Here is a 288,358-nt window from a genome sequence, read left to right on the forward strand (position 1 = left end):
ATATGCAAATACAATATCGTCATAATAGACTCCTCGAACAGTGCATGAATAAAATACTCAGTATTAAATATCTGCTTTGAGAGAGACAAAGAAGCCCCACACAGGACCAAAATATAATAAAATGCCCGGTTTTGCTTCTGTTATACAATTGTAAGAAGACATTTGACCTTTAGGTTAGTTTAACACAAACCAGTGGGTTAGTTCAATGAAATTAAATGGTGTTAGATTTTATGAATCACTTCTGTAGAACCTTCTTTTATCTTGACTTTGAATAACCTCTCAGAGTCTGCTTGGGTTGTGGTGAGTGATCTTCCTCTCTGTACTTAAGATCAGTTGTTCTACTACTTTGAAACAAGTTGTGAATTGGACAAAGTGATCAACAAAGCTGTGGCTTTAAAGGGCAATGGAAAAATTCATATTAAATATAAAGGCAGAGTAATGTTCCTCCAAGTTTGAACTCATGTCTGAAAAAGGATCCTAGAAATTGAACAATAACGTTCCTCCGGGTGTTATTGTTTTTTCTCCATTAAGCAAACCAAGCAGCAGTAGGTAAACTGTTCCAGGGAATCGTCGGCAGAATCTGACATCAAACTGGGAGGAAAAATAAGTTTCAGAGGAAAAGCAAACTATTCACCTCCCTCCCGCTTTTGACTCCGCGTTGTGGGAGTTGGCTGGTGTTGGAGCGTGGATGGCCGTCAATGTACCGCCAGAAGGATGACGGACGGCGGGGCGCCTCAGGACTTTCTTTCTCTCCCCCCTACCCCCAGGCGCCGTCCGAGCAGTCTTCACCCCTGGTGCGGAGGGCAAGGATCGTGGCTTCCCTATATCCTCCCTCTCCTCCTCCGTTACCTCTCCCTTCTGCTGATTTGGAGCAACTTGGTTATCCTCCCCACTCCTTTTTTCCATGGAGGAGGAGGAACCCCCCCCCCTCCCGGCGCGGTCCCAGGTAATTATTAATAGCTCCGCGGGCAGGGCAAAACAAGGAATAAACTGGGTTGACGTGGGGGGGGGGCAGCGGGAGAGAAGGCAGCCGGCAGGCACCGTCTCTTCTCACCCGCATCTGTTCCTGGACGTCTCCCCGCCAGCGGAATGATTCCCGCCGCGACGTCGGGGCTGCCGTTCCTCGTCCTGGGAATGTTCCTTTGCCGCCCGCTCGCTGGAAAGCCAGGTCAGGGCGAGGCCACTTGGTCTCGCTTCGCCCGCCTGCCTTTCCCGGACGACGCGCTCTTTCTCTACGACACGTTCCCTCGGGGCTTCCTTTGGGGAGCCGGGAGCGCGGCGTATCAGGTGGAAGGCGCCTGGAACCGGGACGGCAAAGGGCCTTCGGTGCTGGACGCCTTCACGCACCGCTCAGCCGCGGCGCTTTTTAGAAACCCGGCCGAGTTGCCCTCCTGGGACTCGGCCAGCGGCAGCTACGATCACGTCGAGCGCGACCTGGACGGCCTGAGCGCCTTGGCGGTCTCCCACTACCGCTTCTCGCTCTCCTGGGCGCGCCTCCTACCGAATGGCACGGCGCCCGCCAACCTCGCCGGCTTGCGCTACTATGCGCGCCTGCTCTCCGGCCTGCGGCAGCGTGGCATCGAACCTGTAGTCACCCTCTATCATTGGGACCTGCCCCGGACCCTGCAGGACCTCTATGGTGGCTGGGAGAACCCGATTGTCGTCGAGCTTTTCTTGGATTACGCCCAGTTCTGTTTCCAGCATTTTGGCCGCCAAGTGCGCTTCTGGCTCACCATAGACAACCCTTACCTCGTGGCGTGGCACGGCTACGCCACGGGCAGGCTGGCCCCGGGGGTGCGAGGCGGGCGGAAGATGGGCTACAAAGTGGCGCACAACCTCCTGAAGGTAAGGATGGAGTACAGAAAGGATCCTCGGCTTCTATGGGCCTAGATGCTGTTCCTTGCAAAGCACTGTTTCATTGAGCTCTTGCTCCAAGTAGCTGGCCAGGCGCTGACTTTTATCCAGGATAATGAATTATCTCCTTGGGAAGTACCCGGATTCCTGTCCTAAAGGTGCTTTTTTCAAGAGGCAATTTCTGGTTTTGGGGTGAAGATGTTTCGTTTCTCATCCAAGAAGCTTCTTCTGTTTCTTGGATGAGGAGCGAAACATCTTCAATGAAAAACCAGAAAGTCCAATTGCCTCTTGAAAAAGCACCTTTGGGACAATCAATACCTGGATGAGTGAGAATCTCCAAAGACATTTACCTGCATTCTTGTATTTCCATCCAGTACGCCTTGTTACTCAGACTGGCTGAGAGTTCTGAGGAGTTGAAGTCTAATAGTTATGGAGGTCAGCAAGTTGGTTTGAGATTGATCTTTATCTTAGAGCAGGCCTGTTCCAGTTAATATTCCATCCCTGTGCCATTGTAAGTGAAAGGTAACACATATGTACTAGTCGTTCCTGACCATGGCACGACATAACCGCGGTAGACTAAAGTGCACCGACAACAGTGCGCCCACAACAGCGCGCCGACAGAAGCGCGATTTAACTTAAGGTAAGGTTTAGGGTTAGGTTTTGGGTTAGGTTTAGGGTTAGGTTTAGGGTAGGTTTAGCGTTAGGTTTAGGGTTAGGTTTAGAGTTATTTTTAGGGTTATGTTACAGCGCGCTTCTGTCAGCGCGCTGTTGTCGGCGCGCTGTTGTCGCGCGGTTTTGACGGTGCGGTTTTGTCACCGCGCTTTAGTCACACGCGCTTTAGTCTACCGTGGTTTTGTGGTGGAACCATTCCTGACTCTAGGGGATGATGCTCGTCTCCGTTTCAAAGCCAAAGAGTCAGCGCTTGTCCGAAGACGTTTCCATAGTCATGCTGCCAGCATGACTAAACGCCAAAGACGCACAGAACACTGCTACCTTCCAACCAAAGTGGTCCCTATTTTTCTACTTGCATTTTTTATGTGCTTTCGAACTAGTAGATTGGCATAAACTGGGACAAGTAACGGGAGCTCACTCAATTATACGGCACTAGGGATTTGAAATGCTGAACTGCCAACCTTTCTGATCAACAAGCTCAGTGTCTTAGCCACTGAGCCACCACATTTGTATTCAGAAGCAATTTCCAACGCTTTGGTGGGGTTTTACTCCCAGCTAATATAGAGTTAAACTGTTAGACCTTGGCAGCAAGTAAACAGTCTTGAGGCAGATTAAACATTAAATTATTACAGTTTAATGTTACTAGATTATGGCAACATGTCAAGAGTTGCCCCAGCTATAGATTTAAACACAAATGCTAAGATTTGCAGCAAATGAACATTTGAGTAAATTGCTATTTGACAGAAAATTTCAAATGGGAATGAGCAGATAAATAACATAATAGGAATAGACACAGATACGGAAAACTTTGCTTTGCATGGGTTTGTCTGGTTAGTATGAATAGAAATGAGACACTTTCCTGACATTTAACCCACTTGGTAATGAAAACAAATCACAAGACATCCTGCAGTAATTTAATAGGATTTTATTGCTACTCTTCACTCACTTATCAACACGAAGGTATGTCACAGTTACAAAAAGTGTTACTGGTCGCATTCTCTACACTAGTGTTTTCTCAATCTTGGCAGGTTTAAGATGCAAGGACTTCAACTCCCAACTTCTTAAACCTGCAGAGGTTGAGAAACAGTTCCCTATACCTTTGTGTTCCCATGAACTTATCTGACATTCCTGGATCTCTGAAACAAAGATCAGAAAGCTGAATCTTTAAAAAATATCAGGCAAGAAGAGAAGTTTTCAACACTAAACTTGGACATAACTCATTAGGGAAAAAATGCTTGAGTTTGTGACAGCCTAGTTGGCTTGCTTGAGAGATATGTTTCATTGTAAAAAAAAATAGAGGGCAAATAGATTTCACTGTGTTGAATGAAAGTTACCCCATTAGCAATAATGTTCTCAATCTCCGACCATTCAGTAATTATCTGATTTTTCTTTGATGCTTTTTATCTTAGTGTAACATCTTAATTTAACATTTTAATATTATTAATCACTTCTGTTTTCCACCTACCAATCTATGTGTATATATAAAGATCCAGTAGATACAGTTTTTTCCCCCAAATCTATATTTTTCTAAGAAAGAACATGATTGAACAACAATCATTTTTTTGGTCATTATTAGAAAGGTTTGAGGGATTGCTTTACATAAACCATGGCTTGAACATACCCACTTTTTTGTAATGGCAGTACTCAGAGGATAAATAGTTGTTGGAAACTATTATATAAACCTACTTAACCTAATAACTGTATTGCCCTTTTGACATGGATTTTTTAAAAAGATCTTTTAAAGACCTTTAAATATTTTAAAGATGTCTGAAATTACAATGACCTGTCAAATGTAAAAAGTTAACAGAACTTTTAATAAGATACATTCTACTTGTGGCTAACAGTATATTACAATGTAAGGATATTAGATAAACACATTAAAATAGCAGAGATTAGCACTGTGTGGACTATGAAACGAAGTGCCAGAACAAATAGATTACATGTGAAATGGCTGATTAAACTATTTCAACAAAAGAAGTCATAATAGTGATAACATATTACAGCTACTGAAACTAGTGCAATAAATTATTCCTACCGGTATTAAATTAAAAAAAAAATCAAAATATAGAGGATTCACTGTTTTTTTCAGTCCAATAGAAATGTGAAATGCAGAGACTATTAAAAGGAACTAATTTAGGTTTGTTATCTAGTCCCTGAATTTAATAGGGTTAAAATGGTGATTGTGTGATTCTGGGACACTAATAAATACATGTCAGTTGCCAAGCAACCAAATTTTGGTCATGTTACCATGGGAATACTGTAGTACTTATAAATGTGAAGACCCATCATAAGTCACTTTTTCAGTGCCATTGTAACTTCAAATAGCCTTCCATTGGCGAGACATCTGAGTCAGCTCGGGAGTTCATGGCTTCCATGACTGCTATGGATCTAACTCAGTTAATTCAAGACCCCACTCATAATGGGGGACACACACTCGACCTGATTTTTGTCTCTGGGCAGTGGATGAATGATCTAGATTTAGGGGATATTTCTATCCAACCCTTGTCATGGTCGGATCATTTCCTCATCAGGCTTGACTTCCATACTGCTACCCCTCACCGCAGGGAGGCGGAAGCGACTAGATGGTTCCGCCCCAGGCGCCTGATGGACCCTGAAAGGTTCCTGATGGAGCTTGGGACTTTTCCTGAATCCCTTGCTCACAACTCGACCGAAGCCCTAGTGGAAGCCTGGGATAGGGCGGCCACTGGGGCTTTGGATCGTGTTGTGCCTTTGCGGCCTCTGACCCGGTGTCAATCCCGGGTATCTCCCTAGTTTACCGAGGAGCTCTGGGAGATGAAACGCCGGAAAAGACGCCTAGAGAGTAGTTGGAGGGCCAGCCGGTCCGAATCTGATCGAACACTAGTAAGAATTCATATTAAATCCTACTTAGTGGCGATAAAAGCAGCAAAACGGCAACATTTTTCCGCTCTTATCGTGTCCGCAGATAACTGTCCAGCCGCCCTGTTTAGGGTGATCCACTCCTTACTTAACCAAGGAGCTGGGGAAGACCCCTTGCAGGGTAGGGCTGAAGAATTTGTTCAGTATCTGCAGGATAAAATTGCTCAGATCCAGACAGGCTTGGACTCTGACTGGGTAGATTCGGGTGAGTCGACGAGGATGAATCTTGTGGAGACCATCTGGGATGAGTTTGATCCTGTGACCCACGAGGGCATGGACAGGATTATGGGGAGACTCAGTGCTGCCACTTGTGTGCTGGACCCGTGTCCCTCTTGGTTAGTCTTGGCTTCCCGGGAGGTAACACAAGGCTGGCTCCAGGCGATTACCAATGCTTGGTTGAGAGAGGGGTTCTTTCCCACTGCCTTGAAGGAGGCGGTGGTGAGGCCCCTCCTTAAGAAGCCTTCCCTGGACCCAGCTTCTTTAGCCAACTATCGTCCAGTCTCCAACCTTCGCTTTGTAGCGAAGGTTGTTGAGAATGTGGTAGCATGTCAGCTTCCCCAGTCCCTGGATGAAGCTGTCTACCTGGATCCGTTTCAGTCGGGTTTCAGGACCAGATACAGCATGGAGATGGCATTGGTCGCGTTGGTCGATGATCTCTGGTGGGCCCGGGACAGGGGCTGTTCCTCTGTCCTGGTCCTATTAGACTGCTCAGCGGCTTTTGATACCATCGACCATGGTATCCTATTGTGACGACTCGAAGGGTTGGGAGTGGGGGCATCGTTTTACAGTGGTTCTCCTCTTACCTGTTGGATCTGTCGCAGTTTGTGTTGACTGGAGGGCAGGGATTGCCCCCAAGGCGCATCACTTGTGGGGTGCGCCAGGGGTCGGTTCTCTCACCCCTCCTGTTCAACATATATATGAAACCACTGGGTGAGATCATCCGTGGTTTTGGGATATGCTGATGATACCCAACTTTTCATCTCTACCCCAAACCACCCAAACGATGCCCTCGACGTGATGTCCCGATGCCTGGAGGCTGTGCGGATCTGGATGGGGAGGAACAGGCTCAAGATCAATCCCTCCAAGACGGAGTGGCTGTGGTTTCTATCATCCCGATTTGTGCATCTTGTTCCATCTCTGATGATAGGGAGAGAAATTTTAGCCCCCTCAGAGGGGGCCCGCAATCTGGGCATCCTCCTGGATACACGGCTTAGTTTAGAAGAACACCTGACGGCTGTGATCAGGGGGGCCTTTTACCAGGTTCGCCTGGTACATCAGTTGTGCCCCTTTCTGGATCGGGATGCTCTGTGCACAGTCACTCATGCCCTCATCCTTTCTCGCCTGGACTACTGTAACGCTCTCTACATGGGGCTGCCCTTGAAGATTACCCGGAAGCTTCAACTGGTCCAGAATGCGGCTGCGCGGGTTGTCATGGGGGCACCCAGGTACTCCCATGTTACACCCCTTTTAGGCGGCTTGCACTGGTTGCCGGTTGTCTTCCGGGTGCGATTCAAGGTACTAATTATGACCTTTAAAGAGCTCCATGGCTTAGGCCCAGGGTATCTGCGAGACCACCTACTGCCACCGGTAGCCTCCCATCGTCCAGTGCGATTCCACAGAGTTGGCCTCCTCAAGGTGCCGTTGACCAGACAGTGTCGGCTAGTGACCTGCAGGGGGAGAGCCTTCTCTATGGGAGTGCCTTCCCTCTGGAATGAGCTCCCCCCGGAGCTTCGTATAATCCCCGACCTCCGGTCCTTCCGACGCGCCCTAAAAAGTTGGCTTTTCCAGCAAGCCAGCCTGGCTTGAACAAAACAAAACAAATTATTGATTACTGTTAATTTTAATTTTAATTCTTTTTAAAAAATGTCATTGTCAATTTTAATTGGATTTGGGATATCCTATTTAATCTCTTTTTAACTTTTGTATTATGTGTTTCTTTTAATGTTGTACGCCGCCCTGAGTCCTTGGGAGAAGGGCGGCATATAAATTGAATAAACCTAAACCTAGTCGCTAAACTAATGGTTGCAAGTTGAGGACTACTGTACACAACTATATAATCCTTCTATATGCTTAATTACTTGGAAGTAAATCCTTCCTGGGAAAAATTAATCTGTATAACCATACACTGACACTGACTTGATGGCAGTCAGTCAAATCTTTTCCAGCCAGGAGGACATATCACTCTACAAGGTGTATAACAGGTGTGTCAAACTCAAGTTCATTGAGGGCCGCATCAGGATTGTGTTTGACCTCGGTGTGTGTGTGTGTGTGTGTGTGTGTGTGTGGTCAGGCTGGGTGTGGCCAGTTCGACATCACTCATGGAGGCATAAGTGGTGGAGGCCTGGATGGGGTTGGGGGGGATCCTCCTCCAGCCCTCTGCCAGTGAAAATGGAGCTTGGGAGGGCCATGTGCAGCCTCCTGAGATCCATTTTTTCTAGCAGAGGCATCGCGGGCCAGTCCTTCACTGTTTTCAGGGAGGCCCTGTGGGCCTAAGCATCCCGCGTCAGCATCAGCCTTGAGTTTGACAAACCTGGTGTATAATGTGGCAGTCTTAATTTATTTCATGATTTGAGGGCTTTGATAAGATTAAGGTTTTTATGCATGTACAGTTTTATAGTTCTTTACAAGTCATCAACAGTAAGAATCAAGAGTACTTCCCAGCCAAACATGTTATTGGCATCAATTGTTAAAATAATTGTGCAATTGTGACAGTGGAATATTAATGACACTTACAGTGTAGAATCTCTATTAACTCCAGCATCTCAAGTAGATATGAGTAATTTGTATTAGTGTCTCTATCAAAACCAGCACAGTATCACAATTTTCAGCAGACGTTTATATTAAGAAGAATATAAAATCAGAAACAATTGTGAAGGCTATTTCATCATTTAAAACTGTAAACAATGATTTCTCCAAAATGTTGCCTGTGGCAGTTAAAAGTGAAGGAAAATATTTTTTTTCTGAAAAAGAATGTGGAACTAATATATTTAACATTATTAAAAGTCACTGCAGTAATTAAGGCAATAAAATAATTAATTAAAAATACCTAAAATGGTTTGGAGAGTTTACAAATGAAGATGTAACAAAGATGATTGCATGCAATGTTCACAATAATATTAAAAATGATCAGGCACAAAGATAATAACTTATTTAGAGGCCACTTTCTAAAAAAAAAAGAATTATGTCAATAAATCTAACATCTTCTTTTTGTTATCACTTCATCAATTTTATTTGCAAGGCCTTGGCATTGTATATAATTTGGGGCCATATAATTCTTGTGAACTATCCTATATGTACACTGGAGTTACAATTTGTTTATTGCATTAGAGATTAGACTAATTACTCATCTTCTGTTTCCTGAAGCTTTTCAGCCATGAGGCTTGATTAATGTGCCTTAATCAGTGAAATGAAACTGAGTTAAACAACTGCCGCATCTTGTCTTGTGTACTGAACAGTGACAAGTTCTTCACATACATATATTATAACAATATTTGTCAAATATGTGAGAAAGTTTTGAGATTAGAATCTTTAATTAACAAAGATCAATGTCAAGAAAAGATGAACCCCCTGGAAAAAATGATTTGTGGCACAATCTTGTGCAAAGTTGTTCAGGTTTAAAGAATGAACATAAGGAAGAGTTCCAAGTATAGATTTCGCACAAAAGTTTTTCCAATCAACATAACATCTTTAGTCAAAAAAAATGAATAGCAGGTGAAAAACCTTTGCTTAAAATTCTGATAAAAATGCCTACCAATAAGGACTGATTACACTCATGAATGTAGGTACAAAGGAAGATTAATGTATGCAAATTCCTGGGCAGTTGCTCAAAATCATCAAGCAAAAAATAAAAATAGCAAAAATGAGGCAGGCATCAATAAAATGTGCTCAGTTCAAGAAGAGAAATAAAAAGATGCAGTTTTCATACGGGGAACAATTCCTAACATACTAGTTATGTTTTGCCTGCTTGATTTATGACTATAATGGAACTGGGAACTTCCGTCATAAGTCATGATGATTGTAAGTCAAAGCCCCCACATGACTGGACCCAATATTATGATGTTTTTGTGGCAGTTGTTAAGTGAATGTCATGCCTCAGTCATTAAACAAATCCATGTATTCCTATGGGTGTATTTTTCCGGAAACCCAACAAAAAAAAGTAGGACATTGAGGTAATGTGACTGTGGAACACTGCAATAAACCATAAAGGTAGGTCAATTGCCAAGTGCCCAAAATGCAATTAGGTGACTACAAGTTGTTTGTATAGCTGTTGAAACTCTGGAACTGGTTGTACATAACTTTTGATAGGTCTGTCCTAATTTGAAATGCTAAGGGTCCGGTCATTAAGTGAAGACTACTTGTATATTTAGTTGGGTTCTCATGCCAGTAGAACAGAATTCAGTGCAACAAATTCTACTTTCCTTTTGCATATTCCTTAAATCTGGAAGGATTATGAGGATTCTCTTAAGAGGCATTCAGTAAAGTGCTTCAGGAAGAGAAAGGGAAGTTCCACAATAAAGTCTCTTTGAGTAGACTTCACCTCCCAAATAGTAGACTAGCCCTCCCAAATAGCAGGGCTATTTTAACATTGCCTTCATCCAGGGTTCATTTTTGACTTCCCAATCTAGCTTTGATTATTCTGGCATCATTTTTCTGTTTATGTCCCTTCCCTTTTAAGTTCAATGGGACTGTATCTTTGATCCCCACTGCCATTAAGCCAAGAGTTGTTAAGAATAAGGGAATTGTCTTTTTTGATTTCTCAAATATGACGTTCTTGCCACAACAGTTTCTCCTCATGCTTCTTATTTGTTGTTTGTCACATCCTGTCAGATATAAATAACCAAGAGCATTTGCTGAGTTCAAAGCACAGAAGAGTTTGTTACCTGTACACAAGAATCTAGTCAACTAAGGGTCAAAGCTAAATTTGCTCTAGATAAAGGTTAGCCGAATTCACAGAAGACTGGACTGGGTCTCTTGTGGTAACATAACAACTCCAACTGAGTCCCCTTCGGGGGAAAAGGGCGGCATATAAATAAAATCAACATTCAAAATCAACATTCAACATGTTTAACCCACCTTTCAGCTCAGCCTGGTCTTCTCCTGTACATCCTGAATGTCACTTTGACATTTTCAGCTTTTCAACTTGCCTCTCTGGTAACTTTTTTCCTACCCCTCCTCTCACAGTTATTTTGCATGTTCATAATATTTTCTACTTTGTTTTCAGTAAATTGTGCCATTTTTTCTTAACCTTCTATATTAGCTGTTATAAATTTCCCACATGATAAAAATTGCTGATACTTTTTATTCAGTAATTATATTTATTGATGACTGGAAACTTTATTTTCTCTTTGCTGAAAAAAGAGAACAATGAACTTGTGATTTATGGGTTTGAGGATTGAAAAAAGTGGCTTATGAAAAGAGTAAAATTATGACGTAACTCTTAGAGAATGCATTTACATCTGCTGTCAAAAAAATTAGAACTGCTTCTCTATAATTCTTGCCTGCCAGCCAGCCTGCCTCCCTGCCTCTTTTTCCTTTCTATTTCTTACTCACTTTCTTTCTTTTCTAATATTTCTATTGTTTTTACCTTTAAAATGTATCTTTTAAATTTCTTAAATAAAAATTATACCAAAATAATAGCAAAAAAGGAAATTTACTGATACTGATCCCAGGGCATAGTAGGAATATTGAAATGGCTATTTACTGCCATCTATATGCCCCTTGGAATAGGAGAAGAACTTTTATCCAAGGCCCTATTTAAATATGGGAGCCAGTTTTGTTAAAAGGCTAAGAAGTTTTACTCTTATTTGCTGACTAGCAAAAAGTTCATTTACTTCCTCTGCTTGGTTGGGTGGCCTGTAGTATAGACCTATGGCAATGTCATTCCCTCCCCCAACCTTTAATATTGACCCAAAGGCATTCGGGATAGTGCTCATCATTGTTGTGCTCTATTTCTATAGAGAGGTAATTATTTCTTATATCTAGTGCAACTCCACCTCCTCTTTTATTTGGTCTATTTCTCTTAAATAATTTAAATCCTTCTAGCTGTGTGTTCCATTTGTCGGTTTCATCCCACCAAGTTTCGGTAATGGCAACAATATCGTATCTGCCCTCTTTTACTTGAATTTCTAATTCACCCTGTTTATTCCTCATACTCTGTGCATTGGTGTATAGACATTTGAGTCCATTTTGACTGACCCTGTGTTTACTGTCTACATAACCTGTGTTATGCCTGACTGCCCCTATTTTCTTGCCACTTGTATGATTCATGCACTTAGTATGGCACTCACTGTTAAATGCTTGGTTTTGCTTGACAGCGGGAGTGATAATCTTACCCGCACAAACATCTATGTTATATGCACTGATAACCCTATGAATTTTAGATTACAGAAATATTCTGTATCAATTAATTCTCTGTCCCCGCTGTTCAGTTTAAGTGTTTATCCAGAAAATCTGTGAATTTAATGCCAAGTAACTCAGTCCCTTTCTTGGATGGGTGCAAACCATCTCTTTTGTACAGTTTTTCATTGGACCAACTGCAGACATCATGACTAATAAAACCAAAGCCTTCCCTTTTACACCACTCCTTTAGCCACACATTAAACTCTACTACCCTTCCCTTTTTGATCCTTATATACTGGTAAAACCTCTGAAAAGATAAGCCTAAAACCTATACTACTAAGTTCATACCCCAAGCTCTGGAAATCATTCTTCACAGAAAGTACATCATTTTGGGACAGATCATTTGTGCCAAGATGTATAGTAGCATCAACATCACAGTCCTTACTTGCATTCTTGACTATCTTAAGAATACGCCTCTTGTCTCTACTGGCAGTAGTACCTGGCAGACACCTGACCTCTTTTAAAACTTCCATATCCTTTCCTAAATTTACATCCCTTATGATTGAATCACCAACCAGAAGGTGACTTCTCTTTTTGCATACCTTGCTCTTCTTGTGCGACTGATATGTCATACCTGGTTCCCCATTTCGCCTTTCCGAAGTAAGTTCTTCTTCAATAAGTTGAACTGTATATTATTTTTGTCTTTTCACTTGGACTAATGTCTGAAAAACCTGGAAATGTATCTAGGACATTAATTTTGGTCAGCCTTTTTACTAGAAGTTTTTGTGTATAGTAGGGCTTCAGCATCTTTATTGCAAGAATCTGGATGGGCAGGAGATGGTAGGGAAACTACTGGCAGAAGGGGCATGCTGAGGATCCTGTCAGTCTGATTATTCTAACTGGTGGAGTCCAGGAGATGAGCCGCCTCTGCTGTTGTTTCTGCCCTTTGGAACATGTTGTCCTCTGATGTAAGGGTGACCCCAACCCTCCTATCTTTTTGTAAGGGCCTAAAGACCTGGCTTTGCTAGTTGACTTGGCCCATCAACGCGGGAACAGCACAATGGAAATGGCTGATTGAATAACAACAGATCCCACTTCCCCCCACTCTGCCCCCAACCTCCCCATGTGTAATTTTAGTTATTGGTTTTAACATATTTATATTTTAAATGTATATCGATAGATAGATTTCTATGATTGTAAGCTACCCAGAGTTACTTTGTGTAAGATGTATAGATAGACAGACAGAAAGACAGGGATGGATGGATGGATGGATGGATGGATGGATGGATGGATGGATGGATGGATAGTCATTTCTTTCAGTAGTTGACCAGATGTTTGTAGTTCAGTTATGGTAACCTTCAGTTTACCCCGCTACCCCGAGGTGGTGCAGTGGTTAGAGTGCAGTACTGTAGGCCACTTCAGCTGACTGCTATCTGCAGTCCAGCGGTTCAAATCTCACCGGCTCAAGGTTGACTCAGCCTTCCATCCTTCCGAGGTGGGTGAAATGAGGAGTCAGACTGTGGGGGCAATATGCTGACTCTGTAAACCGCTTAGAGAGGGCTGAAAGCCCTATGAAGCGGTATATAAGTCTAACTGCTATTGCTATTGCTATTTGAGTAAATAACATGAAAATGTTAGAAGAAAAAGAGTATGAGCATGAATATAAATAAGAATATGAATTGGAGTAAGAGCTATTTGGCATAGTAATTGATTCTGATATTGAGATTTAATTGCAGGGGCATTGTTTGGTTATGATGTGTTTGTTTTTAGTTGTCATTTACAGCTTTTGTCTACATAGCTCTTTTTTTTTGTTTAATCCTGTGTGTAGACAGTTTGCTGCCAAGTGATTTGTTATTTTTAATTTTGTTGATTGCCATTACATCATTTCAAATATGTGCTGAGGGGTGAGGGCATGCTTTGACCCTGTTACAATTTAGCCGAGATGAATGAAATATTTCAGGCCAACATTCAAAGTCATGGTGAACTTTTCTTTTCATGTTAGCAGAATAGGACTGGTATCTCCCCCCAATTCATACCCAGCTTTTAAAGCCATAGAAGCCATTCATTTTGCTGTGGTTACTTAAACATTGCCATAGACTCAATTGCTGATTAGTGACTAACATAATTATGTTTGACCATATAAATAAAATATAAGAATATTAACAGCTATAGAAACATTGGTTCACTATTGCATTTCTTTCTTTTCTATAGGCCCATGCCAAAGTGTGGCATCTTTATAATGACAATTTTCGTCCTACTCAAAAAGGTCAAGTATCAATTGCTTTAAGTTCTCACTGGATAAAACCTCAAAACATGACCAAAAAGAATATAAAGAATTGTCAGAAATCTCTTGACTTTGTGCTGGGCTGGTTTGCTAAGCCTATATTTACTGATGGAGACTACCCTCAGAGCATGAAACGTTACCTTTCCTTGACATTACCAGAATTCACTGATGCAGAAAAGAACTTAATCAGAGGAACAGCGGATTTCTTTGCTCTTTCTTTTGGAGCCACATTAAGTTTTAGTCGTGTGGATCCAGACATGCTGTTCCGGCAGCAGCAAACACTGAACTTGAGGCAGTTACTTTACTGGATAAGCAGGGAATATAATCCATCACAGATATTCATTGTGGAAAACGGTTGGTATGTTTCTGGAACTACAACGACAGATGACGCCAATTATATGTATTACCTTAAAAATTTCATACTGGACACATTAAAAGGTAAGTTGCCTTTAGCATTCTGGTCAGGATATATTAATTTATAATGTTTAAGTGAAGCATTTTTATCATGTCAATTAAGTAAGTTCTACCATGTTTCCCTGAAAATAAGACCTCCCCAGATAATAAGCCCAATCGGACTTTTGAGCTCATGCGCTAAAATAAGCCCTCCTCAAAAATATTGCAACATAGCAGTAGCCATGAGGTGACCACGCTAGCCAACTCCTGCACCTCAGAAATAAATCCCCCAAAATAAGGCCAAGCACTTATTTAGGGGGGTCAAAAGAAAATAAGACCCTGTCTTATTTTCAAGGAAACATGGTATTTGAACATTAATGAACAGGTATTTCCATACAGAGGGTTTAAGCAGTATGTAGTTTTTTCCTTTTTTCTTAGGAAAGAAAATACAGTATGAAAGAAGATATTGGAAAAATATGGGAAGATTACAACTGAAAGGCCATATAAGCTGAATTTCTTGGAAAGTTCCATACATGAGGGGAAATGTTTGAATGTGAGAAATCTTGATTGAACAAGACTACAGTCTTGTTCCAAAAAGGAAAGATTTACCATTTATCATTGCAAAAACATTTTCTGAACAAGAACTGATATTATGGCAACTGGACCAATTTTTGTTAATCTCAGGTGCTTTGTTGCACATCCAACCAATTTCATCAGTTGAAAAAAATAAATAGGCAGAAAGACAACTCTTGTCACACCAACTTCTGGAGTTTCTTTCAAAATTGTATTGCAATATGTCAATGGAGACTCAGTAACACTCAATATGCAGCTGTAAATCATATATATGTATGTATGTATGTATGTATGTATGTATGTATGTATGTTGTATTTGGGTTGTATAAATAAATACAACAAATGTAACAAAAAAAGGCAACAGTAAAAATATTGGGTTTCTGCCTGGATGGTCTCTTGTGACGAGCCGAAGGACAGAGAATGGAAGTAGTGATTTTCCTCCCATGTTTGGGCACACCGGGGGGTTGTAAAAATCTTATATATATATATAAGTATCTTAGTATCACCCAGCCATTGTTGAAGTGATGTTATTGTAATAAAGCCTACCCGTATTTTGAATTCAGTATTTCTTTTATTGGTTTCTGCTAGCCCATCAAATTTGCTTCTGTTTTCTTTCTTTCTTTTTTATTCTAGCCTGTTTAACCCTCCAGCTCTTTTTGAACTGCAACTCTAAAATCTTTTGGAAGGTTCTATTAAGCCAAAGTCTTTTCTGCAAAACAGATGTAACTGTTCAGAAGTGTTTAAGGAACAGAGAAATTAGTTCTGTATTTATTGTTTATTCTTCAGCTATCAGATACGATGGAGTTGCTGTGATGGGGTATACAGTTTGGTCCCTCATGGATGGCTTTGAATGGTTCAGAGGCTACGTTCGACGGGGCTTATTTTATGTTGACTTTCAAAGCCAGGATAAAAAAATGATAATGAAATCTTCAGGTTTGTTTTACCAAAAGCTGATTCAAGACAATGGTTTCCTCCCAACACCACAAACCCAACCTTTTAAAGGAACATTCCCCTGTAATTTTGCTTGGGGGGTCACAGAAAACTTTCTTCAGGTAAGACAATTGAGAAACCAAATGAGATTTTTTAGTCTTTCTTTAGTGGTAATAGAGGATGATTTTGTCTGATTCAATACAAGTATTTTATAATGGTACCAATTTGATGGAATTCTCTGATAAAGCTCTTCATAAATAACACATCTCTCTCTCTGTTTCATATGGGAACTATCTATACATATCTAGAGATCAACTACAAAATTTATTATCTTTCAGCTTTTGTTATTTCTCTACTGTATAGGGACATTTTGTTTCTCCTAAGGAACCTACATGTTTGTATTTATAAACCGCCCAATTCACATTAAGTGTGAAGAGTGGTATAGAAATTTGATAAATGACAAATAAATAAACCAATGGACAGTATAACATTTCCTTATAATAGATATGTTGGCAGAAATACGGAATAAACTTAGAGATGACTCTATGTTTGCAAAAAAAGGGATACCGTTTTCAGTTGGCTTTGTGATACTAGTTTGTTGTTTGCTTTTTTCTATTTGTGACAGATTTAATTCCTTTCTCCCTCTTTGTTTCCAGATAGATGCAAAACGATCTCAGTTTACTAACCCTAATATTTATATATGGGGACTTCACCAAACTAAGAATCTCCTCAAAATTGATGGAAGTGGTGTTCTGAAACTCAAGCCTCACTGTGTTGATTTTTCTCATGTCAGACCCCAGATTTCTTTACTTCAAAAAATGCACATCACACACTTTCATTTTTCACTAGCGTGGTCTTTGATCCTTCCTCTTGGCAATGAGACAAATGTAAACCAAACACTTCTATTTTATTATCAGTGTATTTTCAATGAACTGATAAAAGTTAATATTACTCCCGTAGTCGCTTTGTGGCAATCTGAAGCCACGAATCAAGGGCTTCCTTTTTCACTGGCCAACAATGGAGGATGGGAGAGTCAACATACTGTGGAAGCTTTTGTTGAGTATGCTCAGTTCTGTTTTAAAAACTTTGGACATCAGGTCAAATTTTGGATCACCATGAATGAACCCAATGTGGAGAACCTGACATACAAAGCTGCACATAATCTCTTGAAAGCTCATGCCAAAGCATGGCACTTGTATGATAAAAAATTCAGAAAGATTCAAAACGGTAAAATATCAATTTCCTTACATGCTGACTGGGTTGAGCCTGCCAGTCCCTTTTTTAAAAAGGGCAAGGAAGCAGCGAGGCGAGCTTTGGAATTTGACATTGGCTGGCTGGCAGAGCCAATTTTTGGGTCTGGTAATTATCCAGAAGTGATGCGACAGTTGCTTCGCCAAAAAAATGACCTAGGTTTTCACAGTTCTCAATTACCTTATTTCTCAGCAGAGGAAAGAAACCTAATACATGGCTCCTTTGATTTTTTTGCTCTGAGTCACTATACCACAACTCTTGTCAGTTCCGAAAAGGACATTCCCAAAAAGTATGACCCCCTTCTTGATATCCAAACGGTAAAAGATTTAACTTGGCTGGAATCACCCAGCCAAACTCCAGTGGTGCCTTGGGGACTACGGAAGCTTCTCAATTGGGTTAAACATAAATATGGCAATATCCCTATTTATATCTTAGCCAGTGGAATCGATGATGACCGGGATCAGGATTATGACAAGTTAAGGATACATTACCTGGAGAATTATATTAACGAAGCCTTAAAAGGTAAGGATCTTGTGAAAAAACATTAATGCTTTAATAATCATGTGTTTTGCTGCATTGGGACAATGTGTGTGGGAAAGACAGAGGAAAATATACTAGCACTGTGGTTTCAGATTATAAAGTAAATAAAAACTAAGTGTGTGTAATGGCTTGAAGAAGGCAAGGCAAGGAATTCCAGGGCACACTGGCGCAAATAGCATCTGTCTGCATTGCAAGTCTTTAAACCAAACATGTTTTCTAGGATCACATTCTTAGAATAACATTTGGGTCTTCAGAACCAAGGAGTAGCAAGGTCTACTAAAAATTTGGTTTCACAAATGCAAAGCAGGGTGAAATTTTGTGCCTGAGGAAAAAAAAAAACTTTTTTTTAGTATGAAACCATTGATCCTAAAGTATATATTTTATCCATGCAGTTAGCTTTTAGGGGTCTTGTTTTGGTTGTCATCCTATCATCTTTTCTTCTTCCAAAGTTATACCACAGTGACACTTAAAAAATTGTAATGTGATTACATTTTGATATTTTTATTTTTAATGTAAAAGTAGGCATAGGAAACTTCACATCTGAAAAGTGTAATGAATTTAAACAAAGATTACCGTATTTTTTGGAGTATAAGAGGCATCTCAACCCCCCCCAAAAAAGAGTGTGGAAATGTTAATGCATCTTAAATACCAAATACAGCCATTTTTGGCCTCTTGAAGCCCTGCCCCACATCCCATTTTTGTGAAAAACGGGCAAAAAACAGAGGCATTTTTGCCTCTGGGTCAGAGGGAATGACCTACTTTTTGCAAAAACTGAGACTTTTTTTGCCTTCCCCCAGCCCCTAAAAGCACTCTGCAGGCTTCAGCAGGGCTGGGGGGAAGGCAAAAATGTCCCTGTTTTTGCAAAAAATGACCCATTTTAGGCTCGTTTTTTGCAAAAATGGGGGGATTTTTGCCTCTTCCCAGCCCTGCTGAAACTTGCAGAGTGCTCCTGGGGGCTGGGGACGACAAAAACTTTTTTTCTTACTTACCTCTTCGAAATCTTGGTGTGTTATACTGGTGCATCTTATAGTCTGAAAAATACGGTATATTGTTTTTATCACTTCTGTATTGGTCATGACATTTGTTGGGTTACAAACTCAGTAGTCAAGGAATGTATACTAATCTACAAATAAGATTGCTGCTAAAATAAATACACCACTAACTTTTTGTTCTTCTGTTCTTTTCTGTGTGTCTGTGTGTGTGTATGTTTTTTTTTTTAGCCTACACCTTGGATGATGTTAATCTCCGTGGCTATTTTGTCTATTCTTTCAGTGACAGAGGGAATTCCAGATCATATGGCCTCTATCGTTACAGGATGAACAAGTATGAGGCAAAACCTTCACTGATGTACTATAGGCAGATAATTGACAATAACATCTCTCCTGGCTCAGAAAGCCAAAACCAGCTCTGCCCCAAAGAGCTTCTTCGTTGCCTAGAATGTGAATCTTTGCAACGCAGAAGATTTTTATTGGTGTTTATATCATTCATACTCTTTGCTTTCATTGTTATTATATTTCTGATGGCTTACTACTCTAAGAAGACTGAGAGACGATCCAAATACCCATATCCAGTTCTTTGCCGCCTGTCACCTGTGTTACTTGGAAAAATTTGGAAATAATTATGCAGTAGGCTATGATTACTGTTGCAGTGTGTAAGGCCATCTAATGTTGTGGTTTTCTAAACCCACAGGTGAATCATGTCCATGGAATTTGTATGGGATTGGTGTTGGCATTTTGACTGTTAGTTCCTTAATATTAATTCCATCTCTCTTCTCCAATAGTTGCTTTGATTCATCAAGGGAGGAGGAGAACATTTCCTTCCCTTGCATAATTAGAAAGATCCTCATGTCATTCTTCACCTGCACCATGCCGATGCAGGTGAACAATTTGAGCAGATTGTCTCTTGGTGAAGATGGGATTTGAAATGAATAACTTGTAGAAATGCTGAGAGGAGGACTGCTTGTTCAGTATGCTGTCCGTGATGCCTTCTTTCAGTACACTCCCTTCTTCTCCTCTCTTTTCTATTTCCGGTTTTATACTCCAAAACTTGATTCACCTTCTTTGTGCATGAACATGCCTAGTTTTTTAATGAGCTAATTTTAGTTCCTGTTCTAGGAACTAGGATTTTATTTCCATAATTGTTGTAGCTCTCCTATTGTTTCCTGATTATGTACCTATTTAGTCACTATGAGAGCCTTTTTTTTGCTGGAGGTTTAAAATTAGACTGATGAAGCTATTAATAATAAACCCCTGGCTATTGAGTTCTCAGGATAAAATTAACACCTTATAAAGTCTTAGACTGTAAGAGCTCAGGGATAGTGCCTCTGATTTTTAGGCAGAAGGCAGCATATTCAGTCCATGTATATAGTGTTTGGTCTAAAAGGCTCAATTATCAGTAGGTACAAATAATACTGTACTAGATGGATAAATGTTTAGTCAATAACTGTGTTCTTGTTGATTCTTAAAATGAAAACTCAACCTAAAAAAATCTAGCACATAAATAAGAATTCTCAAAACAAGAAAACCATCGTCTTAAAACTACATTTTCATCCTCTATGAAAATGTGAAGGTGCTGAACTAAATTTTCCTATAAAAAGAAAATTATATAGTCAAATACAAATGTCTGAAGTATCGGATTTCTGTAGTGTTTTCAGTTAATTTATTTGTGTAAAAAGGGGCAGCCAGGGTAATTCTGCAGTTTGTCTTCTTTTTATTTGTTGATGTTGCAGACACTAGTGAAAGAATCTGTTTTATTGGATCTTACGTAGGAAATCTGTATATAGGGCCCGAGTAAATAAGACAACTGTTAAGCTGTGAAAGCAATATTAGTTAGACAGTAACTGCAAGATTGGATATTTTCAGGTAAGTGGAAGTCCTGCTCTGATCATGCCCTTGAATTGAGCCTTGAAAGGAAGAAAGTGGAACTAACAACTAACAGGTTTAAATCACTTCTAGCTTTTATGTTTATTTTTTCCTATTAGCATTTGGTGCAATCTTTACTCTCATTTGCACTCAGTCTGTGGAGCTAGGCAGTAGACAGACAGACAGATATAGGTAAATACGTGATAGATAAAGATGATAGACAGCATGTGCTCATCCAACCTTTGCCCAATTAACACCTGCTAATTTACTGTTGACTTTCAAAATTCTCAACTTGGTTGGTGAAATCGCTGTACTCTAATTATAGACTGCAATAATAAACAATTTTACAATAATTTAAATCCCAGAGAACATTGGCCAAATAAACATGCATATGATTGTTAAAGGTAAAGGTTTCCCTCGCACATATGTGCTAGTCATTCCCGACTCTACAGGTGGTGCTCATCTCTGTTTCAAAGCCGAAGAGCCAGCGCTGTCTGTCTCTGTGGTCATGTGGCCAGCATGACTAAATGCCGAAGGCACATGGAATGTCGTTATCTTCCCACCAAAGATGGTTTCTATTTTTCTGCTTGTATTTTATACGTGCTTTCGAATTGCTAGTTTGTCAGAAGCTCAGACAAGTAATGAGAGCTCACTCCGTTACGTGGCACTAGGGATTCGAACCTCCGAACTGCCAAACTTTCTGATCTACGAGTTCAGCGTCTTAGCCACTGAGCCACTGTGTCCCTGATATATGATTGTTACAAGTGCCCATAACATTTTTGTCAAAGCGCATTTTAGGTTTTTTCTGCTCCCCTCCTCTCCACCCTCCTGCCCAATTTTTGCTGCTGTTGACTTCTTTCTCCCTTCTGTTCAATCTGTTCAGTTTTCAGAAAGTATCAGGCAGTTTTCTTGGCAAGGTTTTTCAGAAGTGGTTTGCCATTGCCTCTTTTCTAGGGTGGGGAAAATGACTGGCTGAGCTGATTTTGTGCCTAAGGCAGGACTAGAATTCACAGTTTCTCAGTTTCTAACCTGATGCCTTAACAACTATATTAAAAAATAGGTTTTTCCAGTTTTGAACATTATCAGTACCAGATACTTCAAATAATCCTGTTAAATGCATTTTATCTTTATATGTAACAAAAATTCTATGTGATGAAGGATTTAACAGAAGCAGTGATAAGACCATTTTTGTCTCTTGCATGGCATAATACATTTCCCATATTGCATTGCATTTGGGGAATTTAAAATGTGGCTATTATAGTCTGTGAGCAGATTGCATAAAGTATGTTTTCTTAATACAATATATTTTGCTATTTATAAAGAAGGTAAATAATACTTGGGCCCCATCATCCAGTATTTAATCCATATTGTGTAACAGGGATAACTATGGAGAAACTATTTTACTTATATAACATGCAGTATTTCTGTTCTTTTCATTCTTGACCAAAACAGCATGCAATAGCTCACAATACAAATACAAAACAATAATAAAACAGAAGCATTACACATATAATGTAAAACCTCATTATAACTTCCAAAAGTAATAATTGTATACAATAATTTTAACAAAGCACAAATTCAATGCTAAAATAGAATAAAACAGAATCTTAAAATAACACCTTTCAGTATTCGGTGTACAATACAGAAGAGTTTGGGTATAACAATATGTTTGTTGCACAGGTGGGTTGCTGCTGGCGTTACTTCCAGTTTGCAACCCGCACACCAGAAGTGCGCTGCACGCGCATGCGCAGAACAATTTACAGTGAACTGCACATGCACAGTCACTAAAATCCAAAATGGCAGTGGTCAAGCAGCAGCGAGAAAACTGGTTCGGGGGCATAGCAGGCCTGAGTTGCTGCCAGTTCTGCAACCCAGGCCTGAATTCCACTACCGGTTTGGCTGAGCCGGGCTGAACCGGCAGCAACCCACCTCTGGATTGTTCTCTTAAATCAGGGAGTAGTGATCCAGTCTATTGAAGAGCTGCATCCAATAATAGCAAGTGGAGAACTGCATTCTATAATAAAATATATTATGATTACACTGTAAATGATCATTAGCGTACATGTATATTTCTGCAGCATTGGAGGGAGGGGGGATGGGAGGGCCCATTGGTTTTGTTTTGCTAGATGAAAATTCTTGTTACAATGCTAAAATTATCACTAGATGGGATTTAATCTATGTAAACAGTGTTCCTCAGTCTTTGCTATTAAAAAAAGTTTGAAAGCTTCTATTTTAAATTACACTTTGGTGGGTGGGAAAAATGATTATTTAATGGAAAAACAAGGACAACTGAGATGTGAAGCTTACTGCCTGCATTCATAAACCTATTTTTTCCCAATTGTAAATTGCACACTATTTCCCCCCTATTGTTTATTTAGCAACTGAATTTTGCATGTCACTGTGAATGTATCTTGTACAAATAGAGTCTATTATAAAATATGTATAAAAAGTGTGAAGTCATCATCTGAATAGTTTTGCAATCACCATCCATTGTTGCTGACTCTGCTTGGAAAATTCTACTTCATTCATGTGCTTTTTAATTTTTCTAATAATGTCAAGCGTCGAGGAAATTAAGAAATTCAAGACAGTTCAAGTGAATATAAAGATTTATTGCAAGTCTAAGCTCTCTACAAGAATCTGAACTACTAACATTTGCGAGAATTAAGTATAGAAAGAATTCAAGGTGGACTGGACTTAGATCTCTTGTGGGTGCACAGGGACTCATGACTGATGACGAGTTTGACCCCTCCCTTGGGCTTAGCCTGGTCATCTCCTACAAATAACCTGAACATTATTTCCACCCTCCTGCAACCTATAAATGTGATATGATGTGCAGTCATATTAGAAAATTCCAATTATGTTTGTCTTACTGTATTTTACAGAATGAATGGTAGCAGAAAATATATTTGCAAAGTGAACCAAGTATTTGTCTTATTTATTATCTAATAAATTGAATTACAGTACTTTTTTGCAGTAGTTCCGTATTTTTTAGAAACTGTTTGTTTATTTACTATTTTTTATTCAGCTAGTTTTTATTTATTTTTTCATTTGTTTAATTTAAAATATTTAGGAATTGATTGTCTTACATGAAGAACTTCAAAGGCTAGGTGAAGTGTGTCCTGATCTGAAATTTTAATGCTTCAAAATCCTAATCAGTTTGATCCTGCATCCTCATCAATTTAATTCAGACACTTGGCAGCAGATTCATATTTATGATGGTTGCAGTGTCCTGGAGCCATGTGATCACTAAGCCATGGTGGCATAATAATGCAGTACTGAAGGCTGTTTCTGTTGATTGCCAACTGCTAACAGTTCGGCAGTTTGATCCTCACCAGCTCAAGGTTGACTCCATCCTTCCGAGGTCAGTAATATGAGGACTATTGGGGGCAATATGCTGACTCCGTAAATCACTTAGAGAGGGCTGTAAAGCACTGTTAAGTGATAAAAGTGTTATTGCTATTGCTATTCTGCGATCTTCTGAGAAGCAAAGTCAATGTGGAAGCCAGATTCACTTAAGAACTTTGTTACTAACATAACTGTGGTAGTTCATTTAACAACTATGGCACAAAAGGTCGGAAAATGGGGCAAGGTTCACTTAACAACTGTCTCAATTAGCAACAAACATTTTGGTCTCAATTGTGATCATAAGTTACCTGTACATTCAGAAGATATTTGGTTATTCATTATCCCAAAGGTGCTTTTTTCAAGAGGCAACTGGACTTTCTGGTTTCTCTTTGAAGATGTTTCACTTCACATCCAAGAAGCTTCTTCAGCAATGACTGGTTCTCCTTCAAAGAAAAGTCCAGTTGCCTCTTGAAAAAAGCACCTTTGGGACAATCCTGAACTGGATGACTCAGAATCTCCATAGACATTTGCTCAAACATTAGTTTGTTACTTAGGACATTCTGTCATAAGCTTCCTATGATTACCTTGCGTTGTTTCCCAGAAAAAAAGCTGCATAATGTTGCTGTGGTATCCACAAGGAAGGAGTCAAAAAAGTCAAAACGGCTGCAAGTGTATGATCAAAGCCCTGTGTGTTTGGTGTGTAGAGTATTGCAATGCATGTGCTGTTTATGGCATGTACAGTTTTTGGCTGCATCCTAGACTTCAGAAGTTTATCATTTGCTTGATCAGTTGCTATGAACAGAGCAGAACAATTTACAAGTGGGCCTCTTATTGTTGGGAAATTGTGATATGAATAGAAAATACAAATACCTTTCCTTTTGAGAATACAGTATAAGCTAATGATTAAAAAGGATGGAGGGAAAGGTGAGGGATTCTTGGTTTTTTTCCCCCAGAAGCTTCTGCAGAGTTTCAAATGTTCACATTCTTTTTTTAAAAAACAACAACAACACTATGCCTATCCATTATCTGCATGTCTTGTTTGGTTAGACTTGTAGGGAAATTCTCTCTTTGGTTTTCAGTGACTGGTGCAGCTGAATCTCGAGTTACGTATATTCTCTGCTGTTGGAAAAGGTCTTGGCATAATTTGAGTGACCGTTTCTGCTAGGTCGGGGGGAAAGTAAAAGAAGGAAAAAATGCAGAAACTTCTCATGTGTTACACAAAGCACATAGAATAATGCTATTATTTGTACAGTGTAGGCAGCTACAGTTAAGAAAGTTCAGTTCCACTTGAATTATTAACACAAGTCATAGTGGTAAGTTTGGTTTGATCTCTTTAAAAAAACAAAAACAACAACCCACCAATCTGTTGAACATTTGATTCTGGGCTGTTTTATGCATTCCCTCACCTGTTTTGCCATAAGGGGATTCTTACCAGGGAAGCTTGATAAGCTTATAGCATGTAAGCATGTATAACTACAAAAGATTCCATGTTGATTTGATTTTGATGTTATACCAAATTCAGGGTCCTTGCTTTTCATGTTTGATTTTTTTTCTCCCTACATCTGTTTTTCTTTTGCTCGCTTGGTAGAGCTTACAGTGCACCTCACACTATACCATTGTAGAGGTTTGCCTCCCATTGTTATTTTATCGTATCTTAAGAAGCAAAAGAATTTTGCAGTAAATCTTGGAATATATTTGGCACCTCCATTGGAAAACATAATGGGGAAAGCAAAATCTAGATCAAACTTATAGAGTATATGGCTGCAGGCTGCTTTGTGTAGCCTGGAGGCATTTTCTAAACATTTGGTAAATTCACTGTTTAATGTTGCTGCTGCAAGTAAGAATCCGTTACCCCTGTCCTGAAAAACCTGCTGTGCATCTTCAACGCCTTCAGGCCTCACTGACGCCACCAGCTGCAACTGTCAAATAGCTGACTGGTGCTCCAGTTATTCCCTTGTGACCCACAATAATTTTTAATTTATCAATGTGACTTCTACAAATTGGCTGGACGTGATCTACATAGTTTTTAAACCTTCCTGTGGATAGACTAGGAGGCAGCACTTACTTTTTAAAATGTCTGCAGAGTTTTTCATTTTCATTTAACTTTAAAAACATGGCTTTTGCATTAGGGCTGGATTTACTGGAAAGAATCTGATGCACGTTAGTGGTGCTTTCTGCAACGATGGTATAAACAGGGAATCCTTCTGGATTAAACAAGTCAATCCAGGTAGTAGATGGCAAAGAAATAATCATTCATACCAATATTTTGGTACTTCTCTTGGGCATGCAGGGAGCACATGCAGTTCACAGAGCTGGTACCATATGGACCTTCTGGATACTCTTTAGGGATAGCCCCATATAAAGTGCATTGCAGTAGTCCAATATGACGGCAACTAGAACAGGTCTGCTGCCTGAGAAACAGGCACAGCTGGTACACAAGAAGAAAGGCCCTCCTAATCACAGCTATTACCTTCTCATTAAGCAGGAGTCATGAAGCTACAAGGACCCCTATTGTGGACTGGATTTGTTTGGGAAAATGCAAACCCTCTATTACCAAAGATGGTATTGTGCTGGAACCAATAGGTTCCCACATCCAAAGCCACTTAGACTTGCTAGGATTCAGCTGAAGCCTGTTGTTCCCCATCCAAATATTCACATTCTGCAGACACCCGGGGGGGGGGGAGTTCATCGTTTAATGTGGAGACATATAATTGGGTACATTAGTATAGTGATGCTATCTTACCCCATGGTGAGGACAAAGCAGAGAACCGTGTGGAATCTCAAATAGAACGGGCTGAAGACAGGTGTTTTTTTTAATTTCTTGACTTTGAGCAAAATCTTTTCAAAGTAATTTGGTAAGTATTTTGTTTTGCTGTGGTATCTGTATACATTTTGAAAAAAGTCACCATGCTCATTTGTCTTCTGGTAGATCTACAGCTCCGATCTCTGTGTGTTTAAATAATGGCTGTAGAAAGAACCTAAACATTTAGATCAGGGGTGTCAAAGTCAAGGCCCATTGGCCGGATCCAGCCCATGGGGTGCTTAGATCTGAGTCCCTAGGGAATAGGGTGGCATACAAGTATAATAAACATCCAGATCTGGCCCGCAGGGCTGCCATGGAAACAGTGAAGGACTGGCCTGCAGTGCTTGTCAGAGAAAATGGAGCTCAGGCAGAGCTCAGGAGCCTGTTTTTGCTGGCAGAGCACTCAGGCCACCATAGGTGCTTCCCAACCCAAGTGATGTCATGCTGACCATGCCCAGCTTGACCACGCCCACCCAGCCCTCCAAGGTCAAACACAACCCTGATGCGGCCCTCAGTGAAATAGAGTTTGACACCCCTGATTTAGATGATGCAACTTGGAGAATAACATGGAGAATAAAATTAAATGTAAAAAGAAGAATAAAATTGGCAAAATCTCTGAAAATGTGCCTGTTATGCAACTGGCATTGTGAGCATGGATTCACTTAATCCAGTTTGCTAAGACATGTATATATGAAGAATCGAGCAAATGCTTACTTCCTTATGCATGCATGTAACACAGAGAGCCACAAATAATCTACCAAGAGTTATGGCTCTACTATGAGGTCAGGATACGACTTGAGAATATATAAAATAAATTAAGGGAAAAGTAATTTTGAGCATGTGATAACAAAGCAACACATTCAGGTTTCTAATCACTGACTTGAGTGTCTTGGTTGTGGAATGCACAGGCATTAAATACTGTATAAAAAACTGCTGAGGAATCTCTGTAACCTGTTATGCTTTATCAACTTATCGTTTTTTTGTGTAATTGTTTTTGTTTGACCAATGTGCAGCTGATAGAGAAATGATCCGTGTATTTGCAGACACAGCATGTAGCTTCCAGAGTCTTTAGCAAACACATGAGAAGCATTTCTCTAGCAGCACACTGGGACCAGCTTTATCTGCCAAGTTTCTCTTTGCCACTCTGGCAATAAAGATATGAGATCTGTCAAGAAAAAGAAATTATAGACCATCCTGTTTTATAGTCCTGTGTTCTGTTGAATAAAACATTGCATATCTAGTTTGACTTAAATGATTGCTTAAAATGATAATTGGATATCTCCTGCCAATGGAACCCCTTCCAAACCCATAAAATCAGATTTGTGAAGTATATTGGCGTCTATGCAGGAGGAAAGATAGGAGTCATATTGATACTCTCAAATCAACAAAAGGACTAAATAAATAAATAAATTCAAACAACCAACAAAGCCAGGTGGAACTGGGATTTAAACAATTTGCAAATGATTATACATGTTAGGAATACCACAGGTTGTTTTGTTTTGTGCTAGCTTTACTTTCAAAAAGCCCTGGTCCCCACATATTATTTCAAACATCATGCTTTTAGAGCCATGATGGCGAGCATATAGCGTGTGTGACCAAAGTGGCACTTGGAACCATGTTGCCTGACATGTGCGGCGTTGCCCATTCCTCTTCTGGGTTCCACGCTGGGTTTCCAGCGTGCATGCGCATGTGATGATCAGCTAACCTTTGTGCATGTGGCAGTGCCGGAAACTGGAAGAGCTGGTCCTCTGGTTTCCAGCGTGAGCATGCACGCCAGCCAGCTGATCAGCTCATGGGCATGCACAGCAGTTACTGGAAGACTTGCTGGCCGGTGCACATGCCTGTGCCGGAAACTGAAGTTCATTTTCCAGCCCATGCCTGTCCCCTGGCCAGCTCCTCTTCCTTGTTGCTACCCATACAAGTGTGCGTGCATGCGCAAAGCACGTGCACACACCGAATGCTCCCTTTTTGGCACTCAATGCTGAAAAGGTTCGTAATTACTGTTTTAAAGCATGCACCTCTTCAGAAAACAATCAATTATTCCTGAATATATATTAACCAGTGGAGTTTCATATGGCTGCCAAAAATCCTACCAGTTTTCTTTTCTTTTTTATTATGTTCTGAGAAATGCAGTGATGTCCTGATCAAGGATTCTGCCCATTCTTGGAAATTCAGCCCTTGGATAAAAAAGGGACTTGCTTCCAAGTCTGGCATTCAGGATCAAGAGGGAAGGCCTCAATTAAGGCAATAGGAAAACTCTACATATTGTGGCTAAAAGCCAAGGTGGCGCAGTGGTTAAATGCAGCACTGCAGGCTACTGCTAGTTCAGCGGTTCAAATCTCACCGGCTCAGGGTTGACTCAGCCTTCCATCCTTCCGAGGTGGGTAAAATGAGGACCCAGATTGTTGGGGGCAATATGCTGACTCTCTGTAAACCGCTTAGAGAGGCCTGAAAGGCCTATGAAGCGGTATATAAGTCTACTGCTATTGCTATTGCTATTGCTATTGGCTGTCTTGTTCCAAAGACCTTTATTAACTTCTTTTCAACTGAGGTTGTTTCAGATATAGCCCTTAGCAAAAATCAAAATTGGATTATGTGGTTGGAACACAATGTAGCATATAGTTTTTGTTACAGAATGGGCTGTTAATGTTTCGTTGTATAGGGTGGAATTCTAAATGAAATATTCCAGATTTGCTAGTATTACCTAGAATTATATAGCTGCTGAAATATACATAATATTGCTGGGAGAAATGTTTGCCAATAGCTTTATAAAGTTTTTATTAGACTAGCTGCCCAATCCATATCCTCCAGTTCATCTAATTCAGGCAGTTATATTCTTAAGGTGAAGCCACAAATTGTGGTTAAGTTTCTGGTTAAATAAATAGAAAACAATAGCACAAAGTAGATATGACAATCAACATTCTAACCAACTAGTGTTATTCTGAGCTTGGCCAACCCTATAAAGTTGTAAAATCTGGTTATTTCAACATTTCTTTTAAGTGCCATCACATTTCATCCTGTAACACTTGAGATGTTAGGAAAATAACTACTCTTCAGGGTTTATAGAATCAGTCCTAGCCATTTTCCAAATACTTTTGAGAAAAAAATTGGCAAGCTTCTTTTTGCTCTTTGCTATTGTTGTTTTGAAGGAGAAGACAAAAGGTAGGAATTCTCATTTATATGAGTTAAAATGTATGTGATAGAGTTGTAAATTAAGGAGGTGTTGCACTTTTCTTGGATAAAAAGTAAACATTGCAAGTTCTGAGTTTTGTATTTTAAGCCAGTAAATTTCAGCCTCAATTTTTTATTTACTCATTCCAAATCCGCTTATCATAGCCTATCCAAAACTGAAATGGAATATAATGGAACCGAAGTAACTTTTTGGATGAGAGGTGAAACATTTTCCAAGGAAAAGGAAAAATAGTCCAATTGCTTTTTGGAAAAAAAGCACCTTTGGGACAACCATGATCTGGATGATTGAGAATCTTCATAGACATTCAACTCTCCAAAAATTATCTGAATAAATGATCAGTCTCTTCTGAACTTGGTTGAAAGTTTGCATGTACCAGAGATTTTAGTACTGGATCTCAAATATTGTCCTATGGATTTGGAGGGGATTATTCTAAAGTGAAAAGTTTGAAAGTCTTCTAAACCGACAGCTATAGGTACTGATTTCAGTACATTTCATCAAAATAATAAATTGTAAATTTTTGTTCCATTAATAAAGGAGCTACAATCTTTACTGGAAACTATTGTTTTGGCTGACTCTGCAGGCCACTGTAAATGATTGCCAGATTGTAATTACTTGAGTTAATATTCTTGTTGCCTCACTGCTATTCTCTTGTGACTATGTACCCTTTAATAGTCCTATAAATACTATAAACTAGATTTCTCCAGCTTGTCGCCTTTTGGTCATGATGAATTTAAACTGGACGTTTCTCTCCAATGGAAAATTCAACACATCTGGAAGTACCAAGTTAAATTAAGGGAAGTATCCTCTATTCTTTTACACGTGTCTGTTTTAGAAATAGTGTGAACACTGAAACTGGCAGAGTTTTTAACGTGAGGCACATAAGAAATTAGAAATTACGATCTTATAAAGATAGTAAATGCAGTTAATTGAAGCTAGGGTATATTGGGGTCTAACGGAGTGAAAATGAATCCCAAACAGGTGAATTTTTTTCCAGAACACTTTAGTTTCTATACCAAACTTCTTTTTGTATAGCAGTATCTATCTATAAAGAGATAGATGTAAATATATACACATATTATACATAATAAAAGATATACAATATTTATATTGAATAATAATAATTACATATAAACATTTTAAAATAAGCTTCCCAGAAGCTTTTAAATATCAAAACTATACAGGACATAAGTTTACTTTTAAAGTCAGAAAGAAGTAGCAGTGGAAATGGTTCTTCAGTGAAGGCAATTATAAATGTGTGCCACTTTGTTACGTAACAAATCCAAATAATGGCAGAATTTTCCAAGCAGCTCTTCTTTAACTGGCATGCAAAGAAAGATGTAAATCCAGTGATTGTCAGGTATGCATGGCATTATGTACTTGTGCAGGTTCTCCATTTTTCAGATTTTTGTTTCTGGTCCCTCAGCGATCAGAGGCTGAAATGAATTTCGGATATTGGCCACTTCAGCTAAACACCGATGTCCAAAGCCTTTATTGTACCAGTCTAATGAATGACCTCTGAAGGAAAACAAAGAGAAAGATTTCTGACAATAGATACACTCATAGATCCTGTGCAGAACTTCCCAAATTTCCAGACATTGGAAATGGGCCAAAGATTCACCATCAGAGTTCGTTTTGTGCCTGCAGATTTGCAGTAAGACATGTATCGATTACCCAAATCAGTGCAGGTGTGCATATATTGGAGAGGGGGGAACACTTGTAATTTCTAACTTGCTTGAGGTTACACATTTTTCAAATACACTTTTTCAATTATAAATCTGACATAGCAATTGCTTAAATCTAAGTACTGAGCTCTTCAATCATAATTCTGTTTAAAACTGAATTCATAAAATAATTTGGGAGGAACACCCAAGTACTAGAATCAATCATGAAATGACATAATAACTCTGGAACGCTTGCATGACCCAAGGCTAGTCAGATACATACAACAGTTCTTGTAATGTGCATAGTATTACTGTAGAGTAAATTCTATCGCATTTAATAAATGTATTTTTGAGTAAATAACCATGAGATCAATGTGTATATTTTTATTTCCAGCTAAAGACTGAAAGTTCTTTTAGTCATTGTACTGTCCTATATATATTGCCAAACAATGCTCAGGAATGCAAGTTGTGCAAAAAGATTGCTGACAAAAGATGTTGGCAATGATCTTTGTGAAACTTACTTGAGGTCAACCCTGCAGATGTGTGTCAGTCGAGATTTTCCAGAGCCACAAGGTTCTATCAAATATTGGGAATCCAGGACAACTGCTCGCACATCCCCCATCAAAGGCGTTTCATCGTGTTCTACAGAGATAGCCACTAGCACACACATCCCCTTAGGTAAATCTGTTCTCCAGGCCCTGTTCAGATAGGTTTTTAAGAAGAAAACGATAATTGGAGGGGTAGCACTGCAATAAAAATAATAGCGAGTATGTTTTCCAGCCTTTCCCAAACTAGGGCTGTTCAAATGTGCCCACTGCTGCCTAGCCCTGCTCGCCCCTCCTCTCCCAGGAGTCGCCATGCGACCCATTTTGGATGCAGGTAAGTGCAGAGCATGCATGGAGGCTCGGGGAGGGTGAAAAACGGGCTTATCAGAAGTTTGGGTAGGTCGGAAATGGGTGTGTTTCTGGCCTTCAGAGGGCCTTGAGGAAAGCCTCCGGAGCCCGAGGAGGGAAAAAATGCCCCCCGTGGTGCAGGAGGCCAGCTAGGCCACACCCACCATGGCCACGCTCGCCCAGCAACCAGGCAGAGAACCCCTTGCTAAAATTTTTGAAGCCCATCCCTGGACTCATTTCTCAAGATTTGTAATCAGTCAAGCTCAAAGCTGATGGGGTCCTCTGCCTCTTAAGAGTCTCATCAGGTCTGGAAAGTGGAGGGCACAAAGTTATGGAAAGTTGCTGAATTCTTTCAAGTGTCCTTAAAATATACTGTGACCATATATTATAAAGGACAGTCTTTTATCTTATTTCAATAAGCTGTCCTTTGGATTTATCTATTTTTCAAAAACTCACATTTGTCCTTTATTTTGGCTTTTATTGCACAAATGGTACCGATTCATGTGAAAAGTATGGTAACCAAACTCTCTTTTTAAAATTAATTTACATATACAGTTTGATATTAGATATTTTTATGGGAATATGTATTTTTGTAAAGTTTTTCTTGGTTTTTCTCTTCAAATGTTCCTTTGTAAAGCAAAGTTATAAACATAATTTAAAATTGCTACCTTATGAATTGCTTTCAGATTTGTCCCTTTTTCATGCATGTCCTTGATTTTTTCCCCAAGAAAATATTGTTACCATATTTTAATATGATATAAATTCATTTAATATTTATTATGAAAAAAAATGTATTGTATTGCATAATGTCCTTTTCAGGTTGTTTCCTCTATTTGTCTCACACTTCTATCACTACACTAAGAATTATAATAGATACCCTTCTTATTTCTTTAGTGATCCATTATGTGAATTTATTTTTACACAGCCATTTGCTTTCTATCAAAATAAATTATTTTCCAGGAAAGCAACAGCTATTCCCATGGGAGCAGAGCAAATCCAAAAACTTGAGACAGCTACATTGGTGTTATTTATGACAATATAGATTAAACAATATGTCTTGTCAGACGCCTGGTTTGAGTAGCTAATAGTTAGGATTTTATGGGAACCCTCCACAATAGATTATACAATGTCTTAATTTTAAAATAAATTGGAAGAAAAAATAATCAATGAAGACCCAATAGAGATGACCATACATAACAGAGGAAGCTCATATACAGACATCTGCTGATATCAGCCTTCTCTAACTGGATGCATTCCCGAGATTGCTATTTTTTATACTGAGAATTGTTGGAGTTTGGGTCCATCTGGAGGATAACAGCTTCAGACAGGCTATGTTGGAGTGTAAGTTAGGTATCATATTATAACTAGTTGCTTCCTTCTCTAAATTACCTGAGAACTAAAAAATCTCTAGTCGGATGGGGAGCCATACTATTCAAAACATGCTGATAGATCTCCGTCTGCTTATCCAAGGTTTCTACTATTTTCCATTGTAAGAAATCCTCATCCCAAAGGTGCCTTTCTCTTAGCACACGGTTCAAGACAACTGATGGAGGAGCTTCGACTTCTACAGATGCCTTCCATAGTCTTAATGGATTTCCATCGCCAACCTCAATGAAATGGAAGAGATTGCATGTTAAGAATACAGCTGAGATACAGGTTAGATGGCACGAAAACACTATTGTGACGCAGAAGATCCACTGATTTCTCTCTCCATCTAAAGCTATGACATATTTCTAGTACCAATTAAGTTCGGAATCCCTGAATTAAGGAGTTAATTGAAATGTGAGAATTTAATTCCATTTAATTCCAGGGAGCAAATCAATTCCATGACAGCATATGTCAGGCCAAGATATGAAATGGATCTGTAACTGAAAACACAAGATAAGCAGAACAAACCTGGCCATTTAATCAAAGTTATGATGAGCTTAGGAAGGATGCTTTATGCCTGTAAAGCACTTCTGGCTGTCACAAAACATCATATTAGTGGGTCACTTGACTGCATTTTGGCTGCTGGCAACCAGATCACATTTGCAACCAATGGCAGTGTCCTGCAGTCACATGACTGTGATTTGTGACTTTTTTGCCACTTGCCAACAACAAAAACTCTTTGGAAGAATGAATTCAGTCTTATGACTGATTCACTAATGACTGCTACATAAACAGACACATGGTACCTTAACTTACAACTGCAATGACTTATGACTGAACTTCTAGTCCCAATTGTGCTTGTAATTGAGACTATCTATAGTGAATATAGACACATTCCAAATACACTATATTTGTATATCAGCTAAGTCAGGATCACTTTGCTTATTGTGCCTCAACTCTACATTTTCCAATCCACAATGGCAACTTCAAGGGGCATTTCCAAACAAGGTGCCATTTTCCAGCCTTGTTTATGTAATTGTACATAGGAGCTGAAAGACATCATACCTCACTAACAAAGTACATGTGTCTTCCATTAAAAAAAACATGAAAAGGCTGCATGAAAAGTTTGGATTAATAATACAGAATTCCTATGTCTGAAAGCACCTAAAAGCTTATTTTTGGGGGGGGGGGAATAAAATGTGTTTTTTTTTTAATGGCATATTTTTAAAAGCCCATTTCAGTGTACAGTATGTTGGCATGTTAGATAATGTTTTTCAGTAAAGATGGAAACTTGTTTATCAAAGTTACTGTGCAGAAGTAAACAGATTACTTTGGTTTCAGAATTACTTTTTTGTAGCAGAGGTCAGTATTTTCCATGCTGGAACAAGTGACCCATCCTTTGAATTTGTCCTTAGCATCTTTACAAAGATTCTGTATTAGATTTTCTATGTAGGTCTGGTAATTTCCATTTTCTTCATCCATTTGCTTGCCCAGATCCTCCAAAGTTGGAGAACGTACTTCAGCCTCAATGTAAGAGTTCCGAGACTGGCAAAACATCTCATGTGGAATCTACTCCAAAGAAAAAGAGGACGCAGGAAAATATAATGTTACTATTGATTTACTTATTTTGACTTCTATGTTGCACCATTTCCAAAACCTCTCAGCATCTTACAAGTAATAACATGAAAAAAAAATCAAATACATCCACAAGGTAACTCCAATATGTAACAATCCTTCAGACATGGGCCATGGATATTTACTAAATTCACATTACTAAAAATGCTTAAACAGATGCTTAAACAGAGGGACCATGTAAATGGTATCAAATCTGGGAACCTTAAGTTTTCTCAGCAAGTTTTCAGGAATTATCTGTATATATTTAATTTACATTTTAAAACTTTCCATTCTTCCTATCCAGATTACATGAACTCCAGCCAATTATATTTTTCACAGTTTTTCCCTTCATCCTGAACTCACTTTTTTCATAAGTTTGTTTTGTGATTTTATTCAGTCTCTTTATATGTTCAAACTACCTCGATACATTTCTTCCGTAATGACTATGGGTACTGGAGGAGGGTGTGCAAGAGTCATAGTGTGATGCAGGAAGAGTGCACAAGGGTACAAGGGGGATGTGATAAGACACATTGCAAATTATGAAGAGTGCACAAGGTTGTAGAGATGCATAGTCTGGCTCAAGGAAAGTGCAGCGTGGGTCAGGAGGGTGCATGGGGATGCGAGGGAAGTGTGTGGAAGTGCTCAACATGAAGAAGGTGCACAGTTGGGGAAGACTTACTTCAATAACTTTCTCTGCATGCTTCCCCACTGACTTTTTGGGGAAGCCAGTAGAGAAGGTTGCAAATGGAGATCAAGTGATCTGGAGGCTTTTGGCAACTGGTCATAAGTATGAACTGATTGCCAAGCAACCAGATTGAAATCACGTGGATGTGAGGATGCTGGCATAAGAACTGGACATAACCACCATTTGTTCAGCACTGTCATACTTGGGACAATCCCTGACTGAATGGCTGTAGGTCAAGAACGACTGTATGTGCTTTTGACTACATTCATTTAGCATCCATTACTTCTTTTGTTCTACCATAAGTAAGTAAGTACCCCCCCATCAATCACCTTGATTTCATATTTCTCCTGACAGATCCTACTCTTACTTCCATATAGCAATGGTTCTTATTCGTAGACATTTTTTGTTCTTTCAATGAATAATACTTGATTATAATTGACTGCACGCTACCATTTTCTTTGTATTAACAATGTACATATTGAAAGATCCATCTATTCCTCCATGATTAGTTAACATTTTACAAAGTACACAAATTCATCTACTTGCTCTAATTTTCAAGTATTCGCTTGATTTCCCTGTTAAATCTTGCTCTGTAATACATTAATTTTGCATCATATAATCTATTTCACATTTGCAGCAATACATAATCTTTGTCCATAGACTGGACATCCATGTCTAATTCTCTGCTCAGTGTTGATCAATTTACAAACAAACAAAAAATCATATATTTTCATGCTTGCCGTGTCTTTAACGATTTACGCATAATTACTGCATTCAGCAAGCAAACTTCAACTCCACATTTTCACAAAACCTTCCTTAATTCAAGCCAATTCGCTTTATTGTATGTTTTTTTCTAAATCAAGTCATGTGCAATATACTTTCCATACCTATAGAAATTGAGTATACAAATATATAGTGGGAATACCTGACATGATACAAATACTTGTCAAAAATGAACTTGGAATAGTAACTGATCACAAGCTGAATATCAACCGGTGCTATAATGCATCTGAAATCAATTTATGCAGATGTGCCACAAAAATATCCAAAGAAATGCACCAAAATATTATTCTAGCATGTAAGTGCTTCATGACATTTTTCCTTAGGAATAATGCTACCTAAGACCTTCACTTACCTCAAAAAGTCTATCACATTCAGTGATCATGTGTGCCAGTCCTTGAGTAGCTGCCAGATTTTCACTGAGATCTTTCTGATCTGGCTTCCCCGTTGTGCACTTCTTTTGCATTACTCTGCAAGTAAATCCAATGTTTTAAATAAGATAAAAGCAAAGGCTGTTCTTGAGTTGACAGTAAAAGCTGAAATGCATATACCGTTTTTTTTAATCAAGCTACACACAGTTCAAGACAATATTCTTCTTTTATCACATTATACAAGAGAAGAAACACCCGGTTTATTGTTGGGGAAAAAGATATGCCTTAACTATTTTCAAAGTACAAAGTAATAAAAAAGCACTTAAAATAGACTCTTTTGTGTATTACACAAGGAAGGTCAGCATTATGGCACCCATGGGGAAAACAAAGGGAATTAAGGCGTAGTATGAAGTGTGAATCTGACCTCCATGTTCATTCTACTGGAAAAAAAAATGTTTGGGATCATTTAATGGGGCAAATCAAAGAACGGTTTTGCTTTATCTGTGAATGATTGCTATTACTATATTAATTAAGCAACAATACTAGAAAAGCACAGCCTGTTTTGAAAAAGACTGGGTTTTCTCCTGAAGATGAGTACATTTAGCCTTGAACAGGTAAAGAGAGGGGGGGAGGGAGGGAGGGAGATGAAATGCAGTAAGTAATCCAACAGTATCTTAAGCCTATGATTATTACTATTATTGTGGCAGATAAAGTGCTCTATATTTGTCAGAATTGTCGCTAGGGATTTGCTCCATAGCAACTCAGGATAAGGTCGTGTATTGAAACCACACTCCTTTATTCCTAATTCACAATATATATGCTTATATTCTTGAGCGGTAATAACAGTCAATTTGCCAAGGGGATACTCTAGTGAATATAAACACCACTTCAAACATGATTGAATATTGGACAATAATGGAATTACTTTTAAGCCCAGAATGGAAGAATTAGAGATAACAATCCCCACCGTGGCGAGCTTTCTTTCTTGATGATGTTGAGATGAAAAAGAGAAGGGGCCAGACACACTGCTATATTCATGGAAGTCATTTGATTCTCTTCCACAGAGGTGACATCATTCAAGAAGCACAGCAAAGTCTGCAAAACCTCACGATTTTCATCTGACATCAGCATTATGGCAGCCTGAACTGCCCGAAGCTGTTGTTCTTTTGGAACATCTGTAAAAAAAAAAGGTGTCATTTAATGAAACTTCATTCTCAGTACAAACAGGATCACTAGAAAATCACGTGGAATTTAATCTCCCAGGTCAAGATTATTTCTGAAAGGAGAACTACATTCTCAGATACAGACAGGGAAACTTTTCTTATTCACACAGAAAAGAAAACTCTGCATGTTACTTATTATTTGGCTTCTTGCTTCAGACATTATTTTACATCATTATTTGAGCAAGACCCAGTAGCCTGGTTAATCTATAATGCTAAACCATTGTTTCTGATTTACAAGCAAAATCAAAACTAAGACAAAATTAAAACATGTTACGGAATAGTGCAATGTTTAAACCGGTCCATATAGCTTAGAAAATATATGCCTGGTTACTTTTGTATGAACTAGAAGATTTCTTTTCAGTTTCCATGTATGTATCAGAGGTGGGTTGCTGCCAGTTCGGCCTGGATCGGGGAAACTGGTAGTAGCGGTGGTGGGAGGCTCTACCCACCCACCTGGATGCTTCTGCACATACGCAGAAGCATTGTGCATGCATGAACTGGTAGTAAAAATAATAGAAATCCACCATTGGTATGTATATATGTATATATGTATGTATGTGTATGTATACATATATGTATATATGTTTTTGTAGATTTTCATGGGTGTAGGTATGCTGGTCTTGTTGTATTCGGGTCTTTTCCCATATAAGTTTGAGATTGTCTTGGCAATGTTTTGACGAGGTCTCACTTGGTGAGTGAGACCTCGCCGAAACGTTGCCAAGACAATCTCAATCTTACACGGGAAAAGACCCGAATACAACAAGACCAGCATATGTGTGGGAAAATGTCCATTATGTGTTATTTCAGAATCATATTGAATTTAATTCTATGTTAAGGCTCTTATATATAGAAACTGTTTATTGCTTTGTATGTAGATACTCTACATGCAATAGTGCAATTAAACCGCATTATCCAGAGAACACAAACATGCATTTCATTAGAAACCTGGGGAGCTCTAGGAACTGCAAAAGATGATACTCCTCTTTAAAAGATTGAAAGGCTTTAATATTTCATAACTATTCCCGAGCCAGATGAAACAAATTCAATACATACACTGATAGATGTGGAGAAATGTTTCTCCCAGCTTGCTTGTGAGAAGAGGTTCAGGCAGATCTCTGAAAAACTGCTTCACCATATCTGCTACATCGTATGCAGACTGGTCTTCATAGCTGACATTTTCAGGAGAGCTTTCATTCATCTGACGTAGTGCTTGTATTCGTGATTTCACGCCTGACTTACGGAAAAGCCCCACCTACAATATATGTCAGAATAGGTTATATAATGTCATCATCATGCTAGATCAAAATACGTATTTAATTCAAGCTTTTTTTAAAAAAAATCTTATCTTTTGATAAGATATTTTTTGATGCGATGGTTCAGTGGCTAAGACGCTGAGCTTGTCTATCAGAAAGGTTGGCAGTTTGGTGGTTCGAATCCCTAGCACCGTGTAATGGAGTGATTCCCGTTATTGTCCCAGCTTCTGCCAAGCTAGCAGTTCGAAAGCATGTAAAAATGCAAGTAGAAAAATAGGGACCACTTTGGTGAGAAGGTAATAGGGTTCCATGGGCCTTCTGTCTTTAATCATGCCAACTACATGACCACAGAGACATCTTTGGGCAGTGCTGGCTCTGCAGCTTTGAAATGGAGATGAACACCGTCCCCTATATGCGAGGGGAACCTTTACCTTTTGATAGTTAAATATGCTTTTTTCAGTTATACACCTAGCAACAGGCTTGGTATGGCTGAGAAGTTTCAATTCAGAAGATAATTACTTGAACAAGGCTGGTCCAGCATTCTGCCACAATTCCTTTCACAAAGGATGTCTTGGTAGCCAGCAGAAGCCAGCAAGAAGCCAGGCCTTCGCCTTCACAGTAAGTCCATCTTGTTCTTTTAAGTAGGAAATATCTTTTTGGGTCTCTTGGATGTTGACATGTCTATTTCACTATTCTCTTTCCATTTCTATTCAATGTTCTTTAAACTGCCCACTGGCATCCTTTAATATAACAATTTGTGGTTGGAACCTTTTCAGTTCAAATATTTTTTCGGAAAACTTGTTTTGTTGTGATTGAGTCTCTATTCAGTGTCCTTATAAATGTCATAATACTGCTTCACGTCTCTCCTGCCATGGTTCTTTTTTAGGTTCCTTTCAGAGATCTTTATTTTTTTCTGGTTTTGACTTCTCGCCCCCTGTTGGCAATTTCCACTATCCAATTCGTTTGTCTGTTTCTTCACAGCTTTGATAGCCTGTTATCACATCCATCCTCAACAATTCCTCTGATCTCATTTCACAGTTTTTCTGGTTCCGTATCAATGACATTCACAACTTTCTCATGATCCCTCTGAAAATGTATATTGTGTTGAAGATCATTGAAACTTGTTCCCCCATTTTAAATTGGCCTGGAATTAACACGATCAGTTAATGAATGTTGCACGATCAGGTCACATTCACGTCTTTGCTATCATGTCTTTGCTATCATAATCATCTTTTTGAACCATAATATAACCAATGGACATTGTACCCAAGTATTATAGTATTATAACCCTATGGGGTTAGGCAGAAAGTTCCAGATCCAAAGGTACCCCGTGAGCTTCGTGGTTGTGGAGGTATAATAACTATACCAACCGTCTCTTTTAGGTTACAGGACTCTGCTTAGTCTGATTTGTCTGCGACAACTTCTTCACTTTACACTACAGAGAAAATGAGCATGAAGCCCGAGTTTGCCAGTTTTTTCTAAGCTTAAACCAGAATGGATAACATGCAAACTCTGATATTGTCTGATAGAAGCCCCCTTGAGTATTGTTGGAAACCAGAGATTTGCTTTCATTCTTTTATACTTGAAAACAGAAAAAGAAATGGAAGAAAATGCTACCATTAAGCCCTAAAACTGGCTGAACAGTACCAAAACCTATACAGTCCCAATCTTACAGGTGGAAATAATTACAGCCTTGCTCACTTTCTTTTGGCCTTGCTCACTGTAGTCTGTTACCCCATTAAATGCTACACGTGGTTCCCAGCAGAGGTGGGTTTCTGCCGGTTTGCCCCAGATCGGGCGAACTGGTAGTGGCAGTAGCGGGAGATGGGAGGCTCCACCCACTCATCCACCACTTCTGCACATGCGCAGAAGTGTTGTGCGCACAAGCAAACTGGTAGTAAAATAAATTGAAACCCACCACTGGTTCCCAGCCATCAAAAGGCTGCCTATTTGTTTAAATTATACTATTTGCCCCAACTCCATGAAAGAGGATTCAAGGTGTTGTTTGAGTGTGCATTATTTTATCTCCTCCTATGTGTCCTTTAATAACAGAGTATCAGCTGCAAAAAATATAATTGTAGGATATGGGAACAGGCCTATCTGGACATAAAAAGTTTCTCCTCTCTAATGATGGCTTCCTGGTCTTTTATGGTGAAGGGATTAGGATTACGGAATATATATTTAATATGTGTTTTCTTCTACAACAAATATTTCTTCAAATGTGTGGGCTCACAGCTTTATACCACTTTTGTTCTTTTATAACACTTCTCTTAAAGGAATTTCCCCCCAAGCTAATTCCTTTGCACAAATCACAATTTTATTCTAAAGTGAAGCAGAGTTATAACATATGAGATGTATTAAGGTTGTTTCTCTTAATTTCATAGTGGAAGAGATGGCACAGTGAGGGGGGGGGGAGTATGAAAAAAGCAGGCACATTTCCTTTTCCAAATTACAATACTTAGTCTTTCTTTGCTTCCTCTGTTTGCTATCTCATTAAATATATCACACATCTGCCGTGTGTGAGTTTGCAGAAGTACAAACTGCCTTTAGGGGAGAGAAAACCCCCAAAACATTCCTACAGCCTAATGATGACTGAGCATCTTCTGTGGATACAGAATCTTGACTGAGTAATGAGAGGAAGAAACAGAAGGAAATTGGCTGTTGGAATGAAATTACAACTATTCTAATATATTGTTAGAATTTCTATGAAGTCTCAGTTCACTGATCAGTTTGTGGTTTCAGGCAGGAATAAAGATGGTTGGGGAGCAAACAAATCCAAGATTTCAGGCTGATAATCTAAAATCAGGTTTGTCAAAATCGGCCTTGCCTGGATAATTTTCTCTTCAGTTATACCATGTTCCCCCCCAAATAAGACAGGGTCTTATTTTCTTTTCATCTTATTTTTGGGGATGTCTTATTATTTTTGAGGTACACGGAGGTGGTGAGCATGGTCACCTCATGACTGATGCTGTGTTTTCGGGGAGGGATTATTTTGGGGGGGAGGGATTATTTTAGCGCATGTGCTCAAAAGCCCAATTGGGCTTATTATCTGGGGAGGGCTTATTTTCAGGGAAACGGCATTGGCTAATAATAAAATTATCAACATTATTTTTATTTATTTTTATCTCACCTTCTAAAAATAAATAAAAATATTTTTATAAATAACTCAAGGTGACAAACATATCTACTACTTCCTCCTCCTATAAATTTTAAAGTGGATTTTTTTTTTCTAGAATGGGTTCATTCCCTGGAATAATGTCTCCCCTGATAATTCAGGGTGCAGCTATATCTGCATCCAGATTGTGTCTTTGTGAGAGTACGTGCCCAGACATATATTATACTGAATATTTTTGAATTATAGTCATTTTATTTGGTTATGTTCTTGTAAATCATTTAAGATACTTTCATACAGAAAATTAGTGTAGAAATTAAATAAAGACATACATACTTATGTAGCGTTTAACAATCATAGGACCAATAGTCAAATGTTAATCATGATAAGTACATTAAAAACTTTACAACTTCAAATTACAAACATTACTAATATCTATGCGTGTTACTGCAATTACTTCAACTAAATAGCAAAATGCATACTAATCTTCATTATTGCAAATTTTAATGAATATTGACAATTCTGGATTTTTAATCATTGCAGCAACACTATGGAGAAGTGTCACTTAAAGAACCAGGTAATCAAACCTTTCCAAAGAAATACTATTATTATATTGGTTGCAGAGTCAGATAGTTAGACTGGATTTGGCATTGTCATCTAGCTGAAGAATCCTTCCCAATGACCTGTGTTAAGCAGTTGTTGTTTGATGGTGTTAAAGGTATTGTTGCAGGATGGAAGTTGTTCCAAGAACAGCTGCCTTTTGCAATTGATGGAAGGTGATTTTGTCAATGCCGATGATGTTAAAGAGATGTTCCAGATATTTTGGGATTGCACCCAAGGCATTTATTACTATTGGTATTCTCTTTGCCTTCTTTTGCCACAGTTGTTTAACTTCTATTTACAGATCTTTGTATTTTGTGATTTTCTCCAGTTTTTTCTCTTGCACTTGCTCCACTTCTCTTCCATGTCCACAATCCAGATTTTTAAAAAATCTTTCTTATTGACAATTGTTAAGTTTGGGGTGTTATGTGGCAGGTACTTGTCTGTTTGAATTTTAAAGTCCCAGAGCACTTTAGTTTCTTCTTTTTCTATATTACTTTTTCTATTTTGTGGTCCCATCAGTTCTTGCATATAGACAAACAGTATTTCTTGCAATTTCAATGTACCATTGTTGTACTTTGTCAAATCATTGTTTGCATTATTGGCAATCTTCTTGCAGCATTATAGTAGCTAGGTGGTCCATTGTTTTTTCAGGTTCTTTGCAGAGGCAACATTTGCTGTCTGTTGTTATCTTCTCAATTCTGGCTTTGTATGCATTTACTGTTGTGTCTTGTGCAGTCAGAATTAGCAATCTTTTGTCTCTTCAATGTTCCTGCTTTTAACTATTGCCAGGTCTTGTTGTTATCTGCTTTATTATTATTAGTATTGTTTAGATTTGATAAAGCCATAAGATTCCCAAAAAACTCTAAATGGCTTCTGAAATATCCAGTATGTAATTAAAATGTCATAGCAAAACATAACTGACTCAGCAAAACAACAATAAATTTTTAAAAAAGGAGATGCAAAAGCAGATGTCACAAGAGCAGGTGCTAATATGACTGGCTAAGATATAGTTTCCAAAGGCTGATAACAATTGTGAACTACTGTATTCCTTCATGATATGGAAGCATGATGGTTTATTAAACATGAAAAGAGAAAACTTCATAGAACAAGAGCACTGAATATTTTGCAGCTGTTACGGATGAAAAGGCCATATTTTGGATGAGTAAACTGCAATAGAGAACAAAACCAATCATAGTGCTAATAGTAGCAATTAGGTGATTGAGTATACCAAGACTCTGAAAATTCATAGTGTGTATAATGTGGCACTTGAGAAAAAAGAAATGATGAAAGAATTGTTGAAAGGCTGATGTAGGCTTAATAGATATTACATATAGGACTAAAACCTCAACTAAAACTCAAGAAGATACGGTACCTCAAGCCCCCCTCTCAAAAAGGGAATCAATGACACAATTGTTCAAAATAAGTTATTGGGCAGGCACAGAATTTATATGAGGGTGTCACAAAGTTTATGGAGAATAATTAATATATTGCACCAGGGTGAAGAACCAGTAGGTGGCATAAGATCAATCACAATTGTATTTCTCTTCTTTAGTGCATCACTGAAGCCACTTTTAGCAAATACATGCCTAAGCTACCAAAAAGCTAACAGAATACACACACACACACACACACACACACACACACACACATATGAGGTAAAGGTTCCCCTCGCACATATGTGCTAGTCGTTCCTGACTCTAGGGGGAGGTGCTCATATCCGTTTCAAAGTTGAAGAGCCAGCACTGTCAGAAGAGGTCTCCATGGTCATGTGGCCGGAATGACTAAACGCCGAAGGAGCACGTAATGCTGTTACCTTCCCACCAAAGGGGGTCCCTATTTTTCTACTTGCATTTTTACATGCTTTCGAACTCCTAGGTTGGCAGAAGCTAGGACAAATAACAGGAGCTCACTCTGTTACGCAGCGCTAGGGATTCGAACTGCCGAACTGCCGATCTTTCTGATCGACAAGTTCAGCGTCTTAGCCACTAGCCACTGTGTTCCTCATATATATCAGTGGTGGGTTTCCAAATTTTTTACTACCAGTTTGCTCGCGCCCACCTCTGAGATCTGTATCTGTATCTGTATCTGTATCTGTATGTATATCTATCTATCTATCTATCTATCTATCTATCTATCTATCTATCTATCTATCTATCTATCTATCTATCTATCTATCTATCTTGCACAACAGGGAATTTAATTAATTGAACTGCTAATAATGTGGCATGAGAGCGGTGATGCTGCAGTTTGACATTCATAGGAAGCAGTGCTTTTCTGGACTACCACCAGTACTGAAATATAAACCGGCTCTTTCCTTATCATTAGAAGGGGAACATTAGCTCCATGCTCTGTTAATGGTCTAGGATGCTGGATAAAAAGCTGAGAACTTTTGTAAAAGTAATTTTATTTTAAATACATGCATGTTCATAGGCAATACAGCAGCGTGAAAAAAATCTATTTCTAATATGTGAACAAGCACACTATTTCTAATAAATTTAGAAATATGAAAGATGGAAATTTGGAAATAATAATTTTTATTTTGAGTCTAAAATGCATAAAATGATGGTCAAGAATATAAGAAGACTTGAATAAAATAGCTTCTGGATGTTACATTTAAAAGAGGATCTAGCAATGCAGGTTTTCATGACAAAAAATAAATTGAAGGGTCAATTATTATTAAATCACTGCAGAACCACATCCAATTCAAGGAGTTAAAAAAACCCTCTACTGATAAAACTGTCACAGCAGCCTTTGGTCACAAAATCCATCTTGGCAGACATTATATTTAGGATTAAATTTGGTGTGAAATTCTGACAATGAGAGAAAGAAGCCTACCATGCATAGGACCAGCATTTTTATTCAACATTTTTTAAGATCTTAAAAAAATGGTTCAAAATATAATATGGCAGTTGATGCTTTTAAAAATATGTTTCTCATACTACTGTATTTTTCGGACTATAAGATGCACCTTCCCCCCCCAAAAAAGAGGGCGAAAATCTGGATGCATCTTATAGACTGAATACAGCATTTTGGGCCTCCCGAAACCCCGCCCCTTAACAAACATGGACGTGCAGAGGATTGGGAGGCCTGCAAAGTGCTCCTGGGGGCGGAGGAGGGGAAAACAGTAACTTTTTACTTATTTTTTGCCCCCTCCAGGAGCACTCTACAAGCCTCCTAAAGGCTATGCAATGCCTCTTTGGGGGCAAAAAACAGGCCCATTTTTGTGAAAAATGGCCCGTTTTTTGCTCGTTTTTGCCCCCCCCAGCCCCCAGGAGCACTTTGCAGGCCTCTCAAACTCTCTGCATGGCCTGTTTTTCACAAATAATGAGGCATGCAGAGGGTTTGGGAGGTCTTCAGAGTGCAAACACTTAAAAAAAAAATTATCTCTTCAAAATCTTGGTGCATCTTATACTCCAGTGAGTCTTATACTCCAAAAATACGGTATATACAGCCTTTAATAGTCAGAAGCAATGAGTCAAATTTTAGGAAAATATAACCATTTTTCTTGGTGTATTACATTTTTAATTAGTACCATTCCTTTTTAAAAATCTTCTTTGAGAACTACAATCCAGAAATGCCACCAACATCAAGCAGTTATTAAATGTAGTTGGTTCTATTTAATAACACAATTCTCTAGTTGCAATGATTACATTAAGTGTTTTGGACAGGTCACATCTAGAAATATCCGGTAATACCTTATTCGTGTTAACTCTTTTTCTATTTAAGGTTATACAAGTCTCCAATTATGAGCAATTGAGATGGACTTCACTCCTTTTCAGGATTTTCAAAAAACATAGAGAATGTCTGCTCTTTCCTGGACATACTGAAACTCACAGGGAATTTCAATGCACAGATGTAATAAAAAAATATGGGTTGACAGAGCAGTCTGTTTCTACATGCTGCATATGGGGAAATGGATATAGAGTACTAATTTGCCATTACATTTTAGAGCAGAGAACTTGTAACTGTATCAAAGAAAGGCATACAAGAATTAATTAGAAAGAAAAATCTACTGTAGCATTTGTTTCTGATCTTGAGCTCCATTAATTATAAGTGAAGAAAAAGCATGGGCCCCACTCTACATATTCAAGACAACTGTTACATTTTCTTTGGAAAAGAAGTTAGATAACCACAATTAGTAGATGTAAAAGGAAAAGAAGAAAAGGATTAGATAGGTGAAATGAGAGCAAAAAATTTTTTACTGGCTACTCTTCAGCCATCTGAACGTAATTAAATCCTGTCAGAGCGTTTAGTATTTTTGAGTTTTTAAAATTAATGCTCCAGGTGTTCTAGCTCTCCAAAGGTTTAAAACTCATTTCTGCTCTAAGCATATTTTCTGTATAATAGACCGAAACAAAATAATCAGACAGAAATGGTTGGATACGTTAGCTATGTATTCCTTCCCGTATGACGTAAACAGGGAGGGATGGGAAAATAATAGAAGTGGAGGTTGGGAACTGTTATTTTGCTGGGGAGTGGGGGAGATAGTGATTTTCTCCACAAGACTGATCCTGATTCTGCTTGCATGTCCTACTGAACTGCTCTTTTTAGTCTATAAAATCCTTTCCCCCCTCTAGATATAAAGAAGCTCCATTTTGAGTATGGTAGCAACAGAATCAGTAAATAATACATTTAATCATCTTTAAATTGGTCATTCTGATAGTGATCACATTCCTGACTTTGTACAGTATCATTTCATTATAATATTTATCTATAGCACAGTGGGTTGGCAAAATAGGATACTTTCTATCGCATATATTATATTTTGTGTATATTTAGTACTGCAGGTATGCGAAATATCCCCAACAGAAATAAGATCAAAATAATAAAAGTCCAAATTATTTTAAAAACCTACAACACAAGATTAGTTGCAGATAAAACTTTTGTGTACTCACATATGCATTTATCAAAATGAAGAACTTACCTGATCCAGGCAATTATTACGCAAATATCGCAATGCCTGTTGTATACTCTGTGGAAGGGGTTGCCCTGTTCTTTGCACATGGACTATTAAAGGAACACCAAATATGTTCTTATCCTTGTAATCTGGAACCTTCATCCACTTCATGAACTTCGGTACAGACCTTAAAAACAATGATTATTTATGCAAATTATTTATATGATTATTGTCTGAATCCCGATATCTCTGACAAATTTGAGCCAGTTAAGCTTGAGGAAACTCAGCCACCTGTCTTCTGGATTCATGTCCCTCCTGGTTAGCTTCTTGGGAAGGGGCATGTGTCTGGGTCCAAAGGGTGATTAATGCCTCTTTGAGGGAAGGGTGAGTACTGCCTCCCTTGAAGGAGGCAGTGGTGTGCTCTCTTCTCAAGAGCCATCTTTGGACCTAATTCTGTTAGACAACTTTTGTCCAGTCTCAACCTTCTCTTTTGGGGGAAGTTGATGGGAGGGTAGTTGGCTCACTGCTTCAAAGGGGCAAAGATGAAGTCGAGTATCTGGAGTCTGGGGTATGGAATGAGTGCAATTGGTACACAAAATGTACCTTTGGAAAGGCTCCCTACTCATGACTATCACCTGCTCTTTGAGCACAAGCTATGAGTCCAAAAGAAAGCCTCACCCCAAATTCTCTCTGGAGAAATGCACCCCAAAGCAGAATTAGAGATGGAAAACCCCAACCGGTTGAAATTATTCTTTATCAATTCTCTTGTAGACTTGCTTATAAATTTAGGGTCATTTTCTTGCATGACCCATTTGCAACCCCTAGACAATTTTATCCTGCAGTTTTAGGATGATTTTTTTGACAGGGTAGCCATTCTTGGAAGATTCTCAGTTGCCATTCCAAGAGTATGGATTAAAAGAGACTCAAACCTTTAGAAAAAATATAATTTCTTCTTGGCTAATAACTTTCAATGACTTTTTTTGCACACAAACAAATCCTTCTCAATCATACTGAATGGGGCATGACTTGCCTCTGAGTCCATATGGTTAGAACGCTTGTGTGACGAGGACGTCCAAAGTTCATGATATTTATATATTGCAAGGCTTGCACAAAATAAATTATGATTGATTAATGTTGTACTCAGACACACCTGGCCCTAGTTATTCCTTTAATTGATCTGACTGAAAGTACATGGGTGATTACTCTTTCACGCTGGCATTCTGCCTACTGGATGTTTATGAAATAAATGAAACAAGCGCTAAACTTTGAGACTGTCTGTTCACTTGCAATCCTTCCCTAGATCAGTAGGTCTTACATGAGGGAGAAATATGCTAAAATTCAGACAATACAAAATGAAGTAAATATCCCAAAAGTGCTTTTTTAAAAGGCAACTGGACCTTGTTTTTCCTTGATGATGATTCGCTTCTCATCAAAGAAGCGTCTTTGGTTCAGAACGGAAGAAGCTTCTTGGATTAGAAACTAAATGTCTTCAAGGAAAAACAAGATCTGGTTGCCTTTTGAAAAAGCGTCTTTGGGACAACCATAACCTGGCTGACTGGGAATCTCCATAGATAAGGGAGTAAATGCCTTTTCACAGAATTGTAGTTAGGGCCGAGAGATAAGGATAAAGAGTCCCTGAACCATTGGAGTGCCAGTTGAAGAACTTTTTAAAATTCTCTTCAGTTTGAAACCACAATTACGTTCATGGAAGGCACAGTGGACTTGGAAGAAATGGCTAAATTCCCTCTTTTCATCTACTTTGTAGCAGACTTTTTTCCATAAAAGAAGTATGTGAAAGGTATCGACCTATTTATCATCTAATTTAGCTTTTATTAAGCATGATTATAATGCTTTACATGTATGAAATATCAGATAGCTCTGGCTCATAAATTTAATTCTTCTCTATGCCTTTTATGCGGGTTGGATATTATGGAACATTTAGAACGCATTTGAAGTAGATGGATATATTGGGAACATTGATATATGTGATGCTTGTATTTGTTATAAACTGCTAGTTATGAATCTTTGGATATTTATTATTCTGTCTTATTTTACGCAATTCCAGGAAAGTAATATTTTATCCCTAAAATATATGCAGGTTTTACATTTTACACATTTCCTTTTTTCATTAATAATTGCTTGTAGCAATGAAACATATTCACCATTTAGTTCAATTCACTTCTTCAGCACACGTACGTCAACTTAAAATTCAGGAAGCAATGGCAGAAGATTAAACTTGAAAGGATGTATAATTAATTATCTGAAAGTGTCTCACTATGTCCATAATCTCAAATTGCATGATTTATCATGAGTTAGCTATCATTGTAAAAATGTAGCAAATCCTGGATGAAGCTTAAAAGTATGGGTTTTGAGTCACGTTTCTGAGTTATTTTGTGCTCTGGTTCACTTATTCTAGTAACAAAGGTGGACAAACACTCATGCCCTCATGAGAAATATAATCTAAACTTTGTGAGAAAAAGGACAGTTGTGTGAGCTATCAAAACCCAATGTAGTTGCCATAGGAGTTGTGGAGATGGTTAACAGGCTAAGAATACCTACAGACAACAAGAGAGGTGTGTGGAAGGGCTCAAATGGAGATGATGAGTTATCAATATCTATTCCTGCCACGCCAGAAAAAGAATTTAAGAAAGCGATTTCTCATTTGTCTTCAAGCTTTGCCTATACATGAATTTTAAACTGGTGATACGCGGAGAAATTCACCTTTATTTTAGTGAAACAAGTATATTTGATAAGAGATACCACATTTTGCATCTAGAATATCTCAAATTTAGTACTAGCATCTCCAGTTTAAAAAGAAACAGGTGATGACAAAGATCTTGTTTTGGGATGTTACTGGTCAAAATTACCATCTACATACAACTAGTAAATATGTCTAAGCAAATAATAATAAAAAAATCATTTGCTCTAATGCAATTCCTACTAATGCCAGAGAATGTGTCCACTTAAATGATGTAATTTTAATTTTATTTTTAAAATCTTTTATTTTTTTAACATTTAATTTTAAAACTGGAAATTGGTTATAAAATAAAATACCAACCTCCAGGTAGTCCTTGACTTACAACCATTCATTTAGCGACTCTTCAAAGTTACAACAGCAGTGAAAAAAAAGTGACTTATGATTGTTTTTCACAATTACAACCCTTGCAGCGTCCTCATGGTCACGTGATCAAAATTCGGGCACTTGGCACCTGGCATGTATTTTCAATGGTTCAGTTGTCATGGGGTCATATGAACCCCTTTTCCAAAGGGGTTATGACAAGCAGAATCAATGGGGAAGCCAGATTTGCTTAACAACTGTGTTACTACCTTAGCAACTGTAGTGATTCACTTAACAACTGTGGCAAGAAAGATCATAAAATGGGAGAAAATTCATTTAAGAACTGTCTTGCTTAGCAATGGAAATTAGTGATCGTATGTTGGGGACTGCCCATAATACATCAATAATGCATCCCATATAGTCCTATATTTCCATTATAAATAAAAACAGTGGGAGACAAAGCCAAAAATAAAGGAAAAGGCTAAATGTACATCATGTAGGATGATGCAGACTAAAGCAGACAAGTTTGGAGACCTTTGGACTACAGCATCCTGGAAAGTTAGACGTAGTAGCAGCATATTTTAATTTACCTTTACAGAAATAAATGTAGCCGCACCAATCATGGTTGTCAAGATTTGTCCTTACCATTCTAAATGCCCCTACCATTCCAGACAATTCTCTGCCTCTAGTTTAACAGATTTAAACCACTCATTTCTGCAAAAAAATCTACAAAATGGCACACCATCAGTTCTAGTCATATATGCCATATTGAAAACAGTAATGAATTCAGTGTTTTCCATTTCCTTCCTCTAGATTTAAATGGATGAATGCTTCTCTTTATGGACCTTACTCTGAATAGCTCTATATCGTACAGCAATCGCCTAGCATAATATCTTGTGATATTCATTTTCAATGGAATTATGGAGATAGAAGTCACTAATTAAAATCCCATAATATTAGTTCAGGTAGTGTTGATTAAACATTACATACATTTATGGATGGCTTTTTTTTTGTTGATAGAGCTTTACACAAAGGAATCCAGCTAGATTTTTAGAATTACTTTTCACACTGTGAGATAAATATCTTTTATTGCTTTTGCCTGCATTTTGGCTGTAAAATGAGGGCAATAATCCTTAGCATTTCACATGGCCTACTTAAATGCCAGTTAATGCGGTGAAGTTATTTAGCGGAAATATGCTACAGTAGGGCAAATACTGAATTTTGTACGTCAAATCTGAAGATGTGTTACCAAGGGAGTCTACGCTGTATAATCCCCATTGCCAAATTGTATAATGTGGTCTATGCCCAATTAATTTTCTGGGACCAAATGCCTTTGCCTCTTGAAGACATGAGATAAGGAGATTGGTGTGAGACATGAGATTTCATTTAAGGCATGAGCTGGATTTGGTTGCTTTGAACTGATTCTCTCACTTCCCAGAGCAGAAAGGAGTCCATATTAAGGAACTCAAACTGAATTAGGACACCGAATCAGGTCAAAGATCTTCATGTGCGATTGGAAGTCTATTAGTGCTGTAGAAAGACAGACACCATAGCTGAAAAGAATGCTGCTTTTACCTTTTGTTTATCTATAGAGCAACTACAATGAGGAGAGGAAGGAAAGATGGAAATGGAACTGATTGACTGATAGGTCCGCCTTATACTTGCTAATTATTCTTGCAGTGCACTGAATTAAATGCATAATTAAAATGTTATGATATTAGAAACATGCAGCAGACTTTTTAAAATTAAACCAAATGAGAATTGACACTAAAATAATTCAGCAGAATTTCCCCTGATAGCACCAGTTTAAAATTCACATGTAGGCAATGCTTGGAGACAAAAATCATTCCCCTTTTTTATAGGAGAAAGAATCAATTCATGGAAACGTTTTTATTTATATAAGTGATTATTTTATTGAAGACTGATAGAGGGAAAAAAATCTTTAGATACTGGCCATTTCTGAATGCTGTAGCAGTTTGCTGTAAAGAGCTTATTTCTTAGAGGAGTTAAGATGCTGGTCTTGAAATCGGGGGAATTGTGAGTTCTAGTTCTTAGGCATGAATAGTAGCTGGGTGACTTTGGGCTGATCATTTAATACAATCCAGTTCACAGGGTTGTTATGGGAAAAACAGAAAGCAGGAGTATTAAGTAGGTTTGCCGCCTTCAGTTTACCAAAACAAAGTATCTGGATTGACGATCACAACTGGGATTGGCATTTTGGTCACTAAATGATGCAGTTATTAAGCAGGTCATCATGTGACCAGATCCAATTTTACAACAATTTTTATTGCAATCATTAAGTGACTTATCAGTTATTAAATGATTCACATGGTCACTAAGTGAATCTCTTGGTCATTAGCAAATCCAGTTTCCCAAACTGAGTTTGGATGTCAGAAGCTGGCTAGAAAGACTCATGTGATCAAAAATTACTACAATTGTTGTAAGTGTGAACCAGTTGCCAAATTGCAATCACATAACCATGGTGGTTGTAACTTCAAGAATGATTGTAAGTCATTTTTTTCAAGGCTGTCATAACTTCAGACCTTCATTAAATGAACAATTGTAATTCAAGGACACTTGAATATATGTTTATCCTAAAGATAAATCGATTTGCTATGATAAAAATCTAATAGTCAATCAACTCATAGCATCTCTGTCTGGCATTGGAGATAAACCAAGTATAATCCAATGGAAAGAAAAGAGGTGACAGAGCAGCCAGTAATGAGTTAAATTATTATCTGCTAGTATTAATACATTTTTGGTCCTGATGTATCAGTTGGGTGATGCAGGAAAAGACTAGCTGATTTAAGGAGGTGTTGACAGCTGTGATATAAGCAACCACGCATGCTTGAAAGTTACTTTTTCTTTTGGAATCTAGAACGCTCCTAAATAATTAGTGTGTGTGTGTGTGTGTGTGTGTGTGTGTGTGTGTGCAAAGCATGCTTTCCAACATGACCTTCAATTCAAAAGAAGTAAGTTGCAAAATAACCATTCTTTAACATTTTCTTCCTGAACTTTGACCCAATCATTACAAACCTCCTTTGGTTAAGCTGATTTTACATGCCAAAAGTTATACAAATGATTTTTTTTTAAAAAAATGAGTATTTTCAGGCTTTATAACTAAAGAACATTTAAATTATAAAGCATACTTACCATGTCCAACCATGCTTGTTTGACATGGAGTATTTTTCCATAATTGCTGTAAGACGGAGCAAGGAAAATTTTTGTAGCAGATTTAGCTGAGCAGCTGACTGATTGCTGAGCTGGAGTGATCCTAGGGTATGGCTCAGTTGGTGAGAGATCTGGAAACTGTGCCAACGTAATCGCCTTTATATACATAAAAAAAATATGGAATAAAATGTCTGATTGTTATGATAGATTTATTTTTTATGAAATATGTGAAGGATTAGAAGACTTTTCCTACAGTCAGAAGAATATAATTTCAGCATGAATCTAAAAATTGCTTTCCACTTGCAAGATTCTGTTTAAGAAATCTATTTGTTTTAGACGTGTTATAGCAATGATAAAAGTTTAAAAATGCCATCTCTAGTAAATTCCATTTGCTTCACTAGATGCCATTCTGTTTCTGGGACATTTATAGATGAATAAACTGATATGAAACCTTCAATAACTTAATGTTCTTGGGCATCAAGTTTTTATGCAGGTACAAAGGATTCAATGAGTACAAAAATATTATTCTGATAAAGCATAATCTAAGATAAAGTGAAATTTTTTCACATTGTTAAAAGACAATTTTATACTGCTTAGACAAAAAAGGGGATCTCCAATTCCTTATTCCATTCAGCCTGCATATCACATTGATTTATCAATAACACATATTTATAAATAAAAAGAGGATTCTTATCTCAGAGAGTTTTAGTGATTAGCTCTCATAAATTAAGTATCTCCCAAGCTACAAATCCACTGATCCAAATTGAGTTATCAATAAATGTTGTAGTTATTAATATTACCAGTGGGTGGCAACAGCCAAATTGTATTCATCTTTTAACATAAAAAATGATCATCATTATCATCAATTATCATCCAATAATTGTTCTAAAATAAAATCCGACCATCTATCAAGATCTTCCATATAATTTTTTAAAAAAATCAATTTTAGCATCTAGATTACCACAAAGTATTAATTTGGCGTGGGAAAAAGAATAAAAATACAAATTTTTAGTAATAACATGTTTATACTATTTCAGAAATAGTTTTGTACTGTTGTGTAAATGATAGAAAATATTGCTAATTCATTATATTTTGAGCTCCAAACAATCCATCTAATTGTGGTTATGTAAAGTCCAATGCCTGTTAAAAAGTTATGCATATGCATGTCAGATTCAAGATATCAAAGCCTCTATTTTTAACTGCACCTTTTTCTAGGTAATCTTGGGAATTGAAAACCCCCATAGAAATGCACAGAACAAGTTTTTGGAAATATCTGGATAAGTATATAAGAATTCTATGGAAAATGTAAGGTATCCTAGAAATTATATTAATTTTTAAAGATTATTTTTCCCACCCCAACCTCCCAATAAGGCTATCAATATCCAAAGAATTATAATGATTTAAGAAGGTGGAATAATAATAGTAATTAATACATTCAGTGCATATATGAAATGGTAATTAAGTTTGCTATTAGCATCAATTCTAAAATAAATGAGCTAAAGAATATCCCACAATTTGTCCAAACATATTAATCAAGCGCATCAGAGTATGAAATTCCAAAATAGACAATAAAATGCCATCAGTAAATAACACCAAATTTATTCTGGTGAATAGTGCAAAATACCATGGATATTGTGATCTAGTACATTGGTTCTCAAATATTTTAGTCCCAGGACCATTTTAGATTCTTAAAACTGATTGAAAACCCAAAGATGTTTGGTTTATGTGGGTTATATCTATCAATATTTATTGCATTAGAATTAAAAACAGAAATTGTAATATATTTATTTGACTTTGAAGGCCTGCTGAAAGGAGGACCACTGATCTAGTATAGTAACAGAAACCAGTGCTAAACCAGTGGTTCCCAACGTGGGGCCCACATACCACAGGGGGGCAATTTGATTTTTAATGGGGGCAATTTGAACTTTGTTTAAATCAAGTTAATGGCCTTTTAGGCTTCCTCCACATGAGTAGAATTCACTTTTTGAGTAAAATAAGAATTATATGTCACGGGGAGGGGGGGAGTATCAGGATTTTAGAGATGCTTAGGGGGCGGCATGGCCAAAAAAAAGATTGGGAACCACTGATCTAAACAAATATCAAAGTGAAAATTAGATATATTTGTCCAGTATTTTTTACAGATAGTAGAGCCAGCTTGGTGTAGCAATTAAAGAATCAAACTAGAAACTGGAAAACCATGAGTTCTAGTCCTGCCTTAGGCAAAAGTCAGCTGGGTCACATTGGTCTAATCACTTTCTCTCAGTCTTAGAAAGGAGGCGATGAGAAACCATTTCTGAAAACTGTAGGTACCGTCCAGGCAGTTTCTGAGAATTGGACATGGAGAAATGGAAGGGAAAAAAATGACCATCTAGAATCTGGACTTATTTGGTATTTCATATTTGGCTATGTAATTTACTAATACAATCTATGCTTTTTATCAAAGGCTTTTTCCGTAACAAAACAATATAATTTCAGCATTGCCTTTTCCGTCTTTGCTCAGATCAATCAAATCCTCCCTATCACTTTTGCTTTGGGGATTATCCGGTATTTGCTCCACCACAGCTCATCGTATAGTTAAACCTTACTCTCCATCTTTGAAGTAAACAAGATTCTCCATCCTTTATCTAAACCTCTTAAAACAATGTTTCAAGTAGCTGGAAAATTTCAAACAACTGTTCTTTTGAGACTCTATTTTTATAGGCTGCTGTAATTGTCGTTATTTTTGACCATTTAAGTTGGCAAGAGAATTGAATGGAAGATTTTATGGGCTTACTCTGATTTAAAATTTAAACTGTTAATGATATATTGCATCGTGGATTGCAATTTATTGCTATGATTTCGATATAGGAACAACTACACAATTGAAAAATTTTAATTTCCTACATCAGTGATGGGGAGCCTATGTCACGCGTGCCACAGGTGGCATGCAGAGCCCTCCCTGTGGGCACGTGCACCACCGCCAGCTGCTCTTCTGGTTTCCAGTACACCAGTTGGTCTTCGCATGTGCCAGTGTGTTGGAAATTCAAAGACCAGCTGAGCGGCTTTCCAACACTCCCCCCCCCTCCAGTTCTGGTTTGGGCACTTAGGTTCTAAAAAGGTTCACCATCACTGTCCTCTATAATTGAAGTATTTCAATTTCCCGATTTCCCATTCTTAGAGGGAAGTGTGATTTGCTACAAACCTGTTTGGTCTGGTAAGGGATGCTCCAACACCAGAGTCTCTTCTTTCTCTGACACCAGGAGTTTCTGATTCATTGAGAGATGCCCCATCTCGATCAATATCACTTGGTGTTGTGTGGCCATCAGACATTGAGTTTTGTTCAAACTCTAAAGAAATTTTACTTGGTGACTGACATGACAATGACTCAAGTTCACCAATGGATAAGGCATTCTTTTTTTGTTCTGGTAGTACATTTTTTGACCAGTCATCAATATATTCCTGAAGTCCATTGACATGTTGCAAGATATCATCCAAATGAGGAAAAAGATTTTCCCTTTCCAGGTCTAAAAGATCTCCTGTGCTGGCACATAAATGAGAACTTGGAACATTGTCATAAATGCTAACTCTACTTTCCTTTGAACAGGAAACAAGGGGTTTGTGTTCTTTAGATATCTTGTTGGTTAATGAAACGCTGTCTCTCTTCCAGTTCAGGGCATTGTCTGTAGGTGAGAGACTTTCAATAGAAAGTGCCTTAGGAAATGTTCCTGGTTTGTGGTCTTTGGGAATATGAAATATTAGGTTTTCTTGGGAGTGAAATTCATTTTTGCAGTTTTGATCTATCATTTGTCTCAGTGTTGCTCCTGCAAGAACATCTACATCTTCTAGATACATGCCACCCCGTTTATTTGCTTCATGGTGTTTGCGTTCTTTTAAGGAAGGAGTGCTTATGGCGCTGTTGCTAATCTCCAGTTGGCTGTTTTCACTGCTGCAATTGGCAGAAAATGGAAACCCTTGTCTGACTGGATCTTGGAGTGCAACTGTTTTATTTTGGAAATCTCCATTCTCTACTTCCATACATTGCATTTCCTTCAAGATTCTGGGCTCATACTGCAGAACAGGTGTACCAATGACTGAGAGACTAGTCGATCCAGACCCTTTTAATTTTCCGTGCTGTCCTTTGGGTTTTAATGTCTCCATACACTTCAGAAAGGTTTTTGCTCTGGTTCGGGATGCTTTCTCATTCCTGAAGTTGGGAGAGACTTCTGAAATCTGGAAAGAAGGACCTCCAATTGAAGAGGGGTCCTGCACAGAAGTGTTTTTGACACAGTATTGTCGTGAACAATTAGTTTCCCTGAGGAGGCTTGTGATTCCAGACTGACTCCTGTGGTCACTTCCTTCACTGCTCTCACTATGAATAGATGACACCTCAGGCTCACTCAAATCAGTAAGCACACTTTCATTGCTGGTTGTGATTTTCATTTTAATGTCCCCTTGAAAGTCATGTTTGCCTGACTGATTAATCAAGGCATCAGAGTCTTCTACTCGAGACCATCGCTGGCTTGCTCTTTGGAAAGTCCATTTATTACTGATGGCACAAAGGTCTTCTTCATCTGAGTCTTCACTCTGAAAAACAATACATAACATTTGAATGTCTGTCCATCTGTCCCTCCATCCACTGATAACAATCCTAACAGATCATTTTTCATCTTTCATTTCATCCTTTTTGATTCGCAGACTAATTGCTAATAATGATATGCAAGTTTTGATATGCATTTGTATACCCTTTTATCTATACTCATGTCATACATACATACATACATTATATACATAATCTTGCTCTTCCTCCCATTATTTAACCCCCTCTCCATCAGTAATCTGCAGATCAAGGATGTTTTGTTGCTGTTAGAAATGGCAACTAATGTTATGTTTGCGGTGGTGAAGCCATCAGCAAATACTGAGGAGTGTCATCTGACTAAACACAGAGGGGGATGGAGAAAAGTTTGTAACTACCAGTTCCCAATGGTCATCAGGACATTGGATGGTCAAAATACTTTCTCATCCTATACCGACAAAATCTATTTGTCCTGTCATTTATGGAGAGGCAGATAAGAAATAAATATCAAACAAAGGACATTTCAAAGGCTCTGCTTGTTGTAGAAATAGAGGGTGCAGATTCAGCCATGGATCACAATAAAATTTCATCAAATCCTAAGGAATCTGTAAGTTTTACTTATTCAAACTCAAAAATGTATCAGTGTCTAAAGAAAGATCTAAGGATTTTTTGATTAGCGACTAGTTTGATTGGAATTATAAGTTTCTGGAAAATGACAATGGAAGCCCAGATAATACCCTAGAACTTTGGTTTCCTAAGACCTCATACTATGTAGTACTGAATACTGTCTGAGCTCTGTTCCTAACTTTCTATTTTTGCTGAACTTTTGGCACTTGACATTCAGACTCTAGTTTAGTTCTCCTGACTTTGTGCCAAGCCTTATTTTCCAAGGTGGCGCAGTGGTTAAATGCAGCACTGCAGGCTACTGCTAGATCAGCAGTTTAGCGGTTCAAATCTCACCGGCTCAGGGTTGACTCAGCCTTCCATCCTTCCGAGGTGGGTAAAATGAGGACCCAGATTGTTGGGGGCAATATGCTGACTCTCTGTAAACCGCTTAGAGAGGCCTGAAAGGCCTATGAAGCGGTATATAAGTCTACTGCTATTGCTATTGCTATTGCTATTTCCACTTTTTACACAATGGACTCCGATTCTTCTGTGAATTATTGGCTTTCTGTATTACTAATTTGATAGGGGTCTGACTTTTTCAGCTGTTAACTTGCCTCCCTAAATACAAGAGTATAGGAGCTAACAAAGGTGCTTTTTCCAAAAGGGAACTGGGCTTTCTTGTTTTTTTTTCTTTGAAAATGTTTTGCTTCTCATTTAAGAAGCTTCTTCAGTTCAGAACTGAAGACAAGAATATAGGATCTTGAAGTGCCAAAGCTTGGATGGCAAAGTATTGTACTAGCTAAGTAGAGTTTGACATTTTTAGAAGCATTACATTAGGAAAGGATGTGTTACAGTGGTATGTTTTCAATATTTCTGGTACAATGACAAAATAGATAAGATTTGGCTCATATTGAATTGCTAAACAGTATGTTAAAATAGTAGCATGGGTCCTGGCTGCATAAGGGAAGGGGTAAAGGCAAATGCAGTAAAATAATGATTTACTGAATGACAGAATATTACAAAGTTTTAATGTGCTTTGAACATCTGTCTCCTTCCCCAGAGGCATCTGAAAATAGAGTACAATTACATTATTCACAAGAAGAAAAGTTACTGAAGGTCTTTCTGTTATGATGTACACAAAAATTAGAGATCATATGAAGTAGAGAAATAAAATTATTATCTGAATAATTTTATATACACAGGAAGTAAAAATATAACTTTTACTTAAAATAAAATTGTAAGTGCTTAGATTTTCTGAAAAAATCCTTTTGTATTGAAAAAAATATGATTTAATTTCTTAATTATTTTTAGTTCTCGGTTTGAGTTGTCCGTATTTGCCTTCATATGTTGTCAAAGCTGAAATATTATGTATATTTTTCTATGAGCAATTATTTCTGAACAGAATGGAACTTCAGATTAATGGTCTGTTGGATTGAAAAGCATATCATGACATCATCCTAATTATACCTGATCCCTGTTTAGCAAGATCACCCAAGTAATTACGCCCAAAGCAGAAAATTGCTTCTTTGTCCTAAGGAATTTTCACTCTAAATGTTGATGAGACAACAAAGGAAAAGTGAAAACACTGAGGTGTGTTTTCTGAGATGTGAGTCATTGGGCGATTGTAAATTCACAGACAAATATATAACAACAAAAATATTTGCTCTTGGTTATTTGAACCCTTGTCATCATATGATCAGACTATTGTAATTAGCTTTTACATGGGACCTTCAAATGTTATGTCAAATGGCCTTCAAAAACCATTCAGCCAGTTCACCATGCACTGGCTGAAGGATTACCTAGATTCACCCATGTAACATCATTATTACTGCAATTGCATGCTGTCAGTCTGCTTGTCAGTGAGATTCAAGCCACTAAGTACTCATTTTTGAAGCCCAATATGGCCTAGGGCAGTGATGGCAAACGTTTTTCTGCTCAGGTGCCAAAAAGTCACTCGCATGAGATAGCGCACACATTATTGCCCACACCCATAATGCAATGCCGTCTCCCCATGCATACATGCAGAACCCCCCCTCCCGCACTCACCCCTGCGCATGTGCCCAGGCCTCATTGAAGCCTCCAGACTTCCGGTTGGGCCGTTTTTTCCCCCTTCCTGAAGCCTGGGGAGGACAAAAAATGGCCCAATGTGGTTACCGAAAGTTTGGAAACGAACTTCCAGTAGGCCTGTTGGGGCCATTTTTCGCCATCTACAGGCTCCAGAGGCTTTCCTGAAGCCTGGGAAGGGCGAAAAGAGCCTCCCCACACTCTCTGGAAAGCCGAGAATCAGCTGGCCGGCCCGCACATATGCGCTGGAGCTGACATAGGGCAATCCTCACATGCCCTCAGATATGGCTTCACGTGCCACCTATGGCACACGTGCCATAGGTTCGCCATCACGGGCCTAGGGTCTAGATTTTTCTGTCTTCTCCAAATAGAATCTGCTTTTCTGATAAGATTTAGTAGAGAAACCTTCCTGAGGTTCCAAGATTTGAGGGAATGCTATCTTTAGGCATTTTGCGCTTGAGCACTTCCAGAATACAGATCACACTTTTTTGAGTGCAGCCCTCAGCCTGACAAATGGCATGAATGCCTGCTTTAAGTTTACTTGAAAAGGAATGAAATGAAACAGCATTGGCATCCTATCCCTTCTTATTTTGCTTCAAGCACTGCTGGCAATGACTTCTCCAGCACCAATGAAAAGAATTTGTCAAGCATTTTGAGAGAGAATCCAATCTGTACAATGTTTCTTGGAGCAACGATCTGTACTATGCAAGCTCCTGATTAAAAAGTGCCCCAGGGAGAGGAGTGCCTTGTAAATAAAATGTTATTGGCTCCTTTACAAAAGTTTTCATATCAAACAACATTTTCTACATTCCTTCTTAAAACCCCTTAAGCCTTAGATAACGCCTGTGTTATACAATGAGCTGTAAACATGGCAAACTTTATTTTAATAAGTCAGCACAAATGAAAGAAAATAAAGAAAAAAGAAAAGAAAAGTATGTTGCTTTTTATCTGGCAAGGAATCATAGTGTAGGGTCATACTCAGACTACCTAGTTAACCAAACAGGCTTTCCTTGTATTTTGAAAAGACCCTTGGGAATTGTTTTCTCTTACAATACAGTCTCTTTCATTTGCTACTATGCAGATATGTTCAAATCCCCACATTCTTCGTGAGCAGTTAAAAAAGAGTTGGAGAAAACCATTTTTCAAGAGAGGGGGGGGGCACTGTCACAATCTGCGTGTTGACTTTCCATGCGAGATTTCTCTAAGGAAGGTATAAACAGAACAGAAACTAATTTTCTAGGATGCATTAGGAAAAGCATATTGATAAGTCATGAACCTTGCTTCATTATAGTCAATCTTCAAAAACACAGTGATGATTGATGATAATGACATTTCTTCTACACACTGCATCTGGAAACATTCTTTCTTCTTCATTTTCAATCGAGGCTATTGTTGGACTTTATAAATGATACAAAAATTACAGGGAAATCATTATTGTATTTGAGGTTCAACAATTAGATACAACATCATCTGGGGCTTTGATTTCGGGAGATTTTAAGTATTTTCACCTAAATAAAAATATATGAATGCGCATGTACTTGCCTTTTTTCTTTGGAAGTTCAAATCAAGTTTCATTGAGGCACATTTATTCAGTGTGTTCAATCGTCTAAAAATAAAACAAGAATCATACTGAACTTATTGATTGGCTCTTTATAATATCAAATTAATTCCTTATTTGATTTGCATGCAAGATGAACGGTTAATTCCTATGAATGAGACGGGAATAGGAAATTAGCCCATATAATCTAGCAATTAGTCTGATGGTTTGAAAAAATATTTATTATCATAACTAGAAATTGACTTTTATTTAAGCAAAGTTTAAGCACACATGCATCCTCTCTACCAAGCCCTCCACCTAAAGACCTCCATTGGAAATAAAATCATTTATTTGCCTAAATGTATATTCCATTTCACCCGTGAATTTAGGCAGCTTATATATTGTTTAAGCAAAAAAGAAAAAAAGACCACCACCATCTAAACCAGGGCTCTCCAACCCTGCAAGCATCTGTCTCTGGTTAACTAACACCTCTTGCTTCAGAATTTTTGTAAAAGCACTGTGTTAACAGTCTTCCTGGATGCCCAAAGGAAAGTGGCTGTCTTTGAAGGCAGTCTGTTCCAGATGAGGGGGCTACTGCTGAGGCGGCTTGCTGCTGGACTCCCAATCCTTGGACACTAGGCCCCCATATGACTACTTGAATGATGTATCAAAATATATCACAAAAATGTCTAAACTGTTCTGAAAAAATAATAAGACTGAATATTTATGCTTTACTGTTCTGATTGCAGTAAAATCTAAATTTTGTAAGTGATTAAAAGAATAAAAGAATACCAAGCGAACAGGTTACTGTATTTTTTGGAGTATAAGTACAACTTTTTCCCTCAAAAAAAAAAGAGTCTGAAAATCTGGGTGCGTCTTATACACTGAATATAGCATTTTTTGCCTCCCGAAACCCCACCCCCTTCATCAAAATGGCCCTGCATAGCCTTTAGGAGGCGTATGGAGTACTCCTGGGGGCTGGGGAAGCCAGAAATGAGGAAAAAATGGACTGTTTTTTGCTCATTTCTGCCCTCTCCAGCCCCGCAGCAGTCTATAAGCCTCCTAAAGGCTACGCCTGTCCTTTTTTGGGCAAAAAATAGGCCCATTTTTGCAAAAGACGGGCTGTTTTTTGCTCGTTTTGGGGGGCATCCCCCAGGAGCACTCTAAAAGCCTCCTAAAGGCTATTTATGCCATTAAAAAAACAAAAACGTTTTTGGGAGGTCTGCAGAGTGCAAAATCTTTTTTTAATTTGCCTCTTCAAAATCTTGGTGTGTATGTATGTACAGGGGAAGCAAGGTAGTACAGTAGTACTCATGTCAGAATAGTTTGCCATTTAGAATATTTTAAAAGACATGTAGGAGGCAAAGTACATTTGTATGTGCATGAAATAAAGGCCACATAAAGCAAAAACATACATTAAACCACTGAGAAAAAGAGACATGCCTTTTATGAGTAGTATAACCATTCTAATGTTGGTATCTGTTCCTGAAGGCAGAATCAAAATTCATTGCTGAATAAACTTTTCTCTTTACTTGTTACATAAACAAGTAAAGTCTGTTTGATTGGCCTGGAATTATTATTCCATAATGCCTGCTTTCTATAAACTCTATCTTGGTGTCATTTTTTATCCAACAGTTGATCTGCTCAAGATTAAATATTTAAGCAATGACAGAATCCTTAAAAAAAAAGAAAAAAAAAAGAACGGTATTTCCTCTCCAAAGTGAATGCCTATATTTTAATTAAGGCAATGCCAATTTAAGTTGATTGGTTTTAAGCAAAAATGATGTCCTATCTTCTGAGGCCTTTCCAAAACTTTGAAACAGATTGCCAAAGATATGAAAAAGTTTAAGTCTTTAGTTCTCCGATTAAATCCAGTCCACTTGGATTTCTTACACCCACTTGAAGTGGCAGAAGACATGATTCTCTATCTGTGATATCTGTCAGATCCTAAGCAAGACCACTTCAAGAAACACTAGTCAATAATATTTTGGTCCATCTCATCTCAGGACAAGCTGCTTTTATCTTGTTACACCTTGAGTGTGAGAAGCTAAATAAAATTAAAATGGTAGAACATCAACAATCCTCTACAGAAAAGGTGTTGTGAAATTGTTTCCTTGCAGTTTGCCCACAGAAGCAACAATTCATATATGTGTCTAGTGAACTCATTCATAACTCACACTCTTTGAAAACCTAGCAGGTTTTTTTAAGGCCATTTTTAAGGTTCCATTTTTCAATTCTGATCTATTCAGGAAGGTCAAGTTTACTTGAGGCCCAGCTTTGGAACCAGCTGAGGTGCTCAAACTGAGGATGAATAAAACTTATGATTTCCAGCAGAGAAGGGAGGCTGGTAACAATCAATATCTGCCTAAAATTTGCAGACTTCTCTGCACTGTGTAAAATGCTATAACTTTTACAAAGTATACTAAAAGAATAGTGTGAAACAAAAAGCACATTACCTACAAAGAGTTTCTACAAGGTCTTTGTCAAGAAAATCATGATCTTTCTTCACAGCAGCAATATCAATAGGAAACTGGTAATCTACAAGAGAAGAACTACTTATTTCCACAGCAACAAACACTTGACTTTGAGATATATTGGATACATTCTCAAACAACATATACAAAATAAATAAAAATTATTCATTAAAATGATGTTAATATATCCTGTTCAGAATGCAATACAAAATTAGAAGGGTCATTTTTCAATCTTCTTTTATAAATCAGTAACATTCAGTAAATAGTAATGTTCTGATCATTAATACAGAAAAACAGTTATTGTTCCTTCCCTGCCTGATTTTTCTACTCTCCATCCTTTTGGCTAATAAATATAGAAAATAAAGTTCAACATATTTGAAAGACAAGGAGTTAGGGTAGGCTACATTATTCCAGTAGAAAGCTCATTTACTCTTCTGCATTCACCACATCACCTTTTTTAGCATTGTCTTTAATGAAAAGCACATGTAAATTGCATAGTGACATCATACAAACTACCTGCCAATAAAATAACGTGTGCATATAACACTAAGCATTCCATTTGGCCTCTGGTGGTCACTCTCAAAAAATTGTGGGTGGACCCCAGGCACAACCTACAATTTTTGACAGTGCCACCAAACTGTTACACTGGTTTCAGATTTTCCTATTTTCAAGTTTAGAATACACTGCAAAAAAATATTGTACCTTAGCTTACGTACATCTACACAATACTGAGCCCAAGAATATCTCAACATGCAGATTCAATTCTTTAATTCAATGTGATTTGCTAGAATAGAATAGAATATAATTCTTTATTGGTCAAGTGTGACTGGACACACAAGGAATTTGTCTTTGGTGTATATGCTCAGTGTACATAAAAAGACAAGATACATTCGTCAAGAATCTATTCTATGTGATTTTCTAGTTAACTCAAGATTAGTGTTCCTGTTGATGAAATCTACCAGATTTAGTTCTAGAGTTTTGGAAGGTGCAGGTGTTTCCCCTTCAACATTATAGCATCAAAACAAACACAATAGTCTTTGCTGTAACTAAGGTTATAGATTAAACAAGGATTTCTAAAACATACCTTCATAAAGTTGAGCATACTGGGGAAATCCAGCAGCCCGTAACCAAGCACAGGACTCTTTTGCTTCACGCTCTAAGGAATAAAGAAAAAATACACACCAAACAATGTATTAATACACAATTGTATAACTTTAGTTTTTTAGCCAATTGTTCAGAAAACTATTCCAACAAAGTAAGCAACTTCTGTGGGATATATTCAATTTTTTTTGTACTTAGGATCTGCACATTTGAGTATTTTCATTTCAAATTCATACCTCATTTATATCAGACCAGGTGTTGTGCACAATTTCAGCAACCCAAAGGAGCAGTGAAAAAGCTACATGAAATCATACAACTTCCCTGGAGTGCACCCCAAATCAGTGTGACAGTATTTTGATTGTAATCAGCATTTCCATGGACGGTAACATGCCTATATTATTTAATACCATGTGATTAAGAATAGCAATGTCTAATGCTTCCAGTTCTTGCAGGTGGCTGATTTTGAAATTGTAGAATCTCAAAGGGATGACAAATAACAATGGGAGACTATCCTAAACGATTCTTGTGAGGAGTTTGAGCAGAAGCAAAGGAAATGGGGAGAAAAATTAAAAAGTTAGGTGAGAATTTTCAAGACCTTGCGTAGCTGACAAAGAAAGAAGGTAGCCATCTGGATCAGAGAGAGTTAGAACAGAGGGAGAAATGTGGTTTGTCATCCTGGTCAACCAAAAGACGTATCTTGTTCTAAAAGAACCCAATCAAATGATGACATATAAACGATGCTCAAACAGAAACAGATTGTCTATTAAGAGGCCAATTTTTAAACACACATGCAATAAGGGAGATGGGGGAGGTGCAAATATACCTATTACCAAAGGTTTGCTAAGGTATTTAATAATCTTGGGGGTGGGGATTGGAAGATCAAATACAAAGCATGCTGCTAGTTATACATTAGGAAAAGTGTATATATTACTGGAAATATGCACGTAGTATTGCTAAAGAGCATATTCTAAAGAATTTTATTTTAGCAAAATATGCATGCACTACAAACATTATGGGAAATAAAAACTGTGCATGGTAATTATTGTATTGTCTTTTAAAAGAGGCAAAAAAAACAATAGCTAAGGACAAGAAAAATGGGAAATTGGTAAAATTAAAATGGAAAGATATATTCATCTCTATTAGTTACCAGTCATAAATTCAATTAGCTGTGGGTAGTAACATGCCATTCATTATTCATTTGCCAAAAGCATTTCGCCTGTCAATATCTGTGATCAGGTATTGTCACCTGCCATCAAATATGTCGCTATTTGTCAAAAAGTTAAATAGTGCTTTATGCATGTTATGTGAATATTTAGGAAATGAATTGTTAATACTTTAAAAAGCTCCCAGCAAGTATATTCATAAAAGACTTCCTTTTATGATCCTTGTTTGACATGAAAATATACTTCAGATATGGAAATTTGTTTTATTTGCTCTGCTTTTGATGAAACAAGCTCAGGTATATGCATGTTCTTCAACTTACTCATGCATGCCTCACAAGTAGACTTAGTTATATAAATTTTTCCCACATGAGCAACTGTGTGATCATAAGATTTCTAGAGCAGGGGAAAATGTGTATAAATTTCTCTGCATTAATGTTTTATTGCAAAAATATGCTGTCCTAATTCCAAACTGAGCAATAAAAGAGTGATAGTATGGCATACACACGAATGTGAGGCTATATCCATGTGCGCAAATAAAAATCAATAATTGTGACTACATCCCATTTCTGCACTGCTGAAGAATAGACAGTGTGATAAAGAATGCCCACAGTGCCATCAATCTAATGTTTAAATAGCTTTTCTAACAAAGAAAGAAGAAAGGATAGTTTTATCACAGTTCTGTGCACTGAATCTTAAAGGCTGTATAGTCAATACCATCTTTTTAGAGCCGATGCAATGTTACTCTTTCAAAAGAGGTCAAAAGCTTTTCAGCACACTAAATGTGACTGAAAAGGGAGGTTCTGCCCATTGAGCAGCTCTAAAGTTATGTGAAGAAACCTTTGTTTTTTTTTCTAAGACAGATTCAACATGGAAGAATACAATAGTTTAGATTCCATAGACGACTCCGGCTCACTTCATTAGACTTTCTCCATGAACATTTCAGCAATGCTATAAGATGATAATCAGTACGTAATGGAGGATAGTTGACTAGTTAGAGACTGTATAAATTATCTGAGTGAATGTAAATGTCAAAGTCTGTAATGCTCTAGCTCAGCCATGGTGAACTTATTTTGCTTCGCATTCCATAAGGGGGGGGATCGCAGGGGGGTCGTGCGTGGGCATGCTACATCCATAATGTAACGTGACCCCACCAGTGTGCATGCACACATGAAAGGCGCTCCCCCCATTTCTGCATGCTTCTTTCGCCCTCCCCAGGCTCCAGAGGCTTTATAGGAGCCCGGAGAGGGCGAAAAGAGCCTCCCCGCCGCCCTGGAGGCCCTCCAGAGGCTTCAGGGACCTTCAGGAGGCTTCCCTGAAGCCTCCAGAGAGCAAAAAAACAATCCTACAAGCAAACTGGAAGTCCGATTTGCTCGTAGGGTCATTTTTTAGTCCTCTGGAGGCTTCAGGGAAGCCTCCTGGAGGTCCCTGAAGCCTCCGGAGGCCTTAAACCAACCCTACAAGCAAACCGGACTTCCGTTCCTGAACTTCCGGTTGTTCGGGCTGTTTTTTTGCATTCCGGAGGCTTCAGGGAAGTTCCTGAAGCCTCTGGAGGGCCTCCGGGGGGCACTCTTTTCGTCTTCCCCAGGCTCCTATAAAGCCGCTGGAACCTGGGAAGGGTGAAAAATGTCAAACTTTTTTTGGCTTGCATTCCATAAGGGGAAGGGGGGGAAGCGCAGGGGGGGTTGTGCGTGGGCATGCTGCATCCATAATACAACACGTGACCCCCCCCCAGTGTGCATGCACGCATGAGGCGAAAACAGCCTTCCCGCCCCCGTCCGGAGCTTCCGGAGGGCCTCCGGGGGGCAGGGGAGGCTCTTTTTGCCCTTCCCAGGCCTCTGGAGCCTGGGAAGGGCAAAAATGGCTTTAAAAAAGGCTGAACTCAGCTGGCCAGCGTGCGCATGCACGCTGGCCAGCTGACAGGGCAATGCCTCGTGTGCCCTGACAAATGGGTACTCATGCCACCTGTGGCACAGGTGCCATAGGTTCGCCATCCCGGCTCTACCTGATCCAGTTGTCTCAGCTACAAATTTTCACAGTTTCAATCACAAATTGACTTCTGTGGATCTTACTTCATACTTAAATGGTCAGTAGAGGAGGCGTGCATAAGTGCACTAGTGTGCCTATTGTCCCTGTTATTGTATTTTTTTTCTTTTATTCTTGTTCTCGTTTTTGTTTGACAAATTCTAGTAAATAAATGCACAAAATAAAATGTTACACAAGTTTAGTATGCTCTATTATATTGAAGTATTGAACCATGTTAGTTGTTCACATTAGTAAGTTTTTTATACAAAATGTAAAATACATTTCACATAATGTATTAAAACAATTCATGTCTTTCATATAATGATAGCTAAGTATTGAATATAATGTGAGAATCAGGTGGTATGAAACTTCCAAAACCATATTCCTATATGTTTTTAGAAGCAAATAAGAGTACAACAAGGGTATAACAAAAAAAGGAAACCTTTCTTCATGAGGCAATCCCCTCTGACATCAAAGTATCATCAAATATTGATATAGAATTCTGGTAAGTACTTGTATAAGATTGCTCTTTCTTTAGTTATGTTTTCTGAAATTCAAAAAAAATCCGTAGTTATTTATGGGTAATCCTAGAGCTCCCAGAGGAATTTAGCAGCCAGATTTAAAGCTATGATGGTCAGGACCACTTAGGACACTCAGCCAGGCCACATTGATGACCATTGCAGTGTCCCATGGTCACATGACCACGTTTTATGACGGTTTTGCTGAAAGACAGTATTTACTTCTGGGGTTTGGCAAAACCAGCCTATAGCAAACCACAGCTTCATTTAACAACCATAATATTTGCTTAACAACTGCTTCAAAAAGGATTTTAAAATCAGGTCAGTCATGTGGATGATCAGATTTACAGCTGTCACCAACTTACAAGTGCAATGGGCAGGCTCCATTATGGTTGTAACTCAAGGACTGCCTGAATTTAGATTTTAGTACCTCCCAACTTGTCTCTGGGTGGCTCACAGCAACAAAAAAACCCAATTGATTGATTAATTGATTACATGCCATTAAGTTGTTGTTGGCTCCTAGTGGTCACATAGTTATAATAAATAGGAAATATAATAAGGAAATAATAGAATGGCAATCTAGACAGTAACATCAATATATAGGCAACAAATATCAGATAGCTCTGATTAAGTATAGAGGAATTTTATCCACCCTACCCCAAGGGACAAAGCCAGATATAAGGCCTTCTGGAACATGATTAGAGTGGGAGATATCTGTAGCTCAGAGGAGGGCTTATTCCAGAGGACAGTCATAGCACATATATCAGGTGGGGAGAAATATAGCATAATAATTCCCCTGTATTCCCTTTAGAAAGAATGGACTGTAGCATTTCCGGTAACAGTGAATCAAAAGATGGCCTCTCAACCAGGAATGAAATTAAGCAGGTTCTGACAAGTTCTGGAGAACCGGCAGTGGACTTTTTGAGTAGTTTGGAGAACCGGCAAATACCACCTCTGGCTGGCCTCAGAGTAGGATGGGAATGGAGATTTTGCAGTATCCTTCCCCTGGAGTGGGGAGGGAATAGAGATTTTACAGTATCCTTCCCCTACCATGCCCACCATACCATGCCCTCAGAACCGGTAGTAAAAAATTTTGAATTTCACCACTGCTCTCTCATCTGAAATGAACTTCAGTTTAATTATTCCTTTTAAAAATTTCCTTAAGCTTAAATAATTTTAATTGTGTATTTGAAATATACTGTTGTATGATTTTGATCTATATTTGTAATGCCTCTGAACGAGAATAGTATTATTATATCTTAAAGAGGTTGACTAAGAAGATTCTTGAATGATTTTACAGTTTGAGCTATGTCTTAATTCTTAAAACCTGACAGCCACTAGCATTGCGTGAGAAGGCCTGAAGAGGCTCAACCTGGTACCCTTTCTTCTTCTTTGGATAAACTCTAAAAATTCCAACCAAGCTTTGGCTGGGAACTACAGTCTTAATACATTTGTGAAGGGACCAATCTGGAAAAAAATAGAAGATATACAAGGATGGTCCAATTTTTATGAATTTATTTTTCAATAAAGAGAAGACCTTAGAACATAATGGGAAATTAGTCTGGGCAGCAACTAGATCTGAAAAGGAGGCAGAGATTGTTATAATCATCCCAAGCTGCGCTCCCTAGAAATCACATGGGAAATAGTCATCCTCTGTAGTAATTCCTATTACTACAGATTCCTATTTCCCATGTGATTTCTAGGGAGTTCAGTTCTATGAAGTTTACTTTGTAGATAAGCTTTTTATTGCTGAAATACCGTTTAATTTCCAGGAACTGTTTTCTGAGAAACCAAACTGTAGATAAGTATTGCAAATTCTAAAACATCCACATTTCCGCAATGAAGTGTATGTTTGTGCGTGCAAACATGTGTGAGAGAGATCTATATATCTTATAACATATATATCAGAATCTCCTAATTCATTTCTAGAAAATCATGGAAAGCAGAAGTAAATATGGATAGTTTAATATGGATAGTTTATTGAAATAAAGACTTAATAAGATTAAACTGTAATTTGCTTAGTTTGCAAATTAAGAAATCAGAACTTTAAATTGAATTAAAGGTCTCAAAAGAAACAGAGATAATTTATTACATCCCATAAAAGTGGGAATATTTAAAAGTTCTAATTCATTCAAAGTATAACAAATTACTGAAAGTAAACTCCAAACTTTAATTTTTTTTAAAAAAAAATCATGAATAAATGTAACCATTGTTGGCTGAGAAGGATTTTACAAATAAAAATAAATTATTACCAAAATAATATTAGTATTCAGATACTTAGAAATACCTCTACAAGATGGACAAAATATGATAAATACTTTTAATAGAAGTAGGAAATGTTTTAGATTAAAGAAGGCAGTTATGTACTGAAAGGACAGCTTGGGCATCCCAAATGTCATATACTATTAAAAAGGATTTCAACTAGACAAGTAATTGCATTAATACATGATGATACAGAGAAAGATTGGGTAACATGAACTACAAATAACGTTAACATAAAATATGTATTACTTTCTCACCATGGTACCTAAGCGTATACCACTCATGTAAAATCTCTTTTTAGACCTAACAGTTACATATGTGGAGAAAATGGTTGAGCAATTTAAGGTTAAGTTAAATTTCATTTTCTTCTGCAACTAATGTTTTGATCCTCTTTAAAGTCAGAAGAACAAAGAATCTGTTCAGACAGCAAGATTCCTGATGTCTAAATGAACCAAAAAGTTCACTAGGCACCAACCTTACTTGGATGCAATAAGGTTATAATAAAACCACATATGCTTCTTTGCCTCTACAGAAATTTAATTTTGAAATATTATGTAAAAAATCTATGAAAGTCACACAATTATTTGCCTTAATAGCCATCTTTAATATGCTACATGTAACAAACTCACATAAACACAAACACATACAAAATTCTAGTCATAACAAAGTACAGATTTGCAACCTGGCCGTAAACTAGAATTAAATGCATAGTATCATGAAGTACCATATAATATTGAGAATAAACAAATGGGTATTAAACTGGTTCAGCTTTAAAAAAAAATTGAGATTAGCGTAAATCAGATTCCCAAAGTCTTGATTTGTATTTCACCTACCGGAATATGATGTCCTGGCTGCCAGCTAGTAGTTCGCATTAAGTCTGATGAGTCATGCAAGTTATGCTGTATATCCTTGGTTTAAACAAGCACTTAATAACTTTTCTGTTCAAAATTTATTCCCGGTAGGAAAGAAGAAAAATGAAAAATCCCAAACATGTGGGTTTTTTAAACAGCTCTAGTGGGAAAGGAGCAAGATGACCCCAGTAACTTTGTCCAGATGCTATGAAATGGAAAAGATATTGGAACAAGCTGATTAACTAAGAAATTCTGTTTGCAGCCCTTTGTGTATCTAAGGATTAATGAGCAACCTGGAGGAGATGACAACCTGAGGTACAGCCTCAGACCAATAACCTTCAAATGGCTGTTAATTCCGGGAAAGTAATATGTGGCAAGGTTATTAAAGTAGTTGTAATGGAAGTTGAGGAAAAGGCCATGGAAAACTGTACAGACTATAGACAGGACATCTTCATTTATGAGACGCCAAAATTTCCTTTCTAGAAAAATGCTCTCCAGTTGGATTTTCAGTTGGATTCCTGAAATGATTACTTAAGCAAGATGCTTAAATTTCTTATAAACAGTAGCTAAATTAGGGATTTGGGATGAAGACCAAGTACAGTAAATTATTCTTTTTGAATGTGTCATTATAGCACTCAGCTTCATAAAATAAATTAAAGTGAATTAAAATTGTCGAGATGACACTGGCTGTTCAAGTCCACGTTATCTTCCAAATATGTTAAGACTGCAACTCTGAAATTCCTAACACGAATTTAGGCCCCCAAAGCCTTTATTAAGCACCAAATTAGGAACAGTCTCTCAAAAATTCTAGCCATGCTTACCAGGGATTTGAAATTTAGGTATCTTAACACCATACGATTAGAGAAAATGTTGTTCAGTTTGATTAGAGAAAAAGCTAATCAGTATTGGAACAGTATTATATTGAATAATTTATATTTTTACAAATAAATAAACAAATAAACAAATAAATGAATGGTGCTGGTGAGGGAGGGATGATCACCCTTGTAGAATGGAATGGATGTTCTTTTGTGGAGAACCATGAGGTTTAGTTTTTCCATCACTATATTTATATATTTACATACAAGTACAGGAAGTCCTCAACTTATGACCACAATTGAACTAAATTTTTCTGTTGCTAAGCAAGACAGTTGTTAGGTGAGTTGTGCCCCATTCTTGCCTTTCTTGCCACAATGTTAAGTGAATCACTGTGTTTGTTAAAATTAGCAACATGATTTTTAAATTAATCTGGCTTTCCTATTGACTTTGCTTGCCAGGGGGGTCGTGCACAGGCATGCCACACCCATAATGCTATGTGCACGATACACCCACTGCACATGCATGACCAGCAGCCCTTCCCTATTTTGCACGGTTTTTTCGCCCTCCTCAGGCTCCAGAGGCTTTCTAGGAGCCTGGGGAGGGGGAAAACAGCTCCCCCGCAACCTGGAGGTTTCAGGAGCTTCCCTCAGGAGGGCGAAAAACGGACCTATGGGGAACCCAGAATTTCAGGAATAGTGACTTCCGGTTTGTCTGTAGGGCTGATTTTTGACCTCCAGAGTCTTCAGGAGGCTTCCCTGAAGGCTCCGGAGTGCGAAAAATGGACCTATGGACAAACTGGAATTCACTTCCGGCTTACTCGTAGGGCTAGTTTTTGCCTTCCGGAGCCTTCAGGGAAGCCTCCTGAAGGCTCAGGAGGACGAAAAACGGTCTTACGAGCAAACCGGAAGTCACCATTCCCGAACTTTTGGTTTGCGGATAGGGCCGGTTTTTCATGCCTCAAAAACAGCCTCAAAAGAAGGCCAAAGTCAGCTGGCCAGCACACGCATGCATGCTCAAGCTTACAGGGCACGCCTCGCCCTGTAACAAATGGCTCCGTTTGCCACCTGTGGCACGCGTGCCATAGATTCGCCGTCACGGGAATAGGGAATCCAGTTCTGGTCACTATGATACAAAAAAGATTCTGGAACCCTAGAAAAAAATAAAGTACAACTTTCTTGTACAAAAATTGAGATTTTGTTTCCTTCTCTTATGTGTAAGTTTTTATTCCTAAATTATATCAATAAATATTATAGAAACGTTCAGTTGATGAAGGGTAGGATTTTAAGAGATATTCAACCAAAAAACACCACTTATGGATTTCATTAACTATGCATGAGTTGGAAAAGAAGCAGAAGCAAAATAGGTCAGATTAAATAGCACATATTAAGAATTATAGTTGTTTGCTATCTGGGGATCTGAAAAGGAGAAGGGTTGTGCAGACCCAAAAGTTGAAACATAATGGGGAAAAAAATTACACAGCGGATGGTTATCAAGACTGTAACTGCCTATCTTAAGGACAGACGATACAAAAGAAGATCCTTTTAAAGACTAAGAAGGTGCCATTTCATCACACTTGCTCAATAATGTCCATAAAGACTTGTCTAAATGTGAAGGGATAGTTTTTATATAGTTTTCTCACTAGGGGAACCAGTTGTTAATCTCTTTTTATCCAAGCAATTTCAAATTATAGTGCTTGTTGGGCATGAGAAACAGCTTGATAGAACCACAGCCTCTATAATGACATATTTGTCCTGTCAGTTGCTGCATGCAATTTTTTTTCTTAATGGCATCCATAAAAGCAAACTCCAGATGCTTCTCACAGGCAGTCCATAATTCCACACCAAAGGCATAAAATGAAATGAATGTGCATGTTGTACTACTGTTTTTGCAGTTCAGCAAAACATTGAAAATACAACGCTGTTACATTTAATTCCAGGTATGTGTTCTGACACATACATACAAATGGACATGCACACACAGTTATGCTATCTATAAAACTGTTGCTTCACTCACATATTTTTATTGGGTTGATAATCCTCTTCATCTCACACCTATTTTTTATACTAAGGAACACTTTCTTCTTCTTAAAGTAGCTTACAAAATTACATACATACATACATACATACATACATACATACATACATACATACATACATGCTGGTCTTGTTGTATTCGGGTCTTTTCTTGCTACCATTTAATGTTACCCATTTAATGCCTTGAACAAATTTAATTATTAATCAAAAATAGCTTTATATTGGATCTATCCATTTATTAGTTCTGGCCATACTCACATCCGCACTGAAGTCCCCTGAGCATCACTCAAAAAGCAAAGTGCAGCATTTTGCTAGAGAAAGTTTGTATATTCCTTAAAGGGAAGGCATATAACATATGAAGAGATGCTCCCTTAAGAATCATAGTTTCAAGCTTCAAAGGTAATAATCAACTACACGACCCTCGCCTAGAAACAAACTGTCAGTCCAAAAACTACAATAGAGGCATCATTGGTTTCAATCAAAATTTGAATAGCAACACTCTGCAATAATTGAAGTTTCTAGTTGGGTTTTAAGGGCAGTTGTTGCCATAGCAACTGAAATACTACACTAAAAATACAGTTTGCAGACAAAGCAGAAACAATTCTTTTTTTAAAAAATCAGAAGAAAATGATTTTTTTTTAAAAGGTAGCCTTCCATCTCAAACTGTCTGATACTCTATCCCTGAATCTTAAAATAAAAGTACTTCTACTTTGTCTAGATTTTATCTGTCTGAATGCTGTATGATGATATCAAAGGACAGTTGAACAAAGTCCTTATCTCCACTCCTGCCTCCAAGCACATAAAATCTGTTGAGATAATTTAGCACAGTGGTTCCCAAAGTGGGGTTCATGCCCCACAGGGGGGAAATTTGATTTTTAATGGGGGCAATTTGAATCTTTAAACCAGGTTAATAGGCTTTTAGCCTTCTTCCACGTGAGTAGAGTTCACTTTTTGAGTGAAGTAAGAATTATGTCAGGGGATGGGGGACATCAGGATTGTAAAGATGCTTAGGTGGGGCATAGCCAAAAAAAGGTTGGGAACCACTGGTTTAGCGGGAAGGAAAAAAAGAAGACCTATTCTTAATGGAACTTTGCTCAGACATCATTATGTCTTAGAATTTCTTCACCACAATCCAATTAACACAGATTCTAAACACTGATCAACACCACCTGACTTGCCTAAAACCTGATGGAAAGAATATATCATATGGTTCGCCACGCACTGAAACTGTGAGCATTCATGCCTTTTGCACACAGCCTGCCATGCATGGGTTTTGCTCAAGTGCGTGGCTTGCATGCATGCACACAGCTTAGAAAATGTGGCTAAATAGGACAGCATAGAGCTGGGGTGGGTGGGCTGGCCCACCCTCAGATTGTCACTACTGGTTCACCCAAACCAGTCCGAACTGGCTGAATGCCACCACTGTTTAGAACCTACCGTCAATCTATGGCTGATTTTTCTCAGTGGTTTTGTGTAGCTGTTAAAAAAACATATCTTTCCATTACCAGGCTTGGAATATAATTCAGATAATTAAAAATGGTATCTGTTCCTTCTTCCTTATTTAACAGTGCCGTTCCAGAAAAATGAGAAGAGACAGGAAGAATTGCAAACAGTCATGGTTAGTGTTGAAAACTTGCCTTCAAGATAAACTGATGAAAAACATGTAAGTCATTGCAATTAGGTAATTTTTAAATACAGTATTAGAAAGATTTTCATATATGGAAAATTATTTTGAAAGTCCCTGAAACATGTGAAATGGACTCTACATATTCCATGCTTGGGATTTCTTTTTAAAAGAGAAGTGAAACAGAATTTGAGGCTCATATATTAACTAAGGTGCTATTTATATATTAAAATACCCTGAATTTTAATATGCTTAAGTAAATTATGAAGTCCTTCTTGGCTGTACCGGCCTTGGAGAGTGTAGCAAAATAGTTTGCTTTGATCTTATGAATACAGCGTTTCTCTTTGTAGTTCAAGCAAATAATTTTGCTACACTACAGTAATCAGTTTGGGATCATCTTAATTGCTAACAGCATTGTTCACAAAACTAGTTGAAGGTGGAACTGAAAAGAACAAAGGCTACTGGATGTCAGGATTAAAAGCAAGTTAGAGGATTATCAATCCAAAAGACGGCATGTTTCTCACTTAAAACAAAAAGGGGATAATCTATAATCTATTTATAGAAAGATTAGACACTAAGGAAGAGAAAGAAAGAAAGAAAGAAAGAAAGAAAGAAAGAAAGAAAGAAAGAAAGAGGGTATTAGAGTCGAAAAAGCGGAAATTTAGATGTTGTCCAAAATCTAGCAGTGATTCACACTGCCAAATAGTTTACATCTCTTCCTTCAGTGCATCCTTAAATGGAAAAGGGATAGGAAGGAGGTTCCTATGTGTATTGAGATTCACAGGTTTCACAGAATGACATTCATCATACCGTAGCAAGCTGAGAAAATAACAGAAAAATCAAAACAGCAACAAAGTACACTTATGGTAGAATATATGGACACCCACTGACCAAAAGAGCAAATTTTGATGGCAGAAAAGATACAATTGTTGATAATTAAAGACAGAGAGCTACGGCTAAGCTTACCCACAAATGTATTTGAGTTCAGCCATTATATTTATTTTTAAAAACCCTAAATACGCATTCAAGAAATTAAGATTAAGCTGCTGTTTGTCCAGAAACGGCAAGGTTTGGCTAGGGCCACTAGATCCTATCTGGATTGGATCACCCTCCATCCTGGAATTCTCCTGGATTCATGGCTTCTGCTTGATCGTAGGTTTGAGGCTGTGGATAGGTACTGGGTTTCCCTCAAAATAAGACCAGGTCTTATATTAATTTTTCTTCCCAAAGATACATTATGGCTTATTTTCTAGTTTGGTCTTATTTTGGGGGAAATACAGTACTAAATGCCTCTGTCTGCTGACAATCTTAACTGGGGCTTATTTTGGGGGTTGGGCTTATATTACAAGCACCCTGAAAAATCATGCTAGGGCTTATTTTCCAGTTGGGTCTTATTTTCAGGAAAACAGGATAGTGGTTTCACAGCTTTGGCTGCTTTATGCCAGTTTCAACCCTTCTAGCAACAGCCCCTTACGTGCTTGACACTTGGGTTACTTCGGTGCATTCTAATATAGCTAGGAGGATTAAACATTCATTATAATTAAAAGTATTTTTGAAAGAATAACCAGGGTTGGGGTGGGGGAAGAAGGGGGTTCTTATCTTTGCAATTGTTCCATTATTTCCTTATTCCCTTTCAAACGCATGCAAAGTGTCTCAGAGTCTCCTTCAGATTTATATAGTTGCTATGAAACCGAGCGTTAATTTAAAAATTAAAATGAAAAACCTAATCTCTCTGCCTTTGAATACACAGGCATCTTATTCAATTAGCAAGTGTACATATATACACATATCACACAGTGCCTGCTGATTTATCGCTGAAAAATGCTTCAAATTGATTCCGGTAACATCAAAGTCAGGCAGGGTGGAAATAGCCAGTGCACAGCAAACATCAGCCTCAGCGGATGACAAATAAGCAAACAAAGAGGCCATGAGAAGGGAACAAAAGACCTCAAAGCAACTATGATCACAAGGGCAGACTGACAGTACAACAGAGGAAAAGTCATTACAATGGTCCTTCCAATGAAGTATAACCAGTGTGCCTTAATGATTGCCAAGATCTTGCTATTATACCAATATATGGTTTTTGCTAAATATACCATGCAGATCCTACTAGCAATAAATCCATAGCCTCCCCAATAGAGTTATTAGTGGGGTGGCCATTATTATGATACAACTTATCCATCACATTCTGTCATAAGGAACATAAAAATTCTAAAAGGTTCTAAATGATGGACTCCCAGCACTACTACTAGAACCATTATATCTTTTCCTCTTGAATAAATTCCCTGGGGAGGAAAGGGCATGGAATAAGAGCGAGAAGAACACAAGAGGATCACAATTTAAAGAAAATATCACCAGAGATCTCTTTGCTGGAAGTGAATGTCTTCCTCAGCAGATGTTCCCTTACACTATTGCAGTTATTGATGTCCTGTGAAGAGTCCTACATAAACTGCCTTGAGCTAATGGAGGAGATGTAGGATACAAATAAATAAATACTCTGAAAACGAGAGACTTTATTTACATGGCAAGGACACATGTTACATAAACACTCCATCAATTTAGTAATCCCCCTTTCCCACTATTCTTGGCAGCAAGATCTTCCCTAATTGTAAGGAAACCTACTAAATAAAAATGATGGTAACAAAAATAGGTCCTCTGAATCAACAATTACCTCAGCTGAAAAACTAGTATTTTATAGTTAGGAAGCCACTGGGCAGAACTATAACTGTCAAGAATAATACATACATCTGCCAAAACTTTAAAAGGAGAGGGCATCAAGAATCTTGGGCAGAATCCAACTTACTCTGCCTCTACTATTGATAACTGAATAGTACCGGGCATGATGTTGCCTCTTTCCTAATTTACATCCTCCCCCATTGGTAAGAACAGACTCCCATCCCCCTGAATTAATGACATCAATCAGCAGGGAGTTTTGTAAAATGCATAAACCAGTCATTTTCCAAACTCTACCAGAAGATAAATGATTCCAGATGTTGGACTAAAGCCATTTTCCCACACATGCTACAATGTTTTGTTATCCATATTGGGTTATAATGTCGTGTGTGTGTGTGTGTGTGAGAGAGAGAGAGAGAGAGGGGGGGGGGAGGGAGGGAGGGAGGGAGGGAGGGAGAGAGAGAGAGAGAGAGAGGGAGAGAGAGAGAGATTGATTGAGTATAATTCAAAGAGTTAACAGCTAAAGCTTCCGCTTCTGGCTAAGAGCAAACAGTGTTTTAAAAGTATAATGGTAAAAGTTCAATTGCTGTACAAAGAGTGATAGAACTGATTGATGCCAAGCTAGGATTTCTAGGATCTTGTACAGAGTAACAACAACAAAACTGCTCATCTCCTGCTTCCTATTAATATCTGTACAAATGAGAAAACGGATCACTTCCAAAGTTCCTGAATAAATTAGAACTCAGTTCATGCCATTTCCATCTCACACCTTCTATTAAAATAAAAACATCCATCAACTTCAAACTTCATTGAAGATACGGATCCTTTCCCTCACCCTCCCCAAACTTCCAAGTCAAAAGGTAGTGACTCTTCCTAAAGTTGAACGCAGATGACAAGAATTATTCTAGGACTGAAGAAAAAAACATATTTAACTTTTCTTATATGTACCAAAGTTCTAATTTTCAATGAATATACAGAAAATAAAAAAGAACAATCAAATGCATTTTGGAATCAGTAATTTCTTTCCATTATTCTGATATAAATAAAGGAGTCAGGGGAATAATTCCTGCTTTTAACTTATTCTGGCTAGGTAGAATACATTTTCTCTTAGCAATACAAACATATAGTTCCTTCCATTTGTTTACATCCATAGCAGTTGTCAGTAAACCATTTACATATATAGTGGACTAATCTTTAATGGTAGTTTGACAACTTCTAAAATCTAGAAGAGAAAATAGCACTTAAATAAAACAGCAAAACTACGGGAAAAAAGGAGCAGTTTGAAAGCTCATTTGCGATTTTTTTCAAATAAGCAACTGCATGAAAAGCTTGATTGCATATCTCACATTCAACTAAAACTGTTAAAACTCTCTAATCGGAAGAGCAAATGGAGATAGTTAGCATAGTAATAACCACATACATATTGGAGGAAGCAGACTTACTTTGCGTAAAAATATCTTAAGGCTCGACTAGAAATATTATTTCTTCTACTGCTTACTGAGAAGTGTTCATAATCTGACAGATGGTTTCACTTTGCCACTGAGCATTTTCTCTTGCTTATCTCTGCCAGCTATTATTTCCACAAGGCTGTTTGCAGGACTGTGTGCTTTACATCTTTTCTGAACTAAATCAATGCCTCTCTTCACTTTGGCTGGTTTCTAATCCCGCCTCCTGTTCTTCTATAAATGAAAACTCACAGCTGGATCGTCTGTAAACCATTTCTCTTACCATCAGCTCCGCTGGGTAAATCGTGCAATCAGGCCATGAAGCAACCCGCTGGAAAAACAATCACTCATCTTAATGAGATACATATAAAAGCCAACCAATCATGAATACTGATATCTAATGACTGGTGTGTCCCTGGCTATGACCTTCAGGCCTGTCAGGCACAACCAACCAGAGCAACACAGTGATGGGTCCAAGTTGACGACTTTATTATATTCTACCTATAATACAAGAACCTCCCCAAACTGCTTGCCTTCTCTTGAGAACAAACAGATAAAGTTCCATAGAATGAGTGTGTCGGTCCTGGGTCTCTTGTGGCTATGCAACAATTCAAGGTTCAACTCCAGCCTTCCCCGGCTGGTAGTTTTCCACGAAGCCTGAAGCACCTATCAAGATTATCCAAGACCTACTTAACCTTATAAAATTACCTGGCAAACCAAATAATGTATTTTTATATTAAGTTGATTTAAAATAAATGTACATGTGCAGATATAATAAAAGCAACCTCTTGTTTTCATGTTCCACTCCTATAGAAGTCATGAATCTGTTTCTGGAACCATTGCTGTATTAGATAAGGAGGAACAAACTGAAGTTTGATTCAGTCAATATGGAAATTGGATTACTTTATGAGCGCAGAATAGGCATAGAACCATGATGGCGAACCTATGGCACGCATGCCACAGGTGGCATGCAGAGCATTCTCTGCGGGCATGCCAGCCGTCGCCCCAGCCCAGCTCCACCGCACATGCGTGCATGCCTCCCACCAGCCAGCTGGTTTTCAGGTCTCCGCTGTGCATGTGCGGAGGGAAGCACTCACATTGCATTTTGGGACCTAGTGCAGGGCCTCTGTGCGCCACTTTGGCTTTGCAAGAAACCCCCCCCCCGCACCCCATTTTGGGCCTGGAAAGCCTCCTGCACCAACCTGGCAGTGAAAAACGGGTGGGGTGGGGGCTGTGCGTATGCACGGGGGCAGGGGTCATGGTGCATGCGCAGGGGTTGGTACACAGGGAGGGGTCACATGCGCATTGCATTGGCATGCAATGACAAAAAGGTTAGCCATCGCTGGTATAGAACTTTTACAGCGCAAGATGTATTCCTATTGGATGAATTTAGTATCAATCTTATATTTGAATGCTCAAATGGCAATAGTTGGTAGAAATGATTTTTAATTAAAACTTCAGTTTTTATATGTTAGTGGATCTCACCTGGGAAGAAATCAGACATCTCAGGCATCCATGGATTAATTAGTCATAATTATATTAGTTGCTCTATGTATGACAGACCTGACTTTGAAAAATTATATTGGCTGAAATGTGTTTATCAATATTATAATTAAACCCAGCTGAACAGTTAAGTATTTTCACATATCAGCCTTTTTGGTAGCCAATTTATTTTTGGATTCAATTCAATGTACTGACTTTAACCATGAATGTTTAAAACTATCATGGACCAGAATATCTCGAGAGACACTTCTTCCACATGATTCTGCACAAAAAAGTTGGTGTCTGCTTCGGTTTTTCACTCTGAATTTTCCCACTATCAGAAATATAGAGAATAGGTACTTGAGATACAGTCGGTCATAATGAAAACATTGGAAATTGCTCTTAAATATGCCTACTTATCTCCATTGCTTTTTTAAAAGATAGGCATAAAAGACTGTGTTATTCCAGTCGGCTTTTATGGAAGGAATAGGAACATGTGTTTCTCATTTTTTTCTGAACTACAATTCCCAGGATTCCTTACTATTGGCAGTCCTGACTGGAGACTGTGAGCTTGGGTTCAGCAAGAGATACATGTAAAGCATTTGAAGGGGGCAACTTAGAGGCACATTACCATAGCGAAGCATATCCTCAGAAACCATCAAGTAGAGATATTTGCACAGTTGTTTCTAAGGCTGCCTCATATTATCTGATCTGATTATCTATACGGACCCGGGGTGGGTTCCGGCAGAGACTACTTCCGGTTTGCTCAGGGATGTTGCTCTGCGTATGTGCAGGAGCAAAAAAACAAGATGGGAGAACCGGTTCAGGGGCATGGCAGGCCTGGGTCACTGCCGGTTCCAGCGACCCAGGCTGCCAAGCTACTACCGGATTGGCCGAACTGGTCCGAACCATTAGGAACCCACCATTGGTACAGACCCTTCTTCCATCAGAACTGCCAGTGAAACAAGGTATCTGTGTGTGCACCTATAGCAGAGATGGTATTCAGCCGATTCTCTCCGGTTTGGGCGAACCAGTAGCGGCAGCTGCAGGAGGCTCTGCCCACCTGCCACGATGTAATGCACGAGCACTGCACATGCGCAGGTGGTGTGCATGCACAGACATGGCCCGTGCAAGCAAGTGCTTACATTTGCAAACCAGTAGGGAAGGTAAGTGAATCCCACCGCTGACCTACAGGTTCTTCTCAGTCTACAACTATTCATTTAGTGGTTGTTCAAAGTTACAATGGCAAAAACCTGACTTATGACCGTTTTCACACTTACAGCTGTTGTAGCATTCCCTATGATCACATGAACAACATTTGGCTACTTGGCAACTGGCATGTACATTATGATAGTTGCACTGTTTCAGGGTCTAATGATCACCATTTGTGACATTCTCAGCTTCCAAAAAGCAAAATCAACGGAAGCCAGATATGCTTAATCATACAATTCATTTGACAACTGCAGTAATTTGCTTAATGACCATCTTGCTTAGCCATGGAAATGTTGAGCTCAATTGTGGTGGTATGTTGAGGGCTGTCTGTATAAGTTTAGAGAACCTTTAAAGCAGACATAGGAGTCTTCCAGAGAATGCAGTCCTTTAACAGGTTTTTTTTCCGGGGGAGGGGGCATTATTCCACTCAGTGCAAAAATCCTTTTTAAGTGCTGTTTTGAAATGCTTTGTACAGCCCTACTCCCTACCTTTATTTTTTGACCAACTAATTTAAAACTTTGGATGCTGTAAAACTATTTAATATTTTTCGATTGCTCTCTGGCATTGTTGTTCTTTTTATTCTGATTGTCTTTTTTAAAAAAGTTTGTAAACCAATGTGATATTTGGTAGGCAGAAAAGGTAGGCTACGGATTAGAATACTGAATAGTGAAGTACATATTCTTTGTACCTTTTAATTCAATTCAAAATCCATGCCTGGAATATTTAGGTTTGGGATTTGAGTAATATGGCTAGGAAAACCAAGGAGGCCTCCTTACAAAAAGAATGTGTATAAACATATTATAGTAATCAAACAATTACTATATTTTAATTTGTGTGCAAATTAGGCCATTCTAAAAATGCAAATTAGTTTGTACCCTATAAGGGGTGAATTTGATTATTCTCTCCGCCTCTAACCATTTTCTGGATGCTTTATAAACCTTGTAAGAATGTGTATATAGTATGGGGTACAGAAATATAACATGGAAAACAGCCCAAAGCATAATTGGAGCAAGCAGATAGTAGCCATTTGGAAATGATCTTGAACCTATGAAGCAATAAAACAAGGACTAAAAGAAGTCCAAAAAAGATTAGCATTTATCTATATTGACAGATGCAACTGTTTTTAGAGCTATGTGTGCCTGTATGATAAAAGTGATGAACCAAACCTCAATCAGGCAAGATCAAAGTGAAAAAACAAAGCTTACAGACAATCCTAGATATTTCACTAAGTATCCCTAGATCACTGATATCTCAATTGCTTTTAGCATATAAAGTGCTATTGCCTTCCTCAAATTGCCCACATTTCTTATCAAAAACGGATTTGTAACTCTTGTAAGTAAAGCCTTATATCTTATGCTTAAGGATATTTACCCATGTAGTAGGGCTGCATTAATATTGTCCTTCTCATCTTTCCTATTACCTTCTTCTATTGGTATCTTATGATTATATCACTTTGTTGTTTATATGTACACCAAGAGCTTATGCACTGGAGACAAATTCCTTGTGTGTTGAATCATACTTGGCCAATAAAGAATAAAGAATTAGAACACGGCAAATGGGAGCTACACCATTCTGCTTGCCATGAAAATTTAAATATACTTATGCATGTTTTAATTATATATTATATTTTGTTTCTTTTAATTGCTTTGTTTATGTTATTTGTTAAAGTAATAAGCAATTTTTTTGGTTTTTGTTTTCCAGGGGTAAAAGTCATTTTTCAATTAATATTCTCTGAAATAAATATGTTGGCAACCTAGTCTTGCTGGAGAAGAAAAGATGAATGAAGGCAAATATATGTGTCCCAGGATAAGGTTGTAGGATCCAATTTGAGTCAGTCACTCGGACCAGAGGTTTATTCTTCCAAGCTTTTGGACTCATGCTGGAGCTCCTCCTCAGGGAACTTCTCTCTCTTTCTTCAGAATGGGTACCCATTAGGAGAGAGAGGGATTTCCTGAGGAGGGGCTACAGCATCAGAGGTGGGTTCCTACCAGTTCGCACCAGTTCGGTAGAACCGGTTCATCAAATCTACCGAACTGGTTAGAAGAGGTTCCACCATTGGACCCGGAAAGCAGGCCACACCTACAGAAGAGGTTCCAAAAATTTTTGAAACCCACCACTGTCCAGCATGCATCTGAAAACCCAGAAGACTAAATCTCTGGTCCTGGTGGCTGATCCAGATTGGATCCTGCAAGAAAAGATTATGTTAAATAATGAGATATTTTGTGAACCTTGTATAACTGTACTGAAATTTTAAGAAGAAAAATAAAAATAATCAAGAACTAATATTTAGAGTAAAAAGAGAAGAAAAAAATAAAGAAATAAGAAAGAACAAAGCCAAAAGTTGAAAGGGACAGAGGGAGAGAGGGAGAGAAAGAGACACACACAGAGAGAAAGAGAGAAATACAACTTTTCATTATAAATGTAAAGTAACCTCTGGTTACAACCTCATTGATCTTTTTTCTTTAGTCTATTTTTAATCAACCAAATCATATTCTAATTCCTTTTTTTTTGTCTCTCATACATATACATACATGGATAGACACACACATACAAAATCAGCTTGGTGTAATGGTTAAGATGCTAGCCTAGAAACCAGGAGACGGTGAACTCTAGTCCTGCTTAAGCCGTCTGGGCGACTTTGAGCCAGTCACTCTCTCTCAGTCCAACACATTTCACAGGGTTGCTGTTGGGAAAATAGGAGGAGGAAACAGTATTAAATATGTTAGCTGCCTTGAGTTACTTACGAAGCCACCCAGAAGCACTTTCAATGGTGAGAGGGGTTGCATATATATTTAATAAATAAAATAAAAGTAATAAATGTGGGATAAGAAAAAAGTTAGGTTTCCAGTTAGCATTAAACTTGTCTCTATTTACTTAGAACTACACACATTCCTGATTAAAGCTGACCTGACCATCTCAACAAGTTATATCATCTTCATCATCCATTCCTCTATGACGGGTAAGGTTGAATCTTTCTACCTTGGTGCATATAATAATCTTGCTGCCATTGTCATATACAAAAACAAAGTTCCATAAGTTTTTCCCCCACAGTGGTTTATCTATCAGCTCCCCCCCAAAAGTCTCTGGTTTCAAGAATATATTAATCTTTAAAATATTTTGCATTATTATACGTAACGGAGTACAAAATCCTCTGAGCCTGTAAATGGTGCTTTATAGGCTAATGCAATTATGTCTATGGTCGATGATTACACCATCATTTCTGGGCTTATCTAAGTTACAGAATCATGTAGCCACTCTGCATTTTAAAACCATTTAAATCATGACTGTAGGAAAAGTGCAATTTTGCTTATCACTTGGGGAAAACATTTGTAGAAAAGGAAAATATAATTTCAGTGTAAAAATGTTAACAAACCAAGCACTTGTAACTGTACCCAATTTATATAAAGAAACAGACAGAAGTGAGCAAGATCACTACCACTTTCAAGTCCAAGGTGACCTATATGATGATGGATGGGTTTGTTGTCCCCATGACCTCATGTCCTTTTGTGTTTAGAGGTACTCATTCTGCCCTGATAATATTGCAGACGATTAGATTTTTTATCCTGCAGACATCCTATACAGACATACCCCAAACAGTCCTAGGTGCTGCACCATGAGGTACAAATTAACTGATGCTGTTTTATTCAACCATTAGAAAATGAGAACAATTTTAAAAGTTCCAGTTTTAGACAGAAAAACATTTTTTCCAGATGCCCTCTTAATTTGAAAATGTATTTTTTTTAAATGGGCCTAAATAAGATTATTATCAGTTCTTTTTCTCTGCAGAGCAAGACTAAGATTAAAAATGCATAATTTTATTTAATCAGCAGAACTGAAAAGCAATGGAAGAGTTTTAAGAAAAATAGAATGGTTAAAGTCAAGATTAATTATGGGTAAAACCATGTTTGAATACAGGCAGTCTGAAAAACGACAGGTCAAAGATCCGTGCAGTTCTACATCTTGCCCACTAGAGGCCATCTAGAGTTCAACCATGATTTTCAGAAGTATTATGTAATAGGTTCAGTTGAAAAACTAAAGCATTATTTTATTATTTCACAATCTTTTTTATTTCCTAATTTCCTATAAGAAATTGCCACTGCTTTAATGTGCTATAGGGCAACACATTATTTAAAAACACACTAATTTCTGTGGAACATCATTCATATACAGTCATCCTGATATCAATTACAAAATTATGCAACTCCATAAACTTCCAAGTTGCTAACTGGGATTTATTAACCTTTATAACTTAAACAATGAGGGTCCTGAATAGCAGCGGGATTCACTTACCTTCCCTACTGGTTCACAAATGTGAGCACGCATATATGCGCGCACTCTAGATTTGCTCGAACAAACCGCATCTATGCATGCACTGCCTTCTGTGCATGTGCAGTGCTCACGCATTACATCGGGGTGGGTGGAGCCTCCTGCAGCCGCCGCTATCAGTTCCCCAAACCGGAGAGAACTGGCTGAATACCACCTCTGTCCAGAAGCATCTCCTACCCAGAAGTATGCTTATTTGTGTTGTTCTTGGAATTATTCCTCAAGGAAATTTCCCTGGCATCCATACAATTGCTTATATATTGGTGTGGGTAGAAACACTTCTGCTTTTCAAGGAATTTTAGATCTCAAATGAATGTGTTTTATTTATTTTTAAAGTATTTTTGATTATTTTGGGTGACCTTCTCATTAGTTTCAATAATTTAGCCTCAAACCACAAACTTCCTGATTTAGCTCTTGAATCCACAGTATACTGGTAAAGCATTTTCTTTATAGAAAGATGAACTGTAATCTCATCGGTTATAAAAAGAAAATGACTACTTGTGAAGAAGAAATATGGACATGCAAGAACTCCAAAAAGAATTGTCTACTTAAAAATCTTGGTAAATAACTTACTTACATAAGTTGAGTTGTATTGACATGAAGAGAACACCAATTATCATTTGGGCTAGGTCTTTGACAGATAGTGATGTAATTATCCACAGGTGTTTTATTTACTATACTGAAAACGTATTCCATATTAAATAGGTTTACACTGCCAACAAATGCCCATAACAAATAAAGCTGGAAGAACTTAAAATTTTTGGAAGATAGGCATAAGTAGGATAGTTGCAGGGGTGGAATTCAACCAGTTCAGACCAGTTTGGGCAAACCGGATGCTAATTTTGCATGTGATTCACCGAACCAGTAGTTGGAAGGATTAGCTGGCCTCACCCACCCCTGCCCTCCCTGGAATCTCCACGTGCCCCGTTCATCATGCCAGGTAAGTGGAGGGCTCGTCCGGAGGCCCTAGGAGGGCAAAAAATGGGTCTTCCTGAAATTCCAGAAGTGGGCTTATTTCTGGTTCTTTTTCACCCTCTTGGAGGCTCGAGGAGAGCCTCTGGAGCTGGGGGAGGGTAAAAAAGGGGTCTCCTGGAAGTTTTGGAACTCCGGAAATGGCCCTATTTCCGGCCTCCAAAGAGCCTCCGGAGCCTGGGGAGGGCAAAACCGCCCCCTCCCACTGCTGTGGTGCAGGGGGTCGAGTAGGCCATGCCCACATGGCCACGCTCACCTAGCAACTGGGCAGAGAACTGGTTGCTAACATTTTTCAATCTCACCCTTGGATAGTTGTTATCTAACTGCTATCTATATACTGCAGCATAATATACTGCAGAGAAGGGCTGAATGCTGGTTCTATTTTTCCCCCTCCTTGGAGGAGGAGGAACAGCATTCCCTCAATAGTGTATCTTGCCCTCTCAAACAAAATGCCTGTATGGCAGGGGAGGAGGAGAAGAAGCCAAGTAGCAAGAGCAGGCAAATAAGGTGAACCTACTCATTCAAAAAGCCAATTGAGAACATTTTCCCCAAGCCTCCCTCCTCAAAACCTGGAAGTGGCACTCCTTCATCTCTAGGAGAGTGATAACAAGTTCAAATATGATCTTTGCCAAGTTGGAGCCCTCCGGCCTTATTCAGACTACAATTTAAAGAAATTTGAACAACTGTAATCCCAACACACCTAGGATTTACCTTTCATCTGTGCCAGTTTTGCATGTGATGATTCATAAAACTATCCTGTCTATCTCCAGCGTGTTACAAAAAACCCTGCATATTTGAATTATTAAAAGAGAAACTCATTTTCTCAGTAAGCATTCCAGCATGTTTTTGTCCCCAGATATTCATCTTAGAAGCAAGGATGGAATATAAATGTGCAAACATTTAAAATAAACATTTTCATGATTGCAGAAAAAAATGTCACAAACAAAACATATCTGAAATTAGATATTTATGCTTAAGTAAACTTGCAATATTCATAATTTTGTAAATGTGCCTTGTGTTGCTAAAAAGTCTTAGTGTATGAGACTTTTGGGAGACTTTTGATCATCCCAGATGCGAGTACATCAGTGCTGTGAAGACAGTTATCTCACTTCCTATTGTGCCAAGAAAATAGAATAACGCAAAGGTTTGATACTTGGAAGACATCACAAAAGGTTGGCAACATATGAAGGATCAGATTGTGGAAGTATGCACAGATGAGGCCCTGGGGATCAGAGGAGATAGGACCAGGTGTGGATGGAATGGACATGAGAGCGAGGAATATGAATTCTGATAAAACATTTTCTCTTGTCTTCATTTCTTTGCCTTGACAATTAAGAGCTTTGCTCCTTTCCTGTCTCTCTCACTGAAGAGGGAGGGGGGTCGCAGAGAAGTGGCCTCAGAAAAAACTGCTTTTTTATTCTGCTCTGCAATAGGTAGGAAGAGGGGGGCTGCACATTAACAGCGAGACAGAAGTTACACCTTGAAACCTATAGCCAGGATGTTAGGAACAAGAATAGGTTGCTTATGAGAAAAACCCCAAAACCCACATAGAGGTGGCACACTTTGCAAGATACCCGTGACCTGGGGTGAAAAACAGGTGACGTGACATTTAGCCATTTAACATACAGGTATAAGGGTTTAGGGGGGCTGAAATCCAAATAACCAATCAAAATTATCTGTTACATTATTAGAGGAAGGGCAAAAGGTTGAACGCGACCATCCCTTGACTATAAAAACTACTGTAAGATTCTAGTCTTGGCCCTTGATTACTTTTCAAACCGGGGTCCTTATATCTTGGTACCAAAATAAAAGTATGATTCTATATTACACCTTGTGTCCGGATTTATCGGCTTCGACACCAAGCAAGAGCCTAGTTTTGGGGACAACACATACTTGTCACTAATGCTATGTAAGGCAAAATTAAAAATGCATTCAGAGTTCTTGAAAAAAGCCCTCTTTTTGAAAGAATACAATGAATATAAGTAGTAAAGACAGTAGCAGTAGTAGTAAAGACAGTTTCACATTTACTGGAAATAATCTAAACATTCCCAATTAAAAATAATGAATGCATTATTCTATGCAAAGTTGCATTTTAAATATTGGAATCCTTTCTCGGGTGACTGGTCTAAAGCTACAATCCTACAAATCCTTACATGGGAGACAGTCAGTGTGAATGAATGCTTCTGGGTTACTCTGGGGGCTGTTGGTTAGAAGGAATGTCACCTCATTGTTCAAAATTTCCCCCTTAATTTTAGAACACATCTAACTGTATTGAGTTAGGAGGACTGAGAACGAGCACAGGTGTTCAGAAACTATGCAATCCAATTAAAACATCTTTATAGGGAAGCGTATTTTTTCAGCCAGCAAAGAAGTTACACTTAACAGGCTTATAGCAATTAAGCAGCTTGGAAAGTTGCTTTGCCCTTAGAAATTTGCTGCCAGAAATCTAACCAGAGGGAAGCACTGTGGTCCTTGTGTGTCATGCAGCTGCTACGACTTTTCCATTTGAGAGGAAAAACTTGCCTCCAGTGTTTTGGAGGCATGTGAGTATACAAAAGTGTTCATTAGTATTGGATATACATTTTGGGTTATTAGAAACAGATGGTTAATTTTCACATGCTGTATGAGTCTTAAATTAAAATAATTGAAGACTATGGAAAATATAAAATGAGGAAAGGCCCATTGACACTCTATAGGACTGATCATCATCTATACACACTCAATCTTGATTAGTTAGCCAGAATCCTACCAATTAGCAGATAGGGAAAGAGAGGGGGTGGGGGACCTAATTCATGTTCTGAGTCCTGATTTTAATAGATTACAGGCTTTGATAATATCATACTGGGCTATAAATGTGCAACCACCAGCTGCTGAAACCAAAGTGGGAGAAAAAAAAGCTCACAATGAAATAGACTCTGGGCTCTGTAATTTCCTTATTCAACTCAAGTGTAGAGACATCAGCAGGCTCCATTGCTTTTAGAAAAATAACAAAAATGGTATCATGCTGTAAACTCCATCCCTTTCATTTAAGCATGGGATGTTACAACATACGATGGCACTTTCATTGCAACTGTGCTTTTATCACTAGTCTTCCATTTGACCTCTTACGGATGCTTCCACTCAGGCACAATTGTTCACTTATTTACATGAGGTCATGGTGTTTAAGTAATGAATTTGTATTAACGGAACTGTAGGAAGAGCTACAAAAAAAGATTATAATTTCTTTCAATGTATCTTGTTATTTCTACACGGTTCCATTATTTTACTTGGTTAAGAGCCACCAAATATTTGGAGGGATAGGAGCAGAGGTGGTATTCAGCCAATTCTCCCCGGTTCGTGTGAACCGGTAGCGGTGGCTGCGGGAGGCTTTGCCCATCTTCCCCAACATAATGCACGACCTTCTGTGCATGCGTGCTCATGCTCACATTTGCAAACCTGTAGGTAAGGTAAGTGAATCCCACTACTGGAAAGGAGGAACATTACGGTAATCAGAACTTATTATAGGATAGGAGTGGATAGTAGACAAGGAACAATGGCTAAGCCAGATGAATTGGAACATTCTTCACAGTATGGTTAGCCCCAAGTATCATTTCACCGATGCTTATAATTAAGTTTAATAAACCAATAATTGATGAGAGTGTAAGTTATTTGAAATATGAAATCTATCAAGAAACAATTATTTTAGCCCTATTGCCTAACATATATTGATGGAGGAGATGACCAGGCTGAGCCCAAGGGAGGGGTCAAACATATCATCAATCACGAGTCCCTGTGTGATCACAAGAGATTTAAGTCCACCCCTCCTTGAATCCCTTCTTAACTCCACTAATTTCCCTTAACCATTAGTAGTTCAGATTCTTGTAGAAAGCTTAAGCTTGCAATCCATCTTTATATTCATTTGAACTGCTTGAATCTCCTGACTTCCCTGGCTTGACATTTGAGATGCAAACTAAACTATGGAGCTTAACATTGAAGAATGCCATGAAGATTTATTTTCTCCAATAAATTTATTTCTCTAAAATTAAGCAATCTACATATCATAACCCTTCCTTTTGAGACTTATACTATCTGTAATTGCAATTGCCAAAATTGATGCTAGGGCTTTCCCATGATAACAACAACTAGGAAGGAAATTGAAATGCAAAGGTTATTTGAGGCTACAGTCTTTTCCCACACTGTAACTGTGTGGGAATTGCCTAATAACAACTAGAAGGGTTGCAATTGCCATCCTAAATTGACAGAGCCCCACAATGTTGTGGCTTATGACCTTGACACTAAGTGACACAGTTCCCAGTTCCAATACTATTGATGAAAAAGGATTTATATACCCCACACTTTCATGTTCATACCAATACATGTATTGAACCAGAAAATGCTGATGAGACTAACTTAGGTCAAGTTTAAAGACTATGGCACATTGTACTTGAACCTGAATATCTGTTCATTTTTTCTGCCGTAGTTATTTATTTTTAACTACTGTTATTGAGAGGCAGTCTTGTCAAGTGGTCAAGACATCAGACTAGGAACTGGAAGTCCATGAGTTCTAGTCTCACTTTAGGTACAAAGCCAGCTGGGTGATTGGGAAGGGAAAATCACTTTCTCTCAGCCCTTGGAAGAAGACAATGGCAAACTCTTAAGGTTCATCTTCCTTTCTGAATCAGGTGATTTTATAGTCTCTGAAGTGAGGAAGTAGCCAGTCAGGCAGATGATGTAGATGTCATAAGAAAAGGCCATGTAAAAGAGGAGAAATAGCCGCTACCAAGGCAACAATCAATTCCCCCCCCCCAAAAAAAACCTAATTTGAAAAAATGTCTCACACAAGTATCCTCCCTAATACACACAAAGATAAAGTGAAGCACACTCAGACATGCAAGGCTCTGTTACTATAGCTATTTCAATAAAAGTATTATTAGACCTATATGACATTGGTTTCTTTATCTGGTCTACCTCACAGGATTAGGCATATCGCTGTAGAAATAAAATGGAGATAAAATGGAAAAAGGTGAACCAAAATAAAGAATCAACAACAATCTGTCTTAAATCTTGATATGGACTTCTGCCAAAGCTTTGGTGCTAATTATCTATACATGTTTGATTTATAAGAGCCAAGGTGGCGCAGTGGTTAAAATGCAGCACTGCAGGCTACTGCTAGATCAGCAGGTCAGCGGTTCAAATCTCACTGGCTCAGGGTTGACTCAGCCTTCCATCCTTCCGAGGTGGGTAAAATGAGGACCCAGATTGTTGGGGGCAATATGCTGACTCTCTGTAAACCGCTTAGAGAGGCCTGAAAGGCCTATGAAGCGGTATATAAGTCTACTGCTATTGCTATTGCTATTGCTATTGTTTGTTTATTTGGCTGAATTAATACGGCCACCCATCTGACATGAAATGAATCTGAGCAGCATACAATAAAACAACAAATTAAAACATTTTACGCATCTGTTAAGACAATAACAATAGATACAGCAAGACTGTGAGAGGGAAGATATGACATATACTACAACCAGCACATAGGCTCCCAATTACCAAGGCATCTCCAAGCTTGTTGAAAAAAGCACATTTTGAGGGCTTTCCAGAGGACCATTAAAAGTGGGGTTGTTGTTTCAAGACAGATACCATGGCAGAAAAGCCATGATGGAGCTCCAGATGGGTCCTAGAAGATCTTGTGATCTTAGGTGAGAAATTATCTTTCCATCAGTGGTGAGTTTTAATTTTTTTTAGAACCTCTTCTGTAGGTGTGGCCTACTTTGTGGGAGTAGTTTGCTGGCCATGTGACCAGGTGAGAGTGGCTTGCCAGCCATGTGACTGAGTAGGAGTGGCTTGCAAGCCATGTGACTGGGTGAGCGTGGCCAACTTGTAAAATGTGGTGAAACTCACTTAACAGCGCTCTTGCTTTGTAACCAAAATGTTGGCTCAGAAACTCTGGCATTTGAAGCACGCAAGTCTTAAAGCTGTCAAGTTACAAGACCCTTGCACCCCTAACCCTTTAGAAAAAAACGCCCAAGGGTGTTCAAACTTGACAGCTTTAAGACTTGTGGACTTCAACTCCCAGAATTCCTCCTCTCGCTCTTCATCTTGATGATGTGCGGACGGGCGGGGGGAGGGAGCTGGAACCGGTTCTAAACGGCACTGTAGATTTGTGGAACCTCTTCTATAGGTTAGAATTGGCAGGAAGCCACCCCTGCTTTCCATATATAAGAGTGTTTTGAAGCCATCTCTTTGCCAGTAAAAGCAGCTGACAAAAGATGGTGCTATTGCAGTACTAAAAACTACCAATGCCTTTTGAAGGCTGGTGGCAAAACAAACAAAGCCATTAACAAAGGCAGCATGGAGGAACTCATGGGTTAGGTTTGAAAGCAAAAATAGAAATCCAGGCATGATTTAAGCTCAATTCTCCCCCCCCTTGTGTGTGATGTGTGATACACATAAAAAAGAGCTGGGGCTTGAATCTTAACATTAACCACCTCCACTCCCCCTCAAATAAACTTGAAACGATCTTTCAAATCTCATACTTTTTTTTAAATGTAGATTTTGAGGTTTTTTAATTGATGCATCTAAGTACACTAAAAAACCACAATAAAAATGGGTGAAACAGTTTTAGATGCAGACATGGGAAAGAAAGGCTTCTAGGACCAAAGACAATAGGCAGAGCATTTCATCTACAGAACTGAATTTTTATTGTTTAAACCTTTCCGGGAAAAAAACCTGATGTGTGAAAAGCAACAACCACTGGGAACGATTAAACTTGCTAATGTTTTCAGCCATGTGTTCTGGGAAGGGAGTGACATTCTACAATAATTGAATCATGCAGCATATGCCCTTAGGTGATTATGTTCAAAACAGAAGCTCTCCAAATGTCATTTGGTAAATGAAAATAGAGCTGGAAATCAGTAATAAACCAATATCCTCAAGCTACAGATTTTTTAAAAAGCCAATTTGATTAGAAATATGCAGTGTGCTTTCTGCTTATGAGAGAGGGCAGTATTGCGGTACAAATGATTAATTCAAAAATCCAACCAAGAAAGCAAAATTTAGATTTTACCAGAAAATTATGCAATGATTTTTAACTGCATGGGGTTTTGCTGCATTATTTCATCTAGAATTTATTCACGAAAACAACAGATTCCATGATTAACTGTCAATAAGTCCTAATTACAGATATTAGTATACATGCCTAGAGCACTTTATCTCAGTTTGGTGACCCTCAAAATTCTTGGAAATTCTGGCTTAAGGTTAACAAGTAGAACATGATCATAGCAGCACTACATGTGTTCTCTAAACAAGGCTACTGAAAAGCAAACTGCTTCCACTCCCATCATTACTAGCAGCCATGGGTGAGTTGATTCTAATGAAGTCTAAATTGCCAGACATTACATAATTGTGGAAGAAAATACTATAGTTTAATAACATGTGAACAAGCATTTCCTTTCACTTGTCCTAATATACAACCAGGCAGTTTCATTGGTGTACCTAGTATTAAGAGAGGAGTGAGAAGGGTAGATAGCAATAGCACTTGGACTTATATACCGCTTTATAGTGCTTTTACAGCCCTCTCTTAACGGTTTAAAAAGTCAGCGCATTGCACCCAACAATCTGAGTCCTTTTTACCCACCTCATAAGGATAGAAGGCTGAGTCAACCTTGAGCCTGGTGAGATTTGAACTGCCAAATTGCAGTCAGCCAGCAGTCAGCAGAAGTAGCCTGCAGTACTGCACTCTAACTACAGCGCCACTGTGGCTCAAATAAGGTAATGCAAAGCAGCTTCTGGAAATTTATTCATTTATTACCTTGGCTTGTATGTTACTTGTTACATCTTACAAGTAATAACACAGGAAGCTAAACATAACAAAACTCAGATATCATTGGGCCACCATTAGAGATGGTATGACTTGCATAAGTTCCCAAATGTATTTGTGCTTCCATGGTCCTTTGGTAATATAATAGGGAGGGTAGCTTGCGATAGCCTTCCATTTCCTCTTCGCTCTCCCACTGGACAATCGCTGCAACATACTGAAATACTATCCCATAATTTATACCACAGATAAAATTAAAACCAAACAAAACATATAGCGGCTAAGTATTGTTTAAACCCATCAAGGAGTATGGCATTCAGACATCAAGATTTGGTTTGTGCATGGCCATGTGTATGTGTATGGCACAGAGGTGATTTGCTCCCGGTTCGGCCTGGATTGGGTGAACCCTTAGTAATGGCAGCGGGAGGCTTCTGCGCATGCGCAAAGTGTTGCAAGCACATGCGAGTGCACATGCACAAGTAAACCAGTAGTAAAAAAAATTAGAAACCCACCACTGGTGTGGCATCTTAAGCAGCTTCTTCTTCATGAGGGACACAGCTGTAATCCACAAGGGGTAGGGAAAAGATTTTGTTTAAGGTGCTGACAGATGCATGCACACCTGTGCATGTTCCAATTTACATTTTGCCTTCAGACCTGAATCGCTATACAACCCTACAGTGCAGGAGATTTTAACTGTTCCTCCCATATTCACTAAAACTCTTAGTTTGACCTGCTTGGAAACTTTGATGGACTATTTCTGGTGTATCATGGCAAACCAAAATGGCTACACTCCTTGCCTCATGCATTATAGCCTCCATCTGGATCAGGATGATAATCCTGCTTTTTTCAGGAGAAAGAGAATCATTAGTTTCAGTCTATACATACAGATCTAACATAATATGTAGCTTAGTACAATAAGCTCACAATCTCTTAGGGCTGCTTTTGATTTTTGAAGAAATTTATTGAGAAAATTGTCCAATGCTACATTTAGTCCTTATTTAAATCCCACATTAAAGAGATCAGATATATCTGATTTGATAGAGAGAATGTAGAAATGGGCTTTACATATTATAATGTTCATGGAGTGCATGAACATTATAAGTTCATACTTATCTGTATGGTGGCTAGAAGTCATCACCAACCAGATGACAGCATCAATCAAAATTATAGAATTAGTCTGCAAGTTTGCTCTGATCTGAAGGACAGTTTGAAATAGATGTGAGGGAAGAACAACTTCAGTTTTAAGTACAGTAGCATGTCAGTAGTGAAAAGTGATACAGATTAAGCATAAAGAGATTATTGCTTTTATTATTATTATTAAGCATAAAATTGTCTCCATTTGCTTGAAAAGTATTGAACCCTATAACTATTTTATTATTTAAAATTTGCCCTTTCTGCTATACTGACTACATGCATGCTGTGTCCCCAGCTTTCTTGCAATAGATTTTAATGAGTTCTACTGTAGCCTCAAGCTATGGTTCAGATTGAGTTAGGTAAGGCACTAATATGCTAGTGTGTTTTTCCAGTTATTTTTTCATAATTGGTTTGGATGCAAAGTTACCCTAATCTCTCCAGCTGCTTAGAAAATCAGAAAGAAAAGTATTACAACTGAAGAAGATAGTGAAAGTTATGATTTGCATTTCATTTGTCTTTTAACATGAATAATGAACTATTCGACATCTGATGGCTTTCTATCTGCCTGTGGAAGTGTAAAAAGCTAGACTCCTCTATTTTATTTAAGATAAAACCACTAGAAAATGCCAAGCCCACAAATAGAAACATCAGTTAGGCCAGTGGATCCCAAAGTGGGCTGTACCACCCCCTGGGGAGTGGTGGGATGACTTAGGGGAGCGCTAAGAGACAAGGGGGCTGGCAGGGGGGCGCTAAGAGGCAAGGGGGCGGCAGGGAGCGCTAAGAGGGCGAGGAAAAGAAATAGTGTATTGTGTTGGCTGCAGAGGGCATCGCCCCTAGGTTGGTAGCTTCCCCTTAGCTAATTCTCAGATGGAAAGGAGAAACTTGCTGAGCAGAAGATGGATTGATTAAAGCTCATTGGCACGGGCAGAAGGCTGAAATTACTCAAATAAACCTGGAAATAACTGCGGGTTTCCCTTTAAGCAATGTCACCACCCTCTCCTCCAATCACCGCCTTCCTCCCAGGAGAGGGGCACGCATCGCTTCAATCGCCCGCTCCCCAACACCACCGGTGTCTTAACCGACCGGCTTGGCTTGTGAAAAGGTTTTTTTAAAAACGGTCGGTGGACGGGGAGATCGTGCACAGTGTTGTTAGGGGGGGGGGAACCCCACCAATCGAATTCTAGTTGAGCTTGCGAGAGAGCTTTTTGCCACTGGTTTAAAAAACGGTCACATATTTCGTGCCATCCTTTTCCTTTGCATGGAGACACTGCTGGGTAAAAGTAACTGGGGGGAGGGTGTGATGAGCGGAAGTGCGGTCGCTCCCTTTTGGTGGTGTGGATTTTGGTTAGGCAGGTTTGGATTACCAGCAGGAGGGAGCTCGCATTGCAATCTTCCGTTTCTAGCCTTGGAAATACGGGTGTTGTTAAACTCACAGGAGCTTGCTTTGATATAGGTATAGTATACTATATGTATATACTACTATAGTATAGGTCAGGAGTCCCCAAACTTGGCAACTTTAAGACTTGTGGACTTCAACTCCCACAATTCTCCAGCCAGCGTAGCTGGGAGTTGAAGTCCATAGCTGTCTGGAGAATTCTGGGAGTTGAAGTCCACAAGTCTTAAAGTTGCCAAGTTTGAAGACCTCTGGCATAGGTTCTCCTGCTTGAACAGGGGGCTGGACCAGAAGACCTCCAAGGTTCCTTCCAGCTCATTTATTCTAAAGCTTATAAAAGTTCCACTCAATGCTGGTCGTGGGTGGATTTTCTTTTAGGATATGTGTTTAGTTTTTGAAATATCCCCATCCCCATCCTCTCTCCTTGCGGAATTACTGGTTTTCAATAGTTGGTTCGGTGAGCAGAAGTTTAGCCATTTAAACCACATAAGCATTTAAAGGCAGAATGTCTGTGTCGTGTAAAATAATTGGCAATCTGAAGGAGATAAGATTATATTGTATGCCTAGTTACTAAGGTTCTTGATAAATGACTATCAGACTTTGAAAACCTGATATCACTGGATCATGTTCAACAATTTTGTTGAATTAACATTAACTAAAAAGGTTTTTAAATTGGATTTTGAATAAATGTGCAATTAATTGTTACAGTTTTGAATTTTACTGTTACTATCTTCCTTTCGTTGTGCAAACTGCCCAGTCACATGACCCTCCCAGCCACGCCCACCAAGCCACGCCCATAGAACCGGTAGTAAAAAAAAATGAATTCCACCACTGGGTGGGGGCACTGAGGATCAGTTTGTAGCACCAAGGGGATGGTGGACTGAAAAAGTTTGGGAACCACTGAGTTAGACTGTAGGTACATATATAAAGGCAGTAGTGAGATTGATCACACACTTCACTTTTGAGAAAAAGTACCTTCCGCATTACTGCTCTGCCGTGCAACTCAGCTGAGAATATATAGGTGAGTTAAGCGCAGGGGCGGGTGGGCAGACCCATTTCATCATCAAAACAAACTGGTTCGCTCCCAGCTGATGGTCAGAGCTACTGGTTTGCCCAAACCAGTAGAATCCTACCCCTGTATAAAGGGCTCTAATTTGTCAGAATTGGCTAAATGACTGATTAGATCATTTGATAAAGCATTATTCAATCTGTCTCCTTTGAAACTAGATTAGAATCTGTGACCAATTCTTCTACAGGGTAGCTCATTAGATCTAGTATTCCTATTCATAACCAAATCTCTGATCCATTTACATTGTATAGCTTCCTGTTTTCATATGGCTCATCTGCAAATATTTGCAAAAACATGGATAATCGAGGTTTGGGGGCACAGGAAATATAGAGACAAAATTATAGCATGGCAGATGATTTTAAACCAGCAAATATATTCTAATAAAGAGTCTTTAATTAATATGAATTATAACATCAACAATTTTAATATATTTTGCTATGAGATCAATGATTTCAAATGTGACTACTTTAAACATTGTCAGGGAGATTTCAGCAGAACCTAATGACTTGTAACAATATGGTTTGTCTCACTGTGGAGTTTATATGTTTTGCCTTCATCTTCCTGTTCCATCTTTTACCACTTTCATCTCATATAGTCATTTCAGTCCATGTCTTAAGACATTCAAGAACTTTTTGAATAATCTTTCTCACCTGAAAATATTAGAGAGCTGTGGTGGTGCAGTGTTAGAATGCAGTATTGCAGGCAAAGGCTGCCCATAACCTGGAGTTCAATTCTGATGATGCTCAGGGATGACTCATCCTTTCATGCTTCCAAGATTGATAAAATGGGGAGCCAGATTGTTGGAGGCAATATGCTGATATCTGTAACCCGCTCAGAGAATGCTGTAAGATACTATGGTATGGTATATAATTCTATTGTTATTGCTATTCCTATTAATCAACCCTCTCACCTTTCTGTCATTGCAACTTGATCAACTCTCTCATTGATGCCATCGATTAAATGTTAATATTAAAGAATTCATTCTTCTATTTGAGTACTAGAATTTTAAAAAGAGAATTTGCTTTGTTATGATTAGAGAAGAAGTATAATCTCACCCAAAAATACTGCAGGCTATTCTTTTCATTTTATAACCACTCTAACTTTATATGTCAGTGTCAAGAATAGTTTTGCTCTCACCCGGCACTGATGACCTGAACGTGAAATTTTTAGCAATCTGAATTTAAAAAAAAACAAAACCAAAGACTTTCAGGAAATAACTTTGCCATTACTCGCCTGTGAGCCGAGTTCATAATACCCAATTCAGCTAAAACTCCCAACCTGCATGGCAGGCAAGATGACTGAAAGCAGAAATGTCTAAAAACGGTTACAAACAAAGTGCCTTAAAATGTCACAGGAAATTTCTTTAAAGAAATCTTATGAATACGTCTTTCTTTCTTAAACAGATGCAACACTGTATATTCCATGAACTGAATGTACAAGAGCAAAGGGGGCTTAGTTCTTTCTCCATCTGATTGATGCTCTGGAATTTGCTACTATTGAAGCCAGGCCAGGGAGATCCAAGATTGTTTCAAGGAAAATCTGTGGCTCAGTGGCAGATCTTTTTTAATGGAAAAAAGTTCTATGTTTATTTCCTGGTATATCAATATAGAGCTTTTAAAGACTTTTTCCTCTGTAGACTAGGATAAGCACTGCAGGCAGTACAAAAAAGTGTTAGGTTTTATGTTGCCCAATAGGGGATGGATAAAAAAGCAAAGAAAAAATTCAGATTATTCAGTCATAATCCATATTATATCTAACATTCCAGGACAAAGAAAAAAATTGCTCCTTAACTCTAAAAACCTAACATTTCTGTAATATTCTGTATCATGAACAGTTCTACAGAACTTATCACTTTGAACTTATATTTATGCTCTTTGGTCTTGCTACATATATCCAATATCTTCAAATATTTTTTTCGACGATCAATAGAAGTATATTTTCTTAATATAGTTGAATCAGTTAAGAGAAAGGAGTAAGTAGCCAGTCTTAGGTTTAAACTACCACTACATTATAGGTGCCATTCAATTTTTTGGTTCAAACTTCTGAACTTAATAATTTCTGTAACTAGCCAAAAAAAACTAGAACACCCATTTCTTTTGAGTCATGCACATTCCTTCCACGTTATAATCATGCTTATTCCTAGAGTCCTTTTTGTTAGTAGTAGGAAGCTACAATAGAGTATTATAAAATCTCTGTGAAAACATTTACCGTGTTCTTGACTCACTGCAGGTTAATCCAAAATGTCTAAATCTGATCAAGTTATCTTATGCATACATTTTTACATACTAGAATTTATTTCACAAGAGAGATGGTGTCATGTCCTAAGTGCTAAATGAAAAGGAGGGATGCACGTCTTCTGGGGTCACACTGAAGGACCTGCTGTGATAGATTTGCCCCTGGAACAAAGAATCTTGGAACTATTTTGCGCTAATTCTATAAAGTCTGAAAAAGTAAAAAAAAAAGAATGCTAATTCTGGTTCATAATAAGTAGAATTGTTCAGCAACGTGGGTGCACAGTGTCAATGGAACTATTCATGGCTCAGAGGCAAAGTACAGAATGACACAGTCAAGTCTATTTCTATAAACTCCAAGAAGCATAATAATTTTCTGACTCATCTAAAATGAATTCTTGAAAGCCTCCACCTTATTTACTTTCAAGAACATATGAGTAATCATCACTGAGTCCCCATCGTTCTTCCACAAGCAATGTCAATAAATACTCCTCATCACGCATATTTACATCTTGTTCAGGATGTGAAAACCACAAACAAGAATGAAGGCAGGAGAACCACATGGAGAAATGGCAGCACTCCAGTCAGGGAAAATTTTAAAAATAAAAGTGGCATTTCATACTAGATAAATATTTTCCAACTTCTACAAAAAAGAGGGTTGATTCCAGATACAGAAAGTTAATGGCACTTTTTAATAAGGGCTAATGTACTTTCACTGATTTCAGTAGGTTCAACTTCACTTGAAGTAAGGAAAGGTTTATCCAACCTGTTACTTGCTTAAATAATATTAGTATAAATCTTTCAGTATAAATATTATAATGTATAAAAATATACATTTTCATTTAAGATTTTATTTTGTTAAACATCAAGATGTGTTATCTGTGATAAAAATTAAATTAACCACTTAAATAATATTACATTTAACAAATTCACACTACTAAAAGCATTAGTATTAGTAGATCTACTAATAGAATATTATAAATATATAATAAAACAAAACAAGCAGGCTTGTAACTATAATTTTATATATAACCTTGTTGCAGCTTTTTAAATGAAAGTTATCCTTTCCTTGATCACATGTGTGGTCTTTGGAATATATACCATATTTTTCGGAGTATAAGACGCATCTTCCCCCCCTAAAAGAGCATGGATATGTTGGTGTGTCTTATACACTGAATACAGCCATTTTTGGCCTCCTGAAGCTTGTCCCCCACATCCTGTTTTTGCCTTCCCTCAGCCCCTAGCAGCACTCTGGAAGCTTCAGTAGGGCTGGGGTAAGGCAAAAACGGCACATTTTTTGCAAAAATACAGGCTTTTTTGCCTTACCACAGCCCTACTGAAGCCTGCAATGCTGCTGGGGGATGAGGGAAGGCAAAAACTTTTTTTTCTTATTTACTTCTTCGAAATCTTGGTGTGTCTTATACACCAGTGCCTCTTATAGTCCGAAAAATACGGTATGTATGGTTAAAGGAATTTCAACTAAATGCTATATGAATGTTCCACATGCTCAAAGGTGCCTTTAAATTGAAAATGCTAAAGTGGCAATACTGCAATAATGGAAATCATTCTGTATTTTAACAACTGTATAGGTAGTTTTTGGTTTTGCTGACTGAAAATTCTAGAAGGTGTGGTTCCATCATAACTTATGAAAGTCAGGCTGAAGAAGACTATCACATCTTTGCATACATGAGTTGCTATGACCATAGCCATGGAGGAATATTCTTGCCGTTGTCTGGATGGGTTGATACTTTGACATTTTCTTATACCCACAGATCAGATAATAAGACTCTAATTGCCCCTCATGTTGAAATGCAGCAAGGTATTTTGAAAAAAATGTATTGTTTCCAACTAGCTATCCATAGGATTCCTTCAACAGTTCTAGTTTAGTACACTGTTGATATCTTTTTAGAATTAGTCAGAAACTTATTGTTGGTTACATTTAGTTGTGCCCTAAATGTGCAGGACAGAAAAACCTATTTTTCTTCCTCTTTTCTTTTAAATCAGGATAGGGATTGTTGAGTTTTGATGTTTTTGTCACTGTTTTATTTTTTTTAAATGTATTATGAATGATCAGTTTCTAACTTCTTCTGGACTTCTTTTATCACATTTTTTTTTTTGCTTTTTTAGGTCATAATGATGGTTATTAAGTAAATAAGAAATAAGATTCTAAGGAAGCATCAAGAAAGAAGTCAATTTCTGCAACAGAGACAAATTCCTTATGTGACTAATCATACTTAGCCAAATATTGTATTGTATTGTATTGTATTGTATTGTATTGTATTGTATTGTATTCTATTCTATTCTATTCTATGCAATTACTCATAGCATGGTTCTATCCGACTTAGAAAAAGACAAGAAGTATGCACCAGTCTCATATATAATTATACCCATGTGTACATTTTACAATTAATAAATTTACCACAATGACATAGTACAGTCCTCTTGCAATAAATTCTCTACCATGTTTTCCCGAAAATAAGACAGGGTCTTATTTTCTTTTGACCCCCGAAATAAGCACTTGGCCTTATTTTAAGGGAGGTCTTATTATTTTTGAGATGCAGGAGGCGGTGAGCATGATCACCTCATGGCTGCTGCTGTGTTGCAATATTTTTGGGGAGGGCTTATTTTCGGGGAAGGGCTTATTTTAGCACATGCGTTCAAAAGCCTGATTGGGCTTATTATCCAGGAATGACTTATTTTCAGGGAACTGGGTATCTCTTCTCACCCAAGTTAACTCTAATAACACAATATCATCATCACATTATTCTCTGTGTTCTCTGCTTCACAAAACCTATCATTGTTATACAAAGAGGAAATCTGAAGTTTAAATATTAAGATCCTAAAGAACTTAACATGGACAAGAAGGCATGAATTTGAGACAGGAATGCTATTTTTTGTTTACTGTGATTTCAACAATGGCACATATCATGCTAAACAATAAGGCAATTTGATTTTGGTCCAAACAGTGTTATTAATTTATCAATGGGATAACATTCTGTAAATTAATTCATGTTTTTAGTAATGACATCAGAGGTGTCTGAGGTTCTGACCAGTTCTGGAGAACTGGTAGCAGAAATTTTGTGTAGTTCAGAGAACCAGTAAATAATCACTTCTGACTGGCTCTGTCCCCATCTATTCTCTCCCTCCCGAGTCCCAGCTGATCAGGAGGGAATGGAATCTTGCATAACTTTCCCCTGGAGTGGGGAGGGAATGGGGATTTTGCAGTAACCTTCCCCTGCCACGTCTACCGTCACATCCACCAAGCCATGCCCACCAAGCCACACCATGCCCACCAAGCCACGCCCACACAACCAGTAGTAAACGTTTTTGAATCCTACCACTGAATGACATGTAAAACATTTAATGAAGTAGAACTCTGATGTTTGCTAAAGCTAGTTTCCTAGTCTGCACCTACCTGAAAATCTCAGAGTCACATTAATAGGAGAGACAGGTTTTGTGGAAAGACAAGAGATGTCCTTCTGTGCTTGTTCAGGAAGTCAAGATTTATCAGTTTTGGAGAGCCAAATAAAGACCTGATTTAAACCTCTCATAATCAGAACTGACACCCACAATGTGACCTTGAATGTTTTGTTGTCAGTGTCACTTTTTATTTTTGTGTGTTTTAAATTGTTACTATATAAGTGAAGCTTAACCTTTTCAGCACTGAATGCCGAAACTGGAGTGCGCATACATGTGCATGTGCACCTGCATGCACCAGAGCACCAGAACCGGAAAGAGAGCAGCTGGGCAGTGAGCATGCACATGGAGCTGCTCTTCCATGTTCTGATGCACTGGTCTTTGCACAAAGACCAGCTGTCCGGCAAGCATGTGCATGATAGAACCCAGAAGAGCAGTTGGCAACGCTGCGCATGCCCAGAGAGAGGGCTCTGTGTGCCACTTCTGGCATGCGTGCCATGAGCTTGCTATCACGTAACATTTGTATAGTGGCAAGCTACAATAAATAACATGAATGAATAAATGAATCAGAAGTTTGTATAGCTTGCAATATGTTTCTCTTTGATCAATTAAATGCAAAACCAAAATTAACCTAGCTGCTGTCCATCTTTTTTATACCTTTGCAATGTCAGGAAGTCTTGCAAAACTACTGGCTTCATTTGGGAGACGAATAACTGCATAATGTGAGAACCCTTGAACTGAAAAACATGCATCAGTGATTTGTTGAGCTAATGCCACATCAAACTTTTCATGTCCTTCTTATAGTAAGAAGTTCATGACAAAATATGCATGTTTACAAATCTTCTATGAAATACAACTGAACTGAGGCTGCAAATGCTGTCCTCCAAATGTGGGTTTCTTTCTAGTGACATTCTGGAAGAGCTTCAAAGCTGAACTTTCTCCATAATCTTTGACATTTGAGATTAGCACTTAGTTATATAAGGCTTGTAACTTTCTTGGTAAGCTATGAAAAGGGTTTTGAGTTTTGTAAATGGACAGTTGCTTTCTTGCAATTTAAAAGTCTTTTTTTTTAAATGAAAACTCCTGTGGTCTTTATAAAGCCAGTGCTATAAAAGCATGCTAATATTAAAATAGAAAATTGAAAGAGCCCATATTATTTATGTAATGTATATGCCATCCATCTTGCACTTGGAACCAAGAATAATGGCTTTTAGTGTTTACGTGTTGATATTATTTATTACTGAAACTCAGTGGTGGGATTCAAATATTTTTACTACCAGTTCTGTGGGCGTGGCTTGGTGGGCATGGCATGGCTTGATGGGCATTTCTTGGTGGGCCTGGCAGGGGAAGGATACTGTAAAATCTCCATTCCCTCCCCACTCCAAGAGAAAGTTATTGCAAAATCCCCATTGTCTCCCAACCAGCTGGGACTCAGGAGGCAGAGAATAGATGAGGATGGGGCCAGTCAGAGGTAGTATTTACCAGTTCTCCGAACTAGTCAAAATTTCCACTATCGGTTCTCCAGAATTGGTCAGAACCTGCTGAATACCACCTCTGCTGAAACTGTTAACTCAGAGCACTCTTAATGCTAGCCTGAGTCCTAAGAGGAATTTTAGGAAGTTCACAGAGAGAACTTTTACAGCCATTCTTTTTTACTGAAGCATGCTGTGCCCTTTTCAGATTTCTTTCTAAGGAGTCAAAACATTCCTAAACACTGTGGAATGGGATTTGATGGATTGGCAGAAGACAAGAGAATTGCACAGAATCAGGGCTGTAACTTAAAATAAAGTTCATACAAGGAAAGTTCCTTGCTTCTCCAATGGACTCTGAATATTACATCCAAGGTGGCGCAGTGGTTAAATGCAGCACTGCAGGCTACTTCAGCTGACTGCAGTTTTGCAGTTCGGCTGTTCAAATCTCACCGGCTCAAGGTTGACTCAGCCTTCCATCCTTCCGAGGTGGGTAAAATGAGGACCCAGATTGTTGTTGGGGGCAATATGCTGACTCTGTAAACCGCTTAGAGAGGGCTGAAAGCCCTATGAAGCGGTATATAAGTCTAACTGCTATTGCTATTGCTATTGCTATTCAACTATGCCATTTTTTAAAAATCTTGGACTGAACCTCTTGGTGATATGTGGCTATGTATATTATTTCAGAGAAATCACATAACTAGCACCTTGTCTTTTTCTTCTTCTTCAATTTCTCACTTACATATACACATACTCCATTACTTACAACCAGCTTCTATATCCCCACCATCATAAATTAACAAATGGCAATTCATATGAGCTGAAATAATTTCAGCTTTAAAATTCATTTAAATAAAGAGCATCACAACAAGAGGTTTTTTTTACTGATTGGGAGAGTTCTTGGAAAAGTATTTGAGAAAGGGCACAATTTTGTTGTAGAAATGGTTATTATCTTTTGAAATTTAATAAACAAAGCAAGCCTTTGCAGCCAACTCATGACAAGTTCATATGCTGACATGCATAAGTTACCCAATATGCATATTATTTCAGAGTTATATATAACTAGCTTGTTTCTTTTTCTTCTTCAATTTTTCAGCTATATATGCACAGACTCAATTTACAACAGCTTCTATGAATCCTGACATCAGAAATTTTAAAAAGGCAACTGATATGAGCAGTTACAGTTTCATCCCTCAAACTTGTTTAAATAATAGCCTGAAGATGGACCTATGGACAGAAGTATCAACTTGGATATGTGACTTTGTAGTCAGATGGCTCTTCTGGTATACTGATGGCTAACTACTTGATTCACTTGCTAAATCTTCAGCCTTGAAACTTTAGAATGAAACATTCTATAATTATTAATTACAAAGGTGTAAGACTACAAAAAGTGATATAATTTTTGCATGTTTTTAAGAGAAAGTTTAGCAAAGACCAACACAAAGAATTGTTGAATATCCTCTGTTGATTTCTGGAGCCCTGTGGGCTTTCTCTTCATTTTACTTTCTGATTCTGCCATTGATCTGTTCTGAACGATCTTATTAAGGAAGAAGCACAACATAGCAGCTTCCATTCACTTTTCCATTCCTACTTAGATGGATTTCCGTTCCTACTTAGGTGGATTTCCACAAAAAGCATATTTTCTAGGGACCTAAAAAATATGAAGCCTCTATTTGGAAATAACTCCTTGGTACATAAATTTTAATAAAACGTTTCATAATGTCCACTCTCCTATTTCTAATTCTTTCAATCATAAAACAAAAACTTTCAGCACCATCACATGTGGTTGGCTTGACTTGCACTCCCTAATAGAAGATGGGCAAGCAGAATTTCTGATAGATGAAATTAGGCAAAATAGTTGAATTTCTTTCATGAATATAACATTAAAAATGTCTTCCACACGAACACACATACATAGCACTTCCACACATACAACCAAAACTATAGCTCCAGTAAGAAGATGACACATTTATCATAATAAAAGGGGAACAACTAGAGAAAACACATGAAACAATTAACAACATCTTCAAAGGAATTACATTCACAAGGAAAGAAGAAAACAACAGCACACTCCATTTCCTGGATATTTTTGTCAACAGATGAAACAACAGCAAATTAGAAAGACAAGTCTGAAGAAAAGCAACTCCACTAAGCAAGTACTTCATTATCAAGGTAACAACCCAACCTCTCACAAGAAGTTGGGTTAAAACATAATTTAAATGAATTAAATGAACACCAGAAAAAGGAAGTATTCCAATATCTTCCAACAAAATCGATAATTACATGACTTTATCAAAAAGCTCCTGATAATTCAATCTACTACTGTACAACCAACACAAGCTATGAAAACTAACACTATCATGTATTAAAGCATTTCAGGAGCAACCAACAGACCATTAGAACCCACAGCATCACTGTTTTACATAAACTTACTAAATCTCCCCAAAATCTCGTAATTATCCCAAAAGAATGAGTAGTCCAAGAAGAAAAATCAGGAATCATCAATAACATACAATGACTGTAAGAGCCACTGTTAGGACAAATAGTCAGAAGATTAGTACAGCACATCCCAACAGCAAGTAGCAATCAGAAGACATGATGAAAATTTCTTAATCTCACTGCACCCAGGGACAGATTCAACAATAGTTTCAATAGGGAAACTGTGAGAATCTTAGACCAAGCTAAATGATAGCGGATTCTTGGAAGCTTGGCATTCAGATAAACCAGTCATCAATAGACACATAGAAATAAACCACATTTACATGCCATTCAAAAGAGAGAATAAAAAGGTAAGAAAAATAAAAAGACCAGAATACGTCCTTTCCAGCAGCCAACACTCATCTCAGCATGGACTAACACCAGACAAACATTCAAGCAGAAAACAATACTCTAATCAAGGATCACAATGAATTTTTCTAAAATGATAGGACTTATATCCTTATTTTAAAAGTTTACATATTCTTGATGAATTAAGCCTTTTTTTTAAAGTTTTAATGGGAAAAATACAATCGGAGGCATAGAATAATACTAAAAATACCTATCATCATATGGCTGCACTACATTACAGATATGATCTTGAAGGTTTTGAAGTCTTTCTTCTTTTTTTCCTGGAAACGTCACTTGTAAACGCAAACTAAATTTGCACAGCTTGGAATATTCACATAAGCCCAAAAGGAAAAATTGTTTTCAGTCACAATTATGCATGACATAATATCCTTCCTGAAAGCAGAGCCACAGCAAGGAGCAGCATCCTCCAAAAATCTCCAGTTCCTGACACTGTACTGAAAACAACGGTTTGTTCCATTGCCAAGGGAATAATCTCCTTCATCAGCAGCTTATTGCTGAAATATGCATGGTTCCTTAATAAATGTAATAGGATTTTCCTTCACCTCAACTGATCAGTAATAACAATTTAGATCTGCATTCCAAAGGTCACAGCTCTCACTTCAACTCCCTATTAAATTCAATGAGATTTACAACTGAGTAAACATACATCATACACCCAACTAGGTAAATAAGAAATCACACAGAACTTTTTTACTCTTGCTGCTTTTCATGATTTAATATGTGCTACTGGTATTTAGTTGATTTATTCTAGGCAGTATTACAGGTCCCTTGGCTTCCCGTTTCTTACATATAAATGGGAATTCGGGGTACTTGAGATCCTCTCTTTAGACATTTCATTTAACTTCTGAAACATTTGTTCAGATTGTGTGTGTGTGTGTGTGTGTGTGTACTTCATCAGCTTTTTGCGCCAAGGTTCCAAAGTTCACTTTGATTATATGCAGTTTGGCAAATGGCCCATTCCGTTAGCATCACAATTATATAGATTGGAAGAAGAAAGTTGATATGCCTAATGAGGGTGCTTGAGTGGTCTTAAGATTTCCACAAAATGTTATGTGCTTTAGAACATGCCTTGCAAGTCCTCTGAAGATACGAGAAGACTATTCTTCTTACCTTTTCTAAATGATTGAAATAAGTACACAGAGCAATAGTAATCAATAAATGGATTTTTTTTAAAAAAAGATCTCAGCAGTTCTTTCACATCTGTATGGGAGACAATCTGTCATGTATGGTTCTGCCACTCCACATATTTATTGCACAAGGGTCACTAAGAGCAATTAAAAACAGACAATTGATTGGGGGGGGGGCAGACTGTGCAGATTTAGGCAGAAGGACAATACTGCAGAAATACAATCCACTTATTCATACATAGCACATGCACATGTATATTTTAGGTTGAAATTGAAATATCTCATTCTGACTGCTTCTAAGAACCAAAATAACTAAACTAGATAAATAGCACAATATGACCAGATGAGTTTAAAAAAAGAATAACCCAAACATTTGTTTCAGTTAAAAACTCAAGGCAAGTGACTCACCCTGTTGAATTTTAGTCAGAAGCTGTTGGCGTGCTAGAATCCTACTTTTCCTGTATGGAGAACGTCTTGCAGTTTGATCAAATAGCAAGTACATCTCTTGGCCTTCTGTTGACATAGCATTCACACAGAGGCAGCCTGAGCCTGACGTACTGGCCATCTGCCTAAACATCTGTGTCCCCGTTTAAAACACAAAAAACAAAATGCTGCTGCAATTTCCCTGGGTGAGAATTCCTCAATCTAACTGAAGTACTGAGAGGAAAGAAGAAGGAAGCCCAAGGAGCTGAAAAGAGCAAGCAATTTAAAAGAGAGAAAAAGAGGAGTGCCAAAAAGCTACAATTCAGGATTCCAACTCCATCACATGATCGGAAAGGGCCAATCAGTCAAAGTCAAGAATGTGAAAGTACACAGCGTGCCTTGCAGAGGAAAGTGAAGGCTGTGCAGGCACTTGTAGCCACATATCACACTGAAAAGCAAACACAAACGGCATGCTTTGGCACTGAGGAGTTTCAATAGGAGAATTTGAGGGAACAAAGGAGAGGTATTCATTCTGGCACAATCTTAAGAGAACTTTGTCCAGAAGTTTACGTGTAGCATTATTTTGTCAGATGGCAGTAAAAATTCCCCTTATTCAGGAGTTCCTTTTAAAGCTTCTTTATACATATCTTCAGAAATAATCATTAACATACAAGCACCCCAAACATTTACACAAGGCTTTTCCCAGTTTGCATTTTACAGTAGTTATGACTGTTGCAACCTGCTGAGTTCTCACTAAGTTGTTTTTAATAGATACATCACATATTTAGGACTGGGAGACAAGCCTGCTAGTTGACACATTGGTTGGTTTGAAGTGACACTGGTACGATGTGGATTTACTCAGAACCAAAGCTGAGCGAAAGTTATGTTTACTGTTTACTTCCTTTTATGTCCTTGAATTTAAGTGTATCACCAGATCTTTGTTATTCTCTGTCCTTGTTCTCTGGACGATGACATGGTTGCATATGGTGAGTTGTCTCATCAGAAGTATGGCAGAATGAATTATCCTAATAATACATATTAGCCCAGCAGTGATTCCCGGTGGGCGCCATTTAGACATTTGAGAATATTTCATGAGTGAGTCTCCTTAAAGACTACTCTTGCCACAGAGGACATAGCCAGTGACAAAACAACAGTTAAACAGAAGGAATTGTTTTATGCCACCTTCTGCTCTTTAACCTTTTCTTTGATACATAAGATATACTGTACTTAGACTACAGTAAGCAATCATTAATCCTGACAAGCAGTACAAAATGATGCTGGGCATATTATTACTTATGGTTTCATGTTGGGTATATAAGCACCAGAGGTGGGTTCCTACCGGTTCAGACCGCTTTGGCCGAAGCGGTAGTAATTTGGCGGTCTGGGTCACGGGAACTGGCAGGGATGCAGGCCTGCCACACACCCGAACCGGTTCCCCAACGGTGGTGCCATCTTGATTTTCAATTCTGCACATGCGCAGAATAATTTTCATTGCAGAAATGTATTTTCCCCCTTTTTAAATGTTTTGCGCATGGACAGACCTTTTTAGATGCAAAAGCGCACATGCGGGGAGCAAATTTTTCTGCGCGCAGAACCGGCTTAATGCCGGCAGCAACCCATCCCTGATAAGCACTGTAGAAACATGCATCAGTGAATTAACCTTCCCTTTTACTGCCATTTTTGAGAACAGTGACAGTTATAGTGATATAGTGATAGATATCAGTGGCCAAGCTCCTGCATGACAGATTACCCTTATGCATGTGGTGAGGGGATAGTTATAATCAGAAGGCCCAGAAAAAGAAAAGCTTCTCTCCCCCCACACTCCTCCTATCCCACAGAATCTCCAGACCTTCACATCTCTAGAGGCATATGCTGTTCATCCATTATGCAAGATTGCAATGGCACAGAAAGATGTTTAAAGATTCAGTTCCATACAAATCTGCTTGAAGATAAATTCAACCTCTGTTCTATATACTTATGCCCACATAAAGTGCACAGATAAATCTAAATGTAAAAATCAGTTAAATCTGGTGACTTTTTCCTTGCATTCATTCTTCTAATATCCTGCTCTTTCCTAATTTATATTAAATGGAGTGAAGTAATTATGCAGAGAGAAATAACAGAACTAATAGTCTGTTCTTAGTTAACAATACCCCTAAAGGGAATGACATTAAATTACAAAGCAATTAATACTGAAGAGGTCAAGAACACTAACAATAAACTGGATGACATAAATCAGAAGGTTTACTGAGATCCATATTTTTTTATTCTTGTATCTTTTTACTATACAGTTATATATTTGACTATGTGCACAAATAAATGTTATATGAGAGCAACGTAGCTTACAGAAATCCTAATTTAACACATTAAATTAAAAGCATTTGTAACTGAAGCTTCATTAACAATCACTTTACCTTTATTTCTTATGAGAATAATTATTCTATGCCAAAGTCAATAGAGTTTAACCTTTTATAAAATGAAAAACAAAGCCAAAAAAAAGTTGGTTTAGCCAGGAGGACCATCCACATTTCCTGGTTTTATCATAAATTAGTGGGTAAATGCACTGCAAATCAAGTCTGGAAGTTGAGTCATGCCAACTAGACTTCTTTTCCAGTTGGTTCTTTTCCCTGCTCATCCAAATAGCTTCTTTACTCTGAAGAACAGCCCTTGAAGAGCATTCAGAGACTCCAGCTCATCCAGAATGCAGCCGCGCGAGCGATTGTGGGTGCACCTTGGTACACCCACGTTACACCTATCCTCCGCGAGCTGCACTGGTTACCGATTGGTCTCCGGATACGCTTCAAGGTGCTAGTCGTCACTTATAAAGCCCTTCATGTTGCCTGCTGCCAATTACCTCCCAAAGACCCATTAGATCACACAGATTAGGCCTCCTCTGGGTTCCGTCTAGTAGCCAATGTCATCTGGCTACTACCCGGGGGAGGGCCTTCTCTGTGGCAGCTCCGGCCCTTTGGAACGAGCTCCCTGCAGAGATTCGGACCCTCACCTCTCTCCAGGCCTTCCGAAAAGCCGTTAAAACCTGGCTGTGTCGGCAGGCCTGGGGTCGATGAGTTCCCTTCCCCTCTCGAATCGTGTGGCTGTTGGTTGTTTTAAATTCCCTGTACTTTTTGTTGTAGTTCTGTGTTTCCCTTCCCCTCCTTTGGGTTTGTGCGCCGTCCTGAGTCCCGCCGGGAATAGGTCGGCATATAAATAAAATGAACCTTGAACCTTGGAAAAGCAGCTATTCTAACCAATTACACTTAGAGATCTAGATCAATGGTAAAGGTTCCCCTAGCACATATGTGCTAGGTGTTGCCGACTCCAGGGGACGATGCTCACCTCCATTTCAAAGCTGAAGAGCCAGCGCTGTTCGAAGGTGTCTCTGTGGTCATGTGACTGGCATGACTAAACGCTGAAGGCACATGGAACGCTGTTACCTTCCCACCAAAGGTAGTTCCTATTTTTCTACTTGCATTTTTACATGCTTTTGAACTGCTCTGTTGGCAGAAGCTGGGACAAGTAACGGGAGCTCACTCTGTTATGCGACACTAGGGATTTGAACTGCTGAACTGCCAACCTTTCTGATCAACAAGCTCAGCATCTTAGCCACTGAGCCATTGCATCTAGATCTAATATAATATAATTTTAGCATATTTACTTTATTTTATTTGTATCCTGATTTTATTATCTTTACAAATAATTCAAGGCAGCAATCATATTCAACTCATTTTCCTCTTCCTATTTTCCCCCCTACAAGAACTCTGCAAGGCGAGTTGGGCTGGGACAGAATGATTAGACGAAAATCACCCAATTTGCTTTCATGGCTAAGGTGGGACGTAAAATCACAGTATCCTCCTTTTTAGATTAGTATCTTAACCACTAGATACTGGTTCCAGTAAAAACTAAATACTAAATACTGTAGCTTATTATTGTTGGTATTCAACTCTACATGGATGACAGGTACTGTACTACGATAGTATGCATTTTCTGGCTTACAGTAAAACAGTAGCAGGATGACTTATAGAAAAAAGCAACTTAAATCTGAATGTGTTTTTTTTTAAACTTACCCTTCTTTCTTTCTTTGCTATTTTTAGACTCTGTTTTTATAATGAATAAGAAGCATTGCAATGGACTTCAAAACAATGGTGACATGGAAATAAATGGCAGAATAAAGTTCTTAAAATACAACAGAACTTTGAAAGCCAGGGAGCTGCAGATGAAATGCAGCTGCTCTATGTAAACTGTCTTGACAAAGATGTTATAAAAATAATGTATCTATTCAAGGAAACTTTTACTCATAAATTCTGAAATCGCCAATCCCAGATCCTTAGTATAATTTAATACAGCAGCCTTCAAATGAAATGCCCGGATTTCTTTCTTCTTTAAACATCCTTACATTATCTGAGTAGGCAACATATTTCTATTTATATTGAAAACATGATGATCTGATCAAAATTTAATAAATAATGACACAGGTAGTCCTCAACTTATAACAGTTCATTTAGTGACCCAAGTTAGAATGGCACTGAAAAAATGTGACTTATGACCATTTTTAATACTTATGACCTTTGAAGTATTCCCATGATCATGTGACCAAAATACAGATGCTTGGCCACTGGTTCATATTTATGACCATTGCTGTGTCCCAGGGTCATATGATAACCTTTTGCAAACTTCTAACAAATAAAGTCAATGGGAAAGCCAGATTCACTTAACAACCAGGTTACTAATTTATCAACTGCAGTGATTCATTTAACAACTGTAGCAAAAAAGATTGTAAAATGGGCAAGACTCACTTAACAAATGTCTCACTTAACAACAGAAATCTTGGGTTCAATTGTGGTCATAAGTTGATGATTACCTGTATAATAAAATGTAGTGCAGTTGTCTCTTTAGGATTTATTTTAACATTTGAGGTTGCCAATTGGGTTCCGGAAGAATAGCAATGGCTTCCTATAACACAGCCAAAGATTCAATAACACATCAGAACAAAGATTCCTGTAATACACCTCTATATTGCCATGGGTAATTTTCAAAGTTTTTAGAAGAAAGTTACCTTAAAATGAGAGCAAGATTAATTTACAAGATAATACGGTAAGCATTTTTATTCAGAATTATGTTCTACTTTTCTGGGAGATTGTTACTATTAGAAAAGTAAGCTCAATATGGAAATGGATTTTGATTTCAATATGTAGGATTATTTTCAGAATTAATATAGAACATTTACAATATGTTCTACAAGATGCAATAATCTACCCATTTGGGCAGCTTCCAAAGAAATTACAGTAGATGTAATTTCTCTTCATTACAAGGCTACCAATGGCTACTGTCATGATCATGTTGCCGATGCACATTGTATATAAGAGGCAAAGTCCCCCCACAGTCCCAGATATTCCATAACACCAGTGGTCTATTCCTATACAGCTTTCATCTTTACATTAAAAATTTGTAATAAAAATAGATCAAAGTACTACACTGTATGATTCAATAAGCATGCTATATCATTTATGTAAAGCGAATTGATATGGAAATTATGTGAACATATGATAGGCATATACAGGAACTATTTTTTAAAGTTTAAATAAAAAACATGCTGACATATCGACTTAGGTAAATGCTGTTAGAGCACTTAAGACACTGCTCTCTTAAAATATTTTTTTCTGCCAAAAGAAAGCAGTACTTTGACAGCTTTCTGTACAGAAAATATATCTCTCCAGATATATTGGCCATGTTGGCTCAGAATTATGGGAGCTGGAAGGACACTCTGTATCTTTAAAAGCATCTGCTAAGTAGACAGAAACATGAATTGCATTTGAAGGAGAGCTTGGAATCTAAATGTACATTTAAAATCCATCATGTAAAATTTAAGAACCCTTCTGAATGTTTTGACTATTATGAAATGACCAATTGTGAGATTACTGTATATTTCCCCAACTTTATAACGTTTATTCTATCAGCTACTATAATATTCTAGAGCCCTTGAGTAATTGGTTTTATGTACCCGTATAACACAAAGATTTAAGTATTAACCAACTACAGATCCTGTATTTAATTTGCTTTCTATTGACATACATCCCCCAAGTGCATTTTCCAAATTCAATGGGATTTTTTTAAAAAAAAAACAGCAATAAGAAAATACATGACTATTTAAACAAAGAAATTCAAATCCGCACAGGTCACCTAACAGGATGCCTTCCAATTTTAGTCCCAAAGGCCCAATAAAATGGGAAATTTAATCTGATAACATCCAGCGTTTCATAAATAGTGGCTCCAAACAGTAAAATTTTAAAGCATGGTGACTGCTGAAGTACAAAGTGATAAACAGTGAAATTAAAAAGAAAAACACTACCTTTAGATAAACACCATGGGGCATTGACAGATTCGAAAAGCAATTTTAGAGTTGTGATATGTAATTCCCAGCACAATCTGTGTGTAAAAAAAAACCAAACTGAATTCTATTCAGAGATCGTTAGGAAAAATGCTGATGCTAATCACAAATCTATGAAGTGACCATTCTGAAAATACTGTGCCGCATTTTAGATTCATGTTCCTAATGTTGTGGAGCATGAAAGCTGCATAAACTGTGAAAATAATTACAATATGTAGTGATGGCCACAAAATTGGACATTTTTTTAAAAAGCTGACCAATTCACAGACTACAGCCAATAGACCACTTGCTTAAAAAAAAGAAACAAGCCTGCTCCACATAATGTCATTGAGATGAGGTGCTGTGAATATATTTATTTCACTGAGGTAACCAGAGATGGTATTCAGCTGGTTCGGACCAGATTGGGCGAACTGGTAGCAGAAATTTTGAGTAGTTTGGAGAACTGGCTAATACCACCTCTGGTTAGCCCCGCCCTCCCACCCCCGTTGTTCACTGTCCTATATTTACGCAGCAAAGCAGATTGTCGTTCCTCAGCTGAGCTAAAAAACAGCTCAGCTCACCAGCGCTGACACCGAGGGTAGTCGTTGAGTGTTGCGTTTGCGCGCAAAGCGCTCTCTCATAGAACTGGTAGGAAAATATTTGGAATCCTACCACTGGAAATAACTATATGACATGGTTGCAGCAAAGAAAAACAGACATACAGAGCAAAGCCCTGCCAACTTTTCTTGGAAGTAAACATAGAATTATGATCCTAATACAGATAATACAACAATCTGTCTCCATAACTATATCAAAACAAATACCAAAACTTTGGTATCGGATTTTGTGCACATAGCCCCTGTCACCATGAAATGTGTTCTTTATTGACTGTTAATACAAATATACATAAGAGAAAGGAGGAATGCAAATAGTAAGGTTAAAAGGTTGGGTAATACATAATGTACCAATAGAGACATTTACACTTTAGAGCTTTATTTTGAGGACAAACAATAATATCTTATCATTTTTAAACATGTTTGAGTTACTGTTCTGTCAATCTACTGATAATAAGTCCATATAATAAATATCAAGTAGGAGTGATCAGTTTGAAAGTAAAATCACACAATATTTTGAAAGCTTTTAGATTAAAAAGTACATTTTTTTCAATTAAACTATTTCTTTTTCTATTACAGAAACCATAGGTCAAATAAGAAGCGATGAATTTTCAGAACTGATCCAACATGAATGACAATGCAATGGAGCTATAAAATGTGAAGGTAGTAAGCTGAGGGCAAATGAAAATGAAATAAAGAAAAAAATAGTCTCTTTAGTAGGCTGGCTAGCTTTAATACAGTTATACAATTACAGTATACAGTATTCATTTGAAACAGACAATATTGCACACAGTCAACAGAGATTGATACAAGTAAAATTTTCTTTTCTAGTGAAAATTAAGATTATATGGATGGACATATAATGCTAACCACTAACATAATTAAAAATAGCATGAGTGTGTGTCATCAACCCAAGGGCCAGATTAGGTACTGCACATATTACACAGGAAACAGCTAATCTTCTCCCCAAAATCATCTCCTAGAGTCAAAGTTCTGGCCACTGAATGTTTATTTATTTTCATATTTTTGAACTATCCCTTTTCCTCAGAGACCGACTCTGGGCAGTGTAGAATAAAATGTTAAAATATAGAAATAGCACGTAAAAATCAAAAAATTAGAATTTAGAAGGAGGCAAGGACAATTAAACCCTATTAAAAATTAGTTAAAAAGGCAAAGAGAGGGCTATCAGGGCACTAACCAGCCCAGGGGTGGGTTGCTGCTGGTCTTACTACCAATTCGCAAACCCCATGTGTGCCAGACGCAGAACGATTTATGGTGAACTACGCAGCGGCGGTGAGGGAACCGAATCGGAGGCATGGCAGGCCTGGGTCGCTGCCAGTTTTGTGACCCAGGCCTGAACTCCACTACCAGTTCAGCTAAGCGGGGAGCAACACACCTCTGATCTGACCCCATGGTTACATGTTGCTCTGGGCTCATCACACGAACCCATGGAGCCATGTTTTAATTCTTTTTCAAAAGGCCCCTAGGAGAGAGCTGGCAGTTCAAACCTCCCCTTTATTGCGCCAAATCTTTCCAAATGCTCCCAAGTCCCAAAGCAGAGTGATAACAAATCCCCACCCAAACCTCAAGCAGCCTCTACTGCAATTAGTCCAGCCCAGCGCTGTCTGTACCAAGGCTGCATAGCAATAAATCCAAATGTATTTGGCAAACCAAGGGGTTCAGGGAGCAAAAGATCCAAGTAATTAATCGAGAACATCAAAAGGAATGCAAAGACTCTTGACAAGTTCAAACATTGGCACGTCACACTTCAGGAAAACAGTGACAAATGACAAAATGACCCTCCCCACAGTGTTTCAAGCCTCATTCCCCAGGTGTGTCTGGTGAAAACAGGCAGGGAACTCTCCTCCTGAGTAGCCTCCTCAGTCAGGGCTGACTATGCCTTTTCTGCACTCTCCAACCCTTGGATCAGGAGGGGGTGGTCCTTGCTCCTTGTCTGAGCTCTGTCTCTCGTGTTTATCCTGCCCCTGTTCCTCCCTGCCTGCAGTCTTACTAATTCCAAAAAGTCTTGCCTGGACGGACTTTACCCTTCCCCAGTTTCCTCCATGGCCAACAGAGCTGCTCTCTCAATCGATGTCAGTTCTTGTTCCAGCTCATCTTCCCCTGCAGATTCAGACTCCGGGGGGGGGGGGATGACAACTTAGACCCTGCAAATTGAAATTGTTTAACTGACAGGGTCTGTAAAATACATTCCCTGCCTGACTAGGTGGAATGGGCCAAGGTAATGGGATGAAGACTGTTCTAGAGATAGTCAGGTGCCATGCTAGATACAGCTTTATAGGCAGAGGTGGGTTGCCAATTTTTTTACTACAGATTTGAGTGTGCTCGTGCGTGCCCCCAATGCTTCTGCACATGTGCAGAAGCATCTGGGTTGGCGGGCGAAGCCTCCTGCTGCCGCTACTACTGTTTTGGCCAATCTGGGCCAAACCAGGAGCAACCTACCTCTATTTATAGGTCATAACCAATACCTTGAATTGAACCTGAAAGCAAATTGCATTAAATGCCAATTTGCATCTTCTTTGGGCATCCAGAATTGCTCGTGTGGCTGCATTCTGCACCAATTGAAGCTTCTGGGTACTTTTCAAAGCTAGCCCCATGTAGAGTGATATCTTCTTCCATTGTAAAATCACACTGTATTTCTTTATGCATAAAGAATTGCATTAAATTGTGTCCCTTGGCACAGAACGGCCCACTGTAACAGACAGGAGTAGTCACATTCTCCATCTTTGGAGAGTTACAGTGCATTCATTCTCTGAGATTAGATGAAGAATGGTTTTTTTCAGTTAAGAAAGATACAAAAAAGTATCTTTGGATAAAAGGCAGAATCCAAGATGGATTGGGAGTTTAAATATTAGAAATGGGAATCAAGAGGACCATTATACTTGCTGTACATTTTTTGAGTACTCAGCAGAGATATTTTATGAGAGAGTCAAACTTTTCTACTTCCATTCTCATTAAGGTATTTTGAGCAGGAACTGGAAATCTAGCCCATTTAGTTCAAGTACTGTATCACAAACTTAAATTTTATCCAGACCCAATAGATAACCATCCATTTTCTGCTTGAATATATTAATCTCTCTCTATTCCAACCAATTGCTGTGGTCAAAATCTTCTAAGCTTCTAAATCTTTTAAAATTTTCTAATATATCTTCAAAATAGGGAGGACTCTTAATATAAAAGGGGAGGAAAGTTTTAGAAGGAAGAAAATGAGGGGAAAAGGTCCTTTTTGCTGTGAAAATTTTGTCAAGCCTATATTTCTGCTTGGGTTCGCAAATGCATTTCGTCTCCGAAGTTTTCCTAAGCCATTTAGGGCTGGCCCTTGTTGACTAAAGAAATACAACTACTGTATATAGTCTAATTTAGCAATGCAATCCATATGTATTCTGCCTTATACTGTAAATTTATACATTACACATCAGGGGTGGGATTGAAAATTTTTAGCAACCGGTTCTCTGTCCGGTTGCTGGCTGGGTGTGGTCATGGGGGTGTGGTCTACTGAGCTTCTTGCACCAAGGTAGGGGGGGTGTTTTCACCCTCCCCAGGCTCCAGAGGCTTTCCTCGAGCATCCAGAAGGGTGAAAATGGCCTCCCCCGTGCTCCAAAGGCCCTCTGGAGGCTGGAAACAGGCCCATTTCTGGACTTCAGGAACTTCTGGGAGGCTCATTTTTCGCACTCCCAGAGCCTGTGTGTGGGACCAGTTCTTACCTGGCATTAGGAATGGGCCGCGTGAAGACTCCTGGGAGGAAAGGCATGGGGTGGGCGGGGCTAGCGAGTTCTTCCAACTACCAGTTCGGCAAACCAGATGCAAAATTACCATCGGATTCTCCCAAACCGGTCCGAACAGGCTGAATTCCACCCCTGATTACACCGAGTAAGAGAACTACAACTGCTACTGCCTTAGCCTTCTGTATCTCAGCTTCTTTATAAAATATGTAGTACCTCATGAAAAAAGGCAAGTAAATGCTGTGTTATAAAAGTAGCCATATGGAAATGTAAGTAGAAGAACAAAGAATAAAAATAAATTGCTAAATGCTAGTATTGGAAACATATAAATATACTGGAAGAGAATGAAATTTTTGTGCTGTTTTTTCCTGTAAGAACAGAAAATAAAAAAATAAGATGATTGAACACATGAATTTGGCCGTGAGAAAGGCATCTTCTTGTCACTGCTTGTTAATGCCATTCTCAGAAACTCTCTTAACACCTTCTATTTGTTTTATTCCAACAGCCATGCATAGACAAAGGAAGTTATTTTGAGGGCATGTTGTCTCTTTGTCATTTGGATAATGTTTTCTACATGGAGGTTATTTTAGACGCCAAAGGGAGAAAGGAGAGAAAACAGCTGCTGAAGAAAACTCATTTCATTCCATCCAATTTTCTCTGCTGCTGTTTTGTTCTGATCAAAGAATGTTGGTTGTACAAAGTAAAACTAATTACCAGGCATTTGGGGCATTTCCTTCTTTTGCCTGAATGAACACCTCTATCATTTCAAGACATGCTTGCTTAAATTTACATTCTCTAATCTTTCCTTTGGATGTAGGCTATGCCAAATGTCCACCTTGAGGAAGCATGGTCAGCTAGACGGTAGAGTTATTTGTTAATAGAGGTGGAGGTAAATTCAAAGCCCTGCTAGAGTCCATTTGATTGAATACACTAGACTAACTTCAGAGTTACCCCTTGTTTTGTTGGAAAGAGTGGCTGTTAGTTACGAATCTGCAATTGGTTTTCTTATAGGGAAAGATAAAAATCTGCTTTAAAATGGCTCTCAAAATGAGGCTAAATAAAATAGCAATAGCAATAGCAATAGCAGTTAGACTTATATACCGCTTCATAGGGCTTTCAGCCCTCTCTAAGCGGTTTACAGAGTCAGCATATCGCCCCCACAGTCTGGGTCCTCATTTCACCCACCTCGGAAGGGTGGAAGGCTGAGTCAACCTTGAGCTGGTGAGATTAGAACTGCTGAACTGCAGATAACAGTCAGCTGAAGTGGCCTGCAGTACTGCACCCTAACCACTGCACCAACTCGGCTCTGATGAGGTATAATCAATTACCTTGAGATGCTAATAGAAATCCAGTTTTTGGGAAAGTTCTGGACAGACCATATAGGACAAGAATTTTTTTTATCATTTACAGTCGTCAGTTTTTATGTTTTATAGACTCAGACAATGAGAATTATTCCAGCATGAATCCCTGCAGACCTGCCTGCCAGTCCGGGAAGCCATTCAAGCCTATATCTGATTAGAGAAATAGTGCCTGTTCTAGAATGGAGTATGAGTGCCTTAGAAGGACACAGTGGCTCAGTGGCTAAGATGCTGAGCTTGTCAATCAGAAAAGTAGGCAGTTCAGTGGTTTGAATCCCTAGCGCCGCGTAAGAAAGTGAGCTCTTGTTACTTGTCCCAGCTTCTGCCAACGTAGCAGTTCGAAAGCACATAAAAATGCAAGTAGAAAAATAGGAACCACTTTGGTGGGAAGGTAACAGCGTTCTGTCCACCTTTGGTGTTTAGACATGCCAGTCACATGACCACAGAGACATCTTCGGACAGTGTTGGCTCTTTGGCTTTGAAACGGAGATGAGCACCGCCCCCTAGAGTTGGGAACAACTAGCACATACCTTTAGCTTTACCTTATGAGTGCCTTAAATTGGAATACAATACATAAATGACTCTTGAACAAGTGGCAATGCACAACTCCTTTGTATTTCAGGAATACAAGTAAAGTTACTTTTTCATTATGGTCATAATCATGAAAATTCACTAAATGAGGCATTTGTTAAAAGAGGACTACCTGTACAGTTATGACTTATGACAGTTCACTTAGTGACCGTTTGAAAGTACAATAACACTGAAAAAAGTGACTTATAACCATTTTCCCCACTTATGACTGTTGCAGCATCCTTATGATCATGTCATTTATATTCAGATGCTTTGACAATTGAGTCACATTTATGACGGTTGCAGGGTCCTGGGGTCACCTTTGCAACTTCTGACAAGCAAAGTTAATGGGGAAATCAGAGTCACTTAACAACCATGTTACTAACAACAGCAGTGATTCACTTAACAAATGTGGCAGAGAAGTCATAAAATGGGACAAAACTCATTTAACAAATTTCTCACTTAGCAACCTAAATTTTGGGCTCAATTGTGGTCCTAATTTGAGGACTATCTATATTCTTTCACAATAGCTACTTACTTTTGAACACACATTCACACTCATTCAGTGCTCTTCTATTCTTCATGCAATATCCTCTTTTTAGGTTGTTCATCTCCAGTGCACTCAACTTTTATGTTTCAGCTGATATACCTGACTCTCATTTTCACATAATAAAGCAGGCAAAAGGACATTCTCATACACAGCTATTTTCACTTATTTCAACAAACATTTATTCTTCATAACTAATCATATTTACCACCTGCTGTCTACGAGCACTTATCTTCTTCCAATTTATCTGCCTATTAGTAAATATTCTACTACGGTACCCATATGCATTTACTTGCTTTACTTTTTTTGCTATTTATGTACATTTTCAATTGCTTATTCAATTTTCTTTGTCATGTCAGCAATCCATACTTCTCTTGTCACATTCAGCAACCAATCATCAATGCCATATTTGTGTAAAACTTTCCATAATTCAATCTATTCATTTTATCATATGTTTTCTCTATATCAATACAATATAAACATTTTTCAATGATTTGCTGAACCTTGCAGTGGATAATAAATCCAATGAATTAATGTGTATGTAACGTTTGTTTCAATACCACTCTGAAGTGTCACCACCAATCCTCTGCAAATATCTAAAATACTTTTCCCATCATTCCCTCATTTCCATTTCATTCTAAATCATTCTAATGTATTTATTTTTAATTCCTTTCACTATCTCCGTGACTCCTTGTTTCGCTCAAGAATAACTGCTTGGAAATAATTACTATTAGAATCAATGAAGCTTTCAAGTGAAAAGGTTTAGGTATACAATGCAATATACTGATGGATTGATTATGTGCCATCAGTCAGCTTTGATTCTGAACAACCACACAGATAGACCTTTTCCAGGATAAGTGCAGCATGTATAAACCACCAATTCACTATGCAGTGCTTAAGTGCCTCAATGGAAAATAGGGGCAAGGCAACTTAAAACATTGAAAGAGGAAATGGAAGAATCTGTATCCCCTTTTATCTAAAGCTATATTTAATAGAAGGCATATACTATCTCTATCTCTCCATCCATCCATCCATCCATCCATCCATCCATCCATCCATATATCTTAGGTTTGGTTTAAAATAGAAGCAGATCCCCCCCCCCAACCAATCTCCTATTTTAATAGCCCTAAACTTTCCAAAATCACACAATGAAATTTGCTGTCAAAACATTTTTCCCTTCTTCTTCATTAGCCCCAAACAACATATGAGGTCAACACATTATTGATCATTGGGAAGTATAACAGATGCATCATATTGGAATTCAGTATTTCATCTTATGTGATTCAACCTGCCCTCTACCAGGAACTAAACTTTGGGCATTTGTACATTATACAATGCACCCATCTCTATAAGCTTAGCAAAAAGCTTGTAGCAGGAGCAATATGAATATGGATTATCTGTAAGTGGTATATACTTTTCTCATTTTGAACTTCCAACCTAGATAGATAGAGCTATTACCTGATATCATGCTCTCAATCATAAAAATTCAATAATTCCCATATACCCATGGGGGAACTTTTTCAGTAAATATCCCAATGCTTTTACCATCAGGATGCAGTATACAACTGTGTGGCTCACATCTGGTAGGCAACCCAGGCTCTTTTATTCTGTCAAATCACTCACTCATTTTAGCCATCAGAAAATTATTCTAAAGTACCTTACTATACTTTAGCTATCAGTTGATGGCACAGAGATTTTTAAAATGAAAGGAAATGGAAAAGTAAATTTTAAAAAAAAGTTGAAGGAAAAGCAAAAGCAATACACTGTGGTTGAAATAGCCCTAAACATGAGATTGAACTGAGTCACCCTGTAAAATGAGCAATCTCCAAATTTGACAAACAAAGAACAAACTGATATCAGAATCCATTCTAGTTCTACCACTGCACTGAATAGGTCAAAAGTATTAGTATCTGAATAGCCGATTCCACTGCAGGAAAATGAGAGCCTTAAATGAACTATCAGTTCCGAATAGCAAGACTAGCAGAAAAGAGACTGAGAGACCTTTAACCCTTTCTTGTCATCTAGCATCTGCCACCTGACAGTCCTAATTAAGCTTCTGTTAGGCTGAATTCACCTACATTATGTTTAATCTCACTTTCCAGTACTTTTTCAAAAAAGCAAAATCAACATGAAAAGCTCTACTTTTTCCTCCTTTGGTAACATCAGGTCATCAGTAACATCAGCTCATATTTTCTCTTCAGTCCTCAGATGTCTAATGATGACATATGACCCTTTCTTCCAACCTATATCTTCCAAGTAGTACAAATAGTGATACACTCAAAATATTATGTTTTCTGCAGGCAGAACAAAAGCGGATGAAAATGTCGCATTGTTGATAATTTACTGTATTGCACTTTAGATGAAGGAAATTGTGCTTGTTGTCCTTCAATATCATAATTTTACCATAAATTGAAAACACAAAATTCCTCCACTTATTCCATTTAGATTCCTTGCCAAGTACATTTTTGTATATTAACTGCACATACATTTTCTCCCCTTCTTGGCATTTTCCCACCAGTACAGTCTGCTTCTTTCAGATCAATTGAGTGTTGATCTATTGATGTGTCAGGAATTGACTGACTGGCTTGTCACCTGAACCTTATATCATGTGCTAAGAGACAGTGATTGGCTAAAGTCACCCAGCTGGCTTACATGCCTAAGGCAGGACCAGAACTCACAGTCTCCTGATGCTTGGTGCCTTACCATTTAGACCAAACTGGCTCTTAATTAGGCACATATATATATATATATATATATTATTGATTAAGGTTCGGGCTTTAGTGATAAAGGTTTGGGCTCAGTCATTATTCTTCCTTCTATTCTGTAAGGTCAGATATATTTACATATTTCAACTAACCTTAATGTAATACTGTATATTATCTCCAGGCTGATGCATGCTGCAATAAGTGTTAAGTATTCTAGCAGGGGCACACGGCATTTTTAGCTTGAGGGCATCAGCTTGGGAGGCATGCCAGGGATTGCACTCCTCCTTGATACAAGTACAGCCAAGACAGAACTGGGCAGGGCCAGGACTAAAATTAAATTTAATTAATGCAATCTAATAATTTCCCCTTCATCACATTACAAATGATAACTTAGTGGTAACATTTGGAAAGGCTCAGCGTCATTACTCTGCTAAATCATAAGCTTTCCCTTTTTTAGAAAAGAGGACAAAAAGATAATTTGCTAAGGCTAAATTGATGCTCACATACATTTGCTGATTTCTCTTTCCAACCCGGTCTTTTGCATCACTTCCTAAGCCATTCCAGATACCCCATTAATGCTTTTTTGTAGGTAGTAAAAGGGGATTAGAACACGGTTTGTCTGATGAGTGTTCTGTCCATTTTATTTTGCATCCAAAACAAAACCATGAAATACTGAACATGTAATTGATTTAACCCTTGTTCAAAAAGTCTTTCATTTCTGTTATACTAAATCTGCTTTTAGGTAGTATACACAAACAATTCATTATTTAACTTTAATCTATCACAGGTATAAACAGTAGCTTCCCCTACGTGGGGAGAGCACAGTTTGGCTTTCATTTAGCATGAATTACTAATGATGTTTTGTTGCGTCCTGAATTTTGGGGGTCCCCGCATCCCAGTGTTTGCAGCCTTAAATAAATAAGTTAAACTAATGAGACATCAGTGACCCAGGTTATATCTGAGCCAGAAAAGATGAACAACTACATAGGCATTAGAATAGTATTGTTTGTATGTCTTACCTGTCCTGTTCATTTTCCAGTTCTCCTAGCACCACCGTTCCTCCTTTCAGTCCTTTAAGCTCTTCTTTGCTATCCCCTAAACACTTCTTCATTACTCAGTAACTTTCTTGAAATATGATTATAGAAAGTGGAGCTTTTTCTTTTGTTGAATTGTTTAAAAAGTTATTATTATGTCATATCTGTGAATATCTGTGGCATGTTATTAATCACTGACCTTTTGGTGATCAGGACAATTCTGATAGGATTGAACCTCCCACATACATTCTCTAGCTGTTTGCATGAAAGCACTTAATCATAAGTAATCTTTTTCTTCCCAGAAGCACCCAAGATTATATAATGAGACTCTTTCAGAAGATCTCTCTTGGACAAAGGGCGTCTATTTTTCCCACTGATGTGACAAGGAATTCACACACTAAATTCCAATTGAAGTTAACCAGAGTTAGTAGCTTTCCAAGTCCCCAGTGTATCAAGCAGAAAACAGAACAAAATATTCATGGTTGGCTTCCTGAAAACATATGGATATAATTGAGTATGGTATGTAGGAGGGTATGTACACAGAGTTCACGATGATGAATAACATGTTTTAAGTACACAGCTCCCACGTTCCCTGTTGAAAATGGTGTCCACTATGAAATAGTTTTTCATTTTTTATGTGAGCAGCTAAATGGCTGAAAAGAATGGTTTTACCTGTTCTGTTTGCATTTATTAAAAAGTCAAAGAACATATAAAATATGAACAGAAAGAAAACAAATCAATGTCAATAAGATCCAGGCAGTTAATCAAGGAGATATTAAAAGTATACATTTTTTTGATAATATTTACCTTTTAATATGGATTTTTGTATTTTATATGGTTGTTTTATATATTTGTTGTTTTACTGGATTGTTGTATGCTGCCCAGAATAGCTTTTTGTGTGATGAGTAAATTTGATTAGTAAATAAGTAACATTAAAGACAAATATGAATGGATTGCACATTTATTAATTCCTTTGTAACTTACATACATTCTGTACTCTTATTAAGTCTTTTCAAAAATTATGGGTCATCCATGTCTACTGATATGGCTAGAAATGCAAATGAAAATCTATTGGGACTTGTAACTCCTTCCAAAGGAGTCTTAGTGCATTATGTGGCTCGCTATTATACTTTGCACATCAAAAAAATCATGTAAAAAACAATTTTAGTGTAGAAAGTAAGACATCAAACTAAAAACTGGCTAAAAGGCTATGAGTTCTAGTCCCACATTAGGCACAAAATGTGCACATGCACACTCATTCACAATGTGCAGAATATCTGAAACATGAGTGGTATTAAGTATTTCTTGTGGGAAGGATTCTTTTGATACTCTTCCTTCACATTGTGATTCTGATATCATCTCAATGCATGTAATACCATAATAGATAATTTTCATATAAAAGTTAAGTTTTTTTATTTTTTAGATCTTTTTAAGTTAAATAAAAGAGTATTTTGTTAACTTATCATGAAATGTACGTATGTCCTAAGGATATTTTCACAGGAATTATTTCAATATATCCTAAATATCTATTTGTGTATATGTAGAGTTTCTGACAAATAGGTTAAGGGCTCAAATTACATTTAACAATAGTTGATTCATGTTTAAATATAACATGACTGGAGTGACGAACTATGAAATTAAAATTCAGTGCTACAATGAAAGTGTAATGTGTGAAACCAAGGAAAAGAACGTCCTCCTTGCAGAATAAATTTAGCTTGAAAGTAGTATGCATTCCACTCAGGGAGAAGGAGAAGCAATTTTGAAAGGAAATTGGTCAGGACTTTCTAAAAAAGAGATAGCTACATGTAGTTCTAATGAAGGAAAAAACAACAACTAAAAGAAGGTATCAAAAGAAACCAGTTCATCTCAAGAAAAAGTGTTGTGAAGATACATACCGTATTTTTCTGTGTATAAGAGTATACTTTTTCTTTAAAACTTTACCTAAAAATGGAGAGGCGTCTTATACATGGGGGTCCAAGAGGAGAACCGCAGTTGCGAAATTGCCGATACCTTATCTCTGCAAACTAGCCACACTAGCTAAACTTCCAATTTCTTAAAATACTGATTTGTGAATTTTGGGTAAGAAAAGTGGGTGTGGGGGTGTTCCTATACATGGGGGTGTCTGATAGATGGAAAAATGCAGTACATACATACATACATACTGCGCCCGCGCACATACACACACACTACACACACACATATACAAAAGTGGTGAAGTACCAAATGGCTGGTCAGCAAAAAAGGATAAAAGGAGAATACAGAAAACTACTTGATCAATCAGTCTGAAGGTGATCTTGGGAAATAATCTAAAGCAGATCATACAGAGGTTTATTTGTAAACCTAAGTAGCACATGTATTAACATTGGAAAAATACGAAGATAAACACAGATTTGAACATATCAGGCCATTGGCCCCAGGATACCTTGGGGACTGTCTTCTCCAGAAGAATCTGTCCAGCATGTACACACTTGCAATGAAGGAATGCTGAAGGTCCAGTCCCTATGAGAAGTCAAGAGAAAATGGATCTAAGGGCAGAGTCCTTGTATGTTGGGGACATAACTTGCCTCCATTCATTTTCTCTAAGGCAGTTCTATTTTATTTGAATGGTCATTTGGAGGTGGGTTGCTGTAATAACCAGGCATCCATGTTTATCTTTAAGGTTTTTTTTTTAAGGAAATGTTCATTATGCTTTTATTCTATTGTAAACTGCAAGAGTTGTTTGAGCTGGAGTAGGATAAAAATACTTACAGTATAAACAACAATTTTGGTAATTACTATTGGTCAGTGGTACTCGGACCAAGTCTTATCAGGTGAATCTTATGTGTTTTAATCCAATAGAAACTTGAAAATAAATGATATAAAAAGGGTCAGGATTGTGCTGGTCTGTCTCTCTGACCAATCCCCCTTCCACCACCCGTGTTTGTGCTGAAACTGAACAAAATGGAGCCAAAGCCAGCAAAAGAAAGCTCAAGTTTGAAAATGAGTTTGTGTGTGGTATGTCTGTGTGTGTGTGTGTGTGTGTGTGTGTGTGTGTGTGTGTGTAGTAACTTTGACCGATGTGAACTACTCTATTCTAGGCCCCTTCCTTCTTTGTTCCCATTCATCTCATCATGATCCAAAGTAGGGACTATTTTTAAAACATTGACAAGACTCTTTTTGTTGTCTTGAGTGGAAAATTTCCTTTAATAGGAAGCTATTTAATATATTTTGATTTATCAACACATCTTTTTATATTTTACATTATGATATTTTGCCTGCTTCTAGTTTATGCAAACTTGCAAAACAAGAAACTGAGATTATTTTGTCACGTGTGTCTGCAACTATCTAAACACCACAGGCTGAAAAGAAAGACAAACTTTGATTTGGAAGCAGAAAATTGAATTTTTAAAAAAGGCAAATAAAATTGGATCAGGCAAGAGGAATAACTAGTGTAGTTAAGAGAAAAAAGGACAAGAATGTTATAGAATAAGAAGCTCAAAGATAAATGTGTTGATCTGTGAGGTTTCAAAAACAAATTGAAGTTGGTTCAGCAGCTCTTCCTAGTCAGTGATATACACGGGTGGGGTTCCCACCAAACAATCCAAAGCTATAGAAGGTTTAGAACAGGGCATTACACAAGTGCATAACCCACATGTGGGGTGACAGAAGGACAGGAATTCAAGATTGTCAACTGAAGCAAATAATTTCAAAATAACAGGCAAATGTATCAAAAGTCCAACTTCATGTTTCATGGATAGTGTTGTTAGTTGCGAAGTCGTGTCCGACCCATTGCAACCCCATGGACAACTTTCCTCCAGGCCTTCCTGTCCTCTACCATCCATTTATGGATATATAGAGACTTATCCAACTTCATTCTTAACTGTCCTGGCTACACAGAAATTACTCCTCAACAAATAATTCCAGAATGTGACCATCCTTATATAGGGACTGCACCTCCTCAATACTCAAATTCTGGGAAAGGTGATTTAATTCAGGTTTTCTCTGAATTTCCCCCAAAAGGAGATGGGTAGCTAGAGTCATACAGAGCCCAGCCTAGATTATTGGAGAAAAACTATGGTAACAACAACAAAAACCGGTTGCACCCTTTTTGTGAGCTGCAGCTTTATGCCTTTTAATGAACATTTCTAATGGGGGGGGGGGAGTGCTGCCAGACTGAATGTTCAGAGGTGGTACTAAAACAAGACCAGAGGAAAGTAGCAGATTCCTCACACACATATATAACATACATTTTAGTGTCAGCAGGTAGTAAATATACCCTTTGAATTGAGGAAAATGTAATAATAAGCCGACTAACCAAAGATTTACCTTACTATTCCTGCCCAAAGATCCAGGGTGTCCTAAAACCCGCTGCTAGATTTCTACTCCTCCATGCCAGAGCAGCGCAGAGTCATCTCCGCTTTGTAAACCACGCAGCGACAGCGTAGCGGGTAGCCCTCTACAACGCCTCGGCCGAGACTGACAAATTCGACCTGACTCCCCTCCCTCCCTCCCCGCACTTAGGTGAAAAGGCTGCGATGTGCCGACTCAGTGTAAACCGCTTAGAGAGGGCTGTGTAAAAAGCGGTATCTAAGTCGAAGTGCTACTGCTATTCGACTGGCCAGGGTTGGCTCGCTCCCCGGGTTTCTGAACGTTTTCAAGATAGCAAGCAAGATTTCCTCAAGGAAATCGCCACGGCAGGTAAGGCAAAAGCCAAACCCCGCGGGGGTCCTTGCCCCGCAACTCTCCCGCCGCCCAACACAGCGGAGGCTGGAAGGAAACAGGTAACGCGACCTCGCGGCGCACCGCGGCTCCGCCTGAGGCTTAGCAGGAACCTGGGCTGCTGCCCCGTTGCGCATGTAAGGAGCAGCGGACTGACCCCGACTGACCTGTCAGCCGCCTCTCGCCCAGGCTTTTCCAAAGTAAATCCCAAGCTTTGGACGTGGAGTCCCGGAGCTGCTCGCTGAAAGTCCTCCTGAGCTGAGCTTTAGCAGCTCGCCTCCTCCAGCTCATCCTAGCAGCCTCCGCCTCGCATGTCCGACGCGCCGGTTCCGCTGTCGAGTCCCGGAGACGCTCAGCCGCTCAAGCAGATCCCCGACGCCTCACTCCAGCCAACGGCGGCCGCCCAGATTTCGCGGCAAGCTTCCTTCGCGGCTGGTTGGCGGCTGGCCCGGGCTCTGGAGTCTCGCCAGGGCGCCGGGTAGTTGTTCGGCGCGGCTGGGTTCCTCAGTACCTCTCCGCTTCTCCTCTCTCGGCTGCGCTCTCCGGTCGCCTCCTTCCAGCGCCTCTTGAGGAAACCGCCCCCGAAGGGGTCGCTGCCATAGTGGCTGTCGTCCTTTCCTTTAAGCAAGGGCCTCGCGCCAGTCCCTGTCCGAAATTCTCTCCTCCTACCGGGCAGAAAGCTGCGCTGGAGCGTGGGACCCAATCTTAGAAGTTTTAGCCTTCTTTCTTGGTTAGAAATGTCCCCAAACTCCCAAAGGTGCTTTTTCAAAAGGCAACTGGACTTTGTTGTTGTTGTTTTCCTTGAAGACTGTTTAGCTTCTCATCCAAGAAGCTTCTTCGGTTCCCCAAACTCAAGATTCACAATACAAATCGCCCAGAGATCAGAGAGGGCAGGTCTGGGCCTATATTTAGTGAGGGGTCAACAGCCCTTTCTCGCCATACGTTCAAGGGCCCAATTATAAATATTCTGGAAGCAACAACCAACCAAAAATAACTAGAAATTCAGGAAATGTCATGTGAAAGCAGAAAGATCCCGTGAAATTAATTTCTGGTGATTTGGTCCATTCTTTTTTAAAAGTCAAGTTAATTCTTAAAATTCAATCTTAGGATACCAGTCAAGAAATTATACTATGGCCCTTATCTTATTGGCATGTAAAGTATTATAGGAAGTTAGCACCCACCCTTCTCCTATAAGAATGAAATATCCTAGGACCTAGGAAATATTGAAAAGGCAGAATATTATGTTTCCCTGGATAAGAGATGGAGAAACATGTTTTTGGGCAGGAAACATACTCGCTCTTAATAGCCTCCACTTTTCTCAATGGGCCATTAGGGACCTTGAGCTAGTCTGCTCTATATAACAAGGATAGGATTAGCCTTCCACAGAAACTCACCACATGTCATCTGGGAAGAAGCAATGCTCAACCAAACTTGGACTCAAAACACAGCTTAGAGAGTTGCCCCTGCATGGCCCCATGGGAGTCTGACAACCAATCAGAATACATTTCTTACACAGGAACAGGAAACAGAAAACAGAGAGGTGGGGCCAAACAGAAAGTATAAAGCCAGGAACTTTCAGCATCACCTTTTTGTTCTTCACCCAACATCTTGAAGCATGTGGTCACCTTTCCCCCCAGGACCTCAAGCCAAGTGGTCCTGTCCACCATTAAAATCATCTGTCTAAGCAGCCTCCATGTTTTCAGTGTCTCTTTCCCCACTTGGAACTGAATCCAGATGGACATTTCTTCCAACAGTATTATCCGCTATCCTTGAGTAAATAGATAACCATGCCAGCATAGAATTAGTTGCCCCCATTGGTGATCCATTCCTTGCATCTGTTGTTTCTCTTTTGGCTTGCTATCAGATGCTGATTCTTTTGTTTGTTTCCAGCCATTATTATTTGCTACAAATAATTCAAGGCAGCAAACATATCCCACATATCTTCCTCCTCCTATTTTCTCCCAAACAATAACCTGGGAGAATGACAGGCTCAAGTCACCCAGCTGGTTTTCATGGCTAAAACGGGACTAGAACTCATGGCTTCCTGCTTTCTAGCCTGGTGTCTTAAATCACTAAATCAAACTGGCTCTCGATCAAATATGCTGATTTGGGGTGTAAAAGGCATGTTAAGGAAAACGATTGGTTAAATCCTCAGAATTTCCCTTCCTCCCTGACATTTTTAATAGGCAGGAAAACATCTACTAATCAGGACAGTGATACAGGAATGAGATATTAAACTTGTATAGGGGAAATATCCTGGTTTATTAAGCATGGAATGGGGTGGGGGGAAGAGTCTCCTTGCCCTCTGGCTCGACTTTGCTTGAGGGAGGCTGGCAGGAAATTGCCATGTCTTCACTTAACAACTCACAATTTTCACTTAACAACAGGAACTTCTGGGATTGCCATTCCTAAGCAATGCAATCGTGTGATCTTGTGCTTTCTGACTAGGTTCTTTAGCAGCAATATCTCTAAGAAATTAAAAATTCCAGTTGCAATTACTGTTATTAAATTAGGGCTACTTGCATTTATGTATATATGATGGGACTCATGATAAACAAATTCTTGTTATATTTTTGTGCCCTTAATTTATTTGCAAATACATAAATTTTCTTTTCACAGCTATAGTTTCCTTAAAAGTTTCAGTGATGGTGATGATGTAAAAGGAGAAACTTTGTAATTGGTCAACATCTTTAATCAATTAATGTAGCAGACTAAATGTTACTGATCTGTTTATAATCTATATAATCCAGAAGCATGACCACCGTGATTTGTTCTACATGAGGCTACCCCTGAAACTGCTAACTGAATGGTAGGAAAAAATGTCATGTTTTATTATGGAATTTGCTAGGCCTTTGTCCAGGCATAGATCAGAAAACTACTTTTAAACCACTACATTAGAAACATTAGGACCACACAAGTTTTAGAGACCACAATTTAGTATATATGTCTTCCTGGGAAACTAAGATTCTTTTTTTTAATTTTTTTTAATTGAACAAAAACACAAAAAAAGAATCACCCTTCATTACATCTTGTAGAAAGCATGTTGATTGGTTACAGATAACTTTCGTGCATTTCTTCCACAGTCATTACTTATAGTTCATATTAGATTATATACTTTAAGTCAAAAATCTTTGTATATCTTACTATCAATGTACCACAATTCTCATTTGACTACAAATATTTGAACATGATTTTACCTCAAATCATTCATACTTAAAGACACAACCACATAATGGCATTCATTAGCTATTTCAAAAAATCCTCCAATAACATTACACCCTTGTAGCATCTTTTAAGTAAAAGTCAATTAATAAAGTTTCTTAGCCTTTCCCCCTTTTTTTCCAACTCACTGACTAAAATTTATATCCAAGTTACTTTAGCCAATACCATAGCATGTATATATTGTTAAACAATGTCCATTAACATTTCCTTGTTGTTATTATAATTGGCTAAAAATCATTTACTATTTATGCCCCATCTCCTCTCATCAGGGCCCCCACTCCCCCCAAAAAACCTTACACTTTTATAACAAAATCTAAATGAAAATTTCTTAATAAAATTTATAGGTCTTTTTCCCAAGTCACAATTTACAATTTATATCCAAATTTCTTTTACTAAATTGCCAATACATGTATATATCATTACGCTGTATCCATTATCATTTCATTGTTATTTTTTATGGTTAATTAATTGTTAGCAAGTAAACATTTAATAACAATCTAAAACAATCTAGGAATTACAGAATTCCTACTTATTAATCACCAATTTAAAAAAACAAATTTTTTATTACCAACTTTCATTGTCAACCTGTATCTTTCCAGTAACAAAACAGTCTTATCTCTGTTGCCAATTGTGGAGTCAGTCTTATTTTTATCTCCTTTATAAGGTTTTTATAGGCTTCTCTCCACACTTTGTTGCTTGAAGGGTCTCTCAGATAATCTCCTTGCCTTTGTCAATCTTGCTTCTGAAAAAATTTATCTTCTTATGTCTATCATCATTAGTATTTTTTTCTCTTCTGTGTCCTGGAATTTGGGGTAGAGCTCCAATTCGTCGAATTCCCTTTTCCACATTCCCTTTCCATTTTCACCCACATTTACTCCATTAATAAATTCATCTATTGTCTTATCTTTATCTTCTATATCTTCATTCTCCCCTTTAATTTTGGGGGCTCCAACCCCATCATCTTTTGCTGTGAGGAAGACTAGTCTTCCCAGCTTCTTCTCACTTCTTCCATATCGTTCCAATAGATTTTGAATTCCAGCCAAGATATTTTGGGATTTCAAGATTTTCTCATCTAAGTATTGACCCATGTTTCCAAAACAGAAGAGATAAAGAAAAAGAAAAAAACTAATAATGACTGCCAGTCTAGTCTTCCAGGCCTCTCTTACTTTTATTTTAAATTAAACACAAGTTCTTTTATGCTTTTCAAAGGGGAAGGGTTCTGTTCCACTCCTTCCTTCCTTCCTTCCTTCCTTCCTTCCTTCCTTCCTTCCTTCCTTCCTTCCTTCCTTCCTTCCTTCCTTCTCTTTCCCTGCCAAAATAATTCTCAGAGGCACCTGTGAAAACAGTTTGTGCCCTTGGTTTTTTTAATCAGTTTCTGTAAACAAGTTGCAAACCCTTCAGGTGCAAAGTTAGTGAAGTCAAATAAAGAAAGAGATATGTTGTTTCAAAAAAACTCAGACTGGCAATTAATGTTCACCTTCTGTAGGAAACAAAGTTCTTTAGATTGCTTTTAGTGTGATTTAATAACAAGTAGTAGGAAGAATTGTTAAAATAAAAAGGAAGTTTTAATCCAGAAGCCAAAAAATAAAGCAACAAGAAGCAGAAGAAAAAAAATCAATCCGTTCACTTGAAGAGGAGAGATGAAGAATGTTATGAGCATTTCAATCCACAAAAAATAGTTACAATGACAAAGGGAAAAAAACTTTCCACAGCGATCCCATTAGGATTATTTTCGCTGCTCAGTTCTTTTGTTTAAGGATCTAATTTGGCTTTAAAGAAACATTTCTTTGGGCAGTCTTTAGCAAAATAGAAAAAATACATCACCAGATGGACTCACTTTCTTAGCGGTGCTCATCTCCATTTCAAAGCCGAAGAGCCAGCGCTGTCCAAAGACATCTCCGTGGTCATGTGGCCGGCATGACTAAATGCCGATGGTGCACAGAACACTATTACCTTCCCACCAAAGTGGTCCCTATTTCTCTACTTGCATTTTTACATGCTTTCGAACTGATAGGTTGGCAGAAGCTGGGACAAGTAACAGGAGCTCACTCCATTATGCGGCACTAGGGATTTGAACTGCCAAACTGCCGACCTTTCTGATCGACAAGCTCAGCATCTTAGCCACTGAGCCATTGCGTCATAAATACTATCAAAGTTATTATGGATCATTAGCTAAAATACTGGCCCTGAACAATAAATCAGGAATGCATCGCAAGTCAGTCTCTACACTGGGATCTCTTTAGTGTCTAAGGGCACAAAACTATAATTTTGCAAAAGGAACAGCATCCCTGATATATGACAAACAGTAGAACACAATATCACTTTATGAACCTGAAACACAGAGTTTATAAAAGGGCAAGTAGGAGGTGATAGATGCTCATATATTTTGGTGACAACATGATTGCTATTGCAGGATGTTTGCTGTAAAAGTTACTTATTTTATAGTCCAATTTTCTGTCTGCAAACATGGGCAAAATGTTCTTCTTTCCTGAACATTTGATACACATTTATTTGTCAGTTTACAAAAACAAAAGAAAAAAAGACTCATGTTTTCTTGCCAACCAGTCCTTGCAGGAAACAGACTGAAAGCAAGGCATTTTAGCAGAGCTGCTAAGATGACCTCTTCACCCCATTCCAGTCCCCAAAGAACAATCTAGTGCTGGGTTCACCAGCACCTCCTGCCTGGTGAAACAGTAGAACAAACATTGTTGCTGATATTTCGTCCTTTGATTCAGATGGTCCTTCACTTGCAACCATTTGTTTAGTGACTCTTCAAAATTATAATTGCACTTTTTAAAAAAATGTTCGCAATAGCAATAGCAGTTAGACTTATATACCGCTTCATAGGGCTTTCAGCCCTCTCTAAGCGGTTTTACAGAGTCAGCATATTGCCCCCAACAACAACTTGTGACCTTTGCAGCATCCCCAAAATAATGTGTTCTAAATATGGGCACTTGACAACAGACATATATTCACAATAATTGCAGTGTCCCAGGTTCATGTGATCACCATTTTGACCTTCCCAGTCAACTTCCAAGAAGCAATGTCAGTGGAAGAAGCTTTAGAGACTGCATGATTCACTTAACCACTGTGATAGAAAAGGTCACAACTTGGATGTGACTTACTTAACAACTGCCTTGTTTAGCAAGGGTAATTCTTGTCCCAATTGTGGTTGTAAGTTGAAGACTACCTGTATTTCAGGAGGGCAGCCTAAACTTCTATGCAGCCCAGCTTCCAAGAAAGGGTAGGGCGATTCAAATATCTCAAAATTCCAGGTAAGCTACATCTCTGAAAAAAACTGCATAGGAATTGAAACTTTGTTGTCCGTATAGGATACCCCAGCTTTCAATGACCTGAAACTTTTCTCTTTTCCGAAATTCATGCAAGCTGACAAATCAATTTCCCATACCTACCTGTCTGCCTCTTGATGGAGCCTTCTAATTAATCCCATTATGACATTAAACAGAATTTTTGAAACTCACATTATTGGAAGCACACAGAAACTCACTTGCCTTCCAAACCTAGTATAAAAAGAGATGCTGGGTTCAGCAGTATCCTCAAAATCTTGATCCATTTATCAGAATGACAAAAGCATTATTGCCTGGCAAGCTCCATTGTTGCCTGGAGCACACAGGTGATGTCACAATATACCCAGTGACTGATATTGGACGTTCTAATCTAGGACAACAAGCGGGAGAATGTGGCAGGTGAATCTGAAGTGCAACAGATGACACCATGCTGGCAAATATCCACATGTATACCTACTGTGAAAAATTTAAACCTAGTGCTTTATTCTAATTTGGCGCAATCCAAATACTGTATGTTGGAGGGAAACACACACACACCCTATAAATTTAATTCAGAATTAGGACTGAAGAAAAATTATCCATGCAATTTGAACTCTATGTTTATATATAAATGCACGCACGCACGCACACACACACACACATACATACATACAGAAATAAACAAGAAATCTAGGTCTTCCTAAAAAGAAAACCAAGTCAAATTACTCAAAATGCACCATGGAAGGATCAAAACGTTTTTTTTCTCTCTCTAAAAGTCTTTTCCGCTAACACTTTTAGTAGACTCCAACATATGTATTCCATTAGCTTTAAAAGCATTTCATTGTTTATAGTCAGCAGGAACTATCAATGCATCTCTTATATTTACACGTCGGCAAAAAGAAATGTAATCTCAGTGTTTTAAGGCTTAGCTGAGAACTCTGTATTGTGCTTCAGTTACATGCTTAATGGCCTGTTCCAATTAAGACTTGAGCACGTTAGTTGCCTTGCTACAAATGACGGAAAGAGAATTCTGGAAAGATCGAAGGAAAGCTATTTCTTGAACAGATATACCAGGTCTACAAATAAAATGTGAGTGATACATCTTAAAAATCCAGTGAAGGAAGTTTCTCCTGGCAGTAGTTTGCTTGCTTATCAAATTTATTGACCTCCCACCTTACCAATGAATAATTCTTGTTTGCAGGTTGACATGTTTCCATGTTTCTTCAACTGGGACTCTTTCCTTTTATCACTGAATGTACTGTTCTTTCTTAGTTCTGGAATGGGGCTAATCAATTAATAATTTATTAGAAATAAAACAGAAGTGGCAAACAGAAGAAATTCCATTCCATTTTTTCCAACAGGCTGCCCTTCAGATGTGTTGCAGTGACTTCCTTCCAGAATTTCCAACAGCAAAACAGTCCTCTCAACCTTCCAAAATATGTGTTGCTAAGATCACCCCAATTTTGATCAGTCACTTGTACAATCATGAGGAAATTGCCTGTACCTTAGGAATAACAAGCCATGCAATTTAGTTTCAAAATAATACCCCCATCCACCAATAAGGACTGCTCTCCATTAAAACAGCAGTGAGAGTCAGAACACTGTATCGCTATTCTGATAAGACAGTGTATCGGTACCACAAGATTGTGGGTCATGCTAAGGATCCTAAACAAAAGAAAGTTCTATCTTACTTTTGGCAATGTACTGTAGCTTCATGCAAATGTCTGACATATAAATCCAGCAGAACCTCTTAACGTTCTGTTGTCATACAGTTTGAACAACCATAGAGATTCATAAACATTTGTTAATTAAATGTATTATAGGTAGTCCTCGACTTACAACTATTAACTAGGTGACGTCTGAAGTTATAACTGCAGTGAAACAGTGACTTATAAGCATCCCCATCGTCATCTGATCAAAATTTGGGCACTTGGCAACTGGGATGAATTTACGATGGTTGCAGAATCCTGGGGTCATGTGATTGCCATTTGCAACTTTCCCAGCTGGCTTCCAACAAGCAAAGTCAATGGGGGAAGCCCGATTTGCTTAACAACTATGGCAAAAAAGTTTTAAAATGAGTCACAACTCACTTCACTGCAGTCTTGTTTAGCAATGGGAAATTTTGGGCTCAATTGTGGTTGTTTTGTTTATGTATTGCTTATGTAATATATTTCAGATCCTAAATGTGTATTACTACATTTGTAGTATATTACTGTTCACTTCTTACAGTAGACTTCTTGAACCTAATCCAAGTGCTCTGCAATTCCATAAAACTTTGTGGAGTTATAATAAAGGCAAAAACCAGCCACAGGAATAGCAAAAAAAAAAAAAAAAAGTCAGACCTTCTATGCCTGTAAATTAACTGGAGTTTAAAAAATGAGAGTGTTGATGATAAGCAATAGCAGTGGTGAAAGGAATGTATCTCCCAGTCCGTTTTGGACAGCTGACACTAACTCCATTGTCAGATAAGTCTTACTGACTGTGGGAAAAACAGAGAAGCAAAACTCACACTAGCGTTCAAGTAGCCCATAATGGAAAAACAGATCTGGAAATCTTAACAGTAGCTGTTCCCTCTCTCTCCTTCCTCTCCTCCCACATTTCCAAAGCAGCAATGAAAATAGATAGCATGGTATTTAACTTCAGTTCCTGATCCAAACATGTTTCTTCTCAAGTATTTTTATTTTATTTTAATGGGAGTATTATTTTTCAGGAAAAGTGTGAGAGAGGTACGGTATCTACGAGTAGATGCTTATTTTTCTGCCAAAAAGACAGGAGCTGTTTTTCAGCAACATCATATTCATTTTATACAAACCAAGTAATTTCAATGGGTTTTGAGTTCTTGGAACACCCATGCGGTAGAAATCTGGGTAGTAGAATAGACAGATTGTACCTCTTGCAAATCAGGGTGAATTTTAGTGTTAGTTCTATGGAGAGCAAGGAAAATAAACCTTCAGGTAGATGTAAAAGAAAACATTATTCTCCCTGCAATTTTAAGATCAAAATGTGTGAAATATATAAATAAAATCCAAAGCCTTTCAAGTAAATGCCTTAGGGTTGAGCATATTTCCTTTGCTGCTGAAGGAATACCTTAGAGAGGAAGTCAATCTACAGAAAATGTTTGAATGCCGTATTAGAAACTAAAACAGCAATACATTTTACTGAATGGCCTTTTGTGTTTTATTTTTAATAACATTCCCGAGACACATTGTATGTATTCTAAGATGTATGCATGCTGGATCTTTTCACTATTTGTCTCTCCTTGGGAACAGAACAGTCTATGTCAGTGCTTCTAACCTCAGCAAATTTAAGATGTGTGGATTTCAACTCCCAGAATATATATCTCTGTAATAGGAGCCTTATCAAATGTAAACAGGAATGGCTCCTTTATATACTACACATCACATCAGGCGCAATTATACATTTGGAATATGGTTTCTAAGAAAGGAGTTATACGATCACTAATTATGAAATGAGCACAACAGTTATTAGTAATAACCTTCAATGTTCAACATAAAACAAATATTTGGATGAGCAATTGGGAAACAAATGGAAAGGAAAGGGAAAAAGTATTACTAAAAAGAATTTCTATAATTTTTTTTCTTAGTTGTGTTTTTAATTCTGTAGTTGTGTCTTTAACGTTCTAAAAATCTGTTAGTTTAAATTAAAAAATGAAAAAATAAACACACTACACTAATCTCCAATGTATAACTGGACAATTTATTATTTCAATAAAAAAGCAGAAACCAACAAGGATGTTATTGTGGGAATAAGATTAAATAGGCCATTGTGTACCATATGCTGAGTTCTCAGAGAATATGTTGGATGTAAATGCAATGAGCAAATATTAAGAAATTGAAGGATTCTTTTTCAAGTAAATGTGGATATTCTGTTGCACATAATACATTGAGTCACTAGGATGTTCAAATGTAGTCAGTCATATATTGTGCTACAACGTTTTTAGAATACAAGCTATATCAGTGGAAGCAATATATCACCCATTAGCATTCATGATTGAAAACGGAAGTCTGATATAATCTATTATATCCATATATTTGTCAAACTTTGAGAAGCACTATGACTAACGCACTTAATTAATTAAGGTTAGGTAACTTAAACTTTTGACCAGACCAGGGAAACCCAGCTTGAAGTGTAGTTTTAGCCATGGAATAGTCACTTTCTTGCAGCCCAACCTACCTTAAAGATGCTATGAGAACAAAATTATGAGAGGTCTGCTTGTAAACTGCCTTGAGCTCTTGGACGAAATGCAGAATATAGACATAATTTATGCAATTGTTAAGAAGCATAGGTCAAATAATTACTTAGTACATATGCACACTTTTAACTAATTGATTTGATGTTCCATTATTGCATTAATGGAATTCTGTTTTGAAATAAAATCAATTTCAAGTGTGAAGCCACCTTTCCATTAATTCTAAGTATACTATAAAAGATTTCCCTGAGGAATGGAAATGGCTGTATAGTATGTGCAGCTGCAGCTTTTCTTAGAAATCGTTCAAAGGATTCTGATAAATATATTGGAAGATCTTTTGGACTGTCCAGTAAATGGCATACTAAGCATGCTGGCTTATTTTTAAAAGCTTAATGAAATATAAACAAGGCAGGATGCTCTACAACGACAGGCACATTTCCCTTTAGACAAAATGAGAAGAAGATACTGAACTAACTTAGCAAACTTTTGTTCTAACTACATGGGAGTGGTTTTATATAGAAAACACAGAAGGGATTCTGGTCTTAATCCTCAGACTTCTCACTCTGGTGAGACATGACTTTAGCTATGTAAATAGTTTGCAAATTGAAACTAGCTGCTGCTCAAGAAAATATATTTATCCCATGAGGATCCTTCATTTCTTCTTAACCCTATATTTTACTTTCACTATATGACTTTCACTGTTAATAGTGAATGCTTTCACTATTATTAAATCCATTAATAATAAATTTAAAAGTAATACCTAACTAAACACATTTAATTAATTTGTTTTAATTAACAGATTAACCTGCATGAATTAGCAGAGGACTACAACAATAGCCATGTAATAGTTTTAAAAACCTTTCTTTGTGCAAATACTGTAGTGCATATAGCAGTAGCATAGCAATAGCATTTAGACTATATATCGCTTCACAGTACTTTTACAGCCCTCTCTAAGCGGTTTACAGAGTCAACATACAGTATTTCCCCCAACAATCTGGGTCCTCATTTTACCCACCTCGGAAGGATGGAAGGTTGAGTCAACCTTATTCTGGTGAGAATTGAACTGCCAAATTTCAGGCAGTTGGCAATCAGCAAAAGTAGCCTGCAGTACTGCATTTTAGTCACTGCGTCACCATGGCTCTACAATATAGATTGTAATAGCCATTTTCTGAGAAGTAGTAATCCCTTCCCTATATTGTAACTATAAAAATACAATACTTTTTCTAAGATTTTCTAATTTTAAAAATTAAATAACTTTTAAAATAAAGTATTACCTGATTAATTGTCTCACGTATTAGATGAATTGGTATTAGATAAAAGTTCTCAGCAGTTTTGAACTGGAGGACTATATGTAGTTCTGGATTTATACTGAAGATGTAACTCAAATATTTGGCCACCTAATGAGAAGGAAGGACTCACTGCAGAAGAGCCTAATGCTGGGAAAGATTGAGGGCAAAAGAAGAAGGGGACCAGAGAATGAGGTGGCTGTATGGAGTCACCAAAGTAGTAAGTGTGAGTTTGAATGGACTCCAGAGGATGGTAGAGAACAGGAAGGCCTGGAGGAATATTGTCCATGGGATCGTGATGGGTCGGACATCGTTAGTTGCATCGCAACTAACAACAACAAATGGTAGGTAGGGTTAACCCTTAGTTTTCTACAAAGCTATTTCTATTTAATGTGGCATTGATATGACATATTAGTACTAAACTATGATTAGGCCAGCTCTGATTGGTGTAAATACCTGAAACTGGTTCAGACAGCAAACTAAGCTCAATTTGGGCAAAAAATACAAATTTAAAGCTATGATTTGAGATTAGTTCCTTAAATCTGATTTTTTAAACTAGTTTGTTATGTCTAATGTTGTGTTTAAACTAGTTTGTTGACATTACAAAGTAGTCTAAAAATCCACTCTTAGTGTACTTTAAGAGTCTTGTACTATTTTTCAACCCAATCAAGTGCCTCATCAGTTCACAGAGATGCAAGGCAACATATTCTATCCCCAAAGCCAGTTTGTTTCCATGTTACGTCAGACCTTTTCATTTAATCTTGCTCAGCATAGGCTGTCCTAATCATATGAATTAGTTCAGCCACTCACTTAAGCACTAAAGTCCTCTGGTAATTAGCCCAAGCATGGGTGAAACCTGATCCAAATAAATCATTCCTTTGTGATCTGATGGATTAGAAATTCTATCTTTCTGAAATGGGATCAACAGGAATCAGCATCTGTACTAGCTAAACTACAAATGCTTTTTACCCTTCAATTTGTTGCTGTTTTAGCATTGGTAATCTATTTCTGAGGCAACTGACATATTTTTAGATTGAGAGGATTTACATTTCTACCATACTGTACTATGAATCAAATCCTTTTCAATATCTCTTCCACAATAAAAGTTATCCTGAATAATAAACAAAACTTGGAATGGTTTCACGTTGCCTGATAAATTAGCTTTCAGATCCTTAACTCAATAGATCAGAAAAAGCCAAAAAGGGGATCAATACTTAAGTTAAATTCCACGTGTCTGTATTTCCTGAATTCCACATTGCTTTTATCTGATGGCAATATTGTTTCTATATGCAGCTGGTTCCATGCACAAGGCAGAGAATGGGATCTGAACTCAAAATGCCAAATGGCAATTTCTCTCACACTGCCCAACAAAAGGGAACTAGTGATAAGAAAAATGTATTGAAGCAAAATACAGAAATCTCTCCTAATTCACCAAAACTCCTCAAACTATGTTTAATTAAACACATAAACCCAAACATATGCTTACAACAACTTCTAAACCATCACAATCATGTAGGGGAAAACCACCCTAAGAAATCTTAAGAAAATCCCATTCCTAAAACAGTGCATAAACACCACTCTTCATGAAAGTAAAGCAAAATATTGACAGGGTCTAAAAAAAAATTACAGAAATGCACAACACAAAAAGGCTCACCATAAATATAGGAACTTGCAGTCCTACACACAAAAAGAATGAAAAAAAGCTCACTTTGTGCATAAAGGAAAAAAGGCATTCCTACAAATTCAGTGGCAATAATATTTTACTGCCACTAGAAATATTATATATATATCTAACGAATACTGTCAGAAACACTAGTGGAAGGAAATGAGTTCTAGAATTTGCTAGATAAAAGTTTGCTTGCCTGAAATAATCATTCTAGCATATCTTTTTTTTAAAAAAAATGTAAATCTTGATTTAACATTATGAGAAAATGCAGTCATTAAAATGATAGTTATAATTTGCTTTCAGTGAATTTGAAGCCATTTTTTGACATATGCAGCATGCCATACCTTGAAAAACAATAATTTTTAAACATATGATATGATTTGAGTATGAATTCTTAACATGGCTTTTGCAGATTAGTGGCAATAATCAGGTAACATTTAAATCTTTGTTAGTTGTACCATCACTATTTGACTAGTTAACCAAGTGGGTGCTTTCTGTTCCCTACGTTACTTTGACATATATTGTTTGCTATTTAATTCTATTCAGGAAAAACAGAAGTTTTCATATTTTTCAGGTCCATAGTGCCTCTCACATTTATTTTCTGATATATGTTTCTTGTCACTTTTAGATGCTATCAATCTATGGTCTTTGAACAACAGCCCATGAATTACAAGTAGCTTTTTAGAAACTAAAAATTCATCATTTTTTTTTGTTGTTGCTACGGCTGGATTTTGTTTTAAGGTTATTTATTCCTGGAACTTTATACCATGATATACTGGATAGGTTTTCCCCCGAAACTCACAAGGATATTGGCAAATTATTCTTTACTGTCAAATATTTACTATCCCTACTTTTTTGACATGATTAATAGATGAAACTGGAAGAAGAAATATCTGTGAATCCTTGGAAGGAGAGATATTTACTTTTTCTAAAAATTGGCTACCAAAGTTTGTGATTTGACTTAATAAACTATAATTGGCTGGGTTCACCCAGTGTGCAAAAATCAAGCCAATCACATGATTAGTGTATATATTTCAAAAATAAATAATTACAGTACCTAGATGAACTGAACCAAGTCTTCTTGTAAGGAATATGAAAGCAGTAACTCAAAATGTGTTTTACTTCATTAATCTCTGGCAAAACATAGTCAAATTTCTCATTATCAAAATAACAAGAGTTGCTTTGATAAACTCCATCGGTTATTTCAAAACCAATGCTCCAAATTACCTCTCATATCCCTTGTACGCTAATTTTCAGAGGATTTTCCGGTTTGTTAAAATAAGCTGTCAATTTTCCTAAGAACTGCTCAACAAAGGATATCCTCACTGCATCAGTGCTTCTTACCTGCTTTTCCCCTGTCCAACACCTGAGGCAGCATCTGTTTTAAAAAAGAAATAGTAGAGTTCTAAGTTAACAAACCATTTAGTTTTGCTTAAAGTAAACTAAATTTACCTAAACTAATGCCTAAAAAAGAAGACAGTCTGTAAATGAAAACATTTCAAGGTAAACGTCCAGTGGCTATATCAAACTACATACTGGACACAAAACAGCACCTTCCTTTACATCACTGTCAAGTTCATATGAAGAGATCATGGCATCAAAAAGCATCTCTTCAAAATGAAAGACCAAAGAATTTGAATATCCTGCTCTGTCAAACTACTGATCTCAAAATGGCAGCGGGCAGCCCCACATAAAGTGTATTGCAGCGTTGCCAATATGAGGCTACTCCATAGCATAATTCACTGTGCCAGATTGACTCTAAGAAAATTTATAGCTCTCATTCCAGATGATAGCAGATTTTGAGTCTGAACAGCCTTTAATGCCGTCAATGGCTTAGAAACAGACTGCTCGCAGGATTGCCTTTTTCCTATTTTTTCTCCCTGTTCCATCAAGGTAGTAGAGTGTATGCTCCAGACCCCTTCTATTACACAGCATCATCTTGTTGGATCCTGGAGTCATGCCTTCTCAGTGGCAGCACCTGCCCTGTGAAACAGCTTCCCCATGGAGGTTCAGATGAATTCAACCCTGTTAGCATTTCATAAGGCACTGAAGGCTTGGCTGTTCTTCAAGGCATTTAGGTCAGGGGGAGATACGTTTTGCTACCATTGAAGGTTAATAATTAACAATTCATCCTTGGGTACTGGAGGGTATGTTGTGGGGTGGTTTTTTTTTTTTTTTGCTGGTTTCTAATTTTGCTGCTTAAGGTCACTAGTAAGAGTTGGCCAGCCATACAAATACTATAAATGAAATAATAATTGAGAATGTTTGGATTTTAGTGCAAAAGATATAAAGAGAAGCACCTTAGATAGGTTCACAAATCCTAGAGGTTAAAAATGATTTATTTTTTTAAAAAGATGACCAGAATGCTTGTTTTATACATAGAAATAATATGTGTATTATTAAAGTATACAATATCATAACAAACATGCATGGAGTGCTACCATTTCATCTAGCGTTTAGGTATTTAATCTAACCACAATAAATATACATGTCTAAAATAAAGACCTTTTTAAAAAAACTAAGGTTGACTTTGGTAACTTAACATATCACATAATTCTCTTGGCAATTATGTATTATAGTTTGCCTTTGCTGTCAACTTCTCAATGTCTCTAGGTAAAGTTAAAGATTCCCTCACACATATGTGCTAGTCGTTCCCAATTCTAGGGGGCTGTGCTCATCTCTGTTTCAAAGCTGAAGAGCCAGGACTGCCCAAAGACATCTCTGTGGTCATGTGGCTAGCATGACTAAACACCGAAGGCGCACCGAACGCTGTTACGTTTCCACCAAAGTGGTCCCTATTTTTCTACTTGCATTTTTTACGTACTTTTGAACAGCAAGGTTGGCAGAAGCTGGGACAAGTATATGGGAGTTCACTCCATTACGCGACACTAGGGATGTCTCTAGTCTAGAATAATAATGTATTAAAGTTTTTAAGTGATTAATAATTCCCTCTAAAGAACTAACCAGATTCAGCCCTGGCTGAGGTCAGCTAGGTTCTGCTATCCAGCTGGGTATATCTATACAGGTCTTAGTCGGATGAGAAGGGAAAATGATGACAGGACACCTGCAGTTTTGAGCAGTACACACATACAACTATGCAGCTATATTTGTTTTCTAGTTCAGAGCCTCAACTTCTATTTAAAGATAAGGCATAGGATTTAATGCTATTCTTAATTGTAGATTGTAATTGTAATTGCAGATAAATAAGCAGCAGAAGGCCATGCGTTAAAATACTGAGCCCATTTGCCACCCCCTGATTTGTTGAAATAACAGAAGAGCAACAACAATAGCTGCCTTCCACTTTGAATTCATTTGTTTTGGATGGTCAATTTTGTCAAAATCTTGAGAGCCAGTAGGAAGACAATATTTAAACTGGGGGGAATTAGTATGGGATTAAAAGAGCTAAATGTCACTTGCAGGTATGTGTTGGGATGATAAAGTGATTTGACGGTTAGGTAAGAGGTTAATCCTGATTTCTCTATTAATATTATTCTTGAGACAAAGGCTTCCAACATTGTAAGTACAAAATATAAGGGACACAACAAGTTTTGAAATGTATTTAAAAAAAACAGTGCAGGATGATGTAATGCTATGCCATTGCCTTAATGGTGATAGACAGATGATGATGAAAGCTGCAACTGATTACAAGTACTGGATCACAGGCAGAAATAAGGTTAGCAAAGTTCAAATATCATACTAAGCCATAATTTATTTGCTTTGTGCCAACAATCCACTCAGGGTGACTTAGCATTGTGTGTGATTTATTTAATAATCATGGTTAAAATCCTGCCTTAATGTAATATACAAATGCAGTCAATATGCATTTATATCATCAAGGGTGTGCCTCTTCATCTAATGATCTCTTGATCTTTAATACAGAAATAATTTCCCTATCCCAGGTCCTTAGGAAGAAATTGACAGGTGGACAGAAGTTCCCAATCCAATCTAAATACCTAACTGACTATGTAACATAACAATAAATAATGTTTTCTATTTAGATGAATTAGATTAAAACAGCAATGAGTGACTTAAAAGTCCTGGAGATACAAAATGTAAGTTCCTTATTTCATTCTTCTCATGTTATTGCATTCAAAATATTCAACCTGCATAAGAACAGTAGCCTTGCAAAAAGGCTATCCATAGAGATTCCGAAAACTTCTAGTCTATTTTCATTTCCACAATATCAATTGCTTAATCCATTTAATCTCATAAAACAAATCAGAGTTGTCATATGACTATCTAGAATGGAAACACAGATGAATACTTAGAAGGCAGAAGTGGTATTCAGCCAGTTCTGAAAGGTTCTGGAGAACCGGTAGCAGAAATTTTCGAAGAACTGGCAAAGAAGCTGGCCCCGCCCCCACTGCCTCCCAGCTGATATTTTTGTTGCCCTGAATAGGAAAACAGAGCTACAAAGCAGGTTAGTGGGATGGGAAAGGAATGGGGTTTTTGCAATTATCTTCCCCCAAGAGTGGGGAGGGAATGGAGATTTTGCAGTATCCTTCCTCTGCCACGCCCACAAAGCCATGCCCACAGAACTGGTAGTAAATTTTTTTGAATCCCACCACTGCTAGAAGGGCTCTTGAATGCTTCTCAGCAAGGTTGTTTGGCTGCACTTAAAAAAAAATGTTGGAAAGAAAGGACCGTTATCTGCATTGCAGAGTGCTATAAAATTATTCAGTCACTCAGCTGCTTCCTGAGGGAGCAAAAGGTACTGAGCTAGTTCATTTTAACAAAGATGTGTATCTGAAAAATGACAGAGGCAATTTAAAAATCATTTCTAAGAAAACACTGTATTTTCTCATCGGCTTTAAAAAATGAAGTCTATCTTATGCAAATTAAACAAACCATCCATTTTTTTTCTAGATAGATTTAGCACAGCAAGACTTGGCAAGATGAGAGATTTAAAGCACTTTTAAAAAATGGATATACTGCAGAAGGCATGCAGAATATTTGTGGGTTTAACAACTAGCTTTTGGATAAGCTCCTTTCATCCTTAGCTCATACAAATTAACATTATAAGATCAAGATTTTTTAAAATAATTAAAAAGGGTAAGGTAGTTGCTGCCAGACTCCAAGTCACAGTGACTCTGAGTCTGCTTAGTGCTAACTGTAGGGGGAGGTGAGAGAACTATGGGCCTCCTTTGCATAAGGAATTTTTCAACTTTTAAGAGTTAAGCAAGGGTTAAAAGGCGAAAAATTCTGTATGCAAAGGAGGCACGTGATTCTCCCGCCTCCTGATCTGGGAGCAGCAAATCATGCCTTGGCAGCCTTGCCTAAGTAAGTTGCTTTTTTATTTAATTTTTTACACTTTCATCATGGCAGACGGACAAGAGGAGAGTTGAAATCCACAGCTGGAAAAGATATGTGGATCAGACGGAGGGAGGGGGGGATTCAAAATTATTTGTAATATAAGTAATTGTGATTTGTTTTTATTATATGTGTGTGTGTGTGTTTTTGTTTTACCCACTTCTGCTGGCGCGTGGGCTGGCACATTTATTTTTATTTTTTAAAGCCATGCCGCCTCAGCCCACCATAGAGCGAAACATGTCCTGGTTTGTGGCCAGGAACCAGGACATGTTTCGCTCTATGGCAGGCCGAGGCGGCATGCACTTTAAAGTGCCGGCATGCCTTCCGGGCCGGCCATGAAAATAACTGCTGCGGGGGGGGGGCTTTTGAAGAGTGGAGGGGCGAAGGAAAGGGAGAATGTGGAGTCGCCTTTCAGGGACGCCAAAGTGGCGGGAAACCAGCACCGCCACCAGAATCTAAAGCTTTTGGCGGCTCCAGACAGGTGAGGCAGGGAGCGGAGACCCAGGAGGTTTCCTTCGCTCCCTTTGCATTCATTTTTGCATTCCTGCATTCGCTAGACTTCGTGCTCTTCTCTGCGCCTCCCAGGGAGCAAGCGAGTGGGGATCAGGCTGCCTGATCCCCGATCACTCGCTCACTCGCTGTTTCGTCCTCCCAGACCGCTTCGGCACTGCTCTGGCTACCTCTGTCCGTCTGCGCCCGGCAGCTGCAGCAACATCATCAAGATGAAGAGTGAGAGGGAAGAGCCCGGCCAGGAGAGAGCCCCAGCAGCAGGGCTTTAAAGTCCCGGCGCCGCATCCACCATAGAGCGGAACCGGGACCTGCTCTATGGCGGACGCTTCGGCGGGGCTTTCGCACTTGCCTCACCAGCCATGAAGGTCACTGCATGTCACTGTACAGTATCATTATTACCACGGCATCAATGGGAATAGGATCTACAGAGCTACAAGCAGAATATTTATTTCAAATATTCCATTCAGGGGTGGGATTCAAAAATTTAGCAACCGATTCTCTGCTTGGTTGCTGGGTGGGCATGGCCATGGTGGATGTGGCTTACTTGGCCTCCTGCACCATGGTGAGGGGGGGCATTTTCACCCTCCCCGGGCTCTGGAGGCTTTTCTTGAGCTTCTGGGAGGGTGAAAATGGCCTCCCCTGGGCTCTCGAGGCTCTGCAGAGACCGGAAAGGGGCATGTTTTCAGACTTCCAGAAGGCCCATTTTTTGCCCTTCCAGAGCCTCTGCATGGGCCCTGCACTTACCTGGCATCCAAAACATGCCGGGTGGAGATTCCTAGGAGGGGTGGGGTGGGCGAGGGCCAGCCAGCCCTTGCAACTACCGGTTCAGCGAACCAGATGTAAAATTAGCATCCAATTCACCCAAACCGGTTGAATCCCACCCAACTTCATTGCTGCATCATGCAGACCATTTCACCTGAATGCTCTTTCACTTCTCCAACATTTCACTAGTATGCTATTTCAAGCCTTGAATATAGTTTTCTTTGGGTTTATTGTGCTATTATGGCCAGCTCTTTAGGAGGACAACAGCTGAATAAGAATGGTGAAAGGGGAGCTATACCTGCATCTGCCTGAAATGGCCTGAAATGGCCAGTAAGCACCTCTCTGATTCCATTCACTCCTGATCAGATGACTGTGCCTCTGATGTAATGGGTAGCACAGTAACAACAAGTTATACACAACCTGCAGCTATCTTTGAATATCATTAGCTTAAAGGAACAACATACATGCATCAGGACACAAGAACGGAAGGGTGTTATTATTACACACATTTTGCCACTCCTTCCTCATTGTGGTTACCCATACATATTTATGAGTGCGTGCACTCCCCACCCACACAAATTCTTCTTTTTATAGGAGGAGTATCTTAAATTCATGATCATATTCCTTTTGAGAAATATGCTACAAACAATTCAAACATTACTACTATACTACTACTACTACTACTACTACTACCACTACTACTACTACTATAAATCATGCTTCAGTTCACCCATCACGTCAAACTGGAAATAAACATATCAGTTATAAATTAGCATTATACGTCCAATTGAAAAATGAAGAGGGATGATATCAAAATAACTGATTCATTAAGTGATCCTTGTTAAAATCAGAATTTTAACAACATATTGCTTTGAGCAAAATAATAATAAGACTCAAAGTCTGAGTCTGACTTTATGCTGTAAGTAATCAGGATTATCAACTACAAATGCTTGGCAGGAAGTAAATCCCACTGAATTAAAGAGACTTTGATTTGACTCTCCACCCCAAAAATTCACTGCATAAATAATAGTTTGATAAAGCTACCCTTATGTGAACTGCTTTAGATGACCACACATGATACAAAAATGGCTGCCATGTTATTGTCATTTGGATTTGGTGACCCCAAATCTTGTAGTCTTAATTGTATGACAATTGTATAGTTGAGCTACCAACCTGACATTTTTTATTCTTTGACCCTGAACTTACGTTATTTTTCTAACACTTGTTTTAATAAATTCATTCACAACATTTACCCCAATCATTGAATAATAGTAATAGTAGCAATAGCAGTTAGACTTATATACCGCTTCATAGGGCTTTCAACCCTCTCTAAGCGGTTTACAGAGTCAGCATATCGCCCCCACAGTCTGGGTCCTCATTTCACCCACCTCGGAAGGATGGAAGGCTGAGTCAACCTTGAGCCGGTGAGATTAGAACCGCCGAACTGCAGATAACAGTCAGCTGAAGTGGCCTGCAGTACTGCACCCTAACCACTGCACCACTTCGGCTCCTATGTTATAATGTTATTGCCTATGCAACACATGTATAATCATTTTAATATAAACTCATTCCACATGCACCCTCTGTCAAATTAAAATTCAACAGCACAGTTTTTGAAGAAACTCTTAAGCATATACGATGTTTGGAGCAAAAAGCTAAAAGGCTGTATGCACACACCCCTCTATAGATAAAGTTAATCTGACCTTATTAGACTGTACAGAGGTATCAAACTTCAGATTTTATCTGCTAGATATTAGATGTATTTATATACATGTAAAAACAAATGTGTCCTTTTCAAACCTTAATGACCGTTCCATAAAATGAAAAGTCAAAAACAACCTACATATTAGCTTAGCCTTAGGACAATATATTAATTCAATCAATAGTTTCTTCAGTGTGACGTGTGAATCAGCAAAAGTTGACCATCGAACAGTTTGTCCCTATATTCCCATGACATTATTTCTGATTTTCAATAGTTTCTACGAAATGCCATCATTTTCTTGAGAACTCTTCACTTGTTGGTCTTGTGGGTGCATTGGCCTTCCTCTTCTCCTTTCTGTGGTTAGACGAGGTTAATGCCTTCCAATCTGAGCTGCTGTGAACTATACTCTTTTTCATTGGCTTTCTTCGATGAATGGAGGAGAATTTTTCAAGAAAGGGCTTGGTTTTCTCTCCCCTCCTTGAACTGGCTGCCCCAATAAGTTTTAAATGAGGAAGGCATTTCCCTCTCTATTACTGTCTCAAATAGAGTTCATGAAAGCCTCATATTTCATGCAAGTATTCAGTTGAGTTCATGAAGACCCCATCAAAGCACATATTGAGGAAAAATGAATGCCTATATATGCAGAGAAATGAAAATGGAACGGCAACTGGGAATTTAGGTAGAAGAGTCATCAAAGAAGCACAGCTGAAATGGTGAGAACAGGTATGGATATTCTTACAAAATAGCTGGCATATTGATGGAATTGACTATTCACAAAACATCCATGGTAAATTATTCACTTATTATATGAGGCTGATACTTTCCACCTTTTCTAGGGTGATTTTTATTTCCAAAAATGCCAATAAAGCCTATATAAATATGCAGTCCTGTATGATGTAACTGAATAACAATGATCTTTGAAGAATACAGTGTTTTAGTAATAAAACAGTAGTATTCAATGTGAAATGATAGTAACATTTATGTCTCTGCCCCATTTGGAACGAAGACTGAGGAAATCTAGGTTCAAAACCACTCTCAGCCATAGAAATTCACAAGGGGAGACTTTGCGGTAACTGTTATCTCTCAGCCCAGCTTAGTTTCCAGGCTGTTCTTGTGAGAAAGGAAAATTGAGGAGAGAATAATATGCATGCCACTTTCAATTCTTAGAGGAAAGATGAAATACAAATTTGTCAAATAAATAAAAACTAATTACATTTACTTTTTGATAATGCTGCAATCTGAACAGTATTGGATAAGACAGTAGAAAGTTTAATTAATTTGTAGAGTTAATGAAGTTGGAGAAATATAGTAAACCAAAATAGCAAATACAAAAAAAAATCGTAATTGAATTTGGATATTTAAAATCAATGCCAATAGTTCAAAACAGAGCCATGTGTATTTAATTGCAAAGGTTGACAAAGATCAACATGAAGATTTGAGCTCACCAAGAAGCAATTATCACAAAACTAGGCTTTCTGGCAAAAATATGGTATATTTACAGTAATAGAAAACAGGAGATCATCTCTGGAAAATGTTGATTATCCTGGTACATATGCCATTAAATAAAGTCTGAGGAAATGAAAAAAAAAGAGGATCATCTAAGAAAAAATATATTACCATACGTATAAATAAAAATAAAATGCTAAGGGTCAGGATTGTACTTATAGTTCCCATGGCAAATCGTCCAACATCAACAATGTGGTTTGGCTGAACTTTATCAGGAATGGCTCGCTACACATATTCCCATGACATGACTCACAAACGCTTCACTTCCTGACCATACTTCCTTTGGCTCTCTAACCTAGGTCAGAGTTTAGCTTAGTTAGTAGTGATGTCATGCATCTTTGGCTGATGGAACAGACTGTGGTGCCTAACCTCTAAGGCAGCAACAACATTTAATGATAACATGTGATTGCTTTGTTATTTTTTTGGCAGCATTTATAAACCACTCGAATTCAGAGACCGTAGACACTTTAAAAGTAGTAATCTGTTAAAAACAAAAATAAACAGAAGGAAAACCAAACTGGTACTTAGAGAGGTTTTATCCTTTTGAAAGACTAGTTTTAAGTAACTTCCAAAGTGTTGGAAAAATACGGTTTATATGCATCTCTGAGGAAACCATATTCCACAATAAGTCTGATTTTTCTTCTGATCAACACCACTTTTATTTCATGGTAGAGAAGGTGGAAATTCAATAAGATTTTACTTGATGGCTGGACCAGACAAGCAGAGTCAATTTTGGTGAAGTGCTCCTTTAAGTAACCTGGCACCACATTGATTTTGGTTTTAACCAGCACCTTAAATTGAGCTCAGAATCCTACCACCAGAAGCCTACTACTAATATAAAACAAGGATGACTTTACTAAAACAAATTTCTGGGATAGGAATTTGTCTGTTCATTCTTCACCAGTTACACCTTCTCTTCAGATACCCTCACCATCACCAATCTTGTACTGATCACATCATGGTTTATTTTTGCCAAACCCTGTCTAGGAAGGCTATAATTGGTGCAGCAGTAGAAGCTGGCAAAGGCCTCCCCAGCCATGGCCTCCATCTGCTGTCAAACAGGAGTTTCAATTTGAAAAATTTCTTGACCCCCTTCATTGGAATGTGAATCCACCTAAAGCAACTACCAAGACCAATGTTCATGGGTGAATGACATCTTTACCTTGGTTGAGTTAAATTTATTTCTCCAATGCAGTCCCTTACGATCTCTACTGTAAATTTCTGCAACAAATTTCTACATCATGGACCCAGACTGGGGTGGGAATGGTATACTTAAGAGTTCTGAACAAGAGGATTCTAAACCAATGTATGACTTCTCACAATTTTATATAACATGGGGAAGAAAACTAAATCTTGTGGTACACTGCTCCACACTGAGGCAAGATGGGCCACTTTTCCCCAATGAGTACCAGATAGGACCATCACTTAGGTGGAAGTGAAATTATTCCATAACAATACTCCCAACTCTCAATTCTTCAGGCATGCAAAAAGTTGATGATAAGATAAATACCAAAAGTACCAATAAAGGAGAATATTTGTAGCTCAGGGTTGAAATTAGGGGTCCTTGGTGCTCTTTGAACTTGCTTGTTTTCTTGCAGAACTCAAACTAGGTAATCAATGCTAGTAAAAAGTGCTGCTTGCTGTCCGTTTATATTTTGGTGACTTGCTTCTCTGTGTCGGTGGGGATAGTCTTAGAGATTATTTGGGCTGTTTGCTTATGGCTCTTTGGCAGTTCCTTGATTGGGGTATTTGCTAAATATCAAAAGTCCTTACCTCTGGCTCTTGAAAAAGTCATCCATCAGTGCAACCATTGTTGTTTTTGTCCCAAGAATGGGGCAAGAATCCTAATGAGAGATATCCAGATATTTGTTTTCTCCAAGCATCTGTAGCTGATGTTTTGTTAGGAAGGAAGGAAGCAGTTTGTCTTTTAAGAAGAATAAGGTTTAAGAAGGTATTGGGTGTTATACGAGGTATGAAATGAAAGGAATAGGTAATTAGGGAAGAGATGCTGGTAGGAGGGAGACTAGCAATGGTGGAAAAGTGGTGCAATGGACTGGACATAGGTCCATCTATCGAATTTGGTGGAATCAAACTCCAGACAGCAGTGGTGGCAGAAAATGAGCAGAGTTGGTGATGGCTATTCTTCCAAAGGCAAAGGAGACAAGGGAGCAACTAGGAGACAATAGAGCAACATGACAGCTATCATTGTTCATCAGTAGGCTGTATGAAAGCAGATGGTCTGGGTAGAACAGTCAAGTGATGACTGCAGAATTCTGGCAACATTCTGATGTCCTGTGACAACATAAGTGAGACTTACATCAGAGCCTTTTATGGTGGTTATAAATCTCACCACAGTGCAGAAATGCAAGAGCTCAGGAAAAACAAAATTAAAAAAAGATGAAACATTTCAGCATCATCAAATGCTCGGGATGTCTTCAAAGACAGTGCAAATATATTTGATCTGACATCAACAGTAGAATGCTGTAATCAGCATAAGACTGTTATTCTACATAGGGATTTTACTGTGAGGTCTTCCAGAATATGTCATGGTGACCCTCAGCCTTATATGCTTCCCATTCCTGTTTTCTTCTTTTTCCCACATCAAGATTGGAAATGTAAAGTGTTCATTTTCAAATTGGAACAAGCCAGTGCCTTCAAATACTGTACATATTTGGCTGGGCTTATATAAAGCATTACATTGTAAACTACAAAGGCAGGATTCATAGAAAATGCTGAGCCAAAAACAAATAAATCCTAATATGCCTTAACACAATGTATAAATGTTATACTTAATTTCACTACATTAATAGTCACAGCAACCTTTTTGTTTATAGGAAAGATAATACACTCTGACCATTGGTTATGTAACTTACATATCACCATTTTTTTTAAATTTGTTTTTGTGTACTGCACCTTGGTGGTCTCCAGACAGCTATGATACAAGAAAATCTGCATACTAAATTCCTGGCTGGGATATCCAGTTTACATTGTGAGGTGTGACCTAATATTTCATACCCGGAACTGGATCTGCTAGATACTCCTTAATATAAAAGGACAATTCCAAGATGAATAGAACCATTGTGTTGTATAGTAGCTAGTAGGTTGAGCTTTCAAAAAATAACACCAATAAAAAAGGTAAATTGCTGGCAGATATTGACTTGTAATGTTCTGACTTGGCTTTGTGTTCATTCTGACATTCTTAAACATGCACTTTGGGAGCTAAGTATAACCTCCAATTATGATGATTCCCAATTTATAGTTTTAAAACTCAGCATATTTGCCACACAAAGAAGATGGCATAAATTGCATATTTACAAAGATGCCTAAACGCACGATATTCTTCTAACATTATTCAAGGAAAGATTTGCTGAAGATAACTGAGGGTAGGAAAGTAGAAAAGACTGATGAACCTTTCTCATCCAAACTTCTTTAAAATGATCTCTCACTGCTGCTCTAGTCATTCTGGGCAGGCATGTGCTTGACAAAGATACATTTCTGGTTAAACCTGTAGTTTGGTTTAACATGCCTGTATAATCTATGATCTGTACTGTAACTGTTGGGAAAGAATTGATTGCACAAGTTGCATCCATTCCTTCTCTGAATTTTTCAGCTTCTGGTTATAACATCTGCAATTTCTCATCCCATGACTTGGAAAGAAATAAACATTCTTTTTGGCAGCAAGGCTTCTGTGATTCCATGTTAGGCAAGCCCAGTATGGGTTGCCACCCAAATCGAAGGTAAAACTTCTGTAGTGTAAAGGAAGTCCAGATTACCAATAGCCTAGGAAGGAAGTGTAGCCTTTCAGATGTAATTGAATCATAGCAAACCACCCATCGTTTTGAAGATATTGGGAACTGAAAATCAGCAAGACTTTTGAGAGCCATAAAGACTACATGATGAACAAAACATTATTGACCAACATTTAGAGCTGAATTACTACCATGTCCTTTCCAGTATCATGGGCACCTAACACTGGTAGGGTAGCACTACAATCTTCCATGTACCAAAGGTTAAGAATTCTGTTCTTTAGAGGTAATAATTATTCCTTATCAAAATAGAAATAGCACTTAAACTTATATACTGCTTCACAGTGCTTTTCAACCCTCTTTGTCTTCTTTGTTAGCACTGCATATACTGTACTTCTCTTTTCTTCTCCTTGCCTCTAATATGTGCACACAGGCAAAATCCCCCAACATCTCTAGATTTTGGAAAGAACTGCACTTATTGGGAACTTACATAGCTAGATAATGATTTCTTGTTTCCCTAGACATTACACATCTGCTGATGTGGTCATGAGAAACAAAATTTAATTTTACACATTGCTTCTGTTCAAACCTTGGAAATATCTATGTCCAAGACAATAGATTTAGCATTTTTATGAAATGACTGAAACAACATGGGGAAACAACCAGATAGTAATTGATAGAAGACATATCCCCACAGTAAATATATAATGAAGGGGGAATGTCCTGAATTCTCAACAGATGGGTAATCAGTATAACCAAGTCCCAGAAGCACCCGTTGTGATTTATTGCTGAAGCATAGAATGCTTGCCTTCTTGAGAGGATATCAGGGAAATGGGATATAAAAAGAAACATTATTTTTGATGAATCATCTAAATAGGCAGTACAATGTCTTGCTTCAGAGAGCGAAGTATTAAACAAAGGACATTTCAAGGAATTATAAACCTGGATGTTAACTTCAGTGGGAACTGGCTTTACAGGTCTGTATCACCCTGCAAGGTCTTTACCAAAGCATTTCTGAGAGAAATAGAAAGCATGATCTTTTCCAACACTGCATTAAACTCAGTTAAAGAAGTCAGTAACCTCCCCTCAATGCTGCATTCTCTCAGAATCAATATGTTTGGGGCCACATGCAAATAGTAATAGCTTGAAACAAGCCAAAAACAGGACCTGTGAAGGCCTCAGGAGGCCAAAAATGGATCTGTTTTGGGGTGGCAGAGTGGTTCTGGAGGCCGAGGAGGCCAAAAATGTCTGTATTGTTTAATGGACTATTAAATTGGCCACACCCACCCAGTCATATGACCACCTAGCCACACACACCCAGCCACTCCCCCCCCCAACAGCCTGAGGGACCGTGAATTGGCCTTTTGTTTAAAAAGTTTTAGGACCCTTGGTTTAGATGTTTGTAGCCTTATCATAGCTGAGACATGCATGTTTTTCCTTTTGGGATAAGAAGTATTATCCTGAATGGAGAATGAAATAACCAACAATAGCTGAAGAAATAAAAAGCACGGGATGGGAAAAATAAAAGAGAACAGTTTCTTAACAGCAACATTTATAAAATGATTGACATTCTCTATTCAAGACCAATTTTAACAAAAACTGTGTGATAGAATCATACTACTTAGTTATACCTCTGTACCGCTTTTCTAACCAAATTTCCATTCTATCCTCTAATGTAGTTCAGATTATTCTGGATAGAATATGCATCTCTGTCTCAGGCTTTCCGGATCTAATGATCTTCTGTTGAGCTCATTATTTCAGTGATCTCAGCTAGTATGAGCACTGAATGATTGGGAAAGACTTTCTGACTTTTTATCCACTTGGTATATAATCAAAGTTATGGACAAGAAATTGACAGAAATTGAGAGAGTGTAATAAACAAATAGGTTCTCATATCAGACTAAAACAAAACTTGGTTAGGGTCACACAGTATAAAATAACTATATTTTTCAAATCCCAAGAGCTTGACTCATTAAGGGACTAAGCTACAGTAAGACTTAACAAGATGCTACAATATATAAACCTAGTCACTACTTGTGTGTGTGTGTGAGACCATACATTTCTATTTGCAACTAAACAAACTTGTGATATGTTGGGTCATCCTTTGAATGTGTGACCAGAATAAACATTAAATTGGGGGGATCAGAAATAATGATCACATAACTAACTCTAGGATGCTGCAACATTCACAACTTTGCGAATAAAACTCACTTGATCATCCTGGAAATTTCAGTTCCACTGTTATAGTGGGAAACACAATAATTGCTGTGGTATAATGCATCATTTGGCCTAACTTCAGGATGCAAACAGACAAATAAATATAATGGAATGTGTGTATATCTTGGGGAGAAAGATGCTGCTTAAGAAACAGTCAGACAATACATGCATGGGGCCCTATTGACTTAATGGACAGAGAAAGAAACTTATGAAGTACCTACCTTAATGAATTAAACAGTTCAAAGTGATGGAGCAAAGTTTGTATTTTCAAACTTGTAAGATTGGTATAGTGTAGCAATAAAGTAGAATTAGTTCACCATGTCATGTTTCTGTCTGATTTACCTGGGAGCTTGACCCACAATGAGAATTTTAGTAGTTTATAGAAAATACTTTAAATGAACTATCATATAATCATTGCTACTATTAATAAATGCTTTTGATAACCATTTTGTAATATTTTCAAATCTTTGTCCGTTCTGATATCACTTTTTCATAGATTGGTGCAAATAGAGCTATCTCTGTTTTAAACTTGCAATGACTGGACTTAAGCACCTTTCATTGAAAATATTTAGAATTGAATTCATAAATTCATTTAATGTGTTTGATATCTTTGCTTTCGCAAATTGGCCTTTATTGCCATTTCTAGTCACTCTGTTATATAAATTACATGACTAAATGTAATCACTAATTGAGGACAGCACAACTGACCAAAATCACAGCATTTCCTTATGGGATCTTGTTACAGTTTTAAAATCAATCCTGGACCTTTTTTTACCCTTACAATTGTCTATACTGAATTACTGAGCCAGATACTTTCTATGTAATATATATATGAGAGAGAGAGAAAATTAGATTTTTCTATTTGTAACTATGAAGTTCTGCTTGTAAATGGTTGGCTTTCTCACTTGTTCATAAGTGGCTTCAGTTACTGTAATATTCTTTCAAGGTCTTTAAAATGGAAATATGGTTTGACTCCTTTGCAGCTCTCTCTTTACAACAGCCACTTAAATTTGTTTTGCATAGGCCAGATAGGCATATTGCATAGCTGGTTTGTCTATAAAACAAAGACAGGGCTATTTTTGTTCTTTGCAAATACTTGCAATTACTCCGAGCAGTCTAAGAAGGGTTGGGATAAAATTGTCAAGAGTTGAACAAATAATGCAAATCATGGAAGCATATCAGTGTTACAAAGATATGCTGAGTTGAGAAGAAGATATGCCAATGCAAACATTTCAGTGTGGTCAACAGACTAAATGATTTAAAAAGCAAAAATCCATATACAAACAAGAACAATAATGCATGCAGTTATAGTTCTATAAGTAAAGGAGCTTGGAGAATAGGACTAATGCAGGACATTAAGTCATATAGCATATATAGCATGAAGTTCAGGGCTTAGTTCCACTCCCACATTCATAATCAACCAGTATCTCAGTACTAAAATGTTTTATTCAGGTTAGTATTGATCCTGGGTGGATTAGCCAAAATGAACTAGCAAGGCTAAACAATTTTGGATCATAGTAGTACAGCCAATCAGCTTCAACTATAGCAAATTCCATTTCTGTTTCTGTGACTAAAGCTCAATCAATACTTTCACATGGTTTTTCTCCATTAAACATATTAAAAATTGCAATCTAGGATGTGAACTAGAACACTGGGTGGACTGGAAAGAAAAAATATATAATTCATTTTCTTTAACAGGTTTCCTAAGAAAAATCATCCCGTTTTTTTCATGCAAAAAAGAAATCAGCTGGGGAAAGATTATTTTTAGCAAGCAACAAAACAGAATAACAACAAATCCTTCTCATCCCAGGACAATTAAAAAGTTCCTGGCCCCAGGTGATCCTTTACAGCAACCTGGAATTTCTTGTTTTTATTTAATATCTTGCCAAGAAAAAAAAATACCCACAGTCCAGGGTCACATGTATTTCATAACTACAATATGCAGGCTATATAACCTAATTTAGAAAAGAAGTTGCAATGTATACCTAACTTTGTTTTCTACTTGGGTGGAGAGCATTAAATGAGTTGTGGAATGTCCCATCCCAATGGAAACAATACCCACTGAGCTCCCTCTGTAGATATCTCATCAAATTTTTATTTGTATGTCTGCTTTAAGCAGTGAAGCCAGAAAAAGAAGGTGTGGTGAGTATGGCATAAGGGCACTGAGCCTTCTTCTGAAGTCTGTTTGTAATGTGTATTATACTGTAGACAACTGCTGAAACAACAAAAACACCTTACTATTTGCTTGGGTGTAAGAAGAGTTTCCCACCAGTAATGAAAGACCTACAATGCATTATGCAAGACACGGAATTATACAATAAGCTAGCTGTTGGTGGCCAATCAATTAAATACTCACCCTGGGTAGCTATCTTATTCTTTTATAAAAATTTCAAATAATAAATTTACTTGAGATTTGGTTGTAGCTCCTGTAGCTTTCCAAAAATGTGAGCTCTGTGGTGCGTTTTTGAGCAGCTCAGGATAAAGAGGGCTCTTGCAGAAGCTAAAAGCAAGTTAATCAAATTAGCATTGTTTGACAAAGTATCTCCCCCAACCACTGACATGTGCACCATTCCCTGGCCATCTGTTTATGCCTTTTATTAAAAGGAATTCCAGGAGAAGAGGGGCCTCTTGAATTTCGAAATTCAGTTCTTCCAGCCTTTTAATCGACACAGAAGCATTCACACTGCTTTATGGATTGGGTCTAAAAGTGTGCAATAAAATAAAATAAATATGCAGAAACATGAAGATTTGCACTTGAGGATTTTTCCTTCCCAGATTCATGAAATATTCATACTTCTGTTTAAATAATAACTGTTCTGATCTAAGGTCACTTTGTTCACTGATAAACATGAGCTATCACTTTGGCTATGTTGACACACACACACACACACACACACACACACACACACACACACACACACACAACTTAGAGGTTCCATCTGGGCTGATCCCTCCACAACCAGGGAGGATGGCTGCTAGTATGAAGGAAGAAACGCCATAATACACTCATATACTTGTCCTTTGACCAATTCTTCAACGCTCTAAATTTACTAAGTATTTTCATAACTAAAATAAATACTTTACTCTATCCCTAAAGTTTTTGGCTTCATTTTAGTTCTATTTTTAAGTTCTGTTTTTTTTAAAAAAAAAACTGTCCCTGCTTCTGTACTTCTCAGCTATCTCCCTCCATCAGTTTTCATAGGCTTATCAACGCTTTTGTAAAAAGAAATGTTGATATTGCTAACATTAGACTCCATTTTGGTGATTCCAGTGGCAGAAAAATGCAGATCTATTTAATAGATCTATTTATCCCTCGATTCTTTTTGTCAATCAACTTCCTACTTCTGAAGTTTTCTTCATAGTTATTAATCCTGATTATAATTGTATAATTATAATAAGACCAATTTATCTATTTGCATGCTTTTGAACTGCTAGGTGGGCAGGAGCTGGGGCAAGTAATGGGAACTCACCTCATCGTGCATCACTTGGGTCTTGAACCCAGGCTGTCAGCTTTCCAGCTGACAAGCTTGGTGTCTTTAACTGCTAAGTCATCATGCCTCCTTTTTTGATATATGTAAGTAGTCAATTAATTGAGTTTGGCAGACGCTAGAGGTTCTATTCCTGAGCCTGATGAAGAGTAAAGGCAGCTTTCCCCAACATGTTGTCCTCCATGTTTTGGAGGCTATAGATCAGCGGTCACCAACTGGTGGTCCGTGGACCACTGATAGTCCATGAGAAAATTTTGGTGGTCCAGAAAAAGATTATTTGCATTTTTTACATTGCACTAAATGTGGGGTCGTCAAACTACAGCCCCTGGTCCGGATGCATCTAATGAATGTTTGTATTACTGCAGAGAGTCTCCCCCTTCTGGGTCTTTTTATGTGGGTCGGAGGGGGGCAGAAATTCTGACTTGAGGTCTGCTTCAGCCTCCCGGTGCGGGGCTTTGGGTGAAGGCTGGAGGGAAGTGCTGCTTGTGGCGAAGAGCCAGAGGCCTTGTTCCAGTGGGACTGCATTGTGGTCTGGAACTGGCTGACCATCTCAGCCCGCTAAGCCTCCAGGCACTGGCACCTGGCCTTGCACTCCTGCAGGTCTTCCCTCTGCTTGGAAAGCCTATGCTCGTAGTCCTCAGTGAGATGCTTCTGCTGAGCCTCCTTCTTGGTCAGATCCAATTTGAACTGAGCCAGCTGTTTTGCCAACTCTTTCTCATGGTGACTGCTTAGCTCCAGCAACTGCTTCCTATTGGAGCCCAGGCAGGCAGGCAAGGAATGGTGAACAGAGATTGACAAGCATGAAGAAAACTGTTTTCGTTTACCCTGTTATCATTGATTGCTTCTGAATCATTATGTTCAGAAAAATCTTTGATGTCAGGATACTAGATTTTTAAACCTGAGCTTTGTATTTTAAGAAGGCATAATGGCTATGTATATTTCCTCTGGTTGTTTGGCATATGAGTTTGGTCAGATCATCCTTGATTCTTGTCTATGTCACTAGACATAGCTGATGCACAACTTGGGGTCCTCCTGGATTTGTGGCTCCTGCTCAAGGCTCAAGGAGAGGGTAACAGCCATGGTTAAGGGTCCTTTGCACAGATCTACTTTGGGTGCCATTCCTGGACTAGGAGGCCTTGCTCATAGTTACTCATACCCTGGTTACTTCCCAGTGACACTACTGTACTATGCTGTACATGGCGTTGTCCTTGAAGACCAACCAGAAAGTACAACTTGGGCAAAATGTAGCAGTACATACTCTTCTGGGCACTCCAGTTTGACCATATTACACTGTTTCTACACAAACTGCATGAGATGCAATTCAAGATGCTTATTATCCCCTTTACAGCTCTAAATGACAGAAGACAAGATTATTTGTGGGACAACCTCTTATTGAGGGTATCTATCGACCCCATATGATGAATGAATGAATGAATGAAATACTTTATTTTCTTTTTGAATTGCATATTTTATACAGTGGTTATATTCTCCTTTAAGATTAATTAAATATTTAACAATTTTCTAATATTTAAATGTTTAACATTTAAATATTATATAACATAAACATATCTAATATAGAAGATATGCTTACCTACATTATGATAATGATGATGATGATGATTACAGATGTAAAAAATCCACAGAATAATTTTATAATAGCTAGAAATGTAATGAACCATAGACCTTAACAATCTCTTCTACCTAAATCAGTTTTATATTTTAATCTCAAGATATATTGAATTTCGCCTGAACCAGGCCATGTAGTATATAGATCAGTGGTTTCCAGCCTTTGGTCTGTGGACTCCTGGGTGTGTCTGTGAAGGATTGAAATGTTATGATTTAAATCCCGAGTTAAATCTTGGCCACAAAAGGTATTTAAAGGGGCTCCCTGGTGAAGAAAAAGTTGAGAATCACTGTTATAGACCAAGATTCATTTCAGTGCAGCATGATTTGGTTATGGTGATTTTACTCAATTATAAACAAGATAATAAAGGCATAGTTTTACTTATGAAGAAGCAACACGTCTCTGTGTCAATGTCATATGTAAATGTTTTGCACTGTTATTTCATGTTTATTTTGCAAAGGAAAGACAGAGGCCTAAACAGAAGCTTGTTTTGAAAGTAAACACTTCCCAGAGGTAATTACATATTATATGTAAATATGTGAACTGCAATTTTAACTTGTGCTGCTACGAGGACAAGAGACATTTGAATTTCTCCTTACGCCTCTCCCTCTCCCTTGTGGCTATGTTCAGAAGGTAAAGGTTAGAACTATTAAATGAAATCAAGCATTTGATTCAATGTCAAATACACATTTGAAATAACATTTGGATATATCTCTATATATCGTTTTGTGTACAGTCAGAAAACCAAAATCTGCTGTGAGATTTCATTTTTTGCTTCCTAGAAAACAACATGACAAGATAGGGATCAATTGTCTCAAAACAGCTGCAGGGAACTTGCTATATTCTTCCCTGTCAGAAAGAATACTCTGTTCCAGCTGCCAAAACTAATTTTAACTGTAGAAATTGAAATAACCTCTACTTTTTTTATTAATCTGAACTTCTTTGGCAGACAATATTTTTCTAAAATTGGGATAAAATTATAATTAACATATTTAGCATTAGTTATACTTTTAACATTTCTTTAAATAATTTTTGCATGATATATTTGTACTTGTCAAGATGAGCTATGATAATATAATGGATATTCTGTACTGAGAGTCAAAGTTTGAATTTAAAATGTTAGGAACAAAATACAAGAAAGAACTGTTTATAAGCTTCTTGAAAGAATCCAGATAGTATTTGGAAAGAGAATATTAATTATTTTTTATTAAATTATTTTTATATTGCTTTTCACTATAAATAAAATAAAGCTCCTTAAAATATTTTAAACATAAATCAGGATAAAAACAAGCAGTCCTGAACTTACAAGTGCAATTGAGCCCAGCATTTTTGTTGCTAAGCGCCATATTTGTTAAGTGAATTTTGCCCCATTTGATGACCTTTCTTGACACAGTTGTTAAGAATAACGGCAGTTATTAAATTGGTAACACGGTTGTTAAGTGAATCTGGTTTTCACATTGACTGCTTGTCAGAAGATTGTAAAATCTCATGTTCCCAGGACACTGCAACCATTATGAATGTGAGTTTTCAAGTGTCTGAATTTTGATCATTTCAACATGGGGATGCTCCAATGGTTGTGTGAAAAACAATCATAGGTCACTTTTTTCTGTTGTAACTTCGAACTGTCCCTAAATGAACTGTTGTACATTAAGGACTACCTGTATTTGACAAATTGAAAATTTTAGAAGGAATCAATAGCTGAAAAAGGCTAACATAAAAAGCTGTATTTTACAAGATGCCTGAAATCCAGTTTTCCATAGACACAGAATAAAGAAAGCATCATATCACTACCAAGTCACAATTCACAAACTCCAGCAGAGAAAGCAGGACCTTTCCTGGAGTTTATAAGGCCTGGAATGCTGATGGAACTGGGCACATTATTTAATTTAGTCCCAAATTAAGGATTTACTTATACTAATATCTTGAATCTAGATTGGTCACCATTTTATTTTTTAATGTTGTTGTAATGTTGTTGCGGCTTCCATCCCTGAGTGCTCCCAGGGTTGCTAGCACCACATTTTTTTCTATACATATTCATTGTGTGCCAGCAAACTCTTTTGTAATCCCTTCTTCTGTAATATTAATTCTGTTATTGCTCATAATCCAAGCACCAGGATGAGTATTCCAAAACATGAAGGAGAAAAGGAAAGCAGAGTCATGGTCACAAGATTTCCCACTCAGCAAACATTTCCTAATGATAGAACTGCTGGTCTCACCTCTGGCTGATAAATGAGGATTTCCTCTATTGTTCCACTTGTTTAATGCTTTTTTCCCCTTCTCCCTCCCTCCATTCCAAAATATGGGCTTCTCTGTTCTTTTCTCCTCATGCTAGAAAATTGATAAAAAGTAGTCTTGGGTTTACTACTGGCCATGTATTTCTAGGATGATTATAATGAAAGAATCTGTTCTATCAGCAATGTATACAATAGAAACATTTAAGGGTAGACTACAAATCAAACAGCTAAGTTCATCCCAACATTTTCATGCTTACATTTAACCTTTGCACTCTTTGTTACTCTCGCTTCTAGACACCATGCACAATTATGCATTGCAAAATATGTTTATGTCACTTCTGAATTCTAACAAGGCTCTTATTAGTTTATTAACATATTCAGGTAGCTAGACAAATTTTTCAGTATTAGAAATAGGAATATTATTACTTCAGTTTACCTTGCAATAATGTGTCTTGTATAGCAATTTTATTCCTCCGCACAGGCTTGTACTGTCTTTCAAGCCCCTAAACAGTTATTTTCCATACAGTCCAACAAATCAAAGTGTACAAATAATTCTCTATGGTTATTTCATATGTTTACAGCAGGAGAGAGAATATTTTGCAGCTCAATTCTGGAAAAGATTTCAAGGTCAGTGGAGCAATAGTGTTCAAAGAAAGCTCATTTAGAAGAGAAATAGTTATTCAAAGAAAAACAGTGTTCGAAGCAAGCTATTCAAAGAAAACGGTTGAAAGAAAGCTTTTTTGGTTTAGTTAGAGAGCTGGAATTTTTCCAGGTAGGGTTTTTCTGTGGACAACAGTTGCAAAACATGGAAGTTCCCAGAACTGTTTCTGAACCAAGCCCTTGGAAACCTTGGTATATAGGGCTAGCAAGTTGTACAAATCCAAAGTAATTTATTAAATGAACTATTATTCCCCTTTTAATAGAAATCATTCTGAAGCCTTATCATTTTTGCTGCATGGACCTTATTCTGCACAAAACCTGTGTTTGTAATGTGTAGCATGCTGCAGGAAGTATGAAAGCTGGCCATAAATTTAAACATGAATTGCAGGAATGTGGCAAGAATGGGTGAGCACTTGTCGAATAATTGGTTTTAGAGGCTACCCACATCATCTTTTGTAATTAAAAAGCATTGTGCTATCAGCTATAAATACAGAAGCAGAAGGCAGAATAGCTATAGCATCCTCTCTTCTTTTATTAGTGTTCTCATTGTTTTTGGGCCAAATGACTCTGCTAACTACAATTGCTGAAGCATAAGCCAGTCAGTCCTGACATTTTTACTTTGCCCATTGCTAAAGGGATCAATGTTATTTTGAAGCAGGAAGAATTCTATGCTTGCCAGGTAATCTAAGCCCTAACACTTTGCTTTGTTCTATGACGTGAATGAGACTGAAGGAATGGGTTAAAAATTTTGCTTTAAGAAACTGTCTGGATTAGAGATTTGAAAAAGATAGCAGAGACTGTGAAAAGCCATGAAAAAAATATGCAGATTTCCCAATCATTAAAACAGCGCTCCCTCAAACATATAAGGGGAAAGAGAGTTTTTCCGGATCTTTTTCCCTTCTATTTAGTACTTATCAGGAATATTGCTGTTCCTATATGATAAGGCAGAAGGCATTGCATTTTCTGGGGGGACAGACAGGCATTGATTGAATACTCAAGTGGAGCTGAGAATTGGCAAAAAGAAGTGTCCATAGACATGTTGGTCCCTTCTGGGAGCACTGTCATTCCTTTAACACCATTCTGAAATCAAAATTGGCAACTGCAAGTACAAACATGCAATCCTTGGTGGTAAATTGGAAAGGGCAACTGCTGCAGTTTTCTCTCTTTAAGATCAACAAGTAACAACAAGTTCTACCTTAAGATAAATTAAGAGGCTCAATTTGCTTATATAAAGACTTTGTTTTCAGTAAGTATTCCCTCTCCTTGAATAGGGTTATTATGGTGATAACTTACACAGCATCTCTCACAAATTGGCAATAGTGTTAATTGGAGCCAATGAGGTGTAGTGGGCAGAGTATTAGACTAAGAAGATGCAAATGCAGTTTTCTGTTAACTGTGAAATGACTATAGTACTTGACTAGTGTTACCATCAGCAACTTGCCTCTCTATTTCAGTCTTTATCTATAGGGCTGCTGATAAATACCAGTACCTTCTTAAATTTTTGACTATGTTAGGAAGTCTGCACCTTACTCTTGCACACCTGCTTCAAAACAGCACATTTGAGCAGGAGAGCAACGGTTAAGATGCAGTAATGATTAGAAATAAAACAGATATCAGAAAAGCAATGAAATCACAATTGCTGTTAGCTTGAATGGTTGAGTTTTATATGAATGCAATACTCCAAACACTGCCTTCATATAAAGCACGGGTGTTAAACTCGCGGCATCGTGTTGCTGTCACGTGACGTATCATGACATTCCCCCCCCTTTGCAGAGCTGGAATGGGTGTGGCCTGCACAGTTTAGTTTAGTTTTATTTGTCTTGTATGCCGCCCACTCCCGAAGGACTCCGGGCGGCTTACAATAAACAAGGAATGGGATAAATAAACAAAACAATACTTTAAAATCCACAACAGTCAGTTTCCGTGGGGCTGGATATTTCAAAAGCCCCCCGGCCTGCTGGAGCAGCCAGGACTTAACGGCTTTGTGGAAGGCTGGGAGGGTAGTAAGGGTCCGGATCTCCACGGGGAGGTCATTCCAGAGGGCTGGAACTGCGACAGAGAAGGCTCTTCCCTGGGGAGTCGCCAGCCGACATTGGCTGGCAGATGGAATCCGGAGAAGACCTAACCTGTGAGATCTAATCGGTCTATGGGAGGTAATCGGCAAGAGGCGGTCTCTCAGGCCGTCAGTTTGACACCCCTGAATTATAAAGCACTGACAAGCATACTAAACCATTTTATTTAACTAGAGCCTGGAAATTAGATTACTTTAACTATGGTCTGGTAAGTCGGCCAATTATGGAATAATTTTTATGATTAATCAACCATTATTACGCTAAAAAAATTACATGGTGTATGGGTCAACCACAATATGGAACACCACTTCTAATAGTATCTTTGTTGCTCTTTTTGTGTTTTTCACTCTACAAGGCTGAAAAAGAAATCTTCCTCATTTCTTAAAACAAATAGTAGTAAAACAGCATGCCAGCAAATGCAAAGTTGCTGCAATACATGGCCATGATATGCAGGGAGGTAGTTATCCACTACAGGCATGGCTAACTTGATTTTCTATGGGATTATTGTCAGTTTAATACTGTGACATCCAAACATCATCTAAATCTGACAGCTATTGCTCAATAGTTCTACTTATATAAAATATTGCAAAGTTTGAATTTTAATGCATTTAGTTCTTTTCCTTCGGTTTCCACAGCCTGCAGCAAAGTGCCATTTCTTTAACACAGATTTTGACAGGCAACAATGAATTTCATTATCAGGTTGTCTTCAAAGACACTAGTGTTGACAGATGTTACAAAGATGTCAACCAAACAATTAAAAAAAAGCCCTGACTTGACAGAGAATGAGTTGTTTAGGGTTTCCCATTTTTACCTTTTCTATTGTTAATGCACTTCATTTTGAATCTAATCAAATCATGTCCCTATGGACTTCAATTGACCTGCCATCAGCAAAACTGAAATGATTAAAATATCTGAACTTATCCTACCGAGAGATATAACTCAGAGATAACAAGAGGAATAAAAATAACTGATATTATAAAAAAAAGGTGCAACTATATTTAGGGTAATCAACATTTTATTACTATATTCCATTCTAACACAATCCAATGCAAATTTATTTGGAAGAAATCATGCTGAATTTAGTTATATTCGCCTTCAATGTCTTTGTTACTGTGGGCATCGCAAATTTACACTTGCACTTGGTTTGACTAATTTTGCTATGGAGTACCTGAGAAAAACGCGGATCCCTTAAAAAATTGTTATAGTATTTGCTACATTTTTCAAAGTTTCTGCCTCTTTGGTAGATTTCCAATATGAAATATAGGCTACTTTGATTCCCCTGCACACATGAACAATAAATACTCATGTACTCCCTTCTACGCTTGCCTTCACTTTTCTTTAGGAGAAAATATCATGATTATGTTTGAATTCCAAGTATTTGAGAAGACGAACTTCATAATTATACAAAATCTTCTAGGAGAAATAGCCTTCTCTAAAAATGAATCAATGCAGACAATTTCTCTTTAGAAACAGTCCGTAATGCTCTACTGCAACCACATTATCTCTCATTTATTGATCTGTCCCTGCTGAATTAATACGGGACGGCTAGAGATTTGATTTTTGGTTTTTTTTAGATTTGATAACACTGAGAAATATTTACAAACTCAAGATTCTGTCCATAATACAATAGATTGAAAATTGAAGAGGGCCTGTTACTTTGTTGATATAGTTGAATGTTCAGGTCTCTAAATAGGCTGATCGAGAATCTATTGAAAATATACTGTAATAAGCTCCTCAGTTGCAAAAATTGTATATATGTATCAAATACAACATTAAAATTAGCTTGTTTTATTATCACTATGTATGAAAAAAACTTCAATTATCTATAGTATGAATTATTTAGACTACTTTATACAAAACAATCGCCCTGATTCAATTCAGCTACAGAAGAAACAAAAGTAATGTAGGAAGTTAGCACCACACCTCTCCTAGAAAAAATGAAATATTCTGGGAAATATTAAAAAGGCAGAATATTATATTTTCCTGGTTGAGAAAAGGAGAAACCTGTTTTTAAAGACAAAGCAGCCCCCCCCTCTTTTTCAGGTCCAGAGTGATGGGATTAAGACATGGCCCTCAGGACATGATAGGATTAGCCCTCTACCCATCTCACCACAGGGCACCTGGGAAGATTACATCATCCAGCAAGGCTCAAACCTGGGACTCAGGACAGCCTAAAGTTGCCCCTGCATGGACCCATGGAAGTCTGACCACCAATCAAAATACAAGCTCAAATTCAAAAGTCCAGAGAGGACATAAAACCAGGGCACTCCCAGCATCTCTTCCCTTTTCCCCCCAGGACCTCTAATCATGTGGTCCTGTCCACCATCAATAAACCTTCTTTCCAAGCAACTTCCATGAATCCAGTGTCTTTTTCCCCAGTTGGAACTGAACCCAGATGGACATTTCTTCCAACAGTAGAGAAGGATGTTCCTGTTGGCATGAAGATAGCTCTTCGGGAAACAAATCCAATATAATTTTGCGTTTTGCGAATGATTTAAAAAAACAACATTTAAAAGTTTTTAAAATTAAAATGTTTAAACAAAACTGTGCAGCTTTCCCACCTCCCTTGCCTTGGATTTAAATGTGTGTAGATATAATGAATGAATTTATATTTTCATAATAATAATTGGTTGTCATTTTTGGCTTTGGGCTGGATCTGTGGTTTGAGTAAACAACTGCAAGACACTCTTATGTCTCCAACTGCATGAAATGAGCGTATTCATGTATCAAGCAAGAAAATGAAGCACAAGTAATCTTGGGAGGATATCGCTGTTATGTCTGTTGCACATTGTTGAAGTTGCCAAAAGCTAGAAACTTAAAATTAAAGTAAAACATTGGGTAAGTCTTGAATGTTGCTTTGCCTGTTTAGTTATGTTATGTCTTTTTGAGCATTAATATGTTCCAAATGTAATGCATCTATCACACATTTTTCACACTTTACATGTAAATATGCAGTTTTGGAACAAAAATACTGCAAAAATGAACAGTGAAAAAAATGTTTAAAACTCCCTAAATCGTTTAAGCCATAGCTTCCATTTCCCCTAAACACATTTTTTACATCTAGAGCACAAATATATTCTTTTTTTCCCAACGGCAACCAGCAAAAACGTATATATCCTGATGAAACATACAAACCGCAATAGTTTATTGCACATCACTGGGTGGAAACAGATATTTTGAGCTGTGTTGATTTTTTAAAAATTATGCTGTTATACTCTTATTTTGCATATTGTTTTGTTCTAATGTACTTATCTATGGAAGTAGGTAATATATAACATTTTACATGAATCAGTACATTAGGAATCCACTAACCCATTCCAGTCTCTCTCTCTCTCTCCTTCTGTGTATATGTGTATGTGTGTCCTTCGCATTTTCTGCTAAGGCAACAATAAAATCAATAATAGCGCGTGCCAAATACCGCTTCCAACCCACCTCGCGTTCGCTCCGAGGGAACCGCCCTATAAACCAAGAACAGAGAGTCGCCTGACTACGCATGCGCACACCTCCTACTTCTTTTTCGCCGAGTGCCGCGCCTCCTTTTCCATCCCCTCCCTCCGCAAGAACGGATTCAAGCGTGCTCGTACGCATGCGCCGATATCAATTGATGCGAGGGAGCACGCGGCGCCCCGTTTGTGGCTTATTGAGGCTACAGTGCCATCTGGCGACCGGCTTCTCTGTTACGAATTCCAGCGCATGCGTACTTCCTGCGGATGGGGGACGCGCGCCTCCTGTGGAGCCCTACGTAAGCTCACGTCACGTTTACGTAGGGGAGTTAGAGTACTCCTTTGTAGGAAAACGGAAGGTAACACAACTGGATTTTGGGCTGCGATCCCATATTTTGTCTTTTCCAAATCAACTGCTGCTCAGATGCACTGGAATTGTTGGTGCCAACATTCACAGTCAAGATATTTATACTTTTCTGAATAATACTTAGTATGAATTAGTATAAAATGCTAACACTTCTCTTAAAGTAAATCAGTAATCATAAAGATATAAAGATGTGATTATTGTGGGAGTGCAATGAACAATACTGCAAAATATAAGACAAATGGTTCAACTGTTGCCCTGCAGGTGGTACTCAGTGGTATTGTGCCTTGAAATATAAAGGTCCTAATATGTCTTATAGTCATTAATAGAGCTATTCTCTGTGTATATTGTAACCTTTAGACTTATGGTCATAATCTATTCCATAGACATCCATAGAGTTATGTGAAGTGACTTATTTAAAATCCAATTTCTCTTTCTGCCCTGAATCTGAAGATACTTTGATTATTCGTGAATGGATGTAGGGTAAAAATCCTGGAAATCAGAACTTTAATAGTGGTAATGGTAATAGTAAACAGGGAAAAGTGTTTATGTGAAATTAAAATGTATGATAAAATGGTATCAGATTTTTTGTGATTTTTATTGTTAGGTCATTTGGACAGATGAAATGTCTTTACTTAGAAAACTGCATTTTTCTTTGTGCTTTTAATGTTGCCTAACAGCTGGTACTGTATTTTGTGTTGTTTATGTTAGGTATAATAAACAATACAAATACCATGCTAACTATTAGGTAACATTAGAAGCATAAAGAAAAATGCAGTTTCCTAAATAAAAACATTTCATCCCTCTACTGTTAGGGATAACAGGGCAGCATGATGCCCTAGTGGTGAAGATGCTTGCATACTCATAAGGTTGAGAGTTCATTCCTAGGTAGCAGCAGATGTTTCTGTCCTTGGACTCAAAAAAAAAATCTGCGAACTCCACATTGATATCAGGATGGGCAGTTGGCCAGTAAATGCTTAGCTCCATCCAGTTACCTAAATTCTACCCCGAATATGAACTACAGGGTCATAGAAAGAGTTTTTTAATGTTATATGAAGTATGGATAATACTTCAGATGTCTTTTGAAATATTCTCAAAATAAATTTTATTATGATTAAATTCTAATCACTTTGGACCAGAACTTTCCAGTATGATTAAGAGTCTGAGTAGGAATTGATTTCTAGGGAATTTGAAACTTACTGAAATCATGAATTTCCTATCCAGTAGGTGGCACCCCTGAAATTTATTCTCTTGAAATCTATTCCCCACATGTAAATGGTGAAAAAGATATTAAATCCTGATAATGAAAGAATGCCAGAACACCCCATTTAAATCTTGCTGGATTAAATTGATTCTCCTAAACTGGTTGCTGTTCATAGATATATTGTCTGTCAGTCAACCTACCTACCTACCTATCCCTCATGCAAGCTGGAGAGGCTCTGCTAAAAAGCTGAAAGTGGGCCAGAGGCCCAGGTCTGATGTATAATAATGAAATATTAATATAATTTACAGAACTGAGTGAATAACTTCAATGTAGAACTAAAAGCTTATCATAAAGTATTTCTACAGAATCAGTCATTCCAAAAGTGTGTATACATTGTAAAAGAACAGTTATGCCATAAGAAATATAGCTAATTGTAATATATATAGCTATTCACAACTCCTTCAGAAAGTGTACTTTCTTTCAAATTTCATTATGAAGATGAGTACTTAACAACTGTTCACCACAAACTTCTCTTACATGCTTTTGCATGCTTGAAAAATAATAGGAAAAATTCCTTGAACTCTAATGTAGTTTAGTTACTGGAAAAACTATTATTAGTTACTGGAAAAACTATTATTATTAACTATTATTAGATATCCTTTCTCACTGGTTTTGGAGTGCAAATATGAAAGCTCAGGCAATTGCTATTAATGTTGAACCCTGCTTATGTATTCATCTTGAATCATGGGACATCCTGTTTCCCCTAAATTCATTTATGATTGGTATGTCACTGATAACTGAGCAAACATGTTCTCGTAAATAAGCAGTTTATTCTTCAAAGCAGTTATGCAGCTTCTAGCTATCTTTCCTCCCATCAGAGGAAAAAGAGATAGCAAATATCTTCTTTGATATTTGAAACTAAGAAATATCTTCAGTATTTCGGTTGGTTACTGCAGCACACCAGTCACATCAGGGGAATGGGCGGCGTATAAATTTAATAAATAAATAAAATTATTGATGAGGGAACATTAAATTATATTCTAAATACCATTATATATTTCTTTACATAATACAGCAACTTAAAATTAATTGACATTGACACTTCTTGTATGGATTTTAGTTTACTTATGAGGAAGAGAATGTAGTGCAGCAGCAAATGTAATAAGGATCTGTATGTGAATAAAGGGGAAAAATCATAATTTACTCTGAACAAGAAGGCTGAACCTGAGTTAAGTAAAAAAAAGTAAGATTGGCCTCGCTTCATGCTAAATGAGGGGAAAGATAAACAATACAAATAGCCCCTTGATTTATACGTAGGAAAAATAGTGTCAAAGGTTCTTCATTTTGGAGAAGCTTTTAACTTTGATAACTAACTAGGGGAACAGTTTAGTACATTGTATAACAGTCAAAGTATTTTATATTTATTTTTTACATATGTTGGGAGAAAAAGCATTGAAGCTGTGTTTCCTATTTGTTTGAGTTTATGGTGTCAAACAAGGTTAAGCAAGCTTTTTTGCTAATTGACACATCTGAAAATCTGGGCAGATGTTGAGGGAATTCTCACAAATTAACAGGAAGTAATTCAGTGTTCAGTTGTCTGATTTTAACTAGAAAGTCAGTATGTATATAATATGAATTTTCATTCCTGGATTTTGTTAGGTTAAGTTCACTGTCACTAATACATAATTGAATTTAAATTGAACAATACTTTACATTCCAGTACCTAAAGTTACCTCTGCCCTTCAGGTCATATTTCCTTTGTTCCCATACATACACAGCCTATGTAATTTTAATCCTGGGGATATTTTTCCCTTTGTAAGATACAGCCTGTATTCACATTACATGTTTAATATGCTCAGCCCCGTTTTCTAGTTTTAAATGTTTTCTACTTTTGAATTAAAAGTAACCATAATGTTATATTGCTGACATTTAAACAAAGCTGGGGTGGATTAAAATATCCCTACCTGTAATCAAGTAATGCAAAAGTTTGGCTAGGGTTTTATTGGCCCTTTGAAGTGGGTTTTTTTTTAGTTAGAAAATAAAAATAGTTAAAAGACAGTAACCATCGTAGACTATAGAAATCACAAGAAGTTTGGTAAACCTATCTTTTTACTATTTTGTGATTAGAAAGGTAAAGTACAGTATCAAGGTATTTTTTCACTTTAATACTCAGAATTTTTTAAAAGTAACAAGATATGGATTTTAACACAAAATCTCATTTAAATGTAATATGATTCCTTAGTATAGTTTGATTTGATTTCATATTCTCATTGTGAGAAAACAACCTTTCTTATTTCTAAATAACAAAATTTGATCAATTTTGTTCTTCTAAAAATGGTAGATTATTCAATTACGAAAACAGCTTTTGGATTACAAGCATGAACATGTTTGGATAAGAGTTGTGATAACCATGGATAATGTGGTTATTCAGATCTGTGGAAAATGTGCATTGGAAGTTGTAGTACTTTTCCTATCTACCTTTTGCTAGCACCTTAAAGAAACCACACAAGCCCAGGAAAATATAAAGTTAACTTGAAGTACACAAAGAAATCACTGATCATTAATGCTTCCTTAAGTGAAAAACTAAACATTTTCCTGGCACTGCATGGCTATTTTGTGAGATGGATGGATGGATGGACAGAAATACATACATAATGTTTTTTCTCTATATTTGGATGTCTTCTTCAGTATGATTCCAGATGCCATGAACTTGCCCACTAGGCTTCATATTTAGTGTGGATATCATAAACTATTTGACTTGTGATATATATTGTATGTGCGTATGTGTATATATATATTTGTTATATTTGTGTTTTAAACACAAATATAACAAAGGCAACAGTAAAAATATTGGGTTTCTGTCGTGATGGACTCTTGTGACGAGCCGATTGACAGATGATGGAAGCAGTTAGCTTCCTCCCATAATTGGGGCTTACCAGGGGTTGTGACTGACTGACTGACTGACTCTATCTATCTATCTATCTATCTATCTATCTATCTATCTATCTATCTATCTATCTCTGTATCTGTATCTGTATCTGTATCTATATCTATATCTATATCTATATCTATATCTATATCTATATATCTCTCTATATCTATATCTATATATCTATATCTATCTATCATCTATCTATCTCTATCTATCTATCTATCTATCTATCTATCTATCTATCTATCTATCTATCTATCTATCTATCTATCTATCTATCTATCTATCTATCTATCTATCTATATCTTCCTTATTGTGGTTACATCACATAGCTATCTACCCCATGGTAATAACACTGAAATAGTTCTAGTTCTTGGTTTTTTGAAATCATTTTAACAGGTAACAAAAACTTGACTATTGGAGGACAATTTATTTCTGATTGTTGCTCCTCTCTGTACAATTTGACAGGGTTGGTATGCTCCAGTTCCATCAATTAAACAATGCCACCTTATGGGACCAAGTGTCACTTTCTCTGTTCCAATGCCTGGCCAGTGGAAAAATCTGCCTCCTCCCAAATTTGCTTGGCTCATCCCTGTTGGCATTTAAACAGGCCCTGGAGAAATGAGACTTTCTACCTCTGCAAGGAGCTGTGCATGAAAGTCAAATGACACAAGTCATGGATCTGTATCTTGGCAAGATTTGGTTTATAGTATTATGTTTCATTATTTCATTATCATTATTTTTTTGCTTTTCCAGAGGTTTTACCTTTTAACCCTTATTAGCCAGTCATTTGGGAAATGAGTGATCATCTACTGTTATTAAATGATACAGCACCAAGGGTTGACATCTGAGGGTTTTTTTTTTAATATGCCAGGTGTGACCTCTAACAATGACCTACAGTTCTCCCCAGATGTTTCTTCATCTTAAAGGAATCTTTATAAACAGGATTAGGTTTTTGTAATTATGTTAACTGGAACATTGAAGACGCTGCTTGGCACCTGAATCATTTATCTTCATTTGATGTCATTCTGAAAAATCTGGGGTCTTAGTTTACAACAGTTAGACAAACTGGTTCCACAGAGCTATGCTCTGGATGACAGATACTATTGAAACATTTAACAGGATACATTTTTGAATTTTAAACAGGCATTCCTTTGGACCATCTCACCTGCCTTTCAAGAAGAGTCATTGTTTATATATTTCTTATAACTATTGTAGCTATCAGTGGCAATTCCAAGTTGAAAGTGCGCGGGGTCAGAGGTGAACAAGCAGTATTATAGATGGCTGGAGGCAGTGGGAAATGAATGATTTGCTTCTCTTCTGGATCAGTTGTTTGAAGTAGATAGCTCATACTACTGAATAGCAATCCATCTCTGCCTATAATAGAATCTAACTCTTGCTATCTAGGACTATCCAGTTAGTCCTAGAAGGAAAAGAATGATACATCTGCTTTACTGATATATAGGTAGTTCTCGACTTACAATCATTCATTTAATGATCATTCGAAATTACAACAGCATCAAAAAAAGTGACTTCTGACCATTATCACACAACTGTTGCAGCATCTCCATGGTCATATGATTAAAATTTGGGTGCTTGGCAACTGTTTCACATGTATGACAATTGCAGTATCCCAAGATCATGTGATCACCTTTTGTGACCTGACAGGCAAAGTCAATATGGAAGTCAGATTCACTTAACAACCCTAACAACCTTATTACTAACTTAACTGCAGTGTTTCACTTAACAACTGTGGCAAGAAAGGTGGTAAAATGGAGCAAAACTCACTTAACAAATGTCCCCCTTAGCAACAGAAAATTTGAGCTCAAGTGTGGTCATAAGTCAAAAACTACCTATATTCTAATGTGTACAATGTGCAAGTATGCTTTCAATATTCTTTATGTTTGGCCCATATTTTATAATGCAGATGGTCTTCACAATTGAGCAAGAGGGTTGGCGGACTGTGCACAATATAATATTTATATAATTTTAATATTTCTAGCAGAAATAAAATTTAACACTGCAATCGCATCTTATTGCTTTATCAGTGATTGTATAGATTAAAAAATCTAAAACATGCACAGTAATTAAAATGACATGACATTATGGCTCATTTCATCTTACCTGAAGATGCTTTTCTTTCAGTTTCTTCTTACTGGAATCTTCGTTACAAAAGATTGAGAAGTTATCCATACTAATGTTGCAGCCATAATTAACCTGCTTTCTTTGAGAAATGTACATTTTATGCTGAGTTTCTAAAACTACCCCACTCCTTGGTAATTCTGTGAAAACATCTTCATATGCCTTGTCCTCATGATCTTCTGATGAAGAAATTTCTGGCCTTGTCATCTTATCAAATTGAAATTCAGAGTTAATCCTAGCTCTTAAATCTGAAGAAACGGTAGCCCCTTTTAATGTAGTAATTTCACACATTCTATCTTTTTGCTCATCCGATCTTGGATTAGGATGAATATGAGAAATACTGGGTGCTGTGTTTTCTGTGTTCTTATAATCTGCAAAAAATAATAATCCACCATCTTGTCGTTTTGCTTCAGGCTGTTCATCATACAAGTGGTCAGTAACTCTAGCAAATGCCAAGGCCATCTCACCATGTGTGAAATGAAATATACGTGAAGGACTTGAACACATTTTTAAAAAATGACCTGAATTTCCACAGTTGTTTGTCCTTTATCTTATCAAAAGATTCAAGGAGTTTGTCAGTTTCAGCAAGAAAAATAAATAAATGACAGTCTTTCTATCTGATTAAATTGTTGAGCTTCCATTCTTATAAGACTAATCCATTTTACATTTTACTTCTTTAAATGTCATGGGAATAATAATTTCTTATGTAGTAGAATCTCCTTTTATATATTTGGAATTATGAGAAGTATCCAACACTTGTTATTCCTGAAATTAAAAAAAAACAGTGTAAAAATAGTGTAAAAAAACTTGTGTTTATACTTTTTAGTGAAAATTTCTATTTTAGTTAATAAGTTGGAATGTCAAGCTAGATCTTGGAATCTATTTTTTACCAAAAAGATTAAATTACATACCCTGTCCCTGAAAATAAACCTCCCCGGATAATAAGCCCAACCAGGCTTTTGAGCGCATGTGCTAAAATAAGCCCTTCCCTGAAAATAAGCCCTCCCCAAAAATATTGCAACACAGCAGCAGCCATGAGTTGACCACGCTTGCCCCCTCCTGCACCTCAAAAATAAGGCCCCCTAAAATAAGTCCAAGTTCTTATTAAGGGGGGGGGGAATAAGACCCTGTCTTCTTTTTGGGGAAACACAGTAGATGCTTTAAACCTTTCCTGAGAACAGAATACAATTTGTAATACACATTTGGCTTCCTCAAGCATTTCTGAAAAAGTTCTACGGCTGTTTTTCAGAGTGACTAGGTTCATACTATTTGAACTATGTGTTTAGTTTTTAACATCACTCTGGTGGTTTATTTAAAATCAAACCACATTTTCATGCAATATGTAAATTGTGTGGGTGCCTGCAGGAGTAGGAAGCATGTTACCCTCTGGGTATTTTGAACTTCATTTTCTGGAATCACCATAGTGACATATGGGAACTGTAAAATAGACTGACTTCCCAATGTTCAGGCAATTATTTACTATATGCTACAGAAAACATACATATTGGTAATGTGTGTTCAAAGCTCTTTATACAATTGTCTGATTATCCTATGGAAAAGTACAGGAAGTCTGATGTTTAATTAGCTAAAACTTTGTCCTGAGTTTTGAAATGTGAATGCTTCTAAAGCAATTGAAATAGTTTAAAGGATCCCAGAAAAGTTTGCAGTGCACCTCAATAAAGATAAAAAATGCACTGGTTTATACTAACTATATAAAAATAGTTCAAAATAAAAATAAAACAATTATCTTACTATGTTAGTGAATTATTTAATTGTGAATTGGATACTGCATAGAAAGTAGAGTATTACAAATGTAGATATAAAAGACACAGTTATAAGTTATATTTGCACAATTTACAAAATAGACAGCTGCAGGACCACCTAATCATGGGTACTTATTACATTAATGTCCAATCCTAGATTGTTACATTTTCCAAATTTCAACTATAGACTATAAAATGCTGCATGATACCTGAAGACACTAGAATATTTCATAAGAGTATATTTCAAAAAACTAGTAATGTTTATTTTTCTACTTTTTCCAAAGACTGGCCAATTAGTTTTATTCCCACCCTCCTATTTTTGTAAATGATGTTGTAAATATACAGTATTTACTGTATTTTAAAAATGTTTTAATGATAGAACATTATTTTAATTTGAAGTCATTGTTAAATTTATTAATCATGTTTGAACTGAAAAACCTTAAAAACAATATACAGAAGAATCACTATACTGTTTTTAATAAAAAGGTCATGATTATGTTTTCATTCACATTTTCTAGTTACTTTAATAGTATGACTTACAACATGTTATTGTAAACCAAATAAAATATATAGAAAAAATAAGAAGAATATAGAAATGTATTTATTGTGCATAGTTTTACCTGCTCCGTTCTGCAATTTTTCCATGAATATAATAGCAGGAACTCGGCCAGTAGAATATCTTCGTAATGCTGGGGCAGAACAGAATGGGAGATGAGTAGATCTTTAACAAAGGTTCATGCTTGTTCCACAGGAACTCTGTCAACAGAAGAGTGTGTGAGAATCCCTCAGGCTAGAACAGCCTTCTGCAAGTACTGGCCAAATTATTATCAGAAAAAAGGCAGAAGGAAAGGAACAAATATGCTTCAGAGGAAGAATGACTTCTAAAATATAACACTTCATACCACATGAGGCTCTTATATCCTCTCTGTTTAATTCTGAAGTCAAATATGAGTAGACTGAATGAAAAGTCATGTTCAAACTTTCTTTACAATTTAGCAAGTTTTATAAATCGTATCAGAAGACATAAAATAAGAGTTATGTAGCATCTGTTTCAATATGGTCTTGGTATTTCTGTCTAGGTAATGGAAAAACTCCCTTAGAGAATTGCTTATGCACATTCTGCTGCATGGGCTTACAATTAGGAAGGGACATTGAAGGGTAAATTGCAAAAAAAAGAAAAGAAAAAAAAAGAATATATAGCTCTTTAGACAAAGTGGTAACTCAAAACATTTAAATACAAACTGATGTACACTAGGATATGTTAGGCCAGGCATTAGCTCTCAGTTAAATCTATCCCACAAGGAGTTTGTTACGGGTAAAATTGAAAGGAGTGTTAGTGTGTAAGCTCTTGCAGAAGAAGTAGGACATACATCCAATAAATAAATAACCTGGAATTCTGTACCACATATATTTAATTCAAAAGACTTGCTAGTGAAAGTTCAGTATATACTGTATCATTTATAGGATTTATTCATTGATTTTAGAAGGAATGGAATGGTTTGGGGTTTTTTAAACCACAAAAATTGTCTTGTGTGGTTTTCCATTTTGCTTCTGACATTGCAATGTGCTACTACATTTCTTCCCTACTACTTACACAGTTTCTTAAAAAATCATTTTATGCCATAAAAGCTCAGGAAATACCTTAACATTCTGGTTTGCTTTTTAAATAAAATATGTTCTCTCTTTATTCGTGTCAGAAGCACCTTCAAATTATACACATATAACATTAAGCAACGAGCAAGTAAAATATGGATAAAATTGTTGAATCATTATAATGCCATTCAAGAGGTACAGAAAAACGATTTATTATTCCCTGTGAAGATTTTTCTCAATTTTCATTCAACTGATGCTAAACTGATTCTTGTCAGAGGCGGCTTTCCTGGGCACCAGCCAAGACCTACAATAATCTTGTTCATTGTCCCTTGCCCTTTCCAAATCTGCAGAGACAAGAATATATAGAAGAACAGTTGTCTTATCTTCTCAGAAAGCTGTTCACAAATTTACAGCGCAGCCAGTGACCCAGCCTTCCCTTTACCCAATGAAACTGGTGTAGGAACTAGATTCTTTTTCATTGATAATTTATTCTTAACTTGTTATACTACTATGAAGGTATTTTCAATAAGTGTACACATTTGAACATTCTGCTGCAATAAATAATGGTCCTAAATGATTGTGTGAGGTATGTGGGGTAAGAGAACCATAGTTCTCTTACCCCACATACCAGTGGTTAGAATACAGTACTGCAGGTTTCTTCTGCTGTCTGCTGATTGCCAGCAGTTCATCAGTTCGATTATCACCAACTCAAGGTTGACTCAGCCTTCCATCCTTTCGATATCAATAAAATGAAGACCCAGATTGTTGGAGGCAATATGCTGATACTGTAAAGCGCTTAAAGAGAGCTGTGAAGCAGTACCTAAGTCTTAAGTGCTATTGCTATTGCTGGCATGGTTCCTTTTCTATCATACACAGATCTATGAGCTACTTTGACACTGAAGGCAAGGAATATAATGCAAGGCTGTAAGTAAATTCTATGCAGAGCAATACTTTTGCATCCTCTAGGCTTCTTATTTATTTCCTAGCTTTGGATACTCTTAAAATCTTGCCAAGTTAAATACTAGGCTGTTCAGGTTTGTTTTTCTTTCTTACGTTTGTTTGTATTTTTCTCAAAGTTTTCCCTTTGTCTAGATTGCAGATTGGTTCATTTTGAACATAACTTGATTGGTCCCTGTACATTGTTATGTACAAGAAATGAGTCCTTTTTATAAGATACTTCAGCATTTCAGTCCTTATTAAAGAAACTGTTCTGGATGGCGCAGACCTGCTCAGAATCAAATGGACTTGCATTAAGTATATTTTGTAATATCAGTAAAGGACTATTTGGTAGAATACTTGCTTATTCCAAAGATTCACCCTAAAACATGTTTACTTTGAGTGGAATATTTTTAAGGTATTATAAATATTATTAAGGATGAGAATTGTCCTTTCATCCTGTTGATAGTTTCTCTGTGTGCTGTATTTGCAGAAAGGATATAACAATTCATCAGAACTATAGAACTGTCAGAAGTTACTCCAGCACTGATGGGACATTCATCAGTTTTAGTAATATTTTTCTTTGAAATTTGAGAATGATTACTTTCATGTTAATTCTCGCATGCGTGAGAATGAGAATGGCTGCTGAGTCTTACCGCTCCGACTACCGAAAGACAGCAAAGAAATAATTCAGATGACCAGGACCCCGGACATGGAAGCAGAGGGGTTCCTGCAGAGCACGGACGTTTGGGCTCTCCAGGGAGGTAACTATTTGAGGAGGGGGCTGCATTTGAGCGGCTCCTGGACGGCGTTACCTCCCCCGTTTCTTTCGCTGACCTACTTAAACAGCTGGCTGGCGGTGGCGGCGGAGACGGCTTTGTACGAGAGGCGGCGGTCTCAGCCTCGTTGCCCTGGGAATCGTTGGACTTTCCCTTTGAAGATTTTCCCTTTAAATGAGCAGTGCCGAGGCGTTGGTGTGTGTCCCGAAGAGGGGGTGGGGAGCCCAGGAGAGATGTCTATCGGGTCTGGGGGACTGGCTTTTTGCCCCCACCATAGCCCTGTGGACTCCCCCCCTTCCCTCCTGGCGCGGCGCTTTCTTCCGCTTTTGCCGCTGTCCCTACGAGGCTCCACGTTGCCTGACCATCTTTCTGCTCAGACTGGGACTCAAGGATTCCAACAACAGGCCTCCTGTGGTGACCAGTGCCATCCACTGCTGCTACTACTCCAGGAGTATCGCACTAGTCACCACTATTGTCATCATCATTTTGTATTAGACGCCATTACTCCGGAGAGACAACGAGCTGGCAGCTTGGACTCCCCCCAGTGGCCACTACTGCAACTGCAGCCCTCGGATTTTTACACGGATTTTTATATGCATGAACGAACTACACCTGTTCAATCAGTGTCACCTCTTTCTGCTCCAGTGTCACTACTGCAGCCACTCAGACTCTGCCTTTTACTAAACGTTTGGCAGTCCGGACTTAACATCTTTGGCAGGCCCCTAAACCATCTAGACTCCTGGGACTTTTCAATCCTACTAGAGGGAGAGAAGTACCATCCTCCCCCCTCTATGTATTTTCAACGGACTGGAACTGGGCCTTTAACCATCCTGCCAATTAATTGCCAGAGGAAGGGAGAGGAGTGGAGTACCTCTCCCCCCCCTCCCCCCCTAGGGGAGGGTGGAGGACGCCTTGGACTATCACAAGCTTAGTACGGACTTGCCAACTTGCGCAACTTTTAATTTTTAAATTTTAATTTTTTAAATTGGTATGTTGAGTGCATGAGATTGTCTGGGATGGTGTGAATGACCTCACTTTTATTATTATTATTGTTGTAATCTGTGTTTTTTAACTACTCGTGAGGACTGCTTGTGTGAGAGCTTGGGTATGATTGACTCGGAGGACCTGCCGGGATTTGCGGGGGTCACCGGGGTGGTCGGGGGGACTACGGCCACGGGAGAGGGTCGGAGCATTGCGGTCATAACAGGGAGGGGCAGATATGGCGGGGACTTTAGGGCAAGCCATTACCGGGGAAGGAGGGTTCGCTACATCACAGAGATCCCTCCTTCCGGCCCTATGAGTCCCACTCCAAGACCAGATGGCGCGAGCAGTCAGGACCCTGGTCTCAGGCTGTTGTCGCTAAATGCCAGGTCTGTTGTTCACAAAGCTCCCCTCGTCCGGGACTTAATTGTTGACGAGAGGGCAGACCTGGCATGTATTACTGAAACCTGGCTGGGCACAGAAGGAGGAGTCCCCATTGTAGAGATGTGCCCAGAGGGATTTCAGGTGCTTCATCAGCCGAGAGCCCAGGGAAGGGGTGGCGGTGTGGCTATTGTTATCCGGGAGTCTTTGTTACCTCATAGGGTCCCTGCTCCGGAGCTTGTCGGGTGTGAGTCCCTGCTGATAAAGTTGGACCTCAAGGGTCAAGTGGGTTTGCTGCTAATGTACCTGCCTCCCAACTGCGTTGCAGCATCCCTCCCCTCGCTCCTCGAGTCAGTAGCCGAGCTGGCAGTTGAGTTCCCCAGGCTTATAGTTCTGGGGGACTTCAATTTGCCATCGCTCGGTGAACGCTCTGATGGGGCGCAGGAGTTCATGGCTTCCATGACAGCCATGGGCTTGACCCAGGTAATTCGGGGCCCAACCCATGCAGCGGGTCACATGCTCGACCTCGTATTCCTCTTGGAGCAGTGGATGTGTGATCTTGGTCTGAGGGGTAATGAGATCATACCCCTGTCGTGGTCAGACCACTGCCTACTGAGGCTTGACTTCCGGAGGCCAAACCCCCACCGTAGGGAGGAGGAACCGACCAGGTGGTTCCGCCCCAGGCGACTTATGGACCCGTTGAGGTTCCAGACGGAGCTTGGGGTTATCCCTGATACTCTCGCCCACAGTTCGGCGGAGACTCTGGTTGCCGCCTGGCATTCGGCGGCGTCGGAGTCTCTTGATCGGATTGCGCCACTACGGCCCCTCCGGGTCAGTGGATCCCGGAGGCCTCCTTGGTTTACCGAGGAGCTCCGGGAGAAGAAACGCCGGAGGAGATGCCTAGAGCACCTGTGGAGGTCCGATAAGTCCGAGGCGAACCGAGCACTTCTGACCACCTGCACCAAGGACTACGTTAGGGCATTGAGAACTGCCAAAAGATCATACATCTCTGCCTTGGTTGCGTCTGCCGAGTCACGCCCAGCCGCCCTGTTTAGGATAACCCGCTCCCTCCTTAATAGGAGGGATGCGGGAGACCCCTTGCAGGGTAGGGCTGAGGACTATGCTCAATTCTTGGCGGACAAAATAGCTCGGTTTCGGTCGGACTTGGACTCCACCGCAGTAGATCCAGCCGAGACACAGGAGGACCACTTGGCAAATCATCTCTGGGTTGAGTTCCAGGATGTTGCCTCTGGGGATGTGGACAAGGCCATTCGAGCTGTAAGTGCCTCCACCTGCATCCTGGACCCGTGTCCCTCCTGGCTGGTTGCCAACAGCAGGGAGGTGACACATGGCTGGATCCAGGCGGTCGTGACCGCCTCCCTTCGGGAGGGGCACTTCCCCGCCGTACTTAAAACGGCGGTGGTGAGACCCCTCCTGAAGAAACCATCCTTGGATCCAGCCATTTTAAACAACTTTCGCCCTGTCTCCAACCTCCCCTTTATCGGGAAGGTTGTTGAGAAGGTGGTGGCCTTCCAGCTTCAACGGGCCTTGGAGGAAGCTAGTTATCTTGACCCCTTCCAGTCTGGCTTCAGACCTGGTTACAGCACAGAAACCGCTTTGGTCGCATTGACCGATGATCTCTGGAGGGCCAGAGATGGAGGCTATGCGTCCATCCTGGTTCTCCTTGACCTCTCAGCGGCTTTCGATACCATCGACCATGGTATCCTTCTGCGACGACTGCGGGAGGTGGGAGTGGGAGGCACTGTTCTGCAGTGGTTCTCCTCCTACCTCTCGGACAGGTCGCAGTCGGTGTTGGTCGGGGGGCAGAGATCGTCCCTGAGGCCCCTAACATGTGGGGTGCCCCAGGGTTCGGTCTTATCCCCCCTACTATTTAACATATACATGAAACCGCTGGGCGAGATCATTCGGAGGCACGGGATAAAATACCACCAATATGCGGACGATACGCAGCTGTATCTGTCCGCCCCGTGCCAACTCAATGAAGCGGTGGACGTGATGAACCAGGGTCTTGAGGCCGTTAAGAACTGGATGAGCGCTAACAAACTGGTACTCAACCCGGACAAGACCGAGTGGCTGTTGTGCTTCCCTCCCAATAATTTGGCTAATGTACCAACGCTTAGGCTGGGGGGTCAAATTTTATACCCCTCAGATAGGGTCCGCAACTTAGGAGTCCTCCTGGACCCACAGCTGACTTTTGACCACCAGCTGTCAGCTGTGACCAGGGGGGCATTTGCCCAGGTTCGCCTGGTCCGCCAGTTGCGGCCCTACCTAGATCGGGAGGCTCTCACAACAGTCACTCGAGCCCTTGTGATCTCTAGGCTGGAATACTGCAATGGGCTCTACATGGGGTTGCCCTTGAAGTACATCCGGCGACTACAGCTAGTCCAGAATGCAGCCGCGCGAGTGATAGTGGGCGCACCGCGGTTCGCCCACGTTACACCCGTCCTCCGCGAGCTGCACTGGCTACCTGTTGGTCTCCGGGTGCGCTTCAGGGTACTGATGACCACCTTTAAAGCACTCCATGGTAGTGGATCTGGGTACTTGAGAGACTGCCTTCTGCCGATCACCTCCCTACGACCAATTAGATCGCACAGACTGGGCCTCCTCCGAATCCCATCTGCCAGTCAATGCCGACTGGCGACCACACGGAGGAGAGCCTTTTCTGTTGCAGCTCCGACCCTGTGGAACGATCTCCCCGTTGAGATCCGTACCCTCACCACCATCCAGACCTTCCGCGCAGCCCTCAAGATCTGGCTCTCCCAGCAGGCCTGGGGATAGGTTTCCAATTCACCCGCCCGAGTGTTTGATTGCTGAACGAAAGTTGTGTTTTTACTATTTTTCTTTGTTCACATTTTGTTTTGTTTTTTTGACACTGCACCCCTCTCCCTTGTGGTTGTAAGCCGCCCTGAGTCCCCTCAGGGAAAAGGGCGGCCTATAAATCCCAATAAACTCAAACTCAAACTCAAACTCAATTTCCCATCCTGACAAGTGATAAGAATTTAGATACAGTTCCATTCTCTTAAATCAACAGCAAAGCCAGGTTTCTCAATTTGATATGAATACATATTCAGCCTATTCTCCTGGATAGGCACATAGCTTCTTTTGTGCCTATACAAAGGTGTACATTTAGTACTTGCTTAGGACCTAAGCAAGTACTAAAGGCTCAACAATTTCTAAAACGTGTCAAATATTATATTTTCCTTAATTTCTATATATATAATATATATCTTCTCTGTTTGGCCCATCAATTTATCATTGACCTCTAAATTAATATTAGAATTATGTTATAACAAAGAGCTGGAATTTATGGGTTATAAAATCAGTTATCCACCAGGGACACTATAGCTGGACTATACAGACTTCTTTTTATCTTTTAAACATGTTTACTGAATTGGGTGATGGTGATAAAAACAGATTGGCAGAACCAGACCTGATGCATTCTTTGGAAAATATTGGAATTTTTAAAAAAACAATCTGTATACTGTGTTTTCCCCAAAATAAGACAGGGTCTTATTTTCTTTTGACCCCCAAAATAAGCAGTTGGCCTTATTTTGGGGGAGGTCTTATTATTTTTGAGGTGCAGGAGGCAGTGAGTGTGGTCACCTCATGGCTGATGCTGTGTTGCAATATTTTCAGGGAGGATTTATTTTTGGGGGGAGGGCTTATTTTAGCACATGTGCTCAAAAGCCCAATTGGGCTTATTATCTGGGGAGGTCTTATTATCAGGGAAACAGGGTAGTTATACACACTGCAAATATACCTAAGGGCCATAAAGACATAGTATGTGCATGCAGACTTTATTTCATTGTCCATTCTGTTCATAGTGACCGTATGGTAAGTTTAGTCTTGTCTCTTGCCTTCATCCACACATTAAACATGTGTTGACGAAATATGGACAATTCGCTGTAGCCACCTGGATGCTGCCACCTGGACACAAGACACACGTCCTTCTCCCTAAGCCCAGGTGCGATTGGCAGCTGTGCCAGCACTGATGCAGATAAAATTCTCCAAGCTCAGAATGATGTGTATGTCTGTCTGTCTGGTGGTGAGTTGTCCCCCTAGCAAATTGCCCAGTGTGAGGTGTCCCACATCCAGGTGGCAGCAGTGAGTTGTCATAGACCCCATGTCGAGGCTACAACCAAACTATATATATCACTTATGAAGGTCAAAGGTTCCCCATGTCAATTCTTATAGGTTCAGATTATTTCTGTCCAAATGGTAAAGGTAAAGATTACCCTCGCACATATGTGCTACTCATTCCCAACTCTAGGGATGGTGCTCATCCCTGTTTTAAAGCCGAAGAACCAGCACTGTCCAAAGACATCACCGTGGTCATGTGGACGGCATCACTAAATGTGCTGTTACCTTCCCACCAAAGTGGTTTCTATTTTTCTACTTGCATTTTTACATGCTTCCAAACTGCTAGGTTGGCAGAAGCTGGGACAGGTAATGGGAGCTCACTCTGTTACGCGGTGCTAGGGATTCGAACCTCCGAACTGCGGACCTTTCTAATCAACAAGCTAAGCGTCGACTTCCTGGGGGAGGAGCCTGTCGCCGAAGGAGCTCAACGGAGCCCCTCTCCGAGTTCTGGTCTGTATATCTAATTAAGATCAATAGATATCACCCCTTTCTGGCAGAAAGGGGCAGGCAGAAGCTCAGGTGCTAGGATTTATTCGTAGTTCACAGCCCCCTCCCTTTTTTGGGGGGGCTGCGAACGGAGAAGAGATCCAGCGTAACTGAGCTCTTATCTCCAGCCAGTTCCTCGCAGCTGCCTTTTTGCAGCCCTAGACAGACGATCCCCCCCCTCAGGACAATGATAAATTGCTTAAAGCAACTTAAGGCTAACACGAGCGGGTCTTACTCCTGTGATGTTTTTTTTTTATAACTATCTAAACACCAGCCTTGTTTTTCCTTTGAAACTTCTTTGTGCAACCGGGCTACAAAATGGCGTTTTTACTGTGTTGGTGATTGATGACGTAATTAACCGGCTTTATCTCCCCGGAGACTGCTACTCATTAACAAGCAAAATCTACAAATAATTTATTGAGAACTGACCAAGTGAAGACACTGTTTATCTGTTTATTCTCAGCTTTTATCTATAATGCCTCCCAGGTCTAAGCAGGCAAAAAAATCCCCCCCGCATGTGCTTAAAGAACTTGTTAGTAAATCGCTGCCTTTGCCTCCTACACCCCCTACTGGAGATTCCTTGACACAGGAGCTTTTTTTTCAAATACTCAATGACTTTAAACAAGAAATCAAAGAATTTGTGCTGGATTTATGCGATAAAATACAGACTAAAATTGCCCAAATAAAGGCGGATATGTTTGAAGTTACGTCTACTTTGACAGATTATATTGAAGAAATGGAGACTAAACTGGAAACTTTGGAGGAGGCTAATTTTAATTTGACTTCCAACATCCAAGCATTACAACAAGAGATTAGAGATACTCAAACACAACTTATAATGATAAATTATAACAGAAAGGCGTTTGCAATAAGAGTCAGAGGACTGCCCGAAAAGAAAGGAGAGAACTTGAAACAGACGTTTGTAGAAGCTTTCAGCCAAGCGATGGGAGGTCCGGGATTCAATTTTGATTGGAATATTCGAAAAATCTATCGCCAGAATTCGTGTGTAGCAGAACAACGACAGCTTCCAAGAGACATAATTATATACTTTTTCACAAGAGAATCCAGAAATGCGATCACCCAAAAGTTTTACAACAACAGGCTCCGAATCGATGGCCATGATTTGTTTGTCTTTAAAGAAATCCCGCTCCAGATGCTGCAAGCAAGGAGAGGCTATACTTTTTTAACCCAAGAACTTAGAAATCGTCAAATACAGTATAAATGGGAAGCTCCAGTTGGAATCACAGTTACACTCGAAAATCAAAGATTTCGTATTAATTCTGTTTCGGAAGCTCGGGACTTTTATTATAAAACTCTGAAGGCGGGGCTTCTTGACTCACTCGGAAATGCGGAAGGACAAGGTGAAGGAAAGACAAGCAGCAAGTCACTTGGTTATAAGAAGGAGGGAGTTGTTCTCCCCCTACTGGAGAGGCAGAAGAGCGGAAACTGAGGATTTAGTCATATTTTCAAAGCAGCGGGACACGTGGTTATAAAGCAGAGGGTTGCCTTCTCTTTCCGGAAGGGCAGAAGAGTAAAGAATATAGATCCAGCGATGTCTTTATTTGAATTTATTTGAATTTTAATCCAAACTGCGCATGAATTGCTTTCTGTGAGGAAAGCGGGGACTAAGATTTATTTGAATTGCGGTTTGGGATGAATGGAGTCGGGAGGAGTGGGGCAGAAGGGAAGGTGGAACGGGATATCGATGAAGGGATCTTGGGATTGAATGAAGTGGTATGGATTTTGGGCACACATTTTACGGATTTACATGCTTGAAGTACAACATAAAAAGCTCAGGATTTTAAAGTGAAGAGGGAGATCCTAATCTTATGGAATTTGGGCTTGGGAGGAATGGAGATGAGAAACGAAGGGTAGGAAGATGAGTAGCGAAAGTATGATTAGACTGCTCTGTATTTGAAGATAAATTGATTCTTGTATAAACTAATATTTGAATATAAGGTTAAGAAAGGCTATCTGGAGAGTCTACAGGAAGATGGGGGTAAATATCAAAGAAGTAAGGGACGAGGACAAAATATAAATGGAATGATTTATACTGTTTAAATTTTAAGAATGATGGGAGGCTGAGCATAATGCAAAAGATTTTTAATTTTTTTTATTTACTTTTTCGTTTTTTTTCTTTTTCGGAGTGTTCTTTTTATTTTATTTTCATTATTATTGTTAATAAGATATTTTAGAAGGTGAATGGTACTGAACTGTGCCGGGTGTGGGACCTGGGAAGTCGGAGGGGATTAGGGAGGGGGGTTCATTGGGGGTGGGTGGGTGGGTGGAGATATAGTTTCAATATATAGAATAAGAAGAATACACTTGTATACTGTTGATCCTTATCTTTTCTTTTTATTTTTCTCTTTTTTTTTCTTTTTTTCCCCCTTCTTTTTTCTTTTTAGTGTAATTTTTAGTAACTGAATAGATTAAGGAATAGAGAAATGCACCATAGTGAGAAGTAGAGGAAAGGAAGAGGGAGAAGTAAGGAGGGAGGAAGAGGGGATTGTAAGGAGGATGAGAGGGGAAGGAGGGTGAGGAAGGTGAGAAAGGAAGATAGGAGGGGAAAGGGAAGTAAGAGGGGTGATCGTTGGAGGGAGAAAGGAAAGTTGGAGGGGGAGAAGAAGGGGTGTATGAAAGTGATAGGTTGGGTTTATGATGAGTTGTGTTTAGGTTGGGGTTTTTCTTTTCTTATTATTATATTATTATTATTGCAAATATTCAGTATATAAGTGAATGTACAAAATTGAAAATGAAAATGAATAAAACATTTAAAATAAAATAAAAATGAAAACAAGCTAAGCATCTTAGCCACTGAGCCACCACATCCCTTTCTGTCTAGAAAACAAAATAAGACTTACACAAACAGTAAGATAATATATTTCATGTTCTGGATCAGTTTCTAGCTGCAAAGCTCTTGTTCTTAGCCTAACATGTCCTGAGAAAAAAAACGTTCATTATATGCAGATTGTATTAAATATTGATGCTTCTGCTAGTGATATTTACAATATGGTTTGTGTTCTCTGAACATTAAGATGATTTCTTAAATATTCTTCCTGAAAATGTCAGGCTTGGGAAATTAATAAAGTGCTTTATTTCAAACATATAACGTGTTAGATATCGACATAGCATAAGTGAAAAGGCTTTTGAGATGAATGCAACTGTCTTTTTCATGCTCACTGAAGGTAATATAGATCATGTCTATTTATTAGTATTAATTTTAGACTGACCTACATAAGAAATTGTCAGGATAATTACAAGTCAGGAATAAAGTCAATTATTTCAAAAACATAATGAGCAACAAAATAGAAATAGGCTTACCACAGCTAAAGAATACAGAACAAAAGCATAAATAATCTTTTAACATTTAAATGGTAAGAACATTTTTGTTCATGTGATGTGATCTAGTAAATTTAGCAGTAATCAAATTCTTGAAGAAAATTAATATCTTCTTTATATTACACTTTATATTATATTTACACTTTACAATTGTAAAATGGTGCTTGCCCTCTGGAATAGCTTATCCTGAGATAAGGATAAGCTCAAAGTTACAATTTATTAAGAGAGCCATGCTGGCATATCTGGGAAAGCATGAATCTGAAGCTTCTCAGTTTTCCCCACCCATGTTAAAGTTCAAGATCTTGCCCCCACACCAGTGGTGGGTTGCAGGTGGTACGCCCCTGTATGGGCATACCGGAGCCTGCCCGGAGCACTGGGTACCGTTCCGGTAGGGTGCTCCAGAGGGCCCAACCACCCGCCTGAACTCCTTACCTGTCCTTTAAAGCCTTTGGCGCTTCTGTGCATGCGCATGGCATGTACAACATCTGTGCAACGCTCCGACGAGCAGCTGGAGCGTTGGGGAGACTTGCAGAAGTGTCACTGGCAGTTACAACGCACATGCCGTGCGAGTGCGCATGCACCACGCACATCCATGTGGGCAACGCCGGGCCCGTTCCACCACTGCCCCACACCCACCATTCCATTACATCGTCCAATCTTCCACTGCCATGCTGGCATTTCCACCCATCCAGTTCCAGTCAGGTGCCAAGGTGCCAAGACAAAGGATGACCTTGGCAATCTAGAAAGGAATTTTATTTTGGCTACATAACATTCTATTCTGTACTATCCCCACTCCCATTTCCCCACTATAGAAACAGCATAAGTAGAATAATAGAAGTGTGATAGGCCAAAGATCCAAAAGGAACATGGCTGCAGGCCTGACACTGACCTTGTTGGATTTATGCAAGGCCTTAAAAACCTGGTTTTTCCCTGGGTAACTGTGGAACTTGTTTGTTTTGGCAAATCTTAAACTACATAATGTGTACTATTTGAGCATGTGTGAAACACAAATCTTTGTACATAGGAATGGAGCAATGTCCTTGCTCCTAAATTTGGTACTTCCTTGTTTCCTTTGTTTAACCCAAGCCTGAAAAAGTAACAAAGCTATTTCATATTATTTCTGATAGTTCATATCAGTTTGTATTGGATTGCATGCACTTTTCTGCACTTAACTGTTTATAAATAACACTGCATTCAGCATTCAGCCCAGCAGCATTCACAATACTTGTTCTGATTGGCAATTACGGGGAATGAGCGAGTTAAAACGTGCTGATGCAGACTACATCAAAGCATGATTTTACTAATTTTGTTTTGAAATCTAATGAAAATTACCTTGAGTATAACAACCACACAGCAGTAGATTGGCAAGACAATTAAATTTAAAATGCAAATTCAGGTTCCTAATCAGGATCAATCCTTTTTCTATTGTAAACATTTGGTTTTTGCCTATGTCATTAAAACTAATAGTTCTGAAATGACTACGGTTTATAAATGTTCACAAAAACAATTGCTGTGTATGGCCTTGTCATTCAACAAAATAAAATCTGTCTTCTCTCTGGAATTAGTTTTAGGATGTGATCAACAATTGATTTTTTTTTAAAGCAAATTCTTCAAAAGAACAGAAAATCAGGTGGATGATAGAGTATGGACCTGGAAAAAAATGGTCAAAGCATTATCATTTAGATCTACAATAATCTGGAAGGGCTAGAAAAAAAGGGTAGGGAATCAATTTGTTAAATGACAATGGAAACTATAGAGAAATATAAATTAAATCATAATAGCAATATCCTTAGAACATCACACCATGGAAGAAAATTCAGATAAAACTAGTGGAAAAGATGACTAATTTTATAACTTCTGTCAGAGCTGGTTCCTAGCATGGCTGTTTTCATTTTGGCAATAAAGAGAAGTAGAGTTAAGGATATTCAGTGTGTTTAATGGAACTTAACATTTAATGGAACTTAAAATATGAAATGCAAGCCCTATTTGGTTGGGACAAATAGGATTCCCTTCCAAAAGAGAGGACTATCCATCTCATTGCATAGCTGAGGATTGGAGTGGGGAGAAAAAGCCATAAAAAGATGAACTTTGATTTCACTATGTATATACAATGATTTGGATACACATCTGTTATTGCATTCTTTCATAATTTTGGGTTTTTTTCTATAGTAAATTACTTACCGGAAATTGCGTGCTTTGGAATTATTCAACTTTAGCCTAACCTTAGAGGCAGGAAATCTGATACACTAACACCCACAAAGATACTGCAGGTGATTCATGGTGTGGACAACAAAAAAGTAAAGTAAGATCAAATAAAACATCAATAAAAGAAATATTAAATGGCCTGAATCTCTTTAATTTACAAAAAATGTAAGTACTTGCCCCAAATTTCATGACATTTGTTGGTTATTGCAATTTTTTTTAAAAAAGGTAAAAATAAATTAAAAAGCTATTTCCCCAAAACATGAATCACAGTGCTGCTGAGTTCTATTTTATTAACCCCTGCCTTATGATGTAATGGTCCATAGAAGTGTTCCTAGGCAAATAGTAGTTTATATTTTTTTAAAATACAAATCTAGGAACAGCTGTTTTAGAACTTAAGTAAATTCTGTAAGCTGGAGATGTGTGCACATGCGTGGGGGGCAGTTGTATGAGCAGATGTGGAAGCAGGGAGTCATACGTGCATGAGTGGGGGGTGGCGCCCCCCTGCACCCTCTGCACTCCGTTTTTGGTCCCAGGCAGCTTCAGGGAGGCCTGTTAGGCCCAAAATGGGTAACAAGGGGTCACATGCATGCACAGGGGGAGTGTGGGGGTGGTTGCACACATGCGCAAGGGGCAGGGAAGCATTGGGGGGGGGTCATGTATGACTGCAAAAATAATTTTTTAAATTTAAATTGGATTTTTTTATTTTTATCAAATGTATTTTAATAAAATGCTTTTGGAGTAAAAATCTATCTTTAAAAAGTTTTCTATTTAAGATACATTAATAATTTAGTTTATTCAGCATGAAATGGAGCTTAGTTATGTAGCATGAGGCTGTATATTCTGCAATATTGGGACTGTCGGTGAGTTGTATATATACATAGAGATGACAGTTGCTCTTTAAAAATTATGATTTAAATCGAGTTGATTTAAATCAAGCCTTTTTACTAGTGATTTAAATCATGATTTAAATTGACTTGATTTAAATCAAATCCACCCTGAAAGGTATGTAATGCTACAATCATAGTGGAAGGTGCTGTAGCTAAGGAGGCAGTGAGGAAGGGTGAACATTTACAGACCCATCGCAGGAAAGTATGCATTGGTTGGCGAGACAGTTAAGCTCCTGGAAATGATCTCATCCTTAAGCGCTGCAGAGATAAGAACCTAATAGCATTTTTGGGAAGAGAAATATGCGAAGTAACACTAAAGACAAATCTTTGTGATGAGTCAGAAAATAGTATAGACCCCCAAATTCTCAGAAATGTCATTTCTGTAGCCATGTTGTGAGTCTGATAAAAGCTACACCTGCATTTATGCCATTAAACACCGTTATTAATGACTGTACAGGTAGTCCTCAACTTATGACCACAATTGAGCCCAACATAAATTTTTCTACGTGGAAATTTGTTAAATGAGTTTTGCCCCATTTTCTTGCCACATTTGTTAAGTGAATCATTTCAGTTGTTAAATTAGTAACACAGCTGTAAAGTGAATCTGGTTTCCGTGTTGACTTTGCTTATCAAAAGGTTGCAAAAGGGACATGACCCAGGGACATTGAAACTGTCATAAATGACAATCAACCATCTGAATTTCGATCATATGTCCATGGCGATGCTGCAATGGTCATATGTGTGAAAAATGGTCATAATTCATTTTTTCAGTGCTGTTGTAACTTTGAACTGTCACTAAGTGAACTGTTGTAAGTTGAGGACTACCTGTACAAAGATTCCAAAAAGCATTTGATGTAAGTCATCTAAAAATGCCCACCTAATATCCCTATGTTCCCAGGATTCCTAATTCTATCAATGATTAAAAGCATATTAGTCATATTTATAAATCTTCTGCAGCACAATAGGCTCAGTGGACAAAGATCTTTAAAAGTGCCTTCTACATGGCTATGCTGAAGGAACCATGCAACATACATTAAAAAACTCACAGTTTCATGCAGTTGCCTGAAGAAAGTTTTAGAGCTGTTCACTGCTTGATTCATTCAGTCCTCCTACTATCTACTATTGCTAGCAATCTACTATTGCTTGCTTGCATCCAAATGGTGTCCATTCTTAAGACTGAGTTGTTAAATGTCTTAGGCTTGTAAATTGGAAGCTGTTCTTGTTCTAGTTATTCTCCTTGGTGCTTCTGTATGCATTGTTGGTTATCAATGCTTACTCTCCCTCTTACACTTTTAACATGAAACCAAAACTATTATTCATATTACCCCTATTCAAAGTAGAGAATAGACATCTCCAATGTCTGAAAAAGTACTTTTAAAATACTATTGTATGAACCACAAAGTACAGTAAATGTCCACATTAAAAATAGTTAATGTAAAACAAATTACACACAGAGGTCTCTAGTAGCAAAGATCAGTCCTACATCTGTATTTTTTTCTTTGCATATCAATCCAGCTTTGTTCAGATAGTCATTCCTGCTAAATAGTCCACAATTGCTACAATATGGAAGATCAAACTTAATTGGGTATAAAATTACACAATAATTAAATTGTCTGTAAATGTGGAACAGTCAAATTAAACCTAACCAAATAATGTTTCAGACACAAAATGTTAACATAATATTGGCGCCATATGGTTGTCATTTTGTCTTTCACATAACTGTCATTTTTCATCCTTATCTACTGCCCATGTTGACTTGGCAGATCATACTTGCACCACAGCCAAAAATTTCTAACAGCTGGCATAGTACTCCTATACTGATGCAAGGGAGGTTAAGTACCTAGTAAGACTCAAAATTTAGTATGGCCCCTAATCAAATTAGGAAATAAATGATAAGAGCAGCTGTTGAGTTTGTACTCTGTAAATTAATTTCTGTACCACATTCTCCTAACTTTTAAATTTTTCTTACCCTTATTTTGCATTCTTATAAAAGTATTAATGCAATCATATTTATTTTTATACAAAGATGCACCCTAGCACATTTAACAGGACTATTTTTGTTCCCAGGTACCCCTAAATAGCAATAACAATAGCACTTAGACTTATATACCACTTCACAATACTTTATAGCCCTCTCTAAGCGGTTTAGAGAGTCAACATATTGCCCCCAACAATCTGGTTCCTCATTTTTACCCAGGAAGGATGGAAGGCTGACTCAACCTTGAGCTGTTTAGATTCAAACTCCTGGAATGAGCAGTGAGTTAGCCTGCAGTACTGCATTCTAACCACTGCACCACCACAACTCTTATCAATTTTTCAAACTTGACAACTTTAAGATGTGTGGCTTATTATATGGAATACTGACTGAAGTTGCTGACTGAAGTAGCAAAGTATATTCTATGTTAAAAAGATGCTATAAAGAAATCCTTCCCAAAATGGCCTCTCCCCACCTATCTGTGCTCAAAAAAGAAAAAAAAACAATATCAAAATTTCATAACGGATCTATTTTGATGTATTTTCTGGGGACTGATAGTATTTGAGGAATTTCTTTCTCTGTATCCTTTTCCTTTTTTATTTTCCATTCATTTATCGATCTTTTGGGAAGATGGTATTTTAAAAAGTATAAATATGCTAGGACCACAATACAGATTCCATTTTATTTCTGTCTCAAAGCAACATGAAACTAAAATTCAATAGCAAATGTGTGGGGAGAAGTGTGTTTGGTGGGGAGGGGGAGTCTGGAGCTACATAATCTTTCTTAGTGTCATCCATAACTTCCCTCTTGCTGAGGCCAAACAGATAATTCTGAGGTTCCTGCAAGCAGTACATGAATTTGTAGCAATAGATTTCCTTGATTGCCCTCAGGCTTTCTACATAACAAATAGATATAAATGATGGCAAGGTAAAAAGGCTGGGAACCTGTTTGCATTCATCAACACTGGAAACCCTTCAGAGGGAAAGCAAGTCATTTTTATGCAGCACATTTTCTACTCTGTGAAAGTGTTACTTTATATGCACAACAGGTAATTTGTATTTATAAATGTAATGGAAAAATAGATTTTTAATCAATATGGAACATTTTTCTAAAAGAGATTAATTTATATCAGTTATATAATAAGTAATTTAGAATAATATATGTAACCTGAAACATTTGTTCTGGTAGTTCTGCCTCATGAATAAAAATTGCAAAATGAAAAATAGAGTGGCGGCTATTTATATTCACTAAATAACTTGCATTTTGTTTTGGCTGATACCTGCTGTCCTTACATTCATCTTGGGGCACTTTTTGAAGACATAGAAGGGATACCTACTGGGAACGCTGTAAAACATCATGCATTTATTTAGCATTTCCAAATACTTGATTCTTAATGTATGTTTTTACAGTGGAGTCATTAATGTTGTATCAGCACTGAATTTATGGGGTAATTTGTAGCATGGGGGTACATTTGACAGCTTGCACAAAAACTTTCAGAAAGCCATTTAGAATTTGAGTTTAGAATTATAATTTGGTTCTATGTTTCATAAGAATTTATACCCAATTATTGGTTAAATTTTAAAAAAATCCAACAAATAAAGTAAGTTGTCCTCATACAAATAATAGGAATTATTTAATAACTCTTCAGATTTCAGACTTTAAAGAGAAAGAGAAGACAGTGTTAAAATATGAACACGTTCCTCTTCTGTACAGTGCAGTAATGAGATACTTCTGAAACATGGAGGGTAACAGCAAAGCCATCGCATCTAAGTAAAATGATATGTCTATAGCAGTGGTTCCCAATCTTTTTTTGCCCCACACCCTGTGACATATAATTCTTACTTTACTCAAAAAGTGAACTCTACTCACACGGAGGAAGCCTAAAAGGTTATTAACTTGGTTTAAACAAGGTTCAAATTGCCCCCATTAAAAATCAAATTGCCCCCCTGTGGGGCATGGACCTCACGTTGGAAACCACTGGTCTATGGTAAGAAATGTCTTTCAGTGGTCCATGAAAACTAATGTACTATAATGCTTAAGATATAATGGGACAGATGAGACCCAAGTTCACATTCATACACAATCCAAAAATTCAGTGAATGACTCCATACTAGTCAGTATCAGTCAATATATGTCACAGGATGGTAGCTCTGGGATAAAATTAGGGGAGTTTCTTATATATACTATTTTGAGATTTCCTAGCAAAGGTAACATACAAATACAAGAATACATATATTTGTTCAACACTCTCCCCCTGCCAAGATCAACACTATGGGCCAGACAGAAACAGGCCTGTGGACTGGATGTGGACCGCAGACCCGTAAATACCCAGGTCTGCTTTTTACCTAATTTACTTCCAACATTCTTTTGGATTAAAAAGAATCAAAAGTATAATGTTTGATTATATTGGGTTTTTTTCCCCAATCAACCAAACGCAAAAGATGAATCAAAATGCCCACTCAACTTCTGAATCTGACATATTTCAATTGAAGATGCTCAATGTAACTGAATAGAGGCTATAGAATTATATAGAGAAAAACTAAAAAGGTGAGTCTTTCAGTAATGACCAGCCTTGTCCTGGAAGAAGGCAAACTTACCGTAATATCAGTAGATCTCTGCTAATACCTGACTTTGCAGACCAAAAACATTGTGAGTTTTTGGTTAATTTCTTCCCTAGAAAAGTCTGAAAAGCTTTAAAGGCCTTCCAACCAGCAGCAAGGACCAAGATTAATGATGCCTTTATCTTGATAGTGTGTGTGTGTATATGTGTGTGTAGGGGGGGGGGCTGTATGAATATGTTGTATGATCTAATCCTCCCTCCCCCCTTTGCTTGTGTTAGTATATTTCATCCTATTTATCGTATAGCCATGTTTTTGTATGCAATGTTTAGTCTACAAATATTTCAACATACAACTCCATTAAAGGCATATCAGTAAGAAAGGGAAACAAAAAATAAGAGTTTCTACTACTTGAATTCATCTTCTAAGTTTATATATAATAAACAAACTAATGACAACATATGCTCCACTGTACCAAACTCCCTTAAAACAAAGTTTCATTCTTAAAACAAACACTGTAGAAATTGATTGCTTCGATTTCACTCTCTCCCAACATTACTTAGCATTAATTTTGCAATCATCATCTATTAGTATACTATTAGTTAATTACAAATACTATAATCAATATAGTATTTATCCTATCCACTTATTTTTAGGGATATTAAAGATCATGAATATTGGCAACTGACTTTGGGATCTATTTTTACCTTGAAAAGTAGGTTAAAATTTTAATATAAAACTAAAAGACCTTGATTATGGTTCATTCAGTCAGCCTACAATTTTGTCTTATTGAACTTTGTAACATCATTGCATTCTGACCATTCCTATTGTAAGTCTGTTTGGTTTTCGTGATAACACTAATCTTTATTTCCATCCATTTTTGCAATGTATTCACAGTCTGGAGATCTGCTGTGATTAAAGAGAGATTAAGATTAAGTTGAGTGACAAACTGCACTCTGCTTCACTGCTTTTGCTCTTTAACCTAGAAAAGTTTAACTAGATCTGATTGATCCACTGAAATGGGGTAGTTGAAAATGGCAATGAAATATGGTGTCATTACAAAGTGAAATTCTACTGATGGGATTAAGAAAAATGGTATTTAATGTAATACAGTGGAATCTTCACACTTGGAAAAAGGTATTTGCAAAACTAGAAAAGTCCAGGTACCTTGATAACATCTTACTGGTTAGAATATTTATAGATTGTCCTTACCAAAAACAGAACCTTGACCATCAAACATTTATCATTGGAACACAGGTAGCAAAGCCAATGTGCTGTTGGTAAGCTTTAGCAATAGCAATAGCAGTTAGACTTATATACCGCTTCATAGGGCTTTCAGCCCTCTCTAAGCGGTTTACAGAGTCAGCATATCGCCCCCACAATCTGGGTCCTCATTTTACCCACCTCGGAAGGATGGAAGGCTGAGTCAACCCTGAGCCGGTGAGATTTGAACCGCTGAACTGCAGATAGCAGTCAGCTGAAGTGGCCTGCAGTACTGCACTCTAGCCACTGCGCCACCTTGGCTCATTAGAAAAGGAACTGGTAGAAATATAATATAATTTCAGGATGAAGTTGTGTATTAATCTTCATTTTTTCTTTGTATTTACAATAAAGTGCACTAAAGAGAAATGCAGTTAACTGAATAAGTATTTGCTTTATGAGCCGCAGTGGCGCAGAGGTAAGACTGCAGTACTTCAGGCTACTTCTGCTGACTGACGGCTCCCTGTAATTTGGCAGATCGAATCTCGTCAGCCTCAAGGCTGGCTCAGCTTTCCATTCTTTCCATTCTTCTGATTTGGGTGAAATGAGGACCCAAATGGTTTATTAAGGTTTATTTAATTTGTATGCCACCCTATTCCCGAGAGACTCAAATTGTTGGGGGCAATATGCTGACTCTGTAAAGCGCTTAGAGAGGGCTGTAAAAGCACTGTGAAGCGGTATATAAGTCTAAGTGCTATTGTTACTATATGATTCACTTCTCCCAGATTGAGAAAGACTGAAATTGAAAGGGTACCAAATTAAGGTGACCAGATTTTCAGATTGGAAAAGAGGGACACCCTTGACCGGGGGGGGGGGGGTTGATTAAAAAAATTTTTTTTTGTCAAAAGGTCACCCCAGGACACTGAAACCAGCATAAATACGAATCTGTTGCCAAACAAAATTTTGATCACGTGACCATGAGGATGCTGCAACGGTAGCTAAGTGTGAAAAATGGTCGCAACGGTCGCTAAGTGTGAAAAATGGTCTCAATGGTCGCTAAGTGTGAAAAATGGTCATCAGTCACTTTTTTCAATGCCATTGTAACTTTGGTCACTAAATGTTTTCCCCCTCCTCGAGACTCCTCACTTCTTCCTTCATTCCTCTTGCTTATCTACCTTCACCTTTTCTGTCTTCTGCTCTTTCCCTCTCTTCCTTCCTTCCTCCCTCCTTCCATCCTCTTCTTTCCTCACTCACTCCCTTCCTCCTTTTTTCTCTTCCTTCCTCCTTCCATTCTTTATACGATATAAAATTCAATGAGGGTGAAACACACCAAATCTGGCAAAGCTGCCTTGCACCAACCTGGCCTGCCCATAGAATAGCAGCCACTTTGAGACACATAAACCTGGTCTGAACATATTGCATCACAAAGATTTGCAAAGATCACATTTGCAAAAAGGAACATTTCTTGTAGTAAATACATTTTATAAACAATTTAAAAGTAAAAATCCCCCCAAAATAATAAAAAGGTATTCTATAAATAAAAGAAATCCTTAAAAACCATTGTTAAGTATTACACCAGCAATAATTTATACTGTCACCATTTCAAACTATCATCAGAAATACGAATCCGTTGCCAAACATCAACATTTTGATCGCATAACCATGAGGATGCCACAACGGTCGCTAAGTGTGAAAATGGTCGCTAAGTGTGAAAAATGGTCATCAGTCACTTTTTTCAATGCCATTGTATCTTCCTGATTATTAAAAGTGCAAATTCACTCAGTGTCAATCATGACTCCTGAGTCCATTTCAAAGTATTGTGCATAGAAATTTTAAAAATGGCTTGTTTCAATTTATTTTGGATAGAATCTTTTTTTAAATAGTCTAAGACAATTTAAAAAAAGAATCAACACAGAATACCACTATTTTAAAAAATCATATGCACAATAAATAAAATATTATTTTAAAATACATTGAGCCTATACTCCTTACAGTAAATGACTCATCTGGAAACAAGCCAATAGCATTTTTTGTGCTTTCAAATTTACAGATGTTCCAAAATCAGCTTAAAGTCCAAATATTTAAAGACCACCCCCCTCAAAGCTATCTTACCAGAGCTTTAAATATCTTCTGGGGAGGCCCTGTAATCCCATTCATGACAAAGGTAGGGCTTTCTCAGGAGGAAGGTTTCAGCTGGTGCCCATCCTTTGGAAACCTCCTCCAGAGCAGGGAGCCCTAACCTGCTGTCCATTCAGGAAGGCTGTACAAATTATTCTGTCTTCTAGAGCCATTGGGATTTAATATGGTTTTATCACTGGATTTTCTTTTTATTGTTTTTGTGGAATTGTTACAATGATTTTATAATAATATAATTTTATTTGGCATTTTTGTTGCTGTAAACTGCTGAAAGCCCCTGATAGAATACAAATTATTTAATAATAAATTTAAAAAGCTGGATGCAAGATATGAAAACATTGCAAACTATTGTTCAAGATAATTTGAGAAAAGGGAATCATTCACCAAGAGTGCTAATAACTACTGCTAAGTTATATAGCAAATCAGATACTAAGGCCTAATGCCACAGAGGGGAGATAAATTCATAAGTTTTCAAGATTTCCTGCACTGCTTCAAACATATACACTTAATACCAATGAATCCACAGCTATTATTTGATACAAGAAGATGGGTATGGAGAACGGAAAGAAATTTAAATTAATAAAAAAGATGCCACTGAAATCATCTGTTTTAAATTATAATCCCTCTTCCTGACAGTGGATCAATAAAAAAAAGATTATGCCCAATTCAAACTGGAAAAATACATTTAGCTCAAAAAAATAAGATCATCATGGTGATGAAAGAACATGGCAAGTATCCCTAGGAATTATTTGTCTCCAGGCAAATAAGGAAATACCTGTTGCTCTGGTCTTTAATGCAATTCTTGCTTAAGGCAGAGCCCTCCCCCGAAAAAATGCTTCTGCCGGGCTGCGAGAGCCACGTGGAAGTTGTCTGCACGGCTGAAAAACAGACTGTTTGCTGGGCTGGGAGGAGGAGACAGCCCCCTGCCTTCTCCCCCTTTGGCTTTGCGGAGTTCACAGCCAGCACGGGCGGCAAGTCTGGATGGAACCACGTGGAAGTTCTCTGCGTGACCGGCAGCCGCTTTTTACTCCCGAGTAAAATTTTTACTCGGGAGTAAATTTTACTCCCGAGTAAAATTTTTACTCGGGAGTAAGTAAAATTTACATTATTTACAAAACATGATTTATTTTACTCACCACCAGTAAGCGCAGCTGCAACCCCAACAAGAAAGACAAAATAAAATGGAGACTCGCGCATGCGTCCTCAGCTAAGGAGTCCAGCCAATCAGTGAGCTGGTTGGCCAGCTCACTGATTGGCTGGAGTCCAGCCAATCAAATCAGTGAGCGGCAGGCTGGGCTGGCTTAAATTTGTAGGTAGCATAGAACAGAACGATGAACCAGCCCAGCAGCTGATGGGCGGGAGCTGCAAGCGCCAAAAAAAGTGTGCCTTTTAAAAAAGCGGGCGGGACGCGGGAAAATGCATCAAAAAGCGGGGGTGTCCCGCCAAAAGCGGGATGTCTGGTCACCTTATACCAAATTGCTGCTTCTGTATATAAACTATATCAGTGGAAGTGGAAAAAGAGCTTTTCCTTACTTGCTCATGGCACAAACATGAGCTGCGTCCTCATGAAATTACCTTTATCTCATCCTCAAACCAGTCTTAAGTTAATCTTAAGGTTTTATAGCAATGTTTGCCATTTAAGTAAATAAGCCACTGTGGTATAGTCTGACATGTTTCATTTGTTAGGTGATCTCTGTAGAATAACATCAGCCCAGTTTCTACTGGCCATTTTAAGACACACCATGACACTTCCATGACCATTCCACTTTGGTCAGCAAAAAACCCCGAAACTTTAAAACTCTTCTCCTCTACCCATCAGAACTCAGAACGTAATTTCTGCCTCAGGCCCAGTCCCTGTTGAGAATTATTAGTGGATGTTTCCCTGCTGGCTATTGAAGATAATTGCTGTCCTTAAAGTGCATGATAGCAGCTTTTTGTGGCATTGTACCTAATGGTTGAATAGAGGTCACCACTGGGGAAAATAAATTTTATTCTGGAACTGTTCTTCCTAGCTCAAGGACTAATGGATAGTACTTTTATTTGGCTATGAAAAAGATGCTGCAAGTAAGGCAGCTTTGTGTTAAAATGTTCTTTTTCTTGATTAGACATCCACAGTGATATTGTGGCTATATCCAATCTAAAGCACAGGCGAATCCCAATTCATCCAGAAATGGTTGGCAGATTTTTCTAGTAAGCTCTAAAAAGATGTTATTCAAGAACAGTGTTGATCCTTTTTATTAACAATAGCCTAACAATAGATTAAAAGATGCTACATATATCTGCATACTCTGAGATCAAGAAATCCTTTTCAAGCTCTTATATTAAAGGCTAACCATGCATTTCTCTTAGTTTCTTGTAGAGATAATTCATAGACATGCAAAGTCAGGGGCCAATGGTAAGTTTTTAAAAGTCTTTAGAAGTGGCAGCTGCACACTCTCCACCCATTGAATAGAATAGAATAGAATAGAGTAGAGTAGAATAGACTAGAATTCTTTATTGGCCAAGTGTGATTGGACACACAAGGAATTTGTCTTGGCCCATATGCTCTCAGTGTACATAAAAGAAAAGATACATTTATCAAGAATCATAAGGTACAACACTTAATGAGTCATAGGGTACAAATAAGCATTCAAATCATATTAGGAAACAATTCAAGCATAAGAATATAAGAGACTTCTATAACTGCTCCAAAGCTATTTTTCATTCTCTTTCTTCAGAATGAAATTATTCCCATAAGGGTTGCAACCTCAGTGTTTATTAAAATGGTAGGTGTAAGAGGCTGTTGTTACGAGGCAAGACATAACTGTGGCTAGGTTTACAAACTGACAAACCTGACTTGTTAAAACATTGCTAAACCACAACCACTATTGGGTAAACCAATTATCAGTGTTTGCACAATACAGTTAATTATAAACCAAGATTTGCAGATGTGGTCAGGTTTACATATCATCGTAAAGCAAAACTAAATCAAGCACATTATGGTTTGGAATATGGACAATGGAGCTTGGCGGAAGCCTGATATTTGGTAAAAAAAACAGGATAGTTTCTACTAGGATAGTAGAAATCTCAAGAAAGTAGCTGATATGTATTTATAACTCTTCTCCCTGGTAGTTTTTAAAAAATTCTGTAATGTGCAAAGTGGAGTAGAAACACAACTTTTGAAAGAAATATACTTTGTTTGTATCAAAGGAATATCCCTAAAATTTGTCCATAAAATACCATCAATGTATACACAGAAACTAAAGCAGCCCAATCTTTCGTGTTGCAGTAAAATGTATCTTCCTTCACACTGCTGTTTATTTTTACATATTCTGACAGGATCCTGGCACAAGGTAGACAAAAATGATTGGTTGTGTCTTGGGAGATCAAAGTGTAAATTCTATCAAAGAAAACAACCTATAAAAGTAGGCATCCACATACTTGGGTTGATAAATGTTACTTATTTCAAAACTAATGTTTCTGTCATTTTAAATTATAGCTTTTGGAGGCTTTATGCTACATCATTTAACATTCATGAATTACTTTCTTGCTTCATTTTCTCCTATAAACCTGTTTCCTTAGCATAAAAGTAAAGAATGTCAACGATTAAGAAATGTTTCATGTTTCTCATTTACAGCAGATTTGTAATCAGTTCTGTATGTCATCATCCCACAAGGACTATAAAGATGATAAAGAAGGGTAAATGATCAAGTCCAAACACAGTTAGCTGGTTTTGCAACAGCCAAATAAAAGAAGTTTTATCTATGCTAGATGCTTTTGGTCAGAAAGAGGAAAAAAAATATAGCAACATTTGTGTGACACTCTATACACAGAATACAGTTACATCCATTTTCTTGATGTGCAGGTTTTGGAGATGGGACTCCAGCAGCATTGATTTTTTTTTTGCACCCTTTGTCTTATTGACTGTTAAGAGTTTAGGAGGATCAATTTAAAAGAAGGAGGGCCTCTTCGCTCCCCTCTTTGTTTCTGCTTTGAGTTTCTTTGACTGGAGGACTATATGTGGTGCGTTGGCTGGGATGAGTTGTCTCATTTCATTCTATACAATTTGTTTTATTTCCAGAAGAACAGAGTCTTTTCCTTCCTTCTTTCCTTCTTTCTTCTTTCCTTTCTCCCTCCCTCCCTCCCTCAAAAATGCAGAATATAAAACTAATATTAATAACTCAGAAACCATAGAATTAGGAAAAATCAAGATTTGAAATACAGCTGATTAAAAAAAATCCATCTGAAATGCTTTATCGCCAGGTAAGCAATTATATTTTTTTCTCATTTACAGTATAAAAGAAATGCGAAGGATATATAAGAAAAGTTGAAGGGAGTACATGATAAAAAGCACAGTATATTACTTTAAAAGTGCAATATGCAGATTTTGAATTGTATCAGAAAAGGTTGGCTCATAAATAAAAAAAACTCCTCCAAGATCTGAAATGGATGCAGAAGGCATGCATCTTTACCAGATTAGGTTATAAAGGCTTTTTATTGCAAAAAGCATTCACTTCTAAGCCCACACCTCCATCATACATATATCACCCACCCAGAGGTGGGTTGCTGCCGATTTGGCCCAGTTCAGCTGAGCTGGTAGTGGAATTCAGGCTTGGGTGGCAGAACCAGCAGTGACCCAGGCCCTCTATACCCCTGAACCTGTTCCCTCACTGCTGCTTGGCCACCGCCATTTTGGATTTTGGTGACTGTGCAGAACAATTTACAATGAAGAGCGTCACTTGCATGTTGCACGTGGCTTGCGAATCGGCAGTAACACTGGCAGCAACCCACCTCTGCATTCACCCCTCTGTTGTGCAGGATAACGTGCAGAAGTGGAACTTATTTTGGACTACCAATGCAGGAAAGGCAACTTAGAATATTTGATTTATGAGAAGGGCTAGCCAGGCACATGCAATCATAAGAATCATTAGATACTGTACATACTTCTCACTTCAATAATTTAATTTACATATCCATGTAGCTGGCAAAACTAGGGAAGCTGGCAATATGGATTTAGGTTAGGTATCTTTACTGCTAATAAATAATGTGGGGTTAATGCAGAATTTTGAAAACTGCAAGAGTTTCAGCCTCAGTGAGTTAATTACTATACAATGAAGTCTCTGAGGAATTGGAGTCTCTCTCCATTGTTGGACTGAATTGCTTATTCTAAGACAAGCATTTTAACTTTCCCACAATTTCTCATACCAAATTGCCTGTTAATACTAGCTTTGAGGGGTGTGTGTGGTGTAGTTTGGGTAAGGGGTGGACATATGTAAAACTAATGAGAGCCAGAACTCTGCCTGAAGCTGACGGAGAATTTGGGGATGGGACAAGATTCTAGAAAAGAAGTAGAGTTGAAAGCAGGCTTTTCAGTACATGTCCCACACTTAACACACTGAAGTTGATTTACTGGGGATAACAATAATGGTGATGATGATGATGATGATAATTAGCAGGGAACAAGTAGGGGAATTTTACTGTCCCAGACATACACAAAATCTACTGTAAAACAAGAACAATAAGAAATACTCATGGTGGCGCAGTGTAGTGTAGGAGTGTGCTCACTGCAGTCAGCAATATTTGAGCTAGGTCTTATATAGTCATTGCCTATTTATTAATACACAGTATATTTTATACATCTTTAAAAGCATGTACACTTTAAATAATATCGCTTATTTAAAATTACACATAGAAATGCTTGATGGATATAAATGTACTAAACACTCTACTTGTGCCCTACTCAAGTTTTTAATTAGTGGTTATTTTCCTTAAGCCTCTGGCAGTTTTTGCCTAAATTTTGTGCAGCATGCATGATAAATGTATAATCAAAGTGCTGCAGAACTAATTTTCTATTGAGTTAGGACAATTACATCACAATGCTTGGATATATTATGTAGTTTTTAAGCAAAATGTAATCATATTAATAAAAACAATCTATATAGCATGAAAGCAACTGGATTGTGTATATTTAATGAAGATCAGATAATGTTACTGCTATTATATTAAGATACTTGGAATCAGGCACTGAAGCAGAGCAAGGAGAACTATGCCATCTTGTGGCTAGATAATTTCTATCAATAATTGCAAAGAATTGGGAAGAAAAACACCAAACAATATAATCTTATGTGTACAGTCTCATAGCATTGGCAGCACTTATTCCTGGCAATTTGCATAGGATTTACATCATGTGGAGTCCTCAGTGCTCTCTAAGCTGTTTTCTTGTAGATGTTTCATTATCTGACTAGGTAATATCCTCAGTACTAGTGAATGGTTTGCGGGCTATTTACATTGTTTGTGTCTCAGTGTTGATAGTGCAGTGATTTTCTTTTTGGGAAGTTCATTGAATAAGATATTTTCTGCTTGTTTGTTTGCCTGGTGTTAATCTCTGCTTATTGGGTGTTGAAGTGGATGTGTTCTCAATGGTCTATAAATATGGTTTATTTTTATGTGTCCATTAATGGCCGATTTGGCACAATACCAACCTTCTACCAATTCCCTAGCACTTTGGAATTTAGCTTCTTCTAGATTGCCCAATTTCCCAGTTGAATCTATAGTTGACTCTGGCTATGTGTGGTGAGATTAAATCACTTTTATCATGTCTTCTGACTGCTAGTTGGTGTCCTTGGATGTGTTCTGCTAGTTTTCTGCCTTTCTGCCCTACATAGTAGAGGTTACATTCCTCACTTTAAGTTGTATATAACTCCTTCTTAGGCTACTGTGTCTTTTGGTTTACGTAGGATGTTTTGAAGGTGCATTGGTTGGTTTGTGTGCTATGTGATGCTGTGTGGTTGAAATAGGCTGTTTGTTGCTCCTGAGATGTTTCTGATGAAGAGCAGTGCTATTCTTTTCATAGCTGTATTGGTTGTGCTATAGTAGGATGAGAGAGTCAAGCATTTTTTGACAAAGTTGTGTTGCTATCCATTTTGTTAGACAGTGTTGTATAAGCAGTCGGTTTTTATTCTTTTTTCTTTTGGTATCCTGAGTTGCTGCAGTGCTCATCTGAACATTGTTTTTAAACAACACCTTTTGTGGGAGGTTTGGTATTGGAACTCTTGGTTATTGCAATTTGTTTTTCAACAGGCTTGCATTTCTAATTTGCCGCATAGTCCTTAGTTGATTTATTTTTTATTTATTTATTTTATTTTGTCAAGAATAAATTAGATAACAGATATAAGTATAGACATGATTCTGAATACATGAAATGAATACGAATACAGGGGAATATTAGGACAAGGACAATAGGCATGCTGGTGCGCTTATGCATGCCCCTTAAAGACCTGTTAGGAATGGGGTGAGGTAGACAGTCTAAGGTTAAAGTTTTGGTGGTTTGGAGAAGAAACCACAGTGTCAGGTAGTGAATTCCATATTCAGGAAGGGTAGTGTGTTATTTTATTCTTTATTGTCCCATTCAGACAAATCAGCCATCAATAGACACATAGTAATAAACCTTAGTTACACACTATTCAAAACACACACTAAAAAAGCTAAAAGGGAAACATACAAGACCAGAATACAACATCTCCAGCATGCAACATTCAGATAAGCAGGGATTAACACTAAGCAAACAATCAAGCAGAAAACAATACCATAATGAAAGAAATATCAAGGAAAAAAACCATAGTCCACAACAACACTGGCGGGGTAGTATTTGTGTGTGTGTGTGTGTTACATACATTGTAACATCTAACTATTGATTCATAAAGCCTGTTGGAATTTCTCTTTTAATTATAATAATGGGTAAATTGGATAATTTTGCCTGTTCGTTTCTCCAGGCAGTGACAGGTGTCCCAGAGAATTAGGATTTTCTACATTTGGTTCTATTTGGCAAAATAGTTCAATAGAGAATTATAACATTTTTATTATATGAGTTTATTTACAAATATAAGTTAAGTAGAGATTTTTCCATTAGGTAAAATAAACCATTAGTTCACTATTCGTGTTTATTATTCAAACAAACATTTATTTAATTGCCCATTAGTAGTTGTTTGCAATTTCTTTTTCCTTTTAATTTCAGTATGCCTTTACAATGAATTTTGGCAACCACTCTGCAATTGTAAATGAATTCAATTCAGTGCAGTTCTCTATTTTTTCCTAAGATTAATGCATACCATTATGTGTAAAGCCGTCAACAAATGTCAACAAATTTAAAGTTCAGAATGTATGTTACAATTCCTTCTCTTATATTCCTTTTATGCAACTCCTCCAATTGCAATATAAATAATGAACTATTCTTATTACTGGAACATCTAACAAATCTGAAAGGAACAATTGGCATAGAATTATTTTTCTCTTAACACAAATCTGTAGGCATGAATTCATGTTTTCAATACATTTGAACAGCCCACTTCAATGTATACTATGATTATTAATATCGCCATTATGATCCCACTTTTGAGTTTGAAATTGGTCCTAGAATCTTCGAACCACAGTTATCTATATTTAACTCCAGTCTTATTTAGGTACCAAGTAAGAATATGAGAAGGGAAGCACTGGTTCAGTGGCTAAGACGTTGAGCTTGTTGCTCAGAAAGGTCAGCAGTTCGGCGGTTTGAATCCCTAGTGCCACGTAATGGAGTGAGCTCCCGTTACTTGTCCCAGCTTCTGCTAACCTAGCAGTTCGAAATCATGTAAAAATGCAAATAGAAAAATAGGGAGTGCCCTGGTGGAAGGCAACAGTGCTCTGTGAACCTTTGGCGTTTAGTCATGCTGGCCACATGACCAGAGATGTCTTCAGACAGTGCTGGCTCTTCAACTTTGAAACGCAGATGAGCACTACCCCCTAGAGTTGGGAATGATGAGCACGTATGTACAAGGAGAACCTTTACCTTAAGCATATGATATGCTTTCAAATGGTTTCAGTAATCAGCAGGATACTTCTTATGATTTATACTAAGGAAGATACTGAAAAGGTTAAACTTTATAGTAATTGAGAATTCACAATGGAGTTGAGCCTTATAATATATAATAATAATTAATTTAGTTAATGAAATATATCAAGAGTTGCTTCTTCATAATCAAGCCCAAGTTCTTCTGAGTCTTCTCAACTTTTTTCTCAGTAGGTAGATAAGAAACATCTGGGATTATATTCCCATAAATTGAAATCCTGAAAGCTGTGACAGATAACCACTGCCATTTGTTTATTCTGATGTGGTGAAAAGAAATAAAAACATTTACAAATGAAGAAAATATACTAAAGGCAGGCGTAAGCAGACCACAGGACCCCTTTGGAGATTTTGTTACAATTCCACTGCACTACCAACCTTTTTTTCAACAACACTGTAACTTTGAAAAGTTAGTTCCTATGAATAGACACAAGAATTATCTGTAATTTTATTGAGTAATGTAATCTAAACCAAATCTACTGTAAATTCTACTGATATTTTTGATATTAATTCTGCTTTCCATTGTCTAGGCAAACATACTGTAGTTTTCATAGGACAACCTTTCTAGCTAACCAATTCATGCTCCATGGAAGAGTTATTTACTCTACAGTTTAACCCTTCGTCTTCATTTCATTAGCAAACAAGAATAGATGTTTGGCTCATGGCTGTTAAAGAACAACTGCTGCCTTCCTTGGCCAGAAGTTGAAAACCTGACATATTAAAACATAGACCTGTCTCATGGAGTCAATGTCTCTCTTTTTTATTGTCTCCCTCATTGAGATGACATCAGTTTGACAGCAGTGTAACCATATGTCAATTATAAAAGCATATTTTTTTTCTTTTGTAATTAGGAACCTTGAAGCTATGCAACCATCAGGACCTGAGGGAAAAGGCACTCCGAACTGAACTGACAGCTGACTGAGACCAAACTAGCAAGAAAGACCAATATTACTCATACATTTTTCACAAAAATATCTTTTACATGAAATGCATTAAGACACAAGACAGAAGTGCTGAGAAGTGAGAATTAAACATGTTATGAACATATAGTTTGCTCCAGTGACATAAATATAGTCTAGGCAAGAGTAGCAGTCCCCTGATACCACAATTTTGGCTTGTGGTCTGCTGCAGGGCCTATGTACACTCACAAAATTACTTGGCAGTTGCTTATTGCAGTGTCGTGAACAGAAGTAGATGGAAAGTGGGAACAGACTTCAGGAAAGAGCAGTAGCTAGCCTTGGAGTATACAGATTAGGACAACTGTTAGACGGAAGCAGAGATACATAAAATTATATCCTTTACTTCCATCTAGTGGTTATCCAATTTTTTTCAACCCAGATCTTGTAGCTCCATACAGGTATCGCTTACCAGTACTAGGGAAGTGCCCTGAGATGCCACTGCTGCCTTCTCTTCAGAAGATCAGACTGTGTGAACAAAAGGTCTACTTTGAACATAGCCAATTAATTCTCCAATAAAGATGAGAGTCCTCTCTCAGAGATCTTTACTTGACTGCCAGAGAGCATTACTTATGCCTTTTACTGATTCATGAGGCATTAATTTTGCATTCGGCCTTTCTCTATAGTTCAAGAGAACATTGTTATATTTGGAGTTAACATGGCGTTTTAAAATGCAAACTGTATACTTTAATCTTTTCACCATATTCCCCAGGTCTTAGTCTGCTCATCCAAATAAGCTACAGTATGTGTTAACATTTTCTGTATAGACATTCTGATTGTCTTTTTTCCCCGTCCTCTAGAAATATCTTTGGCTTCTATCCTCTGTTCCAGTAGGTAAAATGCACTATTTGGCACTGTAGAGAAAGAGCTTATTACAGCAACTATGTTGGACCAAGAAAATCCAGACAATAATTGGAAAACAGCAACTATTTCATTTTCTACACTTGTTTTGCTATTATATGGATTTTTGCATCTTATATCTAATACTACTATTCTAAAAGAAGTTTCAGTTGACTAATATCATTATCTTTAAATATACAGTATTTACATTTTAATAGTACCCCAAATATTTTAGAGCTACTGAATAATTATGCAGTTATTTAAGATGCAATAGCTATATCCCTTTCCCATCTGCTATGCAAATAAAGGTAATCAACTGTGCTATGCAACTTGATAATAATGTCCCTTACTCTTCATTTTAACCATTTTCATGTGCTTTAGACTTGCAATAATTAAATCAGCCAAAAAATATGCCCTTAATAATGAGAACTGACCCTGCTAATTAAGCAAATATTAAACATTATAGACTTTTCATTGAGACAATAAGATTTAGTTTTAAATAAATAGGGATGGGAAGCTTATGGATCTTTGTGTATGAAGAATAAAGGTAAAGGTTTCCCCTATCTAGTCACATCTGACTCTAGGGGGTGGTGCCCATGTCCATTTCTTAGCCAAGGTAACCAGTGTTGGTCAAAAATATTTCCGTGGTCATGTATCTAGCATGACTTATACCCTGAAGTGCACAAAACATTGTTACTTTCCCACCAAAATGGTACCTATTTATCTACTTGCATTTGCACGCTTTTGAACTGCTAAGTGGGCTTACTGAATAAATATAACTAGTTGCTAATAAGACATCTCCTAAGTAATATGCTTTGTTAGGCTAAGTGGTTTTTCCTCCCTAAGAAGAATATATCAAATAGCAACTGGTTTCATTTTAAAAAGTCACATAACAACCTTTATCAATGGTTCAGGGCAATTCACAAAAGCAAAATAAAAATAAAATAATGAAACTGATTTAAAGTCTGCAGTCCTAATGATGAATTTATAACCTAAATATAGTATATTGACAACTGCCTAAGTATATTAGTATTAATAATAAATGAAGAGATTTCAGCATTGTCTTAGAAGACGTAGGTGACGAAGAAGATGCACTAAAATAAAAGAAAGGAAGGCATCCCAATTTTCAGTAGAAAATATATATTTGACTTGATGCGCTTTCAAAAATGTATTTGGAATATGTTCCTCCATCTGGCCATAGACACTAAGAATTTCAATGCAGTCTAAATTGCTTTATCCTTTCTTTGCCAGTTCAACTGATTTCCATGCTAGCTGTGAAAGTGAGGAAGCAGCATTCACATATAGGCTGTGTTTTCAAGGCATACATATATCCACTTGACTTACCCATGGTTTACTCAGACTAATTTGCTGGATTCACATGACACACCAAACAAAGCAATAGCAATAGCAGTTAGACTTATATACCACTTCATAGGGCTTTCAGCCCTCTCTAAGCGGTTTACAGAGTCAGCATATTGCCCCCACAGTCTGGGTCCTCATTTCACCCACCTCGGAAGGATGGAAGGCTGAGTCAACCTTGAGCCGGTGAGATTTGAACCGCTGAACTGCAGATAACAGTCAGCTGAAGTGGCCTGCAGTATTGCACCCTAACCACTGTGCCACCTCGGCTCTCAAAGCTACAGCAATATAAGCAATTGCACACAAGTTGGATTCTCATTAGTGGTACATAATATACAATCGGGTAGTTCACACAAACTATCATGATGTACAAATTATATTCAGTAGTGTCAATAGGACACGCAAAATCCAAATCAAAGAAAAGAACACTATATCCTAGAATGGCTGGATTTGCAAAATTTGCAGTATAAAATAATAAAACCCGGAGTTTGGTTTCTGGAATTCCTTATGGAGAAATTCCTAATATCGCAGGAATCCACCACCACACTTTTTTCTGTGCCCTGCACATGCAATGCAGTTATTCGCCAACCTTCGATTCCAACAGCGGCAGTTTGCGTTTTTTTTTTCCTCCCATCCCAGCCACCGTACTAAAACAACAACAACAGCCGAAGCTGACATGAGGCCGGAAAGCAATGAGCGCCGGCGAACCGAGGCGAAAGCTCAATTAGAACGCATGCGCCGTTACGCCATTCCGGTGCTGGGATCCCCGTACTGGGCGGGAATTCTGGAGATCTTGGGGTGGTAGCGCGCGGTTTTTCAATCCCCTTGTTTTTAATCCGTTAGGTTTTGGTCGGCGGATCGCAGCCATGAGCCTCTGGGTGGACAAATACCGCCCGACCTTGCTCTGCAAAGTAGATTATCACCGAGAGCAAGCGGCGCAGCTTCGCAATCTGGTGAGAGGCGGAGGTGTTTGGACTCTTTTCCTACTTTGGGGGCGGGGGGGGGGAGGAAGAGGAGAAATAAGGTCTCGTTGCATTTTATGCATCCTCGGGTGCATTTCTTTTTGCTCCTTCTTCCTCTTCAAACTTGCTTTAGCGACCATTGTACTTTTTTGCTGCCTATTTCTTAGCAGTTGGAAGACCATTTATTCTCGGGGGCCACTTTTCAGTGGAAAACGGCGTTTTCGAAGCCACGAAGTGGTACTTACAAGGTCTATCTCTAATCAGAACATGCATTAACATCGTGTTTGTTACGTGTTTAGACAGAAACCCCCATGGTCATCCTGTAGGGGAAAAAAGTCAAAGGGAATTCAACGCTTTTGGGCCGCCTGGATCTTTCAGTGGCTTTGCATAGTCAGCCACGGTTGTCCATCTGGACAGGCTGTCAGAATTGGCACATGGCGAACCTGGACTGCAATGGAGTCCATTCCTACTGGGATGGCCATTTACATTCTGTTGGATTAGCCTGCTTTGGGGACATAGCAATAGCAATAGCAGTAGACTTATATACCGCTTCATAGGCCTTTCAGGCCTCTCTAAGCGGTTTACAGAGAGTCAGCATATTGCCCCCAACAATCTGGGTCCTCATTTTACCCACCTCGGAAGGATGGAAGGCTGAGTCAACCCTGAGCCGGTGAGATTTGAACCGCTGACCTGCTGATCTAGCAGTAGCCTGCAGTGCTGCTTTTAACCACTGCGCCACCTTGGCTCTTATCTGGACATCCAGATAAGGATCCCTTTGGGGCTCCATTTTAGACTTTATGCTCTTTTAACATTGACATAGAGCCGGTGAGAAAGGTTGACTCAGCCTTCCATTCTTCCGAGCTGGGTAAATGAGGACCCAGATTGTTGGGAGCAAAATGCTGACTCTAAACAGCTTAGAACAGGGCTTGCCAACCTTTCAGACCTCAGGGGCCACTAAGTTCATAATTTTAAATCCAACGGACCACTAATATGAATTTTTTTTAAAAAGATAAATAGTATTTAGTGCAATATAAAAAATACAAATATTTTTTTCTGAGGACCACCAAATTTTTTTCGTGGACCACCAGTGGTCTGCAGACCACCAATTGGTGACTGCTGGCTTAGAGAGGGCTGTAAAGCACTGTGAAGCGGTATATAAATCTAAGTGCTATTGCTAATCTGGGGATGTGGGCTTAAGTGCCATCATTATGCAGGTGATACACAGCTCCACTTCTCCTTTTCATCTAACACAAAATGAGATGGTAACAGTTCTGAAACAGTACTTGGGCAGACTTGGACCGGATGATGACCAGTAAGTCAAGCCTCAATCCAGACACGATGGATGTATTGTTTGTAGATAGTTCATCTGAGTGGGGTTTGTGTATCTTGTAAAGGAGCAAGTTCATAATTGGAGAATGTGGCTAGTTCTATTGCTGTCACTGGTAAAAGGCACTCTGTACCTCCAAGGCTACCTGAGTCTAGTGATTTTACCTGATCAGAAACAATCTTTCAATAGTTATGCTCTGGAAATTTCCTGGGTGGATTATTGCAGTGTATTGTACACGGGGCTGCCTTTGGAATAAAAAATCTAGGACCTTAACAGAAAAACAGGATTTGAAGGGATCTTGGAGATCTTCTAGTCCAAGCTAGAGCCGAGGTGGCGCAATGGTTAGGGTGCAGTACTGCAGGCCACTTCAGCTGACTATCTGCAGTTCAGCGGTTCAAATCTCACCGGCTCAAGGTTGACTCAGCCTTCCATCCTTCTGAGGTGGGTGAAATGAGGACCCAGACTGTGGGGGCGATATGCTGACTCTGTAAACCGCTTAGGGAGGGCTGAAAGCCCTATGAAGCAGTATATAAGTCTAACTGCTATTGCTATTGCCCCTGACCAAACAGGATGCCATATATCATTCTGGACAAATGGCTGTGCAAGCTCTTCTTACAAACATCCAGAAATTGGTGCTCCATTGATGAAGCATCAATAACTTCTGGGAGAAAATCATTCCACTGATTAATTTCACTTTCAGGAAATTTCTCCTTCATTCTAGTGGTATGTCTTTTTGATAAGTTTCCATCCATTACTTCTTGTGTTGCCCTCTGGTGCTTTGGAGAATACATTGTCCTCCTCTCCTTTGTGGCAGTCTCTCAAATATTGGAGATATGCTTCAATACTATGTTACCTCTAGTCCTTTTTTTCGCTATACTAGACCAGTGATGGCGAACCCTTTCGGCATTGAGTGCCCAAACTGGAACGCGCGCATGTACGCTGGAAACCCAAAGACCAGTTGGCTGGTGCGCATGTGCTGGTCATGCTGGTTTCTGGTGAGCTGGCATGCATGCGCACACCGGAAACCAGAAGATCAGCTGATGACGGCACACGTGCCCACAGAGAGGGCTCTGTGTGTCACTTCTGGCACGCGTGCCATAGGTTTGCCATTGTGGGACTAGACATACCCAGTTCCTGCAACTGTTCATCATATGTTTTAGTCTCTAACCCCCTCATCTAAATTGTTTATGAAGTTTTTGAAGAGTACTGGGCCTAAGACAACACTGCATACTTTTGTCCATGTAGACATAGTTCTATTAAGAGTTACATGTTGAGGTAAAAATAATTCCATAAAAACAAGTTCAAATCCAATATGCCAATATCCAAACATACTAAAACTGTCCATATTCAAATATCGCCCCTCCCCAAAACTCACAATTAGCAATAGAATTCATTGTACATCAGCTCAACACAGCTGTTGTAAGAGCTCTACACCCTTGAGTAAATAATAAGACTATATTATTTTTGTTGATTCCAAATCTGTATCAAAGCTTGACATGTTCAGTATTATACTCCAACAGTGGCCAGGATCTTGATCATTGAGAGGGGTTTTTTCAGGAGTTTTACAAGATAAATGGGTACCAAAATCATCTGCATGCATTTCTTAAATATTTATCTTAAAATCCCCAAGCTTGCCAAAATTTCAATGCCTTTTTTTTAATTCACCCAATTTGGAGCCTCAAAGAGATGTTGAGGATCCCAGGGCTGTGCTTAATAGTACTGATGAATGGTCCAGCATTTATATTCTTAAGTATCCCAGCTATGTTAATCATCTAGTGATTATTAATAACATTTCAGTTCCACTGCAGAGAGCATGGCTTGTGGATATATTTAGACCCACGTCATTACCCATTAGAAATAAAATGCTAGATCAATGCAGTATTAATGTTTAATCCCCATATGCTTATTTCCCATTGGAATGTAAAAACTGAACTCTTATTTTGAACTATGGCCAATATGGTTAAATGATGAACTAGTTGAAGATGGGGATTTGCTTTACTTTATAGTTCAGATTTTGAACGTTCTGTAACATAAATCTCACAGTTTGGATTTTGAAAGTGCTCTTTATGTTTTAATCTCAGCAAGACATAAAATATTTTCTTAAAAGGTTTCTTTATGAACGTTTATACCATACTTAAGTTCTCCTTTAAATTAGAAAGTATAAGTTTCTTGGATTGTAAGATATACATTTTTGGCAGGCTTAAGTTACAGCATCTCTTTTTGTAGCAATTATTCACTACAGTTTGCCATTTCTTCCTCTCAGACTTGATCCTTTTGATGTAGATGGTATTTCAAATCTTATTTATGGAGATGTAATACATCCCAGGATAACTGTTTTATGCCTGACTTGATGCCTCTATACAAGGTTGTGTCGTGCCAAAGATGATGAAATACAAACACATTTTATACTTCCAGAATAAAATTTGAAAGTGCTTTGTTGCAAAGCTTGGAAAGAATTGAAACTGCTTATGAATGAAAATAGTCCATTTTAAACAAAACTCATCCTTGCCCTTTATGATCTAAGACAGATCACAATGTAAGATCTGGTGAATGTAGTTTTAATTGAGTTTGATACAGCAGCCTGAAAATAAAAAGGCACAGTTCAAATTAAATAACCTCAAAGTATATCTTGTAGGGAGCTTATATTTGAATTTCTTATTTTAAACCTAGTCTTCAGCTTACATTAAATCAAGGCTTAGCTAGCCATGAATTGTTGAATAAGTGGCAAATAGTTGGACTATAAAACATGCTAAAACAGAAACCTTGATAATTACAATTGGTAGTGACTGGGTTCACAGAATTTACTAATCAAAAAAACAAAACACCACCCCATGTTTAACTCAGTTAGGAAGCCCAACATAATTTTGTCCTGTGCATAAATTACCATAGGAATATAAGAGCTTGTATTATGCTAAAGAAGGCTATTGGTTCATTTTAGATCATCATCAACTAAATTATCTAGAATTTAGCTTGAGAGTGTTAGATATGATTCTAACAAATTTGGTTTAAAAACATAAATTCTGCTGTTGAACTCTAGTTTCTCAGTTTTGCTACATTCCAAATAATTTTGGTTCAGCTATTCTTTATATTGCTTCTTGAAAATGGACTTCATCCTGTAACTCTGTTTTGATTTGTGTTCCACAAAAGTTCAAGAATATACTCATCCGGATGCGCCAGGAATCTTGGGACTCGCATTGACAACTCTCAATAATGGTTTATCCTCTTGAACTCTATGCAGATAGTCCTTGACTTATAACCATTTGTTTACAACAACACTGAAAAAATGACTTATGACCAATTCTCCCACTTATAATTGTTACAGCATCCTTACAGTTACATGATCAAACTTTGGCAGCTGGCATGTATTTCCAATGGTTGCAACATCTCAAGGTCCTGGTGTTGTCATTTGCAACCATCCTAGGGAGCTTCTGACAAGCAAGGTCAATGGGAGAAGCCAGGTTCACTTAAGAACTGTAGTGATTTGCTTAACAACCATGGTAAAAATAGATCATAAAATGGGGCATGATTCACATAACATCTACCTTTAGATGTTTAGAAGTGGAAATTTGGGCTCAAATTTTGGGCTATCTGTATAAGCGCATGTTCGTCTTAACAGCATTATGGGCCTCAGGCAAAGCAGTGTACTGGGGCCCCTATGACACCTGCTCACAGGAATAAAAATGTAAACGGTCGATAAAATTAAACATATTTGCATGTTAGTATTAATTTAAAAATGCAGTAAAATAATAAATGTTGCTGTATTTATATGGTACAAGGTGCATTGAAAGGCTAACCTTTTCCAGACTGAGTGCCTAAAGTGCATGCATGAACCCCCATAATGCAATGCGCACGCACCCCTGTGCATGCGCCCCATGTGAGTGCAACACCCCCGCTGTCCCCCACCCCCGAATGTGCAGCAGAGACCTGAAAATCAGCTGACTGATGGGAGGTACGTGCGCATGTATAGTGGAGCTGAACTGGGGTGACGGCCTGCGTGCCATCAGAGAGGGCACTGCGTGCCATCTCTGGCATGCGTGCTATTGGTTCACCATCACAGACCTACACAGATTAGTATGGGGCCCCTATGCTTATGGGGTCCATGGACAAGTGCCCATCAGGCCCATGCGTTAAAACAGCCCTGTTAAGTGTGTCCTTGACTTATGAATAAAACATCAGTAATCTTCAAGATATAATTTAAGCAATCTGAAGTCTTGATGGAAATTATGTCTTAGTAGTTCTTTACAATGAAATCTAAACATAAAAGTAATATCTTCGTGTATGCTCTGTTGGACAGGTTCAGTGTGGTGATTTTCCTCATCTCTTAGTTTATGGGCCTTCGGGAGCTGGAAAGAAGACAAGAATAATGTGTTTACTAAGAGAGCTGTATGGTTCGGGAGTAGAAAAACTGAGGATTGAACATCAAAATATAACAGTAAGAAATATCTTGAAAATAAAACTTTTAAGTGTTTAAGAAAATTTTATATAAGTTGAACTTACTAAATAAGCATGTCTTATTAGGTCCATTGTTAGAGGACTTTTATCTTATCAGTAAGGTTGACAAGATTTTGTGGAATATGTTTTAAATCTGTATTTAAATCTTGATTACTGCTTTTCATGACCCATTTCTTCTGTATTTTATTTTATTTATTTATTTACATATTTAAAATGCAATAATAGAGACAGTTCAAATTAAACTCAGAAAAAGAAATAAAAAGTACAAAGAAAGAAAAATAGAAAAAAGGAAAGAAGTTCAAAAAAGAAAAAGTATATAAAGAAGTTACTTCCAGTCTTCATCACATAAAATTAAATTTTATTTATCACCCCCTATAAAGTTACAATAAATATTTCTTCTTCCCCATATTCATTCTCTATTTAAAACTATAAATCACCAACTGTCAGCAAAAAGTCCTTAAAAATCTCTTATCTCTATTATGACTTGTGGTAGTCAAGATAATTGTGGTACTCACAAAAAACTATTTAATTTTATATAGTGAATTCCAAAATCTTATAGTAAAAGTTTCAATTTTACAAATTTTTCTAGAACTTAAATTCATTTAGAACTTTCTTAGTTCAAAATCTTGTTTAGCTTTTTCCATTTATTTAAGTTCTTTAACTTATAGTTAAGTTTTATTTTGTTCAGGAATATACATACTTTTCAGATTTGTCATTCCGAAGACCTCTAATAGCATTAAGATATTTAAATAAGCAATTTCGAAAAGTAATTAGAAGTGAGATTAGGAATTTAGCATCCTTTAATGGCACTGGCTGAGATTGCAAGCTTGATGATTAATGTGCCTCTAAGTACTCAGACCTGATGAAGACTGCTATTTTGCAGTCTCCTCACAAAGAGCAGTCATCTCTGCATATGTGTGGGATATTCTGTCCTCTCCTTATTTGTGGGAAGTTCCAAAGAACCAGTTTACTTCCTGGTTCTTTGCCACGGTTATGGTCTCCCGTCATGTGTCCACTCTTCACTGAGACATATTTAGCTTGCCATGCTTTCACTGGAAGTTCTTTGTGACTGATTACTTAAGAAAAGGAATGATCCCAGGTTTCTTTGAACAAGAAGAAAATATGATCACTCCTAAAGAAGCGACCTATACATCCTCTAGACCAGTGGTGGGTATTTGGGAGTCCATCATAATGATTAGAGCTTTAATTGGCCTATATGGCTCTCTAAATATACCCATATCTGGAATAGAAATAAAACATTTACCGGGATTCTGAAGCTGACAGGATAGGGATAGGAACAGTTTTCTATGTCCCCTCCATCCAGGATAGGGATAGGAACAGTTTTCTATGTCCCCTCCATCCAGGATATTTTTCAGACAGTATGTGACTTTAATTCCCATAATTGTCATGCTGATTGGAATTATAGCAGCTGAAATCCAACACCCCTGGATTTTGGTAAGGGCAAGGCTGCCCTAAAGCTATCTCTATAAGAAACTAATATTGATGGCAAGAGAGTAGTTTTGGCATTATCACTCTAAAGATATTTGATCAGCCATAAACCTATTTATTTTGCTGTTAGATTTAAATCTCTGCTTTTCTCTTTATGATGCTCTGATTGTTTTAGCTTTTGCATATAATTTTTGGCTTTGCATTGAGACTCCCCCCCCCCCCCCAAATACATTTCTGATGTTAGATTAGGTTTTATGGCAGCTTTTTGGTTTTGAATTTACTTGACAGACATCAGGTAATAAATAGTAACTCAAGTGTTATGTGATAGAAAGCCAATACACAGTTTCTAAATGTGCAGTCAGTTCCAAATGTGCAGTTTCTAGTTTACATTGGCAGTTAGAGCACATTTCATAGAAGTCATCAACCATGGAGTTGAATAGGATTTTGGAATCTGCAAAGCTATTTTCTTACTCAGTACAAAATTCAACTGCAGCATACTTGAGAATTGGCCATCTAACCTTTGCATCAGTTTTTCAAAAGAGTCCACCACATTTTGTTCACTTGTGAAAAGCTGTTTCCAGTAGGAAGATTTTTCTCTCGTTGATTTGAAATCTCTCCATAATTTGATAGATTGTTGCTAGTTCTGCTACTAGACCAGAGAACAAGGTATTTGAGTGTTAAAATCATGCTTCCCCCTTTATATTTTCTTCTCTGGTCAAATATATCCGATTAGAGCAGTTTATGTATCTTCAACACCTTGCCCAGCCTCCCCTAGGTGTTCAAGTGGTCCTCAGCATAATGACCATGCATTCAATGACCATTCAAGGTTATGATGGCACTGAACAAATTGTGGTTATGACCAGTTTTCGGAATTTTGGCCATTCTAGCACCCCACAGTCATATGATTGTGATCAGGACTTATGACCAGTTGCAGTGTCCTGCGATCATGTGATCTCCATTTGCTACCTTCCCAGGGTGGGAAATCAGTGGGAAAGCTGGCAGGAAAATTTGCAAGCCATTGGGGTAATCTCTACCATCTATGCATCCTCCTTTAGCCCCTCTATGCTCACGCTGTGTAGACCACTCACATCATCCCTGAGTCTTGCTTTGTCTCCTGTGCATGCTTGCACACCTTTCCTAGGCTTCACCATACTTTTCCTGCAGCCTCCCCGGGTCTTGCTGTACCTCTCTCTCACATCCTCATTCACCTCTTTATACTTCTCCATCTAGAGCAGCCACTTACCTGCATGGTGGCCTGCTTGTGATCTGCCTGCAAGTTGCAACTTCCTGCTGGCTTCTCCATTGACTTTGTGAGGAAGCCGGCAGGCAGTGCCCTTATGTAATGAGATTTGGTTAACTGCAGGAATTGCTGTTGTTAAGTGATGTGGTTGCGCTTCATGGCACGTCACTTAGTGATGGAAATTCATGTCCCAATTGCCATAATAAGTTGATGGCTTAATGTACCTGACTTTGTCAAAGCTGTTTTTAAAATGCAGTGCCCTAAAGAACATTCTATTTCAATTAGTTTCTGACAAATGCGGAAAATAGTGGGATTGTTATTGTCTTCCATTATAATGTAGCCTATATTTGTCCTGCCAAAATGTGGACTCTGTCACCGTAGGCTTTTGCTTCTACAGAAAATTTAGTTGGAGAATGTTGATTTGTGGTATTATCTTTCTTCAGCTGTATGATACTGGAAATAATTTGAACCAGCATAGTCTAGTTTATACTTTGTGCTGTTTCACTCTGAATCAGCAGTTATGATCAAGAGGTCACCTAGCTTTATTATTGTGCTTTTCCTTACAGTTTTCAATGGTTTCTCACAGTGATAATTTGATAAAAATATTTTTTAAAAAAAATGATGCCTCAACAGTCAGAATGAGTTCTTTTGCTTAGTTAGTAGCTTGGGGAGTAAAACAACCATCAGTAAATACATTATTAAGGAGATTCCTTCTGTCGCTTCATATTTGGAATGCTTTTCATTTTAATTAGGAATATCAAAAGTGTCAGTGTTTAATAATTGGTGTGATTTGAAACCAGTATTTCAGTGTCTAGACCATTGCACAAAGTGAAAAAAGGCCTTCATTGTAATTTCTTGTTTAGTTTAGCTTTTGCCTTCTAACTGCATTTTTTCAATAGCAAGTAATATACTACTATGGCAGCCTCCCCCGTCATGTGCATTTTGATGGCTTTGGTCATCGACCTCCAAGGGTGCCACTGGGGAGAAAACTGTATTTTGAAGCATCAAGTGTCTGTGTATCCTATGTAATGTTTGGTGGAAATCAGCTTTTAAAGTTTCTCTTCATTTGAAATACAGGTTATTCTTTGGTTTGATCTGTCCTTGCTATTCCTCTAAGTCCCTTTTCTCACCCAACTCTAGAAAAACTTGGCTGACAGCTTTTTCATCACTGAAATTCAGAGGCAGTTCCTCTGAACGGAGATATTTATAATTATATCTCTGAAGAGAGATATAATTAATGCAAACAATAAAAAGCAGAGAAAGGATTTTTTTTCAAACTAAAATGGAACGAAAGGCAGAATTGTTTTAAAGCACGCCATGCTTGATATGTAAGAATTACAAAAAAGAACTGTACTGCTTTTGTTAAATAATGTGAGCTACATCTCATTAGTATTGATCTCCTAAAGTTCATCTTGCTTGGTATCATTTCTTTTCAGGCACCCTCTAAAAAGAAAATTGAAATCAGCACTATTGCAAGCAACTATCATCTTGAAGTTAATCCAAGGTATGCTTGTAATCAGCTCTGAACATCTAGTTTCTGGTGCAGGAAAATGCAGTGTTTAAAGAAAATGCAATTTTAGTTATGGCTTTTATAAATGGTGCAGTTGATTAATATTATTGTATTAAATGATACTTACTTCACTTTATAAAGTTAACAATTCTAATATAGTAGGTAGTAAATTTTATATATTAAAATTCCCAGTAATGTTGAAGTAACATAGGGAAAAATATTTGGGAGAATGGAAAACTGAAAGATATACGATACACTGTATACACTGAATTAAATATAATATTGTAACTTAATTTGCACATAACATTATGTTGTTTAAAGTGAAAAATATAAGCCACTCAGAGTCACCTTATAGGACAAATGGGTGGCATAAAATTTTAGTAAATAAATAAAAATAATAAATAAAATAAATAAAATTTATTTAGACAAAAATTATTGAATTTACTTACAGCGTTACACATTTTTATTGCAAATGGAGTACAGCCTATTGAAATTTAAAGAATATAACATATTTAGGAAAATTATGCAGCAAAAACTAGCCACAATCATCACTAGTGAAGCAAAAAAGTTATGAATTTTATTTTTCAGTACATCTGACATTTTTGAAAGTAAGTAATTTTCAAGAGAAAAAATGAGAAAAATGGAAAAACAAGACATAATGCATATTAAAATGTCCAATCTGATACTATAGTTTATTTGAAACTTTAGAGGTCAGTATAGCTGTAAGTTTCTGGAATATTCCACCTGTTAGTTTTAGTTTCACTTTATTTGTATGCCGCCCTTTTCCCTGGGGGGACTCAGGGCGGCTCACAGTTCAAAGGGGGGGGGGGAAGGACAAACAATTTACAACATAAAGACACAACATCATTTAAGAACTCAACAGTCATACAATTAGTGACAGCTGTGTCATTTGTACATTTACAATCCATGCTTATGTTAAGAACTTCATAAAGGAAAGAGTCAGTTTGGTGTTCTCTTTTAGGCACCAGGCTAAAAACAAAAGACCATGAGTCTAGTCCTGCCTTAGGCACAAAGTCAGCTATGTGACTTTGGCCAAATCACTGCCTCTCAGTCCTAGGAAGAAGGCAGTGGCAACCCACTTGCAACATCTTGTCAAGAAAACTGCAAGGATTTGCTCAGACAGTTGTTAGAAGTCAATACTGACTCAAAGACACACACCCCCCTTGCAAAACATCATTGAACTCCCTACAACTTTATTTTGCATAAATATGAATATGAGGAAAAGGTAGGTTGCTGAACTTCAACGCTCAGCATTCTACTAGTCATACTTTCTGGGAATTATAGAAGTTGCAGGAAAAATCTTTTTTTTTTTAAAAAAAGATATGTTTTTATATTAATTTTCAGTGATGCGGGGAACAGTGACCGAGTCGTAATACAGGAATTGCTGAAGACAGTTGCACAGTCACAGCAACTTGAGACAAACACTCAGCGTGATTTTAAAGGTCTGTACATAAATTGTGTAAGTTATTTCTACAAAGCTATTCAGTGTTGTATGTTTTCCCAAGCAGAATTGTTTGGAGAAATTGATTATGTGTAATAGTTATGTAGTAATGTGTAATGTAAGTTATCACATTCATTAAGCATTATTCACACATCCAATCACACTTCAGCCATTAAAAAGAATAATTCTCCATATATAAAAATAAATTTAAAAGACTAGTAAGTTATTACAGCTCCTTCGCTTCGTAGCTTGTAAACCAAATAAAAACTTCCAAAGATGGCAAAATAGGGATTACGAACAACATCTAGTATAAAGATTTCAAAAACTACAGTGTTGAGGAAATAGGTAGAAGATTTACAGAATGCATCTTCAAGCATCTTTCATCATGTCAAAAGACAAAGGAAAATGGTAAACTACACATCACCAAAACAGTGGAAACCATGTTGTCCTAACAAGCAGTAAGGCAGTAAGCTTGGTCCAATGGAATCCTTCTGGATAAGCCGAGGATGAAAGACCACCTACTTGTGTTTCTGACAGTTCCTCTTGAGCACAGAGATGAAGGAAACCATAACATTTTCAACCATAATAGAACCTCTAGGGGTTGATCACTTCATTTTCTATTCATCATTGAATTTACAATTGTTTTACAATTAAAAGGTCTTCCAAACTGCAAGTTTGAAAACCTACCTGATAAGGTAAGGTAAAGGTTCCCCTCGCACATGTGTGCTAGTCGTTCCTGACTCTAGGGGGCACTAGGGATTCGAACCGCCGAAATGCCCACCTTTCTGATCGACAAGTTCAGCATCTTAGCCACTGAACCACCGCGTCCCTCTTGATAAGATAAACTTCATCCCAAATAGAAGAAAAGTTAGCTAGCAGTATAAAAACCTGAAGAAATATAAAACAAATGACAAAAAGCTGAATAAGTATTTATAAGATGGATTGTGCTGTGATTTTGTATCTTTAGCAATATATGTAATGGAGATTCTTTTGGAAGGGTGTCATTCTCAATGGGAAGATAAATATGATGAACTATCATGTGTTTAGAATATTTATAGAAATTTTGGGGTGAAAAACATAATCTCATAAATGCATGTGGGAGAAAGATCATAGTTTTCTGAGTAGGAAGGCTTAATCCTGGCTTCTGAATTCAGATATACTAAAAGTAAATTAAGATAATACACTCTGAGAATCTAACTAAAAGGTATTGCTGATTATTTTTAGTGGTGCTGTTGACGGAAGTGGACAAGCTTACAAAGGATGCCCAGCATGCATTGCGAAGAACAATGGAGAAGTATATGGCCACCTGTAGATTAATTCTTTGTTGCAATTCTACATCAAAAGTCATTGCACCCATCAGGAGTAGATGCCTTGCAGTGCGAGTCCCTGCTCCAAGTATTGGAGATGTAAGTTCATGATGAAGATGAATTGCTTTCCAGATGTTTTTTCCCCAGTGTTATTTGCATGGAGTTTAGCATGCAAATTGAGCAATCCTTGTTTATTGTCTTTCTCTGAACTATTTATGCTTATACAATTAGCTTATATTTAACATTGTTGCTAAATGTGAATGTAATTTGTACAACTTAGATCCATGCTTATTTTGTCTTCTTCATAGACATGGAGAGGAATTTAATATTTTTGGAAGGGTTTGGAATGAAAAGATTCAGTTTGTGAAGCAGGAATATGGTGAGGTCCTAGAGGCAAAACAATAGTTGAAAGTGGCAGGGAATGCTCTTCTTGTTTGTTACCACCATTTTTATAAGTATTCATGAGGGCATAGTCTTTCAACTTATTTCTAAAATAGAGGGAAGTAAACTGTCAGATAGCATGTGCTGGTAAAATCTACAGCCCCCCCCCTTCTCTGATGTTAGATTTTGTGCCAGATTGAAATGTTCCCTGATTAAATTCTATCCGGCATTTGCCAGTTTTGAATCTGTTAGTTGATGGTGTCTGTTGGTCTTTGGCTTATGATAAATAGGACTGATTAATCCAGAAATTCACAACATTGCCAACTGGAGTGCTTAAAATATTTCTATGTGTTTTGTACTGTAAAAAGTCCAGGGTATAATTATTCCCTATGAACTAGAAGCACTGAAAACAGGTATAGCAGAAGAGATCACACTTAGAGCTTCTGATTTAAGGTATATGTGAGAGAAGGCAAAGAAGAAGTACATGATGGGAACTATGTAGTAGGTGTAGTCCAGGCAATCAATACTTCATTGCTAATTTCTCCAAACTGATATCTTTCTTAGGGACTTTCCTCTTTGTTTACTCCTGCATCAACTGATGCAGTGATATGTAAGCTTTTATAAAACAAATGTTTGCAAAACTAATATTTGTCTTACCAAATATTTAGATCTGTACCATTTTATCAAATGTTTGCAAGAAGGAAGGCCTGACTCTTCCTCAAGAATTGGCTCGGAGAATTGCTGAAAAATCTGGGAGGAATCTCAGAAAGGCTCTTCTAATGTGTGAGGCATGCAGAGTACAGCAGTAAGTTGTTTTTTTTAAAAAAAAAAATGGATATGGAGAGAAATAAACAGCACCGAGTTAATCTTAGCAAGTCTTTACTACTTGTCTCGCAGGCTTCCTTTCACGCCTGATCAAGACATTTCTGAGGCTGACTGGGAAGTATATCTGAGAGAGACAGCCAATGCTATTGTCAGTCAGCAGACACCCCAGAGGTAAGTGAGTGTAGCAAATAATATATGACATTGATAAATGTCAGGTTGCAAAATACAACACATATGTTTTCTGACACTAAAGATTTACACTGATGATTTTAATACTATGATCGTTTAAAAGCTGACTGTAACTAGATTTAAAACTTATGTGTGTGTGTGTGTGTATTTGTGCTACATAATAATAAAACAGTTTATAAATAGATGCATTCAAAATAAGATGTGCCCTGGCAGTCTCCAAGAACTGGATATGATTGAATGTAAGAAAAAAATAGATTTTGCATCCCAAAGCTTCAGAAAAAGTGGGACAATTTCAGAGAAGGGCAAAAGGGATGATTGAAAGCTTGAAATTATGTCATATAGAGGGATTGAAGGAGCTGGGGATATTTTGCCCTGAGAAAATACAATTGAGGAATATAAAAGCACAGGTCAAACATCTGTCAAACAGAAGACTGAGACCCGTTCTCTCATTCACAGTGCAGGATGGACGATAATTTGCTTAAGATACAGAAAAACGGATTGATGTAGAAAATACAAGCCTAATGGTAAAAATGGGCAATGAGAAGTTGTGGGCTTTCTTTTGTTGGATGAACACAAGTAGCAATAGCAATAGCAATAGCAGTTAGACTTATATACCGCTTCATAGGGCTTTCAGCCCTCTCTAAGCGGTTTACAGAGTCAGCATATTGCCCCCAACAACAATCCGGGTCCTCATTTTACCCACCTCGGAAGGATGGAAGGCTGAGTCAACCCTGAGCCGGTGAGATTTGAACAGCCGAACTGCAGAACTGCAGTCAACTGAAGTAGCCTGCAGTGCTGCATTTAACCACTGCAGTGCTGCATTTAACCACCTACTCTTTGTAGGATTAGCTAGCCATCTGTTGAGGATGCTGTAACTCCTATTCCTGCACTGAACAAAGTGGCCCGAAGCATTTTTCAATACCATGATTATATGTAAATACAATGGCACATTAGCCTAATCAGCCTACTAATTACATACTCCCTGTTTTTATAGTCAACATTTTTCAAATCTGGAGCATAAATGAACAAATTTTATTTATTTTATATTTTTTTTACTCTTCTTTGACTTTGAATAGGTACAAGCATTATTATTTTTTTGTATCAGTATATAGCATGTAATTTTCCAAAGAAAATGTAAAAAAAAATCAAGAGTGGAACAGGCTTCACAGTAAGGCTGCCTGTAGGGTGTTGGTGGGTTTCCTTTTTTGAGGGGTATGCTTAAAAAAATCATCCACCAAGGATGCTTTAGCTGAGATGGGCAGCTTAAATTGCTATCCCAATTATAAGATTGTGCTGTTGTACTAGTGGATCAATGAGCAATGTCAATACAGTGGCCTATGGCCTTTGCTCATTTTGAATATAGCTATTTTAAAAACAAATTGCTCACAGAGTCTCTTAATTTTCTAGTACTTCTTTCACGCAGTCTTTAGGAAACTCTTTTGGGAAAGAATGAACAATAAATAGTGGGCTCCATTGATAAAAAGCATAACCTTGTATTATATTTTAAGCAGTTAAAATACTCTAGATAACAATATCTAGTAATTTCTCTTAGCAACAGTAGTTGCTTTAATGCTACTAGTTCTGTATATTTTCTTACTCAGATTTATCAATACACATCTTGTTTCTGCTAGGTTACTTCATTAGATCTTTTGTTTTGGGATGATTTGAGTATTTCATTGCTTCTCCAATTTGTTAGAAGCTGGAACCCTCTTTGCTTCTGGCAGGTTCAACAGATGGTTCCACAGTAGTGGCCAATCTCAGAAGGGCTACATTGAATTAAGCTATTGTAAAATAAGCTTGTTTGTTTGGAGCAATGAAGAACTTCCATCTAGAAATGACAAAAATGATAAGGGCAGAGTATTTTTTCTAGGTGCTGATCTCACAGAAGAAAAGAAGTGTAGACTGGTTGCCATATGTTTATTGGGTGATATATATATATATATTGCATTTGCAGAAAATACTGACAGCATTTTATAATTAATTTGGAGAGTTTGAATTCTCTTTGATGTAAATGGGGGATGCTGTGAGTCACGTCTTCTGCCTGCTTCCATTAAATCTTTATAATAGCCCTCATTATTTTTTAATGTTGATATTATGCTTCAGTAGAAAAAGAAAACATGCAATTTGATTATATATTTTCTTTTATGTGAACATTATTTTGAGCTTTTATACCCTGTTTCTCTGAAAATAAGACCTCTCCGGATATTAAGCCTAATTGGGCTTTTGAGCGCATGCGCTAACATAAGTCCTCCCTGAAAATATGGCAACACAGCAGCAGCCATGAGGTGACCACACTTGCAGCCTCCTGCACCTCAAAAATAATAAGACCTCCCCAAAAATAAGGCCAAGTGCTTATTTCAGGGACCAAAAGAAAATAAGACCCTGTCTTATTTTGGGGGAAACACATTATATGTGGATTTAGGCAGTGTCGATTAAATGACTGCTTGGGACTTTTGGGTGTATTCTTAATGTTTAAAAACAGACTGTTTTCCTCTTCAGCAATTTAAGAACATTAACTTTAGATAGCTATTTGCCTATTTAAAAAAGATTCAGCAACAAAAGGTAGATTCCCTTTGACTCAGTATTATGGTATATATCAACTTTTCTTCACCCTAGTTTTCTCTGAAGCTGTTTGGATTACAGCTTTCAGAATTCTAGCTAGCATATCCAGATGGAGAAAAGCTGTAATAGGTAGTCTTTGATTTTCAATCATTCGTTTAGCAACTGTTTGAAGTTAATGACGATGTTGAAAAAAGGGACTTAGTGGCTGGTCCTCGCACGTACGACTGTCATAATGTCTCCATAATCATGTGATCAAAATTTGGGTGCTCGGCAACTCGCATGTTGCAGTGTCCCAGGATCATGTGATTATCATTTGTGATCTTCCCAGGGGGCTTCCAATAATCTGACTCAGTGCAAGGAACCAGATTCCCAATAACCATGGCAAAAAAGAGAGTAAAATTGGATACAACTCATTTAGCAACTGCTTCACTTAGTGACAAGTATCCATCAAATTGTGGTTGTATGTCAATGATAACCTGTATTCAGGGATTTCACAAAGATTTGCAGAATGCAGTCAGGAATTTGATAACACCTTTCCAACTAACACATTTTTAAAGGCATTAGCAGCTCATGATAGCTTATGCTACTAGCCTCCTGATTTTTTTAAAAAACATCATCATAGACATTGCTTTCCCTCCCTGTAATATAGGGATCCATTGTTTGGCATTGATTTAGGAAGTGTTTGTGTTGGAGAAATCATATAATTATATTGAGCTCCAAAAACAACAAGTCTCATTTTGTCACTCTCTTGCTGAATGTCTATGGAGATTCTCAGTCCTCTAGGAAATGATTAAGATTAAGATTTAGTTTATTTGTATGCCGCCCTTCTCCGGGAGGGACTCAGGGCGGCGAACAACTCAAAAGGGGAAAAGGGGATACAAACACAATACACGTAATTAAAATACACGAGTCATACAGCCATACAAGTCGAGAGGGGAGGGGAACTCATCAACCCCAGGCCTGCCGGCACAGCCAGGTTTTGACGGCTTTCCGGAAGGCCTGGAGAGAGGTGAGGGTCCGAATCTCCGCGGGGAGTTCATTCCAAAGGGCCGGAGCTGCTACAGAGAAGGCCCTCCCCCGGGTGGTAGCCAGATGGCATTGACTGGTAGACGGAACCCGGAGGAGGCCGACCCTGTGCAATCTAACGGGTCTATGGGAGGTAATTGGCAGCAGGCGGTCTCTCAACAAATGGTTGTCCCAAAGGTGTTTTTTCAAGAGGCAACTGGACTTTGTTGTTTTTTCTTTTAAGCCGTTTTGCTTCTCATCCAAGAAGCTTCTCAGAGCTGAAGAAACTTCTTAGATGAGAAGCAAAAAGTCTTCAAAGAAAAACCAGAAAGTCAGGTTGCCTCTTGAAAAAGCACCTTTGGTGACACCCTCCGGCTACTTTCGTACAGTGAACTAGAGTAGAGGTTAAGTTATGATCCCAGAAGGCTTTGAAAAAAAATCTTAAAATCTCAAAGATTGTTGTTTTTGTTGCTAAAACAGACTGAAGCCATCTCGACTGGAGACTGAAGTTTTGAAAGGGAACTACTTGAATTATTTATTTTTTCCTTAAATGATTACATGGGTGCTATGATTTTCATAATTATGATTCAGTTGTGGTAATGCGGAATATTTTTTAAAACATTAAAATCACTGTATTTTTAATTCTAGGACAAACCTTTTTACCACTTAAACATTGCGTTCAATCTATACTGATTACATTTTATTCTTTCCTCACCAATAGGAAAAAAAAATGATCCTTTCAGAAATGAAAGATAAAAAAGAAGCATTTGAGTTGTGAGCAAATAAATTTATTTCTGTTAAAGACAGAAACATGTATTTTAATAGATACAAGGATGCAGAACATAATTTGGGGGAAGTTTAACTTTTTAACTTTTTATATGTTTCTAAAAGAAGGGGAGGATTAATACTGTATGTGAAATCCCTGAGCAGAAATTTATTTCTTAATAATTGAATTATTATAGTTATTATCTTTTAAAATAGATTTTGAGATAGCGTGTGAAGGCTACACAATAAAGGTTATTAATTTGGTTGAATAAGTTAAAACTTTTTGGAGTTAAATTGCAGCTTGGTAATATTTTAATTTTATTCCAATAGACTGTTTGAAGTCCGTGGGCGACTTTATGAACTTTTAACTCATTGTATTCCTGCAGATATTATAATAAAGGTAACTAATTTATTGATTCCTATTTGGTTTACTAATTGAGGGTAACATTAATTACCTTGGGGAAGCAAGAAAAATCAAGTTTAGAATAAACAGTTTGAGCATTTTTTATATCTTCAAAGAACTTGATATTCTTGTGTCAAATCAGATTTTGCTATTGAAGTTGAAAAAAAAAATCATGGATAATTATAAAGACTATTATTTATTTCTTAGCTTCTAACTAAGAATCCATATGTTGGACTACAACAGTCCACTCCAGGAATGTACAGATTGCGGATTATGACAATTGTAATCCAGCAGGAGAAAGTTAAACTGGACAAGGCTGCTTTAAATTATGGAAAATTCAGAACATACAGTACATATGCATTCACTGTGCTTTTTCTTTTTGAGCTAAGCAACATTGTTCAAATGGTAAAAAATAAGTAATAAATAGTAAATAAAATAAATGGATAAGAGGGAAGGAAATCTGACCAAATCAAATTTATATTAATGCCATTCATAAAACCTTTCCATACCAATAAAGGAGAATATTTGTAGCTCAGGGTTGACATGATGGGTTCTTGGTGCTCTCTGAGCTTGCTTGTTTTCTCGCAGATGTTTGATCACCCAAACTAGGTAACTTCATCACTGATGTTTCGGTAATGAAACATCTGCAAGAATGCAAGCAAGCTCAGAGAGCACCAAGGACCCCTTCCTTTTCTATACTTTTCTATCATTTCAAACCATCCTTGCTACTAACAATTTAATAAACTAAATTATAATTTGCCTTCTTGCCTTCTGACAATTTTATTAATTAATTCTTAACTTTCTCTGCTTTCATCTCAGTGCATTCAAATTTACTGCATATATTTGTTTTACAATTCAGTGTTATTTCTATGGTCAAGTCATCTTAGGACTTTCACACGCCAACTTTTGTTATTTAATTCATTTCATTCATCATCCATTCATCCTTGATTTTTCTGTATTAGACACATACTATCCTTTTCTACTCTTCTACTAACATATGCATGTTTTAAAATTTCTCAATTTTTCTGAGTTTAGCAAACATTCTGCCAAAGTATACAAATTCATTTATTAGGTCTAATTTTTCCGTTTATATGTAATCTTGCAGTCATTCATGCTGTTTTCTTTGTGAAATACAACTCTCTTGATCTTCAGTATATTAGTTTTCAGATTCATACCACTCATTGCATCATATAGTATATTCTACATTCAATGTGAGTAATTTGAGTTCTTACCAATTGTATAGCGTCAACTTCATACAGGAGTACACACATTCCTTTCTTCAACCAAAATGCTTGTTGAAGCACCACAAGAATTTCTTGCTTGTGTACTAAAAATAAATAACCAAGAAGAGTATTGGACATTCTTCTTTCACTCCTAGTTTATTGGTGAACTACATTCAATTTATTGTCTTGCATGATTGTATGCTACTGGCATACAATTCATGTTCATTCAGCAATCCACAAACAAAACATTCCCAGTTCATGTTTATTCACTTTATCATTAACAAACGTGTAATATGTTTTCTCAGTTCATACATTTCTTAATAATCTGCTAAAAAGCAAAAATCTGTATTTCACTGGTCTGGCTTAAAGCAAACTTTGCTTTCCACTTACTATTTATACTCTCTTATAAATATCATAAATATAACATCTTTTATTTTAATTATTTTGATACATTCCAAGTTTTAATGTTCCATATACCATATTTAATAGAGGAGCCCATGAATGTTGGCTTTCTTGGGTCATTATAGTTTTGATCAACTTTTATAGATGTCTTTTTAATATGATAATAATAGACTAAATTACCAACTTACATCAATGTAGAAATGTTCTACATTTAGCATGCTCTGTTGGTGGCAACTATATATGAAAGTAAGTTTTGGCACATTTTGCTCAATGTACCATAATTTAATCAAACACTGTTTTATTCCAAGCATTCAATTTGTTTCATACATTCAGAAGAATATAATTATACATCTCTGAACTACTACTGTTTGTCATCTATTTTAGGGCCTTATGTCTGAACTTCTAAACAACTGTGATGGGCAACTAAAAGGAGAAGTTGCACAAATGGCAGCTTTCTATGAGCACCGGTTACAACTGGGCAACAAAGCTATTTATCACCTGGAAGCATTTGTAGCCAAATTCATGGCCCTTTATAAAAAATTTATGGAAGATGGACTTGAAGCTATGGTGTTCTAATGCATAGCTTTGAGAATACTCATCAATTGTGATTATGAACTGCATATCACAAGAGTTTTACAGTATCTAGGCAATAAAATCAAAATTGTTGAATTTCAGTGATTTTGTCATGATTAATTTTTTGAAGCAGTTCAATTATTCTGAGAAAAGTAACTTACTGTATTTTTCAGTATGAGACACTCCGGACTATTAAGACACACCTATCTTTTTGTGGGAGGAAAACAAGAAAAAAAGGCCCGTTCAGCACTGCCACGGCCTGTTTATTTTATTATTAAACAAACATGTTTGCTGCCACCGCCATCCATTTGTTCCCACCATGGCCTGTTCACCGCTGTGGCCCATTTGCCGCAGCCCATTTGCCGCCACTGCCTGTTTGTTGCTGCCTGTTAGCTGCTGTTATGGCCCGTTCGCCATAGCCACCCATTTACCGAGGCTGATTTGCCACCTGTGTATCCCGTTTGGTATGGTCCATTTGCTGCCACTGATCGCCTCTGCCTGAAATGGCTGAAAATACGATGCATGAAGGCCAAAAACTGATCATGCGAAGGTCGATAATGCAACATGCATAACCTGAAAACAGCTGAAGGATAGGAGCTGATAGGTAGACGGGACTTTGGCAAACCGCAATTTTCACCCACTTTTATGATGGGAAATGTGTCTTATACTCTGAAAAGTATGGTAATTTTGGAAGATTATCCTGGCAGTAGCGTCCTGGATATTTTTTTGAAAAGTAACCTATATGACTTTTTTCATTGTTTCATTTGATATCTTAATTTAGCCCCTTGGAGGAGACTGTATTTAACAAAAGTATCCATTTTCTTAAGTATTATGTTACTACTTTGATTTTGTTAAGGACCAAAAAGATACATGAAATCTGGTAGGATTGTGAACATGTGGACCAGATAAGTTCAGACTCACAAAATCTATCCCCACAAAACAGCAGTCACTCATGGCAGACTGCCAGTATAATCTCCAGAAAGAAGGAACATGCGTGCTGATCTTATCTCAGCTTTTTTCTATGCAGGAGATAGAAAAAAATATTGAAATTTTAAAATGAAAAGGACAACTTAGGAGAAGCTGTGAACTGAAACTGGGAAAAGCACAAGATTAATTTTTCTCTCCATAGTTTCTGATCAAAGTTTGTTTTACTGTTTTTGTGATTTTATTTTTCTGTTCAAATTGAGGAATTGTGTGCAAATTCAAATGTATTCAAAACTTAGACTTGTTCATGCAATAGTAATACTTTTTGTATAGCCCTAAGGTTATATAAGAATACAAAATATAAAAAATAATAGACCATATATAATAAAATAACGTACAAGGCAGAACTAAAAGAAAATATAGATCATATTCTATATTATCCCTATTATTTACTCCAACCATATCCTCATAGGCAGTTCTCAGATGTACTGTTTATTCACTAAAAGGCCATGTTATATGTAACATTTGGGTTCTGACCACACATTAAATACATTGTTCTAATTAATGAAACTTATTAGCTGCTCATGTAATGTGTGATCCAAAATATTGATAGCTTTCCTTACTATATACTTGGCATTTAAATAATATAAACTATGTCCTCCATCTTTGGAGCTCCACAAATACATTCATGATGAGGAATTCAGATTAAACCTTCCATATTTAATGATCATATTTATCTGTTCAAATCTCAAATACACTCCTAAGATGCTTGGGCATTTTTGTACTAAAATATTTTTCAGTTTGGAGGGTAGGTTTCTAGTGTCTTGTTCCTTTCAACATGCTGGCCTTCCTGAAGTTAACTACATGCTGTCTGAACTTTTGTATGCAAAATTCAGTTGGACAAGAAACAGAGACCCCAACTCTTGATACTGTTTGTGTGTTTTACTGTCTAAGAGATCTCTAATTGAGATTTAGTCTGTTCTGTCAGACACAATTTTGGAGGTCTCGGTTTCCATAGAATTGATTCTATAGAATCAATTATATACCAATTCCAATAATTATATGCCTTAATTTTTGACAAAGTACATAAATTCCTCAGCTCTAAATGCAGCCATTTTATCCACAACCAAAATACTAAGATGCTGTGATTGTGTTTGCTCTGGTAATAGTACATGTTTTAAGTCCCAAACCTCAGCTTTATTAAAGAGAATAGAAACCAATAATAATATTTTTGTTATTTTTCTTGTTATAATGTTGTAATAATTTCCAGCATTTCTTTATGGTGACGTGGTTTGGCATTAGAGTTTCAGTGTCTGCTTCACCCTCTAGCCTCTGTAGAAATCAGTCAGATTTCTACAAACATTTGTACAGGGTAGGGAGCCTTCTGTGAATTCCTAATTTCAGCTTTGAGGGTTGGTCAGATAGGGGTGTCTCGAGGAGGACACATTCTTTTAAGTCCTGCTCCATGCTAGAGGTCTGTTTCCAAATTCTGCATGGACCACAACACTCCAAAGAACACAGCTGGTTCAAGCTAGATGTGTATGGGGCTCAAGAATTACTATCAAGCATACCTTGGGGCAACAGACTGCGGTATTTTTTGGACTATAAGATGCACTTTTTTGTCTCCCCAAAGGGGTAAAAATGTCTGCATCTTATAGACTAAATATTGCCAAAGCCCCACATACCCACTGGCCATTTTTTGGTCCCTGCACGACCCATTTTTGGGATTATTTTTGGCTTTCTTCAGTCCATTCTCAAAGCTTTTTTCAGTCCATTTTCAAGGCTTTTTTTGACCCATTTTTCAGCTTTTTTGGCCAGTTTTTTTGGGGAAAAACAGGTTTCAAAAAGCCTTGAAAATGGGCCGAAAAAAGCCTCAAAAATGGGCTGAAAAAACCCTCAAAAGGGCTACAAAAAGCCTCAAAAACGGGCTAAAGAAGCCTCAAAAATAAACCCCAAAAAAGCCTCAAAAATGGGGCAAAAAGGCCCCAAAACAGGGCAAAAAAATCAAAAATGGGTAAAAAAAAGCCTTGTAAACGGGTAAATAAAAGGCTGGAGAAGGGAAGAAAAAAGGGCCAACCTTCCCCCTTTTTTCCTCTTCTAAATTTAGGTGCGTCTTATAGTCAGGTGGGTGTTATAAACCAAATACGGTAAAAGTTTTTCTCTTGCAAACAAGAAATATCTTCTAAAGTTAACACATATACAGGTGAAACACGAAAAATTAGAATATCGTGCCAAAGTTCGTTTATTCCAGTAATGCAATTTAAAAGGTGAAACCAGTATATGATAAGACTCATTACATGCAAAGCATGAGAGTTCAAGCCATGTCATAATTGTGATGATTATGGTTTACAGCTCATGAAAACCCCAAATCCACAATCTCATAAAATTAGAATATTACATTCAATCAATAAAACAAGGATTGTACATAGAACAATATTGGACCTCTGAAAAGTATAAGCATGCATATGTACTCAGTACTTGGTTTGGGCCCCTTTTGCAGCAATTACTGCCTCAATGCGGCGTGGCATGGAAGCTATCAGCCTGTGGCACTGCTGAGGTGTTATGGAAGACCAGGATGCTTCAATAGCGGTCTTCAACTCTTCTGCATTGTTCGGTCTCATGTCTCTCATCTTTCTCTTGGCAATGTCCCATAGATTCTCTATGGGGTTCATGTCAGGCAAGCTTGCTGGCCAATCAAGCACAGTAATCCCACGGTCATTGAACCAGGTTTTGGTGCTTTTGGCAGTGTGGGCAGATGCCAAGTCCTGCTGGAAAATGAAGTCAGCATCCCCATAAAGCTCGTCTGCGGAAGGAAGCATGAAGTGCTCCAAAATCTCCTGGTAGACGGCTGCGTTGACCTTGGACTTAACGAAGCACGGTGGACCAACACCAGCAAATGACATGGCTCCCCAAATCAACACAGACTGTGGGAACTTCACACTAGACTTCAAGCATCTTGCAGTGTGCGCCTCTCCATTCTTCCTCCATACTCTGGGTCCTTGTTTCCAAATGAGATGCAAAAGCTGCTCTCATCAGAAAAGAGGACTTTGGACCACTGAGCAACAGACCAGGTCTGTTTTTCTTTAGCCCAGGTAATACACTTGTGACGTTGTTTGTTATTCAGGAGCGGCTTGACAAGGGGAATACGACATTTGAAGCCCATGTCCAGGATCCGTCTGTGTGTGGTGGCTCTTGATGCACTGACTCCAGCCTCAGTCCACTCCTTGTGAAAGTCCCCAACACTTTTGAATGGCCTTTTCCTGACAATCCTCTCCAGGCTGCGGTCATCCCTGCTGCTTGTGCACCTTTTTCTTCCACACTTTTCCCTTCCACATAACTTTCTATTAATGTGCTTTGATACAGCACTTTGGAAACATCCAACGTCTTCTGCAATTACCTTTTGAGGCTTTCCCTCCTTATGGAGAGTGTCAATGATGGTTTTTTGCACAACTGACAGGTCAGCAGTCTTTCCCATGATTGTGATTCCTAAGAACCAGACTGAGAGACAATTTAAAGGCTCAGGAACCCTTTGCAGGTGGTATGGCTTAATTAGCTGATTAGAGTGGGATACTTTGAGCCTAGAATATTGCACCTTTTCACAATATTCTAATTTTCTGAGATTGTGGATTTGGGGTTTTCATGAGCTGTGAGCCATAATCATCACAATTATGACAAATCACATCTTGAACTATCTTGCTTTGGATGTAATGAGTCTTATCTCATATATTAGTTTCACCTTTTAAGTTGCATTACTGAAATGAATGAACTTTTGCACGATATTCTAATATTTCGAGTTTCACCTGTAGCACTTGTCTTCCTTAACAACTCTGCAGTGAGAGGAACATGTACCACAGTGGCTTGAAGGCAGAGTACTGTAAACTTTTGTAGGAACCATCTATCTTTATAAAGCTATAAATACATGTTTGCCTCTTCAGACAGAGACCTTGAGCCACGAAGTGCTTTAAATTGTTACATTGGGAATATTTCAACATATTTTCTTTTGACCCTCATCTCATATAACTGAGAAATTGTAAGCATCTTTCTGGAAACCCTAATATCTCATAATATTTAGAGGGGCAGAAGTTTAAGACTATCCTATTGAGTTGTGTCTTATGTATTTATTCTTAAGTGAAGAAGTTGTTAAATTACATTTTCTTCATCATGAATGCTCAAGAAAAATGGGTCAGCTACAGGTCCTTCCTATTCATAAAATGGTTGCCATAGTAGCTGTGGTTAATTAGAAAAGATCAATTGACAAGACTAAAATCTATAAGGTTGTTTCCTGTCACATTATCTAGCCTCCAGGGATAGGTGATCAGCCCCTACCCTTTAATTGTCTTACCTCAAAATAGATATAAGTGATCATAGGTATAAGGAACACAATTAGCTGTAGCTACTCATAATTTTTCATTTTTAGGAAGCTTAGAGGGGCTAAATGATTCTGCAGGCTTTGCTTTTCAGCATGGCAGATTCATTTTATATTTTGTTTAAAATCTTTTGGGGGGTGGGAAGGCTAGATATGTGGTAAGCAACAAGAGAAATGTCCAGAGGACATATGAGTGATGATGGGACAAATTGGGGACAGGGGGTGTCAGTATGAAAGCTGTGGTAACTGGATGCCATTATATTTTTCAGAGCTCATTGAGATCTGTTGCATGTGATTTATTTCTATATGATTTGTGCATGATTTATTAATAGGAATTAATATCACCAAAGCAGTTTACAAGTAACTTTGATTCTTGATTACAGTTTAAGGTTAAACAAGGTTCGCATTCTGATTTACACCAAGAAAAAAATTACTACAGAAGGCAAGAAAAATCACTTTGTATTGTGCAACCTGTTCTCCTTGAAACACATTTACTCCAAATTAAATGCAGCTGAATTCAACAGGGATCCCAAGTGTATAGGATTACAACTATAATTTCATGAGGCAGTTCTGAAACATTCAATTAATAGATGGTGGGTAGGAAGAAAATACAGTGGTAATGGGGAGGTGTTCTTGATGCCGCCTGAGCAAGGTTTTATTTTAATACTTGTTAAATAGTTTCATTTCTCTTAGGATAAATAGAATAGATCCTGCAAACTATCACTTTATTAGTTATGCCAAGTCTAAAAGACATTAATTCACCAGAGTAGATACATGGAAAATGAATGTTTTGAACAATTTTTACTTTAGGGAGGTATAGGCTACCAATGAAAACAAGACAAGATAATTAAAGTTGCGACTGTCTCTCTTTTTAGAGGTAAATCATTTTAAGTGCAGTCTGGAAAAAAAGAACTTGTATATTTAGCTTGTAGTATTCTGTAGTCCATTCAGAATCTTTATAATGTTTCTCAAACCTCTGAAAAATTTGTAGCAACTATTTTGCTCCTTAAAAGCCCCACAGTCACACAAAAAGTCAATAATACAATATATTGACTTTAAGAGGATTTTGTTGGACCTGAAAGATATGCTCATTAAGTGCAGTTAGTGTGTGATCAGTTAAAAGGTGAAGGGCATTAGCCAAGAGCTTTAGACCCAAAAGCTCACAGCTGAGAAATTTCCCTCAGTCTGATGCCCTCTAGACAAGTTGGATATCATGTTGATTAGAGACTTATGGGACTTCAAATCTAATATAGAAAACCTCTAGTGTCAGTAGTTAGTTTCTAAGATCCAGGATTCTGATGCTTCCATAAAATGTTATGCGTAATTGACCATGGGAGGTGTCTAAAATTCCTTTAGCTTTTCTGATTATTTCAGCATCTCTAAAGTCTAGTATAATCCTTGGCCACAAAATAATATACCTTCAATGCCTTGCTAGCTCAGCCTTGCTAGATTTATTAGTTGGAGGTGATTGAAATTGGATTTGGGTTCTTTTTTATGTTAGTTTTTTTATCTGCTTTGTTGTAAATTAGAAAACATCCCAATTATTCTTTTTTCCAAATAAGGTATTAAACACCATTCCTATTCACAGGTTCAGAGTAATAGGCATAATTTATGTTGTTGAAGAAAATTTCTTAATGCTTTGTTTTGAAATGGTTTTTCAAGCCGCATTACTAATTAGTAGTACACAATATGATGACCACAATTTTCAATCAATAACCATAAAATAAACCCCGAGGTTGTAGTTATGAAATAATATGTCTCTGAGATGACAGTGGAGTATCTGACGGTTCCAGAGAGTCTAAATATTTTACCCTGGCTCTTTTAATGTTTTCAATGAGCCTGCGGAAGTACGTGAACAGAAAGAGTCCATTGGATAATATGCCAAATAGGCAAAGGCTCTCCATTCTATATATTAAACATTTACTCAGTCACTCAGTTTAAGATTAGTCATGCATTACTAACAGTAATCAGGACACACATTTCTTCCCTGTCAGTTTAATTGAAATGATTCTGTCTCCAAATTATCCAGGTCACTTGGGGCCAATGTAGTCCTTGGCATTCTGGCTTCATTCCAATGATGAAAGGATTGCTTGTGTTAATAATAATGCTGGATGTTGCTTCTTAAGGGGAAAGGGGTGTGTGGCAGGGAGGGGGAACTGGTACTCAAGTAGTGACAAGCTCATAAAATTGTGACTTCTCGGAGTGTAATATTCATCCTTTGTTCTATTGCATGAGGCATGAGCTCCTATTATTCCTCATAATGTCCGTGATGGTTGAAGCTGATGAAAGTTGAAGTTCAATAACCTTTCTAGAGGACTGCAGCTTTCCTTCCTCCGTGCTGATGTTTGGAATAACAGAGGGTTGAACATTTTATATATATTTATATCAGTGGTGAAATTCATTTCTTTTTATTACCAGTTCTGTGGGCGTACCTTGGTGGATGTGGTAGGGGAAGGATAAGCAAAATCTCCATTCCCACCCTACTCCAGGGGAAGGAAACTGCAAAATCCCCATTCCCTCCCCATTCTGGGGCCAGTCAGAAGTGGTATTTGCCGGTTCTCCGAACTACTCAAAATTTCCGCTCCCGGTTCTCCAGAACCTGTCAGAGCCTGCTGAATTTCACCTCTGATTTATATACATTTGTAAGAGACATGGTGGCTCAGTGGCTAAGACGCTGAGCTTGTCCATCAGAAAGGTCAGCAGTTCAGCAGTTCAAATCCCTTACACTGCGTAATGGAGTGAGCTCCCATTACTTGTCCCAGATTCTGCCAACTTAACAGTTCGAAAGCATGTAAAAAATGCAACTAGAAAAATAGGGACCACCTTTGGTGGGAAGGTAACAGCATTCTGTGTACCTTCGGCGTTTAGTCATGACCACAGAGATGTCTTCAGACAGCGTTGGCTTTCAGTTTTGAAACAGAGATGAGCACTGCCCCTAGAGTCAGGAACGACTAGCACATATATGTGAGGGGAACTTTTACCTTTATATACATTTGTAATCCCACTTTTTTCCACAAAAACTAGGACAATTTTTTTATTTCCATTGTTGTAAAAATATCTCAATTATCTTCCAAAAAATGTTCATGAATGTAGTGTACCTTCTTTCCAATAATAATGCCAATAAACAGACATTGCCAGTGCAAATTTTCATACAGGCATAGAGTTTTATATCTTTCTATATATAGATTCATGCCAGGATTTTAAAACCAAAATGCTACTAAAGTTACCTGCATGTAATCCATTCCTCCTCATTCTCAAAGTCCCTATAGATTTGCATCAGCCCTGATTCAAGCGTAACTGGAACTGACAGCAGCTTAAGCAACATGGAAAATGCCTGCAAGAACAGGTGCCTATTCTAAATAATGTCATTGCTTCACATTGACATTACATTGTAACTGTGCAATTTCAATAGCCTTTCTATGTGCATAATCCTTCAAGTCAGTTTTGACTCCTGGTGGCTACATGACCAAGTCAATGCAGTTTTCTTGGTAACTTCTTACAAAATTATTTGCCACTGTAGGCTTCTTACTGGAAGACATTGACTCTCCAAAGTTGCCTAGCTGGCTTTTGTGACTATAGCAAAACTTGCACTCAGATTTCCCCACTTCTAGTTGAGGGTCTTAACTCCTACCCCAGACTGGCTCTTTTAGTAGAACAGGAATATTAAATGTTGAAATTATTGAAATACTATATTCCTGTTCTACTAAAAGAGCCAGTCTTTTCAAAATTACTCTCTCTTGATGTAAAGCTTTGAATGACTTTCCAGCAAGAAGCACCAGTTTTATGGTAAAGGGAATAGACCCACCTACCAAGATGTAAGTGTGGCATTGGAAATCTATTTTGTTTGACTGGCCTGGTCTGGCCTGTTTGCATAGTGCAGGGGTCAGCAATCTTAAGCACTCAAAGAGCCACAAAGGTCCCCCCATTCAATTCTGGAGCCGACCGGAAGTCTGGTTCCTCCACCATAGAGTCTGTCCTAACTAAAAATCCTATCAATTGTGGAGCCGACGGGCGACAGCGAGCTGCAGCAGAGAGATGAAAGAGCCACATGTGGCTCCAGAGCCACGGGTTGCTGACCCCCGGTATAGTGGGAACATCTTGGCAGCAGTAAAAAGTCAACTGAGATTGGCCATTAGGTTACGTTCTCAGTGGATCATTATAAGTAGACTATAAAAGATGTGAAACATTACAAGATTTATAGAACCCCCTTGGAACCAAACTTCACGTTACTTTGGAGGAGCATGATATGATCTCTTTAGGTATTTTGTTAAAAATAGCCCTAACATGCTCCCTAATTCAGCTGGGATGACAGTGCAGTATGAGGAGGTGAGACTAAAATGCTGACCTGTTCATAGCAGAAGGGGAAAAAATAACCAACATTGATATTGTGCAGAACATTCCTGGTTTCATAATTGAGAAATGTACTCCATCCTATTTTGGTTTGATTCAAATAAGGGCATTGCTTTTGATAAAAGTAAAACAGGTTGGAGGAACATTCACAATTAATTTACTCAACTGGTAATCTGGTTTATGAACATTCTTCCTCCCGGAAATACAGAGAATCAGGAAAATCATAGTCATCTGATGATCTTTGAGAGAAAGGAATCAGATAACAGAAACCAGATTGCTGTCAGCATATAGGCATGGTGTTAATATCTATAATTAGGGTAGGTAAGAATCACTTTATTAGAGAGCAATATACATATGTGGGTATAACCATAGTAAGGTAATCCCATACTATTATCAGATATTCCATTCTGGCTCTATGATTTACATTGCTTTTTTTTAAAAAAAAATCCTATTAGCATTTTTGGGATACGTTGCTCATAACCTTGCTTAGTTTTAGATTCTTTTGTCTTCTTTTGGCCCAAAACCCAGTGAGAATTATAGTTGTACATGGCAATAAATTGTACTTTTTGCACAAATCTTCAAATGATTTGGTCCTTATTTAATTGGCTCTTTTCCTCACAACAGACTCCATAAATCTGAACTTTCTATTTTCAATAGTCTATGGATATCCTCAGTCATCCAGGTCATGGTTGTCCCAAAGGTGCTTTTTTCAAGAGGCAACTGGACTTTCTGGTTTTTCTTTGAAGACGTTTCTCTTCTCATCCAAGAAGCTTCTTCAGCTCTGACTGGATGGTGGGAATGAAAGGATTCATATTCCTTGCAGACAGCTATTCATTAGCATTCTTTTAGTGGGTCAGTATTGGTTCAATTTTCAAGTGTTATGGACAAGCAGCAGCTCTATTTTACTTAATTCTCTTCATAAGACACTAATAGCTTTCCATCATCTTTGGCAGTACTATATGTTGAATCAACCAATTACAGTACCCCCCTCCCCCCAAAATTAATGTATACATTAAATAAAATGGGAAATAGTATCATACCACAATGGAATAATCACAGGTTGATCGCTTCATGACTACTAATTGGAATTAGTAGAAGCCCATTCAGGATAGGAGAAAGTCACAACAGCAGAAGGATGCCTCCAAGCTCCAATTCTCACAAGTGGTCCAGAAGAATGGTATCAAACATTTCTGAGCTATCCCACAGAACTACTAGCAGTCTGTGTGTAAGGCACCAAACTCAATATGTATCTCTTGTCTTTCCTTCAGAGGTTCATGGCTGTTTATATCAGATTCCCTCTTCCATTTCCCCCCAAAACGGCAGGAGACAGTGAGTGATCTGAACCTCACTGGCTGAGGGTAGAATTGAGTTTTCCCAATTTGAGTTCAACACTTTAATCCATATACTTCTAAGTACGAGACTGGAAAAGCTAACTGAAACTACTGATCGGTTTGTAAACAAATTGGAAGACTTCCTGTAATGCCAACCACTAATTGCTATTATTGAAAGATGAAATTTGCAAGCAGAATGCATTTTATAGATTAACACCAGCTGAGCACTGTATGCAGAGAGAAAATGTTCTGATTATTTTTTTACTTGAGAGGAAGCAAAGAAAATGGAAATTAAATAGAGAAAATAAAATGTTTTAAGGTTCTGATGAGGGTCCATTTTAGGACAGGCAGAGTATAGTTATAACTTCTATTCACAGTTCAAAGATGACTTAATTCCAAATAATCTGTCTGAATTGAATTCTCTGCTACAGGCTATGAATAATGCACACAAAGAAATAATCCATACTCTCTCCTCTATAATCTAAACATATTACACATAATGGCAGATGACAAATTTGGGAAGTCCAACTACTACTGAATTAGCTTTTGTTGAGAATACTGGTAAATTCACTGTTGCCCAGCAGGCAATTTTTCAGAAGCTCATTAATGTAACATGCAGAGTTATTGGCACTCAAAGCTATTTTCTAGAATAATTTTGATTGGAGAATGAAAGGTGTTATAAAAAGTTTTGGAATGAAATTATCTAGCTGTTGCCTCCAGGGAGAAATGAGGTCTAGTTAACCCAATGAGCTTATTTACCTGCGTAGTTGCTTGTATCATTCTTCAGGAATCTCATTCTGTTACACAACTCTTCATCTATAAAGTAATATATTAAAATGTCATGTTTTACTAACAATTTTGGACAAATATTATGAAGCAATAATCTCTGCTGAAGGTTTTTTTTAAAAAAAAACTCCTTAAAAAAAAACACCAATTATTTGATGGGCATTTTAGAATTTATACATCTGGAGTATCTCTGGTGCCTAGAATGAGAATGGATAAGTGATATGGCTCTCATCGAAAATTGATTTGACAGTCTTTTGATTCTGATTCTATTCATCTATGGTGCAGTCTACTTCTAGGATCAGCAGGTCAATAACTGAGTAATTATAGTGCTTGGACCTGAAAGTGGAGAACTACCTTTTAGGGTGAAATAAAAAGGAAAGAAAAAGAATGAGATGACAGTATATCTACCTACTTCCCAAAATGGATTGCCCTGTTGCTGTAGCTTTCCTTCATTATCCATTCTTTGCTTTTGCACTGGCAAATTGTAAGCGATATTTTCCAAGGGGGAGATTTGTAGAGCTTCCAGTTAGCAATCTCTGTTGTACAGAGTTCCCCGATTGTATTTCATGTCCATTAAAGCTTCAGAAGCAAGCCACTGCAATTTGCTGGCTGCAGATGTTTATTTATATTCTAAGATTACCAACAGCTATCTTTGTCTTTAGCAAGGTTATTTCTCCTCATAGTGAGCCTATTTTTGGTTTGCCCTTTAAGAAAAGAAAAAAAAAACCCATCCCAGTATAATTACCTATTTAATCAATTTATATACTAGATTACTAGAGTGCTTACTATATCAAAAGGATCTCTCAGAGCAGCATGTAGCTGAATTAATTTGCCTGACTCAGCAGTAGTATGCCTCTTCTGAAAGTCAATCTGTCCCTAACATTTTATCACATAAATACTGTAGTATCCACAGCAGCTTCCTTGGTTGTTTGACTAACGGTGAGCAAGTGGAATGGCTGTATTTAAACTATCTTCCAGCAATATGTATGATCTACTTCTTTAAGGAATTTTTTTACCTCTTCCCCCAAATAAATTGCTTTTCTTACTACTGTCTCATCAAGGTCCTCCACTCCTCTGCTCACAGCAGAATACCTTATATCACCAGGCTTTAAATTTTGGGCTTAGATTACTTATGCTGCTTTCGGTCTGATCTGAGCGTAGTATACAAATTTATCTGCTAGAATGTCCTACCTGTCAATGATTACTTCAGCTTCAACTGCAACAATACACGAGCACATCAATAGATGCAAACTTAAGGTAAACTGCTCCAAACGTGATTGCAGAAAATGATTTCAGCAACAGAGTGGTCAATGCCTGGAATGCTCTACCTGACTCTCTGGTTTCTTCTCCAAACCTCAAAAACTTTAACCTTAGACTGTCTAGTGTTCACCTCACCCCATTCCTAAGAGGTCTGTAAGGGGCACGCATAAGCACACCAACGTGCCTACCATTCTTGTCTTACTGTCACCACTTATTCATATCCATTTCCTGTATTCATAATAATGTTTATACTTATATCTGTTATCTTATACATGCTTGACAAAACAAACAAATAAAAAATAAATAAAGGTATGTAAAGTAGCATATTTGTTTTCCAAACAATCTGGAAACTTGAGTGGAGGAAGCTTATCTAAGCAGGAACTGGAACAGCCATTTTGAGGCGCCTAATGAAATTTGCAATTTTGCATGTGACTCCAATGTAATATATATGCAATAGGATTTCATATATGACTTCTTAGAATTTCTGGTGCTCTAGGAGTATGCTCTATGGTTGTGGGCCCTATGGTAGCCGGCCCACAACCATAGCACGCACTCCTAGAGCGACTGCTGCTGGAAGAATCGGAAGCCTAGTTCTGGAGTTTGGAAGCCAGAGAAGAAGTTATGCTCGGAGCCCGGTGGCGGTGGCGGCAGCAGCGGTAGTGCCCTGGCCCTGCAGGGTGAGCTGGGACATGGTGAGGCTGGGAGGCATGCGAGCTGGGGGCAGAACAGGCGCTCGCACAACCACCCTCTCCAGCCAGGCAGAGCTCCATGCACTGACCTACAAGTCCACAAGTCTAAAAAAATTTGAAACCCCTGTGTCAGTGCCTCACCAGCTATAAACCTCACTGCACGTCACTGGTAGACATACAGCAATTTATATATATATATATATATATATATATATATATATATATATATATATATATATATATATATATATATATATATATATATATATATATATATATATATTAGTGAAATGTGTATTCATTGGATTTTTGGCTGCACAAGTACAATGTTATAGTAACAGGAACTGTTCAAATTGAGAATTAGATCAATTTAAATCCATCAGATATATTGCTAGAAAGTAATGTGGATCCTTACTGTTTGTAAAATTATTGCAGGTCCAGTTTTTCTTGTACATATGAACCAGAAGTAATTCCAACAAGAGAGTCCTATAAATAATTGGGTTACAGTCTATGTAAAAGTAATCACCTTAGCTAATCAATTTGTTTAAAGTGTAACTACGGCCAGTTGTACATTTTGTTCACTAATAAGCACTAATTTGGCTTAATTCTGTCCTATATAAATTCACACATTTTTGCTCCCTCTCCACAATAAAATTATAACATATTCTAGAAGAATGTCATGACCCTCTCCAAAGAAATATATGAAGAACTCTTTAAAAAAAAAGTCAATAGTACCTATAAGTTTGGAAAAAGCCATTTCTAAAGCTCTGAAGTGCCACCAACGCACCTTCAGAAATACAGTCTTGAAACGGAGAGGATCTGGGACCAGAGAATCTTCCCAAGTGTGACAACCTTACCAGGATTATTTCAAGAATCCAGCCTGAAATTCTCCAGAAACTCACAACAAGCACCAGAACCACTATCAGAAAACAACTGAGAATATAAGCACCTAAATGATCTATGAAACATCTGTAGCAAGGGTGTTAAGCTGAAGGCCTCTGGGCCAGATCTGGCCCGCAGGTGCTAAGATTGGCCCACAGGGCTGCCTTGGAAACAGCAAAGGCCCATGGTGTCTCTGCCAGCGAAAATGGAGCTTGGGAGGGTGGCCCGCTGGAGCTCTATTTTCACTGGCAGAGGGTTGTAGGAGGCTGTTGCAGGCAGAAATAGAGCTCGGGAGCCGATTTTCACTGGCAGAGCACTCGGGCCACCACAGGTGCCCCCAATACAATTGATGTTGAGTTGGCCATGCCCCCTGGCCACGCCCCCCAAGGTCAAACACAACCCTGATGGGGCCCTCAATGAAATCAGGTTTGACACCCCTGTTCTGGAGGAATGTTCTATGACAACGTGAGTACAAACGTAACTGGTGGGCCACATGTATCTTGCTGTGCTTTATAGAAACCAAATATTGCAATCCACTATAAGACCCTCATGTCAGCTATCAATAATGAAGGTTGTAGTGTTATGGAAGCAGGATGCTTTGCTGTCTCAGGACTTCGCTGATTTGCTATCATGAAAGAAAGCATGAATTTTGCTTTGTAGCATAGAATGCTTCAAAAAATTATCAAGCCACTTGTCTACCAGCTGAAGCTGAAGTTGAATTACAAGTGGGTCATGCAGCAAGACAGGGATCACATGCTTACAAGAAAGTCTTGAGAAAAATGCTCTAAAATGGCTAGAGAGTACAAATCAGCTACCAAAATGTGGCAGAATGTTACTGAACTGAAGCAATTTCCATAGAATAGATCAGCATTCCTACACTGCTATAGGGAATATTGATTACCAATTATAGAACTGTTTTATCAGTTATTGCAATCAGTAACCACATTTAAGGTGGTGTCTACTTTTCCACATAAGTACACTGTATGCTCCATCAAACAAAATAATAGAATTACAGACTTGGAAGGGACCTTGAAGGTCTTCTAGTCAAACCCCCTGCTTAGACAGGAAACCCTACACCTCTTCAGAGAAATGATTATCCAACATCTTCTTTAAAACTTCCAGTGTTGGAGCATTCACAACTTCTGGAGGCAAGTTATTCCACTGATTAATTGTTTTAACTGTCAGGAAATGTCTCCTTAGTTCTAAGTTGTTTCTCCCCTTGATTAGTTTCCACCCATTGCTTCTTGTCCTACCCTCAGGTGCTTTGGACAGTAATAAAATATTGGAGTTAACAATAAATTCAAGTCCCTTTATATGTCAGCTAGACCCACATGAAGCCTTGATAACATTAAGTGATAAAGATATATTGTGAGATATACATAATTATGGAAATAAAAAGGGTGTCAATACTTTTTTGGAGAAAAGTACAGCTACATTTCTTCAATTACTATGCATTCTACTCCATTCCACACTTGAGCCAAAATGCTGATTGGAGAAAAATATCACTTCTAACACTCATAATAGCAGGTGAAATTCAGCTAAGTCTTTATATTTAGTTGTGAGTTCTTAAGCACTTAAATTTCACATTGTTGCCTTTTGAAACATGAGTGGATTTTAGAACAAACTTAAGTTTATCAATTAAACTTAATTATTATGGAATTTGCTTGCCTTTTCATAACAATAACTATTTCTAAGATTCTATAAATTAAATATAGAAGAGCTCCCATAGGTTAATAAAGAGTGATGCAGTGGTGGGTTTCAAATTTTTTTGGAACCTACTCTGTGGGTATGGCCTCCTTTGTGGGAGTGGCTTGCCAGCCATGTGACCTGGTGGGAGTGGCTTGCTGGCCATGTGTTCTCTCTCTCTCTCTCTCTCTCTCTCTCCCCTTCCTTTTGTCTCTCTGTCCCTTTTTTCTTTTTTTCTTTCATCTTTCTCACTCTTTTTCTTTCTTTCTTTCTTTTTTATTTATTTATTTATTTATTTATTTCTTCCTTCCTTTCTTTCTCTTTCTGTCTGTGTGTGTGTGTGTGTGTTTGTGTGTGTCAGTGGTGGGTTTCAAAATTTTTTGGAATCTCTTCTGTAGGTGTGGCCTGCTTTCTGGGTCCACTGGTGGAACCTCTTCTAACCGGTTCGGTAGATTTGACGAACCAGTTCTACCAAATAGGTGTGAACTGGTAGGAACCCACCTCTGGAGTGATGTCTCATCTTTCATGGTTTGCAGACATAATTGCCTTCCCTAATGAATTGTTCTGCAATTCCTTAGGGTTATTAATTACGATAATTTACTTTCCTACTGTCTTCAATACAGCCTCCTTTCCCAAAAAACTGTGTCTTCCTTAGAAGTAGCCATGTATTCCATTCTCATCTACCCATAGTCCATTTTTATACAACAATACCCCTCCCTAATTATCTCTACTTAGGGCTTTTTCTGGAGACCATGGAACAAAATTGGGAAGAATGAACTACATGGCACAGGCAAGTGGTCATCCAAGAGCCCAGAAAACATTGGAGACTCTAAGCAGTGTTGGGTGAAATGCATCTTGGGTATAGCTGAAAGATTGTGAGAGAGTCTGAGGAAAGAGCAGTTGAAGAATTTCTCCTCAGCAGATATCGTGGTTTGGTTTGGCATAAGTAATTCCTGCCTGGCTTGGGAAATTATTAGCAATCATTGCAAATTGGGTTACAAACCCTTCCTCAGTTTAGCCATTTAAACTGCCAGTTCTGCATCAGGTTGCAATTCTGATGCAGTAGATTGGGACTTGCCCTGGCTCTGAGAGTGGAGTGGCCAGAGGAGCAGACGGGGATTGCTACCATGTTTCCCTGAAAATAAGACCTGGTCTTATGTTATTTCTGTGCCAAAATATGTATTAGGCTTATTTTCTGGTTAGGTCTTATTTTGGGGAAAATATGTACTAATTGTATCCATCTGTCTGATTATCTTAACTGGGGTTTATTTTGGGGGTAGGGCTTACATTACGAGCATCCTGACATGCTAGGCTTTATTTTCCGGTTGGGTCTTATTTGTGGGGGGAACAGGATATTGTCTTTCCTGCTTTGAAGGTAGTGGCTGTAATATTGACAGTGGCTGTCCGGCTGATCTCTGTAACAAGATTTAAATGATAACATGGCCACAGAAAGCAGGAAGTGGTGAAATTGAAGTTAGCAGCCAGGTCCTGCCATTTTCCAATTTGCTTGCAGGGACAACATGATTTGAAACTGGGGTCACTTTCACATGGCACCAATTTCATTTTCCAATTTCTCTAAAATATTTCGAAGTTGTCCATAAAAAGTCTTTACTTCTGCTGACCTTTTACTCTGAGAATAGGAAGGAAACAGATGGGTGGGTGGATGGCAGAGGTGACCAGGTCTGGAGAACCGGTAGTGGAAACTCTTGAATAATCCGGAGAACCGGTAAATACCACCTCTGACTGGCCCTGCCCCTATCTATTCTCTGTCCGCCGAGTCCCAGCTGATTAGGAGGAAATGAGGATTTTGCAGTAACCTTCCCCTGGAGTGTGGTGGGAATGGAGATTTTACAGTATCCTTCCCCTGCCACGCCCACCATGCCACGCCCACCATGCCACACCCACCAATTCATGCCCACAGAACAGGTAGTAAAAATGTTTGAATCTCACTACTGGTGGATGGGTTTGGGGAGGGCACAAGGGCTCTCTAAGTGAACTGAAAATCTGAAATCTGCTTTGAATGTTTAATAAACATTTTGAGTATGAAAATGTCTATTCCCCCTTCTTTAATCTGATTGCCCTTCAGAATTATTGCCCTGTAAGAGTTTCTAAAATATCATCGTTTGACCAAATTTCAACCAATCTTCACCAGACCTTACACTCTCTTAGAGGTGAAACAGGAATTTGTGCCTCTTCATTCTTAGGTTCTTAAATTTACCTCCTTTTATTTTATGAGTAGGGCAATGTAATAGAACGCTCAAAGACTTTAAAAGTAAACATACCTTTATTTCATATAGTTCAGATTTAAAAACACTGAATTACAGAGGCAGCATTGTAAAACAGATAGAGTCACAGCTATTTCTTTCTGCAGCGTTCAAAATGTTTCAAAACTAGTAAGGATAGTTGGCAGATGCTCCCCCCCCCCCACTGCCCCAAGCACAGAAGCGTCTGCACTGCAGATATAATTCAAGCTTGCAGCCGAGTATATTTACTGACCTCATTTTTCATTACAAAGAAAACTGCCAGACACCAAGTTGAAATGAAATTCTTTTCCAATGTTCTTCCACCTCTACATTATGGGCACAGAGAAAAATAGCTTTTTGCAAGACTTAAGAACAAATGTTACAAAAGCAATTCCCTCTGCCAGAAATAGTGAATCCAGCTTTCATGTTTGCCAGGCTTCTTGGAATTACTCTGGCTTTATTACTGTAACTTAAAAGGAATATTGGTAAAATGCTAGACTATCACATTTTTCTATCAGCCATTGAACAATTATCTTTTGGTAGCAATGAATATTTCAGTGGAGATTTCTCTAAAATACTATAAAGAAGGGGATAGGAAACTCTCCTATCCAGCACACTGCTCTTGCTGAATTCTGAGGTTCTTGTTTGCTGTCTTTTTATTTCCCGACTACTGATATTAGATATTTTCTCCAAACACGATATTGCAAAAATTGAGGCAATGCCCATTAAACATTTTTGTCTTCCCAATCCTCAAAAATTAGGAAATGCAAATTCTAAGATCCTTGAGGCACAGGATCAGGAACAAGTACAGGAGGTGTGTGTTTTTTTAAGTCAACATTTAAAGTCAACAATTCTGTACCCAGAACCCTTCCCTTTTTATATGTGTCAGTTATGTCATACATGTAAACAGAACATAGTTTGATTTTGTGGCTACTCTCTGGCCCAGAGGTCTCCAACCGTGGCAACTTTAAGACTTGTGGACTTCAACTCCCAGAATTCCTCAGCCAACTTTGCTGGCTGAAGAATTATGGGAGTTGAAGTCCACAAGTCTTAAAGTTGCCATGGTAGGAGACTCCTTCTCTGGCCTTTTTCAATCCTCTTGCAGATGACCCTGGGACTTAGTTTTGTTTTTGTTTGTAAATCTTAGCATTTTATGCCCTGAACTTGGAGAAGGAACAAAATGGGAAACTCAGGGAATATGACTTGCTCATATTGCTTCTATTTTCTAACATGGCAGCCTAGTTGCTCACCCCATCATAACAAAAAACCAGAAAGTGTTGCTTAAAGCACTCAAATGAAGAGAAACCTGAGTTTTGAAAAAGCCAAAAATAAAAAACCCTTCACCTATGACCCATTTTTTTATTCTTTAGCAGCATGAACATTTTTCTTTTAAACAACAATCCGAGAATAACCATTTCCTGTACTTATTTATTTAGTGGCACCATTCTTAGATAGAAACCATCATCAATTCCAACCTATATCCAGACCCCAAACCATATTTGCTGAGCCTGGTTTTGGAACAATCATGGTCATTTTAATTACTTACGTTAGCATTAGATGTTTTAAAAAGTGTGGCCTACAAAAGAAGCGCTAGATGCTTAGCCAGGTACTTTAATATTGCTTTTATTTTAAACACGTGGAGGAAATACAGAGATTACTTCAAGAAGTACTTCAGTTAAAAGATGTTAAACAGAAACTGTTTTTCTCTGATAACACTCACATTCTTCGGCCTACTACAAACTTCAGGCAAATTAGCTGATTATTGTTGTCCGTGCCTGTGTGTGTTTTTGAGAAAGCTGTGTCTGTCTAATTTGCCTTTATCAGTTTTTTAAGAATTCCTACAGTGGATCTGAACTAGGAAAATAATTATCATGACATTTTTCTGGCCTTTGTGTGGTTACAGTAATCCAAAGAGCAGTGGACTAAGGCATGAGTGACCAATTACATCAAGGAAGAGAAGTAATTGGTTCATAAGGTGAATTAGTGCAAATCCTTCTTGACCATGACTGCCATCTACTCAAGCAGAAGCAAGAATCACCACCAAATTGTTTACCAGTTTTGCCTGGGGAAGCCTTGTCTCATCTAGAACTAACTGCTCCTGTCAAGCCACTTGTGAGATCATTGGCTGGCACGGGATTAAATACCACCAGTACGCGGATGACACACAGTTATATCTGTCCGCCCCGTGCCAACTCAGTGTAGCGGTGGAAGTGATGTGCCAGTGCCTGGAAGCTGTTAGGGTCTGGATGGGAGCGAACAAACTCACACTCAATTCTGACAAGACCAAATGGCTGTGGATGTTGCCGTCCAAGGACAATCCAGCTAGTCCGTCCTTAAGCCTGGGAGGAGAAAATTTGCTCCCCTCAGAGCGGGTCCTCAACTTGGGGGTCCTCCTGGATCCACAGCTGACTTTGGAACATCACCTGTCGGCTGTGACCAGGGGGGCCTTTGTCCAGGTTCGCCTGGTGCACCAGTTGCGGCCCTATTTGGACCGGGAGGCACTTCAAACAGTCACTCACGCCCTCGTCACCTCAAGACTGGATTACTGTAATGTGCTCTACCTGGGGCTGCCCCTGAAAAGTGTTCGGAGACTACAATTAGTCTAGAATGCAGCCGCGCGAGCGATATTGTGTGTACCAAGGTACACCCATATTACACCTATCCTCCGTGAGCTGCACTGGCTTCCCATTGGTCTCCGAGCACGATTCAAGGTGCTGGTTATCACCTTTAAAGCCCTACATGGCCTAGGACCCGGATACCTACGAGATGTCTCCTGCCGCATACCTCCCTAAGACCAATAAGATCGCACAGGATGGGCCTTCTCTGGGTGCCTTCAGCTGGACAATGCCAGCTGGCGACGCCTCAGAGTAGGACCTTCTCTGTTGCCGCTCCGGCCCTATGGAATGAGCTACCCCCAGAGATCTGGACCCTACCCACTCTCATGGCCTTCTGTAAAGCTATTAAAACCTGGATTTTCCGGCAGGCCTAGGCCTGTTGACCTCTTGATTGAGGTTCAGCCCCCCTTTGATTGGGTGCATGTTGTGTTTTTTTCTTAATCTTGTTGTATCTTATTGTTTTAATCCTTTTCAATATTTTTCATTTCTGTAAGCCACCCGGAGTCCTCCAGGATTGGGCAGCCTATAAATTCAATAAATGAAATGAAAATGAAATGAATGACTTGGTTTTGTTCCTCTTCCAGACCCTTACACTCTCCAGACACTGAGAAAAAACTTTGGTGGCATCACTTGGTTGACCAGAGGTTGAAAAATATTACTGTATCATAAACATATTGATGATAACTCATACCATGCCAGCAGATGATTCACTCAGCAGTTTTATGTAGATATTAAATAGGAGGGAAGAGAGAATAGAGCCTGTAGGAAACACAAAAAGCAATGACACAAAGCTCAGCACCTATCCTCCACAAACGCACACTGGAACTGAACTGGAGGAAGGACAGAATCTCCACAGCACTGTACTTTCCTACACCTATCCCCTAAAATTGATCCAGAAGATACTGTGATAAATGCTATTAAATAACTACCAAAACAGAATGTCCACCACTATTTTGAACATTCCAAAGATCACTCACAAGTGTGATCAATGCTTTTTAATACTATATCTAAACCTGAACTTTGATTGAAAATAGTTCCAGATAGACCTCTGAAGCTGTGGTTTGACTACTTTCTCCATATTATTCCTCAAAAAGATTGGAAACTGGATTAGCCAATATCATCAGAATCATAACCATTCAGGAAAGACACGAACCTCATATACACATGCCCAGGTTTAATAGGCTCAAATGTCTCTCAAACAGCAGAATCAGACTGTACCTCAGTCACCTCCATAGGGATTACACAACTGGAATCCATCTAGGACCGTGATAGCAAACCTATGGCACATGTGCCAGAGGTGGCACACAGCGCCCTCTCTGATGGCACATGAGCCGTTGCTCCAGTTCAGCTCCGCTGTGCATGTGGGTGCGCCTCCTCCGGGCAGCTGGTCTTCAGGTCTATGCCATGAATACATAAGGCGGCGGGGGCGGGCATGCGGGGGGCTTGCATGTGCATGTGGGGCTGCATGCATGGGGGTGCATGCACGCATTGGATTTTGGAGATTTGGGAGCACACGTGTGCATTCGCGCTCACACACACACGCTTTGGGCACTCGGTCCAGAAGAGATTAGCTATCACTGATCTAGGATAAAAGGAACTGCATAACTACACTAGGGCATCTAAACTTTAGCTTCATTCTTTTTGTTGCCAAATATGCTGGATTTAATTTTTTTTTTTAAGACAGAGAATATGAATCACCTTGGAAAATAAAGATTGGCTGTTCCCATAAGTTGATGATCTCCAAGATGACATTGAATCCCATCTCATAAGTTTTGGGCATTTGATATAACCAGACTGGATAAGACTGAAGGATGTGGAAGAAGAGGAAACAATAGATGGAATTAAGGATATCACTAGAATGCCCTTGGAGAAGATACAGACTATGTCCAGAGAGAGGCTGAGATAGTGGATATTTGTTCATACATTCATCAGGAGACAAGCACAAATGACAGAAACTAAATAAATAACATGTTAAGTTATTCTATAAGCTCCATAGCAAACTCTCATGTTCAGCAGTATGCAGCCAAAGGGGAAAGGTTTTCAGCCTATGTTTTATTCATCACATCTAAGCTGCAAAAGCAAAAATTCTCTTTGCAGGCGCATGATTATAAATTAAGTCTTTCTTTCTTCTTGTTTTTAAATGTGAGAGTAATACTTGCCCCAATAGTCCTAAAAGTAAAATGAATTTAATTTGCTCCAATTCCTCATTTTACTGTCAACACTTTCTCTTTAAACAGAAAATGCAATAGGATTTTTTTTAACAACTACAAAAATACAGATGAGAAAAAGAACCTTTCACAAGCTGTGATTTCTCCTAGGTTTCAAAAGAGTTTAAATTAATTACTTGCTCTGTTAATGCTCTGACTAATCCTGCTAAAATGGATTATTTAGTGCTGGCAGATAATGTAATATTCATTTTGTATCATTCTGCTTTTAAAAAAAACACCAAACAGGAAGTGTCTCTAACTTTCTATTCCTCAGTAAGGGATATAGAAAAACATGTTCAACCATCCTCTGTGCACATTAATTGATCTCAGAGATACCATTTCTAAAACTCTGATTTGTTGGAAAAACATTTTGGAATTCTTGCCATTTCCTTGGACAATTTAAGCAAAAAGCAAAGCTTACCAGCAAGGTATGCTTTACATTAATATCCGTTACTAGTTGAAAATATTTCAAGCTTCTGATTCATTTACTGTTTTTTCCCCCCTGTTGCTTGTCAGTTGGGTGACTGGAAATCATAAGAGAAGATGTTGAGCTTGTCTAGTTTTAAATAGTTGGATAGACTGCAAAGCAATGTTGATTTAAACAAAAAAGAATTTTGTTTTAGCTGAGTTGCTGTATTAATAAAACGGAGTCTGTGTTTGAGGTAAATCATGTGTCTTTTGATGTGCTGTGCCTTGCTGTGGGCCCTCTCAAGTCCTGTGACAAGTTGCTTTAAAATTGATTTTGAGTCAGAAATGCAAAGTTTGCAGAGTTAAAGTACCAGTATTACTCCGGATGTCCCTGCCACTGTTATTATCAATTACAACTGTAAATAGAATTTGACTGGATTTACATATCATGGTACACTGCTCTTTATTTAGCTACGATATGGCTGCCAATTCAAATTTGGTGTGTATATATGTATATATGTATGTATGTATGTATGTATGTATGTATGTGTGTGTGTGTGTATGTATGCATGCATGTATGTATGTGTGTGTGTGTGTGTGTGTGTGTATATATATATATATATATATATATATATATATATATATATATATATATATATATATATATATATATATATATATATATATATATATATACGTTTATTTGTGACTTAGGTTTATATAAATACTGCACTGTGTCTCCTTGAGCGTCAAATAACACCCACAAAACTGAAACCTTGAGTTGACCAGAAACACTGGTATTCCTAAAAATATAATGACATGTGGTCTGAAATGTAATTTAGAAGAATAGTATCTACCCTTTTTCCTAAATGATTAGCATTTGGTTGCTAGTAGCAACCGCAAAGAAGACACAATCTTCATGTCAGCTTTATGGCAACATATTACAGTATTAGGCATGAGAAGAATTTTTGTCTTTTGTCCCAATTTTTTGCCCAATATGATTATCACTATTTTTGCTCATTTATGTATTTGCTTTTTAGGTATTCATTCAAATTAGTAATAATTGTGGTAGCATTTTGTTCAGTGGTCTTTTTTTACTTGGATCAGATATATGATAATAAACATAAATAGACATGTACATGTGTATGATTGTTAAATGCCATGTGATAAAAACCGTATTTTAATATATGGGACTATGCCAAATGTTGTATAAGTGAACCATACTTTGAACATTAAATGATGAATTTTAAAATACACATTAGAATATTAGGGTAATAAAATGAGTTAAAATTATGTTAATGTTGTTGGCTGCATTCAGAGGCTAAATATTTAAATTAGTCTTTTAAAAGAGAACATTATGACAAGCCAGTTTGTCATAGTAGTTAAGGCACCAGCTAAAATTCGAGAGACCCTGAGTTCTAATCCTGCCATAGGCACAAAGCCATCAAAGTGACCTTGGCCAGTCACTTCTCTTAGGGCCAGGAAGGAGGCAATGGCAAGCCACTTCTGCAATCTTGCCCAGGAACTGGTCCAGGCAGTTGTAGGGCAACACAGACTTAAAGACTCTGAAGGGAAAAAAAGACAACAATGTTAAGAACTTTTAAGATTGTTAAACAACAAAGTTTTTGATTTGTTCTTTTCTGTGACAAATAGAAATCAAGCAGCAGCCATTAAAAAACCAAATACCTAGTCTATATAATTAGTTTTATTTTGCATATTAAGTATTGGTTTTTTTTTAAGGCAAAAAGGAAGTTATATAAATTGAAGTTATGTCAATTCCAGCCCATTTTTTGGGGGGGGGGGGTTTATTTGTATTGAATTGATAGCTGTAGCACCGGCCTTCTTCCCAGACCCTCCACTAAAACCCTCAAAATCAAAACCTTTACAGCTGCCAAAACAAGTGAGTCTCTCCCCTTGCTTTGATCAGGTCTTTTCCTTAGAATCAGATGCTCTTTGAGATTTTCAAAGATTTCTCAAGCTATCTTTCAGCTGTTCACAAAATGAGCTCCTCAAACTTCATGACTCAATGCTGAGAGTCAAAAAATTTCCAGAAGCCTGGCTGAAATACAATGGAAAAACTGTATTTGATACATCAGAAGGAAACATGGCATGTTAGATGTGTAATGTTGATATTAATATCGAGTGTCATTAATCATGGCCTCCAGGGTGCAATGCAATTAGAATAGAATGATTGTTGCTTTTTGGCATGCCACAATTAGAATTAATTCTGCAGGCTCTCTAGCCCTCCCCATTTTGCTTAAGTCACCTGCAGAGCTGTGTGCATATAAGCTTGTGCAAGACCTTGGGACTTCAAGTGGGGGGTGGGTGGGGAGAAGTATTTATTACTCTTCATAACTGAACTCTGTTCCAGTAACCTGTTGAGAAATGCCTTTGGATACCTCTTGGCTGAAAGATAGAGAAAATGCCCAGCTGGGAGCCATTTAAAAAGAAAACCTATATTGGACTACAGAAAAGGGAATTGAATTTTGCAGAAACTGCAAACATCTTTTCAAATCTATGGAATTGCTTTACTTCAAAAGAAGTAATAATAGCTTGTAGATTTGAGAGCAGTCCCAGGGAAGGCAAAAGAGGAACAGCTTCGTAAAAACATGACATGCTGTTCATTCTATTTCCTCTGCATTTTCTTTCATTTTAAGGCAATGAACTTGTTGTCTAAAAGCCCAATTTTCTTAATAAAAGCACAACCCATCTAGATAAATTCACGATCAGATGATTTTTAGATTTCAGATTCATTTAAGGGGAAGGGGGAAAGAGAAAGCAATATAAGGTAGAGAAAAAAATAGAACTGCCACATTGAGGCAAAAAAAATCAACTATAGGTACACGTTTTTTTAAATAAAGAAATAGAAAGGAAACCTCAGTTGTAATTATATAATTGTTAGCAATGATGAGAAAGGAAAGGGAAGGTTATCAACCTCTGAATTTCATGGGAAAAGTTCCCAAAAATATATATGAAACGATTTGAGAATAAGAGCCCTTGATCTGAATAATTTATCACTTTACAAGCATATTACCATTGATAATTCCATTTTTCTTGCTGCTAGGTAAAATGATTAAAATGGTAATAATTTAACTACTGTATATGAATACAAATACAGAATAAAAGAGTTGGAAGTGACCTTAGAAGTCTTCTAATCCAACCGCCCTGTCAACTGGATTGTCAACTGGATTGAAGTCCTATCAGTGCAGTATAAAGTGATGCTTTCATGTTATCATGATATAACCCTCTGTTGATGTAGTCTAGGACTGCATTGGCTATTTTGACAGCTGCAGCACACTGCTGGCTCATATTACACTGGATCATTTAATATATTTTTGCACTTTTCTTTTTTTTTTTCTTTCCTTTTTGCAAATTAAAAAAACACATTATTTTATTAAGAAAATTCCACATTCTGAATCTATGCTTTCTTAGAGATGCATTTAAAATGTATTCTATAAAAATGAAGTGTTCTAAATACATTTAATGCATTTTAAAGCATGCTTTTTGGTCTATTTTAATAACAGCCAATGTCAAATGTATATTGTCCAGATTCTTTTATTACAGTTAGGTATTCTAGGTCTGGTGATGTGGTAAGATACAGTGTTGCCAGAGCTAGTCTGAAGAAAGATATTCGGAAGGGTGAAATCAACTTACCTTCACTACTGGTTCGCAAATGTGAGCACAAATTTTGCAGATTTGATGGCTTTTCTACTGCATCAACTAATATAAATAAATGTTGCAACTTTTTGTATATGGAAAATGTGGGGGAAGAATTGATGAATATGATGGGCTCCTTCATAGATAAGTAATTATCTATATCAGTGTTTCTCAACTATGGCAACTTTAAGATATGTGGACTTCAATTCCCAGAATTTGTTTGTCGGCATGGCCTATAGATGTTGTCCTTGACTTACAACCATCATTGAGCCCAAAATTGGACCAAAACCAGTCATAAGTCATTTTTAAGTACTATTGTAATTTTGAACCATCCACTTAAATGAATGGTTGTAAGTCAAGGATTACCTGCATATTCTATTGCTTCATTCAACACTGCCACTCAGTATTCTTGGGTTCTTTTACTTCCGCAGTTTTCAATGTCTTTAATATGGCTTGCCATAAGCCTTCACTTTCCTTTTCCTTGTGCTTGTACACTATTGTTCACATGTCCTATTCCTGCCAACAAAACTGAGAGCAAAAATCAGTTATCAATGTTTAGTAAACTCTAATCAAACCTTGTTTTTATTGTAACCCTTACAATATGTAAATGTTAATTTACAAAAATGTAAATTAACATTTATATTTTTGGAGGGAGGATAAATCTTAAGAATAAATGCCAGATTATATGTAGGCTACTAGAAAGCATTGCACGAGCTGTTTATAAATGATAAAAGGAAGAAGAAGGGTATGCAAGTCATGAATGATCCCTTCCTCAAGAATTGAAAAAAATCTATCTTTGATTTTTAGTTAAAAAGGCCCTATAACAAATCAATATCATTTCATTTTTAACAATATACTTTCATAAGGGATTAAAAAAATACCCTATCTCAAACTAAAGAGTTTATATATAAAATTTTTATGATAACACCCCCACAGATATAGTCATTCTTAACTGGAAAAAACAGAAGCTTAGTAAATGTCAAGTCTATTTAGTTCAAGAAGTCAAAGAAGTAAACACTTCAAAGCATAATGAAAAAGCCATGTATTCATGGGGGAAGTCATCTATTTTGCTTAAGAGGTCAAGCTCATTTGACATGCATACAACTTTGACTGAGTCTATTTGACTGAGCATTAGTTAGGATGCCTAACAAAATCTTGAACTTCGGGGCTATGTAAAATACATATACAACTGAGGATTAACATTAATCTTTATTATTATACTGTAGTCCAATCTTTACAAATAGATTTGGAGATATTGTGACTGGTGAGTGTATAAAAGTTGTGATTCTGAGCCAACTAGTCTCTGATATTGATATTCAAAGAAAGTCCTATGTTTCAGGCAGATGACAAAATAATGGATAAAACATTTATCTTGTCAAACATTGTTTTATTTCTGTTCAGTGCCTTTAAGTTCCCTTGGCTACAAGCTCATTTTTTATGAGGTTTTTTTTCTTCACTGTCTCTGCAACATTTCTCTGTTCACTAGAAGAGATATACAATGCATTAAGCCAAAAATCTATCTTTAAAGAATAATTCTTTCACCAGGTTTTTGATTAAATATTAATATTTGCATTACTTTTAATTTCTGTACTTTGTAAATTTCTATTTTAAAAATAGATGATTAAATAAAAAAGTGAGATATCAATCTAATAAGTTCATTAATAAGAGTAAGCAATGCTCTGCTGTCTTACTTGTTTTGTAAGCTGCATTTTACCGAAGATTTATTGATCCAAAAGTATCTATGATTTTGAATTTATAACAAACTAAGCCCAACTATAAGTCACACTATGGTAACAAAGTCTGCACTGTGGTCATTAACCAAGTTTCTTTGAACTTAGTTTGCCATTTGAGGCCCCATAACAAATCAGTATCATTTCATTTTTAACAATGTACTTTCATAAGGGATTAAAAATTGCAATTCTTTTACAATTATAATTGAATGTAAGATATTGATTTGTTCTTTTTTAAACATAAATGAATATAGGACAAGATAAGGCATTCAGCTGAATGATACAGCCCCACAGAAAATTCATTTAAAGGGGAATTGTCTAAAACCATGACTAACAGGAAATAATCTTGCCTAGCATGATGTTAATGAGTTAATTAAGCAGAGCCAGATAATTTTTTGCAGAATACCACTATTTCATATTGATTTGAGAAGTGATGCATTCTATTCCAAAACCATATACTGACCATATGTTTGTAATGCCTTAGTTTTAGAATGTAAGAATAACCAAAAAGCCCTGTGGAAAAAACTGAAGGTCTGCATATCCAGCAATCAGCATTAGATCAGTGGACTTAAGGATGCATATTAGATGCAAATTTCACCTGATTTTAATTGTTCCTGTACACCTGATAAAATAACAGCCAATGATGCAGTGTTCCATTAAAAATGCCATCTCCATCAATTCTTTTGATCTGTTTTGAGATTAAATATAGCTTGAAAAGAAAACTTTCGCTGTGAGGATGACTGGATATATTTACATGGAGCATTAGACTCAACCTTCCCTGTTGAAAAAAGTTGCAGAGAAACAATATAAGAATATACATTTCTCCAGCCCCTATTACGTTGCCCAACAGAAACAATAGCTTTCAACTTCTCTTGTGGCACATGCTCTAAACTAAATACTCTAGAAGATAAAGGCTAGTTTACTTGGAGGGTGGCCAGGGTGGGTGGGTGCTGCTATCTAAAGATTTGGGTGGATTATGGCAGGTGTAACAAACAATAGTTTGTTATAAACTTCAGTCTTTATATTAACAGTGCCCAGATTTTTTCTAGCATATTGTATGTGAAGGAGCAAAGGTTGGAAAAAACTCTGATTGCCACTTTAGAAATCTCCTGGTTTAGAAGGACTGAATCCATAACTAATAATAGGAGAATGTTGGATGTACAAAACAATGAATTGTGCTGCATGGAGAAATGATGACTAAATATTCCAACACTTGTTTTCTTGTTCTTCCCTTATTTCCACTGCATAATAGCAAGCCATTTCTAACTCCTTTTTCAGTTTAGTCTTTTGACTTAAAAACAGACCTGTCTTAAAGCAAAATGAGTGTGTTTGTGCCATTACTTCTGCTGATCACCTTTAATTTCAATGCACTTTAAAATATGTGCTTCCTACAGAGCAGGAGGAGGAGGAGAGATCTATTTTTGCTTGATCTGAATATGAAAGTAATTTGTTGCCATAGCAATTTATTTCCATCCTCAGTGTTGTGAATGTGATAGTTGCTTCTAGAACTAAAGCAAAATGCAGCAATCTTTATATTACATGTGAAGCCTTACATTCTACTAACCTTTTCGTTTGACAACATTATTTACCAAATGCTGCATTTGTCTTTCATATGACAAATCTGAAAGCTTTTGTGCTATGATTCTGGATTCAGACAGCCTTTCCAAAACTGGCAATTCTTATTGCTTATCCTTTTACAAGTTTCAGTGCTGCAACCCCATTATGGCAACTATGGCAAATTCTTCAATTCCCCTTCAAACTGGAATTTCTGTAGAAGCCAAGTATCTTTCTGGACATGATGTCTATCATCACATAGACACGCATATTGGAAAACTACTAACATGGATTGTGACACTGTAACAAATGGAGTATTTCCAGATTTTTAAAAAAAGTTTGTTAAATTTTATGTTGTTTTATAGTATACCTAAATAGATCAGGGTTCAGCAACTTATTGACCCATGGCTCAGATGTGGCCCAGCAACTAAAATCATCCAGCTATACTCTCAAAAAGAAATATCAGATCTTACCTGGCCTGTACAGTCTCTGCCTTGGTTACTGACTTATCTTTCATCAGATTTTATGGAGTAAGCCCTCATTTTCCATTTAGTTCACACCTCTATTTTCCTTTTTCCTAAGAAAGAAATGTATCTCCATGGTTCACCCCAAAGAGTTTTCCCAAGTGCCAATTAATTTGCCTGAGAGAGAGGCTTGCCATCCACTTACAGAGATGGCCTCTGGCCCCTATGCAGAAGAAGATTGCTAATCCCTGAAATAGAAAATGGTTGGTTTCATATGAATTATTGCAGATAAAATGAAATGAATGTATAATGGCAGGAAATATTCTGAAATCACAGCAGCAGAAAGATGATGGGTCAAATTTGACAGATTTGTCTGCTTGAGTGTTGGCCCTTTGCAAGTTCTAGCCAACCCTTTAGTTGAAGGTGAATTCTTACTGGTGCTGTTTCATTCATGCAATTATATTGTTTGGGATGGACCAGTGGGCGCAGGTCCAGGACCCATATCCTAGAAGTCTTCTTAAATCAGCTTTGAAGGAAAACTCACTAAAAACCTTACTTGGTCCTGCCATTTGTTCACTCTTTCTTGAAGTCTCTCTATCCAAATCAAGGAAAGAGGATGGTTATTAATAATTTTGCATCAATGACTCTAGTACCATTCTAGTAAAAGTTAGTATGGGCAAGCTTAGAGGTGCAGTGTGTAGGACTTGAGTAGCTATGGCAATGGATCTGAGTTATACATGAAGCAGAATGCAAATTTTTCATATGATGTGTAGGCATCCAGAATTAAGTATCTATTGTTTATTTAGGTACAGAGGGCTGACTTAACTCTTCTCACTTTCTTTATCCTCTTGGATTATGAAAAAACTCAGGAGTTGATTGGAATTGAGTGTCTTACACTTGATAAAATAAATAAAATTATACCATGGGCCCAGATTTAGAACCCTACTCTAAGCTATAAATAGTCTTTGGTAAATTTGTGAAGATTCTAGGTTAGCATCACATTTTGACTGACAATTTTCAACACAGACTAATTGCCTTTCAGGCCCACTTGATTCTGACCAACTAAAGACTGATACCTTATTTCTGGAATTGTACAATTCATAATTTACTCTGCCTTAACATGTTAGCTATCATGGCTTGTAAGCCATAATTTATAGCTTGGCACAATATATGAACAAACTATTTTTACTTATATAAGAAACTATGGTTAACTAATGGCTGAATGAAAATCCAGCCAATCTGTGTTTTAACTAGCTTGCTAAATATCCTGCTTTTTAAATTACATTTGAATGAGACAAAAAATACAATATTCTTAAGTCATTTTCCTCATGAAGATACAGTGCAGTAGACTGAATTCAAAACTTTAGGACGTTATCACTTAGCTGAATTCAAAGCAATAAGCCTATGATGTGTCATTATGGCTACTGGAGTGTATTTTCTCCCTTTGTCTTGAAATGACAGCTCGGTGGTAACAACTGTCTTCCTGTTGAAGAGAAGAATCTTGATTAATGGTGCCAATTGTCAGGAGACAAGATGAACTGACCATGAATTGCAACTGCCTTTTTTAAGATACCAAAATACAAAACTGACTCCTGAAATTATATCTTCAGGATGAAAAAAAAATGTAGGCCTACAGGAAAACTAGCCTCCAGGTTGGACATGGAAGTCGATGAAGCTGAACTTATTGCAATAACAGAGAGAACCTGAAGACAAATAATTCACCATTTATTTCATAGAGAGAATGAAAGAGCTGTTGTGAAAGCAACAATACAAGGGAAGAAACAATACCAATCAGCAAATACTGGTCAGTTCAGCAAGAAAAAATATGTTTTCTCTGCAGTTTTTCTGGGGAGTGTGAATTTGGTGAGAGTTGAGGAGAAGTATCTGTCCTGCTTCAAAACAATGTTAATATTAAGCTCTATTTTCCACCAAATTTTAATGCATTTTTTCAAACAGCAGTTGGAGACTGTGCACATTCTTAGCAGTGATTATTTTTATTTATTCATGTAGTAAAGCAGTTCTCAACCTGTGGATCGCGACTCCTTTCACAGGAGTTGCCTAAGCCAGTGGTGGGTTTCAGGGGGTACACCCTGGTACGTACCTACCCGTTCCTTAAATTTAGCGTGTTCTGGTACCTGTTCTTCTGGAAGCCCCATACCAGAATGCTCCCTCCCATTGCCTGTCCCCTTGCTTGCTCCACTCACCTGCCAGTCACTGCTCGCTTGCCCCGCCTATCCACACCAGGCTTGCCCCGCCAACAGCCCCTTCGTTACCAACAGGGCGTGAGAAATCCATGTGGAGGGAGGAAAACCCATGCATTCCCCACCCCCTCCATTGGAAATGAGTCAGTTGTCAGAGAGAAGAGAGTAGCACACGCCACGTGGTCTTGTGCAGCACCCGAAGAAGGAACAGGAGGCAAGGATTCGGCTGTTCACTGGCCCATGGGCGCGTACTGCCCTCTTCTCTCTGACAGCCACCTGGTTGAAAAGCCATCCCCCTGTGGCTTTTTTCCCTGGGGGGCTCCACAGAACATCCCAAGACCGATGCCACCACATTTGCTACCACATCTGCTCTCTTCGGGGACAGGTCCTCTTCAGAAGGACAAGGCCCCGCTGGTCCCCTTCACGTTCCTCGTCTTCTGGCCGTGGCTCCACACCGTGGAAAACATAGATCACGTACACCAGCAATTACAATTACAGCCCAGAGCAGGACCAAAGTCCCTCTCCCAACTGGCCCTTCCTCCCTTGAAAGGCTTTGGAGGGAAGCTTCTGCAAAAGCCTGGGCGAATGAGAACAAGTTCCTGGCTTTATGAAGTCTCTGAAGCTGTAATTGTGTGTTTGTTGGGTGCGCGCGCCTATGTTTTCCATGGCATGGAGCCCCGCTGAGGCTCTGTGCAGCCGGCGATGACTCTGGAGCCCATCCGTGGGGGGTGGGGTCCCCTTCACATTCCTCGTTTTCCCAGATGAGTTCCGGAGTTATCGCCAGCCGTGCAGAGCCTCGGCGCAGCTCCATGGCATGGAAAATATAAGCGTGCACAGCTCCTTGCACAATTACAGTCTTGGAGACTTCGTAATGGCGGGAACTTGTTCTCACTCACCTGGGCTTCTGCAGAAGCTTCCCTTCGAAGCCCTCCAAGGGAGGGCCAGTTGGGAGAAAGTCTTTGGTCCTGCTCCAGGCTGTAATTGTGTGGGGCGTGCACGCACCTATGTTTTCCATGGCATGGGACCACAGCCGGAAGATGAACATGAGGGGGACCATAGAGGCTTCGTCCTTCTGAAGAGGACCTGTCCCTGAAGAGGGCAGGTGTGGTGGCATCGGTCTTGGGATGTTCTGCCGAGCGTGGCAGGGAAAAATGTCGCTGCCATGTACTTTTAACCATATATTTTGATCCTATGACTGCAGAATGCTGCAAAAAACCATAAATACAGGCCAGTTGTTGAGTGTTTAAAATGTGGTTGGAACACTCAACAAGGTGACCACAGTGTGTGTGTGTGTCTGAGTGAGTGAGTGAGTGAGAGAGAGACAGAGAGGCACAGAGAGAGACACACACAGAGAGAAAGGGAGGGAGGGAATCAGAGAGAGATGGACAGACACACAGAGAGAGACAGAGAGAGAGACAGAGAGGGGGAGGGAGGAAGGGAGGGAGAGACAGACATACAGAGAGAGACAGACCGAGAGAGACACACATACAGAGTGAGTGATTAAGTGAGTGAGTGAGAGACAGACAGACACACGGACACATACACACACAGAATGACAGAGAGAGGAAGGAAGGGGAGAGAGACAGAGACACACACAGAGAGACACAGAGAGGGATAGAAATAGAGACAGACACACAGAGTGAGTGAGAAACAGATACACGCACACAAAGAGTGACAGATGGGGGAGGGAGAAGAGAGAGACAGAGTGATATACAGAGAGAGAGAGAGAGAGAGACAGACACACAGAGAGAACGACAGATAGAGACAGAGAGGGAGGGAGGGAGAGATAAAGAGCCACACAGAGAGAGACAGACAGACGCAGAAAGACACACAGACAGAGAGACAGAAAGAGAGAGAGAAAGAGAAAGAAAGGAAGAAAGAAAAAAGAAAAAAGAAAAAAGAAAAAAGAAAAAGAAAGAAAAAAAGAAAGTAGGAGAGAGAGATGAAAGAAAGAAAGAAAAAGAAAGAGAACTTATGACTACAATTGAGCCCAAAATTTTGGTTACTAAGCAAGAGCGTTGTTAAGTGAGTTTCACCACATTTTGTGCAACTGTGCAACGAGTTGGATGCGCTGAACAATGCTCTGCTATTTCACACTGCACATACTGTTGCAAAATGTAGCAATGTAGTTTACTGTTGTTATATTAAGACTGTTACCCATGCTACACCATGCTTCAAGACAAAATTTCATTTATTTGTAATTAGAAATAAATATTTCACAATATGTAATTACATATTGTTTTTGTGATTAATCACTATGATTTAATTATGTTCAATTTGTAATAATGAAAATGCATCCTGCATATCAGAGATTTATATTATGATTCATAACAGTAGCAAAATTACAGTTATGAAGTAGCAACAAAAATAATTTCATGATAGGGGGTCACCACAACATGAAGAACTGTGTTAAAGGGTTGTGGCATTGCGAAGGTTGAGAACCACTGATGTAGGTTGATTTTTTAAAGACTTTTATATCCCTTTCCTTCAGGAATTCAAGTTAGCATACATAGCACTCTCTTCACCAATTCTTCCCCACAACAACTTCTTTATGAGATGGCTGGGCTAAGAGAGGATAAATGTAACAAGTTTCTGTGGTTGAGAGTGAATTTGAACTGGCTTTCCCTTGTCTTCCCAAACTATTACTTTATACCCCTAACTAGTGTTCATTTTATGGGTGGCTATAACATTTTCCTCACACCATAATTTCTCCCAGACTTTCTTTACTCCCAATCTCTGGCTAATCATTTAAAAGTAGCATTTTGCACTTGCTGAAATTATTTTCAGGATTGTTTGGATTCTGTGCTAACTAATCACTCCCACTGAATGTCAATCTTCTCTATATACATAAAATGGCTGTGTGTGTGTATTCCAGCATAATTCTGGAACGCCATGAGCAATTTCAACACTTGGTACACAGATGACTTACTCTCTGGAAAAAATACTTTGGGGGTAAGACACCCCTAACACCCTTCGGGGGGAGGTGTTGTTAAGATACAGTCTGTTGTGCCTTAAAATGGTTTCTACTGTACTGCCTTAAAATGGATTTTACCGTACAGTGCAGTGGAGTTGCCATGGTAACGGCTTCACAGTACTCCATAAGGGGGGCCCCTCTGGTAAGGGGGAAAATTCAACATTAGAAATTACGCTTCTGGGGTCATAGGGAAAACATTTTAAACTAATTTAATTGTCGCCGAAATCAGGGCTCAAGGAGAAGTTGCTCTTGCCATCGCCTCTTTAGGAATTGCGACGACATTCATGGAAGGAGGGAAGACAGTCCATTCTGCACTTACCTGGCCACTTGACATTGCCATTCCTTTCTAATACAGGATTGGAATAAATAAATACCCTGTCAACGCTGGGTTATCAGCTAATCCTATCTATCAGTCTGATAATTCTCATGGTTTTCTTTCAAGGCTAGTCTTATGTCAGGCCAGGACAAAAAGAATGAGAGGCATTAGAGTACTAGTGACAAGAGAGCAGAACGTAAGTTAACATCACGGTCAGTTATAATACATTTTGTTTGAATTTAGCGTTATGATTTGTAAGTTATGGCTTACAGTTTAAAGAATGACACAGGTCATTCAACAAACTTTGGCAGACATTAGAACAGGTCAGGCGGAACAGCAAACAATCTAAAAACACCTAAATAGAGCATCTTTCTTCAAGCAGACAATTGCAAAATATCAGTAGGACTCAACTATCCTTGTACAACTAGAATAAAAGTGCTTACATATTTTTCTGTGAACATCTCTCATATTTTGCTCTTTCATGTCCCTGCATAAAGCCATTTGGTAGATTTATTTTATAGTTGTATTCCTCAACAAAGTTTAGCTCTAACATGTCATGGAGTGTATGTAATTTATCAATCCAATAGCTAACTTGTCATTTAGAATAGCAACAGCAAACACAAACAAACCCAGAACAACACTGGGTAAAAAAAGGATTTTGATTTTCTGAACCCTGTCTTCATAAAGCAGGAATGGGGACTCTTTCAACCTGAGGGCCTAAAATTTGGCAGTTATCTTGACTCTTGTATTCCAGTGGCAGAGGGGACAAAAATTGGTTAGGAGTATAGTGGAAATATAGTTTGCAAAGTCAATAAAATATGTGTAAGTATTGTAATAGTGTTGACATAAAATAATTTTGCTCTATTTCACTTGATCTTAATTTTCTGAGCCTTAATATATTTGGTTTACTAACACTTCTTTTCTGTATTTGCAAAACTTTCTTTATCCACAAAGGAACTATAGATGGGTATGCATGTCTGGGTTTGGTGGGCCCAATGCCTAGATCTATCAGGTCCATACTGAAAAGTTATGGATTGCCACTCTATGGCTGAAAAATATTTATGTAGTCCTTTGCTACTATTTAGTGGTTGTATAGATTTTTGCAGCTTAGTCTCGTATACCTTACTTACCAGCATCAAAGTGAACCTATATGATGGGTCTTATTTTTCAAGGATACATCTCAGATTGTTTCCAGTGTGTCAGCGAAAGGAAAACAATATGCCTAGACTGTTGCTCAGGAATATGGACCCATGGTAGAGTGTTGGAAATCCTAGACTTTCAAATGTCTGTTCATAAGGAAACATCTGTACTTGGAGTAATTACTTTATCCTCGAAACTGTAATAGCCTTGACAAACTCCAGAGATTGACAAAGACCTCCAAAGTAATCATTGTATTTCCCAGACTATCTAGGGCCGTTCCAGGGAGAAAACTACTTACATGATTACTGATAGCACTGTTAACAACCAGAAAACACTTTGAAAGTTCTTTGAAGAACAATTGTTTCTCCAGGGAGAAAACTACTTACACGATTACTGATAATGCTGCAGCAGCCAGGAAATACTTTAAAAGTTCTTTGAAGAACAATTCTTTCCCCAGCAGCTATAAATTAACCGGTGGTAAAGAAAAGGGCAGAATGCCTAAGACATAAAGGAAAGGTCCTACAGGCCGTGCAGGTTTTTTTTGTAGCTTTTTTTTAAAAAAACACCCCAATGTGAATGAGATGGCCTTGTCAAAGATGGCTGGTAACCTCTTAGTTTTTTTAAAAAAAATATCGTGATATGCTGTATGATAAGCTCTATAAAAAATGTTTTGGCAATTTCGGGTAGTTCAAAGAAGAGCAGTTGTTTTGATTGCAGGGTCCCTTCTCCTAGGGCTGTGATGGCGAATCTATGGCATTCATGCCACAGGTGACATGCAGAACCATACCTGCTGGCATGCAAGCAGTCAGCTTCAGCGCACATGCATGCACCGGCCAGCTGATATTTGGCCTTCCAGAGGGTTGGGGGAAGACGTTTTCTCCCTTTCCAGGCTTCAGAAAAGCCTCTGGAGCCTGGGGAGGGTGAAAAACGAGCCCAATGGACCAACCGAAAATTTGGAAATGATCCGTTTCTGGTTTCCAGAGAGCCTTCAAGGGAGGCCATTTTTGCACTCCTCAGGCTTCAGGAAAGCTTCCGGAGCCTGGAGAGGGCAAAAAACAGGCCCAACCGCTAACCTGGAAGTTTGTTTCCATGCGCGCGCGGGGGGGTGGGGTGTCGCATGTGCAGATGGGCAGGACGCATTGCATAGTGGGTGTGAGGCACGCACATGTGTGCTATCGTGTGCATGCACACAATTTTGACACTCGAGGACAAAATCCCTGTCCTAGGGCAATGTTTTTCAACCTTAAGCCATTAGGACTTCAACTCTCAGAAAGACAAAAAGACATGTAGACTTTCTGGGAGTTGAAATCCACTTGTCTGACACAACACTATTCTAGGGTGACCTTAGCATCATATTTGTCATACGAGACATGTAAGTACACAATAGGTTTTTCAAGTTGTAGCAGCCTGACTCTGGAATGTCCTTACATATTTCTTGCCTTGTGGCTACATCAGGTGAAAATCTCTTTATTCTGTGAGGCATTTTACAAACTTAACATCTGATTTGATTTAATGTGATTTTTTGGGTACTATGACTTCTTAATTCTTTTTGCAGTTCGGTTTTTATTTTGTCTTTGGTTGTCCTTGTTGCTTTTAATGTTACTTTATTTTGCATCTTATTGTATTAATTCATCTGTACATCACCTTGAGAACTCCAGTTGTTGGAGTACAAGAAGCTGGAATATAGTTATTGCTATTAGAGGAGTTTCCTCCCATTGGAAAAAAAAATAGATAAAGGATTGCTGCATTTTTTAAAAGCTCATGGATAGGATGGGCTTTTTGGAAAGTAATTTTGTACATGAATTATAAAGATGAAGACATTTGGGTAAGTACAGATTTTGTGACAAGGATGAAAGATATGAACATCTCTCTTCCATGCAAGAATAATTAAAGGCATAGAAACACTGCATTCCTTTGCTTCTAGAATTTTTAATGAATTTTACAAAGCAGTCCCCTCTCATATAAATAATGGTAATAGTTTTTATTATTTCAAGCCAATAAGATTCATTTACAACATATTCATTTCAACATACTTTTGAGCAGGGGTGGTATTCACTTACTTTCCCTACCGGTTTGCAAATGTGAGCATGCGCATGCGCTTGGCCTTCCGTGCATGTGCTTTGGCTTGAAAACGTGCCTTAATAGGAGGGCATAGAGCCGGGGTGGATAGACAGGCCCACCCGGGATTTCCACTACCGGTTCCGGTGAACCGGTCCGAACCAGCTAAATACCACCTGTGCTTTTGAGTAAATCAAAACTCTTTACCCAAGAATTATTATTTGTTCTCTAGTACACCTGCAGATTATATAATAATCTTTTAAGATTTGAGCATTGCATTTTTTCATGAGAAAAATTGAAAAAGGTTACTTTTAAAAATAGATTTAAGCTTGGTCACTGCTGAACTATACAGGAACTAGAGAGTAGACAAATAAAAAGCTTCAGACCAAATAAACTCAAACTAGCTGGTCCAGGTAAGGATGAATAGACAGAGCCTTAAATCTGTTGGCATCTAACTTTTGAACATTTTTGAGAACCAACTAAATTTGATTTAATGGATATATTAAGCTTTAATGCATATTGAATGTAACATATGTTAATCATTTAATGCAAAGATTAATATATATTGTATTCAAAATTTGTAAGGCAATAGGTGGAACCAAAAAGTTTTTAAGGGAGTAGTAAGAATTTTTAAAAGACTGACATGTTGACAGGTCTTCCAGAAGCTTGATATAGCCATTTTATCACTTAAGGCCCCCATAACTGTCCCTAAACAAAAAAATTGAAAATTTTGGGCTGGCAGATTGGATGAATGCATGATGTTTGCAGCCATACATCTTGTGCTGCTCAGATGCCGAACAGATAAAGGCCCTGTGCAGTGTTGGGTTGCTCTTACTGTCACTACTGGTATTTTGATTGTGCACTTGCGTGTTCTGTTTGCGCATGCATCTAACTTGCGCTGTGCATGCATGCGCAATCCACTACCCCTGCAAAAACCAGCTGATTGTTGGGCATGCACACTTTGCCATTTGCCATAAAAACAGGTACGGAGCGTGGGTGGGCGGGTGGGTCAAAAGAGCCACCGTACTGGTACACTTTCAGTTGCTCTAGGCCACTACCAGTATGGCTGTAATGGTACCCGCAGCAACCCACCTCTGGCCCTGGGCACAGAAAAGTTTCCTATTCTTTTAATAAAGCACCATGTCTGATAGAGCCCATGACTTTAAATTTATTTTGAAAAACAGTTACAAAATTAAAATTTTATTTTGAACTACAATTAATGAGAATACAACAGTACAAAATGATTATCTTTACCTAGGAAACTGCTTGACAATTTCTGATACAACATTCAAATTCCAAACATAAACAGAACATTTATTGATCTGATTATTATTAATATTAAACACTTGTTAACTGTTTCTTAATATAAATCCTTCTTTCATATGTTGTGCTCATCTTCCATGTATTATCTCTGATTTTTCTGAATCAATAAATGGACCATAACATTCTAAGAATAAAATAGAAGAGTTTTAAACTTCCTCTCACCTTTAAAATAGACTTTTCTTCAGCATAGTTGTTAATGTTAATTTTATTTGCACAGCAAAATGCATATAGAAGTGCAGAATTGCTTCTTTGTTTGAAGCAGTTCAATCAAATTATTTTTCATGGGAGGTTGACGTTCTGTTTTGGATGCTAATCTCAAATATTTCTATTTCACTGATTCCCTCAAAGAACTTTTGGCTCAGCCAATAATCTTTTTTAGCTTGGAGTTTTAGGTTTTCAAAGCTTATTAGAACAGACAAATCTTTGTTTATACAAGATTCCAAAAGAATCCTTATACTTCAGTTAAAACTCTGATTTTCAAAGAACTCAAACTAGAAAGAGTCTGCTTGAAAGAAATGTATCTACTGGCTTAACATTATGAGAATCTTTCTTCCTAATGTTTTCCCGCTAGTGCTGGATCTGCCTTTTCAGCTAAAAATGTCACTGGGGTTAATATTTATGACATTTCTAGGCCAAGAAGATGTCCAGTGACTTCAGCATAAAGAGGAATATCTTACATACAAAGAGAGAAACTTCAGGGCAAGTTTTGGAACATGTAGTCTTATTTGCTTCTCTGCCTGCTCCAGTCTCTTGAGATAGCTACAAAAAGGCAATTGCACTGTTCCTAGAGGCAATCTTATGCCATTAAAACTCCCCACTTTGACAGTGAATAAGTGAACTAGGGTTCATCTAAAATATCAAAAGACTCAAAATTGAAGTTGAAATATGTGGTTTACATACACAAACAAAACTACGTATGAAAATGTGATGTGAGCAGGAGTAAAGATGAAAAACACAAGATGATGCTTCAAATAGAATGAAGAACACATTAAAGCAAGACTCAGTTGGCATTGCAACATTACTTACGGTTTATAGTCTCTTCTTACTGCATAAAGTCCTTCTAGTTTCCTGGGATTTAAGAAAATGTTTGATCAGATCTACGTATGATCTTCCAGCAGAAAATGTTTTGAAACATAGCATCTATAAGGAGATTTTGCTTAAGATCTATAAATTTCCCATAAAATGTCATTCCCAGTGTGCCTGAATTGTAAGATGCCATATCAGGGTTATATGCTGGTATTATTATTATTATTTGTAATAATTGTTAGGTAAGCTCCCTGCTGAGAGAGCGAGTACGTTCAGCGAAGCGTTGTGAGAGTTGTGTTGGAGAACACACAAACCAGCATACAGAGACACTGCAGTTTAAATAGGCTTTTACTTTCGTGGAAATAGAGGTATCAGAGTCCATCAAACAGTCCAAGTCATACAGGGATAATTCAGTCAGTCATCAATGTCTTTCAGTAAAGGGATAATCCAAATAACATAGTACGGCAATCAGATAATCAGTTCAGTACTCAAAGTTTGCTAGCAGTTGCAAAACTTACAATAGCTCATGGCAATTCCAGCTTCCAAAAACACTCAGATCAGATCAGCCCAGCATCTAACGAAACAGAGAGCTAACAGTCATTCTGGCTCCCTCTTATGGCCGATTGAGTAAAACAGCAACCAATCACATTTTACAGTATGATTTAAAGAAACAGATATAGCATTGTTACGTGATTTATATATTGCCAACCCAACCATTAGACTATATTCCTAACAATAATGAAGAGGGCCAGGAAGGTGTAGTCCTTCTCTTGCCATTTTCAATCTCCCAGCATCAATAGAGGTGGCTGAAATGTGCCTATAATGATGCATTCAGGTAAAAGATGGAAAATGTGAAGCTGAAACAAAACAACTGGTGTTTTGTGAAGCCAATCAACATAGAAAAATGGAAGAAAAAAAATGGAGAAGAATCACTTCTTATTAGACTTATTTTTTAAAGACTGCTTTATTATTGTTCTAGATAACTTAACAAAATGAAGAAGCTTTTTAAAATAAATGCTTGATCTGAAGAGACTCAGTGATATTGTATCTTTTAAATAGTAGAGAATAATGTATACTTCCAGAAAGCCACATCAATTTTAACAGCATCTGAACAAATATACCGTAGTCTGAAATGTAACACCACAAACAGTGTATATCTTCTGTACTGTTTGCTCGTTTGGTGCAAGGAGGCAAATTGCTGGGAGGCAGAGGCAGAATTTTTCTTTCTCTTGTTTTCTTCCCCCAAAGCTAGGTGTATCTTATACTTCGGAGTGTCTTATATGCCAAAAAATATGGTATGTACATTTATACACACAGAAGTATACACTAAAGCAAACTGTTTCTCTATGTGACAGGTCTTTGCTCATTTAGCAGAGATCCTAGTTTGTATTACTGTTATATAGTTATGAGTGGCAGCATGTATGTGACTATCATCACACATACACTTCAATTCACTCCAATGGGACTGCTTCTGAAGATCACAGAGAAATTTACCTGGTGTAAAATGTAGGAGCTTATTTGATCTAATTGCTATGATCATATTACACCTACTGCATCTTGTAGGCACTGCCTTGGTTATTAATACATTTCAGGATGCAATTCAAAGTATTACAAAAACTTATATAACTTGGCACAAAGGTATTTGATGGCCCATCTACTCCAGCGAGTGTTAATTTATCTAAGGGGTCCTTGTCACATCCCATATCCAAGAATGGTGATTCTTCCAAGCTGATTCTTTATTGTTTGCACATCCATTGACAGAATCTTGCCAGATTGAGCATTCAACTAACTAGGTGCCTCTACCATATACTCTGAAAGCTATTAGGAAGGTGCTGTCTTTACTTGCTTTCTCTCACACAAAGTATCTGGACTGAGTTATTTCTTATTCCTCTGGGATGCACCCTCTCCTTTCTGGGAGTACATCCTACTACATTCCATCACAATGTCTGTGGAGATTCTCAGTCATTCAGGTCATGGTTGTCCCATAGGTGTTTTTTCAAAAGGCAGCTGGACTTCGTTTTTCCTTGAAGATCTCATCCAAGAAGCTTCTTCAGTTCTGACCCTATAGAACCGCCTTTTGAAAAAATACCCTTGGGATTTCATGGAAATGAGATTCCTGGAAGAAGCTGTGTTCATGAGACATTGCTACTCAGCTAACTGAAAAAAAACCCCACTTCTGTCAGATAGATACAGAGATAATACACATGCATGCGAAGAATTTTTTTTCTAAGGTTCACAATTGTAACTGCTATGTTAAACAAG

The 288,358-nt window shown here is 38.0% G+C and overlaps 3 protein-coding genes and 1 long non-coding RNA gene across 11 annotated transcripts; 3 read left to right on the top strand and 1 right to left on the bottom strand.

The window, feature by feature from the left end:
- Positions 1 to 1,046: 1,046 nt before the first annotated feature.
- KL (klotho) lies at positions 1,047 to 21,944 on the top strand. The gene is made up of 5 exons (XM_014068129.2): positions 1,047 to 1,845; positions 13,975 to 14,485; positions 15,800 to 16,065; positions 16,600 to 17,716; positions 18,955 to 21,944. The coding sequence occupies exons 1-5, from the start codon at positions 1,090 to 1,092 to the stop codon at positions 19,350 to 19,352; spliced, it is 3,048 nt and encodes a 1,015-aa protein (XP_013923604.2). The 5' UTR covers positions 1,047 to 1,089; the 3' UTR covers positions 19,353 to 21,944.
- A 9,077-nt stretch (positions 21,945 to 31,021) lies between these two features.
- STARD13 (StAR related lipid transfer domain containing 13) lies at positions 31,022 to 135,359 on the bottom strand. 6 transcript variants are annotated; one of them, XM_014076489.2, is made up of 14 exons: positions 135,055 to 135,359; positions 66,943 to 67,014; positions 65,841 to 65,922; positions 63,390 to 63,453; positions 57,807 to 59,188; positions 54,608 to 54,781; positions 48,424 to 48,583; positions 39,585 to 39,783; positions 38,276 to 38,483; positions 37,293 to 37,407; positions 35,206 to 35,427; positions 33,880 to 34,097; positions 32,119 to 32,295; positions 31,022 to 31,451 (listed from the first exon to the last, which is right to left on the bottom strand). In XM_014076489.2, the coding sequence occupies exons 1-14, from the start codon at positions 135,176 to 135,178 to the stop codon at positions 31,334 to 31,336; spliced, it is 3,315 nt and encodes a 1,104-aa protein (XP_013931964.2). In that variant the 5' UTR covers positions 135,179 to 135,359; the 3' UTR covers positions 31,022 to 31,333. The 6 variants fall into 6 exon arrangements, with proteins under 6 accessions (XP_013931964.2, XP_087577415.1, XP_013931963.2 ...); XM_087721289.1 differs by lacking the exon at positions 135,055 to 135,359 and adding an exon at positions 132,612 to 132,632; XM_014076488.2 differs by lacking the exon at positions 135,055 to 135,359 and adding an exon at positions 113,243 to 113,555.
- On the top strand, positions 31,516 to 32,298 carry LOC148044338 (uncharacterized). The gene is made up of 2 exons (XR_015697468.1): positions 31,516 to 31,621; positions 31,992 to 32,298. It is a non-coding gene; the product is annotated as an uncharacterized LOC148044338 (long non-coding RNA).
- Positions 135,360 to 204,938: 69,579 nt separating the features above from the next.
- Positions 204,939 to 244,007, top strand: RFC3 (replication factor C subunit 3). Of its 3 annotated transcripts, XM_087721292.1 has the most exons (11): positions 204,939 to 205,008; positions 219,566 to 219,734; positions 220,471 to 220,500; positions 228,453 to 228,590; positions 232,736 to 232,803; positions 234,175 to 234,272; positions 235,496 to 235,677; positions 236,628 to 236,764; positions 236,857 to 236,955; positions 241,636 to 241,705; positions 243,718 to 244,007. In XM_087721292.1, exons 4-11 carry the CDS (start codon positions 228,522 to 228,524, stop codon positions 243,907 to 243,909), a joined length of 915 nt encoding a protein of 304 aa, XP_087577418.1. In that variant the 5' UTR covers positions 204,939 to 205,008; positions 219,566 to 219,734; positions 220,471 to 220,500; positions 228,453 to 228,521; the 3' UTR covers positions 243,910 to 244,007. The 3 variants fall into 3 exon arrangements, with proteins under 3 accessions (XP_087577418.1, XP_087577417.1, XP_087577416.1); XM_087721291.1 differs by lacking the exons at positions 204,939 to 205,008; positions 219,566 to 219,734; positions 220,471 to 220,500 and adding exons at positions 222,517 to 222,623; positions 222,713 to 222,822; XM_087721290.1 differs by lacking the exons at positions 204,939 to 205,008; positions 219,566 to 219,734; positions 220,471 to 220,500 and adding an exon at positions 222,518 to 222,822.
- The last annotated feature ends 44,351 nt before the right edge of the window (positions 244,008 to 288,358 follow it).

Source organism: Thamnophis sirtalis, unplaced genomic scaffold, assembly GCF_051295495.1.
Source record: "Thamnophis sirtalis isolate CommonGarterSnake01/CBP01778 unplaced genomic scaffold, rThaSir2_p1.2 scaffold_8, whole genome shotgun sequence".
Classification (NCBI taxonomy): domain Eukaryota; kingdom Metazoa; phylum Chordata; class Lepidosauria; order Squamata; family Natricidae; genus Thamnophis; species Thamnophis sirtalis.

Excerpts from the sequence above, each read along its gene's own strand:
- KL (XM_014068129.2), top strand. The coding sequence starts at position 1,090 with ATGATTCCCGCCGCGACGTCGGGGCTGCCGTTCCTCGTCCTGGGAATG. Across the intron at positions 1,846-13,974 it reads TGGCGCACAACCTCCTGAAG|GCCCATGCCAAAGTGTGGCA; the intron begins GTAAGGATGGAG and ends TCTTTTCTATAG. Across the intron at positions 14,486-15,799 it reads CATACTGGACACATTAAAAG|CTATCAGATACGATGGAGTT; the intron begins GTAAGTTGCCTT and ends TTTATTCTTCAG.
- STARD13 (XM_014076488.2), bottom strand. The coding sequence starts at position 113,411 with ATGTTTAGGCAGATGGCCAGTACGTCAGGCTCAGGCTGCCTCTGTGTG. Across the intron at positions 37,408-38,275 it reads AAGAAAGAAAGCTCGCCACG|AGTAATGCAAAAGAAGTGCA; the intron begins GTGGGGATTGTT and ends ATTTACTTGCAG. Across the intron at positions 35,428-37,292 it reads AATGTGATAGACTTTTTGAG|ATTCCACATGAGATGTTTTG; the intron begins GTAAGTGAAGGT and ends TCTTTGGAGTAG.
- RFC3 (XM_087721291.1), top strand. The coding sequence starts at position 222,736 with ATGAGCCTCTGGGTGGACAAATACCGCCCGACCTTGCTCTGCAAAGTA. Across the intron at positions 228,591-232,735 it reads TTGAACATCAAAATATAACA|GCACCCTCTAAAAAGAAAAT; the intron begins GTAAGAAATATC and ends ATTTCTTTTCAG. Across the intron at positions 234,273-235,495 it reads CACTCAGCGTGATTTTAAAG|TGGTGCTGTTGACGGAAGTG; the intron begins GTCTGTACATAA and ends GATTATTTTTAG.